At 37.8% G+C, this 288,358-nt stretch overlaps 7 protein-coding genes and 1 long non-coding RNA gene across 12 annotated transcripts; 4 read left to right on the forward strand and 4 right to left on the reverse strand.

The window, feature by feature from the left end:
* Nucleotides 1-1,239: 1,239 nt before the first annotated feature.
* On the reverse strand, nucleotides 1,240-4,560 carry LOC114155490 (fibroblast growth factor 4-like). Its single transcript, XM_028035400.1, has 3 exons — nucleotides 4,007-4,560; nucleotides 2,383-2,486; nucleotides 1,240-1,555 (listed from the first exon to the last, which is right to left on the reverse strand). The coding sequence occupies exons 1-3, from the start codon at nucleotides 4,293-4,295 to the stop codon at nucleotides 1,379-1,381; spliced, it is 570 nt and encodes a 189-aa protein (XP_027891201.1). The 5' UTR covers nucleotides 4,296-4,560; the 3' UTR covers nucleotides 1,240-1,378.
* A 1,260-nt stretch (nucleotides 4,561-5,820) lies between these two features.
* LOC114156339 (uncharacterized) lies at nucleotides 5,821-9,086 on the forward strand. Its single transcript, XR_003597928.1, has 2 exons — nucleotides 5,821-7,679; nucleotides 7,711-9,086. It is a non-coding gene; the product is annotated as an uncharacterized LOC114156339 (long non-coding RNA).
* sema4ab (sema domain, immunoglobulin domain (Ig), transmembrane domain (TM) and short cytoplasmic domain, (semaphorin) 4Ab) lies at nucleotides 8,948-26,018 on the reverse strand. 4 transcript variants are annotated; one of them, XM_028036710.1, is made up of 15 exons: nucleotides 25,777-26,018; nucleotides 24,443-24,656; nucleotides 22,859-23,019; nucleotides 20,998-21,057; nucleotides 20,234-20,332; nucleotides 19,773-19,866; nucleotides 18,998-19,156; nucleotides 17,893-18,020; nucleotides 16,545-16,726; nucleotides 15,535-15,679; nucleotides 14,388-14,577; nucleotides 14,153-14,268; nucleotides 12,831-12,994; nucleotides 11,636-11,730; nucleotides 8,948-10,602 (listed from the first exon to the last, which is right to left on the reverse strand). In XM_028036710.1, the coding sequence occupies exons 2-15, from the start codon at nucleotides 24,552-24,554 to the stop codon at nucleotides 9,809-9,811; spliced, it is 2,499 nt and encodes an 832-aa protein (XP_027892511.1). In that variant the 5' UTR covers nucleotides 24,555-24,656; nucleotides 25,777-26,018; the 3' UTR covers nucleotides 8,948-9,808. The 4 variants fall into 4 exon arrangements, with proteins under 4 accessions (XP_027892511.1, XP_027892510.1, XP_027892512.1 ...); XM_028036709.1 differs by having other exon boundaries at nucleotides 25,749-26,018; XM_028036711.1 differs by having other exon boundaries at nucleotides 19,034-19,156; nucleotides 25,805-26,017.
* Nucleotides 26,019-32,018: 6,000 nt separating this feature from the next.
* Nucleotides 32,019-38,573, forward strand: LOC114155999 (uncharacterized). Its single transcript, XM_028036157.1, has 3 exons — nucleotides 32,019-32,319; nucleotides 33,768-33,813; nucleotides 34,073-38,573. The coding sequence occupies exons 1-3, from the start codon at nucleotides 32,253-32,255 to the stop codon at nucleotides 35,646-35,648; spliced, it is 1,689 nt and encodes a 562-aa protein (XP_027891958.1). The 5' UTR covers nucleotides 32,019-32,252; the 3' UTR covers nucleotides 35,649-38,573.
* Nucleotides 38,574-50,519: 11,946 nt separating this feature from the next.
* tpm3 (tropomyosin 3) lies at nucleotides 50,520-60,714 on the reverse strand. The gene is made up of 10 exons (XM_028036158.1): nucleotides 60,467-60,714; nucleotides 59,542-59,667; nucleotides 57,795-57,928; nucleotides 56,060-56,177; nucleotides 55,592-55,662; nucleotides 54,271-54,346; nucleotides 53,522-53,584; nucleotides 53,290-53,359; nucleotides 51,039-51,117; nucleotides 50,520-50,683 (listed from the first exon to the last, which is right to left on the reverse strand). The coding sequence occupies exons 1-10, from the start codon at nucleotides 60,578-60,580 to the stop codon at nucleotides 50,680-50,682; spliced, it is 855 nt and encodes a 284-aa protein (XP_027891959.1). The 5' UTR covers nucleotides 60,581-60,714; the 3' UTR covers nucleotides 50,520-50,679.
* Nucleotides 60,715-63,750: 3,036 nt separating this feature from the next.
* On the reverse strand, nucleotides 63,751-71,988 carry LOC114156398 (transmembrane protein 106B-like). The gene is made up of 8 exons (XM_028036805.1): nucleotides 71,861-71,988; nucleotides 70,303-70,506; nucleotides 70,043-70,106; nucleotides 68,342-68,501; nucleotides 67,116-67,256; nucleotides 66,987-67,036; nucleotides 66,506-66,559; nucleotides 63,751-66,010 (listed from the first exon to the last, which is right to left on the reverse strand). Exons 2-8 carry the CDS (start codon nucleotides 70,496-70,498, stop codon nucleotides 65,878-65,880), a joined length of 798 nt encoding a protein of 265 aa, XP_027892606.1. The 5' UTR covers nucleotides 70,499-70,506; nucleotides 71,861-71,988; the 3' UTR covers nucleotides 63,751-65,877.
* A 13,245-nt stretch (nucleotides 71,989-85,233) lies between these two features.
* Nucleotides 85,234-164,854, forward strand: thsd7aa (thrombospondin, type I, domain containing 7Aa). Of its 2 annotated transcripts, XR_003597961.1 has the most exons (29): nucleotides 85,234-85,671; nucleotides 110,059-111,247; nucleotides 113,694-113,942; nucleotides 114,423-114,604; nucleotides 121,140-121,295; nucleotides 129,096-129,299; nucleotides 134,192-134,386; nucleotides 138,436-138,676; nucleotides 140,037-140,152; nucleotides 141,127-141,259; nucleotides 142,732-142,835; nucleotides 144,439-144,633; nucleotides 145,765-146,031; nucleotides 146,193-146,371; nucleotides 146,677-146,682; nucleotides 146,912-147,045; nucleotides 147,281-147,434; nucleotides 148,114-148,255; nucleotides 148,330-148,445; nucleotides 148,535-148,652; nucleotides 151,131-151,276; nucleotides 151,957-152,131; nucleotides 153,393-153,566; nucleotides 154,056-154,151; nucleotides 155,086-155,168; nucleotides 157,405-157,618; nucleotides 158,940-159,027; nucleotides 160,375-160,718; nucleotides 161,204-164,854. XR_003597961.1 is itself a non-coding variant. In XM_028037045.1 (28 exons), the coding sequence occupies exons 1-28, from the start codon at nucleotides 85,518-85,520 to the stop codon at nucleotides 161,289-161,291; spliced, it is 5,298 nt and encodes a 1,765-aa protein (XP_027892846.1). In that variant the 5' UTR covers nucleotides 85,234-85,517; the 3' UTR covers nucleotides 161,292-164,854. The 2 variants fall into 2 exon arrangements, 1 of the variants encoding a protein (XP_027892846.1); XM_028037045.1 differs by lacking the exon at nucleotides 160,375-160,718.
* An 11,678-nt stretch (nucleotides 164,855-176,532) lies between these two features.
* Nucleotides 176,533-210,735, forward strand: nxph1 (neurexophilin 1). Its single transcript, XM_028037187.1, has 2 exons — nucleotides 176,533-177,012; nucleotides 208,813-210,735. The coding sequence occupies exons 1-2, from the start codon at nucleotides 176,959-176,961 to the stop codon at nucleotides 209,566-209,568; spliced, it is 810 nt and encodes a 269-aa protein (XP_027892988.1). The 5' UTR covers nucleotides 176,533-176,958; the 3' UTR covers nucleotides 209,569-210,735.
* The last annotated feature ends 77,623 nt before the right edge of the window (nucleotides 210,736-288,358 follow it).

The following is a 288,358-nucleotide window of genomic DNA, read 5'->3' on the forward strand; positions in this document are numbered from 1 at the left end:
CCATTGGAGATTTTTTTTCAATAACCAGACTTAAAACATTCCTTTTTGATAAAGCTTGTAGTTAGACTGGCTCAGGTAATCCTAAACTACTTCTGTGGTTATGCGTCCATAGGTTTAATCTATTAGAGAACAAACTCTAATAGATTAAACCAAACTTTTTCTCACTCTCTTCTTCTACTCTTCTCCAGTTTGCATTATTTGCTATTTCACCTGTTAACTTTTTGTTTTCTCTCAGTTATTTTCCTCTCCATAGAAGCTACACTTGGTCTGACACTCCATTTGGCTGTGATATCTTTCAAATGGAGGATGACAACGGCTGAGATAATGCTGCCATCACCTGATCATTCTCCCTCTCCTGCTGTTAACTTTTCACTTTCATGAACATCAAAAGTAATCATTCATCACTTCATCTGTCTCTTGTGCATTCTGCTCTGCCTTCTCAAACCCCACTTGGTCATAGCAGATGGATTCTTGTACTGAGCCTGGTTCTGCTTCTGCTGGAGGTTTCTTTCTGTTAAAGGGGGAGCTTTTCCTCTCCACTGTCGCTTCATACATGCTTGGTATGAGGGATTGCTGCAAAATCAATGACAGAATGCAAGCAATTGTTGCTATGTGCTCACCCAATGCTGCAAGTCAATAACTCGATGGAATCTTCTGGGTTTTCTTAGAAATCTTTTAAGACTACTAAAGATGTTTTAAACTGATTTGGGCTGAAAAAGAAAAAAAACAACAGATGGAAACTTTGCCCATCAGAAGCACAAATGTGATCCACTGATTGATGTTGTGCAGCAATAGCTCACAAGTTATTGTGGACGGTAAACAGGACTTTTGTTAAAAATTGTGGAACTTTATTGTGAAATCACTTTCATTCCAAGTGGTCACTGTCTTTGAATCCCACTGCACTGGGGATTTGACATCTTTCTTTCACTGCTTTCTCCAGCTACTGACCCAGAAGCACATGCTACTGGTGTGAAAACAGCATAGAATCAGGAAGAAGTGTGTTCTGAAACCAGTGCTGTGACCGGACTCACACAAAACAAATCTTTCCTTGTTTGAGCTCAGACACTTTCTTTTTGTCTTGTATTTAGTGGAGAACTCAGTCGCAGTCTGGTGAGCCAAAGACAGATCAAAACAAGATGGATGACATAGTTCAACTACTTTGCTAATGGTACATGTGATTTATTTTTAACCTTGAGTATTTCAAATAAAAATCTCATTGCTTCTGGGATGTGAATCCAATCCTTGTCAATAAATAACTTTAATCATTCACAGTGAACAATATGTTTATGTCCTGGTACATTTTAGATTATAGAGAATCCCCATCTCTGATCAAACTGTTCTCTTGGAAGATATGTGCCTTAAAGTTAGCTTAGAAACATTATGTTCTGGGGAGAAAGTGTGTCATGGTCATTGTGGGCGTCACACGGTTGCCTCTCTTGGTTTTCCCAATCTTGCTGAGAGCAATGTACATTCCAGGATGGGAAGCTGATTCATAGACATTATAGTTATTGGCCAGGAGATTCTCCTTGAACTTGCAGTCATCTCTGTAGCTTCCCTAAGTAAAAGAGAGAGGGACAGAAAACAACGATCAACTTTCCAACTTGTTATATATTTTATTTTACTAGTTCTAAAATGCTTCTTCCCAAATAAACTTGTGGTACATTTATCTAGAAGTATAGATTGTGATATAAAATATACCGGAGGAAGAAGCAATACACAGATGACAGATGTTCTGTTCAGACATATATTTCTGTTATAACAGTAAGTCTTCAGCTTTTGTTATGAGTTTACTTATGAGCAAATTGTCAACAAAGTTAATCACTTATCAGGGCGCTAACTGGGAACCAAGCACTTCTTCTTTTCTTTTCGACTTTTTCCCTTTAAGTGTGGCCACAGAAACTCATCCATCTAAATGTAACCCTATCTTTCACATCTTCTTCTCTCACACCAACTACCGTCATGTTCTCTTTCACTCCATCCATAAATCTCCTCTTTGATCTTCCTCTAGGTCTCTTTCCTGGCAGGTCCAACCTCAACCTCTCTGCATGTCCAAACCATTTCAGTCTGGCTTCTCTAACTTTATCTCCTACACATCTGACATGAGCTGTTCCTCTGATGTATTCAATTCTGATTTTATCCTTCCTTGTCTCTCCCAATCTGGAAACCAAGCACTAATAAGTAATCATTTTAATCAGAAACCACAAAATGCATACATTAGTGAGGACAGACCATTTGCTATAGTAATATAGTAATGATACTGTAGTTATTCCATACTGCTAATGGTCTGCCAATTCCTGATCTATCAGACATTAAAGTGATGTTTTACACCAAATACTCTAAATCAAAGCCTCTACAGTTATGCAGAGAAAAGTCATATCTTACCGAACCATAAAGTTTTCCCTTGTCACTCATGGCGATGAACAGACCACTACTGACTCCATACAAAGTCACAACTCCTCTTTCCACTGGAGAAATTTCTAAAAGGCCTAGAGGGAAGAACAGCAGTTAAAGATGACAGAGAAACCAAATGTGAACATAAATTATTCTTACTCCCAAGTTAGAATAACTCTCTCTCTCTATTTATCTATTTATCTAATTAATTAGTTATAATATGTACAAAACAGACAGTTGGTAGGGGAGTTAATGACTAGAACTCTGAAGTCCAACATATCCATTATAACTTAGATTTTATATTTCAAATTCAATTAACTGAAATAAGAAATATTTACATTATATACATTTCAATTTTTTGGAGATAATAGATTGCCAAATGTTAGAAATTAAAATTAAAATTAAAAAATTAGGGGAAGAGAAAGGAAATGAAATATTTTTGTAGCTCATTTAATTAAAGAGTTATTGCAGATAGTGAAGGCTGTCTGCAGAAAACATCTCCTGTAGCGGTCTTTATTGGACTGAATTTGAAGAAGTCTCTGACTGAAGATACTCTGTTTTATAAGACAGTCTCATAAGGAGGATGGTCAGAGTTGTCTATAATTTTCTTGATTTTATGAAGAATTCTTTTCTGCACTATCATCTCCAGAGTCTCCACAGTCATTCCCAGAACAGAACCAGCCTTTTTTATCAGGCTGTTGCGCCTTTTAGGTCGCTGGTTCTGATGCTGCTGCCTCACCAGGTGACAGCAGAAGAGATGAAACTCTCAACAACAGACTTATAGAAGAGCTGAAGCATCGCGCTACAAACTGTGAAGGATCTCAGCTTCCTCAGGAAGTCCAGTCTGCTCTGTCTCTTCTTACAGACACTTCACTGTTGGGTCTCCAGTTCAGGTTGTTGTTGAGATGAACACTGAGGTATTTCTATTCTTCAACCACCTCCACGTCCTTTTCAATGATGGAAACAAGATGTGATGTAACCCTGTTCCTCCTGAAATCTAAAATCTTCTCCTTTGTTTTGTTTACATTCAAGATTGTTCCCACATGTTGACACAAAGCGGTCCAAATCTGGAGACATATCTCAAATTTGCTTCCTTAAAATCACAAACTATAATCAATTAATTGTTTTGCAATTAAATAAATCCCATTAATGTAAAAATCAAAAATGTTAAATATCATTTCATTCAGAAGTAGTTCAAGTTTACTTCTACAACCAATATAACCTAATCAATCCTGCACAATGGAACATTTTTTGCTGAGTTACTAAACAAAAATCTTTGTCTTTAATATTACTAATATTCAAACTCCTTAACTCTAATCACAGAGTTTCATTCATCTGATAGCCCCTATGCAAAAATAATGTTCCAAAAAAGAACTTTTAACCAGCAAAGTTTCTATTTGTTGTATTAGGAGAAGACAAAACACAGTTAATGTAACATTTATAGTTTGCATAATGCAATGGTAAACATCTATGTTGAAATTGAATAACTACAATAATACCAATCTGTGCTGATTAAAAATAAAAATGTAGTCAATGTAAAAACTATTTGACAAATTCCTTACATTAATCAAGGTCTTTGTTATTATTTTCATCATGAAATGTCAAACATACTTACTGTATTTGTTTTCATTGTGTACTCCTGTTATTTTTCCATTTGGTAGGACCTGAATATGGAAGCCGATGCCCACGTTACAGTAAAGTCTTCTAAGTCTCTTTATTCCCAGCAGGTACTGTCCATCTCTTTCTGCATCTTCTCTTTTGTTCAAAGTGAAGCTGCTGCTGTGCACCAATGATCTGGCATTGCGAATGCTCTGTTTTGTCCTGCTGAGTGTAAGAGTGGCATATAAGCTGCACAAGAAGATCCCATACAGGAAAAAAGAGATCTTGGACCTTAAAAATGACATACTCTATATACCAGTAGTGAAAGCAACTCAGGTATAGCCTAAGTTTTCACCTATAGGCAAAAATAGAGATAAAAACCAGCATATATTCTAAAAAATGCTTACAATTCTGGACTTCTAAATGGTGAAAATCACTTGTAGAGTGCATACTGAAACATCCCTAAACATCCAACTCTGATTGCATGTGGTTTTTCATTTGTATGGTGTTTTCTGGTTTTGCTTTATCCTCAGACAGTCACATACCGAGTAACCGTCCGGATTTATATGCATGGTGCATTACATCACATACCGCCTGCTGTCTTGTTTATCTGTGAGTCACAGGTGCTGTAGAAGCACAGACTGAAAATACATAGAACATGTAGTGACAGAAAACAAACATAGACACGCAAGCATTTAAAGCAGGAAAGATAATAATGAAAAACACATCAACTGTTGGTGGCATAAACCCAGGTGCTCCATTTGAAACCAATTGCATCACCTGTTTGTAAATATAAATAGCACAGGTGGGACCAAGTCATTGCTTTGCAAGTCACAAGTTAGGCTCAAGTCTCGAGTCAAGTCCCAATCAGACTTTAAAGGTCCAAGTCGAGTCCAAAGATGAAACAGGCAAGTCCCAAATCAAGTCAGAATCCTAAACTTTTAATTTCATGCCTTAAAGCATAAAATGAAACATGTAATTTAATCACTGAAAGATAATTATAATTTCCGCATTTCTAAAATGTTTGCCAGAACAACTATCAAGAGGAACTGAAACAACCTCAGACTACTGATGTGAAACAAATTAAACATAATAATGATTCATAATAAATTAGATTTTTTTTATGCATCATTAAAATGATCACAATGTTAAATATGTTACTATAGGAACCGTGCAGGATGCTTTAAAATGTAGTGGAAGTAAAAATGGAACGCAGGCCTTCCGCTGCTGGCTAAAGGGTTAACCAACATCAACAGCAAAGATTGCTCCGACATTACATAATTATCATCAAATCAATAAACTAACAATTAGTATTATATGTGCAAGTAGAACAAACTTTGTGATTATACTGATTTCATTAGATTTCATTATGTTGTTGACATTTATCAGAACAGATGTAATGGCTTTGTTAAGCTTCTGTCCCAAAGCTCAGAGAACACACTTAATCAAAGAACATATTTGAAATAGATAAATGCTTATAATCTTACCATGTAAGTTCACTATTGCAAAGTTAGTGACTTGCAGTACTAAACATCAGGATTAAAACCAACATTTTATTCTTTTAATATTTATGTCTGAGCTAGAACCAAAAAAAACCCTTAGTTGTTCAAATAACATTACCTTATTGCTTTATTAATTTATTAATAGATTATCAGACAGACCAAAATATAAAGTTAAGTGGAAATTTTAGTATGTTAGGGACCAAAATGAAAATAATTCACAGAAGTAACAAAAATAACAAAATGAGACAAAAGAACATTTTTCCAAATCAGTTTCTTTCAAAATAAAAGATATGAAACTTTAACAAAAACTGCAGGTGTTTGTCTTTGATGAATTTATTGTTTTTTCATTCAGTGGGTGGAGAATCCAGAAATTTTACTAAAGTACTTCATAATAAAATTACTCAAGTAAAAGGAAAAAGTACAGCACAGTTAAAATACTCGTATATATATATATATATATATATATATATATTTCAAAGAGTTACTTAAATAAATGTAATTGAGCAAAGGTAAATAGTTACTACCCAACTCTGCGTATAAATGGCTTGTTGAATTCCTGTCTTGTAATAATTGTACAGTGAAGTCACAAAATTGAACTTACAAATTTACAATTAAGTCTAAACAGCTTTATTTTCCTATAATCTTTGAAAAAACGAAAGCGAAAAACCCAACCAAAGGAATCAAATAACCCATAAGATCAACAGCATTTTGTGGATGTTCAGTAAATATCAGCTGATAATGTCCAGAGTGTGACTAATTCTCAACTGTTCGTCATAACCTCTTTGTTTGGCTCTCTTCCTGAGTCTTACAGTGAATTGTATGAACAGCTTGGTGACGCACCAGGTGTCACATGATGTAAACATGTGACACCTGGTGTCACTGTGAACTGAACTGTGAATTATGTGGATATCAGGTGAAGATTTCTTGGTATGACTCAATGTTGTTTGAAGAGTGTCTTAATTTGTTTAAAGATGTTTTTATTGGAGGTGATTTTAGAATGTGGACTTTCAGGGCCACAAAACCCCCAATGAACTGCAGGCAGTGGTTCTTGTTCAGAAAAATGAGGTAATTGCCCCGACATCAGAATGGACTAATGTGAACATCCAAAAGTGGATAAGCTATTTGTGTACTGCATTTCCACTATCACAGTGGACATTAGCTTTAACCAAATTTTTTAGCAAGGTGTAATTAGAAACTGTCGGTGGATGAACTGTATTTGCTAGATTAGTAATAGGTAGCAGGACAGAACTGAAGTGAAAATGCGAACTAAACATGAGTGAACAGCAGCAACAAAAATCTAATTAATGTAGGTAATGGAGGAAATTTCAAGAAATAAGCAAAGAATAGTAAATGGTTTACATTTATCATTCTTTTGAGCCACTTAAAGAATCAAGCTCTGTTCAAACACTGAAAACACCTAATTGAAATTCAAACATTTTCAAGGATTTCAAGCATTTGTATGAATCCTGTAATACAAAATAACCAAGGTCTATTAAAGTAAATAGTGAGGGGTGTATTTCCTTTTCAGTTTTTGAAAAAGCATAATTAAAAAAAAGATAAATCTTATGAATTTCCAAAACAAGATTGAAACAAAATAGTTTATGAAATATGTTAAATGTACTGCTTTAAAAAAACGATAGTCTTTGCAGAATGAACTCCCAAGTCATGAAGCATTAAGGGAGATAGAAGGAGAGAAAGTTCTGTTATTTCTGGACAACTGAGCCCAGCTGAATGCCAGCTGCACCCAATAACTGAAAAGAAAACAGGTTTTCATATATAGTTAGCAGGTGTCCACATTGTTATGGTTATTTATACAGAAAGATTTCTTTTTTAACTTTTAAAATAAATATGTACTGGTTACACACACAAATACATACCATAAATATCTCTTCCAAACAATACCCAGAATATGGCTACTTAATAAAAAAACATAATAAAATTCTGTAGCCTACCAGGAAAATCATTGATCACCATCTTCATCTTAATCCTGCACACCAAAACCATTTTGCCTTTTTCCTAACTGTTGGAATTGAACAGTCTAACATTCACTTCCTCTGTCTCTGTTGCTCTCAGTGTCACTTTTGTCTTGAGACAAATTCACTCTTGCATCATGCAGCAAGAGCATGAAACTCAATGGTAAAAATGTATAAGTCAGCTACATTGCAGTGTGAAAAAGTGTGTGAAAAAGTAGCAGCCTATTTTCCAGATATTACAGTAGATAGCTGAAAAACTTCACAATGTAAGTGTTTCATATCAGTCTATATTGGTAATTGTTGATATAATTATTGATTAGTTCTTGTTTAAATATCTGAAATACTGCCAAACTGGTGCATTAAATAGTAACTTTAACTCTTTAATGCACAGTTTTCATTCCACAATGTTTTTTTTTATTTCTAAGCAGTTCTGAGTGCAAAACCTGAAACTGCTGCTGTGCAACTTTCTTACCAAGTTGTTGCTAAGTAACCAAAGAGTGAGTAAGTCAGTTGATGCCACCAACCTTGATTCACTGGCTATGCCTACATCCCCCAGAATGCTGTGCAGTTCTGGATAAGAATTCAGTGCATATTCTATATGATGAATATTTTATCAGATGTGTTTGTGAATCAGATGTGAATATTGACACTGATCACGTGTCTATTGCGTCATATATTATTGACTTATTGCTCAAGTATTTTTCCTTCTCTTCTGAAGTTGTAAAGTCGCAGTAGTTGTTCCTCCCTGCCAGACTCCCTGTGTTTATTGTACGCTTGTGAATTACACATATGCCAAATCACCATGACATCCTCTGCAGGCGGAGGGTTCACTGTGGACCTTGAAGGGTCTGTACAAAAACAAACATTACAAAACCATGTGAGCACAAGCCAGCAGTTTGACTCCAGCCTGACCATGCTGGGCCTTTTACTTCCTCCAGTGACTGCACCAAGATGCTGCATTTATTTTCCCTCTGAGATTATTAAAGTATTTTTGAAATGAATTGACAGTTGTTACTAGTCAATGAGCATTCTAGTAGCTATGTGCATTTAAATTGCGAGTTTAGTAAGAACTGTCGCTAAGTATTGTACAAGGTGGTACAACTAGTAAAAGCGAGACTGTTCTGATAATACTGAGAGTGACTAATCCTCAGCTGTGTGCCTCCATGTTGCCTTCTCTTCCTGAGTCTTACAATGAACTGCAGGAACAGTTTGGTGACGCACCACGTGTCACATGAGATCAACAACTCAACTGAACTCTGTAGGCATTAAATGGATATTTCTACATATGACTCAGTGTTGGTTTAAGTTTTTCTTAGTTCATTTTGCAATATAAATGAAGCACAAAGAATAAGTTAATGGAATATTGATAAAGGACAGATTAGAAGAATGTTTCTCCTACACATATTCTATTATATGATTCTTTCTTCTTCTACAGATATAACTGTACAGGATCCACTGGGACGGATGCATCAAAAACAATCCTTTGACAGAGCAGCTGGTTTATTGATGAGCAGGTAAACATGTGGAATGACAGCACAGTGTCATCAGAACAGGAGTTTAGGAATATCAATGAGATAAAAAAAAGTCCAGGATGTGATGAAAAGAAAATCAGATAAAGTGATAAGAAGAACTCCACCAGAACATCTTTAAAAATGCATCCAAGGCACATCAGTGAGGTGCAGAACACCGTCTGATCCCAACAGCTCCATCTACCACAGGGGTGGGCAACTCCAGGCCTGGAGGGCCGGTCTTCTGCAACTTTTAGATGCATCTCTACTTCAACACACCTGAGTCAAATAATGAAGTCATTAGCAGGACTCTGGAGAACTTGACTGCACTTAGGAGGTGATTCAGCTGTTGGATTCAAGTGTGTTGGACCAGGGAGACATCTAAGAGTTACAGGACACCGGCCCTAGAGGACCGGGATTGCCCACCCCTGAACTCCCATCCCTGTTACCTCAGCAGCATTCTAACTGGACAGGTGGGTTTTGGCTACTGACCCACAGTTGAACTGCTAACAGTTCATAAAACGGTTTTACACGGTTCATTAGACTTGAGCTAACAGTCAGATCTCAGATGTGGTTTAAAAACTAAGCTCTGCTTTGTTTGTTAGGATCCAACTACCATTCATTTGTATTGTAAAAGGTCAAGTTCCCTTTAAAAAGCACAAGTGGGGCAGCCACTTGTGCAGCACTCAGGCTGCAAAAAACTCAGGAAGTCTAACTTTGCAGAGCGTTCATTTGGTGTTCTGTGCAGCGCTCACCAAATGAACGCTGCTACTGGAACGTTCTCCCTCCATGGTGCTCTGCTCTGTAGCAGCTCAAAAAGCTCTTTGGCTGCTGCTCAGAAGGGAGTGTTTGGCAAATTCTGGGTAGAGTCTGTTAGGTTCCCATTACAAACCAAGCCACTGGCATGTCCACCAGAGGGCGCCTGACCATTGGCTTTGCTCCCAAACTCATTCTCCCTCAGGGCCTCCTGCTCCTCACTGGTCCTCCGGTCACAGCTCCTGCTTGGAGTTCCCATTCCAGGTGCAGTCCGTCTCCGCCACTGCTGTCTGAGAACATACAGAGTGACTGTGATGAGCAGACTGAGGCAGAGCACCAGCAGAACGGACACCACCACCAGCTCCTTCAGGTAGCTGGGGCAGCGGGCTGACAGCAGCGGGTTCCCATCACGAAATTTTGTTTCCAGATTTTCATATTCTTTCATCCACAAAGTTACATTTCTATCAAGTTGCCTGGTGGTGACTGGAGTGTTCCCGATGGACAGTGAGGGTTTTGTCTCTGCTGGTCTGGATTCGGTTGTTTTAGGCCCCTCCCTGGTGGGCTGGGCTCGCGTGTGACTCCTGGTGTAGCTGGTTGGACTCTGAGCCATGGGACTGCTCTTCTGCTTGACGTGATAAATGGCCATGGTCTGTCGGTAGCCGTTCTCTGTGGACAGACAGAGGTAGTGGCCCAGGGTGGCTGGGGTGGCCACAAAGCTGAGGCTCCCATCCTGCAAGTGGAGGTAGAGGTCTGAGGACAGGCGGCTGTTTGGACGCTCCCACAGCTGGTGGGACAGCTGTGACGCTGCAGGACAGTGCAGCCGCACCACGTCGTTCAGAGACACGAAGACCAGCTCACCTGCAGGACACGAGGCTGACAAACAGGCTGGAGCTCACTCAGGGGTCAGAGCTGAGAAAACCTGCAGACTGACTGGTGATGACCATATGTGGAATGCAATACTGTCATTTATTACTGCTGGCAGGCTAACGCCTAGAATACTCTCTCATTTAAAACGCAGAATGGTTTAAAATCTTTGCCGTTATTGTTTTGTACAAAGATTTCATAAACAACAACAGATTTATGTAAAATAACTGTATAGGTGTTTATGCAATGGAGAACATCTCAAAACTACAACTGCTGATGTTAAAAGTTGACCTTGAGAGGATTACCCATGCTTTTATCTATACATATCTATATTGTTGAAACAATCTTTTAACTTGTTTGAATAAATTAGCTTTGAATCACTTTCAGATTGTGCAAAATGCTGCAACAAGACTTAGTGGGAACCAGCAGAAGATTACACATTACTGCAGTCTTAGCTTCACTGGTTGCCAGTACGTTTTAAAATCCAATTTCATTAGTTCTTACTTTTAGAGTCCTGCATAGTGAAGCTCCCAGTACATTGCTGACCTCCTGTAAACCCATTCTTCTTCTGCTGTGTTGAAGTCAACTGGTCAGAATTTACTGAGAGTCTCTTGCACTTGATTTAAGCTGAGGGGGATTGGGACTGTAAGACTGTGGAACTACTTTGACTGTTTTTGTGTTGCACCGATTTCACTGACTTTTTAAAAATTAGCTGAAGATGTTTTGGTACAAAAACATTTAACTGATTAACTTGGTATTTTATTTTGTGTCATTGTATTTTATCTGAGTATCTTAGTTTTATCTGTGAAGCACTTTGTGATTTTTATCTGTGAAAGTTGCTACATTAATCAAATTTACTTACACATAATAATAATAATAATAATAATAATAATAATAATAATAATAATAACAATAATAATAGATACTTAATTAAAGGATTCTCATTAAGTATTTAAAACTGTTTTGTGTTTTGTAAAATATCTCAGTGAACACATTTCCAGAACAGAAATGCCACATTGTTGTTTCATAGAGTGACACATACCTGTGGGCATCTTACTTGGTCCAAATTTGGTTCTGTGTGTTAATGAAACACTGTTACAGGCTTCTTCAACATTTCCTCCATCTGTGTCCTGGCTTCTAAAGAGAGGACACTACAGTCAGCAAGTGAATGTTAAATAGAATTAAAGCTCTAAACAGCCTCGTATGGCCTTTGCAGCTCAGCGAGGCTCCGGCCTTGTCACGACCACAGGAGCCCCAACTACACCACCCATTTGCTGTCATCAATGCTCACTCGCAGGTCATGCACCGGTCCACTAGGTCCTGCACACCAATGTGTTGCACAGTTCTCCCTGATGACGCACCAAAAGTCTGGTGCAGATTAGTTACTAGAACAGTAACAGTTAGAGTCATTCAGTTGTGCCCACATCCTCCAGCCAGCAGCCAGTGTTGAGCTTCATGTTGTCATTAAACATACTGTAGGTTCAAATCTTTATGAATCATGCAGTAAAAGGAAGAGAACTAGTAGGACAACAGGTGACCTGTTGTTCAAAGGGGGAGGGACTAAGGTGATGTCACCAATTGACCATGTGAATGTGATCAGTGCTGGTTGGTTATGACAGACATAAAGTCTCAGGCAGCTGGGACTCGTGTGGAAGTTATTCTACCTTAATGTTCTATGGTAAATGGTCAGATTTGACTTAGCCACGTCCACATGCTTTGATGTAGCCAAAAGAATTTGATAACTTTTGACCTTCAATGCCTCAAGACTGTGCTGAGTGATTATGAAGCCTGCATCCCAAAAGCTGAAGGAGGAGTTCACTCAGATACAACATGTGTAAAAGACAAAATGGCGGTTTTGATCCAAAATAGCCGACTTCCTGTGGGAAGACCATGGCTCCAATAGACGTTTTTGTAGGTCCTGTCAAGATACAGAATTTCATGACAGGACCTACAAGGTCTGGGGCTGAATTTTTCTTTATTCTAATGTTGCTGTGGAAGAATTAGGTAAAGGTAAAGCCGTTCATATAAAACAAGTCTATCTACCTAGAAATAGAATCTCCATGGTTACCATGTCTTTGGCCTGTTCCTACATCATACAGCATGCTATGGATTTGATATAAAATTGTTGTAGACAAATATCCAAATATTTTGTTAACATTTTTATGTTTTTAACAGTATTATGTATAACAATACATAATACTGACAGCCCATGTTCATGATGGCAGTGAGGGACTCACAGCGCGGTCTGGGTGACAGAGACCTCCACACAGGCCCTGCTGGCTGCATCCCAACCACAGAAAGGATCCCGGGAAAGAACACACTGGGCACAGGTCCAGTAGTAGGAGCAGTTAGCAGTTGGAATCCTCACCACCCCCTCTGATGTTCCAACATATAGCATACCCTGTATTAACACAATGACTAATCAATCAGTGCAACATTTATTCCACACATTAATAACATCAGTCATGTTTCTGCAAACCTACTGTGAACAGTCACTGTTTCAACATGCATAGAGCCACTGATCCTTCATGTAACATGAGCGCAGGTCCTTGAAACAAGCACTGAGCAAACAGTTGCTGGAGAAGGACACTGAGAAACAACCAGCTGCTAGTGTTTTCAGTGGGATGCGGATTTGTCAGTGAACTTAAAAAAATAAGTCATTTGATGCATCACTCATGTGATTCAAGGAATCAGTAACTGCTCCATTCAGAAGTGGTTGTTGTCTGATGGTCAATGCAACAAAAACAGACTCATTACATGGACCTCAAGATGTGACTTTCCTAACAGACCCGATGGGTTTGGTTCCTCGTAAACTTAGCTTAAAAATAAGTTGTAAAACACGCTTGTAAAACAAAATGGCGGACCTGGGTGGGCTGACATCACTCTGAACTAAAATTTAATCGTCACAAACAGAAAATTTGGTTAATCAATAGAATGGATTTATTGCCCAGCCATAGGTAATGTCAATGTTAACTGAAATTTTCATTTTCTAGAGGGTCAGAAATCAGAATGCCACATTCTTCCATTATGATATCCATAAACAGCCTGCAGAATGTCATTTCAGTTTCACATCATTGTAATCACTTGGTCTGTCTATTTGGATTTATGCAATATGAACTGACTGCCTTCTGGCTGTCTCATCACCATGGAGACTGCAGCTGTCAGTCATTCAGGTCCCTTAGGTTGGGACTTCTCTGGCACAGCTACATTTCCAAATGCAGACTCAAACCTGCCTATGGTTGCCTACTCATTGTGAAGACTGTTCATTAAAAACATGGATTTAAAAAATATATATTTTATTATGCGATAAGGACTACTTTTTAAGCACTTTTAAATTAGTGCTTAAAAATAATTTAAAATTATTAGTAATGCATTTAAAAGTGCATTAATAGCATACCCTGTATTAACACAATGAGTCTTGTTAAACAAAGGTCATATTGTTTAACAAGGACCTGCGAGGTGAACATTATAGATGTTCAACAAGATGTAGTTAAAATCTATGACCAAAAATAGATGAGAAAAAAATCTGAAAATAAACTGAATATGCCTCAGTTTGTACCTTTGGGATAGACAGCTTCAGGCTCCTGATTGGCTGAGGAGGCTTAAAAACCTGAACCTCCTCTATGATGTAGGGCCCCTGTTGGAGCAGCACTGCTTTGTGTAAGTGACCAGACTCTGGAAGACAGTAAGGACAACAAATCGTGTTCTGAAACAAACCCTTAGAGAAATGACGGTAAACTTTTAAACATTTTCTTCTAGCAGTGGGAAACAATATGCCGTGTCTCATGGCTCACCTGTCAGCAGAAACAGGACAGTGTAGAGCTTTTTATTGGCAGCCTGGACTCTCTGAACTGTCAGGTGGCTGTAGGTGTGCTCACGAGACACCAAGGTCAGGCGTCTTCCAGCCGGACGCACGCTGTCCTCTGCCAGGAAGTTTTCTTTGACAAAGCGCAGAGCGTTATCTGAGGCATTGTGCAGGCCACACTAACAGACACACAAAAACAAATGACACAGATTTTAATAAGGATCATAATCATTGTATTCAATTGCAACCTGAGAATTAACACTGCCACTTCATTTCTGCTTCTAAGGATCTGAATTTACACTGAGTGGCAGTGGCACAAGTGGCAATTTGGGGGTGGTGGAGCTCTGACATGGAATTCAATATTAGTATTAACTTTGTATGTGTTTGGAATAATCCACAAATCTTTATTAAGTCTATGAGTTACATATCGTAGGAACATGGTCCACACACAGTAGCAGTGTGTCCACTCCAGTCCAGCCTAAACTCAGCTCTGCACACTGTGGTCACGTTAATCTGAGAACATCAATGCTGAAAACTAATTTAACTTGACCAGGTAAAACTCTTAAAGGTTTTAATGAGAGCACAACTCTCTGTCTCCATGGAGATGCTGCAGTCCACACTTCCTTTATTTCTACACAGAGTGGCTGGTGTTCTCAATGTACTTGATTGCAAACACTGAGTAAAACAGTTTAGATGAAATGCTGAGTTTGCAAAACATTGTAATAGCATAAAAACACAGCACTCATGCTGGGTTATTTAAAGTTAACAGAAAGTATAGCTAATACACTGTAAACTTGGAAATGGAAGAAACAAAATACTAAGAGGATGAAACCAGTGAGAAATGTTTAACAGCCCTCCATTACGAAGCTCCACCTGTAGTTAAGGGCCGTTTTCAGGAAAGATTTCTACCCACTTTTATGTGATGTGTCCCAGGTGGGAGAAAAACTACCCTGGTTCCTGAAAAGGTGAATTTCCACTGAAAGAACCTGAAGGTACTGTAGGTTGGAATTAAGACAGCGCTTCAAGACTTACATTTTTTTATTTTATATGCAAATTACCCTTTGAGTTTTCAATTTTCAAAGAATAAAGAAATGCCAACAGTAGTTGATCATGATTCTCAGTGTGACTTGTTTTACCTCTCCTGGGTTTGCCACCTTCTCTTGTACTCGTGCGCTCCACTGTAACGTGTCTCTGTTCAGGACTTTATAGTTCCCGGAGAAAACGGATTTGATCTCAGTCAGAGTGAAGGAACACACCGCTGACCGTCCAGAGTTCACAGTCCTGAATTATGGAAAACAGCTATTAATAAATAAATAAGAATGATGATGTCTGTAGAAATCATCTTTGAGATCCTCCTAAATGAGGACATGGGAACATTTGTACAAAGGCAAAGTCTGAGATCGATAAAGATGTCAAACTTTCCCACATTGGCAACTACTTTTTAAGAATCTCCAGGGAGAATTATTTAAAATATATTTTAGAGTACAATGTGTAAAATTGATCCCAAAATGGCAGGAAGAACTACAGAAATATTTTGAAGAGGCTTGAAAGGAAAGTGAAGTGCTGATGAGATAATGTGATGTCACTGGTTAAAAACAAACAAACATTTTTTGGAATTAAGAAGTAGAAGCTGGGGTGCTGAGGTGGCGCAGGGGTTAAGCACACCTCACATATGGAGGCCTTAGCCCTCGACATGGTAGTCGCAAGTTCGATTCCTGGCCTGGCGACCTTTGCTGCATGTCTTCCCCCTTCTCTAATTACCCAATTTACTGTCAAATAAAGGCCACTAGAGCCAATAAAACCTCTTAAAAGAAGTAGAAGCTGGTTTATTCTAAACTAAGGTCAAATGTCAAACTTTAAAAGTTAGGTTTTCTGCAGTATTACTGAAACTGACATCACTCAGAAAGCCTAACAGAGTGACTGATTTAAAAAGAGTAGGATGATGTTTTTCCATCATCTTCTATTGTTGGCAATAGCTACTCCCATACAAACAAGTGGAGCCATTGTTACTCTTCTTAGAAATGGGTATTGAATTGATGCTCTAATTTGTGGATGTTGACCAGAAATCCACCTGAATCCACCAGAATCCACAGTCCTGGAGTAACCAGGGAAAGAGCCCTGCAAACAGAGAACCTGCATCACTGACCACTGAGAGGTGAAGATGCCGTAAAACAGTGTGTCATCCACTGAAGCGCCCTCTGCTGGTGGAAGCACGTCAATATCCTGGATCACATTGTAAGGGAGCTCGCTGCCATCTTGGCACAACAGCTGAGCTTTGGCAAACGTGGTCCATCGTCTCTGCAGAGTGCGCTGACCTCCGACGTCACTCTGATGGGTCAGAGGAAAAACACTTGGAAAAGTTGATTCAGACTACTGAGCATTTCATAGCCAAATCATTAACACCCCACCACCGTGCTTCATGATTGGATTGTGCTCATATCTACAGTAAGCTATGGCTTTAATTAACATGGACATATGGAATTATCACAAAAATACATTTACTTTTGGGTTTCATTCAGATGAGGAAGAATCAGACTGGGAGCTGAAATGAATGTTTTCCACTTAGGAATTACCTTCCATACTGTAAGCCATACTGTACAGTGATGGTTTACAGATGGTTTGGTAACATTTTACCATTCACTAGATTGATGGGCAGTTCTTCCTGCTGTCTTTCCACCATAATTTTATGTTAACACACATGCCTGTGTGTTCCAGAGGAGCAAACAGCTCTCACTTCATCTTTTACAGATCCTGATCAAGTGGATTTGATCAGCTGCAGCTGACTGCTGTCATGAAAGCATCAAGAGTGAATCTAGTTTCATGATCATTTTAGCTTCGTCTTTAATTTTAGCTCAGTAAGCAATGGCAGTACTTTCTGTACTTCAGGTTAGATTTGATTTATTTCTGATGATTTTCATTATATCCAGGTATGTAAAACTATAAACTCCAAAGACTGTGTGCTTTTTTTCTAAACTTGGTTGTGTGTTTAGAATTGCTTCATATGTATGAAAAACAGCTAAATGCTGTGGCAGAATGCTTTTAAAGCCATAGGCAGGTGTTAAACCGCCTGCTGCTCGCTGGATTAATCACCACGGAAACCTTCTCTTTATCGATTTAAATTCTAGCTGAACACTTAGCTACCACAACTCAATTCACTTCAGTTTATTTATATAGCACCAATTCACAACAAATGTTATGCACTCAATGCACTTTACAACAACAAATCATTACAATTCAGTCACACATCCATTCCAGTTGATCTAGTTATCAAACAGTATGCTCAGTTAACTATTCAAAGTAGTTTCAAAAGTTTCCAAGTCTCTTTGCTCCTAACTTGGGTGATCACTGTTATTAACTGTGTTGCTGCTCAAGGTCAGAGTTCAGTGTTTAACATCTTCACTGTTTTGCAACTTTTGGCTGAGTTTTTTGCTGCCTTTGTCCTGCATTTTTCTTTTATGCTCTTTTACATGATGATCTAGGTCCTTTGAACTTACCAGGCAGATCTGAGAAACACGAGAAACAACGAACTTGTCTACAAAGTTATACTCTCTGCCCACTTCACTGAAGAAAAAGTAGATTTTCTCCTCATGTGGAATGAACTTGGAACTGATGAAGGTTGGATCTACAGGAAACAGGATACAAAAGGTCAATGTATGAAAATGTACAGGGAAAATATTCTTCTTCAAAGTTAAATGTTCTCAATAAGACACAATTTTAAAACATTTCTGGAAAATAAATTAATGTTATACTTTTGTTTCATCTTTTCCAATGAGTAAACCAGCAGCAGCTTAAGAGATGGAGAAAGTTAGAGAATAATTCCAGCAGAAACTCTAATTCTGACAACACAATATATTTACTGCAAAGAGGAAAACAGAAGATTCAAAATTCAACTAATATCATGCTCAGATTCTCTCACTGCAAAGAACCTCATAAACGCATCTAAGACTCATAAAATATTCTCACTGCCTACATAAATCACATGAGATAGAACAACGTTCATGCTCAATAGCACATAATAATGATTTCAATCAGTCATGTTTTGAATCCTAATAGAACGTTTATTATAACCCTCATGAAACTGACAGAGAAAAACAGTTTGGACAGAAAAAGTCATAATCCCAAACATAAACATGTTATCAGATTGTGTTATTTAAGCCCATCAATCAGAGTTTCTCAAATGACTCAATAGGAACACCTGGATGCAGCAGCTTGCTTTCTCTGGTCATTGTAGCACACAGAAGTTCCACTACCAAAGGAAAGAAATGCTAAGTAGTGATAGCAGGTCAAGTAAATGGAAAAAAGATTTCTGCCCCAGAAAAGATCCCAAAGAAACGGTGAAGAATATTAGTCGTCTTCTTCCATGACTTCTAAATATTAGCATGAGCACTGGCCACAGAAATCCTCATATCAGAAGTCTACCCCATAGCCGTCACATACACACAGTCAGAGAGGATCCATATTGGCAAAAGGTAGCAAAACGCTAAACATGCTGTTAGTGTAAGTTGGCTTTAGACTCAGCACATAACAACAAAGCAGAGTCCTGGAAGGTGGAGCCAAAGTGTATTTACTTAGCAGTGAGCCTGAGTACAACTGCATTACTTTGAAATGTGTCAGGATGAGAGTCAGTGCACACACCCTCCAGCCATCCTAATGTGTCATCCAATTTAAGGTCCACCCGGCTGCTCTCACTGAGGTGTCGGGAGATGACTGGTCGGTTCCCTCTGTAGTCTGCCACAGTGCCGGTGTAAAGCTCTCCGTCTGAGTAGCACAGACAACACACAGCAGCCAGCACAAGATTCTTTATTATGTTATGCTTTTCTTACAGGATGGACTATTTTTGCATCAGTCACTGAGAAAAGACTCATTTTCCTGCACCATGGTTCCATTGACTTTAGAATTTCTCTAATTTTGGAAAGCAGTCAACTTTTCTATATCAAAGTGTGTCAGAGAAAAGCTGCTGATTTCTTTTCATTTCAGAGGCAGCTTCTGTATCAATGTCAACAAAACTGAGAAATTGATTTTCTCTGCATCTTTCAGCAAAATATGTTCTTAATTTCCTAGAAAAATAAAAAGAAGATATGATTTAACTGATGTCTTTAACTTAGTGTGTTGTGTTCCAACGACTGAAAAGTAAGATAAAAACAGTAGATGATAGGCTGGATTTCTTTGTTAAATGTGTTTATTTCTTGAGCTCTGAATAAAGAAAAAGGAGAAAGTGAACACTAAGCTTAAACAATAAAACCTCCAACACATACACATCTTTAGAAGGTGAGTAGAATCTGCTCTCTTTAGTAGGGAACATAAAAATGACTGATAGATTTCATGTTAAATGTCTAAGAGTGAAGCAGTTGCAGTAGAGGCAGCATTGTCTTACCCACAATGATAGCAGTGTTGCGCTGGTAGGGGTCATAAGGGCAGCGACCTCTCCCTTCATCAGTGTTGAGGCTCATTGTGAGCGTCTCTGAGTTCTGGTCAGAAAAGTCAAAAGTCAAGGTGTGATGATATTGCATATGGACATCTTTTCTTAATTAAAACTATTGTGAAAAAGTCACTGATCTCCAAAAGCAAAACTCATGCATTAGAATGGACTTATTCTATATAGAGTGAAATAGTTCAAACATATTCATGTAATTTTGATAACTATGGCTGACCTGGAATATGAAAACACAAAATTCAGTATATCAGAAAACTGAATATTATGAAAATGTCAACATTCTAGACTCACTGTGTTACACCCTGATTAGCCAAACATCTGAAAACAGCTGCAAAGGTTTATCCTAACTTAATAAAATGAAGTGATGTCACAGCAGAGATATGCCAGCATAAAAAACTTACGATATATGTGCAGCGTGGACTAAAGGCGAATGTTCCACACGCGTACATGTGAGTGCTGTTTAAGAACTGCAGAACTCGGATGAAATTGGGACAGTCCGCCTTAAAAACCCAAACAGAAAAGTTAGAGTTGAGATGATTCCGTAAAACCAGTTTCCCACTGATAACTAACCCACCAGTCAGAACCTGATGAGAACTCCACAAAGTCTACAGCTCCACACAGAGATATCCGTTACCATAGCGATGGTCAAATGGCGCTAGTCAATTGGGTGTCATGAGCACAAATGCTTTGTGGAACAAATCAAAAAAGTAAAGAGCATATGCAGTGAAAATATAAACCCTGTATGCAGGTTGATGAACCTGGATGATTTTCTGTAGCTGTAGATTTTAAATGACAGTGAAAATAGTCAACTGAAGTCACTACAGTAGACTATGATGGGATGACACTTTCAGAGTGAAATGTCAGAATGAAAACATGAAGAGAATTTTATTTTCTCAAGCAAATCTGTTACATTTATATCTATTAACATGCTTCACACATTTTTATTTTAAATATTTCACTATTATGATTTCTAAAATTATGATGATATTTTATGTCCCTAATGTTTCAGAATGGAGAGAATGATATGAACTATCTCACCACTGTCACTGTAATCATTTAAATGTTTTTAATCATTGATACCTTGGGGTTAAATGATCTGGCTGGAAAATTTAAAGTTATTTAATCCACACCGGAATTTGGTGCATAACTTCAAATCAACACTTGCCATTTTCTTGCCCTTCATGGAACACTCTTCTAGGTCTTTTTCTGAAGGGCTCCAGTCCAGCTACAAAAAACAAGATTCAATATGAGTGTAATATCCATATAGACCACCAGAGGGTACAACAGGCAACATTTATTATGTCACTGCTGGTTTAGGAAAAAGGAAAAAGGCTGCTTCCATGATCCTATAATGTAAGAGTAACAAACATTTCACTAAAGAAAACATCAATTTTCATAAATTCTCAGAAGCAAATCAGAGTGAAAATAGAAAAGCCAAAGAACAGAACCTGAAGCATCTCAGACGATCCTAAACTGTCCAGAACCTTTGGTACCAAACAGCCCAGTGTTTAGTTTCTGCACTGAACTGATGATGATGACTGAGTCAGACTACCAGAGGCTTCAGCTTCTGGTGAATGTATGGCCTCTAATCACCACTGAACTGTTGTTCTTTATATGCTGTGGCATTACATGACATAGTGATGTTAGTGTCCAGTGTTTGGCACTGTCACATTGCAAACAGCTCAGCCTTTGGTTCACTGTGTTGCCATGTACTGCCGTGGGACTTTGCACAGTGGAATTGTGACTTCCAAAGGAAACATAACGTGGGGCTCATCCTATGTTTTACTGGATGGAACGTAATTAATTCATTTAATGAAACCACTAAAAGGTCCATTAAATTTATCTACATCAGTGCCGTCCAAACTTTTTGTCACATGGACCAAAATCGTCAAGTTAAAAGTACTCACTGGACAAGAAAGTGTTTAAAACCACTAAAGATTTACTGTATTTTTTATTTCGATGCTCAACGATAAACAAATCATACAATAATTCTAAAGAAGTTAGCTTGTTTGTCGGAAAGGGAAGTTTAAATTATTGTAGAACTTTGAGTTATTCACATTATTAAAAGAAATAAATCCTGCTTGTAAATTATTTTGGACTCAGATGAAACAAATATTCACCCTGTTTTCAGCAATAAGACCAGGATCTGGGTCACTCTCTTTATTAAGTCAGGTTTAACAAATTAACTCAAAGCAGATTTGGGCTCTCTAAAGTCTAAGTAGAAGTCAGTTGATAATTGCCGTCCTATTTACCATCAAATTAAACAGAAAGCATGGTTGTTAAAAACAAATACTTTGTGTTGTACTTAATGAATTCGTCAAAATGGAATTTGTCAGTCTTAACTAAAGAAAATAAATTTTCTTTAATTAATTAAAGAAAAGAAAAGTCTGCATCTGCATCAACTACCTGTTTTGGAGGGCCACACATAATCAGTGAAGAGGCCGCAAATGGCCCCTAGACCGCACTTTAGACACTCCTGATCTAAATGCTCAGATATAGTTATCTCTCAACTTACTGAAATCCTGGAGAAAAAAAACAAACAAAAAACTAAGCAAAATTGTTTTTATGTTTCATGGCCCAGTCAGTGGTGTTTGGGATAACTATAAACACCTCAGTTCAGGGTTTTTTGTTTTTTCACAGGGGATGTAAATGAAAACCATCTCAGCTTTCAAAACTGACATTTCTCTCATTTCCTGCAGAACTGGGCTCTTTACTTCTCACTTCAGTTAGAGTTTCATACGGACACAGAGTGAAACTTTCCAGCCTCAGTTTCACTTTTCTACATCAAAACTAGTGGCAGTAATAAGTTCCTACAACGGTCAGCAGACAGACAGGGATCATCTTATTTAATTTAATTTATATTTTGCCAGGATAAAAAATAATTGAGATTATAAATCTCTTTTCCAGAGAGTCCTGGCCAAGAGGCAGCCAGAAATACAACACAAAAAACACACAGAAAATGTTAGGCTATAAAAAACAAGTACATCATTACATCGGGTTCAAGAACTTTCAGTTGATTCCCTCACCTTGCTCCTCAGGAGGACAGTGTCTTTATGACCAACATCCAGCGCTAACACAGCATCACGAGCTCCTACATACAGCTTTTCTCCATCCGCACTGAGAAGCAGGGTTGTGGTGTTACTGAGGTCATGGCTGCTGAAGCAGGTGAGACGTCTACCTGGGCTACCTGTTATTTAACACACAGCAATACATCTCAGTTAAGAACAGAATAAAAGAGCTAAAGGAGTAAACATATGGGGCCTCTTACTGGACAGGAGACCAAACAAAACCTTACATGATATTGAAGTTTATCATGTCAGAGAAGTCAGAAAAGCATCAACAGGATGAGAAAGGACTAAAAATGATGGATGCAAAGTTACTGAGCAATAAATCACCAGCTTGGTATGCAGGGAAACTTTTTACAATGGAACCTTAGCTGGTTTTCTGCACAGTATACTGAATGAATCCTCATCGCAATGTAAGTGTCACTAAGCACTGTTTTGGAACAATATTTGGTAGACTGCTACATTTTATGTTCATGCATTTATGCTCTGCATCTCAGTGATATACTTGGCCAGTTAGATGGACAAACTGCCTTCAATGTCCAGACCTGATGGACATTGCTGGTGGCAGTGACACAAAAGCTCAGAGTGGTATACAATGTGTGATTATAAAGAAAGAAAGAAAAAAAAGGAATATTGTAATCATCATCACCACAGTTTCCAGAAGAATAACAGAAATACATGTCTTCCTGATGTTATACAGACTCGCCTCCAGAAAAAAACTACATGTTTTTATATTTTGCACACATTTTGAGTTCTGTATTCTGTCACATTATTTCAATCCTAATACTGTAACTAGTTTACTGCATTCTATCATAATTCCAATGATCTCCATTTTCTGAAAGCGTTGATAGGCTTCAGTTATATACTTCTTCTCAAATAGATTTTATAACTAAAATGATCTTTTAAAAGGGGCAGTGTTATGTATTTTCCAGACATATAGTGGCATTTTATAGCCCAATCAAGTAATTATATTAACTTCAATTGTTATACATATGCTGTATATATAAAATATCAATTAAAATAAAATTGACTTTGTAATTTAACACCTTAAAATTGGGCTCTTGTCTCTTTAAAAATGCAGACTGTTTCTGAAACTCTGCCATCAGGAAGTCGTCACAGCATTGTTCCTCTATTAACACCTTAATGTGTTTACCAGCACTGCACAGAGAAGTAGCTTGTATACTGAGCAGTTCAACCAGGTTTTTGCTAATTGGTCGCCCCAGGCATTTGCACAGCTGATTGGTTGCCATGGGAGATTCAACAATTTCTCAAACATGCATGAAAGAATCAAGGCAACACTTCATTTTGTAGAGGGAATAACTTTATAACATGACGCAAAGCTTAAAAAAGTCATTTTAACATAATACTGCCCCTCTAACTTGTTAGTGGCTAACATTGCTTCTCTTCATCTCAGAGCCTCTGTTAGGTACTTCACTTCACTTAGAGGCACAGTGCTTCATTCCTGATGGTGAAGGGTAAAGCGTTTGCTGTCTTCCAGTATCAGACCATCAATCATGTGGAAGACAAAGACGAGGCTTCACTCACCCACTGGAAAGAAGACTCTGGGAGACAGCCTGGTCAGGCATGGGTTCAGCAAAGCCAGCAGGGTTACAGTGAGACGCAGTAGGCGGTGACTGTCCATTGGCTCTGATGACATGGACAGTCAGAAGGCGAGCACTGGGTTAGATGACCATCACACCCTCAGAGTCTCAGCAGGGAGGAATCGAAGCTATACTGGAATTTCAAACCATCTTCAGATCTGGAACAGAATCAGAGACACATCACATAATTTGCTGCCATGTTCACTAAATAGTCACTGTTTATTATAGTGTTTAAAGTGATGTTCAAAATTTTCTTATCAAGAACAGAACTTATGTATATTTTTTGTTTTTCCTTTTCCTTATACAATCATTTCTTCTTCTTAACATGACTCCTTCTCTATTACTTTTTCTTATGCATTTCTGCCTCATTTTGTAAATGAGGAGGGTGGATAGATAGAGGCCTAGAAAAGGAACCAGAAGCTGCTGTCCTGGGTCATTTTCTGTGTTTCCCATAATGATGAACCAACACTGAAATGGTAAGCTGTTTCTCTGTCTTTCCAAAACCATGTTATCACTTATTTGGCTTTAACAAATTATGATTCTAACTCGGTTTTCATGATCATTCAAGATGATTCCTCCTAAAACAGAGTCCAGGGTAACATCTGAAATGCCATGTTAATCTAACTGAATAAATATGCGTGTAGCTGGAAAACAAACAGCAGCACCAGCTTGCTTTGCAACGTCTGGGCAACTGTGGTGCAACATGACTCTTTCTTTGTTTCTTGTGTGATAATAAAAATGAAGGTTTCTCACAATCTACACAGTATTTATGTTAAAATTTTGCCCTTGTCTTCTTTTCGTGTGACGACTTTACTTTGATCGCCTGGCTCACTACGCTGCTGTTGCACAGAAATTTCCCCAAGTTTCAATAAAGGATGTTTCTATTCTATTTTGAATACAGGTTAGGGTGTCTGGTCAGAGCTGGCCGGAGTGCCCCCTAGCGGATGTTTTAGATAACACTTGTGTGGCACAAACTGTTTTCAGTAAACTTGTCCAGCGTTAGAAGCAGTGAGCACAGAGATCTATAGTTGTGTTTCTATAAAGTGTGTTAAGCTAAAACACCTGAGTTCAGATGATCACTCTGTTGATTCACAGTCTGAAGGCCTGAAGCGCAAAGTGCTGACTTTAAACTTCACACCAACAACAGTCACTTATCTGCTCATGTTATTCCGTGTGGTTTTTGTAACTTTATTATTATTATTATTATTATTATTATTATTATTATTATTATTGCAAAACAACGCTCTCACATTCTGTATATTTCAGTAGCCGACGCACAGACACAGTTAGTTCAGCCTGGTCTTACTGTGGCTCTTCTCCATCGCAGCCTTCCTTTCCTTCTCATGTGACCGCTGTTGTCTGGCTGATCCTCCGCGGTAGACCTGCAGCCATAAGCAAACCGCAGAGCGGTTCTACTGATCAATCTGCCCGAAACTGCCGACGGTGAGCACAAAGCGTCTGCAGTTGCTGATAGCTACGACAGCAGCTGGGAAACCGGAAGTTGTTGAGAACGTGCAGCAGAAGGAGGACGGAATCAAGACCGCAAATCCAAACATTTCATTTGTGATACAGAACGAATTATTCAATTCAGTTCAGTTTACTTACACAGCGCCAATTTACAACAAATGTCATTTCAATGCACTTCATAAAAATAATTTCAATTCATTCCAATTGATTCTACTTATCAATCAGTACAGTGTGCACAATAAATTATTAAAAGTTGATCAAGTGTCATACTACATCGAGTTTATCTATCTATCTATCTATCTATCTATCTATCTATCTATCTATCTATCTATCTATCTATCTATCTATCTATCTATCTATCTATCTATCTATCTATCTATCTATCTATCTATCTATCTATCTATCTATCTCAGGCCATACCTGAAAGACGAGACAGACAGGACGGAATTACTTTCAAGAAAATTTCACGGATAAAATTAATGCTTCAAAAAGTTATTATTGATTTTGTACAGTTTGACAAGGGATTTAAAGCAAAACTTTATATTTTGCCCTTTGGTGGGACATTCTAAGAAACCTCTGCAGTAATACTAGAAAAAACTGTTGCAGACACAAAACAGACTTTTTTTTCTCTTGCCCTCGACCTCTGTCTCCTCCTTCATCTCGGTGTGATGTCTGACATCATGCTATTCTCACTGCAGTCCAGAGTCACAGCTGTGCGCGGAATGGGCCACTAAACCAAGAGGTTGAGCACGGTAATAAATTATTGTCTCACAAACAGTAACAAATAGCTACAGACTTATAATAGACAGTTTTTTGCTTGTTATTTTGCTGGCTATTATCTATTTCTCTTCATGTAAGGTACAAAACGAGCCTTCCTGGGGTTCTTCAGAGAGAGTTTAGTGTTGAAGAATGATATAAATCACATTCATTTTTTTCTTAAAGGCATGTACCAAAAGGAAGAGAAAGCAAAGAAACCAGCTGAAACCTGTTGTAACCAGGAAGTACTTATTTCTGCCACTATGTGCAGTAAGCTAAGATTTTTCATGACCAAAGCATTGCACAGAGGTAAAAGAAAAGACACCTTCATAAAAAAATTATTACTGATGGAAAAATTGTCATGAGCTCTAAATGTTTGTGGTGTTTGGTTTTCATTGTTTGAATATTAATTATTTATGGTCCTTGATTATAGACTTAGTGTTGAACGTCTTGTGTTCTGTTTGTTGAATATTTTGGTTTAGACTTAATATCAAATTTATTTATGTATAATGCACATTTCCAACAGCTTGAACTGCACAAAGGCTTCACAAAGTAAATGCAACCAAGGATAAATGAAATACACAACAGTGGTCAAATCAAGTAAAAACTGGAAAAAAGAGCTGATGTTTTTGGCTCACTGCTGGTTTTTCCTAATGTGCTTTTCCCAATTTTTATCTTATCTTTTTGCGAGTTCTGTAAGTCTTCTGTTGTTTATTATTAAACTCTAGAACAAACTTAGAATCCAGAAAAAATTCTTCCAGAACAGGAACATTTAGTTTTTGTTATTTCTTAGAAACTGTGGAGTACTCATTACTTTTACAAATTTAGAGCACACTTAGAAAGTCCAGAGATTACTTATACTTATCTAGCATCCCAGAAGTGCAGAAGATACTTACTTACTTACATTGATTTAGCAACCCAGAACAGGGATTAGAACTTGGAACCCAGAAAAACTAGCTTAGCAACTACTTTTTATACTCCTATTCTTCCAAACCAGAAAAAGACTTAAAAAAGGACCAGAAAAGGATACTTACTTATATTTATCTAGCAACCCTGAATAGGAGTATCTAGTTTATTTACTTTGGATCAACATTATTAGCTTTTTCTTCTTTTGCTCTTTCTTTTGGTTTGTTATTTTGTTTGTATTTCCGTTTAATTCATGTAAAGCACTTTGTACTGCCTTGTTGCTGAAAATGTGCTTTACAAATAAAATTACCTTTACTTTTACCTAATCACCACAGGGCCGAATACCACACTAATGGCTATGGCTACAACTGATTTCTAACCTCTGAACTCAGTGAACTCCATTGCAGCCACAATCTAGAAGAATAAAAATCAGCAGTAATCAAAGACCAATCAAAATATTCCACAAATTCTGAGTTAGAGCTCTTCAGAAAGACATGGAAATCAAGAAGTATATTTTTGTACACTTTTCTATGCACTCTTAGTGCACATAACTCCACTGCTGAATGAAAAAGAATGTTCAAACTTATTTCAAGTTTTCTGTGTAAGATTTGGATAAGCCTGTGAAATAATGGGAGAATTTGTTCTGGTCAGATGACTCATTAAACACATCATATTTGGAAGGATGGTTCTACACAGTTCCTTAAAATCACAAAAGTTCCAGGTGGGAACCTCATTGTTTGGACTCTCTAAGGAAGGATGAGGAAAGAGTTGAGATCTTTTTATCCATTACCACAGTGGTACCCAGTCCTGATCCGTAGGGTACACTGTTTGACACGTTTTACATATGTTTCCCGTTCAGCATGACTGATTTAAATGGTTGTATCACCTCCTCAGTATGCTGTTAATTCTCTATTCATTTAAACCAGGTGTACAGCAGCAGGAAAACACCTTAAACCTTTGGGACAGTGGGCCCTGAAGATGAAGACCATGGTGAGGGACTTCTGTGACACGTTCACAAATTAATGTAAACTGAAGATTTAGCAACCTGTCAAAGTCTAATTGCTAAACTAACATAATTTCAGTTGGAAAGATGTTCATTTCCTTTCTTACCAAACCAGGCTAAGGTGACAAACCCAGGGCCTTCCTGCTGCAAGGCATCATGCGTCACCATGCAGGCCAATCTGACGAACTTTAAAATAAATACCTTCAATGGTTGTCTGACTCTCATAAGTAACATCTAGAGGCATGACATTGTTACAAGATTGCAATCCCTGATTGCAATCTCGTATTTTGTGCAGTTATCCAATTATATATGGGATTTAAGCATTTATAAGGTAAATACTCTGATTACATATATATCACTTTTATAGTTATAGAAAGCAGTGAAAGCACTTTACAGTAGAGTCACTTTCACCCCGTCACACTCACACATTCATTAACTGACACAATATTGGTAGGCAACTTTTGGTATGCTCAGAGGTGGAAAGAGTACAAAAATAATGCACTCAAGTTAAAGTACAGTTAAATTGATAAGATTTCACTTAAATACAAGTAAAATTACCAGTGTAGATTGACACTCAAATAACAGTAAAAAGTACCTAATTAAAACTGACTTTTAAAATCCCACCTAACAGTTTTAAATAACTGACTCTAAACTAAGAACCTGATCCTCTGTTTTCAGCATCAGCCAATACAAATTATAATCACATGTAATCAGATAAAAAGTACATGCAAATTGTACTTGATTACAGTGATGAAAGTAAGTGGTTATTTCCATCCCTGGGGCCCCTAGGGGCACATCAACATGTGAGAGGAGGAAACTGGCATCAATCAGTAGGTGTGTGGATATGAGACGGTTTCTTCACAGCTACTAAATAGGAGTTAGTTACAGATGGTGATGGGTGATAATGAATGTCTCGGTGTGAATCAACCAAGGAGTGAAAACAAAGTCCCAAAAAACAAAAACATAATATTTCTATGAGACCCATTTCCATTGTTAGCAACAGATATTGTTTTTACTATTAATATTAATTTAAGTAATGTAAGGTTGATATTAAAATAATGTGGGAGAATGCTGTGGGGTGACAACATGGAGAAGGAACAAAGTAAAGCAGGACTCGACATGACAGATTTTTGCAGTGATACCTCAGAGTGAGAAGCTGCTGGGTCTCAAACCTGCTCAGGACCTTTCTCTGCTTCCATGTTCTCTCTGTGCATGTTTGATTTGGAAACCTTCCACAGCCTAAAACTGTGCATGTTAATTAGCACTCTAAATCTCCCTAAGTGTAAGTGTGTACTAACCAATCCCCAACATACTGAAAAACCTGGCAGGATTAAGTGGTTGAACTTGGATGAAATTAAAGTGTGAGAAACTCTTAAAATAATTACAGTCCAACAGATGACTCAGTCAACTGTTTATGGCTCTTGACTACAGCTGCCACTTTCTCTTCCTATAAGGCTCTTTTGTTATTTGAGGAAGCACATCTAGTCAAAGAATGTTCTCACCTTTTACCTGCCAGGATAGCAATGTGTCGGAACCCTTTACCACCAGTGCAAATCAAGTCAATGACAGTGTCAATGTCTAATGACAGTGGTTTGCATGAATTGTAAGTCTCTGTAAGTATATTATTCTCATCTAAAAGAAAGACACTGAGGAAACCCAGTTAACTCTGTTTTAATTTAAATATTTACATTTTTGTTAAAGTTCCATCAAAAGTAGCCTATCATGAGGAGGGTTAGGAGGGCTTTACTTAGAAATAGAAACCTTGGCAAAAGTATTGTAATAAAAATAAGGATCATTTTATTAAGAAAATCTAAAGTTTTCTTTTCTGTATGTCTTTGAGACCAGCATGTCAATAAACATCTAATTTATGCTGGCATACAACTGAAGATCACAAACTGAAAAAACCCCCAACAACAAACCAGAGACCTAGAATGAGCACCTAATACTAGGTACTGTTAGTTCCATTACATGTTACGATGTTTTTAAATTGGTCCCAAACTGAAAGTGTGTGTACCTTGTGTTGAGTAGCTTGTTTCATGCAGTTGTCTGAAAAATTATTAATCTGACTTCCTCCACACAATCTCTCTGCAGTTTCTTTCAATTTTCACCTCTTCCATTTTCTCCACACACAAATGAGCTGTTCTAATGAAGCTGGTGAAACCATTCTGCACAGCTCTGTTGGTGTTCTACTTACAAAAGGTCTTTGTTGGAAGACAGTACCTTCTTGGTTCTTTTCAAAGGTAACTCCACTTCTCCATTCAACTTCATCCCAATGTCAAGGTATCACTTTCACCTGCCATGTTACACCATGGAATTCCAGAATAGGGTCCAAATGTAGGTTCACACAGCAGTATGAGGAAAGAATAGCTGCAGGGAATAAAGCTTTGAGGGGTTTTACAGTGAGTGCGGTGAGGAATGGAGTGTGTAAGATGGCTAATAAGGAGAAAAGAAGCTTGGAGAGGATTAGCAGTGACCTGGAAACAGCCTTGTGGTTACAGGCTGTGTCCCTTCTAGTGTCAAACATGAAAATGCTGACACATGGTTGACATTGAGCAAAAATATGAGTCCCTCCATGGTGTCCGTGAAAGACCACTGACTAGAAAAACAAATCCGTGTCATAAAAATTGTTCAAAGAATCAAGGGTCATAATAACTTTAAAAATTCATCCATCTTTGGCATTTATGTGCTTATTCTAGCAAGATGGCAGGGTGCTGGTACTGGGAACACTGGACTGGAACTGGGAGGCTCAATGTCTCTATCAGTCACTGGACAGGTTGCCAGTTTGTGACAGTTTGTAACCCTATTCAAACCTAGGGCAATTCAAAGTCACCAACAACAACCATAGGTTGCATCAGGGTGAAAGGACAATAACAACACCCCTGTGCATGTGTCCATGCACAATGACTTCAGGCTGGCATTTGAAGCCAGTAAGACACCAGTAGCATCAGTCACTGTGGAACCAAACAATTCACCTAAATATTCCAAATTTATTTTTAAATCTTTGGTGCAACATACTGCTCTGTATGTGCAAATTTCTAGTGACCCATGTTCACTAAAAACATGGGTCACTAGACATTTCTTTCCCTGACCCAAGGTCAGGGAAACAGTGCTCGATCTTTGAGGGTCCAGTTGTTGATAGTGAGACATAAAGTATGTGTGGAGAAGATTTCTTTGAGCTAACTGTGTTCATAAATTGTTAAGCACATAGATTGTCCAACAAAAAAATAATTTAATGAAATGGTGGAATCCAATGCATCACTTTCTCTGCACATAAATTATTATACTCATAACTTCTTAAAACCATCAGATAGAGTTTAATGACATAGTAACAGACAATCAGCCAGTTATATTTCATCATTGTAGATTACAAATGTTCTCAAACCTCATATTCATAATTGCAAGATCAAAAGCAAATAGTAAGTAACAAATTAACTGTGAAATAGAGCCATGGTGTAATACTGAAGCAAAATAGGCAGCTTTTTTACATTAACTGATGAACAGCCACCTGGTCATTTACATTCCTATCTAGCCAAATTTGCACTGAGATGTGACCAGTAGCTTCTCTGTCTTATGAATTCATTTTGACTGTTTGACCGGCTTTGCTGCACATTTTGCTAGCACCATGATGAAACTCTATGGATTTTGTGCTGTTATTGTTCTGCTGTCTTTGGCTAAGGGGTGGAGTGCTGGTAGGATTCTTTTTTACTTTCTGAATAAACAAAGTGTGGATTTGTTTTGACTTTTCATATCTGCTTTTGTTTGGATCATTTGATAAAATCTTTTAGAAAATGTAGACTTTACAAACATAAGAGTGATCAATAACAAAATGACTTCATGAGGAAACTTTAGATCCATTCACATTTAAATATAAATGGATGTCATTTTTGGAACCATGCCATACTTTCACCTTTCAGTGTTAGTTGATTAGTTCAAACGCTCTGGACATGTACTAAGAAGAATGCTGAAAATAATATACTTAGCACTGAACTCAATTAATTTTTTCTTAATTTCTACAGTCTAACCCAGACACTTGCTCTATTATGTTAGCAGTACATGCTTAACCCTGACCCTGAACTCGATTGAAACCATAACCAACACCTGATCCAGAAACAGTGCTTCTTCTTTCAGGACCCAGTCATTGGGTCTTGAAATACTACGCTGCATCTTCCCAAAATAGTATTTGTTGGAAAAATGGGGCTTTCAGTGTATCAAATACAAGGCATATCACACACATGTGCTCAAAAGAATGATTTATGAAGGCATATGAACAGCTTATTCTTCAATGCAGGAAGTTCTAAAACCTCTGGGCAGAATTACAAGCATGTTTTTTCCATGCACTATAACCACAACAGTGTGTTAAAGTTAAATAAGAGGTCAGCTACTCATTGCACTCTATGAGATTTCCATTGTAGAGTTTGTCCTTCACAAAAGAAATAGATGATCTCAGTCCTTAAATGATATTCTTAAAAAGCCTCACAAACTCACAGCAGAAGTTGGTCCGAATCTATCACAAACTGATTCAAAACAGCTTTAATTCTCTTTTAAAAATATAAAAAAACAGAACAGCAGTCTAAAGTGCTTTCACTGAAGCTTTATGTTACCTAACAAACAATTTCTACTATAAGGAATTTAAACAAGTTGACTATAAAAAAAAATCTCTTTGACTTGACATTACACCAATTACCCAAACATGGAAACAGCCAAATGATTTCCACTCACAGATGATTAAGCAGTCTCCTCTTTGGATAGTCCAAACAATCTAGGGTGACCAGCAACTGCTATTTAAGTTTGAAAAAATGAGGACCTCTGGAGCTCCTGAGCAGAACTGCACATTCAAAATGGTGTCTGAAAATGTGGAGTGATTAAGTGTTTTAGCTCTAACCATGATTGATATGCAAATATTAAATATCTGAAAGTAAAACAGAAGATGTGATTATGGTTTTCTTTAACTTGATGTAACAGATCATTTTGAGCAGAAATAAAGGTTTTTCTTCCCTACAAATACCCTTGATGTGATCACCATGTTCTTTCACATTTAACTTCAGCTGGGTTTTGTTTCATTTTCCTTTTCTGACATCTTTTTACCATGAACTGAAAAATAAGATACTCTACTACACATCTAAATGTATAATTTCAGATTGGAAACCTGAGAGAACACACCCAAGCTTCATCCCCCGAGACAGGTAAGCGATGATACAGCGCTGGTCTTTTTTAATTTAAATCTGGCAATATTTGGTAAAACAATGGCACTGTTTAAAAATGTAACAGCAAATTGCTATGTAAATGAGAATAAAGAAGAATATATTTCAAATATAAAACATTTTGCAGAATATATGGATTTTATGAACTAAAATGTTTGCATCAAAGTCCAGTCAACACATAACTACAGATTTTATGAATGGACACACAGTAGCTGTCTAACAAATCTCATGTGACCTTTAGGGAAGATGGCCATATTTCCAGCCACCGGACTATCATTATAATGGAGGAAGACCCTGCTGTGATTGAATCAGCTACTTATCTGTTTGAGAGGAATCCATATTCCTCCACTTTGATGAAGTACCACAAGGGGGCACTGCATATGCTAAGAGGTGGTCATTTGATTAAAATCAGAAGTTATGATATCGTACTTGTTGGCCATGGTAGAGAGGCTTCCACAGGAGAATTATCTGGTTATGGTGCAGAGGAAGTTGCCAGATTGGTATCCAGCCTGAAGACAAACACCCTCATTGATCCCATTGACACCATCAGCCTAATCAGCTGTAACCTTGGAAATAACCATAACTTTGCCCTGAAGCTGCTCCAAGGTCTCCGATCTCTGAATGTGACAGCAAAGCTACACCTACACAAGACACTCATATCAGTCTCCTCTGATGGGAGGATAATGAGCGGACGAGGGGGTGTCTGGAGGTCCCATGACTACAGCAGTAGAGTCATTGCTGAACTCAGCCCAACAAGAGACCTGTTGACAAGGCAAACATTTGGCTGTGCAGGTTCAGTATTTCCAAATTATAAAGGAAATATTCTGTTCTATTTTAAAAGTCTAGAGTGGCCAAGATATCCTCAAATGTTCGTCCCAATGGAGCTGCGCAAAAAGTACCCTTTTATTAACTGTTTGGAAGGGCTCACTTGGAGTTTGTTCTTTGAGGAAAATGAAAAAAGACGCGCTCCAGATTATATCCCCAACGACCACCTGAAAGCTGTTTGGCTTGAAGTGACAGAAGAGAACAGCATTGTCCTTAAACATATCTCCAACATACAGGACCTTCTTGTGGAGATCCGCTACAGTGCTAGAGAGGAAATGGCTTCAGAACAGTATTATGTTCTAAATGACTGCATTTATAAAATACATGGGAAAAACTTGAGCTCAAGTCTGGTAGGAAAGTTCATGAGGACTGACAATGAAGCTGAAATTGAACTATTTCGTCAGACTTTTGGTGACCAGCAGGGGGAATCTTCCCTGCTGGAGCTGCAGCAAGGCCTTAAAGCATCCAAATTTACTGACTTCTGCCGCCAGACTTTTCAGTTCCAGCAGTGTACCTACAACTGTGAAAGGTGGGGACGTTACTTCATGGCAGCAGTTTTCTCAGCATCAGTACGCAATTTCCGAACCTTCTCACTTTTTCTGATGAGTGTTATCGGCTGTGAAGTGGGTCACACTCGAGGGACTGACAGTGCCCTGTGCACAGCGTTTGTCGGCAATGACCACCCCATGATTACTGATCAGCCCTGGCCTGACCATCTGAAGCGAGGATTCTATGGTTGCACTGTTGACAACTATGAAATGGCACCACAGAACAGACGGATCTGGCTGGATCAAGTTGTTGCAAAGGAAAATTCGCTGTACATTAAATCAAAGCAAATGATGGATGCTATGAATCACAATGACCATACTGAGCTGGAGATCTTTGGCAAGATTAAAGTCATGAACAAGTATGTGTTTTCATCTTATCTGGAATACTTTCGTGGTACACCTGAAGGCAAGAAACTCAAGAGAGGATGCACTCCCTCGTTCTGAGAATTAAAATACACAATTTTATTATGTTAGATTCAATGTGAATGATAACCCACCTAGTGCTAAGATGTCTCCCACGCTCTGCATTAAACAAACACTTTTGTCATTAAACTTCTGTTATATCTTCCTAATTTGTAGGAGATTAGTTGTTAGCATAAATATGACATGTTTGTCACAGGCTTTGGAATTCTTTTACTGCGGTCTTTAAAGAATAAACACTGGGAATTAAGTTTTGTTTTGATCATTTATTGGGTGTAGGTACTTTTGTATTATTAAAATGAATTCTCCTGGTTTCATAAAGACATGAGTGCATTAAAAACATAAAAACCAACAGGAACCACATAAAAGGAAAAGCATGACGGGATGTTCACGAGGAACCAGCAAGGAGTGAAAGTAGGAGAGGTGTGTAAATACTAGATGGAACAATAGACCTGAGATGATTACCTAACTGGTCGCAGGTGTGATGAGAGAGAGCAGAAGGCAAACTGAGGAGAGAGAGAGAGAAAGAAAGAAAGGAGTGAGGGACAGCACACAAATGGGAACTAAAAAATGAATCTAACTGTAATAATGAGCAACTAAGCAGAAGGAATAACATAAACTAGAAAAGGACAGAAGTAAAACAGAAAGTCTGATCTAATCATTAGTGATGGGTAAATGAGGCGTCATGAAGTGTTTCCACCCATAGCAAAACTGTATTGATACTGTGTAGATACTGTGTCACTGAATACTGACACCTGCTGGACATTAAAAATCCCTACAGGCAACATAGCTGAGAGACTAATTTGATGACCTAGTCTACACAATAGTATTTAAGTCATTGTATTTTATTGTATGTTATGTATTGTATTATGTTATATCTTCAGTTAAACTCAAAATATACTTGACATTCTTAGATACAGTCAATAAATAATGTGAACATGTACCATAAAGTGAAAATTTAAGTGAACATGTTTGGAATGAGGATGCTTGTGGACTGGGGGTTTTTTTCTCACAAATTTTCATTTAAAAAAATAAGTTTTCCAACATTTTGAAATTTAGTCTGTTACGCTTTTTTGACACAACTTCTCCTGCTGTAGAAAAAATTAAGTAAACAATACATTTATATGAAATAATTTATAAAAAGCAACTGAGTAATTTGTAGAATGGCTGTATACCTGAGTTTATGCTAGGTGTATCTGGGACGTCATTCTGATGCCTGGCCCTATAATGCCTCAGCATTGAGGATGCGGATTTATTTAAATAAGACAGATCAAGATCAAGAATTCTTTTGGGAAATGCATCCCGTTGACAGATTCGCTTTCTTATAAAGACAGTTTGGCGCATCAGTGTCATTTCAAAACAGTTCCTGTATCGGTCACGTGACTTGCTGAAAGCAATACGAGCACCGACACGGGGTTTGTCTCTGGGCTTGACGCATGCGCCGACACATCGGCGTTGCCGGACCCATCACTACTAATCACAATAAGAACGGATCTAAAAAAAAAATCAGAACTAAAAACCCAGAAAACCCAAAACAAGCCAGGATCCTGACACTCGGTGCACTTTGGTTGCACCCAGTAACTGTAGTAGGCCAGACACTCACTTTCTCTGCTGGGGATAAAACTCCTCGTTGTAGTTCAGTAGAAAGCTTTAGAAATAGCTTCATAATGACTTATAGATTGATACATAGAAATTACTTTGTTTTTTTGTCTTGCAGCTGTCTTTAAATTTCTTGAGACTGTGGAATGAGGAGCTGATTTCTCAGGAACCACAAATATGGAAATTTGATAGCTGGGCCCACTACCAGCTACTCTGCTGGAGGAAGCAGAACTGAAGTCACATATTCATGAGACAGAGAAACTCTGGTGGGGAATGGTAGTGCAGGGTCAAAGGTCAGCCCTGTGGCCCAGTAAAGTGTCCAGGGTGGAACAGCAAGCAGAGGCTGAAGAAAGCCGACTAAAGGCAGGAGAAACTAACTACTGGTGAGTTACAGAATGCGAAGAGGAACCTCTGACTAACGTATTAGATACATTATTCTGCTTGTTCACATTGCTTGTCAGATAAGTTTCTCTATTAAAATTTGGTGAAATTCTAGCACATGAAGAAAATTTCAGCTGGTAACAGGCAAACGAAAACATTGAAGTAGTAATATTAAAAATATCTGGTACAATTTTTGCTCTTATTTTGTAACACATTGCTCATGATATGGAATTGAAACTGCTATGGTGGAATGCCCCTGGCACCCATTCAGCAGGATGGGGTGTGGCCACAGAGAGGACATTTGCTAGTTTCATTGTTCTACCACAAGAATTTTAACCCCACCTTGGTTTTTTCAAAACCCAGATTTCAGACTCTAACATCAGTCTGGTTAACTCACTCTGCAACCTACTGAACATATGTCATATATATTGATTGCAGAACCCTGGTATTTGTACAAAAAGTTTTATAACTATTAGAAATGCCTGTTCATTCTAAATCTAATGAAGTATAGAGTGTGAATTTACTGGTCGGGCAGCAGAGAATTCCCAAAAAATAGATTTTATACAGGTGAATGAAAAGTCAATTCACAAGAAGTCGAACTAAAGTGTTTTTATTTTTAAACAAAGAAGGGTTTCAATTTGTGTGGTTAGATATGTTAACATTTATGATAAAACAATGTAACATTACACATATAATTTTCAGATTTTTTATTGTTATGCTATGTTAACTTAAAAAAAATGACATCGTTGTGTCATCTGTCAATGTTAATCTTGATCATGATGGGCCAGCTGGGAGATGCACATGTTTTTTCTTCAGATTGTTCACCTCCAGCAGATGAACAGCATAAAAATCTGGGATTAATAAAATATTGTTTAATTAAGTATACTTTCCAGTTGTATTTTATCTAAAAAAATGTGATTTCATGACAGTGACAGGGAATGATAATTACAACATGATTACATGATTTTATAACTAACCCCTTCCTTGATCAGGGCTGGAAACCATTTGTTGTGGTGGAAATAATATTGGATATTTGTTATATTGCTTAAAATGTAAGTATGAGAGATAGATCCATTTTTGAACTTCAGACTGAAAGCTTGCTGACGAGCTGAAAGCCTGCCCTTCACAGGAGGATGCAGTTGCAAGATGAACCCGCCTGGCTGAGGACATTATGCTGGCTGGAGGCGACTGACTCGATTAAGCTCCAGAAGTGTTTGAAAGAGATGCCCTCGCCATCTCCTACACCCATCTTCCGCAGAATCTCTCCCAGTCCCTGTTCTGTGTTGACCCCCTGTATGAACAGAACAAAATGAAGATTTCATTATTAAGCCATCAATCAGATTTGCAGCATAAAAGCAAACTCCAGTATGCTTTTTCTTCAGCAGTGGAGTCTTATGGAGTGAGTGTGAAGAGCAGGCAGCTGAGTTTGCTGTTTTTTCAATCACACTAATGAAGCTGCTAATACTGGGCCTTTCAAAAGCTCTTCAGAGGAGATCCTTGACTTTTGGGTACATTTTCTGCATATTCTTTCAATTTAAAGCACTTTGGTTTTCCATCATTCTTCTTCCTCATTACATTAGTAGTGACAAACATTTTTACAGATCATTAATTAGGACAAAATCAACCATATTAAGCAGGATAGCCGGCGTATCGGCTCTCTACACCTATTTCACAAGCTTTCTGTGTCCAATAATTATAACTTATGTCATTACACCTTCTCACATATCACTTAATTTCTAGACTAATTTGTGTGGATTTCTTGTATGTTTAGATGACTGGGGTTGTTACTGGAATCTAGTGAGAAACATCACTAATGTTTTTATTATCCTTGCTGTGTGTGTCTTTGACAGCAGGATAACAGTACAATCCAAGAGAAACAGAAAGGATGTTGTGTATCGTTATATAGGCCTGGCCTTCATGTAGATGGTTCTCTGTCATTATCATCATCAAAATGAATGCGTACTATTAAAATGATTCAAGAGGAACACATAAAGTTCCAAATTATGTTTCTAGATTCTCCAGACTTCAGCCGTCTTGGTCCTGTCTTAAAAGTCTTACTAAGCCTGACTGCTGAGGGCCCTGCTGCAGCTTCCAGGATTTAGGATGAGTCCAGAATCTGCTACTGACCGCTTGGAACCAGATTCCACAGAACACAGTCAGAGGTTCAGTATGGTTTAATAAGTCAATGTTGTTTAAGACCCAAAAAGGGGCCTGCTTAATGTCAGGTTTGTGGTCCCAATATTATGTTAAAATGGCAAAACCTGACTAAATAAATCAAGTTAACCATAATGTTCCCGTTCCTACAAATATTAGGTTTCAATGAATGCAAACATTAGCAAAGCTGTCTATTCTTAAATTTGGCCGTTAAAATTGTTTAATAAAAAAATCCTTTTGTTTCTATACAGTTTCATTTAGACATTCATGTAGTGGTACTCGTCACTAAAAGGTTTAATTTGAAAACCACTGGACATAAAACAATTTAACAAAAGGTACAAAACATTTCAGTGTTCATCTAAACACCACCATCAGCTTTAATTTCAATACAGGAAACGTCTCTGGTAAGTAACACATGGAAAAGGAGATGGTGGAATGACTACTGAGAGTTGTATTTTTTATTTTTATTTGAAAGAGAACAATGTTCCAGTAGCTTAAGATAGTACTCCCTCTGCTGTTGGTGCAGCAAAGGATTGTGGGAAGTTTAGCTGAAGCAGATAAACATCAGAAGTGTGTCTGTCTTTTCTTGCACTATATTACATATAGTGCAAAAATGTATATAATATTGGTTATAGGCCTTTGCAGATTGATACTGGATATTAATACCAGCAATATCCAGTGTAATTTTGATGGATTAATGCACATTGTAATTTTTCATTGTGCATCCCTGCTAATTAGAGTTTAGTGGGGATGCATTGAATTATAGTTACAGTATCAATCAGTAGCCAATCGCAAAGGGCTGCCTGGGCTCAGTATTTGGTGGTGTGCTATACTACCAACTGTCATATATTCCTGCGCTACATATAGCTACATATAGCTATATGTAGCTATATGTATAGCAACATACTGATATAGCTATCAGTATGTTGCCTGATGGGCACTAATCGGCCTTAATGGCCACAACAACATACACTTTTAGTGGCTGAGAATATTAAAGCTCATAGAGACTGTGACATGTTTGACACATTTTCCTAATATTGTGCTAACCTAGTTATTATACTTTACAATAATGCAAGTCTAATGAAAGACAATTTATTCTCTCTCATTAGGAGAATAATTTCTGGAGTTTTCTTTTATCTGTATTGAATGTTCAAATCAAAGAAAGAATATGTTTAGAATGAACCAAGTTCCTACTTGTATAAGAAAACTGAAGATTGAAGAGTGTGTCTGTGTCGTCATTGTTTCTGTTAGCTGGTGCCTGTCTAACTCTGCTAAGCCTTTGTATGAGCTAAGTAAGGTGAGGCGGGTGGCCACACCCAGGTGTTACAGTCAACAGCAGATCTGGCGCGTGGAGAGGCACATGCACTCTGATGGCAGTTTTACCTTCACCATGTTTGGCATGTTGGAGGACAAAAGACCTTTGAACTCTTCTGTTTTCAGTGTTGGACTGTTGTCTGCTGAAGCCGAGTGGAACTGGCTGACCAGAGTGTTAATGGCTTTCTCCAACTCAGAATACTAAACAGGAAAAGAGACAAAATGAAAAGATTAATTATGTTTAGCTTTAACAACAACTTATAAGTGAATAGTAACTATTGTTACAAAAGGGTTATTTCAAAAACCCTTAAAATGTTTTTGAAATAGATTGATTTTACTTTCTTTAAAGATTCATCACCGTATTTGCAAGTAATCAACATATTCTCTGGCTTTCATTATTAGAATAATCAGACTAAAACCAGTTGTCAATCACATTTACAAAACAGGCCACTGCAAGGCTCCAATAAAACATTTACACAACCCAAGCTGAGATGGAAAAAAAAGGCTGTTTTCCATGACAACTGTCTCCAAGGACACAAGTAATAAGTACCATAATGCCTGTGATCTTTACCAGCTGCTGTCATTATTTAAAACTTCTGTTGGATACATGAAAAAGAGCAGAAACCACTAGACCAGACACAGGGACAAACAATACCACAGGAGTTGTTTGGAATGTCAGAAACATTCCTGCTAAATGACAGTCAGCTAATCTGATGTTAGCTGCCATTCATGATCATGTTGGTTAGCTAATGTCTAATTATTGTCAATTAGACATTAGCTGCACTGTTTTCATTAACTATGTAATAACCACTAAGGCTGAATCTAATCTTCAATGCAAAACCCAAGTTTTAATGCTACCTATGATTAATTTCAAGAGCTTGATAATCTCATTGATCTGATCTTAAATAATTAATCATGCATTTAAATGCATGTACAATATCATACACACCTGATATTGAACAAATCAATGGTGTGGCTGCATAGAGCCATGAAGCATAATCATTTAACCTTCAGATACATTAAGAGTACATACAAAGAGGTCTTTTTTCCTTTAAGAGAGCTACAGATGAATGAGTGTCCTAGAATGATTCCTCAGTTTGTAATTATTGTTTGAGTTTTGACGCCTGCATTGGTGATGTGCCTAGAACACTTGCTAAAGGAACTTAGAGTCCTCTGGAGTCTTAAACTCTTTCCTATCTTATGGAGCAACTGGGACATAGGAACCAGTGTCTAATTTTTGACTTTACCTATTGCTTAACTCAGTGGTGTCCAAAGTCGGTCCTGGAGGGCCGGCATCCTGCATGTTTTAGTTTTCTCCCTGTTTTAACGCACCTGAATCAAATGAAGGCTCATTAAAAGGCCTAAGAAGAACATTGACATGCTGAGAAGGTTGTTGGTCACTTCTCTCCCACCAGGGAGAGAACTAAAACATGCACCACTGGCTTAACCAATCCAACTTTGCAGGAGTTCCATTTATTTGATTAGCTTTAAAGTTAATTAACTGTTGCCTATTTACGAAAATTACACTAATATTATTCTATTTGGTTGCTGACCAAGGTTATTAGGGAAGAAACAAGTCAAATGGATACAAATTAAAACAACTGACTGATTATCTATTTGAACGCACACCACTTAATCAAGTGAATAGAAATTGAACACTCAGAGTAGACATAATTTTAACAGAATTCAAATTTCTTGGCCAACACAAAAGAACTACCAGCTTTTATTATAACATGAACACTGCTAAGCTTATTTGACCTTTTTAACGCCTAAAGGCTCTGATGGGTCACTGGTATCACATAGTGACCAAAATTAGATGAGGATTTTACCCTGACTGACATATCACATGCTTAAATTACACAGAAGAAAAAATGTCTCAACTGAAGTAAAGAAGAAAGCAAATGTTTACACTGTCATCTGTGGTACAATTATAAAATGAGCTTCAAAGAGCACACAGCGGACCAGTAATTGTTTGATACCTTGCTGATTTTGTATGTTTGCTCACATAAGAAAAAATTAGTAGCAGTTGTTTCATTTTATTTTGAATAGTTGTGTTATCAACTAAAAATTTAGAAATAAAACACATTACATGAAATATCAGAACTGTGCAGCTTGTCATTGAGTAAAATAGATGTTTCACCCCCTTCTGAACTCTGACCCACAGCTGCGTATACAGTCATAGGGCAGAAAGATCCATACTGTATGCTATTACATACACTCCTCTTGACCTTGGTCATCCACAGTGACCCAGAACTATCCACCCAGGCTACAAAGGAGCAACTGCACTCATGAATCCTACATGAACTCTGCAGAGAAAATGGAATTAGTTTCTCTAAAGCACAGGTTCTGTTCGGCTGAAGGAATCATTGGGTATTATTGGTGTTATGAACTTGCATTTTTCACACTGATGTAATATTTGCCTCATGTCAGCAGTTGCTCACACCTGACACAAATACCATTACCCAAAATGAAAACAGTTTCAGAGTGATAGAAAGACAAGTAAGAAGGAGAGGAAAGAAGAAGTCACACATATTGCAACTGATGTTGTTGGAATATTTATCAAAAATAATCACTATTGCAAGATTTTATAATATAATGCATCCCTATTGATAATTTTCCCAAAAAAGTGATAAATCCAGTTTTCTTAACAATCTTTTTTTTTTACTTACTGACATGAAAATTTGTTTGTCTCACTGCATTTTTTCTGTTTGGTCTCTTTACATTGAAATTAAACTAACATAAAAATTAGATACCAACTAAATGAGCTTGTCTTACTAAATTAAACAAAATAATGTTCTTATTTGTTTTTATATTTTTTAACATTTCTATAACTGATTTTCTTGCTCAAGGTAAGAAAAACCAGATGAATAACAGCATTCCAGTCACTCGTTACATTAAATTCTAACAGCAAAACGTCTGGCTTTTTTTAATGCTTTTTGTTGAAACATTTCTTCTGTTGGATACATTAAGTCAAGGATAGTGAATAGTGAATTCTGTTCAAGTTCACATATCTGCCTTTCCACAAACACCCATTGCCTTAACCCAATCCCCTTTTAGTGAAAATGTTCCTTATAATGTCACAGCTTCTGAATCAGTTTGGTCAACCAGATTTAGTTAATGTCTACCACACCCAAATCCAGGTTTCTGTTGTCTGAAACAACGCTCCGCTGTACTTCTGTGATTTAAAGATTCAGATATTAGAAGAGTTTTGAGAAAGTTTATTTTAAGCTTTATTTAATAAAGTTTGTAATCTTACATGGTTTGCTTTCTGTGATTTATTTTAAGATTCAGGGCGTAACCGCCCGTTCAACAGCGATTCTTAAGTTAAAAAAAAAAAAAAAAAAAAAAAGATGCTCCAGCAGGGAGAAGGAAACTGTTCGAAACCGAAAACCTTCGGATTTTCTCCTTGATCGGTTCTGAAATTGTCGTTAATGATTTCAAACGGCTCGCATAACGCCCTGCGATGGAAGGAGCTGCGCTGCGTTGTGCGTCATGCTCGCTCAAGGCCTGCACTACGCACCGCCAGGTTACTACAGAGCTCCCTTACATTCACATCCTGATTCAAAATTGACCGAGTATTGAACATTCCTGAAGCTTCCAAAATGCCTGGACAGCACAGCAACCACATTACAGAGGAAGATTTGCATGGATCGCGTTGTTACGCTCTGCTGGCCTCACAGGAGCGGCTGACGCTGCTCGCCTCTTCCTAGGGAGGGGCCGCTGGCTCCAGGCGCGCGCGCGTACACGCACACACACGCACATCTGGAAAGTTTTTACTCGGAACAAAAGTTCGGAAAGAAACTTAGTCAAGTTGGGCTGACTCTTAAAACTTTGAAAGAGTTCAATAAACCGGAGAGCTTAAAAGCTACTCGACGTCTGTTTTCATCGGGTTGATCCGACAAAGAGCCGAGATGTGTGGAAGTTAACCAGCCCAGCGGCCGACACCGTCCCCCTTTACCGAAGTCCCTGATACAGAACACAAACAGCAGCAGCTTCATGCAGCGCTAACTTGCAGGCAATGGTCGAATAATTAGAGTTTCTTACCCCAGGCATGTCGGCTGTACGGAGTGTCTTTCTTGTAGAGTCTGCTGTGTCAGTGGAGCACCGCGTCTGTCACCAGTTGGCAGCTCTCCTGGATCCTCCCTCTGCAGGTAGGAGGAGCTGGGAGCTGTCGCAACGCCGCCAGGTTACACCTCTGAAACAACAATGCAACCAGATGATGCACCTTCCATTCTATCAATCATAATCTCATGCATCAATGTGCTAAAGGTTAATTTAGAAAATCTGTTTCAGGAATTATCCCAGCCACAGCTCTCTATCAATACATGACTCAGTCAACATCTGGAAGTCTTTAGTGAAGACTTTGCATTTTTTACATGAAAAATGCCTGCAAGTTTGGGCTGGTATTTCCCTTCCATTCTTACTGTTTGACATACATCTTGATCAACTTTACAGAGCCAAATTCATTCCAACTGCTGTCCTAATGTCTAAAAGTTGAGCTTGTAGGTTTTCTCATAAAAAGGGAGATGGAGACAGGCCGAGACAGAAAACAGAGAGAAGGGAACTGGCAAGACCACATTCTTTCTGTCTGCTTTTCTGACTTAGTTCACACAGCTCACTCCGGTCTCTGTACAAACAGGTGGAAAACCTGACTTTTATTGACTTTGGAGGCTTTGACCATCACAGCCCAAGTTCAATGAGGAGTTAAAGTATTTGTTGTTAAACTGAAAAGTAATTTGGCAGCAAGGATGTAAGGGCCTGCCTGCCTCATCTGCAATTACAGTTCATACCAAGAAATATGTGGGTTTTACACTAAGAAATCACCATCATGACCAAATTTATGAGTTCATAAAAATGTGACTAATAATCTTTATTATTACACTACATCAGATTTTTTACCCAAATAACTTCCAGCATTTTCTTATTTTTTGGAGAGACAAAATTAAAGATTAAAGGTATGTTTTTAAGATCCTGTCTGACTGTCATCTAGAGTGACTTTTATGTATTCAGTGTCTTAAAGAACAGGATACTGACAGCAATGACCATTGATGTTTGCAGAGCTGAAGTCTCGTATTTGTCTTGTAAACAGTAACCTGGCCCTATGATGGGTTAAAATGTGTCATTATGGCGGGGTGTGTTTCAGAAGTAAGTGCAAAGGTGGGAAATTTGATTCAGACAATGTTTCACAATGACCTGTTGACTATAGTTTCACTTTGTTTGGGAATCTCTACAGTGTATTACAGTCCACCATGAGTGGAGACAGATAAAACAGACAGAATGTAACCAATTAAACATTCTGACTGTTTTAGTGGCCAGAATAAAACCATTCATCCATCCAGAATTTATTTAATCTGGATGGATATTAATCCATAAATCTGGGCAAATTTATGAATTAAGTTTAACAACTAAAAGGAGCCTAAATCAAATCTCAAAGAGTTTAGTTGTACCTACTCAACTAAATTTGTGAAACTCAAACCAGTTATTCTGATAATTTTTTCTTTTCTGGTTTTCACTCAGAAACCAAAAATAAGAACTGACATATAAAACAGAGCAACTCTAATCTAGTTAAATTCACTTTAATTCATGTTCCAAAAATTCTACACTCTATACACAGCAAATGAGAATTCCAGTTACACAAACGTCTTCTGCTACATTCCAATCACAATGTTTAGGTACGACTTGTCAAAAATTGCTACTGCTAAGCTTCATTGAGCTGTGAGGCATTTAAGCACTAATTGAATTGCCTTTAAATCTCCTTTTCTAGCATAAAGTACATTGAACATAATAGAAAAATTCAGCCCTGACTGTGTGTCCACATGGTGGTTGAATGAAACCAACATTTGTGAATAAATGGGACTCAGGATGTCAGTGAATCCCATCAGGGATACCATGATGGGATGTCACCTGTCCAGTAATGACATTTTCTGTCAGAAGTTAGTGGGATTATAACAAAATGGAATTATTTGGGAAAAAGAGCAACTCAACCATTCAGTGGTAGAGTAAGAAAACCAGGGAGTGGGAGCAGAGGATGCTGCGGTACCCAGTGCCCAGAGATCAGCAGCTACAGAGCTCCAAACTTCATGTGCTCTTCAGATTAAGGCAAGGATAGTGAATTGACAGCTTCAATGATCAAGTGCAATGCAAAGTTTTGTGTTCTCCATAAGGACAAATCATTCTCTGGACGTGTCTGGGTTTGGTAGATACAGTCTCCTGATTGCATTGTATCAAGTCTAGTTTGTTAGAGGGAAGATTATAGTTAGAGGCTGTTACCTCTAACTATTAAATTGGGAGGGCCCCTTAAACTCCTTTTCCACTAATACATAGACAACTCAGTTTGACTCGATTTTTAATGTTTTCCATAAGGTACTTATAATTGGTATCAACAATTTTTTATTATCCACTCAGCCAGCAGAGTTAAGCTGAAAATGCCATGTTAAAAGACTGCTGGTCACTCACTGGCTATAGGGTTATGTTACTGGTTCAGTCACCAGAGCAACTCTTGTTACAGGAATCAACCCCACATTTTTATAAATACTAACAATGACTAAAAATATTTCAAGTTTCAAGAAAATGTCCAGACTGAAATCAAAACCGTAGTTCAGCATGGAGTTTCAGACATTTTGTGCTTGGTGGCTGATGATCAAATACAGAAGGAGCTAGATAGTGGTTCGTAGCAAACAAACCATGTTTTACCTGGACTGAGGATGAAAAGCCCTGGACTGGATGAGACCTCAGTGGTTCAGCCTTTTTCAATCTGAAGTAAAGTTTGAATTTTCTTTGAAGATCAAGGTCTCAGAATCTGGAGGAAGAGTGGAGAAGCACAGAATCTGTGTTGCTTAGAGTCCAGTCTGAAGTTTCCACAGTCAGTGATGGTTTGGGTCGCCATGTCATCAGCTGGTTCTGGTCCAATAGGCTTGCATAAGTCTAGAGTCTGTCTGCTGACAGACTGTATGGAGATGCTGATTTCATATTCCTGCAGGAGTTGGTGTTGGCAGATACTGCCAAAGGCACCAAGAGCTGATTCAGTCACCATGGAGTTCCTGCCCTTGACTGGCCATTAAAATCCTCTGACCTTTAACCCCGTAGATTCTAGAACATCTCTGGGTTGTTGTCATGAGGAAGATGAAAGGCAGCCGACCCAACGAGGCAGTTCGTCACACCTACACAGAGCCACAAGCTGATCTCCTCCATGCCGCGGTGCATTAATGCAGTAAGTCATGCAAAAGGAGCCCAAACCAAATACTGAGTGCACAGATATGAACCTCCACTTCAGAACCCTGATATTCCTGTTTCAAATATCCTTTTGTATGGATCTCATATAATATTCACATTTTCTGAGACATTGAACTTTGGGTTTTCATTAAGTGCAAGCCATAAGCATAAAAATTGCAATAAAATATGAAAGTGCTTCACTCTATGTGTAATGTAATGAATGAACTTTTTTCATCACTATTATTAGATACTCTCAGTTACATTCCTTGCCCTCCAGGTGGCGCTCTCACCACTAGTTCTAGGCTGATTCTGCAGTCATCTCTGTCAGCACCAGCGTCAGTCTATTTATGATCAGTTATCATTCTGTGTTGTTTCATTTCACTCTTTTGGTGTTTATTTAAAGCTTTGTTGGATCTCTGTGCTCACATTGATTTTGCTGAGATTGTATTAACTGTTTATTCATCTCAGTGTGTTGCGTCCGTTTTATACCCCATTTCCATATATTTTTAAGGCCAATTGGAAACACAGATGTTTTGTTTTGTGGCTTCTGCTTTTTGTATTTATGAGAGGCACTATTTGTTTTAGATGCTTTTATTGGCAAATATTGGAATCGCAAAAAGTCATTTTTACATTGTTGATACGTCTTCATTTTAACTTGCTGTTCTTTACTTTACAGGCTGGATTTCAGCCTGTAAGTACAGTCCTGATTGGCGCTGACCAGGTCTTCTAGTTGAGCTTGGACTTGATCATCGCTTGCTGGGTTTTACTTATCCAGATGCTTTTTGAACTGACTGCATTTCTCTGAGAAGCTAAGATTTAAGAAGCTTTTTTACTCATAGATCCCAAAATGCTACTTCATCATCATCTAACTGGAAAACAAACAGATCTTCACAAAATGATGACTGCATTTCTGGAAGAAGTTGGTTTTGGAAATTCTGGTGTCGCTCTTATGCATTGAAGCATGTTTGGGCAGATTTGTAAGTAAGCCCACTTCTTTGGATGAGAACCAATCCTACATGTGGATTATATCTGGACTAGGGGTGGACATTTATTTTGTTATCATTTATTGTCAAAAATTTATTTCTGTCGTGATAGGAATTTTAAATTGTATTATTTTCTCCTCTATTTTTTGAACTGTTAATAAAAAACAGTAAAGTTTGTATGTGCAATTTAATGAAATAACTCAACCTTCTTTACAGATGTAACATTCCTATTTCAAATAGAAATGTTTTTCGAGAGCAGCGTTTATGTTTTTGTTGCTATGAATGCTGTGCCGTGTAGTTACCTAAAGAAGAAGTAATAAGTAGTTTATTATCATAGTAGTAATACAAAATATTGTGATAAAATTCTACCCACCCCTAATCTGGATACCTTATCAGGACAGATCATCTAAAAACGATCATCTGGATTTATGGAAATACCAGCAAATCATCAGCTGCAAATCCTTGTTCTTTCTGCAGAATTTTAGTCTGTTAAGGATTTTCTTGGACAATGTGATTTTTTGCTGCCAACACATTTCTGCCAGTCAGTGGAGGCCGATGTGCTCACATGAGAAGTTGAGTAAGCTCTGCACTGGTGGCAGGACTAGCCTGTAGCTTCAACTCAGTAAACACTGAGTAATAATGTACACTTGTTTCACAGTAAAAACATGGGAATGAATTAATAAGCATCTTAACATTCTCATGAACAATGAGAAAAAAAAACTAGTTAAGTTTAAAATTATTCATACCTCGAAAGGATTTAGGTTTAAACAAATTCAAGTAGTTAAATTAACTTAATTTTACCCTCAAGCTTCTATTGTTTGAAAGCAATTGTGTTTTCGAATGCCCAAGCTGGAGAGCTGTCTTGAATCTGATACACAATCTGTAGAGGGAGCGAATGATTAGGGTGATGGTGAAGAGGCTCAAAGACTTGGTATTCAGATAAATTCTGACAATATTAGTGTTAATATGCAAACAACTAATTAGCATATATAAGAAGGGTTTGATTGCTGTCATGCCTATAAAAAATATTCTATGAATTTTTGAGTGGTATAAATGATATCGGACATATAAGAAAAATTGATGCTGCTTTTACATTGTTTTCATCTCCTCTGAGAGATGCCTATCTTATGTACAATTAGACAGATTTTTGAGGCAAATAAAAAATGTTAACTATGGTTAATAATTAAATTAAATCCAACTACATACAAAGTACAGCTGGAGTAGTTAAAACACAAATACACTGACTCAGAGCCTGTTTTCTTTGTTCATGCCAGAGATACTGGTAAAAACAGACAGTACATCATTTTTATTCAAACAGAGACCAATGGCAGCGGCACCACAGGAGCCACCAGGTGATGAGGATGAGGAGGGAGGAGGAAGAAGATCGGAGCTTGCCCAGGGTTAAGATTCACTTAGCTGAAATACAAAAAGTGTTCAACCATGAAAACTTAACGTAGCTCATCAGAACAGAATAAAGAAAAGCTTTAGTCCAGATTTTGTGATGTTCTTGGTGTAGTCCTGTCCAGCAGTTCTGCTTTTATCTTTATTAAGAAGAAATCATATTTTTGTTGATGTTCTAACTACTTAAATCTAAAACACGTGGTTTCAATAATATTTTTCTAAAAGTAAACAGACTATTGTGAACTTAGGCTATCATCCTCAAGTACATGCAAGCAAGAAAGACGGTTTGCAATTCTGCCTTCTATTTAAATCAAAAGTTGCGATAACATAAGGAAGCTGGGCCTGATAACCTCACATCATCAGCACTTACATGGAGGTCATGTCATTGAGGGCGTGGTCCAGCTCCTCACTGATGGCTTTGTACTTGAGCTTCTGAGCATAAAGCTCATCTGTATGTGCACACATAACAAACAATGTGTGGAAAGATGAAAGCTGAGCAGAGACACAGAAACAATGTAGACAGACGAAGAAATAAAAATCCTCAGGAAACAAGTACAGGATTTGGGTTTTGTTTCAACACTGGGTGCCTGTGGCTCAGTGGGAGAGAAGTTGTCATGCAATCAGAAGTTTGAAGGTTCAATTCTAGTTTTCTTGTGCCCGTCATCCCTCGTTGCAGTGTGGATGCAGCTGCAGTGTGAAGTGCTTTGTGCTGCATAGATCCAGTTCCTTTACCATTCTTGTCTTTATTGTCACTAGATGAGTTTGTTGCTAACATGAAAGGTTAAGCAAAAGTCTTTAGCTGTCACGGCTGCAGTGACGTTTAGTCTGTCTCCTTCCAAAGTTTGCAATTCTACCGTTTCATCTCATGTTTGCTACTTCAGGGTTAAAATGTAAAAGACTTTCCTTACAACCCTGCTCCATCAATCACAAATCATAAACACGTTTTACACATTCTCTACAGAAATGCAAAATGAATGGTTTTATAAGATCTACATATTTTTATAACGTGCAGCAGTACTGTCTTTTCGGTTATTGTAATTCCATGACTGTAAAAGCATCACAGAGTGATTGTGATGAGGAAATTATGAAACATGTTAAATTTAGATAAATCTGATGAAAAATAAATATATTTTTGAAGACCTTCATTGTGTGACGGTGTTTCTTCTATTAGGCTTTAAAATGATTGTAAAGGATTAGAACATTGTGTTTGATTTGAGGCAAACTTACACTTATGTTTATTATTGTGTAATTAGCAATTAGTTCACAAGTGTTCTATGCTCCTATTTTTCAGTCTGCATATAAAAAATGTAATTAAAGTAAAAATAAAAATATAGTAATTAAAGGATTCACATCAATGAGTCGCTGTCTATGGGACACGGGTCAGTCTTCAGGTCAAGGGTTAGGAGAAGATTCAATTACACATTTTGTTGATGTCTATATCTACGATGTAAAACCCTAAACTCTAACTTTTAACTCGAGTCGAGTAAATCTCAATCTCGTTGTAATCTGTTGATGACAATGACAAATAAATCTTATCTTATCTTATCTCATCTAAACCAGACTGCAGAGAATAGAACGCTGGTATGATATTTTGGATTAGTATAATTTAAAAAATAATCATTTTATTTATAATGCCCCTATATATCAAATTCAAATCTCAAATGGCACATTCACACTCTGATGATGGTTTGCTGATGCTGTACCCCCATACAAAGGTCAAGGGCAGACCAGGAATAGAACTGGTAATTCACCAGTTTACCAGAGAGCCACCATCATTTACAACATTCTTTCATGAAATGATGCCTTTGGGGTTAAATGTGATTTTATGCCAGCCATACATTTGTCATACATTAAGTTAGCTGTATGTTAGGCTCTGCTGCTTTAATGTATTGCAGCAGCCAAAGTAGTGGGCTAGGGCAATGAATCATGAGACAGTTTCTCATGATGTCATTGTGTTGAACTTCTGGGTTTACAGTTAATGCAGTTACTGTTATTTGCCATGTAAACACAGAGCACTCTAGTTTGTATTTCTGCTTGACGCAGCATCACCATGACCTCAAGAACTAGACCCTGGATCCAGATGTTTAAAATGAGTCGACTCCAGATTGGGTGACTCAGTCGGCATGAGAGCTCGGCATGAAAAGGTGTGTTATCAATACACCTCCTAGATTGCCCAAAAATGACGCTGGGGAGAGGGAAGTTTGGTTTTCCTGCAGGACTCATTATCCCTACTACTCATTTTTGAAACTTGGAAGACAATAGGTGATACATGTATCATGTAGAGCAACTACAGATGCAATGGGCAGCTATTAATCTCTGTTGAACAGGATGCAGAAGACCATAAGAAATCTCCCTTAGTAATCTGTGATGCTGTTTTCAATTGTATGTCAGAAACTGAAGTGGAAGGAGGTGGAAACTAGAATACATAATCCAATTCACCAATCAGTCCTTCTTAGTTGTGCACAAACTTAATCAGAAATCTTGCTTCAACATTTTGTTTGCAAATTCAGTATCAGAAAGCTGATTGTTGAGAAACACTGCAGACTTCATGGCAGGTTGGCACTTGTTCAAGTCATCTTAAATAATACACATGCTGATAAATTTAAGAGACAATTCTCTACCTTCCAGATCATCAATAGTCTTCTCCAGCTTGGCTACAGATCTTTCAGCAAACTCAGCTCTTGTCTCAGCCTGAGAACAGAATAAAAGAAACGTCTGATCACAAAATATCTGAGGGAAATCCTTTGTGAGAGAAACAAAAACCTGAACATGTAATGGTAACTTGTGAAACATGTTTTGGATTAAAAACAGAGCAAAATTATTTGATGATGAAAACTCAGTCTTCATGCTCACCTCTTTCAGCTTGTCAGTTAGGATCTTGATTTCTTCCTCATACTTGTCCTCTTTTTGAGAATACTGTGAAGGGAGAGCAGCAGTGTCATCTTGAGCTCTACTGTTCCATCCCTCACCCCTCTAGATCCACCACCAGTATTAGACTGGAACTGAGAGGCACTAAAGATTATTTTTCAGACATGAACTCTGATCTTGTCCTAATAGGATACTGGGAGAAATCTACTGCATCAGTGGTTCCCAGAGTCAGGCTGTGGCTCTCTTCAGAAATCACACTATACCACACAAATAAGTGTGGTAAAATAAAAAGCATCTTGACGCTGGAAATATTTCAACAATTACAATTATATTTCATGTTGATGCTGTTTGTGATGCTATTATTCCCTCTGTTTAATTACCTCTTGTTAATATTTGCATGTGTAAGCAATAATTTGGAGGTTCAGTACAACATAATGTTATAATGACTGTGTGAGCATAATTTGCCCATTGGGTTTATAGGTAGAACATATAATCACTTTCAAAAGACAGATGAAGAGATGCATTATGTTGATCAAAGCATATCAAATATCCTAGATTTAGTTAATGTCAGTACATATGAACTAGGGAGCAAGAATCAGAAAAACATCAACCAACTACTTGCTCACTGTGAATTCTCCTGAGAACATTCTAGCCATTTGGACTGTATGTGTGCTACTGATGATCGGAGTTTGAGTTCACATCTAATGGTTCTGCAGCCGGTGGTGCTGTCCCACCTTCTCAGCTTGTGCCTCCAGAGACTTAAGGTTGTTGGTGACATTCTTCAGTTCCTCCTCCAGCTCTGCACATTTTCTGGTTTTGATGAATAAGGACATAATGTTAGTGGAGGCCAAAGTGAACAGTTTGATCAGTCACATTCAGACTAATATTGTAAAAAGTCCTTTAAGATGTTAACATTTAGTCCCTATGGCAACAACCTTAGAAAGGACTCTGAACAATAAATGCTGTTAGATGTAGCTTTAGCTTTGCTGACAAAATGGCTTCCAGACATAAGGAAAAAAGAGAACAAACTACCTAAACAAATCAGTGTCAGATATCTGTTTAATGACAGATAGTGAAGCTAGAGGCTATGTATTTTTCAAGTTAGTCAGGAAATGGTCTCTCAGGGCAATGCTTTAGTCTGAACAGGATCTTATTCTGAGAATGTCAGAGCTTTGCAGAACTTTACTGCAGTTCAAAGAAAATAAATATTCATGAGGTGAAGAGAAGATCTATGAAAAACACATATTACTGTTATAAACATATATAAACCATTTTAATTGACATCACATGACTCAAACATTCTCAACAAACTCATAAGAAAGACAGAGTCAGTTGTGGGGATGCAGCTGGCTTCACTGGAGGAGGTGAAGAGACCACAAAATATCTTAAATCCCATGTAGTAAAGATGAACTGTTGCACCATTATGGAGCCTGCTATAGCTAAAACCAAAGAAACAATAAAAAACCTCCTCCACAAATGTCCACCACCTGTGAGGACGGGTGTAGAGGTTTGGTGCAGACTGTGCCATTTCTCTGTATTAAAAGAAGTTAGCTGATGTTATCAGGTATCTTATTTTAATGCCTCCTGCACACCTCCCTTTGGAGGACATATCCCACTGGAAAGAGACCCCAAGGCTGACTCTGAACTAACTGAGGGGGTCAATAAGTCTCCTCTGGCCTGGGAATGCTTTGAGATATCCTGGAATATGGTGAGAAACATTGCCGGTAGGAGGATGTCTGGGTTTCCTAAACCTTCCACCTCCTTTACCTTAGGAGAAAAACAATTGGAGTTTTGGTTATGTGACTGATTTTCACAAGGCAGCAATGCAACCAAAACCATTAGCTGCTCCCTCTATTAGCTGATACATTTCCACTGCATAAACAAAAGATCAAGACTATATCAGTCACCGCTGGTTGATCTCTGGTCTGAAGTATCCTGAATGTTTCTAAATAAATGAATTACTTGTTAACCAAATGTGTGTGTCACCTGGGCACTGCCTGCATGAACTGCTGCATTAATGGTTATATTTGTTACGTATTATAGTGAGACACTCACGCCTCAGCCAGTTCTGCTCTCTCCTCAGTCCGTTCCAACTCTCCTTCTACAATCACCAGCTTACGAGCCACCTAGAAAAATGCATGTACAGAGTTAGCTTGTTTTACAGGAAACTTTCAAACACAATAAACTCACTCAGTTAAGCACCAAGTCAAACGCACAAAAGGAGTGGCTAACCATAAGATGAGAATTTAATGACTTAAATTTCCAAGCAGCTTTGGCCTTTGTTTAGGCCAAACAGAATGACAGACAGTGTTTACACACTGTTATCAGAGCATCCAGCAGCTAGTCAGTATGGTCAGCTACGTTCACCAGACACAGGTAATGCTTAATTCATACTCCAGGTCTCATTAAAACAACACCAACATGTCTTACTGTCATTTGTTGATTATAATAAAGCACTAATTGAAAGGAAATTCACGGAGTTCAGAAAAACATCCCTCAGTCACACTGCAGTTGTAGAATCACCTCCTCGTATTTGCGATCAGCTTCTTCAGCAATGTGTTTGGCTTCCTTCAGCTGGATCTCCTGGAGTTCCATCTTCTCCTCGTCCTTTAGGGCCCTGTTCTCAATCACCTTCATGCCTCTGTGCAGAGAAACAATCAGTCATTTCTTCTTCATTACAAACAATTGTTAAAGTTAGTTTGTTTTATCTTCCTTAAGAACAGTTGTTGGTTCTTCCCAGTACTAGCTAATGAGCCAGAGTTTTTTTTTTGGTACTCAGTACTCAGTACTTTTTTGGTACTGGCTGGTACTCAGTTATTTTGCACCTTTCCACGTATTTTTTCTGTATGATTTGTGGTGGTTTGAAGATTTCTGCACATATCACTTCAAACTTAGTGAATTTCAACCCAAAAATTAAGCAACTGACAAAGAAAAAGTTTTAAGGCAGAAATTAGAAATTCAATGAGAAACAAAATAACATGACCTCTGGACTCTGATCCTATTGACACAGAGTTGCTGACTTCATAGTCCAACAATTAGGAAATGCTGCTTTAAATAATCTTATGGTTTCACCTAAAGATTCTCTGAATGGATCCATGGTGCGTGTTTGTTTTTGAGTTAGAGATGGAAAGTTACAACTTTTATCATTAGCGGGGAAAAAATAGTGTGACAAGAAATTAATTGATAATGTTTTCAAACTTCAAATAACCACTGTCCAGTTTTGCTCTGTGAATTATTTTTGTTTGCTGTTGGTTTTCAATAAGTATTAAAATATTTGTATATTTATTGCAACTTCTGTGTACAAAATGATGTACAGAAGAAAACTGTTTTATAAAGAGTGAGTGTTATCTCTAGAGTAGAGTTTGTGAGACTCTGGCTGTAAGCACCATTGTCAATTCATAAATGTATTTTACTGTTATTGCAATAATTACCACAAAATATTATGAAAACACAACTCCTTATGTCCCCTCCTTAGTGTGAATGCACAGGCTGACTGAACCAAGCACCAGCTTAAAATGAAAGAGATTCAAGTTCTATAGCCAGGAGTTTGAATTTAGAGAGACGTGGTCTTCACTGGACTACCCACCAGAGCATCAGCAGCAGTTCTGTTACGTTTTTGCAGTTGAAAGATGTGGCCTCCATAAACTGTATGTTGCCTGTTTTTTTTTCTAGCAAACCCTATAGATTTATTTATGATAGGACTGGAATCTGAAGAGTTTGGAATGAAGACGTCGAACGTCTAGATGGGTTTATGAGCCACTTTCTACCATCCAGTTGACATGGGCTAGTGTCTACTTTAGGCACTCTTGGTCAGTAAAGTTATAGGTATTCCCCATCAATCTGTTTTTTATGGAACAAATAGTGTTGGACAGTGAATTTGGCTATTTCAGTTATCTAAATTTTTTTCTTATCCTTTATTTGTCATGTTCTGTGTTTTCTGTGTATTTATTTAGAGTTTTCTGTGTCCCAGAGTCTTCGTGTTGTCCTGTGTTCCCCTTGATTGTTTCCCAGGTGTGTCTCGTTTCTGTAATTACCCCGACTGTTTACTGTACTGTCTGAAAACTAGGATCAACTGGAAAGTTTGTGTGACTGATTTGAAATGATTTTTTTTGGTAATTGACTCGAGATGATATTTGTTGTGAATTGAACTATGGGAACTATGTCTGCCACCGGAATTAAAATACAACTCTTGTATTTATTGCTCATACATAACCAAAGGGGGGGAAAAAAGTTTGTTGCAAGCCCAGTTAGAAGTCACCTCTCGCTCTCATCAGCGGCTTTTTCAGCTTCTTCCAGTTTCTGCAGGGCTGTTGCCAGTCTCTCCTGCGCTCGGTCCAACTCCTCCTCCACAAGCTGGATGCGTCTGTTCAGGGAAGCCACCTCTGCCTCGGCCTGCATCCAGACAAACATGGTGTGGATTCATTCAAACATGAAACATGACCAATATCAGCTGCAAAAGACTGATGCACCAACAGTTTTTCTTTCTGATAGGTTTTTAGTTTCAAAACCTAGATTTAAAATCAGGATCCCTCTGTGACAAGTGGAGATGTAGCTTCTGCTGTAGCTTTTTTGTAGTCATACAAAAATATTTTAAAAAATTAAACCAAAAAATATCCAAAGTAAATGGCAAGATATTTGGAAAAATTATTTGAGACAATTGTTGAAATAAAAATTGCTTGCTTCTATATTTCCTGTGGAAGAACTGTTAGCTTGTTAGCTAAACAGTCTGAACTGTGCGTGCTCTGCAGGTATTTGCCTGGGTGACAGCTGTTTCATCTATATAGAGACACTGACAAATTGTTCAGTAGTGAGTCAGGGTTCATTCAGTCGCAGAAGAACAGAGTCCTGAAGTAAAAAACATTTTTGTATTTCTTTTCTGGTTTTGATTAAACATAGATAACAGAGTGAAGAAACAAGAATGACCCATTGATTTGTCTGTGGCTGAATAGGACTCCATTGAGAGCACACAGTGTCAGACAACTGCTAAGTATACTTAAAGTAATGCAGAAAAATTCTCTGAAATAATAACATTTTTTCTCTTTGAACCAACAGAGCAACACAAAATGAGTATGATAATATTTGCCTTAAAAAAAGAGGGTAGTAGTTGCTGAACAGTGACCTGGGAGCCGTGGATAGAGCCCCAAAAATGGACATGAGCCATTGTCAAGGCTAAGCTGGTGACATCAGAATCAAAATAGGAGCCTGAATCCTCCCAACAGCTGTGAGCGTTCCATTCAGGGCACCATGAGAATGGAATGTGACACAGAGAAAAGAAATCAGATGAGCTCAGTTTGCACTGAACACATTCAAGGTTGCATACAGTGAAGTCCTCAAATTCATGCTGACATCAAAACTAAATGAAAATAAGATTAAACAACTGATGAAGTTCTGAATCCCCAGGACTATCTGCCTCTTCATGACTCAGAAACCAGTAGAACCAGTTTAGTTCTCCACTCTACACCTCACATCCAACATTAAACACAGTTAAAGTTGCTTTATTAGAATTATAAAATACATATTCCTTCTAAAGCAAAAACAATTTTTACTGCCAGTTTTATGACATGAAGTACAGTAATGTGTTACTGTATATGCTGTGTGTCTGTCAGCTTACAGCTGTTCTTTCTCCAGGTAGAATTCTAAACTGGAGGTCATGGTAAATGTAACTGCTGCTACAAGAACACAGTGTAAATAAGCATTATGCTACTCAAGTCACTAAAACTTAATGACTCCAAATCATTCATTTCAGAGTCATTAGTGACTCTGAAATTAATGAAGATATCTTGTGACATAGTGCCATGTGTTTTGGGTTGGTCTACACTATTGTAAATGGTATATTTGATCTCCATTACACTTATTAAACTTAATGAACAAACAAAAATAATTTTTCTTGAGCTAACTGAAACCAGGTCCACATTCAATTCCTTCTGGTCAAAGAAGAGAAAATGCCCTCTGAACATGTCTGAGTCTGTATAGCATGGCTTCGCTTCCAGAGGTGTGTCACTCACATCAGCAGCCTTTTTGTCAGCAACCTCCAGCTTCTCCTGGGCATCCTTCAGGGCTTCTGAATATTTGTCCAGCTCATCTTCTGTCCCCTTCAGCTTCTTTTGCATCTGCAGAAGTTCGTCTTCATGCTGATGGTGTAAAAGATCACAAAGGATCAGAAGCACTGCAACCATGTATAAAATTATACTGACTTAAACTTTTTCAACTAAAAGAACATTTATTGATTTCTGTTTAAAAATTCCTCTGGTCCTTGTTAGGGGACAAACTTGATTCCACACAATGGCCACTTTAAGGAAGTGTACTAAATATAGTACATATGTATAATATATATTTACAATTAATCTGCACTAGATTTTTTTAAAGTAAGCATTTTTTGTTCTTGTTTTCTAGCAGTACATTCTGAACTTGTCACTAAACCCATTCTAACCCGACTGTTTCTACTTAACCACAGATATTAGCCTCTGTTGGAGCCATTTTGTTGTCGGTGAGTCGTGTTTAGGTTTTCTACTATAAAAAAAAAGAAAGATTTTTTTTCCCAGTACAAAGATAAAAGCAGACAGTAGATCAAAATCATAAGTACATTTCTAAAGTCAGATTGGTCATCTTCTGAAACTGCAGGCAGACCAAGTCCAGGTGAAACTTTCAGGTCTGTTAAGAAAATTTAAAAAGATAGATCCAAATAATAATATAAAAATGTTGTGGTTACCGATTGCTCCTGATGGGGCCCATAGCTCGGGCCCCATAAGAAGCGGTGCTTTTTTTTGGTTTAGGAGTTAGGTTTAGGACTAAGGTGTGAACTGGTACTAGTTAAGTTTAGGGTAGGTGTCAGGGTTAGGTTGCAGGAATTAAGGAAAAATGAATGGAAGTCAATACAAAGTCCTTGTGAAGATAGAAAGACTGTGTGTGTGTGTGTGTTCCATGACAGACCTGTTTGCTCCTCTCCTCGGCTCCTTTCTTGTCTGCCTCAGCTTGCTCAGCCCGGTCCAATGCATTCTCCTTGTCCAGCTTCAGCATAAGCATCTTTTTTTTGATGGCTTCCATGTTTGCTGTTGGGGGATGTTTGCAGACTGAAAAAGACTAAAGATAAAGACAGATTTCTGCAGGGTGTGGACCTGGTGGACCTGGTGGTCTGGCAAACTAGAGGACAAACCAAACAGTAAGACAACAGCAGTTCATTTATATGACAGACACTGAGACCCTCCCATTACAAGGCCCCTCCACTTACTGACTGGGCTATAACGAGTGACAACTGTTGGGAGTCTACAGATGTCTCTCTGTGTGACGGGGTCAGTCAGGAGCAGTTTATTAAGTTTGGGTGTAAACCATGCATGGCTAAAATTAGGCTAAAAAACACAAAAAAAATAGGTTAGAATATTCCATCCATCCATCCATCCATTTTCTGTTCACCCTTTGTCCCTAATGGGGTCGGGGGGTTGCTGGTGTCTATCTCCAGCTACGTTCCAGGCAAGAGGCGGGGTACACCCTGGACAGGTTGCCAGTCTGTTGCAGGGCAACACAGAGACATACAGGACAAACAACCATGCACACAGGGAAATTTAGAGAGACCAATTAACCTGACAGTCATGTTTTTGGATTGTGGGAGAAAGCCGGAGAGAACCCACGCATGCAAACTCCATGCAGAAAGACCCCGGCCGGGAATCGAACCCAGGACCTTCTTGCTGCAAGGCAACTGCGCCCCTGTGCAGCCCCGGTAGAATATTATAATATATAAATATTAGGATATTTATGTTCAAATTCATTTATCATTTCCATGACCTCTGAAAAGAACCCACAAATGAAACATTTTCCCACATTACAACCAAAATTCAATTTTATTGTAATCTTATATAATGATAGAACAACACAAAGTAGACTATTACTGTGAGGTCTAAGAAAAATGGTGCAGTTTTCTTTTCTTTTGAATAAACACCTAATAGGAAGTAGTTTTCACTTAGCTGGATGGCCATATCTTGGCAGGTCCATCATCCATATTCAGCCCTCTCAGCATTCAAAGCTTGGATAATATTTTAGAACCTAACTCTGTATTTTGTTGATGCTTTCTCTCTGGTCTGTCTGCTGTGTTCAGGATAAATCCTTATGGATTTATGCAAAGATAAAGTATCTGGAAAATATTCACATTGTTTTACTTATTAAATATTTGTGCATGTCTTCATGTTAGTTTTATACCTCAAATCTCTAAACATAGTGACATCAATGTGAAAAGAGTTTGTTTGACACTGACACATTTTTGAAAAATACTTAAAAATGGTCTGTGATGGACTGGGTTAGTGTCCAGAGTTTACCCCACCTCTCACCTGATGACCTCTGGGATACACACAGGGCCACATGAGGCAGCACTGATAAGCTGACAGACAGTGGATGGGTGGATCATAAAAAATGGTTGCCCACTGATGCTGCCCATGCCACCTGATTGACCCTGAGAGGATGCAGAGATGATCTGTAGAAATTTCCCTCAAACCACTCCACCAAGTTTCTAGAGATATTTTCCAAGAAGATGTCAGGCTGACAGCTGCCAAAAGTGCTTCAGCAAAATCCTGAGTGAAGGTTATATTTTTCATAGGAGTTGGGAAAGGAGTTTGGGTATTCAACTTGGGTGCCTTCTGAAGGCAACACGGTCTCTACAAGATGAATTCAGTTAGTAAAAACAAAACCATCTTGAAATAAAAACCTGTTATTAGCTTGTCTCCAGTAGTTTACTTTGTTTTCCTTCTGAACACCAGAAGGTGGAGGGGTGATAACTGAACAGCAGCAGTAAACATGACATCTGTCGCCTCACTCCCATCACTTCCCTTCTAATTAAGCACACAACTCCTTCAGGAATTACCCAATTTTCTCCCCTATCAACTTATGAAGATGCAACTATAATTCATATTAGAAATGCATGAATCTTAACTTAAATCTGAGGATCATTTGAAAAAGAAAGTTATTTCAGATGACATTTAAAACTAAATGAGACAGGTTGTGAGCTACATCAAACACAATAGAAAGTGAAGCTCTTCTGGTTGCTATGCCTGCCCAGTAACAGTACTCCAACACCTGACCTGTAATGACTATTACTGGATCTCTCTAAGGGATGGATTAGTAACTAGACCACCAGGGTGGATTCGTCAGTCGCTCCCCGTTTGTCCAGCTTGGGTTATTAATAAACAACTTTTGGCTGACATTGTCAGGGGGATTAAAATTATACAGTATGCCTGCTACAATTACCTGTCAAACAAATTTGAATGTAGGGAAACAAGATCTAAGTCATCACATCAACCATAATTGTGTATGAAGTTTTAAGCCATAATAGATCTGGACTATATCCGTACTGAGGCAGAACAGGCGTTTAAAGTTTCACCACTGTGCCGTGAAAGACACAAAGAAAGGAGGAGGTCTGGGTCGCATGAGATAATGCTTGGTTATCCAAATTAACTTCTTTGTTCAAACTTTAGTTCACTGTGACATATGCAAGTTGAATTAAACATCAGTCAAGTTTAAAAGCTTAAAGGACATCTGTTTCTGCATGTTACCTGCTAACAGTGCTACATCATGTGTCCAATTAACTCTTCTGGACTGCAGTTATGAGAAGCATGCAGATGTTTTATCTCGCATATAAACCTGCTTTACATACAGCATGTGCAGCAGGACCAGGGCTGATTATCATTTAATAGAAATCTTTAGAAAGTTTACACAAAAATCCTTTTTCAGTCTTTTGTTGCAAACTGGTCAGCGAAATTCACTTAAGTGTAGTCCTGTGATAAGACTTTTAAAGATACCAGCTGTTTTAGCACTGTAAATACTGAGTGCTAAAAAAGATGAGCAGAAAAATGCTTGAAATGCTTTGCTGTGTTCCCATCTGTCTCCTCTAAAGGAAAGCATACAACCTGTGTTACTTTCCACTAAGTGGCCCCACATGGAGGAAAACTGCAGTTGCTGTCAAAGAATTTTAGCACAACAGAAGTATCATTAGTTTCTCTTACATATCATCTCATAAGTTGTTTGAGAATTCTGAAAAATTGTTTTTCTGCAGAATAAAAACTATGTACCACCATAAGCTTTGAGAACTAAAATATTTGTTGTTTATCAGCATAACATTGAACCATGTAAAAATGTATCATATAATCACAAAAACCCCAATATTTCTGACTAGAATTATTATAATCCTCCCCTTGCTTTTTGCTGAAACAAAGAAACAATAAATGCAAGTGTGCAGGTTTCATAATTTTATTAAATACTTTAAACCCAAATGTAAAAATAAAGTGCAAACAAGATCTGGTCTAGTCAAAACCAACAAGTTAAGAGGTTTTTTAAAAGAAAAGTTGTTTTTGCTTGACTTAAATAATTGCTCTATTATTTACCCAAAACTGTGTTTAATAAAGACGCCCGGCAGAATTTAGAGAACTGTTTTTAAACAAATATCGAACAAGACATTAAACTGCAAATCTGTTTCATTTAAAGCAGCATGTAAGGAGATTAGAATGACAGTTAATCACTGTTTTAGTATTTCAAAAATATAAAATAAATGATAAAATTACATCAAAATCATGCAAAAAGGACAGAATCCATAACATACATCCTTAAAATAGCTTAGAACATAAAACGGAATAGTGATGAGTTATGTTCACATGTCATGAAAACAACAAAAAAACTATTTAAATTCACAGGACATCCCATAATTTAACAGCAGGTCAGACAGGGTCAAATGTGTTAAAACTTTAAACTCTCCAACAGTGAATGATTTCATAAAGTCTCGTTTAGACAAACACTCGCACTTTCAGAGGTGCGCGGTGAGCGTCCTGTGAGAATAATGTATCTTTATGAACAAAGAATTATGTGTGCATTTACATTTCACACATGCTGATGCTTATTAAAAACTCAATAGACATGAAATGGAAAAGCTTGGTCTCTACCAGATAAATTAAACTTCCCTGTTAGTTCCTCTGTATCCAGTTCAATGGATTTAGTTCATCATACAGGGCCGGTCTAAGGTTGTATGAGGCCTTGAGCACAATTTGACTTAAGGATCCCTCTTTCTGCTAAGAACATCAGCACCACGAACAGCATTTCAACATAGATTTATTAAATTCTGGGAGAAGAAGGTAGGTTAATTGGCCGAGCTTAAAAGCAATCAGTTATAATTGTAATTTACTAAGCTGTATTTGTGAACAAACAGAGCTCAAACTCCCAGATTAAACTCAGCATCAGATTGTAGCTATGGTAACAAACAATGACGATTGTTCTTTGAACTTTTACAAAGTAAACTTTCCAGCTCCTTAAAATCTTAAATTTAAATGATTTAAAATCATCAATCAAAACCAAATTTACAAATTTAACAGCATTGTCATCCTGAATAAACAAATGTTGTATTGTATTTTTTTGCTTTGTTGTTTGTAAGCTGCAGGTTTAAGCATTGTGTGCAATGTCTTCCAGTAACTATAAGTTCTTACAGTAGGTGATGGGGCTGTGAATAGAATCTACTGTTTCTGCAGTGCAAAGAAAACAAAGGTAGTCTCCTTTCTGCATGACACATTGACTGATAACAGAGAAAAATACTCCCACACTCAAACACTGACCATCCAAACACTCAGAACCTAATCATAGACATTGGAGCTATGATTAGGTTCTAGCCAAACAGAAATCAGAAATTCAGAAACATGACTACAGTAGTACATCAAAATCATAATTGAAAACCTGAAAGCAAATGTGGACCAATATTGAAAGCTGGACCTGGAGATGAGATCTACAGCAGACTCAAGGATAACTTATTAAAGCCATTTATTAATAGTTCTTTTGAACCATAATAAATTAAACATTGCACTCATCAAAATGTCATGTTTGTTACTGGTTTTCTCAGTTGTTGATTATATAGTGTGTTTTATGACTGTATTTTTATGATGTAAAGCACTTTGAACTGTCTTGTTGCTGAAATGTGCTGTACAGATAAACTTGATTGATTATTTGTAGAGCACATTTTAATATATTTTGGTGCGAAGCAGTTCAGAGATTTATAAACCAAGATCAGTATTTTAAAGTCTATCCTCTGAGCTTCAGGGAGCCAGTGGAACTGGGTGATGTCCTCTATCTTCCTATTTAAAAAGGTTTACTTATAAGAAAACAACTATTATTAGTAAGGTTGATTTTAGTAATTGTTCATAACTGTTCATTTATATAAGCTAGAAACATTTTTTTATATTACAATTAAACTTTCTCTTCACTTACAAATATTTATTTGTCATTAATTTTACTTTTACACTTTTGTGACTGAACACAGCAAGTTTTGAACATTTACAAAATCAAAACATGAACCATGATGGCGCTAGCCTGAGTGAGAGCCATTACTCAGCAGGGTTTCCAATAGGTCTGGTTATCCCTCTGATGGTGGTGGTGTTCCCCCCACAGTCCACGTACTGATACATCTCCTCAGAAATCTGCTCAGAGTGGCCAAAGTATGTTGCTGTGATGGTCACGCTGCACAAGGTGGAGAGGAATGTGGTAAAGCCAAACACACACTACAAACAGTGACCACAGACACACACTGGCCACTTTATGAAGCAAACTTGCTCAAAACTCTGCTGACACACAGGAGCCAATCTGAAGGAAAGCATCAAAATGGATTTAGGCAACTAGAGAGGTCGAATGTGTTACTGTTGCCAGATGTGAGTATTTAAAAAACTGCTGGTAAGGTTTCTACACACAAGTACCCCAGGTATACAGAGAACACCCAAAGTAAATAACTGGTCAAAGAAATGCCTTGTTGGTGTGAGAGGTCAGAGAAACACAGGCAGACTGCGCCTAGATGATGGAAAGGGAACAGCAGCTCAAACAACTTTGATTCTATGCTATGAAGATTTATAATAGTTCTGAAAGGAAAGAGGTTCCAACCCAGGACAAGAAATGCCTAATAAAGTGGCCAGCACATGTCAATTTGGAATTGCATGTGAACAAGTGACACGGTCAACTTACTGAGTCATGACAACAATGTTGTGTACCTTGATGGTTTCCAGGGTGCAGTATTCACTAGAAAACATTAAATATGTTTGAAAATGGATCCCAGGCAAAGCAGTTTAATCAGAAACATTTAGTTGTTTACAGGATAAAACACTTAAATATAAAGGTGGCAGTTTCTTAGGGTTCAATATGGTCCCATTAAACCAAAGATGACTATATGTTGTGGCAAACAACATTTCAAGGCAGGAATTAACTAGTAACTCTTTAAGAAGATACTGAAATGACACATTTCTCAACATCACAGTGAACTGCCAAAGAAGAGCAGCTATTCAAGAAGTTCAGAGATTCTCCTGCAGTCAACTGTGGACAAAGTTTAAGCCACTTCCTAAAAACTAACTAAAGAAACACAAAATCCTAATACTGATACTATTGCTCCACTACATCTCTGGAGGTAAATTTCTGTGACATAGCATGAAAAAAAAAAATCTGCACTTACTACATGTAGCTTAACTCATCTCCAATGACAGTGGGGACCATATAATCAATCTGAAAACACAAACAGAAACAGGTAGTTCAAAAAGGTCTATGTAAGAAGTGAATGTGCAGACAGAGGAGGAAGACGTACCTGTTTCATGTCCAGAGGACGTATAGTGATGACGTTACTGATGCGAGAGTTACCAATCACCGTCCTGGCAAACTGCACCTGCGCTGTGATGTTGGCCACCTCCACTGAATAATAGTTATTGTTGGTGATGTTCAGAGTGTTCTGTGAGGATGACCAGCAGGAGATCAGTGCTATTTTTAGTTTACTGCTCTTACTTAAAGGGCCAGTATTATGTTCCAGGCACATACTGCCATTTTATAGCACAATAGAGTAACTATTGTTATCTTCAGTTCAAAATGCTATATACATACATATATCAAACATGACGAAAGAAATTAGACTTCACTATTTAATGCCTTGAAATTGGGCCTCTGTCTCTTTAAGAAGCTCATTCTGTAAAACTCCATCTTTAGGAAATCACCACAACAGCATTTCTCTATTGAGCTTTTAACATGGTTCTTAAGAGTGTTTCACTGAGAAGTAGGTCCTATAATGAGCTCCTATCTCAAGTTCTCAACCTAATTTCCTGCAGATTCTGGTCATTCAGAAGTTAAAAATCTATTTTGTTTGCTTTACTTAGCAGGAAATCAGCAGCTAAAAGGCTATAGTAAGGTTTTTAATTTAGTCTCTCCTTACCCTTGATTACCCTAGATTTCTCATCTGCACATTTTTATGTCTACAATGACTAAAATAATCTAAAATACAAAGCTAGACAATAAATAAGAAAAGCAACACAAATACAGATCAAAGACATATGAAGAATTTGAAAATAAGAGAGGAAGCTTGTGAAGATAGTCTGTACTTGCCAAATAAATTACTGCCACTCTTTGTATTGTATTAAAACAGTGTTCAAAGTTTGAATAGGGCATTTCTTAGAGCTACAGAGAACTTTACTTGAAGAGAACAAGTTGGGTATTCAGGATAAAATGAACAACTTCAGGTAATTAGAGAATTTTGATCAGAGTATTAAAGGATCAATCTTACGTAGGCCTGTTATTAAGCAATAAATCAATTGAAACAAAGTCAATAATTTCCATTTCCTGCTGTTGTTACAATTAGAAGTTTATTCTGATTTGTAGCTTTTGACAGATCCGCTCCCCTGTTTGTGCTTTCCCAGCTGAAACAGTAGTCAACTGATGTTAGAGCAGCTTTGTATGTCTTAGGCATGATTAATTAAAATAAAGCAAAGAAGCCCAATACTGCTACTATAAAAGAATAGGAAAGGGAGAAGAGCACACCAAACTCACCGTGATGTTGAGATAGACGATGTGCTGATCCAGGTCATAGCTGACATAAACAGACTTGACTCCCACATTAGATACATCAATGGAGCGAGGGAAGAGGAAGAAAACAGCCAGACTGGACAGCAGCAGGCAGAGCACCACTGATGCACTTACATACAACTTCCTGACAAGGATCAGGAAAATTATTAGAAAAAGTTGGACAATTTACATCAGCACCACTAACAACATTTATGGAGCCCAGGAAAGTCTGGGGGGGTTTCTAAACTGCTGCTTAGTTCACTTATGCCTTAGTCATCTCTGAATGTGACTAGAATTACATAGACTGTTTAACATCAAGCACACAGCTGATCAACTAGCACAAAAAAATTATACAATTTATATTATATTTTTTTGAGTTGACTTCTTTTAAGACTATATTTGTGTGTTTAAGTATTGTCAATAATGTCCTACAGTAATATATAATTACCTAGTAATAAAAACAGGGCAGGTTGTTGGTGGACCGCCCTAGAGCTGCTATCACAGAGTTTAGCTAGTTTTCTGGGGGAAGCCCTGCAATCCATACAGCTGCAGTTCTTCCAGGACATCTATACACCTTTGGTTCAAACCTTTTAGACAAATGTTGCTTTCTTCTTCTTGGTGAGGTGAGGGGCTTTAATTGGGGTAAAACAAAACAATGATCCGATTGCAAACCTCCTGTATGTCTCTGCAAGCAAAATGATGTTCGACTATCAGCTGAACTGCATCAAGCAAGGATTGGATTACCTCAGTAACCCTAATCTTTTGTAAAGGTTTTGTAAAAACTGATATCATGAAAGATTTCAACTTAAACGTTAACTTTTCTGCAAGACTCAAGTAAATTTTTACAAGTTCGGGCCCTCAAGCATGAAAGAGTTTGCAGCTTATTGAAAGCTCGCAGTATGAAGAAATTCTGAAACCTGCGGTGCACAAAACATGCAGATGTAAAAATAGATGTCAGAATGCGCAAACCTGGCATTGTACTCATTGTATTGATAAATCCGGACTTATAATAACCATGGAAATGGTTTTAGTTTTCTGAACTACTGCTAATAATGACACATTTTATTTAAAAGACATCTATTAGGGCACAATGGGGCACCTTACAAAAAATGGAAGCAAAAAAAAGTAAGACAAAAAATTTTATAAAAAAATAAAAGTTAGAGAGTAAAATCATCAAAGTGAAAGTGGTTGTTTAAACAGAGTTTTCAGGCAGGGTTTAAAAAGAGACAGCTTGGAGTGAGTGGGGAGATCAACATGCTGTTGAAGCTGATACTGCAGAATGAAAGAATCATGTGTTGTACAGGCCAATGCTCCATGACTTTTATTAGGACCATTTGTGCATCACATAAGTTGCACATTTACAGAACTGAGATGCTTTCTATTCACAAAGGTCGTTCATTTACAGACACTCCCTGTATGACTGCAACTGACAACGCCGATCACGTCAGGAAATCAGCTCAAAGCATCAGTTTGGAATTTAGGCCCCGTCCAAATGGAGACGAGATTAAGTGTTTCTGCAAATGTATTTTGTTTTGTTTTGGCTGTGCGTCTACATGGATCTGGTGTTTTGGAAGACCAGAAACCATTCAATTTGGAAGACGGGTATCAGAATAGAAAAATGTCAACATATGGTTTCAGGTTTGAGTGCCCCAGATGTGTCTTCAAAAAAGGTCTAAGAATACTTACGTCCTTCTTGGCCGCAGTCTTTGGTCACTGTATGGAATCAATGCCACAAGTTGATTCTCCTGTTCTGGAAAACAGGAAGCAAACAGTGATGCTGGACATGTTCTTGCTGTTGGCTTTAAGTTGGCTCCAATCACAACTTGATTTGCTTCATCATCTTGCTTACTTCTATATAAACTGATGTGGTCAAACACTGAAAAAGCTTCATTATCTTTTCAAGAACAGCTTACACATCGGGTGCAATATATGAAGTACATGATCACCTCTGGGGATCCTCCCGGTGCCCTGACATGTTGGACACGTCACGCTGTCTCTTCCTGTGAATTCCACGTAAGGAAACTGGGAGACGTCAGGCACTCTGCCATTCTCTGTCGTTCCATCTTCCACAAGAGAAGACAAGTTGCCCTCTTTGTCAATGAGGGTTGTTTCCTTAGAAATCCAGGAAACTGAAATCCCCATAGTCACAACTGGAGAGAAATAGATCAACAAGGAATCTGTATATTAGACGTATATCTGTAATTAGAAGGTGGCAGAAGGTGAGTCTGTGGAGCGTGACAATTTCTAACTGAGGAACAAATGAATGAATATGGACTGGCGACCTGTCCAGGGTGACCCCGCCTCTGGACCGTTAACCCGCTGGGGCACCCCTCACAATCCCACTAAGGATAATGGTGTTAGAAAATGGATGGATGGATGGATGGAAGGATGGATATTCTATTCAATTACAATGTCTTCCCCTGAGCGTCAGGGTTTTAATTGTTAAGATTAGTATCAGTTGTGAGTATAAAAGTGATAGTTTATCCAAATGGGCAAATACAATACTATAAAAAAGGCACAAAAAACTGAAATATTATTGCCTGTCAAATATTGCATTCAAACAGCTAATGTAATATGGTACTGTATTTTGCAGAACTATGATCTGGAAAATGGGTGAATAAAACAGGTTCAGACATCACTTTAAGCTTACAATTTTTGTGTTTTGTTGCTGCTGTTCTGTTTCCAACCTTAGCTAAAACAGTTAGTTTTAGTTTACCAGCACTAGTTAACTCTAATCTGTGGTAGGCTAATAAAATGGTTGTTTAAACCATCCAAACATCTATCATTTATATTAACTTCAAAATCTAAAGAAAAATAATTTCAAGTCATGTCAACCCAACCAACACTGATATTTCTGAGCTAAAACAGATGTTCAGTTTTAACAGCCTGACTCATGAGTTTGATTTTTTTTAAGATGGCTCAGTCAGTGATTCCTCTGACCGAGCCAGGCTCTGAGCAACAGAGCACTGAACCTAGTCTGCTCTGAATGCTGCCAGACAGAGCAACCTGTCAGAAAGCAAACCACCAGGTCAACTTTCTGCCTCATCTGGACTTCGGACAGAATAACTAGACGTAAGCTTCATATCCACTTAAAGTAACAAACACTTGAAACAACTGAATATTTGTGTTTCAACTATTGAATGGCTTATACAAAACACTCAACTATTTTCCCGACCGACATGCATTGGTTCGAAAAACGTTTTGCTTTAGTCAAAGAAAAAAATAGTGACCAAAGAGTGACTTAAAAAAAACAAACAGCATCATTGGCTTACATTTTAAACATTAAAAAACCCGATGTTAGAGGCGCTTAACTCTGAACTGGCGGCTTCACATAAACTACAACTAACAAAGCAGAGCGTTAGCCAAGCTGCTAGCCAAGCTGTTAGCCTCAGAGCACACAGGTACCCGAGAACATTAATGAAACCTTTACCTAACCAACAAGTTCACCGACAACAACTTACTCACTGCAGTTGCGCCCAGGTGTATTTGAAAGGACAAACGTACCTGAACAGAGCTACTCGTATCAGCATAACCTCTTAATAAAGCAGACATAAGACACCACAACTTCTGGAGTCTTGTGCGAGACTCCAAATGTTTCAGGATAACAGCTTTTGTTTACTTCTTCCTCATGGATCAGGTGGGAGGAACCAAACTATGGCGTATTGCTGCCCCCTTCAGTAAACGCAGAGACGTTGCAATCAGATCTTTACATATTTCTACTTCTGAATATTTATGAAAATATTGTATCTCAGTACCTCAGCACACAGGTTAAACACATCTTACAAATTACGTCCCCACAAAGTGTTTTAATAATTGTATTTGTTAATAATTCTTTAGTTTTTAAAGAATAATCAGTCATAAGGAACAATTAGACATAATAAACTAAAATCATCATTAGAATAATCAAATAACTGACTAAAGTAAAACTGAAACAAGGCTGAGCTAATCAAAGAAAGAGACTGAAGAACACAATATAATAATGAAACTAGAATCAATAAATCAAGCTCCAAAACAACTAAAAAAACCCAGGACCTGACAGAACCAAAGCAATTATGCAATTATGCATTATGCAATTATAAGGTAGACATTCAATAAGATAGAATAAAAACAACACATGTAGATTCTAGTCCATTAAATATGTACATATACTGTATACAGATGTCCATCCATCCATCCATTTTCTGACACGCTTATCCCTTATGGGGTCATGAAGGTGCTGGTGTCTATCTCCAGTAGTAAACTGGTGAGAGGTGGGGTCACCCTGGACATGTCACCAGCCTATCGCAGGGCATATACAGATGTATAAAAATTTATGAATGAATGTGGATCACTTCAAAAGCTTACTGAGTTCAAACAAGAAGAATGAAGTAGAATTAACTGGCAGGGATCTGAAGAAAAAGTTTCTTATGACAGGTCCAGAGACATAAACTATGTATGATTTGAAGAACTCAGTAGCAACCTCTGTTGGATAAAACATAATTTCTGCTTAATCTGATGCTGAGATGAAAGCCTTGAGTAAAAGTCTTGGTCAGAGTGTAAAATGTGTGCATATGTGTGATGTTTTCCATCTGAAACAAGCAAAGGTTTGATTTTGAATGGCCTTTCAGTGTTTTCTTTCCTGATCAGAGATCTCACTGTCTTCTTTTCGATTCTCTTGAACACTCCAGCATTCAGTGCTCTCTGTGTCTCACCCATTGTCACATGACTGTACTGTCACCACTGTGACCCTTTTATCCTCAAACTCACCAACAATTTGCTTTTTTTCTTACTAAGTGAAAAGAGAACCAGTGTTTCAGGGCATTGTTCCCTTACAGGATTAGAAAATTTGCAACCTATTCATTTTTAAGCAGCAAAGAGACATCAAAATATGATAATCAAAGTCACATACACTGATATTGATATAACAAAATATCATTACTATTTTAGCTATGTTTCAAGCGTTGTGCTTGTCAGAGAATACAACACAGGAGGGGAGCACAATGACTCATCGGGTGAATGATTTGTTGTTGGCTTGTTCTTATTTTGTTAGAAGTGTTTTTGGTGAGAAGAAGTGATGACCATGTCCAAATTTATTCTAGCCGGGAAGTTTAGATTCACCAACTCAAGCGAATAGTTGTATTGGAAGCAGAGGTTTATGCACTTGACAAAAAAAAAAGAAGGTAGTGAAGCAGAAAAGATTTTTACCTCTTCTGAGTTTGAAGTGGAGGCATACAATAAAAATTCTGATGTCGTATTCAAGAAGTTTGATGATGACTTTATGCTGAGAAAAAGCAAGCGGACATACTTTCAACTCTGTTTTCAGCTTTCTGCAGTGAGAAAAATGAATCTGTGGTGAAGTAAATTTAACATAACTGAATGTGTGAAATCAACAATAAAAATTAAAGTTAGTACCTTCATACAAATATAAGTATTATTGTGGTCAAGATACAAGATATTGTAGTTTTTTTTTTAAAGAAAGTAAATCATTTAAGTACTAAGAGTCTGTCTTTTTAAGTTCATCCACACAACAAAAAACAATCTTGTTATATTTACTGTGTTTCATTCAGTGTTTCAAACATCAAATACTACCAATAAGACATCAGAGTTCCCAAGCACCAGCAGAGCAGCTGTGATTTGAAGTAGTAGTAGGTAATTTAGAGTTAGCAGAAGTCATTAGTTTGGAAATAAGTACTTTAAACAAAGAATAATCTTTCCTGATAAACATAAATCAATTATCCCAGGGGTCTCAAACTCCAGTCCTCGAGAGCCGTTGTCCTGCGACTTTTAGATGTGCCTCTGCTGCACCACACCTGAACAGAATAATTAGGTCATTAAGGCTCTTGAGAACTGATCTACACAAGGAGGAGCTAATTAAGCCATTTCACTCCAGTGTTTTGTACCTGTGGCACATCTAAAAACTGCAGGACAGCAGCCCTCGAGGACTGGAGTTTGAGACCCCTGCATTATGCAAATAGTTGTCTTAATGTTTTTAAGTAAATAGGCTGGAATATTTTACTAGTGTGGAAAGCGAGGAGAGGCAAATAAAGACTCTGCTTGACTTAGCAAACTACACTGTAAAATGTAATTTAAAAAATTTATGCTAACTCATTTACCTAAATAAATTAAGCAAAGTAAGGTTAAGATTAGTGAGTAAGTAAACTTAATTTATTTTAAGTAAAAAGTACTAAATCAAGTAGTACAACTAACAAAAAAATTCATGTAACTTATGTGTCATAGTTTATGTTAACTTAATTTTTAATTTGTGTGGACTGCTTGATACAAATGCAACCTCACATAGAATTGATGAATACCTACAACTTACTCATTCTTCAAGTTCACGTAAATTGAACAAACCAATTTTCTTCATTTTGTCCTCGTCTTCCTCTTTCTCACTTCTTTTTTTAATCAAGGTTTCATTGGCTCTAGAGGTCTTTATTTGCAAGACAGACTGGAAAGTGGGTAATGAGAGAAAAGGAAGACATGCAGTGAAGGCCACCAGGCTGGGCCTCAAACCTGTGACAGCCACGTCACTATGGCCTCCATACATGGGTTGTGTTTTACCTCTGCGCCACTGCAGCACTGCTCAATCTCACTTCACTGAATTATTAATTATATCAAATATTTGAAATACATAATTTATACAAAAAATATTCTGTTTGATATAATATTCATGTCTTCCACCGCTCTCATTACGCGTTTTCCTGTCTAACCACTCTCAAATAAAGGCCACTACACCCAATAAAACCTTATTAAAAATAAAGAAGTGGGGAAGAGAGAGGAAGGACAAGAACTCAATCAAGAAAACTGGTTTGTTTAATTTAAGTTACATGAACTTATTTTTTTTGATAGTTGTACTACTTCACATAGTTCTACTTGCTTAAAATAAATTCGGTTGCTTAATTTTTTTGAGGCAATGAGTTTGCTTATATTTTTAAGTAAGGTGAACTAATTCGATTTTACAGTGTTCCATGCTCTGTGATTTTTGCATTATTGAGGATAATTGAACATTTATATCATCCTTGTCAAGCAAAAATAATCTCAACCCCATTAGCACATTACCAGACAATCATATTTTTTCAGCCTATCAAGTAGTATTTTATGATCCACTGTGCTCAAATATAGAATAGGATAGAATTCAACTTCATTGTCATTGCAATGAAATGAAGTTTGCATCCATCCAGAAGTGCTTAGCAATCGATTAAAAATATATTACAAATTTAGAGAAAAGTAAAAAAAAAAAATGCTTAAAACTGGAAGTATATGTATATATACAGGCTGAGTGAACAGGAGTAGGATACCTATACCAGGGGTCTCAAACTCAGTTTACCCGGGGGCCGCTGGAGGTAGAGTCTGGGTGAGGCTGGGCCACATTCACACACACTGTCTCCTCAGCCGAACCTTTCTGATTGCCTATTACCATATTTGGCCGTAGTCAGGGGCTGTAACAGCCGTAATTGTGTAGTGTCTCTTTAAGATACTCTAGTATTGCTAATGATGTCAGAAGTATGCTCCAAGGCTTCTCTGTAGAGAGCGTGGGAGAAACGTGCTAGACGGACATGTTAGCTCCCTAACTTTTTAGTAATGTTACGGGTTGTTTGGACGCTGCTCAATTTTCATGTCTGATAATATAGCAGCCGTTCAACCGGGCTTTGTAAGGTTGGTGAAGAGCGTATTTATTAAAGGACAACACTGTGGAATTCCCAGTACCAGTGTGGTTGGGAGTTTTTGACCGTCCTGACGAATCTGCCGCCTCCTCTCCTCCCTTAAACACAACCCAAGCATTACAGCGCCTAACCTTAATTACGTTACACTGATCAGCAACTTCCGGGTCTAAACTGGATGCTGAAGCACGTGAAGCGGGAGCGGCCGCGGAAATTGTGCATGTACCATGCAAATAATGACAACTAGAAAATGCAAATAGGCCCGGCCGATGTCCCGCCCCCGAGAGCAATATACTCCACCGTGATTGGTAAGTTCGTTCAGCTCCGCACACAATACTGAAAAGTGCCAATTATATCAAACTCGCAGGCCGCACTAACATTAAACTTTCATATTAAGGAGGGGGCCACAAACTATCGTCCCGAGGGCCGCAGTTGGCCCGCGGGCCGCGAGTTTGAGACCCCTGACCTACACAGTATATACATTAGTGACTTACAGCACTGATATTGAGTAATACAAATAGAGGTTCTAGACTAATTAGTGCTAAGATGAATTTAAATACATTTTTATGCAAATTTTACAATTTAGGATGACTGACATATTCATGATAGTAGTAATTAGCAATAGTTAGAGAAATGTTACAATAAACCATTTATCAACTTTTAAAAGATACATTTCCAAATCTTGCCATGAAATTGTCCTAACATACTATAGAGGACCATTTCCATAAGTCATAATAATTTTACTTTTATTGTTTTCTTAAGAGATTTTTCCACCCACCATGCAGAGTGCTAACCTTTACAACAGTATACTCTTAGAGCATGTGCTGAAACAATGAGTGATAGTAATAGACTGGAAAAGCCAGGGGTGAAAACAAATGAGCTTTCATCCCTCCCCATTAACATAAACACATCTGTGACTACAATAAAAATGCATTTACAGTGCTGAAACATTGATAGACTGTTGTTTGTTCTTTAAAAATATGATTTTTAAAGGAGTTTTTTTTACATAACACTGTTTAAATATCACACATATTGCTCTGATTTTTCTCAAAACATTGGCATTTCCTCTTTATAGCTCCAGAATATTCCCAGATCAGAGTGCAGAATTCACTTGAAGAATGTCCCATCATGACATTCATGGGCAAACGGAAATGTGAATCTAAAGCAGATTTATATGACATTCTTTAATGTGTTGAAACGGATCTACTATTAAATGTTAGATATTTCATTTACCCTTAAAGTCCCACAAGGAATGTAACTTGTACTTTACAGTAATGGCTAAAACATTCCACATGAATTAATCAATTATTAAAATGATAAAATGTTATTATTATGATAACTTTATTGTACAGCAGTATTCTAACACAAATCTTGTCATACATGGATGGACATTAATACTTCATAATTCAACAACAAGAAGGGCAAAACAGCTTGACATTAAATTGGCATTATCACATCATTGTAAATGTACAGTGAAGAGAATAAATATGTAAAACATCACCAAGTATTAACCTTCCCCACTCCTCAACTGTGATAGACATGATCTAAAACGATATCCAGAAGAGTTGTTGTAATTTTTATATTTTTGGCATAAACTCAAAGTTTGAGGCCTGGCTTTAACATCTCAAAAAGTCAGGATTTTGAGAAGTTTAGATCTCCCATGCTTTGATGAGCCAACTCATCAAATTTCAAGTTGATGATCAATCAGCTTGGAGGAGTTTGATCAAATACAGAGGCTATAAATTGCCAAACTGGGGTCAAAAACATAAGTTCAACCCAAGATGACCAACTTCCTGTTTGTTGTAGAGCATGGGTGCAAATAGTTTTGTGTAGTTTTTGGAAAGTTCTGCAAGTGTACCAAATTTCATACCTCTATGATAAGGTAAGGTAAATAAGTTGAGCTATTTCTGCTGTGAGTTTTGCTAAACCTTTAAAATATATTCATTTGATATACAAGTGGCACATGTGCATTGTTTTATATATTGTATATTTAGGCTTCCAAAAAGTCAGTTCATTTGGGATAATTATAATAAATGCTATATACTGTATATGCAATTAGTCTTCGCAGGGCTTTCGCTGCTGGGCCTAATGAAACATGGAGATACAAATTGATCTAAGCTACACAAAGCCATACAAATATTATAAGGAATAGTCTTAGTTGCTGTATACTTCTGGTGAGTGTAATCTGAACTGAACTTATTACATTTTGTAGATACAATGTTCACTCATCTGTGCTAGCAGTGTGGATACAGCTAACTCAGTGTGAATCGGCTGCCCCCTATAAAGGATAACTTTTTTATCTGCCAGCGTTGTGTTATTGTTAAAAATAGATCCTCTCTTTAGTAGAAGTTCTGTGTGTTTCTGTTAGTTTCCCCACCAAATTAATGTATTTTGTTCTTATGACATGCTGTGCAGTATTTCATTCTTGTTGCTGGGTAAATTAACAGGACTTCTATAATCTTAGTGAAAAATTTTGTTTCACACTTTAAATAGGGAAGATTGTTGATCCGATTTTGACTTGGGCATCTTTCACTGCACATACTCAGTTAGTCTCTGGTGTGATACAAAGTCAGACTTGAACTACTTCCTTTGCATGACCTGGATTCTTACTGTAAAGTCCAGTGGGTACAAAGAACATAAAATCCTTCAGATTGCAATGACCCATATATAACGAGAGCAGTTTGTTTCTAGGTTCTGTATTTCCTGTACTGCTAATTATCTAAATTATAAACAAGGCAAAAAAACTAAATAATTATTTCTATTTGTAGTAAATTCAGGGATGCTTGCAAATATACTGCTTTAATTTAACAGTTTCCTGTAGTGTAATCCCATTTCCACAATACAACTTGTGTGAATGATCTTGACATTAAACGGATTGGATTGTATTTAATCCTGAGCCCATTGCTATGCATATCCTTTCCAGCGTCTTTGTGCTCTGGTAGTGAGTCAGATGATACATAGCTTACCAACAATCCTTATTTTGATTTTGGAATGCAGTGTTTGTAGATACAAGACATTTTTAACACAACAGAATGATAGATAAAACTGGCATGTGTTATGATATTTTTCTGAGAGACCTCACCAGATAGACAGTTGTCAAGCCCAGGGGTAGCAACCATGAAAACCACATATTGCGCGCTTTGCCAAATCTGTAACCCTGTGATGTGAAATGATTTGGCATTGAACACGTGATACAAGTAAAGCAGCATGACAGGCAGTGAGAATGATTACACCAGACCTGGAAGTTCTTGTCTCTGGGAAGGAATGCCGTTGAAAGCCTCCCATTGGTAGAGCCCTGCAGATGCTGGGGGGTCGCAGGGAGTGCAGCAGGGGGTTCATGGAGTGGGGGATGGGGAAATATGGGGTAGCAGAAGCATGAGTAAAAGATGGAAACCAGTCTGTATGTTCCCTCAGAACCTTGTTTTAGCTTTTGTTCTATCGAGTTAAATTAATTCAACTGGTTTTAAGTTCTTTTCTATGGTCTCCACAGGTCCAGTTCCCTCTGTCTTCCACAGAACAGCACAATGGAGTTTCAGGTCAGGTTGTTGCAGGTGTTTTGTGAATTCTTCCATAGCCTGGGGAGATATTATGCAGCGTTTTTCTCTGTTTCATTCTTAAGAAAATTATGAGCAAACTATCTGAGAAAGCAAACATACCTTGACACAGACATACTGTATCATTGTGAAATATTGATGTATTTAAAAGTATTGACCACTAAGCATAAATTACCACTACTCACTTTACACAAATGTCTTTAAAAATGCTGGAATTAAAAAAAAATCTGTTAACTTCTGACATCTAATATCTTTGTAACACTTGATACAATTAAATAATGCCCTGGCAATTTTCAAGTGGAGCTACAGCAGCTGATGGAAAAAACAAAACACCAACAAAAACAATAAAAGAAATGATATGGGAGCAGAAGATTGGGGGAGAAATAGCCTACAGTTTCAGCTGATCAAGCAGAATACAAAGGAGGCACTTTACCTTAGAAATTAAGGATTTTGAAAAATTTTTAACATGGTTGCTTCTATGTCATTTCTGACTTAGTCATCTTTATGCAAATTTTATACTAACACTGTTTTTGTAATGTTCAATCAAAACATCATTATTGAGATTGTATGAAACTGTGATTGTAACATTGTTACTGTTGCTCTTTCCTTTTGTAGGAAGAGAATCATGTAAACAGCAAAAAAATAATAAGTAAATAATCTCATCTAGGAAAACAAAAGGAAGAAGTGTCTGAACTTTGAAAGACCCTTAAAAGCTAAAATCAGTGTTGTTTAATACCAAACTGTAAAAATTCACAGGTTTTTCAGAGGATTTGTGTAAAGAAAGAAAATAACTTTGATGATGACAGTGGTTGAAATGTAGGTCAGATTCTATAAAAGTCTTTTCAACGCTGCAGCTCTGATCTGATAACCTGAACAGTCATATATTGGACCACCCGACTTCCAATGTTGACAGAATGTTTAGACGTATTTCACCGAACTGACAATCAAGGACATGACCCTCGGGTGACCTTAACATACTCTACAAAATCTATTACATAAACAAGTTGTGGATATGCATTTCATAATTTAACATAGTGATTAAATGCATATTTCAATGAATATTTAATCAGTATGTTAAAAGGTAAAATAGAAGTACATCATTAATACCAGGTAACCACTGTATTCTTTAGATGAAATGATGTAAGATTGTACACTTAGCCATCACAGCATTGATAAACAAAGAAGAATTGCTGACAACCATGTTTAGTGCCTTGTGTGTTCTAGAATAACCCTATTTGTAAAGACAAAGAATAGAAGTAATCAACTGTAATCAAAATCGACAGTGTTGCTTTGATTCTTTCATGCATGTTTTAGAAATCCTTGAATCTCCTGTTGAGGCAACTAACCAGATCTGTGACCTCATGGTGACTGATGCATGCTGCAGCAGCTGTAGGACTGAAGGATCTTGTCAAGGTGGAGGAGTAATTATAGACCTTTTTAGTCTGTGGGACTCTGGAAGCAGCGAATTTGTACTAGCAGTCTAGTGGAATGTGTCTTGGGTGGTCTCTGGGACAAAATCTTGGACGTGGAAGTAGTTGAGAGAGGCCATATAGAACAACTTTCATATGGTTTTGAGGAGATGGTGGGGATGGTGTGCTGCTGACCTTGACTTGGGAAATCCTGGAGCGGTGTGGAAGACATAGCCCAGTGAGGAAGTGAAATCTGGGATCTTGAGTTAAACAAAGGTGGCTAAAAAGCTTCTTACTGGCAAGACCCAGAGTATTTGAACTTTTCTTTAAGGCTCTGCATGTTGTGGGTTGTATTGGTAGACATACCTCTGCAACATTGACTGGACATAGTAGGCAGTTCCCCCTATTTAAAAAGGGGACTACAAGGTATGTTCCAATGAAAGGGGGGTCACACTCTTAAAACTCAAGACAGTGGAGTCTCAGACTCAGGAGGAACAGTGCGGTTTTCATGCTGGACCAACGCCACGCCATTAGCAGTATACTTTGTCCAACCAGTTTACATATATTGTCTGGACTGGAAGAAAGTGTTTGACCGTGTCTGTCAAAGGGAACTGTGGAGGTTATTTGGGAGTACGGGGTACCAGGACACTTGATACAGGCTGTTAGGTCTCTGAACAATTGTTTCAGAGCTTGGTCTGCATTGCTAGCATTAAGTCTTGTTTCTGGTTATAGTTGAACTCCACCAATTTTTCCCTTGTCACTGATTCTGTTCACATGGACAGGATTTCTAAGTAAGGCTATGGTTCTGAAGGGATCCGGTGTCACGATTTGTGAATTATTAAAGGTGAGAATACAAGGACCCATGAGGAACACCAGGAGGGCAGCCTGGAGGCACGCTGGAGCTACAAGGACAACCAGGAGTGCCGACACACTGCATGGGTAAGTTTGGCGCTGGTTCGGGCTTGGCCAGGCTAGGTTCTGGCTGTTGGAGGCTAGGCTTGGACGGAACAATGGGGAAAGCAGGAGGCCCACTTACTGTGGCTGGAGGCCCAATTACTGGGGCTGGAGCTGCTGCTGCTGCAGCAGCAGGGGACTCGAAGACCTTAACAGGGTCTCAGAGTCACTGAAGAAGATGGAGATAAGGAGGCTGTGAGTGTGGTGGATTGTTTCTTCTGACTGAATGAATCATAGAGCTACAAAACAATTTCTAACAAGAATGAGTACTTTTTAAACTGATCAAAAAGTTGACAAAATTCCTTCTTTGAAACTAAGTTAAGAAACAAGGGACAGATGGGGGCAAATCAAACGTGACAACACAGGAACCAATTAACACAGAGATAATCAAAATCCTCACATCGGTTTGGTGGCTTCAGCATTGGGTCTCTGCTTTTTGCAGATAATGTTGTTCTATTGGCTTCATAATTTTTTTTCTTTACACATGTCTTAGCATTCCATGCATAGAATATGCATGTGGCATGTGGCAGGTTAGATACTGGTCTACAAAATATCAGTTACATGACTCATTTTGCTAAGTCTTGCCTCAAATGGAGGAATTTGCATATCTCAGGGTCTTTTTCACAAATGATGGAAAAATAGAGTGAAAATTGACAGGCAGATTGGAGCAGCTTCTGCAGTGATGCAGGCACTGTACCGGTCGGTCTGTGGTGGAGACCAGACAGCTGCCCCAAAAGGTGAGGCTGTTGATATGCTGGTCGATCTACGATACATTTCTGCCTTCAGCTATGGTCACAAACTCTGGCTAGTGACCAAAAGAATGAGATAGTGGATACAAGCGGACAAAATTAGTTTCCTCCGCAGGGTGTCTGGGCTACTTTTCTATCTATCTCTATCTGTCTGTTGATCAGTTGTTTTTCAAATAAAAAAAAGTTTAATATTTTTATGTGTATAGGTACAGCCAAAAAAATTACGTTATTGTGAAAAAGTTTTCTGTCACTAATTTCAGAAAGTGAAAATCTTCACATTGATTTATTGTATACAGTGAAATATTTCAGGTCTTTATTTCTTGTAATTAAGCCTGAGCAACGATAGTGCTGCAAAGGCATATTGTTATAAATATGTATTTTAAGAGATGTCCCTGGCAACTTTAAAAATCCCTCCACATTGACCTTACTTTATCGTAGAAGCATGAAGATTGGTACACTGGGTGCCAGAGAGTTCTATAGAACCCATGCTCTACACCAAGAAGGAAGTTAACTGTCATTGAAGTTCCAATTTTGACCGAATTTGTATGTTTATAGGCTCTGCGTTTGATCGAAGTCCTCCTACAGATTTTGATCAATCAGTTTCAACCTTGGCTTGTTTGCTCATAAGGCATCGCTGAATAAGCGTCATCAAAATGGTGACTTTTCAATAAAGCAGTACTGCTTGCAGCTTTAATTTTAAATATGATGACTTAAAGATAATAAAAACACGTTTCAGTGTCTCAGGAAATTTTGATCATACATAACATCAATAAAAAAAATACATTTTAAATACAAATGTCAGGCTACTGAGAGGTATGTTCATTTGGTGCTATAAACTGGATGAAATTTAATTGAATTATATGCATTCAAATACCAGATCCAGATAGCAGAACTGCTGCATTTGTATAATTCCTCTGTAAAGTTTCCCATTTTCTTGAATGGATTTTGCCACACAAGGTTGTGGTTATCTTTGTTTTATACTTTCCTACCACACCTTTTGCTTCCACTTAGCTTTTTATGAATATGCTTGGCTACAGTACTTTGTGAACAACCAGCCTCTCAAGGAATGATAACTTTGGCTTACCCTTCTCATGAAAGGTGTCATTGAACGTCTTCTGGACATCTGTCCAATTAGCAGTCTTACCCATGACCTGAGGCTCAGGAAACATTTGGAGGTGTTTTGAGATAATTCAATTTTTAGGATTTGACACCAAGTGTTTTCAATATTTATCCTTTTCTTAATATTTACATTTTTGAGACAATGAATTTTGGCTTTGCTTTAAGATGATCTATGATGATCTAATTTACATGAAATGAAGGCTTGACATACAGTATGTGCCTCTGTGATGAGTCTATATATGAGTTTCACTGTCTGTGATGAGTAATAAAGCAATCTTTTTCAAGAAAGTTGAAATGATCTTCTATTCTATTCTTTCCTCCTTGTACTTTGATTCATTCATTGATTCATTTGATTCTTACTTTTTGGATTCATCTACAAATTTCATGTTCAAATTGTCCTTATGTTAAAAGCAACCAACCAAGCACACAGCCCTGTGGGACCATCTGTTCAATATGACATAGAGTTGAAAATGTTTTCCAGTGGGAACTGACTGTAATGAGGCAGTAATCTAGAGACAAATAACAATGTTTGGGCAAAATGGAGAAATTTTACTTATCCTGTAGATAAGATTGATCTACAGGACTCTGGCATAGTTATTATTATTGTCCAGATGGGTGAGTACTTTTTGCAGGGTTGATTATATTGGACTGTGATAGTGCCTATCACAGCTGGTGTGATAGGCAAACTGGTACGAACCCAACAGTGCAAAGAGGCTGGATGAGATTTGTGATTTAACAAGTCACTCATAGCACTTCAGAGCTATAGTGGCCAATGCTGCCGGGGACTAGCTCTTCAGGAAGAGCATGGCATGATTTATTTTTCTGCTACTGGTCTGACTCTGAATGTTCTAAAAACTACAGAGAGGTAAGGGAGAAATTAAAGTTGTCAGTTGTCAGTTGCTAATGTTTCCTTCCAATAATTTAGCCCACATCCTGGGATATGGACTTGAAGCTTTTTGCTGTTCGATCCTTTTTAAAGTTTTAAAGTGTCAGCCAAGTTGATAAAAAAACTTGGGAGAAGCAAATTTTTGCCTTTGATGCAAGACATCCTGAACAGTTGTTCAACCTTTTACGAAAAGAAACATTCATCCTTAATGAAGTGTTTTTCACTACATATTGCTACTATATGTGAAAAGCATTTTAAAATGTTACCTGAAAACAGGAACATTTGCCAAAACAGAGTTCAACTGTTTATGAAGCTTTGTGTTTTGGAAATCTTGACAGTAGTAAAAATGTAAAAATATGAGAAAAGATTTTTAAGATTTGTTTAAGATGCAATCTATCTTTCTTTATTTCTATCTTTCATTCACAAACAAATCCCTTCCTACACCTTAGCTTGCTGAACAGCGTCACTGGGTCTGTTGAAAGGGCACGGGAGAGAGGGAGGGATGAGAGGATGGGCATGTGTGTATGTGTCTGTGTGCAGGAGAGAGAGAAAGACAGAGAGGGAGACGCTGCATCAACCCGGCATGCAGCAGCAGTAGCAGGCTGTGCTTTGGGATCCATTGTTCCATGTTTTTCCACAGCCGGAGCGTATTCCTTTCCATTAAAACACCACGGCAGAACAAGCAAAGAGAAGAACAGAAACATTAGGAGATCTCAGCTTTGTCTGGTCAGGATTATTTCTATTTGGGAACATTGTTGTGGACAAAGGAGGAACCACACTTCAGCTCTTTGCTGTTGTCCAGGCTTGCAATTGACTGCATTGGGAAGTACGCTCTGGCAGTGTGGTGGCCATGGGGCTGCCTGGTGGAGCTCGACTTGTGCTGGGGGTTTTAAAACAACCAGCGTGCCTCTTCATCTGGAGGTTATCGCTACTTTTCTTCTCCATGTGGGCACTTGATGCACAAACCACTGTAGAAACTAAACCCTTATACATCTGGCAAACAGGTATGCCCCTTGTTCTTTTATCACCTTCTGGAAATGGGAATTCCCAGTTCTTTGATGAATGTCCCATCTGCTACATTGTTTTAATGATGTGACAACAATGCTAAAATGTTTGTGCATAGCAAAGTGAAATTAAGGAGATTCTCTGTGTTCTTGTACAATTTGCTTCATTACTGGCAGTTAATTGATCCTGCACTTTGTAGCATTACTCTTAGTTTCTTCTGTGGATAAACTCTACCTTCATTTAAAGCTGAAGTTTACTGTTGAATGTGGCAAAAGGTAATGAACTGGAGCCATCTTGTTGTAGTTTAATGTGTTAACATATTTACTGCAGTCTCAGAAGGGAATGTCTCTTGACCCCCAAATGGCTGGGGAAGGTGTCAGTTGTGCTTCTTACTCTTTGGTTCTGCTTTCGTTTGAATGAATCCAGGCAGCTGGGACTCCTCAGCTGCCTTATGCTTCTATTTGATTCATTTATCACAGTCTGTTGTGTTAATGAGAAATGGTTCATGCACAATAGGGGCGTGTGGCTCTTTTCTAAGTAGGTTAAGAGAGTGTAACCTAAAACACAAACAGTCCATTTTATTGTTGAACAGGCAGAAGTTTTATTTTTGTTAAAATCATTTCTATTCAGTTAATTTATAAATCATTTTTGACATAAATTGTAATGTTTATGGTAATGTAAGTTCGGAGCTTCACATTGAAGGCAGTAGAATACGAGAGTGTTTCTGCTTGTGGTGTTTTGGGTGGTGCCGGCTGAGTCTCATTCAGTGTGAGAGAGCAGCACATGGTCAGGAGGACAATACTGATGCATGGTCCAGTGATCAGAGTGAAGGAGGAGGCAGAGGGGAGGAGGCCAGAGGGACAATCATGGGAGCAGGAGTGAGGGTATGGATCTCTATTGATCTATTGGGATTGAAGTGCTCTTTTGGTGCAGCTGGAGATCAATGTTCTCTTTCTGTAGTGTTTAATCTTTTACTTTCTCTTCATCTTCGTATGAGTTTCACTGGGGTTCTGTTATCCAATCTCCTCATCCCAACCCTAAAAAAACAAACAAAGAATGGGCTGATCAATCCAAATGGTCCAGGAAGTGCCTGTCAACCTATGGGATCAATGATGACTTTCTTCCATATTAAATCTACAGCAGTGGCTTGTTTTAAAAAACAGTAAAATGAACATGTGGATTTACTCAGAGTTGCTTCTGCACTCAACATAAATATAATAATTATTCTTAACTTTTAGGATACTTTACATCAGTTACTAATGTATTTTATTTTGCTTCATAAGTTTAATGTTGAAAATATTTATATCTTTGTGACAAGCCCAGTTGTCAGCCTTGCCAGTGGTCCACTGTCCTCTTTTACTTTTGTGCTGTTGGTCTAAGACGATACCACCCATAATTCTACAACACTTGTGAAAAATACTTTTAATTCCAATCAGTTAATCAAAATTCAAAGCCTTTGTTGTCCTCATACATGTGCATAAGGAAAGTAGAACAGCTGCCACTGAACAGTACTTGTAATAACAAGTCAGTAAGATTCTGAAGCAACTGTCGAGAAAAACCAATCAAGTACAACAAAGCATAGTTTTCCTGATTTAACTGATGTTACGGTGATGATTTAAATATTATGGAGATATTGTTTCAGATACTGAATTAGAGTTTTATGTGCTCTTCTGTTGACATTTCACTATCAGTATTCAAGTAGAAAAACAGTCATTTAGATTTGTACTAAATGCGAATCCTACCAAGGTGCTGAAATCATTTGCTCAAACTTTGCAGGTTCCAAAGCCAGCGTTTTGGTATTGATTGTTTAATGTAATTTTGAATAAAAAACAAAATCTTTCACTAAAAGGAAATAATGTGATTAGTATTCAATAAAATAATCAATTGATAACATTTTGTTTTTGGTAACATATGATTATTTCTGTTATGGTCATGACATTTATTGTTGTATTCATTGTTCACACCCTGTAGAAGGAAAAGCCTCTCCTGGTATTATGTGCTCTACCTCCCACCGTGTTAAAGCAGGGGAAGAGATTAGGGATCGAGAAACCAGAGCAGATTGGCCAGACAAAGTTAACCTAGATACAGTATAGACATGTTTATATGTTTCCTCTGGCTTTACTGCGTTGGCTCTTAGCTTACCGATGGCTGCTTGGTTGACTGTCAGAAGAGAGCAGCAGCATTATTCAGAACAGCAGTGAAGCATTTTGGAAAGCGGGTGTGTTTTTGTCATATTTAAGTCTCAGATCACTTTTACTTTGACACAATGTAATAGAAAAAATAAAGTCTTTTATCTGTAGATAAATATCCCACAGGATTAATTTGGTGCTTTTTGTAACATAAAGTCTAGTTTTTAGGCCGATTTTGTCCCGATTTTGCTTTTGGACAATCATAGAAAGCATTCTAAGATTGCTACTTAAGATCATCATAAGCAATAATCCTGCCATTTTTGGTGTGATAAGACTGATCGGGTCTGGTCGTATGGAGTTAAAACAGTCTCAATATTCACAAATGCAGATAACAAGATTCACACTTGTGCTAGCATAGCTCCGTAGCATAGCTCACTCACTTAAGTCACTAGCTTGTGTTGATAGTTGCACAATTAAATTAACCATCCATTTTCTCATACCCTTATCCTATTGGGGTCAGGAAGGGTGCTGGTGTCTATCTCCAACTGTCAATGGGCGAGAATCAGGGTACACCCTGGACAGGTCACCAGTCCATCGCAGTTAAATTAAATCAATTAACATTAAGAATCAGAACAATGGGACAAGTAGCTAAATATATTAAGATAAATAGTTAACTTACCCCTCTGCTGTCACAGACAGAAGTCAGGGTGAGTTATCTTTACTCTTCCTCATGGCTACAGTGCTGTTGGAATGGTTTAACAAAAACAAGAAGCCATTTGCGGATTGAGGCGTCATGGGAGTCTCAAAATTCACACACAAGTGCACCCCAACTCACAGGGCAGAAGAAGCTTGTAAATCAAATATATTTTGATTTACAAAATATATTTGTAAATCATATTTGCATCAAAAATACAAGTGTGAATCTTGTCCTGTGCATGTGTGAATCTTTATGTGCATTTGTGAATATTGAGACTGTTTTAGCTCCACAGAGGACTGTCTAGCTGATGTGTGGAACAGTGTGAATATTTACTCAACATTTTGATCAAGGAATAACAGAAATGACAAGGAGTGACTATGTCACTAGTGTGAGACAGAAAATCTGTGAAACAAATCAACCTCCTCTGCTTCTTCCAGTGGTGGAATTGGCATCTCCAGGAATACACTGCTCCGAGTCAAAAACAGCCGGAGCAAAGAGGAGCATCAACCTCATGTACACGCTGCCCAATGTGCTCATGCTAACTAGCCTTAGAATTCACCACTGGCTTCATTCTGGGGAACTAGCTGTAGCATAGCACAGAGCAAAGGGGGGTGTGTGAGCCATGAATACACTAACATGATTGACATCGCTAAGACCTTCCTCCTTGGCTAAAATGAAGCAGATTACTATTAATCCCAAGTGCTGACAGGAATAGAATTTACATTCTATTGCTTCCCTGTCAACTGGTAGGTTACAGGACCGTTGTATGAGCAGGTCAGTAAATAAATTAAGCCGTCCAGCTCATACAGAGCGCTGTATGGGCATTTGTTTACATGGGGTGGTGATAGCATAGCCATGCTAGCCCTTCCTACCATAAATCACTGTAAAATCAAACTGTAATCTCTCCCCATGTTTCTGCCAAACCTAGCTTGTGTTCTCATAGTCTTACGAAATTTTTTTTTTTTTTCAAAGGACACATGATATGTTACCCACATCTACAGTTCCTGATGACATTGGTTAGTGTGGCAGAAAAGGTCCCCGCTATGACTAAAACAAAAATACATTCTTATAAAAATATAAACACTCAAATACCATTGCTTTCAAAGACAATCTGCCTGTCTGTTCACGAGCTTCAGGGGAAGAGCAAAGAACTGAGCATTCTTCAGTGCCAAAGCTGACTGACTCAACTTGCACTTATATGTACATACTTCTATATAGGCGAAGTAGGGTGAAGTACTTTAGATTTATTTTCATAGTAAGGCAAAGCACCACATCTACACACACTAAGATTATTTTTCATACCTGTACACACATAATAATAATACAGCTAAAACTGTGTAAAAATTATATAATTTATACTAAAAGATCAAGCTTCGTATTATTGTGGGTTGTATTTTTTTGCATGTTTCATGACATTTCATATATTTCAAGTTGTTTCTCTTGAGTGTATAAATGAAGTATACGCTTAGATGGAAATAGATCAAAATTAGCACAGGTTTACAATTAATGTTGAGCTACATCTAAATGACATTCAAAGCAAGGTGGGTTTTTGTAGGAGGAAAATCTGTTTTCCTCTCTGTCTCCAGCTATATGTGTAGATTATTTTAAAGCCTTTGTGTTTTTAAACACCTTGCTGCTCCTTCAGCACCATAGCTGGGGGTTGTACTATTAAAGTTAATGGAGGCAGGTGAAATTGTTTGTTTACTCTAAGCTTCATCAGGTGCCAAATTGCAGCCATTATTCTGTATGGGCCTGAAGAGCCTGAGTTTAAGTGTTGTATTCTGCCTGGTGGGTTGCCCCATGGGGAGAATGTGTGTGTAGGCGTACACACGCAGGGCACAAACACTCAAACACACAGGTGCTTGTACCCACCACGACTCCACCAAACTCAACATGATGCCTTTGTCTCTCTTCTCTGGCTGCCATCCCTAATCTCCATTAACATATTCCCATTTCTCCTCTTGCTTACTTGACAAATAGAGCATTTTCAATACAGCAGTTGTTTTTTTATCTGAGCATGCTTACAAAAGCAGAGTGATACTGCAATTAATCTTGCACCAACATCTTTAGTATTTTATGCCGCTTCTTCTGTGTTACCCTCTATGCTCCTCAATCTAACAGCCAGAGAAACACCCTTTAGCTTAACACAAACACACACAATAGGCTTTGTGCTGAATGTGTGCATGTGTGTGGTGCGCCTCATTACTCCTAGTGAGCAGGCTGACAGTGGGGGAGGAGTGCTGCTGTCAGTATCCCACCTGCAGGCGTTGGACATGGAGAGGCTCAGTAATTATGCACAAGTGGAGCTTGTTCGATCCAAATACAACTCCACTGCACTGCCACCAACATGTCTGTCAGCAGAGCAGGCCAGTCAGCCCAGAAGAGTTTCATAAAGTCATCTTCAAATGTACTTAGATGACTGGAAACTCTGAAGAAGAGTAGACTGTAGAATTCAGCTGTTTTCCCTGTCAATAGTTCACAGATGCACATTAACTCCCCTCATGCCCCAAGACTTTTAGGGTCCGAGACCAAGTCAAGACCAAGACTGGTGCCCCGCACAATAAAATGTGAAATACGATCAAAATTGCTTCTTAAATTGATCTGAAAGACCACAGTCTCATAAGAACACCCAGATATTAAATGCTTTCAGCTGAAATAAATTTAACCGATATCATTATCAATTCAAACTCTTCATTCTGCTTTGTTTCCATCTCTGTGCCACAATCCACGGAGGTCTTGTGCCATCCCTAAAAATATAATGCCCTGGGCAGTTGCCCGTATTGCCCGTGTCAGAATCCACCACTGTCTGCTACGTTAAACATATAGCAATTAAGTCAGTGCATTAATGGTAAACTATAAACTCAACTATGAACACTGACCAAGGAGCAAGAAGCAAGAAGTAACCAAGCAGAAGGCTCCCTCCCTCCCGCTGCATGTAGCCAAGCAGTAAGGTGCTGTAATATCTGTCACCATGACAGGTGACAAAAACAATCAAAGAGTAATGCGCATGCTCTTCCATTCTTGTGCTTTATTTATTCGCTAATTGAATAAATATTAATGTATATAATTAAATAAAATAATAATAGCCACTGCAGTGTACACAGAGCATTACAAGAACAAAAAATGGCTCTCGGTGAGGCTCCAGTCCTATCGTTCTTAGTAAAGAGCCATTCAGAAGAATCGGATCATTTGTGAATGTCATATCACTGTATTGGAGACTTTGGTCACAGCATTGTCCCATATATGCGACATGTCAGTCAACACCTCCGCACAATAATTCAGCACAGTGAGTGGCAACGTTTTTTCATAGCAAATGCAATTTGTCCCTGTACAGCAGTGGTGCCCAAAGTCGGACCTGGAGGGCCGACATTCTGCATGTTTTAGTTCTCTCTTTGGTTTAACGCACCTGGATCAAATAATAGCTCATTAAAAAGTCTAAGAGGAACATTGACATGCTGAAAAGGTTGTTATTACCAGCAGGGAGAGAATTAAAACATGCAGGATGCTGGCCCTCGAGGACCGACTTTGGGCAGTCCTGCTGTATAGCTAGCTTTGCTCAGATCACCGCCACAAAGCTTATCTTTCATTGAGCTTCCTCTAAGTGACTGTAAAAGTTGAACATAGTCCCCACTGTCTGGGAAAGCAAAGCACTGCTGAATTTACATGTCGCTATATCCTACGATTCACAGTATGTAGCAGGATTCTACTACAGACGATTAGACAGACATCTTCTGCCGCTCAGAGAAAACCACTGCACACTGTGTTAGAGTGCAGTGAGAGTGAAAGGGGGAGGCGATGTGTGACAGCAGTAACAGAACCACCTTATTAGTATTATTGCTTGGATTTTAATCGGTATGTGAGTCATTCATATAATTTATTTACCATAACTTAGTTTTTTGATTATTCCTAAGAATTTTGTAACATGCATCTTTGTTTTGAGTTGATGTTATTTTCCTCAGGTGAACATTATTAAGCATCTGCACCTGACAGCACATGGCTGTTGATTTGAAATAGTTATATATACAGGTGATGTTCAAGCTGTGCCTGGAATAAATCTTACACTGTTGAGTCAAGAAGCAGTTCTATAAGCTACACAAGGTGCCATTTTTTTTTTCCACTGGAGCATCTGTCCCCCAAAATGTCTGTTGAATCCTGGGTTCACGAGAGAGTATGGATAGTAAAGAGAGGCTAATTTTTCAGCATCAATGTGAGTCCAAGTGCATATTCAAATCACTAAAGAAAAACTTAAAGATTTGGAATGACCGAGCCACTGTCCACAGGTAGATCTGACACAATATCTACTGATGGGTCACAAGAACAAATTCTTACAATTTGTTAGATTTGGTGAACTTTTGAAAAGAGTGAGCAAAGAAAGTCAAGATTAAGGCTGTTGACAGAGATCAGACTGAATGCAAAACAATGAATGCAGTTGTTTCAAAGGATAAAGATGCATCATGTTCTTACTCTTTGTATGACAGAAAACTGGTATTTTAACAGGTTTGTGCATGTTTGAGATTCACTAACTATTAACAAAAAAGCTCCCCGTTCAAAATGGCTGAATTTTCCTCATCCCTGATTTTCCTAATCTGTTACATCTCACATAATCAAACACAACATGACACTAAAGTTGCTAAGAAATCCGGCTAACCACATTACAGTGATTAGGGTTTCCTGTGCTTGGATTAACCCTCGTTCACTTACAGTGTGCAGCTGTAAGGTCTTGGAAATGTGCCACCGGATTGGCCTAAAAAGCAGAAAGAACCTCTTAACCTGCTTCTTTCTTTCTTCAGTGTCTGATGTTGTGACTTGTTATTTTGACCAAGAAAAAAAGTTCTGTTAGGAAATAGACGCTGGTGGTCTTGTATGGGAAGCATCAGTACACATTGAAAATGATAGGAAACTGTTTTGAAATCTTTCTTTGATTTCATTCAAACTGCATTCTGTAGCATTCAGATACTCATTGCCTTTGATTCAACAGCTGGGCAGAATAATCTCTCTGATGCTACAATGGCCATCACCTGCGTCCTCACCATGTTTACCCAAATGGTTACACTGAGACATTGTGTTGAATTTTACAAGACACAATTGATTAATATTTGATACTAAATTATCAAATTGTTACTAAATTGTTTTGGAAAGGGAGGAACACTTGTGGTGCTGCTATGTATTAGACTAGTGAATACATTTGAAATGTAGCTTTTTCCTACACTCTGATGTGGGATTTCTCCCTCTTAAGAACAGGAAGGGACTGTAAAGCAGCTAATTTGGGATTAGCAATGTGGTTTTTGGAACCAGAGATTAGGGGCAATTGGCTTGAGTCCAAAATTAGCTGGTGTGGGACAGACACTTGAAATGATTTGGTCTAGGTACAACTTTTTCTTATTTCAATCAATAATCAGACAATTAGTAATCACTGTAATACAATTATCAACTAAAACAGATAAGCTCTTTAGGAATTTCCTCTAAAGAGCTTTTGTGTTTAAGAATAAATGTTAAAATTTTCATTGACAGATAAGTCAAAATAACTTTGTTAAATGTCATTTCTCTCTGAAAGGTGAATCTCTCGGTGTATTTGGAAAATACACCAAATACATATTTCTATGTCGTAAAGTTTAGAGGAATTTATGAGAGGGGACATGAGGTGCCAGAAAACAGTCTTATTACAGGAAAGGACAGAGAACATCTCCTGCTTTGACCAGCTGTTGAATTTCTCTGAACAAGTTTGGGTCTGGCAGCAGGATCTGTCGTGTCTCTTTTCTGTCTGAGAGTGGCATCATCCAGGTTCCATCTGCCTGTCCTCTGAGGATGGAAGGTTATTCAATCATTTGCAGTTCATCCTTTGAGGCCCAATTTATTCAGTCTAAAAAATTACCTTGCTGAAAGATTAAAGATCAGGGAAAACAATGAACTGAATTGTGAACAAGTGGATCAAACTTGTGCATTGACTCAACTGAACATTATTGGGGCTTTATGTGTCTCAGCTGGTCATAGATGCATCAATGTGCCCTTCTCTCTAACTCTGCTTGTGATCTCTTTGCTACATAGCCATCCTAAGCAAATAGGATGATGCTCTTAAAAAAATAAATTCTATTTTTTTTATGTAAGCTTTATGTTTACTTTTCCTGTTTCTATTTAATTGATATATTTTTTTCTGAGAATGCAATATGCCAGATAACAATGATTTTCTGGGGCCAGGTATTACTTTAAGCTCTGAGACTAATGAAGTAAAAGACTACATTCTACTGACTGAGTATTTATCATGAGGCTAGACAAGGAGAAAAGTAATCAAATTTACTTCTAACTTCAAAGCAGACATTTTGTTTATGTGCTGTGGAAGATGATTTGATTTGAAACATTAAAATGTGACAAAAAAGTAAAACTGATTTCTTAAAAATGCATTGTATTTGTTAGATAATTATTTTGCACACAATCTAAAAGAGCCCAGGTATTAATTCCTGTGGGTCTACTGTACTAAACTCCTTTGAATGCAGATGAGAGCAAGAGAAGAAGTTAAGCAAGAAATGTATATTAGTCAATGTCTCTTTCAAACAACTATCCACTATTGTTATCATTTGTTAAGTCAGAGTACATCTAAAATAATAGTTCTATTTTGCATTAATCATGAATAAAGATGAAAGCATTTATTAAAATGTTAGTTTATTAATAAACCTGCAAAGCTTCCCAGGTCCTGAAGCTGAGTAAGAAAACAGCCATTTTTCAAACTTATCCATAGAAGACATTGTTTCTGCTAAGCTGAAGATGAATAAAAATCCTAACATCATCAACAGCAGGTTGTTGAGATGCAAACACAGAAAAATCTACAAATCAAGAACAACGTTGCTAGAAATTTCCCGATGAATTTCAGCTAAAAAAAAATACACAAAAACCTGAGTTCATATGTTTGACAGATGTTGCATGAAAAACACTAAAGTTAAAAATCCAACAGAGGAAGGCATTCTCCTATTTGATCCTGCTTCCTGATGACAGAGTTCAGTCCTGGTTACTGTGCTCTCTCCTGTGGCTCAGAATGCACCACAACCTCCAGAGCTCACAATCTGGTTGAGCTAAACTGTCTTTGCTGAGTATTTAGGTATATTTTGAAATGATCACGAGTTTATGCAGAATCATTGAAGACACCACAGAACCTGCAGTCATGAATCTGTCCTGTTGCTAAAAGCTGGTTATAATTATTGTTTTTCATCTTGATTGAAAACACATTTTGCTCCCTGACCTGTGAGAAGTCTGTTTGCCTTTTTGAGTTAGTTTATGACTTTATTACTTTTATTTTCTGATGTTGTAATGTTGTAGTATTTGCTTAGTTCACAGCATTTCTGTGTTTGAGGTGATTTACATGTAAATTTGATTTGATTGCCGTACTTGATTGTAAATTACTGATGTAAAATAATTTACATTTGATATCACCTGCTTTAGCATGTGTTTTTATTGTAGACCTGTTATCCTGCTGTCTTAAATATTAGACCAAATTTGCCTTGTTATAGAGATTCTAGATTACCATTCTATCATCACCTGTAGAACTGAGTAAGAAATCCTCACTGTGCTGCCGTTTTTAGTTGGCAGTGATCTCCTGTCGCCGGTGTCATGATTTGTGGAAGAGGTGATGAGGCAGAACGCAGCGGACCCAGGTTGAAAAGAATGATGGTGGTTTAATGATGAAAATAAACACAAAACAATCCAAAAATCCAGGCAGCATAGCTGAGCGGGAAGGCTAAGGCTCAACACTGGTAGCGATTGGTAACAATGGACAAACATCAAACACAGCTCGACAGACTGGTACGACAAGGACCCGACAAAGACAGCGACACAGGTGGTATTAAATACACAAAGGGTAATCAGAACGAGACACACCTGGGAACAATCAAGGGGAAGACAGGACAACACAGAGACTCAAGAGACATAGAAACCTAAAATAAACACTCAGAAAAACTCAAATCCTTACAGCCGGTGGACACGGTGGTGTTTAAGCTTTCTGTACTAAAGGCAAAATTAGAGCAATGGGTGAAAATGAATCAGACCTGGAACTTTCTCCTGAGTTATAGCAACAGAGGGCCAGCATCAGCTGTGTCTGATGTGTGCTGACACCGTTCGGACCTGTAGTCATGTTCTGGTTCATTCTTTCCCGTCTTTGTGTGTGACTGTCTGCTGGAGGCACTCTGGACGGAGCAGAAAGAACTTTAGTTGTTTCTTGACAAAAGGAGGTGTTGGTGCAGCTGTGTTAATGTAAATGCAGGTTGAAGAGGTGTTGCCTGCTGTTGTTTTTAAAATACTTCAATTACTTTAACTTTGCATAATAATGTTCAGCAGTAACAATTTTACATGAACTTGACTGGGTGGCTGTAAGACATGAAACAGAAGGCTATGAAACTGATGAGTAGTCTAACCATAGGTGCCTTTAACTGATTTATTTACCTTCTACCACATTAATACATGATAAAACTTTGTAATCAGTTGACTGAATAATGTCCAGCTCATCCCTTTATCTGACAGATATGTTACTGAACTCAAGAATCCAAGTAGACAGAACTAGAATACGCCTAGTGCGGTTCAGGGTGAGGGGATAAATTCTTTATCATCCAGATCACACAATACAATTCTCCAAATAGCAAAATGTTTTTCCCACTTCCCTGTAAACTGTTTAGCTTCCTTTACTTGGACATAAATAATGTAGAATTATAGAATTGTAAACATGTAATTCACTCATTTACACACTCAGTGGTTTGCTACATAGCAGGCCCACGGGGAGCTGAGGGCAGCAGATATCATTTCAGATTATAATTAATGAATAATATGCTTTAGTAAATGCTTCTCTAGAGTTGCTTCTTGAATCAACAAACTCAGACGTGAGACATCTTCCACACAACTCTGATAATAATCTTTATGGCAAACTCTTGGTTTGGCTAAAAATAATAGTTTGAAACGCAGATGAATTAATTTGTGTCAATTCACAATTAAAGTCAAAACATGGAAAATAAAATAAACAAACCCATTTTATATGTAGTTACATTCAGTCCAGGTTAAATTGGTAAATTCCGACTGATAACATTCAAAGTAATTCCAAACACAGCCTGACAGATATCAGATATCTGGTATGAATTCAGCCTGGTATGAATTGAATTGGGTTTATATGCTGACTCAATCCAGATTACGATCTTGGGGCCTGGAGCTGATCCTAGAAGTCAATAGGTTACAGACAAGGCATGCACTCAACATTTTACATCTTCGTTGCAGGAGCAATGAAAAGCATTCATCCATGATGGTACTTCATTGTGTAATTCTGTGTCTCAAAAAAATCGTTTTTCTCCCTGAGAAAATCCTGGAGAACCTTGGAGAACCCTACCAGTTAGGAGATTTAAACTAGTAACCTTCTTCCTATAAGGAAACAGTGGCCGTGGCTAAAAACGGTCTACTGTTCATTGCTTGCATTCTCTGTGTTGCAGCCATTTCCAACTATATTGTCGTTTTATTAGAATTCAATTGTGTTAAATTTTATAACAATTTTAGCCTCTAAAAGCTAAAAATGTTCTCTAAAATGGAGAAAATATTCTATTCTATGTGAGATACTAGTTCATGTTCTTCAAAGACTATCCAGCAGGAACTCACTCTGGACCTTAAAGTAAACTGAAGTCAGATGCTTGTGCTTGTCAACAAGATTAAAAAGTAATAGTGGACATGTTCATATGAATGACCAGATTAATTTGACATTATAATTATGATATTCTACAATATTCATTGTATATTATTTCAATGATCATATTGACCAAGGCAAATCCCCTACATGACCTTTGCTCACCGTATGTTCATAGTGAACATGTTTTTTGAGAGTTGACATTGTGTGTTACCCCAATTCTCATCGGTTTCTTTCTCATTTCTTCTTCTGCGATTACTCCATAATGACTGGTAGACTACACTGACAGCGCGTCTGTTTCCTTAGCAACACTTCCTGCCTGTTTTGTTTTTCTCACCTTGAAGAAGATCCTTCGAGGACTGAACAGATTGAAAACAAAAATGTTGAACTCAACATAACTCCATGTATGTTACATAATGTTTTAATTCCCATCCATTGCACACTTCCTGTTATCCTTCAATATCATCACCTTTCTGAAATAGTGGCCTACATCATTTTTGACACAATTGACTTGGACCCAAAAACATTACCACCTCTTTCTTTCCAAAAGATGTTTTAGGCAAAATGAAAAAAGAAACACTTTTGGCCAAAAATAGACATTATTTTATGAAGGTGACAATGTCTACTTTTGAATATCCTTCATGTAAGACGAATCATCATCACATCTGGTTTGTTGTTTTCTGATGAATGTTTGGTATCATCGTCAATTTTTCTGAACAAAATTAAAAATATCTTTGCAATCTGCAGCAAGTCAGATTATTTTTGTTTTATGGTCATAGTTGCTTTTGTCAGAAATATATTCTCTAACATGTAAGAGATTCATAAAGTAATTTTATTCAACTGGGTAATCAATATTGTATAAGCATAATCCAAAACAAACAAACAATATTTAGAAAGCTGTTTCAAGTATCAGCCTCTGTGTGAGTTCCTTTTGCCCCTCAGTTTCTCTCTGCATTATTTGTCTTGTAGGATCAGCAGCAAAATATCAGTTTTATCAAATAGCTGCCTTTCATTAAAGCAGAGCCATCTGCTCTTGTTCCTCCATGATTGTCAGTCAATTGGCAGAATTGTGCATGTAAAGCCCAGTTTAAAGCAGAGGGATGGAGATCAAAGGTAGCCACTGACCCATCCCCCTTCGCTTGTTTCCTTTCAGGTTTTTCTGCAGTCTCAGGGGATTTAACATAAAAGCTGGCAATGCCTCGTCCTCAACTCCACTAAATCAGAGTGGAATATTCAAAAATGGGAATTTTTGCACGATTGCTGAACCCAACAACTCCCCCATCACTAGCTATCTGCTGACGTTTGGGGTTTTCTCTAATGAGACCAAGCCAGACAGTGCAGCCAAGGAAACAGAAGAAATGCTAATGCTGATGTGCTCTGGAAAGCCAAGCAAATTAGAGACCAAAAAACATCAACAAAAAATTATTAAACCATCAGTACATTCCATCTGGTTTTATTACACAGGCAATTCTTTCAGTGCCACAGAGAACCTTCATATTGTGATGTAAAACCACATAATTAGGTCATAAACCTTAAAAGTGAAAAGGCTTCAATGCTTGAAAAAAGACATTTTACAACTTCAAACACATCGACTGTGCATCACTCCCCATGCACTTATCTTATCATGATAATCATGATAATCATGAACTACCAGCAAATAAAGCTGTAAAGAAATACTAGTAAAAATAAAAAATAAGATTAGAACCAACAATGTGATGCAATGACATCATAGTTTAGTATGTTGAGAAAGTTGTAATTCATGATATTTTCTGCAACTTCAACTAAAGAAATGGGAGTAGATCTTAAGTAAAGGATTAGGAGAGAGGCCAGGGATGATTAAACTCATTCTGTTACTGAATGGGGAGTCAAACCTTTTCCCATTCTACAGCATATCTATGACACAAACTGGTGCCTAGCAGCTAAGTATGGGAACTGTTGCATCATTTCTAACTTTTTATATTTTAATTATTATTTTTTTTTTTTTACATATTTCCAGCATTACCATATTAGATTATATGAACTGCCTCTTAGTCCCATTCCCATTGTTTTTCATGTCATTTTGTGTTTGCTTGCATATAGTATGGGTACCGTCACAAAGCAGGACTTGCTTGTCAATTCCAATTTTTTGCTGAAATCCAACTTTTTCTTGCATGGTCGTTGATACTACTAAATGATGTGACTGCAAAGAGTCTTTTGTGTGACCGGTTCATGTTCCCAAAGTGACCCGCATGCACAGATGAATAAGGTAAACATCATGCAGCAGCGCTCTGTTTATGGAAGTTATAATGGACGCTGATTTTAAAGTTAATTCAAACACCACTAAAGTCACAAAATCATAACAAGAAAAAAAGCTGATAAAGAAAGCACAACTAATACCAATGCCGTTTTGTTAAACATTGACTGCAGCTCCTGTAGAGAAGTTTGGATGTTTAGTCAGAGCCAGTTATGAAGTTAATCAAACAATCAATCAAATTTTATTTGTATAGCACATTTCAGCAGCAAGGCATTTCAAAGTGCTTTACATCATTACAAACACAGAAATACAATGCAACATAGAATCAACAATCAAAACATAGCATTAAGTGAGGTTCCATCAATAAATTTGTAATTGATTACATTTCAAATACAATTCTAAACAGGTGGGTTTTTAATTGAGATTTAAAAGAAGTCAGTGTTTCAGCTGTTTTACAGTTTTCTGGAAGTTTGTTCCAAATTTGTGGTGCATAGATGCTGAAAGCTGCTTCTCCTTGTTTGGTTCTGGTTCTGGGGATGCTGAGCAGACCAGAACCGGAAGACCTGAGAGGTCTGGAGGGTTGAAACAATAACAGCAGATCTTTAATGTATTGTGGTGCTAAGCCATTCAGTGATTTGTAAACTAACAACAGTATTTTAAAGTCTATTCTTTGAGCTACAGGAAGCCAGTGTAGGGACTTTAAAACTGGTGGTATGTGCTCTATTTTCCTGGTTTTAGTGAGAACGCGAGCAGCAGCATTCTGGATCAGCTGCACCTGTTTGATTGATTTGTTGGACAGACCTGTGAAGACGCTGTTGCAATAATCAATATGACTGAAGATGAACACATGGATGAGTTTCTCTAGATCTTGCTGAGACATTAGTCCTTTAATCCTGGAAATGTTCTCCAGGTGATAAAAGGCCGACTTTGTAACTGTCTTTATGCGGCTCTGGAGGTTCAGGTCAGAGTCCATCACTACTCCCAGGTTTCGGGCCTGATCGCTGGTTTTCAGTTGTAATAACTGAAGCTGTGCATTGACTCTAGATCGTTCCTCTTTAGGTCCAAAAATAATAACTTCAGTTTTGTTTCTGTTGAGCTGGAGAAAGTTTTGGCACATCCACACATTTATCTGTTCTAAGCATCTGTTCAGTGATTGGATGGACTCTGAGTCACCTGGTGACATCGTAATGTAGAGCTGTGTGTCATCTGCATAGTTATGGTAGCTAATATTATTTCCTGTTATAACCTGAGCTAGTGGGAGCATATAAATATTGAATAAGAGGGGTCCTAGGATTGAACCTTGGGGTACCCCACATGTGACCTTTGACCTCTTTGATGAGAAGTTTCCAATTGAAACAAAGAAATCCCTGTTCTTTATGTAGGATTCAAACCAGTTAAGCACTGGACCGGAGAGTCCGACCCAACTCTCCAGTCGATTCAGTAATATATCATGGTCAACAGTGTCAAAAGCTGCACTGAGGTCCAACAGAACCAGCACCGTGGTGTGTATTCACTTCTATAATAGATATATGAGAGAAATTGACAATAGTATATAGAAAAAGCATAGTAATAGAGTGTAAAATCTTTAAAAATATGCGAGCCACAGCAGAGCATGTTGCCAGGTCACCAGCAGAGCAGGACCCAACATAAAGTCATCCCTCTGGAAAGCAGTGGCCTACCTCTAGCTCTTTTTTTCCCTTTGTACAAATCTACCGTATAATCTGTGTCGGCACTGTGCCATATATAAAATCCATGACCCGTAACTGTCACTAATCCACCAACTGATTCACATGTCTAGTGTGTGCTCACTGACACAGTGGCTCTGATCTGCTGAGCTAATGCTGAGAGTCAAGGCTGTTTGTCTGGGGACAGGAGACTAAGTTAATTCCTCTCACAGAACAAAATCCTCTGAAACAGAATCTATCTAAATAACACAGTGGCTCTTAACTGAAACCCTTAATCATAATGTTGTTTGCTGCCACCAGCATGGATCATCTCCCACAGTGTGCAGCAGGTCAGGAGAACATTAAAAGCTTGATCTATAGAAAAAGATTTCTAAAAGAATTTCAGGGAACCTTTTTAAAAACTATTTTTAGTAGTTTTGTTTTAAGCTGTTTCTATGATGTTGCACTAAACTTCACTGCTGCCTGTTCTGGGTTTCATATCAAAATGATAAATAGGTTGAAATGATGTGGTTCTGTTCATTAGTCTTTGGAGACACCTGTATGAGCAGCCAGTTACTGCCCTCCACCTCTTTACACAGACCAGACTTCAGTGTCTTTGGGGAGTTAAAGGAGAAAATAAAACACAATAAACATACAAAACACAACCAAAAATCAAAAGTCACACTTTCCATTGTGTAACACTACTCTAACTTGAGTACATTTTTTGGTTAATTTACTCACCGTCATTTTATGGCAAACAGTCATGTCAGGAAATGGTTTTGCATTAAAATTCATATTCACAAAACAGAATGGTTCATCATTCAACTGATGGTGGGAATCTCACTCAGAATTTTCCAAATACCAGATTACAACTCATCTGATGATGGGCTGAACTGAGCCCATGCTGTCAGCCTGTGGCGCCTGCAGCTGCATGGCGGTATGCACTGTATATACCTGGAAATTTTCCTTTGATTAAAAAAATTTATAGTTATTAATTAAAAAAAATATATAATTTTCTATTCATTCGTTCTATTCATTTACTATTAACACAACTGTGGGGGGAGAAAAGGTAGTTTGTGTCAAAACATCCTGCTTGAAGCCCACACTTGTGTGTGTCTGTGGGGGTAGACACTTGAAGTCCTTAACCTAAATGTTATTGGTCACTTGGTTACTTTGGTTTATTTGGTGGCTTGGCGTTGTTTTTGTAAGCTAAATGTGACTAGCAAGCTAAAACTGAATAAATGGAGTTTAAACCCTGCCACAATTCAAAGAGCCGTTGAGTGGATTCCGTTTTTTTTTCATGGTTTCAGGAACTGAAGAGCTAACGCTCTTACTGCTCTTACTGCCACGTTCTGCCTGAGCATAGCAGTAAGAGTGTGGGAGGGTTAAACAGTAAAATCTAGTCAAACGTTTTCCAAAAAGAATAGAATCTTGTTTGTATTTGTGTGGGTTAGGTTTGTACTGGTTTTGTGCGCTGCACACACGATGGATTTGGAAGATGTGTTCATGTGGGTCAGGTGAAGACTTAGCTTTGCACCCTCTGACAATATCCTGCAGCCACTCCTGCTGTCAGTAGTTCTGGAGTCTCTACCATCCAAGGATTCCCCTCATAAAACCATTTTTAACCCTCAAGGCACTCAATCATTCACCAAACCTGCAGCTTCATGTTGGGATGTTGCAGCCAGACAGAACATTTACTGCTTTTTGGTGAAAGTCAATGAAATAATGAATGCAAAGAGTTTTTTCCTTTGTGACTTTAGTGGACAGCTCTGCCGTGTTAGCAAATAATGAATGAGAGAATTCTAAGGGTCTGGCTCAGACACAGGTCAGAGGAAATCCAAGTTCAGGGTTCCACAACCTTCTGATAGGAAAGAAACACCTGGAACTGAAAATCTGATGATTGCTCCAATCATCAGATTTCTGTTGCCAGTTTTTCAGTTGATCTGGCTGAAGGGGTTCAGATAAATACCGAATAGTAGTGGGGTGGGTGTGCATGGGGGATGGAGGGATTATGGACATGTGGATTATGTTCCATATCTGCTGCAGATAACCTCTTTTACTTGACTTGCTTGTGTAGTAGTACATCTACAGCATGACCTGCTCTGTTTGGATGACATGCAGTTGTCAGTGAGCCTTTGACTCATTAATATGCTTAACATGAATGTGCAGGAACACAGTAAGCATCAGAGTAACGTTACAGGATAAATGGTCTTGTGGTGAATTAGGAAGACAGACTCTGACAAAATGTTAGGAGGATGAAGGCTCTCATGATGCAGACCAAACTATCATGAGAGCCTTCTTGCATTGGGCACCAAACAGCTCACTGTACCTGATGTTGCAGCCATCAAAGAAGACAAAGCTGCATTTGGACTAATACTGGAACTAGTATTAGTTCCTGGAATGATGGCAAGTGGCTACTATCATGTTCAGAGACCAACATCAATTATTCTAAATTACCTCACATAACTGTCATGTGCTGCATTGTATGTTGACACTGAGCGGAGGGGAGCAATCCATTGCGAGTAACAATAGCGTCATGTTGTAGGGAGCTATGGAGTAAGGCTTTAGATCACCTTGGATCAGGATTTATGGGCGAGGCTCCATGAAAATGATAGTCTGACATCATTTCATTGTCAGTGACTTCTGATTGGTCAGATTTCATGCTTCATATGTTGGTGTGCAACTTTTCTTAATGCATATCTATCATTTAAATATCTGTCTTGTATGTCCTCATCAGCAAATCCATATTTTGAGGAGAATTCTTGTGACAGTAATTGGGAAAACAAACGCAGATATTAAAAAGACATTTTCCAGCTTTTTTGGTCGTCATTTTAGCTTTAATGTGAATTAGATTTTGTCAGGTAAGCAATAGCTCACCTTTACCCTCAATAAAAGAAATCATCCCATCTGCACTTTTTCCTATTCTTTTCCTCATCTCTCCTCACTGTCTCTGACATTTAAACAACCTGACCTCCCCCACGTTTCCTACCACTTCATATCATCACCACTATCACTGCCACCCTTTGTTCCCCATGAGCCTGGACAGAAGCTCTTTTTACTATATCTGCATTTTATCTGAATCCTAGTCAGATTTTAATTTGCTCACATTTTCCCTCAAAAATAATGACTTGAAATAATGATCTACTTCCACAGGATGATCATGTACAAATTTGATCATTGAAACCTTCAAAGTGACCTTCCATTCATGTTAAATAGATTTAAATTTATTCATGTTTTTAGATATTTTATCCTGGCCTGCATTTTTGATTTCTATAGCCTTATCTGAGTTCTGAGATTAGGAACCTTGAGGGCCAGGTTATATTCTTCTCTTTGTCAGACTTTGTCAGAACCACACAGACAGACGCCCTGAGTCAGGAGGCTGGCCCCAGCAGCATGGGGCCAGCCTCATGTCCCTGCACAACACAAAGCTATGAATGTGGCATTGAATTTAAATGGTTCAAGTAAAGTCAAAGTAAAATGTTCCTTTAAGTTAAAATTCGTAACTTTTAAGTTAATTCAACACAGATTGGTAAGTTGTTATCATTAAACCAAACGAATGAAGTGAGATTAATGCAAATAAGTCCATAACATGAACTGCAGCCCAAATAGACTTTTAGAGTGTATTATCTACTCTGCCTGAATATTGTCCTGTTGCCTTTTGACCAGTGTTCTTTCACAACTATATTTTTTTTCTTAACCATCTTAATTATAATACTACTGTTCTATCTGTGCATGGATCTAACTTAACCAGTAAACATGTTGCAGTGGACAGAGATCTATGTTTACAGATTTCCAGTGCTGTGAATGTTGTGAGTTGTTGGAAATGAACAGCTGTTCACAGAGTGTAGGGCTCACGGTGCTGTGTGTCAGAAAAGCTGTTTAATCATGAGGGACAGCGTGGCAGGAGACAATTCAAATGTGTGGTTCTAATTAGTATTTGTAAATGGTCTGATTTCAGATCTTACTGTGAAAATACAAGTACTGGCCTAAGGAGGTAAAAAGGTTTTGGTAAAAAAAAAAAGAAAAGAAAGTTAAAAATTGAAACACACCATAGGTTTACCGATTCTTTTCTAATATAATCTAGAGAGTATGCAGTTGTGTTATTGTTACCTATAATGTTTACTAGCTTGGAAAACATTATTCTTTCTTCAGTTCAGTTAATCTTACACAACTTCTACTTCTCCTCCAAAGACAGAAATAAAACTCTGCCTTTTCCCACACCTTTTATATTCAACTATATAAAGTATTTACGGTTTAAGTTTACATATTTTAGACCATGCATGAACGTCACTGACTAAAGGGTAATCAGAATAATGTGTAATTAATAGATTACATGTAAACTGCTACAAATGCCTTCTAAGAATGCTGATGTGGTTGCTATAAAGATTTGTCTTCTCCCAATTTAAAAATGATAATCTTGAAAATTGGACCCATAAATTAATAAAAATTGGCAAAGAAAACCAGTCGGCAACATATGTTTGAATTTCGCCTCTGGTTTATCCGGAGCTCAGCGGTGCATTTAGCAAACAGCACAGCCTGCTCAGTAACACTTTACAGAAGCAGATCCCTGTGCAGCAACATGACACCCTAAATGAGCCGTGTAATATTCCTTCCTGAAACAGATAGCTTCCCTCTTCTGACAAGTCTTATGAAAGATGCATGTACACTGCTTTGGCTAAAGCCCAACAAGTATGCACTGAAAATGGGCACAAGCAGCAGTATTTTCTATCATCACATTTTCAAGCTTAGTTTGTTAAATCTAATTAAACCTTACATGAGCTCTGGATGTGATAAAACCACTCATTACTGGGCAAAAGAGGAAATGAGGAATAAAAATACAGAAACGCAAAAGGAAAGAGACAAAGAAAGAAACTGGATCTGCAAACTGTGACAGTGGTTGCAATAAACCGACCAAACACTGTCATGGTTTTGCAGCTGTGTTTCGATGTCAGTGCTTGTTATGTTGAAAGAGTTGGCTTTTGGTGCCTACAGGAAAAACAGATCTCTACCTTGTCAATTCCTTAGTAGCAGTCTGTTTGATTTGACTGTCTACAGAGCAACACTTTCACACACTCATACCAAAGCCAGTTGAGATTCAGCTGAAAACACAACAAAAAAAAAAACACCCTACAGAATATTGCTTTAGTTGCAGCATTGCAGCAGCAGATAGGTTAGATAAAGTACACAAGAAGTGTCTGCAGACAAAAAAAATATCAAACAACAATAGTGGAAATAAAAAACTCTAACCATTGGGGTGCCCCATGCCTGTTCTTGCTTGTGTATAATTTAGTCTTCTCTGTTTGCAACAATGCTGATCCTTGAAAAAATAAATTACAGTAGGTATACTGTAAAGTATATGTGAGCCAAATTGTTAATGGTTATGAAAGAAAACCCAAAGATGGGAACAAGTGAGGGAATTGATAGTTTCTGTTTTCATTTGTTTCTTTGTCAGTTTATTGGTCTTGAACTGTGTTCCAGATAGTATGATGGAAAAATGATGGAATATCAATGCAGATCAAGTAAAGCGACTGAAGTACTCTTTAGAGGTAAATCCTGGCTGTTTTAAAAAAATGATAATTATGAGTAGAGGTTCAGGCCTTCATAGATCCCATAAATCTTCCATAGATGGAGTGTTTGTTTCACACACAGCATCACCCATCACATCATGCAGTCCCAACAAGCACTTAGGCTGTCTAATACACTTCTGAGGCGTTCTCACTGCTGACCTCTACTCAGTGCTTACATTAAGTGATGGTTGGAACTGCCTGCAGACTTTTTACTCCACTTTTGATGCTACTTACAGCTGAAACCAGTCATTCTGTCTCATTGTAACAAAACACACAACACTTTCCCTGAATGAATGAGGGTGTCTGTCAGTTCAGATAATTTCTTTTGCTCCCGACCTTTTCAGTCTTTTTATCACTGATGTGTTCAGCACCGAAATATAGCTTGCCAGCTGCCATCTTTCATTTCTTTCACCTTTATATCTAAAAGCTAAAAGTATTTATCTCTGTAAATATCAAGACAGAGGCAGTGTTTCTCTCAGCTTGGTCTAACAGTTTCACCAACTGAAACCAGTACAGATGATCAGGTGGGAGGTCTGACAGCTGCATAGAGGAATACAAAAACTCATATATAAATATACATTGTTCAGATTTTATTTTCGTCATGTATGTCATGTAGAGTAAAGTATTTTTAAAAAGAATGAAGAAATGTTCCTCCTCTGCTTCTCTCTATTTCCCTTTAAATTTCAAGAAATTGATGAGGTTGTATGAGTTCATGCAGCAGTCTAGGTGACAAAAAGATGAGAAAACATTACTGGCAGCATTATGTTAGGTTTCTAAAGTTCATTCAAAAAGAAGTGGAATTGATCTGTAGGTTTTCCAAGTTGCCATCTCTGTCTTCATGAGTACTTCTCATTTTGGGTTTGGTTAACAGGGCATACCAGAACCACCAGATGGTTGACCCAAATTCTTTTGGGGTGATGATGATGACGATGGTAAGACTTCACCCTGTGATTGGTGGGTCGCTGGGTTGATCCCTGATCCCTCTGTTGTTGTGTCCTTGGGCAAGACACTTCACCCACCTTGGGCCGATGGCCTCGCTTCTGTGGCTACTGTCCATTAGCTTGCCATCATCAGTGTGTTATTGTGTGTGTGAATGGGAATGTCAGATTCCATATAAAGCATCTTTGAGTGTCCTGATAGTTTTATATAAGTATGATATCATTTCATAATTATCTTTTCTCTCAGCTTGGTCTAACAGGCCTTTAATCCATTCACTGCTGCGCTGGATGCTCTGACAGAATAATACTGCTTTAGTGGAAATATGGAATGTCTTTTGTCTGTATGGTTCCTTATATTTCTGTAAGTAGGTTAATTTTAACTCTTATGAGTAGCTAGGGAATAACTGTGTCATATTTAGAAATGATGGTGAACACCTGCCTGCTCCTGAAACAATAATATCTTGAGAAGTAATTCTTCAGGACTTTAAAAGTGTCCCACTTTTAACAGAGTTGGATGTGGCTAAAAAGTGCAGCACAGATTGCTTCTTTTAGCATTAACTTTTATCTGTAGTTTTATTTACAACTTTAGTTCACTGCTAATTTTTATCATATGACTTACCTACGGCCTGAGGTGTAATAAGTTAAATGTAAAACTACAATTGATGAGAAGAATGTTTTGGAATCGTAGAAATCAGAGACTTCTGTAATACAGACCGATAGAAGAAATCTTACCTGCCAACAGTCATCACCATTTTCAATAACTCTTTGAAGAATCTGAATTAATGAGCTACAACAACATTTATTTTTCCTTTGGGAGTAATAAAGTATTTTTGAATTGAATTGAATTATTATGTGAATTATTTCCTCATTCTCACTGAAGGAGGGGAAGAAGTGCCACTGAGCATTGCCAGGTCTGAGGCTGCAGCTGTCTTTTTTATTTGGCCAGTTCTTTTCCACCTCTATTGATTTGTATTGATCCAAACTCTCTGCTTGCAGCTGCAGCCTTCTGGTACACGTTCATTGTTTTGCGGCCTTGTTGAGTAAAACCCCAAATCACAGCTTAGAAAAGCTTACATTTGCAAACTGCTGCTTGATATTTCTATTTTAATTGCTTTGTTCATACTACCTTCAAAGGTAATGGCTTAGTTGTTAAAGACTGACTCTATTTAACACAAATTAACATAATTTTAATCACATTTGCAATTTAATTAGTGTTTGAATTTTCTTAGTGAGTAGCGTCTTCCTGCATGGAATCTGGTCAGAACTTTTAATAATCCAAAACTGATTGGAACTCTGGTGAACTAATGTGAACTAAAGTATCCCCAAAGAACAAGTGCTGCATTATGTTGACCGCTTGTGTAACATCTGATCTCTTTGGATAGCAGATGAGGAATTAAATTAAGTTTTCTATTCTATATCTCAAAAACACATATAACTAATCTTCCCTTTGCTTTGCAAAAGCTATGATCGCTCTCTCTAACGTATCGCTGACTGTTCTTGCCTTCATTTGTGCAGGTCCTTGGGGTCGATGTATGGGAAGTGAGTGTGGACCTGGCGGCAGCCAGAGCAGAGCAGTATGGTGCGCCCATTCTGAAGGCTGGACCACCCTCCATACAAACTGTGACCAGTCAGAGAGGCCAGACAACCAGCAGAGCTGCTTCAGAGTGTGTGACTGGCACAAAGATCTGTACGAATGGCAGCTGGGTGCTTGGAACCAGTGTGTCCCAGTGATGATGCGCAGTGCTGGGTTGCAGCGGCCAACAGTGTGCACACGGGGAGAGGAGGGCATTCAGACACGGGAAGTGGGCTGTGTTCAGAAATCTGATGGCGAGCCTGCGGAGGACGTAATTTGTGAATACTTTGAACCTAAACCAAGGCAGGAACAGGCCTGTCTCATAGCGTGTCCTCGGGACTGTGTGGTGTCTGAGTTCAGCCCGTGGACTTCATGTTCTAAAACATGTGGGATTGGCTTACGGAATCGGATACGCTTTGTTCTGGCACCACCACTGTTTGGTGGGTCTGCCTGTCCAAATTTGACTGAATTTCAGACGTGTCAGCCTGGCCTGTGTGAGGGAGAGGAAAACCTTTACAGCCTCAGAGTTGGACCATGGGGCTCCTGTTCTGTACCTTTGCCAAGGATAGCCAGACAAGCTGAAAAACCACCCAAGGAGAGCAACAAGAGATCTAGAGAAAGTGACAAATCTGCTAAAGAGGGCAGCAAACAGCCAAGAGATGGTGAAACACCATCCAGAGGAGGTGACAAACAGGCCAGAGAAGACAGCAAACAGTCCATGAAAGAAAGAAAAAAGATGAGAGATGATGAAAAACAGTACCAAGAAAAGGACATAAAGTCCACAGAAGGTGAGGAGAAAATGTCCAAAAATGGCAACAAACCATCTTTGAGCAACAGAAAATTGGTCAGAGCAAACAGAAAACAGGGCAAGACATTCAGACAGGCAGACCGACCCAAAAGACAGAAAAAGATAAAAAACAAGGCAAAAAAAGAGAAAATGAGAGAAAAAGGCAAAGGAAGATTAAGGGAAAAGGGGAAAACAAAAGACCCAGAGACCAGAGAGCTAATCAAAAAGAAGAGGAACAAGAATCGCCAGAACCGCCCAGGAGGAAAATTCTGGGATCTGCAAGTTGGCTACCAAACCAGAGAAGTGACCTGTGTTCACAAGAGTGGGACCATTGAAGCTCTGAGGTACAAATGATTAGAATGTCATTTTTTCTGTAAGCATGTGCATCTGTATAGGTCCTGTTTCATTTCTCTTGCTAGAGATTCTTGTCTTGTTTGGAATAAACCAAAATTTAAATTTTAAAGTTTTTGTAGCTGCGAGAAACACAAATGAAAATCTCCGGAGGTGGGTTGATGACATCACAGGCAATGTTAGCATTGTTAGCAGTGTTACCAGCTATTAACAAACACAGGTAGAAATAGCACAAGTAAACAATAACCCAGGGCACAGAATACTATGTCCAGCATATAACATGGTCCTGAATTCAAATTCTGGGTTGGGGTCTTTCTTTGTGAACTTTCTCTGTTGTGTTGGTGGATTGTGAGTACTCTCTGGGTTCCCCAGCTTCCTCTTACAGTCCATAATCATTTGTGATAGATCACTGGGTAGGGTGCATGCATGGTGTGTCTCTGATTTGTCCTGTAAAGAGCTGACATCCTGGGTAGGCCAGGGACCTTAACTTGTAGAATCACTGTTAGGAAAAGCTTCAGCTTCCCTTAACTCTGAAAGCTTGAGATGGGCATAAAAAAAATGGATGGATGGAAATCAAAAAAGAAGTATTACATGTTCTGACACCTTCTTCTTAGGGTGTTATAAATAATTTCTCATACAACAAATTATTTTGCGTTTTTTGGGGATGTTTAAAGGCTGGACTTCTTTAAATATTATGATCAAGATTCATTTTCAGCCATTAAAGCTGCAATATGTACGTTTTACAAAAAAATGTTTTTTACACAACTGCCATTTTGCAACAGTATAATATAAAACACATAATCTGTGACCCCCCCCCCCCCAAAAAAAAAACAAAAAAAACATATCAAGCTCCTCCTCCCAGTGTTACTCTAGCCATCTGCAGAAATGAGCCACTTCCAGGCAAAAACCACCAATCAGAGCCAGGGGGAAGTTATGCAAATTCAGACAAATAAAATTTATACCTGATAGTATTAATAGAAGGGTAACTCTTGTATAGTTAACAAAGTCTGTCATTTTTATCAGGTAGTTTATATCTATAAATTAATTCTAGCTCTTGCTGGTAATTGTTACTCCAGTGAGAGTCGGTATTCAGCACTGAATTACAGTTAAGGCACCAACTCTACAGAAATAGTTGTATTAACTACCGGATGTCAAGCCATTTACATTCTGCAAAGTCTGTTATTTTAGAAAGAATGATTTTTCTGTGTACGATTATTTTCATTCTCATGGCAGAATGCAGACTCAGCATTCCTACAGTTAGTCTAAACATTCAAAGATGGTATGATAGAGGGCGCAAAATCTGGTATCTGCGGGTTTAGGGTGTGTCCAAAATTTTGAATGTTTAATAGTAATTTATGACATTCATTCACACTACAGGATCTTAATGAAAGTTGTGCCAAGCTCAACTTTAACATCCCCTTAAACGCATTCATCATTTGAATTTTATGTGGTGTCAGACAGCCATGCTCACTGACACCACATGAATGGCCTTATTCTGTCTGTGGGCTCGCTCCACTCTAAAAGAGGCCAGTGAGCACAATCAACTCCATCCTTAGACAGCCATGGCCCTAACACAGATTTTCTTATGTCTGAAAGAATAGAAACCACAGACCTTTTCTCATTCTCAGCCTCCTACTGTATAGACAGATGGCTGAAAGCTTTAAAGAGGCTTAGTTACACCTATTGACTGTATTATGTTGGAAATAGCACAGGATCAAGGTTACTAGCGTGGGGGTCAGAATACCATCAGACTATTTATTTCATATTTTGACTGAAACTAGAAACATGAACATATTTCCTCTACTGTCTGAAGCTGTTGCACCATAAATACAGATCCTTTTATATTTTGTGAAAGGGATGGTCATAAAATACAAAAAAAGGGTTTGAAAAATGAAAATCACAACTGATTCTGCAAACAATTTAACTAAGCAGAACCGAAGAGGGAACAGAGAAAAGATGCAGACGCAAGAATTTTGTCACGATTTGCGGTGAAGAGGTGTTGAGGAAGATGCGATGGACCCAGATTGCAGATTGAGAAATTATGAATTTAATGAAGAACAAGCACAATAATCCAGGCAGCACAGATGAGCAGAAGGTTAATGGCTCAACACTGGGAGCAACTGGTTCAAACAACAGACTTGATAAGACAAGGACCTGACAAGGAACAACACAGGTGGGTTTAAATACACAGGGAGACAATCAGGGGAAACGAGGAACAGCTGTACTCAATCAAGGGCTCCACGGGACAACACAGACTCAACAGAACACAGGAACCCAAATAAACACACAGAAAATCCAAATCACTACAAATTTAACTGGTTGTTGTCGTTTTTTAAAATAAATGTCATTCAGTTGACCTGAACAACACCTTAACATCATGTGTTGTGTTCTTATAACCAGCAGCACCTAATCAAAATTGACCATTGTCTCGTTCTGCAGCCTTTGTTCTCAGGAGATGCTGCCAGTGACCTTTCAGGCCTGCGTGATTCCCAGAGACTGTGATGTGACTGAGTGGTCTGGATGGTCAGCTTGCTCCAAGCAGTGCTACGACCCCAATGGGGCGAAAGGGGAGCGCAGTCGCAGTAGGAAAGTGAGCCAATTCCCAATCGGTGGAGGAGTGGAGTGCCCAGAACTTGAAGAAAAAGAGCCGTGCAGCCCCCAGGACGGAGCGGTTCCTCCATGCACTGTGTGAGTGAACAACTTTTCATTTTACAACCTGTGTCTTCTGACCAGAAGTAATAACATTATGGAGCATCAGCCAGAGTGCTGACTTGAACCTGAAAATCTGTGGAGGGTTCTAAAGATTAAAATGATGGATCCTGGGCCTTCCAACTCAAAGACTTGGAGATCATCATCAAAGACTAATTAAAATATGAGTTAAAAGATTTCTTTGCTCTACTGACTAAGATAAAAAGGAACTTATGTCAAAATCTGCCAGGAATATAAATAATTTTGGGCTTAAGTTATGTTACTAATAAAAAACATAATGCCTGTTTTTAATATCCCACAGACTCTGTCCATCTCAGCAGCATGTTCTAACATAGAATATATATTTTGTGGCATCAAATAAATGTGTTTTTTTCTTCTTACAGTTTTGTGTTTGGTCACATGAAGCTTAGGCTAATGTGATCTCAATCTGACTCTTCATCTGCCTTCATGTGTCATCAGCTACACCTGGAAAACAACAGAGTGGACAGAGTGTAGGGTGGACATGCTGCTGAGCCAGCAGGATCGTCGGCGTGGAAACCTGACAGGCTTGTGTGGAGGGGGAATCCAGACACGCGAGGTCTACTGTGTGCAGGCCAGTGCTGTTGCTCCACCTAATCTCAGTTCACTGAGGAGTAGAGAAGGTAACTCCCCTAATTTTTTGGAGCCTATGGTCCTCAACATGTTATATTCAGTTAATTCTGCTGTGTGGTATTCTAAACACTTTAGATACTGTGCCTTCTAAACACAAGAAAACCATCTCATTTAAAGTTTTCCAGAAGTCATGAAGGGGACACTGCAGTGTTAACATACACAGCAAACTCTTAGACCTAAAAGTAAAACACTTTGGGTGGTAGAAACCTATCACACAGTCTGCAGCATGAAACATGAAGGTAGCAGCATTAGGATGTCTTTTCTTCCATTGGACAAGCAGGCTGGTGGAGTTAGTGGGTGTAGTTAAAGAACAATCCTGGAAAGAACTTGTGAGCACTGTGACAGTAGTAGTAAGTACAGCCATGCAATGAAATGGTTAAATCAAAGCATGGTCATCTTTTAGAAATGGATCAGTGAAGACCCAGAGTTTATTCTATTATTTAATGTTGATGCTTTCAAGCCAATCTGAATGAGTTTTCACTGAACTGCAGAGAAATAAAACATCAAGATATCTGAACTGCATCCTGGTGTACTGTAGACTGGTTACCAGTGTTTTACAGAACAAATAGAACAAGACTAGACAACTTTATAGTTGAGCAAAAATGTGATGCTGTAGAGGTCCTGCTTCACAAATATTTTGAAATAAATTAGCTAAAAACTAAAACCAGTTTTAAATTACATGTACAAACTGTGTTACAGATGAGCTTAGCAACGATGGCTCATCTCTTTGGACACATGTAGGACAGGGAATTAAAATAGTGTCCACATTATCATTCATTTGCATTTTGAGTTGCGTGCAGTGCAGTGAAGAAAGCACTGAAATTGATATTTTCCAGTAAATCAATGGTGTGCTGAACACACAGAGCTGGAAGTGGCCTGGAAGCTTGCCCATTTTTATCCAGCATTGACACAGTAAGTCTCCGTCCATCTGGCTGGTGAAACTGGCATCTGTTGCTGAGATTATTCAGATCTTATGCTCACAACCAGTGGCTCGTTTTCAGCCTTCCATGCCAAGAATCAACGGTGCTGATTCTGTTAACAGAGGCGGGCAACTTCCTGGGTTTTATTCCTTACTGCTGCCTAAGTCGACATACCATAACAAGATACTATTTTTTTTGTGGTTGTCATGGAGATTGTTTTTAGGTAGAAGCAAGAAGATAATAATGAAGGCATTCAGAGATGTAAAAATTCAATAGATTCTGCTTTAAGCAATAGCCAAAAAGAAACAGAGTCAAAGGAAGATATAAAAGAAAAAGGAGGAGTGAAGAGTGTAGGTGGGATAAAGTGTCTCTGCCAGCTCTACTGCTCACGTTCATCATCCTCCCTTCAGTCTGTCATTTTCCCTGTCACCATGTATGGAATCATGTCAGGTAGTATTTGGTCATATCAAGCAATAAATAGAGCAGCATCTTTATCCTAAATGTTTCCTATCTCATTTTCAAGACACTTTTCAAACATTACAGGCTCTCTTTCATCTGCCAGTTTCAATAGTCTGAAAGTGGTTAAATGTCTTTTAGACTGAAATTGCCCAATTGATGATGAGTGTTAAATGCATAAATACAACAATCTAATAATTTCCTAGAACTGTTTGAAGCAGAAATTTGTAGTTCTTCCCTTTGTTCTTTCCACAGCCAAGGTTTCACAAGTAATAGGATTCTGCAACCTAACCTTACTTTGAATATTTCCACAAAAGTGACAATTTGCTTATCTAAAGGTGTTTTGACACCTAAAGGAAAAATGACAACTGATTCATCCATTCATTATTTGAATGTTGTAAAGGCTTGTCCTCCTTAGTCTGCCGAATAAGAGAACAGAAAGCCTGACTGATCATTGCTGAAACTAAACATGGACCTACCAAACCTGTTTTAAACCATTTTCCTTCTCAAATGTTTAGGTGTCATGAATACACAATTCTCATTATTGACTCCTTGGATATTCAGCACTCTCACAGGGACTTTTATGTTATTTTATAGGATCATTATTGTGGCTCTTTCATACATAAATTTGTCAAATAATTCAAGTCTTCTTTCATTTGTAAGCTGTTTCACAGTTTGAGAAAATGTTAGCACACTTAATCGTTTTTAACTCCAGGAGCACCTGCAGAATGTTATCAGAGTGTACAAAACTATCTCTACACCTGATCCACATGAATGTATCCCCAAAATGCACAAAACCAGAACAAACCTAACCCAAACCAATATGAACGCAATGCAAATGGCAGCGGGACACACAACACCCATAAGGCAACACACTCACTGTGTTGCCTGTATTACCTTTTTCCTGTCTTTTTTTTTTTAAACAAATTACACCAAATAATAAAGACAGGAAAGCAAGGCTTCCCCTGTGATCCACGGAGTAGGAGGACGGAGATTCCCAGGATCAGGTGGTGTGCCTGAGACATCAGACAACAGAGAAGGAGGAGAAGCAACAATGTTTGCTTGATTTCTATTCTTTTCGGCAAACATTTCCACTAGATCTAACTGTTCGGCCCTCCCACAGTCTTACTGTAACGTTCAGGAAGAGCGCGGCAGATGTCACAGTCGTTCAACAAGAAAGTGATGGGGGTTTCCCATCAGCTGATTAGTTCCCAAAACCATAATGAAAAGAAGACAACTTGTAAAAGCGCACGCTGGGTTACTGGAACCCTACCTGCACTGCGCACAGGGTAAAAGGTTCAAGTGGAGTCCACTCAACCCCTCTTCAGACTGTGTGACAGCTAAAACTCCATTTGTTCAGTTTTAGCTAGCTTCACAACTTAGTCACCAAGCCACCAAATGAACCAGAGTAATCTGATCAATAATATTGAGGTTAAGGACTACATGTCTCTGTCCCTACAGACACACACAGATGTGGGCTTCATAAGATAAGATAAATAAGATAAGATAAATCTTTATTGTCATTGTCACAAGGACAACGAAATTCAAAGGGTGTCATCAGTCGGTGCACATGCCCAAAAACAAAAAATAACTGTCTCACAATTCACACACAACGCAAGAATCAACAAACAACTGGCAAAAAAAAAAAAATGTAAGAACAGCCACATTGTCACATACATCATTTATGATGATTAATGGTTGCTTTTGATTGCATTTAGTTTTGTTATTGCTATCGGGTAGAAACTGCCTCTGAGACGGTTGGTTCTTGTTCTGGTTGCTCTGTATCTTCTGCCTGAAGGCAACGGTGTGAACAGAGAATGTCCGGGGTGAGAAGTGTCCTTTGTGATGTATTGTGCTTTTCTTAGACAGCGGTCGCTGTGCAGGTCCTCCAGTGAGGGGAGAGGGCAGCCAATGATTTTTTGGGCTGTATTCACAACCCTTTGGAGAGCTTTCCTTTGAGCTGTAGTGCTGCTGTTATACCATACGCAGATACAGTAAGACAGTATGCTCTCTATGGAGCACTTGTAGAAGGACACCAGCAGCTTCTCCTTGATGTTGTTCCTCCTGAGAACCCTCAGGAAGTACAGTCTTTGCTGGGCCTTTTTTATCAGCTCCAAGGTGTTCATGTTCCATGTGAGGCCCTGCTCAATGTGGACCCCCAGGAAACGGAAATCAGCTACCCTCTCCACACATTTTCCCCCAATGGTTAGTGGTGTAATGTCCGTTTTATTCCTCCTGTAATCTATTATGAGTTCTTTTGTCTTTGAGTTGTTGAGGAGCAGATTGTTCTCCCTGCACCACTGCAACAGCCGCTCCACCTCACCCCTGTAGGCGGACTCGTTGCCTCCTGAGATGAGCCCCACCACTGTGGTGTCATCAGCAAACTTGATGATGGTGTTGCTGTGGTGGGCAGAGGTGCAGTCGTATGTGTACAGACAATAGAGCAGGGGGCTCAGCACACAGCCCTGTGGAGAGCCAGTACTAAGGCTGAGGGCAGTGGATGTATGTTTTCCCTCCCTAACTCTCTGCTGTCGGTTGGTCAGTAAGCTCAGAATCCACATGCAGGTGGAGTGAGGGAGGCCCAGGTCCCCCAATTTGTCCACCAGTCTGTGAGGGAGGATGGTATTAAAAGCAGAGTTGTAGTTTACAAAGAGCATCCGCACATAGCTCCCCTGCTGCTCCAGATGTGACAGAGCAGCATGGAGGGCCGTGAATTACAGCGTCCTCTGTGGATCTGTTGGCTCTGTAGGCGAACTGGTGGTGGTCAAAGCCAGGAGGGAGAAGTGCTGTGATGTGACCCCGGACCAGTTTTTCAAAACACTTTGTCACCACAGGGGTTAGTGCCACTGGCCGGTAGTCGTTGAGGCAGGAGATGTGAGGTGCATGCAGGATGTTTTGACACAAAATATTGAGTATTCTTAATTTCTTGACATGACGTTTCATGAATTAGTGCTATATAGTCTGAATTGAATTTAACTTGTCATTAGGGACACATTTCTGCATTTAAAATTTATTTTTATTGGGCCAATCTAATATTCAAATTTTAAATGGCATATTTTCATTAACTGTAAAGTGAAAAATCACCATAATTACTATAAATAAATGCTTGAAAACATCACTCTGTGGTAAATAATTTACACAATGCATTTTATTTAGTGAACCAAGTTATGGAAACGAATGTTTTAATGATATAATTAATTTCATATGAATGTGTATGGACACACTCTTATCAATGCACATCCTAGTTGATATGATATATTAAATGACATGCTGGAAAACAGCTGTGCCACTGTGATGCCATGAGTCCTCAGCTGGAACAGAGCTGGGCACCAGGATATTTTTGGCAGGTGGCTCATGGAGGCGGCCTCTCGGCTCCCTAATTTGTGTCTGGAAGCACAGCACATGGGAATGCACACCATCTGGCATGAAGATACCAGAGCAAGGGCAGTCTGTGAGGAAGTGTCCATTAATCTGCTGGTGCTAGGTTGGGAAGAAGCTTGTTAGACTTCACAGTTGTACAGAAGAACAAAGGGGCTATTGTTGCTTTAACATTATTAATGAAGAAAATTTTGGGAGGAATGTTTGACTTTCCACAACCCTTCACATTTTGACAAAAAATGTAATTTTACTGGTTCAATTCAACATTTGTGTCTATAATAAAAATGCTCACATTTAGCTTTGAGTTATGGTTTCTGATAAGGAATCTACAATAGTAGATAATCTTTTCAACATGTTACCACATCCTGTACCAGACCGCAAGTCAGTCTGGTACAGGCCTGCAGCCTGCAGCAACCAGCACACTAGTTCCAGTTCTAGTGTGCTGGAACTAGACTGGCCTGCCAGCAGCCCAGACCTGTCCCTCATTGAAAGTGTGTGGAGCGCAAAACACAAGAACAGAGACCCCGGACTGTTGAACAAGTGACGTTCTACATCGAGCAAGAATGGGGAAAAAAACTCAACAATTAGTTTCCTTGGCTCCCAAAAGACTTATTGAGTGTTGTTATAAGGAATGATGATGGAACACAGTGATAAATATGTCCTTGTCTCAACTATTTTAGAATATGTTGCAGTCATCAAAATACAAAAACGTGACTATTTCCATAAAACAATTACATTTTTCAGATTGAGCATTAAACATTATGCCCTTGTAATGGATACAATTGAATATAGGTTGAAAAGGACTTGCAACTTATCAGAATTTTTTTCTTTATGTTTTACACAAAGTCTCAACTTCATTGGAGTTGGGGTTGAAAATTCCAAACTAACCATTAGTTTAAAAGACAAATCTTTATGACCATAGATCTGGCACTATGCAAATAGATATTAATGTAAAAATATTTTCTTGCATGAGACTGTTAGAAAACATAGTCCTTTATTCTCCCTGCATAACGTCTGATTGATTTAATTAGAACTGAGTTTATTTTTTTATAGCACAAGAAATTGAGGTCAGATCACTTGATGTACTAGAATGTTAGACGCTTACATCCATCAATACATTTTCTTACACCCTTGTCCCTAGTGTGGTCAGGAGGGGTGCTGGTGCCTATCTCCAGCGAACATTTCGGACGAGAGGCGGGGTCACCCTGGACAGGTCACCAGTTTGTCGCAGTAGGAGCTTACAGTAATTCAGAAACCAAACACTTCTTGGCTGTGCAGTTACAATATGGCAGTAACCATGGGAGGTTGTAAAGAAATGGGACATTTGTTTTGATGGTAATAAAAGAGCAACCAACCATTTTACTTGATTTAGCTTATTACCTTCTATAGCATTACATGTAGTTTAAAGGACACATGACATGTACACATGCTTAAGTGTCACTATTAAAGGACACACCTTTGGGGATGGCAATTTGCATGTGAATGAAGCTGAATGCTGTTGTTGCACAGCTTGAATAATTCATCAGTCTGGCGACCTTGCAGAGAGTCAGCGACACCTGGCTGTATCTGAAATACACAAAGAAAAAAGACAATTTAACTCTGGTGTGAAAGTACAGTTGATAGACTAATTTATATTTGTCAGAATGCCTCAATAATTAGTCATAATATTTATATTTTTTGCTGTTCTATTTCTTTTCTGATGTGCTTTTGTTTCTGTAATTGAGTTTGCACAACTACTGCTAGTTCATTCATCGTTTGTATTTCTCCATAGGTTTGCGGCCAGTGGACAGTGAACTGTGTTTGGGGCTTCCTCCGAATACCACACAGCTCTGCCATATCAGCTGCCCTGTGGAGTGTGAGGTGTCTTTGTGGAGCGCTTGGGGACCTTGCACTTATGAGAACTGTCAAGACCAAACCACTAAGAAAGGTAAGAAATTACTGGGTAACTTTGATTGGAGGGGTGTAGTGTACCACATCTTCTTAGAATGAAACCTCACTGTGGAAGCCACAATGCATTATGGTTCAGCTGGAGGCCATGTGTTAGTGACCACTAACACATGGTGGGACATTCTCCTTTAGGATTTGTTTTGTAGACAGCAGAATTCATGCTTCCATTTATCACAGCAAGTATTTCCGGTTCTGAAATCAATACAACCCCAGATTATCACACTATCACCACCGTGTTTTACAGTTGGTATTATGTTCTTTTTCTGAGTTGTGGTGTTACTTTTACGCCAGATGAAATGGAACACCAGCCTGGTAAAAACCAGCCCCTTCTCCTACACTGTTTGCTTCTTCCAAAAGGTCTGGACTCTCAGCTGTTGAGAAATGATTGCTTCCTGGAGGCATAGACTCTATTAAGGTTTTAAATTTTACCAAATGGCTGACATTTGGCCTTGACATGTAATTTACCAGTTTGACGCTAAGAAGCTTACCAGAAATTGCCTACTCTGTAAACAACCATCCTCCACTGCAAAGAGAGAAGTGGCATGCCGAACCAGACGGCTGATAATATTAATGCAATATATGGAAGAGTGGCCAACATGGACTGAACATCTTTGTTCACTTTCTCCACTGTCATTGCTAAAAGTACAGAAATACTACAATTGTAAAACAGAGCAGAAAGTCAACATCATCGCTCACTACTTCTCCTTCTGTTCGCTGATTGGCCCGGTTCAAATTCTAATCAAGTGGAATACCGCAGGAAGGAATGGCCAAGCTACAGGGACACACACCTCCCAAAGACGGAATCTGTTCCCTACTGCTCACATTTAAAACAGCAGTCTTAATTATGCTTCCATGGCACAAATATGACTGGCTAATATCTTGATTTGGACTCCCTAGAGTATTACTGTCTATGAGGAAGCGCAGTTTAATCCTCCTCACACCTGTTATACGCTCAGCTGGAGAGAGTGCCATATGCCTTCTAACAGTCCAGTGGTGGTATGCTCCTTTTATTTGCATTGCCACAACTGTGTCTACCAAAAATAACTTATTTTCATCTAACCTTTATGAAAACTGCTGGTGCTTCAAGAAGTGAGTGGGTTGAGTCTAATGAGTCTTGAGATTTCTTCATAATTTTGCAGATAAAATAAGACTTTTGGCTGAGGGGGCCAGGAATGGCACAGAATGACTGTTCAGCAGGAGAAAACAGAGATAGATTTACTTCACAGTGGGAGGGACTGAATGATTTATGAGATACATACTTTAACATGTTAACCTGGGAAACCTATAGAGCACATAGGTTGCTTTTCATTGCTAATGAAAAGCAACCATCAGCCCAAGACTGTTTATCTGACAAATAGGAGTCAATAAAGGAGATTCTAACCATGTTTGAACTCTGCAGCTTACCCAGTTATGTGACGTAGACAAGCTCACCCCAAACACCCACAGACACACATTCCAGGACTGTTGATTGTTAGGCCTATTCTTTGTGTAAAATTTGACTCTCCATTCTAAAAACCTTCCAATAATGACAGACTGCATGATTCTGGAAGCATTGCCTCTCCAGCCATAATTACCCCCTGAAGCTACAGCATCTACCATGACTAATGCATGTTGACTCTGCTTTAATGAAGTGCTTTAAATGAAAGAGATGGTAGAAAATTCTCTTCCATGCATCCTAATGATGGATCCAATTGCTCACTGTGCCACTTCTTACTTTCACTGTCAAGCACTGTTCCTTTTGCAAAGACAACACACACAAGTGTGTGCGCGCACGTACACCCAGACACACGCACACATGCATGCCTACCCCACCATGCAAACACACACTCACAAAGACTTTCATGTCTGTGTAGCCTTGCTCCAAATACCACAGAGACATAAAATAAAAGTGTTTCCTACTGGCTGCACTAGGACTAACTCCTAAACCTTTGAAGAAGAAGCAGTTTCATGTATTATTGTAAGCCAAGTTGCATCTTTGAATGTTAAAACTTTAAAAAATTAAAAAAAACAAAACATTTAAAGCAGGAGGCCAGCTTTACATAACTATGTAAGGTTGGACATGTACTTTGATCAAAGGAAGTGTTCTACATCCTACAAGCTTTATTTAGTTAGGTTTATTTCCAGCTCTATTTTATAAAAGCACGACAAAAGAAGAGGAATAAAACACCTAATTTCTTTTGAGACAATGGCATACAACCATATGAAAAGCAGGAGAATATTTACTCAGAAGATTGATTACAGGAAGGAGAAACAGGTAAGTTGATTAGGGATGAAGCTGTCGCAGGTGGGAGCTGCAACAACTGAGGAAAACTAATAGTAACAGATGACAGAACCAAAACAGCTACCAATAAGGAAACACAAAGATGAGCGTAAACTAAATAAGAGCACATCAATCTGCTCAAAATACAAACCTAACGTACAAAATAAACACATGAATAACAAGCAACAAATACTAGAAAAAAGACATGAAAGTGAAGACTGAGCAGGTCAGTGGGAATGGAATAGGAAATTAAAATTTAACACCATATAACCAAAAATGCTGGACCACACAACCTTCACTGCTTCTGCTTACACATTACATACCTGAGAGTGAGATTATTTCACTACTGTTCTGGCAGGTGGGATGATTATTAAAATCTCTGGAGTTTTGCATTTAAATAAGAAGCTCCAGAAAACATCTGTTAATATAATTATTTTGATAGAATTTTTTATTAATTTAATTATGTCATGGCAGTTTATAAGATAAAATGGCCCAGTTCATATCCAATTATAAATTCAAATCTGTCCATAGTGATCAGGTCAATATCAGTTCAGTCCACTTCCATCCAATCGAAGCAGATTCAATGAAATCACTCCCGTAGAAACACAATACAGATTTGAACAACATGAGCATTAATGAGTAAAGTGTAAAGTTGTATATCTAAGGAAAGTAACAGAACACATGAAAAATGTGCTTTGATGCCATTCCCCATCCTGATCATTGAGTGAAAGTAAAACAAAATTTCCAGCCCAACCAGGATTGGTATTAGGAGCCATCTTAGAGCTGAGAGGATTTCTGAAAACGTCAAAGTTTGAATAGATGCCAGCTAACAGTAACTACTGATAAAACACTCCTTAAATAACAAGTAACAGAGAACATATTTTTTTCAATGATTGTGCACAATTAAGTATAAATTGGTGCATATGTAGCAGCTGTGAATTAGCTAAATGCAGTGAGAAGCAATGATAATGCCAGCAGTCCCATACGATTGTGCCAGAAAAGATGTATGCTCCCACATACTCAGGTGTTCCTCACTCTGCAGAGGTCCATGCGTTCTCAAAGCGAACTCAATGTGAACTCATAGTGGACATCCACTGAACACTTTCACACAAAGATACATTTTTGTGACCGCTTATGCATACTCAGTAAACTGCTTGGCGGGAAACTGCGTTTTCTACCCAACTGTTTTTTCAGTGACACCAAGCTACAAGGTTGAAAATTAGTGTATCAGCCACCCTGCCACTTTGTGCTACACTAACGGGTGTGCAGTGACTGACTTGGTGGAGAAGAAACAGGGTCAGGCACCCAACTAGCTCTGTAAACTTGCTAGTAACCATTAGGATTGGGGGAAATCAAGGAATTTTTCATAAGAAAAATGTGATTGCCACTTGAGTTCTTGCTGGCTTGACTAAGACATCTCAGCAGTGCACTGCCACTGTGGGTGGAGTCCACGTGGTTCACAGAATACGCACATTGCACAGGAGTATGTGGGAACATTTAATATTAAAAACATTTTCTTTGTTTGAAAACAGAAGAATTGGAGTTATGAGTTCACACTAGGAAGCCTACCATGTTTTTTCTGTCAATATGTCTAAGGAAAAGCCTAGCAAAGTGGATTCCGTGAAACACTAAAACAATTAGAGAACAGACTAGCTCATTTTTTAAAATCTATTTGTTGTGATTTCAACAATCATTTGCCCAGGTATCATTTTTTGAGCTCATGCCGTCTCCCAGGAATCATTCTATTCATGCACCTCTAGTTTGGAATTTCTTACAGCTTGTTCTATAGACAGACTCCGGGCAGAATGTTCTTCTTGTTTGGTGTTCCACAACTACTACATACAAATGCTGCTTTAGGAGAAACTTCCACTTGAGTTCTTGTAAAGCCTTAAATTTCCTGTCCAAAAATAACGTTGTTCTTGTTATAACCACATGTAATAAAAGAACACAGCTTCTATGCATGTCAAGTTCTTTGTTCTTGTATGGAGTGTTAAAATGTTTATTTGCATACAGCTAACCTTTAGCTTTAAATGAGCTTTTCTACAACTTTTTGTTGATAAAAATGTTTAATTTTCCTTATTTTCCAGCACACCCAATGATTGTTTGTGGGCTTTAAGTCTGTGCTCTATGTTTGATCATTTTTAGTTTCCTGTTTCCAACAACATGAGATGTTAAAGGGTTTTAGAAGCTAAGAAGAAGCTAATTCTTCAGTTGTATCAAACTCAGTTAACATTTTCATCCTTTTAACTATTTCTTATTTTGTTGCCTGGCAATGTACATTAACTGTGATTGTATTCATGTATGTGTCGACTGAAAATGAAGCCCCTAGGTCTATCAATGGAAGCATGTGTTGTGTTGCTATCTTTCAGCCATGCAAATCATTAAACCCCCTGCAGATAGCTAGAGAATGAGCCCTAAATTGAATTTCCCAGACCCTGAGCCTCATTTTTCTCCAAACAAAGCTCCCTCACTCCCCCCTCCGCACCACCCATCCTCCATCAGATAACACTTCTGTCAGTGAGTGCAGACACAGGATGGTTCATGTCCAGCTGACCTACTGATTAAATAAAGGATTTTCAAAGGAAGACAAAAAAATGAAATAGAACCTGTACCCCACAAGTACTCCAGGGGGTTGCTGCCTTATCTGACAGGAGCAGGAGTGTGAAATACGGGGGGTTGACCTTGGCTAGGGTGGAAGGAGCATCCTGAGGACTTGACTCTGGAATGTCTTGCCTTAAGCAGCACAAATGTGAGAAATCCAACTGAATTAATGAACTGTAATGATAGTTTGCCATTTTTGGATGAAAATGGTTTTAATGAGTGAAACACTGGAGCGCTCATAGAGGAGAAATTCTTACATTTTTACTCTGTTTTAGGTTTATAATGTTTTTTGAAGCTGCATGTGTCAGTCACTGAATTAATGTGAGTCATGTCATTGTCATGGAGCATATTAGTTTTTGTATCATTGCTGTATGTCCTCACTCACTGACAGACAGGAGGGGTTTATAATCTTTGACCTGGTTGGGTCAGCTTACTTGTCTCATTATGGAAGTCAATATGTGTCACCAGGATTTGAATTAAAAATGGCACTGAAATTTTAATGCATGTTTGCACTTACTCTTTCAGTGTTAAAATATATTCAGAATACATTTTAACCTGAAAAAAATCATTGTCATTATTTCTGCATGGTTGGGATTTAATTTGTTAATTTAACTTCAAGCTAAAATATTCACATTGCTATTTCAAATTGAACGCATTTTCAATTGCTGTTTTCCAGTTTAACTTTTCAGTGTTAAAAAATATTTGGCATACAAAAAAATTCAACTTTTCAAAATTCAAACGCAACAATTTCAGCCTCCTCAAATTCAACTGGCTCATTTCACTGTCTGAAATTCTGCGTCTACATTCCAGAAATGTAGCTGCTTCCTCCATTCCCATGAACCATGAACATGTGTTGTACAACTTCCATGTTTTCCATCCCTTGATCAGCACGTACTCTATAAACAAATATGCAAATGATTTAAAGTTTGCACAATTATATAAAACAATGATATGCATGAATTAAAATTCTTTCTAACTGGATTTCTGTTTAACATTCAGCCAAACTATTAACAGTAGGAGACAAAAATTTGTCAGTCAGGGTGCTTATAAACACTACAGATTTGTTGAAAAAAAGTTGAAAAAACTAGGGTGCTGCTACAGAAAAAAAATAGCTAGAATGGATAAACAGGGCAAGGTTTAATAAATAAATGGATACAGAGTAAAAATATGGCATATTTGCTCTAAGGACAGACCAGGGATTTGTTATTGGCAGACTAGATGCAAAATAATCGTGATGTTTGTTATGTTATGTTAAATTTGATATCTGGTGATGTGAATTTACTTAAATGTATGCAGTTTTACACACCAAACACTTCTAGAATTAGTATGTCAATGAAGTGAACAAACTCAGGAATGTAAAAAACTACATTTTTACATTTTACATAAGGTCATTATCAGTTTGACAAAAAGATACTAGATTTGGTGCAAGTGGACCACTGATGTGAAGGGAAGAGGGGTTAAAATAACAAACTAACATGCTAACTGTGCATGTTCAATGATTAATAGTTACTTTAACCTGCGTACTAAATCAAGCCATAAGACAATGTTTGAAACTTTATGCGCGTAAAAATATTACATAAAAATAAAAGTGCTAAACTCACTGCTAATGTTAGCTCCCAGGACCGCCTGGGTGTTAGTTTTCCACTAGTATTAGCTTAGCTACACAAACTTGAAGCGTCACATGACTACGAAACATGTGACTAAGGTTACGCTCGCACTGCATCCTAATTTGACCCAAATCCGATTTTTTGCCCTAAAACGAACTGTATGATCTTTTCAAGACAGTCTGAACAACACAGATTGGACTTATTCGAATGTGACGCAGACTACTGGGGCTACGTTCACACTGCAGGCCTTAATGCTCAATTCCGATTTTTTTTTGGCATGGTCGTGCACATTTCCAAACATATGTGGCTTGTATGTGATCTCCTGTGTGAACTACAAACAACCTAATAATGTCCCATATGTGCAATAGAGGGCGCAGCAACGTCACACATAGAAAACCTGCTCAGTGATTTGCTAACCGCCATAAAGAAGAAGTGCTCTGTGATTGCAGAAGTAAATGGGGATTCTAATGGTGGAGCATATCTTACCATTTTAAAGCACATTAACAACTTAATCATCATTATGGGCCATTATTATTATTATTATTGTTATTATTATTATTGTTGTTGTTCTTCCTACTTGGGTGTATCAGGTTGTAGAATAGGGACATTTATCAATGACTTTCAGGTCAAATGAATGTGACCTGGTCCTCCAGACACAAGTCACATTTGAAAAGATATCAGATGTAGAACCATATGTCCAAGTAGCCTGGGTTGCATTCAAAAAAATCTGATCTATGTTGTTCAGACTGTCATGAAAAGATCAGAAAAGGATTATTTGAGTTGCATAATTGCCATCCATCCATCCATCCATCCATCCATCCATTTTCTAACACCTTGTCCCTAGAGGGTTTGGGAGGGGTGCTGGTGCCTATCTCCAGGAATCGTTTTGGGCGAGAAGCCGGGTCACCCTGGACAGGTCACCAGTCCATCGCAGGAGTTGTAGAATTTCAATTGAGCCATTGGAATCCCAGGAGACTGAAAATATTGTGTTTGAATTTTGAAAGATTGAATTTTTTGTATATTAAATTTTTAAACACTGAAAAGTTAAACCAAAAAACAGTTACTGAAAATGTGATAACTTTAAAATAATAATGTAATTCCTTAGCTTGAAGTGAAAATAACAACTGAAATTTCAACCATATATAAATAATGACAATGAACTAAAAATGTATCCGAAATATATTTTAACACTCAAAAAGTAAGCACAAATATGCATTTATATTTCAGGGGCATTTTTAATTCAAATTCAGTTACACATGTTTACATCCATATTTCATCATGTGCTGTAATGATTCCTGTTTTTCTGTAACAGGTTTTAAACTGAGGAAGCGAAGGATCATCAATGAGCCAACAGATGGGACAGGAAATTGTCCTCATCTAGTGGAGGCCATACCGTGTGAAGACCCCAGCTGCTTCGAGTGGCTCGTGGTTAAACTGGAGGAATGTGTCCCTGACAATGAGATGGAGTGTGGTCCTGGTACGCAAATTCCCCAAGTCCAGTGTATCAACAGTGATAGTAAGTGAACATAATAAACTAGATTAGTGAAGCTAGTATTTAACATGGTGGAACTCTTTAGCAGATAATGTAAATCCAAATATGTTGCTCTCGAATGGCGGTTCATTGTAACAACCCTTTTTATCCTCACTGAAACCTTTCTACATTCTGTTAGTCAGGAATTTTTCAGATCTTTAAGCTCATTAAGACCTTCCAACCCCTGGCCTGATCATTTGACACAGTAGCTTATGGCGAACACTAATTAGTTGTGAGAAGAATTATATGAATGAATGCATTTAAACAAACCCTATCTGGACAGCTGACACCCAGATACTGACATATTAAGCAATGGTCTTCAATTTGTGAAACAAGTAATCAAGTCAAACTGGTTATCACACTCAGATAAATGCAACTGTGTTTGACATTCTTGGAAGACAAAAGATGATGTCTGTTCTCCATTTGGACTTTATTGTTTCCAACTCCTCAGCCAGGAAAGTCGATATCATCTCATCTTGCAATTAATTTTCATATTTGATTATGTGTGATCAAACTGCAGTAAAAGAAAGAAAATTGAACATTGGCAAGGCAAAAAGTGATTAAAAATACTCAAAATATGCTTAGAACTTTGTGAAATTATATTTGTGAAATACAGTATTATTATTTTAACTGAACCTATAGTGCATAAATCAGTTTTGCATAATATCAAATTTATCAGAGGGACACAGTGGAGGAGTTTAATAAGAGACTGTGTGACTCAAATAAAGGCATTTTTATGTGCATCAGTTTCAGAGAGAAAACCCCCCATTAAATTCCCAAAAGTTTGATCGCTCACATGAACATAAAATGGTGCTCAAAGTGAGAGTTCATCTATGAAATTGACAGAAGATGGGACTTCCGGTTTAGCTGGCAAAGAAATGGTAGCATAGAGCAACAAGCTCCTGACCGTGTTATTAAAAATAATTTTCTATGACTCAGATTCACTTGGTGATGCAGGGCTAAAAATAATAATCAAGAACCATGCACAAGAAAAGTAAGAAAAATGCAGCACAAAGAAAAAAACAAGAAAGTTTAGCTTAATGCAATGGCTGGTGAAGGTATGTAATTATTGGACTGAAGGTAAAATTTGGTCTCGATTAGTATTTAACCATATTTCTGACAATATTACTCATAGGCTAGACATGACATTGTGTTGTAAAAACCTTCACTTTAGTGTCTACACAAATGGAAAAAAATGATATTTTGTAATATTTACCATTAACCATTTCAGACAAGCAAAATGGTGTTGCTCATCTGAAGGAATGGTATATATACTCTTGAAGAATTTGAATTAATATAAGTTAAATCTCATTTCCCTTTGGCATCAATAAAGTGTTTGTGAATTGAATTGAATTTGAACATTTTATTCTTTTTGTAGTTTTGTTGTAATATACAGATACATCTCATCATGTGGAAATTCAATATAATTTGTCACTCACTTTAGAAAGTTAAACTCCTATGGAATAGGTTCATTGCAGAGAATGACACTTCAACTTTTTGTTATCATTTTGATGATTATGGCTTACAGAAAATAAAAACTCAAAATTCAGATGCTGCTGTCATTGAATGGAGATCCAATCTAGTTGGACATGAACCTGGTGGCCAACCCCCATTTCTGTGCATCTTACTCCCCACAGACCTCATTAGCAGACCCTCATTCACACACACGCCCACGCACACACACACAGCATCTCCGTTTCTCTTCACCTTACACGTCATTGGCTTCCAGTCCTGCCAGCTTCAGAAGATGACTTGGCGTGTTTAAGAGGCGGCGAGGAGGGAGAGTACATAGAACTAGTAGACAAGTTTGAAGATTGGACTGAACTGAACCAACTGAGGCTGAACATCTGAAAGGCTAGTAAGATAATTATTGACTTCAGCAGGAAGAAGGCATCTTCATGAAAGCTACAGAAAAACTCTTAGATTGTTAGAAAAAATTCTGATTTGTTATCCATCCATTGTCCTCTGCTTATTCAATGCTTTGAGACATTCCTTATTGATTGGAGCCTTTCAGACCTCTGGATGAAGGAAAACTGCTTCACATGTCCTCATCCACATTATCTGTCGTTGTGTTCTATCTTGTGAGACGTACTCAGCTTTCTGTAAGAGGTGCAGAGGCTCCTTTATTACACTCTGAAGGATCAGACATCTTTTAAATTGAATTAGCATGGTCTGATCTGCACAGCTATCTTCAATTTACCCTCCCTTTCCTTCTCCATTATCTCTGAATGTGTGTGAGATCATTTATCATGATTGTGTCATCATTGTGTAAATAAGATCTAAGGCTGTCTTTTATACACTTTCATCACTAAAAATCCAGGAGGCTGTTTCCTTGTTGATGTCTGTGAACCTGCGGTCTTCATTCTAAACAACATAACACTTCATCCTCCACATTTGTTAGTTTAGGAGAACAGTATGTAACATAAGAAGGGTGTAGAAGTTTCCAAAAGAGTAACAGTTTTGCAATGTTTTTTAAATACTTAATATTTTCATACTTACATTAATACTGAAATCTAATATGTAAATAGGTCAGCAATAGCTGAAGTTTTGGTTGGAGAGCAACCACTCTGTGAATCCAGGCCAGCTCTATTGGGAATATGTGCTGTTTTTAATTATCAAGAACAAAAGCCATCCCGGAAGCCATCAATGTCACACAGACACTTCAATGTTTTCTATTAAATAAATTGAAAGTCTTTGATTAACCCTGTCAAAGTTATATGCATCTTTGATTGTCAGCTCTTCCTTTCTCCCACAGACATCATCTTATATAGCTGCTGTTAACTGGCCTGGTATTGATTCCTTGCCTCCTTCTGATGGAAATAGACCGAGTTTTCCCTGGGGTCCTTGCCATGTCATTGGATTCAGTGGTTGCGGATCTTCCAGCCACTCACAATGAGATTTTCAACAATAAGGCATTTCAGAGAAGGGATGAGTTACAATTCAATTTGATGAATGACGCAAAAAGAGTGAAGACAGCTGTTCAATGTAGATCAATACAGAACATATCAGCAGCTCAGCAGCTAGTCTCCTATTAATAGATGTGACCCGTAAAATATTACAGAATAAACTGACACACATACTTTCATGGCCATATCATATTTTATATTTGGATAGTAATAAAGATTATTTCCTAAATCTAATGATATGTTTTTCCAAACCCCATAGTAAAAAAAAAAAAAAATGGAAGCTTAAATGTTAATTTGATGATATTAAAAAAAAGTTTTTTTTTAAATAACGAAAAAGAAATGCATGTTAAATAGAATTAGGTAGCAACTAAAATACATGTTTAATGATTGGGTCATCTGGTGTCCAGCAAGGTTTAAATATTTAAATCTGGCCTCTAACAAGTTTGCAAGAACATCTATCATAGATTTGATCACATTGTGTAAGACAGCTATAAAGAGACAACAATATCTGGAGTCTCGCTTTTAATCAACGACACTTCCAAACAGAGAAATACGAACAGTATGATCTTATCTTCTCTTTATCTCACAACATTTCCGTTCCCCTAGCCTTCAAAATAAAAGCCTACATTATAGTATGACATAGTAAGGTCAGCTGCCAACACACAGTTTCCTGCTACAAAAGGCCTTTGCTTTTTATAGCAGGAAACTTTGAGATACTGAGTGATCAAAGTGTGATAAAAGTATGGTTAGCAGGCACCATCCACCCATCCACCATCCACACACTGCCCCAAACACATAACCAGAGGCAACTGTCATGAAGGCCACTGGAGCTGCTGGAGATGGGTGGGCAAAAAGTGCTGCATTAGCTGGGACCTTCTTGGAATCATCAGTCACTTGTGCCCTTTGGGAGTTCACTGAGTCTGCTGGTCACCTTTTTTGCCTCTAAGTGTGTTGTAAAGGGGTGCATATGTTAAGCTGCCAGAAACATGCATAATGCTCCTCTGTGTACCCGAGTCCACAAGAAAAAGTCATTCAAAAACCTTGTCCGTGTTAAATGCTAGAATGCACCATCCCATTTCTCTGTTGTTGGAATGAACAGAACACAATGCTGCACTTTTCATTTGCTCCAAATCTGAAATGATAGCAGAAAAAGCTGTTATTTTTCTGCCACTCTGTCACCACAGCCTCCAAGTCCCCCTTGAGTGAAACCCAGTAAAAGAGCATACTGTCTGGAAGCCAATAAAACTCTGTGCCGCCTCCCCAGCCAGCACACCTTCTTTGTCCAGATCAGAGGGGTCAGTGCGGTGAGAACAGATGGAGGAAGCTGCTGCAGAAACAGATGTGTAAAAAGGAAAGAAATCTCACCCAAGCCAAGCAACACCACCGTGTTCTCCTTCAGCTCAGAGGGCTTACAGTTCCTGCAGACATCCAAAGACAACAGGCTATCGGCTTACGCAGCAACTGAAACTTTTAAGATTCATCCCCTAACTACTCCAATATGACATGCAACAGTGAACTTTGGGTTAGATAAAAACTACTTTAAAACTGGTTTACCCTGAAGAATCATGTGATTTGTGTCATGGCATGAGAAAACAAAACTCAGATTTGAAAGATGGATGCAATATCTTATCAGAGGTACAATAACCAAAAAAGCACCTTTAACTATGGAAAGAGAAAAGGAAACAACAATTTCCTCTCAATTTTTTGTTTTACAACATAAAAAACCCCCCCAAAATCTTTGAAGCTGTTGCTTGCAACTTTCCACGTTGCAATAACAGTCCATTAGCAATTTTTTTATTTGTTCCAAAATGAAAACACTAAACTGATCGGATACTATCAGCCATCCAGCATACGTCCTGATGCTGACAATCTCCACTAATTTCCCATCATTAGTGGAGAATGATGGGAGAATATCTGAAGTGGCAAATTCTCTTTGTAATATCTAAAACATGTTTGTGTTTTTTCATCCAGGTGAAAAAGTGGAGGAGCAGCTTTGCCGGGATGCCATTCTTCCAATGCCTACCATCTGTGAGGTGCCTTGCTCCAAGGACTGCGCTCTAAGCCCTTGGACTCCCTGGTCATTTTGCTCCCACACCTGCTCTGGAAAAAACACAGAGGGGAAGCAGACCCGAGTGCGTTCCATACTTGCTCATAACGCAGGAGAAGGTGGGAATTCCTCAGACCTCCATAGCAGAATTAAGACAGACCTCCATCACTGTAAAACCCCATAAGTTACAGAAATGGTTTTGAAAAACCAATTGCACAATTGAAGTTTTGGAACACAAACTATTTTATTTTATTTAATCACATGATAAGAGTCTAAAGAACCCAACACAATTATGGAAAGGTAGCTCAAATGCGTAATATTCATTTTATTTAGTATGTTGCAACTTAAACCATTAATTACGTTGGACTAAAATGCTGAATTTATTCATATTTATTTAAACGTGTTACATGTTAATATCAAAATTAAGCTAAATTAACTGGAATGGGTCATATTTAAACAACTTAGATCTCTTTTAGAGTTAGTCAGTAAAAAATGGGAAAACCGATTCCACAAAACTGAAACAGAAATCATGGCTACAAAAGCCATCGTCAAATATAAAAAATTGGTCTTTTAAAGCTGACACCTTAAAGGTAGTTACATATTTGTACTTTTACTTAAATTGCTAAATACTTTTGAAACATTGTTTTAAGTATACATCAATACATTACAAAATGACACAAACCATATTCTTTTAGAAACAAATAGTTTAAATTGTCATGAATTATAAGCTATAACTGTCATAAATAATAATAATTTTTTATTGATTATTATTTTACTTGTCCACAATACTCTGATAGATTGACATATACCTACTACAAATTGAAATATAGATGAACTGCAATGATGTCTGACATTGATCCATGCAAACAATAAGAATGCAAAATTATTTGAATAAATTCCAAAAATCGCCATACTTTACAGGATAGTTCAGATTCACAACATAGATTAGCCAAAAGAACACACAAGAAGTCTTTCCAACCTGAACCTCAAGCACAACATGAACTCCAGCAGGATCCTTCTCTCATCCATATCAGTTGCCAGATCAACTTTGCCTTCATATTACTCCATTTAATCCTGAAGTGCCACACAGAGTGCAAAATTATTGATCAATAATATCTACGTCAGAAAGGCGAGAATAAATACACTCCATCAGCTACTGTTTACATTTTTAGTTGTTTTAAAACTTTATTCATTATGACTTTTTTAAATTCATATGGGCAATTTATTATAATCCCCAAGTATAACATACCTTGCATGTTTTGAAAATGCCTGAAGAATATTCTCTACAGTAAATGCTGGTTGGTAATCCAGTAAAAATTGCAGTAGTGCTGGAGAATTAGCAGAAAACTCTGGATACTTTCTGCCTCATGACCAAAGGTGTGTGTCAGGTCTAAATACCTATTAAACAAACACAGGAAAGACAAGAGAGTTAGATTCTTTGTTTCTCGCGAGGAGAGCAGACAGATGTGCTTTCAGTTACAAATCTCCAACCGCTCTGAAACACATCTGTCTGTTCCTCTCTTTTATTGCTCTTTCAGAGTCCCTTTCACAGAGAGCACTGCAACTCTAGGGGGTGGGGTCAAAGCATTTTAGTTGCAGTGCTACAAGACAATCACTAAACTAAACACATGTTATCTACAATCTAAATCCTTCTTGCTCCAGGCACGGCGTCGAATAGGACACGTTGTATAGCTTCAAAGCAACGGCTTTGTAGCACAGAGCAGAGTTTATTGCAGGCTTGTAAAACTCTGCTGGGAGCAACTAACACCTCTGTCTTGTAGGAAGTCCTGCAGGGCAACAGCTGCTGAGAGTAGCTGTCACCTCTATTTCTCAGGGAAGTCTCAGGATAGAATCAAAGTTATTTAACACACAGAAACATTATCTAAATGTAACTACAAGGCTACATGATACAACAAATATTTGATAATACTAATAATACAATTTACCCAACAGTGTGCATCATGTGCTGATGAATAAGAGTGTCTTAAAAGTGTCTTACACTTTAACTACACCCAAAAATGCTATAGTTGGATAGCAAAGGTTTCAAAAACATTTTTGGTCTTACATAACAATTCATTTTCAATTTAGATTATGACTAAACATTAATTTGAATGCTGCCAGAATTATAACTCAGCCTTTAAACTGTCCAAAATAAAAATACTCAAAATAAATGACAGGCAAATGTGTAATTAAGAGTAAATGAGTTAGAACATCAAATTGTTAATTTTTGGATCTACTAAACTCAAGTTATAAAAGTTACTGTTAAAATTCAGCAGTAGTGAGTACAAACAACAAACGTCCTGCAGTAAGAACAGTGAACAGTGAACACACGAGGAAACTTAAAGAGGTGTAGTGGGATCACTGGAACGTAACCTGATAACATCACAAAGACTGACACCAAAATAATAATGATAATCAGTATCTGCTTACACAGTTGATTGGTTTAAAACCACAGCCTGTTTCATAGTCCATAAAAAAGTCCAACTTTCCTTTGGCCTAATAATGCATCAAAATCATAACAGCCCATAAATAATCAAAACAATCATTAATTGTATTCTTTTTTTTATTTGTTTACTCTAATTTTTGGAATGGTCAACATTTTTTAGATTTCTTTAGGCATTTGGTTAGATCGTATGGAGAGCTGATAGTCAACTTTATGCACATAACTGTATAAATAAACAAAACAATGCATAAATTATTTCTTGTATTTCATTATACAGTGACTGCTAAAGTTGTGGCATGGGTTTCTGTGATGCAGGGTAAGAATTTTCTTTTCCTAGAACGTAACTTATGGCTGTAGAAAAAAGAGATGGTGTGCTTTGGATATACACAGATTTCGTTTCTTTTGTTCAAGGTCCTTCACTACTGTCGCTGGTCCAGCCAGTATTTGGTATATTTATATTTGATGTTTTTAGGCACCAGATGTGATTTTTGTTGATGTTTTAGCTATTGAGTATTTTTCTGCCACAATAGATTCCCTTTTCTGGTAGAAATATGATCCTTTCAGTCCTCTTTACTCACTTCAAATCCAGAACTAACACGTGAAAGCAGCTGATCACCAATGAAACCTCCACATCTACTAATTCTCTGGGTTTCTGGGCTCAGTGATATAACGTCTCTAAAGCAACACTGAGTGTCAACTATGTCTCATTCCAAAGCTCTGTAGAATGGTAGTAAACGGGATAATGGAAGAGCATTGTTGTGGTAATGTGCTGAAGGTAGCAGGTCAGAAAGGGAAGGAGCTTCTTAAAGAAACAAAGGTCAACTTCAAGGCTTTAAATTTCTAAGTCATGTATGATATATACAGAATTTTTATGACAATTGAAAGTAACATAGTTACTTGATTGTGTCATAATGATTTTAATGTCAAAAGAGCACAAGCTGGGAAAATGCGGAGAGAGCAAACTGAAAGAGAGCAAACAGAGAGACAAAGAGAAGGAGATTTATTACCTCAGAGAGAACTGAACTAGATTCAAAGAAATTGCAAACCAAGGCAAAAATGACTAACACTCATCTAAAAAAAAAGAATCAAAATAAACTGAACAGAGCTCAAAAAATAATTACAGAAACCAATTTAACACAAAGAATGAAATTCATTTTAAAAATGAATGAACCATTTTACACTTTTGATATTCAAAGTCAGCAAAGTCTGAACAGTCATCTTATTTCAGTTTCAAATCATTTGAAATGTGACAGAATTTTGCACAGGAGGAGGCTTGAAGAAGAAACATTTAATGTAAACTGTGGACTAAACATCCAGAATGAATTTCTGGATACTTATGTTGAAATATTCTGTAAGAATTTTAGAACAAACTTTCAAAACAATGTCTTAGGTTATGACCGTTATGTAGCCACAATTTTCTTTCTCTGCCTGTGAAATCCAACAAACGTAAGATGACAAATGAATTGATATTAGTAAAAGCAGACCAAGATCACGGTAGGGGTGCATGCTAAATGCATATGTATCTGTAGTTCTTTACACTTATTTCTGCTCAATGTCAAATTAGATTTAAAACAATACAAGTAAGCTTCAAACTCTCCTTCAGTTTTATCTTCTTCATCCTTTCATATTCAGATGTATACATGCTGTCAAAAAGAATGAACCCAGGTATTTTTGTACGTAGTTCTACCAAATCTAAGATTGCTCTTTGTTGTTGTTGTATTTCAGGAGGACTCCAGTGTCCCAATGTCAGTGCACTGCAAGAGACGAGGAACTGCAATGAGCATCCATGCACTGTGTATCATTGGCAAACGGGTTCCTGGGGGCAATGCATCGAGGACTCTTCAGGTCCGAACACTAACACGTCTTTGGGGAGAACGCGCGGCGATGACATCTCATGCTCAGTGGGAATGCAAACCCGGAAAGTCATTTGTGTCCGGGTCAATGTGGGCCAAGTTCCTCCTAAAAAGTAAGATTTCTCATCATTCATAAGAAATACGGCAGGTGACAAAATAAGTCTGCGATGGACTGGTGACCTGTTCAAGGTGACCAGCGTCTTGACCTTTGACCGCTGGAGATAGACATCAGCACCCCTCATACCTCAGAGATAAGTGTATAAGATAATGGATGGATGGACAAAATAAGTAGCTTTCAGTAAAAAGAAACATGTTTGCTCTGTTAGAGATTTATTTTTTGTCAAACTTAAATGCTTCAGATCATCAAACACACTTTAATATCAGACAAAGATAACCTGAGTCTGTGCAAAAGTAATTTTCAAATGTTGATTATAGTTAAAAGAATGACAAAAAAGGGAAAATACATCTAAAGCTTTTTAGATGCAAGTTTTATGTTTTATTTTATTTCAAAGCTTGCATCTAAAATGATGCAAGCTTTGAAAGCTTGCATCTTTCAGAGAGTCTCCGTCCAGACACTGTAAGGCTGTGCCTGCTTCCCTGCAAAAGAGACTACTATTTCCATAGCAGACAAAACTCAAAAAGTCAACTGTTTTAAGAATATCAAGATTTTTCATCGTTTTCCAATGGTGTGAATTCATTGACATTGTGGCTAACTGGTGTTAGTTGAAAGTTCTAATGTCTGGTTTGATTATGTTCAGCTTTTGTTTGCACATGAAACAAATATATTCATAAATACAAGTTTTATAATGTGAGGACTTATTTTATTTAAATGAAAGAACAGCTTTGGTTTGCTGCCATACTTTGCATATTTCTCATTTTGCTGTGTAGTCTAAAGGTTAGTGTGTTTGGTAGCTGTTTGTTGATAGACAGATGAGCTGCTGAGCTTTTCGCCAACTGTTTTAAACATCTGCTTCTCTTTCCCTTCCTGGAGGCAACTGCTGGGAACATGAATTATCTGTTTATTTATTCAACACAACAGTAACATTATTCTGGCAGCCGAGCCACATTATTCAGGCGAACCCTCCCAGCCCCCATGCTGTGTATGGAAACTCATCTGGCTTTTTATGCCTGTGCTGACTCCTAAATCGAACAGGACACACTGCTTACTGAGTTTGCTGCCTTGGGACACACTTACACATTAATAGAAAGATGAAGAGCTGCTTTTACTGAGAGCCCTAACTGCTGCCCACATGAGGGGCACTGCTACCTGCAAACATCAGACAGTAGAACATATTTATGCATGTGACAGTGGTTTTATCAATGTTTTCTATTTGGCTTGCAGAATATTAGTTTAAAAAAATAATAATTTATACTTATTGTGACGCTTGACATAATTCAATAAATCTTGGGTTCGTCCAATTTTTACAGGCTCTTGGTGTATCTGAACTAGTCACAGCAATTCTACTCTTCCAGGTGTCCAGAGAGTCTCCGTCCAGACACTGTAAGGCCGTGCCTGCTTCCCTGCAAAAGAGATTGTACTGTCACCCCATACAGCGACTGGAGCCTCTGCCCCCCGGCGTGTCAAACAGGTAACTAAAGCGCACATTAAAGTTCTTTACAAGATGCAGCATGAGCCACATTGAGGCGTGTCATGACAAGGAGTTTGATCAGGTGTAATGAAGCATACTCTAATAAACAGCTGCTGCAACTTGTGCTGTAGGTGATGTAAATTATTATTTACAATTAGGCATTTGTAAATAATGCCTATTTGTAAATTATTACAAATAGGCATAATAACAAAACAAACACTTGTCCCTTTATCAACACATTCTTTTAATATAATGTTCCTCCTTGTACTGAACCTTGTCTTTTGTCTAAATCTTAACATGTGTTTCACAGTAGCATAATGCTACACATTCCTCACTCCCCATGCACTTAACGCACAATCAGTTTATAAGAGCTGTGCTGCCCTTTAATCCATCAGGCTTCTATAAATAGCTCTGCATCATGAATGCCCAGACCTCTGTTGGTTTATTAACTGTGATGTGATACAGTAAACATGCAGATAACAGAAAGGCCTTCATTTCCTATAACATGGCAAAAGGTAGGTGGCACCTTGTAGTTACTGAATCAACCATGGACATCTTTATCTGTAGGCAAAACGATGCAGTCAGTCCAAAAGTATCTGCAGAACTGTGGAATCATGGTGTCCCAGGGCAGGTATGATGGTTAAAGAACCAAACATGAGAATTGTGTCTGAACTTCTCAGTCAGTTAAAAGTGCAGCACAGTTCAGTTCCTTTACAAAATGAACTGCATATTTTTTATATCCTGATTCACACTGTAAATTCATTTCCACTGTGAAATCAAGTTATTTATATAAAAAGCAAATATGAAGTCAAAGAAACTATTGAAGAATATAGACTGCAGACAATCTGCTTTACTTATGTTTATGCAATTTTTACGCTAATGGTACGCTTTTGCATTTTTCACCCTTATTAAAGATTTAAGCTAAAATGCTACAATGTTGTTTACATAAAGTGTTCTTCTGTGGTACTCTTCAGGTGAAAAGACTAAGAGTAAGCAGTACAGGAAGCGGATGATCATTCAGTTACCAGCTAATGGAGGACAGGACTGTCCTGAGATTCTGAGTCAGGAAAGAGAGTGTGAAGCACCATCTGTCTGTCATGGCTACAGGTATATTCTCCGACTTATCAACATTACTTATGTCACGTTTGTGATTATCTAGTGGTCTCCAACTTAGCCTTTGAGATATGCTGCAGCCCTGCTCTATCACACCTGAGTCAAATGAATGTCTTGTTTCTAGGCCTTAGATCAGGGGTGTCAAACTCCAGTCCTCAAGGGCCGTTGTGCTGCAACTTTTAGATGTGTCTCTGCTGCACCACATATGAATAGAATAATTAGGTCATTAGCAAGGCTCTGGAGAATTGATCTACACAAGGAGGAGGAAATTAAGCCATTTCATTCCAACATTTTGTACCAGTGGATCCAAAACCTGCAGGACTCTAGATCTCAAGGACTACAATTGAAAACACCTTGAACACCGAGAAATGATTTACCTACCTACTTACCGTAATCACCTACCTTAGTATTGTGGTGGTGCCCAGATTAACTCACTCAACAGTAGATATTATCTTCCAGAGTTTTTGCAGAATAACTTTACTCTGCTATACCCCAAAAGGGGTTAACTCTATAATACAATACTGTTTATTTTTCACTGTAAATGTCATTTTAAAATGTAGAAAACATTTTTGATTGTTTAAATCATATCATAGTAAATCTAAAGACAAAGAAGACACTTGATTTTCACATTGCTGGGAGCCAACAAGACAAAGCTACAGTCACATGAAAATATCTTTCTATTTATTCTCTCACCACAGATTTTTAGTGAAATTGTTACCAATTTTAGTCATATACCTTACATACAAGTATTAAATGAAATGCTTGACATTATGGTGAAGTGAGCTCAGACAGTGCAAATTAAATCAGAACCAAAAAGAGTGGCTCTACAGGTTCAGTGTTCCAGTCCAACTTCACCCAAATCTTAAGTATTGTTAACGGGGCCCGCGGATGGATTGTAAAGGTGCAGGATAAAAACCACTCCAGGAGGGAATAATGTTAATCCTTCTTTAATGAAGATAACCGAACAGGAGTACAGATGGGTGGTTTAGGTGTTCTAACGCCAATGCAGACGAACTTTATACGTCCACACCAGAGTCAACGAGCATCCAACAGCAAAACAGTCCCACCACCAAAACATTCCCCTGGAACACACACCCACTGCATGCAGAGTTCCGTTAACAAGATAAATGCACAGTAACGCACCTAAACTCAGATTGACCTGACAAGCATGGAAAATAGTGGTGGCATAAGCAGAAACATACAAGTACTACAGTATTAGATATTATAGAATCATTAAAGGGTAACCCTGCCAGGACTTTTTTTTGTTTGTTTGTTTTTTGCATTTGCTAATCTGTGCTAGAAGTTTGTTTGTTATTTTATTTTAGCTTACTCAGCTTGTGTCAACTTTGTCCAGTTTACATTGCTAAAGAAGGAATCAGTACGCTGATTTTTGATGCCAAGTTAAATGATAATACACGTATCTCTTCTTCTACTATTATCTCTTTTCTACTAATGGCCTTTGGCAGATGGAAAACCCACAAGTGGCGTAGATGTCAGCTCGTTCCATGGTCTGTCCGACAGGACACTCCAGGAGCTCAGGAGACCTGCGGTCCAGGCATTCAATTTCGAGGTAAGTGCGGCCACACACACACACACACACAAAACACTCTAAGACTCAAATCAGCGAAAACCTGGACCAGAGAGTCCAACACAGCTCTATAGTTTCAGTAATATGTCCTGGTCAACAGTGTTGAATGCTACAGCACTGCGGTTCTTCGACAGTGCAGATTTGGTTGTCATTGAACACTTTGACTAGGGCAATATCAGCACTGTGGTAACCATGGAAACCAGACTGAAAGATATCAAATCGGTTGGTTTTCGCTAGAAATATATTCAACTGTTGTAATGTTGCTGATAAAAGGAGGGTTGGGGACTGACCTGTAATCCTGCAGCTGCAACTTGTCCAGATTATTCTTTTTCTGTAGTGGTTTGATAACGGCTGTTTTCTTACGCCTGTGGAGAAATACCTGATGAGAGGAATGAGTTTATTGTTTGAATCAGGCACAATGACAGGCTGTGCGTGATTTTTTCACTGACATTTAATTTGAGTTGGAAATGAGACATATTATGCACAATTGATAGACAAAAAATGAGCTAACACACACCATTAGTGAATTAATGTCTAAGACTTCTACTAATGTTTCATGGAGACATTGACCATTATACAGTGTCAATAATGAGCATCCTGCTCCTCCATCTGCAGAAGCTCTTATCTGTGTGCACCATTACTTGTAACAATATACTTTGATCCAGAATAGTTTCAGTAAAAGCTCTTTGCTTTTCATCCACACTCACTGTAACATACTGTGGGCAAAAATGTTATACCTAAAGGAAAAGTTGTTCTACAGACATTTGGCTCCTCACTTATAAAATAATCAAAAATTGTCTTGAGCTTTAGTCAGGTTTGGCAGGGAATAATTATAATATTTGCTAAAGGCAATTATCAATAAAACTAGTTGTTTAGATCAAAAGTACCAAGTCCAGATATTATTGTTACCATGGAAAAAATAGTCAAAGAGTTCAGTCTCCTGCCTGATAAGGCAGAGGTTTTAAAATAACAGATGATGGTATAGATCCAGTGTTATCTGAAACCAAAGCTTCAATGAACACAGTCAACATCTCTCAAAGATACAAAAGTTTGTTAACAAAACAAATTCAACTTTACAGTTAAAACGTTTTATTCAACCAACTCAGGTACTAACACACAACTAAACCTAAGGGGGGAAATAATAATTAATAATTAAATGTTTGATTTAGTGTTTAATCAATCTTAACAATGAACCATATTAGGCTTAATTGTGATTTTATACACATTTCATTTATTACAAAAACAAACTTAACATAGTCAGATATTTAAATTCTTAACTTCTTTAAATACTTATGTCAGCTCCAAGATATTTGGATGAGATCAGAATACAAACTGATTTCACGTTTTATTAGTTTAAGTTAAATAGATTATTTACAGTACATGGTTCATATTTATCTTACAAATATACTGAAGCATGAAACTATAAAATGTTTGATAATACTAAAATGGTTTTACAGTGCTGATGACCACTAGCACTTGATCTATCTTTGCTTTCTACCTTTCACTACATTCATGTTTATTTTAGTAAAATTCACAAATTACTGATAAAAATAATCCATTCAATCTCCATATTTTGTTCCCACAGCCGTTTCTTGCCGAAAGCTGGACGGTGGGCAGGCAGACGTTGAGGTTTGTCTCAAGCTTGCCAGCCCCATGCCTGTTCTCACTCAGCTGTGCCATCTTCCATGTCAAGATGACTGTCAGCTCAGTAGCTGGTCCAAGTTTTCTACCTGCACAGCTGACTGTGTGGGCGTCAGAACCCGCAAGAGGATACTAGTAGGTCAGTACCAGACACTTGTGTCATACAGCTGAAACCTAAAAGTTATACATTTTAAATGTGACTTATAATCTTTTTTTGTTAATGTCTGACAATTAATGAGATGTTTTCTGATCTAGGTCAGTTGGATTATCAAAGTAATTTTTAATTGCTAAACACCAGATTAATTAGAGAGACAGAGACAGATGCTTCTAAAATATTTCTTCCAATTTAAATGTTTATACATTAGGAAGACCATGCATTTTAAAAGTTTGAGAAAACCTAAATGGTGATGACATGGATGGGACTGAAACACTGACAGAAAGAACTGGACTGAGCTGTGCCAACAGCGGGCTCTGGATGTTGATGGCAGTTGATTTAATTTAGCATAGCTTTGTCATCTTGACACATTTCTTATTCCAGTCTTGACTATGATCATTAAAATTCTACCTACTGATTACTGAAGGTGTATGTTGGGGTGTGTGTGTGTGTGTGTTTGCGTGTCTTATTTTGATGTGCATCAACCAATCAGAGTCAAAACTACACCTACTGATTTATTTCAGAAAGACTCAAGAAGTAAAATCTACCAGGCCATATTCTACTTTTAAGACAGAGTCATTTCTTTCATATGAAGTGTTTTTCCTTTTCTTTTTCCTTTTTTTTTTTTTTACATTTGGTCCTCACTTCTTGTCAGTTGGTGACGGTAATGTTCCAACCACCATTAAACAAAAAGTAGTAGAAGAAGAACCAATCACAGTCTCTAGAAGAAGGCGTCTCTCCCAGCGATGGGGTCACCCTCACCTTCTTACCAGGATGGAAATGGGCAAAACCTGATTTGGTTTCACCGGTTCTGTCAGGAGAAATTGGCCAAAATTCAAACACACTGTTGTAAGAAGCAAAAATGTTTGACCCTATTATACAGTTTAAAGACAACTCACTCTGCAAAGACAATGGAAATACATGTATCATTATTTTCTGTTTATTAAAGATAAATGATTGTGGTTTTGACTTAAAACAGAAAAGATTTAGTCTGATTTAATATCAGATAGTGGGGGAAAAAAAAGTTTTTGAATATTTATTTATTTTTTGTCAAAGTAATCAAGACAACACAGCTTTTCTAAACCTAGCCATTCCTATTTTTCTTATTATTTTCAGGAAAAAGCAAAAAGCGTGATCAGTGCAAAAACAACCAGATGTATCCTCTGAGTGAGACGCAGTACTGTCCATGTAATAAATACAACGCCCAGCCTGTGGGCAACTGGTCAGACTGTATTATCCCTGAGGGCAGTCGCATGGAGAGCCAGCCTGGTGTGAGGGTGCAGGGAGACATGAAGGAGTGTGGCCAAGGATATCGCTACCAAGCCATGGTGTGCTATGACCAGGACAACCGCATAGTGGAAACGTCTCGCTGCAACAGTCATGGTGGGTTTTTTATGGATAAACTTCTACAACAAAAACGAAGTATGCTTCAGATATTAAACAGAAAGCTCATTTGGTGTATATCAAATGATTTCTCTGTAGAATTCTAATATGCTTTCTGCAGAGGACAGACGCTGCCTAACATCTTATGTGACTAATTGCAGGTTATATCGAGGAGGCTTGTATCATCCCCTGTCCATCTGACTGCAAATTAAGTGAATGGTCCAACTGGTCACGCTGTAGCAAGTCATGTGGCAGTGGGGTCAAAGTTCGCTCTAAGTGGCTCAGAGAAAAGCCATACAATGGTGGAAGACCTTGTCCCAAACTGGACCATGTGAACCAGGTGAACTGTGGGGTTTTATTGATACTTGATTTATTTGTAAAGGAACAGTTCATAAGGAGATTTTAGCCAGTGAACAACAGTGAAATATGTAATTAAAAAATGTAAAAGCACAATTACTTTTGAGCTATAAAATAGTCGATCAAATGACAGGAAAAAGTAACAAACACAAAATCATACAATATCCACAAATGAAATCAGTGCATATTGTCATATTTCATTAAAATGTCAAATTTATTTACTTTAGAACAATGATCTCATTTACACTTTTTGTCTTTATTCCTGTGCCAAATGGATTTCATCTCAAGGCTCAAGTGAGTACATTTGAAACTTTTTGATTTGTTTTGACTTTTTGGAAAGAAATTGTCATTATTTCTGAAAAGTTAATTTTACATTTAGCTGATGCCAAATGGATGACATGATCATTTTTGCAGTATATCTTGGTTCACTTGATTCTACTCAGAACTTGTTAAAGTTTCAGCCTGGTAACTGTGGTGTGTGTGTGTGTGTGTGTGTGTGTGTGTGTGTGTGTGTGTGTGTCAGGTGTATGAGGTGGTGCCCTGCGTCAGTGACTGTGGACAGTATGTCTGGGTGACAGAACCTTGGAGTGTATGGAAGGTCAGCAGTGTGGACCTGAAGAGTAACTGTGGTGAAGGTGTGCAGACCCGAAAGATCAGGTGAGATATGATCCAAGTTGTGTCACACACAGAAGATATTGTTTTTAAGAATTTGTTTTTGCTTTATCAGATTGCCTGCGATTATATATTTAGCATTAATGTGTTTGCGGAGTAAAATCATTACAATTTTTTTTGACAGTCATGCAGATTTATTGAAGAAAACAGTAAGCCCTGCCTCTGATGCTTAGATTTTGTAGAAACTCATTGCGTGTCATTTTGATCTTCCTGTGAACAGGTGTATGCTCAACACAATAGATGGCCCATCAGAGCAGGTGGAGGACTACCTCTGTGACCCAGAAGAGATGCCTCTGGGAGCCCGGAACAGTCGCCTGCCCTGCCCTGAGGACTGTGTGCTGTCAGACTGGGGAGCCTGGAGCGCATGTCCTCTGGTAGGAATGGCTTCAGATTTACTCTCACAGTTCTCTCATTCTTTACGTTAAGCATGGCCAGTTAGAGAGAGTAATCATTGATCAAGCTCTGTCTTTTTTTTTTTTTTTTTACATTTTTGTAATTAGAGAGGTATGTTAGAGGGTGTCTGGAGGGTGGAGTCTCACTGGGAAGAATCAGTGATAGATTTTAGTGCCAGTAACTTGTCTAAGTCTTAAACATTTTTTCAAAAAATTGTGTTATTTAAATGCTTCTTGCATAATGCTGTTACTGTTAGTAGTAAGGAGAGGCTGGAGTTATTTTGTGTAATTTCTCTGATTACAAACCAAAATATGCTTATTGCACAAAAGTTTATTTTGAGGTGATATTATCTTCAAGGAGACAGAATTATTGATTTATCCTCTCTATGTAAAGCATAGCACTTACGATCCATTTTTAAAACAGCAGACAGTGAGGAAGTCAGACTGTGCTGCTTCAACCTGCACATTTCTGTCAAACTGGATTCATGTTTGGTCAGCAAGTTGTTTGTTGTACCAAGTGGCCACAAAAATTAAAATAACAACTGGGAATTCCTCGTTCAGTGGGGTTCAGTGAAGGGTTGCCTTCATGGCAGAAGATGGGAAGTTCTGTGCAGATGTGCATCATGTATTTCTCATCCAGGATTCTTTCCTCTGCCTGTAGCCCTGCAGTGAGAACAGTACACGGGTCAGGGTTACTTTCCCACTCCGGAAGCCAGGAAAGGAGAAGAAATGTCCTCCGACTAAAGAAGCTGAACCGTGTAAACTCAACATCAACTGCTTTCACTACTCATACAACATCACAGGTGAGATGGATGAGCAGCCCGGTCAGCTCTGATCAGGATTACACTAATATTTTACTAATCCCATGTGTCCTCAGACTGGAGCACCTGTCAACTCAGTGACAGAGCTGTTTGTGGATATGGCCTCAAAACCCGCATGCTTGACTGTGTGCGAAGTGATGGAAAATCTGTAGACCTCAGTTTTTGTAAAGAGGTGAGACATGTGCCGCCAAACTTTGTCTTCAGACCATTTGTTTTTATCACTTTTAAGAGTTGATGAAACCCAATGATGTTTCATTGCAGCTGGGTCTAGAACGGAAGTGGCAGATGAATGCTTCATGTGTGGTGGAATGTCCTGTCAACTGCCAGCTGTCTGAATGGTCACCATGGTCGGAGTGTACACACACCTGTGGCTTGGCAGGTATGTCTGTCTGAGCCTGACTTTGAAATGTGCATTTTAAAACCCAGCTGACCATGTGGAAGTACTTTCTGTGTGATAGAACAGCTAAGAAACAAGGACTGTATGCTGGTCTACTATGGAGGAATTTTTCTGCCATGATCCAAGAGCACACATTTTCAGTTTGAAAACAGGATTTTATGTCTTTTGGTTTCAAAACTTTTAATACATTTGCTTACATTTTTATTTTGAAAGCAGGACTTCATATCTTTCTTCTCAAAACTTGTAATGCTTGTACTCAAAACTTCTCCTCGCGCTCAGACGAAGTCTCTGCTCAGACTCTGCTTTCTCATTCAGCTTGAATGTCAGAGTATTTTGGGACTTTTACTGTACATATAAACCAATTTTTCAGGGTGGTTTGATTCTACATCTGACACATTTATTACATTTGGACAGTAAGACTCAGGTGTACAAGTTTAAATGCATTGTGAATTTTCTATAATCTAAACATATATATTATATATTCTTATATATTTTCATACATCCATAATAAGATAAGATAAGATAAATCTTTATTGTCATTGTCACAAGAACAACGAAATTCAAAAGGTGCCATCAGTCAGTGCACATGCCCAAAAACAAAAAATAACTGTCTCACAATTCACACACAACGCAAGAATCAACAAACAACTGGCAAAAAAAAAAAAATAATAATAATAATATTTGCTTAAACATCTTTTAAAATGTTGCTTTGAAGCAACACTTTTTGTGTGACCCATAAGTTTCTGCCATATCTCTGGCTTGATATTTATCCACTTTTTCATCTGAAATGGTGGAACTCAATCAAATTGGTTGGTTTATTGGCAGAGACATAACTGTTGACCATAATATATGTATTTTAAATTGGTATATAGACAAATATATAGAGCACAGCCCCTGTCACTGAGGTTGATTGGGAAAAAAATGGTTCCTATTTGTTCTTGCAATTCTAAGGCCTCCCTAAGCCAACCTCTCAGACAGGATTGCACTGTGCCCTCCTTATTTCTGAGCAGATCAAGACTCAATACTTTTTCAGAGAAAATGATCAAACACTTCCATGCATCCATTCATCTATTTTCTAACACCTTGTCCCTAGTAGGGTCAGGAGGTGCTGGTGCCTATCTCCAGTGAACGTTTCGGGCGAGAGGCGGGGTTACCCTGGACAGTTCGCCAGTCTGTCGCAGATGATCAAACACTTGACATTCCCTAATTAATTTCCCAAAAGAAAGTAATTATTGGATTAGAAAATTGTTCACCAAATTCTTGTTTTAAAATTCTTTACATCATTGTTAGATCATCACCCTGCCCAGGAAAAAATTGCTAAAAATGATAATGTGGTTAATGCCAGTGATGATTGAATGGAAACTTCTGGTCAACATTTCTTTAAGGTGCACAGCTAGTTACTTTAATAAAAAAGTGTTGTAGATTCTGTGTGGTTAGGTGTTGACAAAAAGCTGCCTTTCTGAAGACACATTACACTTTTTTGGTGGTTCTAATTCTCCACATAATATGATCCACTGCACACATCAGGTACCTAATAGGCCAGAAAACACTCTGTGGCTAACCTCTCTTAAAGCGTGGAAAGCAGAAATGCTTTATGATGTGAGAAATGATAGTGTTACCGGAGAGGGATAAAAATGTCCTTGAATGTAATTCCATCAGATCAGGTCATTGATTGGTGGTCCATTACAAGAATGAGCATGGGGGCTTAGAGAGCACTCTGCTTTGCAGGGTTCCTTGGCAGCACCAGCAGCTAGAAGCTGTACCAGGAAATAATAAACCAATAGAAGCTTTAATTGGCAACTGTAATCTATCCCAAGGCGAGAGTGTGTTTTTCTCTTGGACTGAGAGCCAGCATGCTGGAGAAAGCGAGTACTCCCCCACGTTCCTGCTGCTATTTATTTTTATCTCTATTCTGGCTGGGAGGATGTTCCTCCCTAGAGGAGCCGTGTCTGTAAAAGAGCCATGAGCAGTTAGACACTTGATTTATTTATAGTTAATGAACAGAAAGCAGCTTTATTGTGTCATCATGTATAAAAATATAAGAAAATAAATGTTTTCTTCTTTTGGGTGAAATCGTTTCCGTGCATTGATAGCCTCAGCTAAAACTGGCACTGGCCAGTGTGTGTGTAGGCGTGCACACACACATGCACACCCATCTGCCTAACGCCAAGTAATCTGCAGCTGGAATAAGGATGGATGGGTGGATGGATGGATGGATGGATGGATGGATGGATGGATGGATGGATGGATGGATGGATGGATCCCTCGCTATCTTTTTTTGATGTCACATGGAACCATACACTTAAATTACAACTTTGTCTGTAGAATCTGCTAGCATTCTAACAAGCATCCTAACTCTTCCCATTGTTTCTTAGATTTACATTTTTTCAGAAAAGTGTCTTTACGATCATAAACAGACACAGATTCACTACTGTACTGATGTGTTTTCCTCTCTTTTAGGTACACTGTGGAGGACCCGAAGTGTAATTCAGGCCGCTCAAGGTGATGGCAGGCCGTGCCCGTCCCAGATGAAACAATGGAAGCCTTGTCTAGTAAAGCCATGCTACAGCTGGCGATACAGCGCCTGGTCAGACTGCAAGTCAGATGTAAGGGACTCCTCATCTTTTTGTCTCTTTGCATCAAGTTAGATAAACATTGTTGCAGGTTGTACTTGAAACACCCAAATGTAGATGATTTTAACTCCAGGAGCTGGAACACAACAAGCTGAAAAAGGAGGTAATTCAAAAAGACAAGCAAAACTGTCCCAACCGTTAGCCATGCAGTTTATTCAGGCTGTATCATATCAAATATACACAAACTCTTAAGTATTTTATTTGGATTCTATGTAAAAGATCAACACAAATTATATTGCAGAATTATGAAGAGCAATGATCATAAAATGTGGTTTTGAACATTTTTGTCAAGTTAAACATTGTCATTGTAGGGACGGTTAAACGAATATAAAGTGTTAATTTTTTGTAACATATTAAGTTTTACATATAGGATAAAAAGTTCACCTTTGACCTCATGTGAGATCTCTTAATTGTCATGTTTTAATGATTAATCATGAACATCAATTTGGCCTCACTTCCAGACACTTTTTGTGTTCGACGGTTCTGATCACCTATGTCTTCCTTTACTCCTTTAGTTAGGACAAAAACCTTCCAATTTTCAAATGTGTTGAAGACTAACAACTAATTGTCTAGATTAAATGAGCTGCTGAAGCTCCAGAATGTGAAGCTGTGGTAACTTTTTTAAGAGGTTCCTCTGTTGTGTGTTTGATCAGGCTGCGAGGTGTGGGGAAGGCATGCGCTTCAGGAACGTGTCCTGCTTTGTGTCCGATGGTTCCGGTCAGCAGGACAGCAGCGTTGTTGATGATGAGCTATGTGGAGATGTGGAACTTTCAGTGAATGGAGACAGACTAATTATTCTGCAGGAGCTTTGTACTGTCCCCTGCCCAGGTACACTAACCACACTGATAACAAGATGACTCTAACAACTCTGTGTGTCGACATTAAAGCAATACTTTGAAGTTCAACTCAATTTAAAAACAGGAACTTGAAGTATATACTGTGTGTTATCTATAGTGTAAATAATAAAGAAACATTAATTCATGTTTTCCCATATCAAAACTTATCCAAAGGTATTTAGTACGCCTATAGTGTCATTTTGAGTGCTTAGAAAGACTGAAAAGGTGCTAAATAAGTTCATTCCCAAAACATTTTAATGGAAGTCATTTGACTTTGATAATAAATATGCACAGTAGAAAATGAGAAACAAAACACAAATATTGGTTTAGTAAAGAAAATGTAGCTCTTCCACACATATTCAAAGTACACACTTTTTCCAAAATCGTTTGACCTTTTCCAAAAGATAGAAAATACTTGGATAAATCTGAAGTGACCAACTCTACACTGAAAACTGATTATTTAAGAAAGAGTTAGATTTTTCTGAAACCTTTTTATTCGTGATAAAAGCAAAAGCAATCAAATGCATTTCTGTTACCAGTATCGTCATGCATGAAAATAAGAAAACACTATAAAAAGGTGTTTAAACATAGACAACAATTTTCGAATTTGATCGCCAATCTCTAGTTTATAGAATGTAACATTATTCTATTTGTAAAAGCAAAATAGAGGCAATTTTTAATTTCTCAAAAATATTGTTCAAATCTTGTCTTGTAAACCCGGTGCTATCATATAAACAGCTGACACATTCATAACTTGAATATGATATTGTTACCCTTTTATTCTGCACTGATGTGATGGAAGGAACATAATTCTGTAGGTATATATAGTCATGATGCTCTTTTTCATGGCAGTTAAAAATCTGCAATTAAAAAACAGAGAATAAGAAACAGGAAACAGACAGTACCACTCTAAGGTTGGTCAATTTAAAAAACAAACATGAAGGTTTCCAACAATGCAACACATTTGATATTACGCAAATGAGTTTGACACTTGGTGAGCAGAATTAGAATCCTAAGTTAACTTACTAGCTAGATTTCTGTTCCTTGAAATGGTAACAAACACAAAGTAAGTAGCAGAAAATTTCTGCTGGAAACAGTTTAGCCATAATTAGCAACAACTGCACTTTCTATGTTTGTCATTCATTTTAAGGACATAAACCACCATTTCTGTGTTCTATGTTGTATATTACAGTTTTACTGTTTTTTTAACCTGGAAATGTAAACATTTTGTTTGTTTGTTTGCCTTGCTATAGGAGAATGCTACCTGACAGATTGGACTGTCTGGAGTCCATGTCAGTTAAGCTGTGTGAGTGGGGATGACCTTGGTTTTGGCTCTATCCAAGTTCGATCCAGAGCTGTAGTTGCTCAGGATCCTGAAAACCTGCTTGAGTGTCCTGAACAAGAACTGGAGGCACGGCCATGTGCAGGTCAGATTAACAGAGCTTTGGCATTCCTCAGACGCAGAGCAGAAAGAAAAACTTGCTTTAAACAGTTGATGATGAAATGCTAGTGTGGCTTACATGCCTGATTTGTTACATACAAGTATTGACTTCAAATGAAATATGTTTCAGAAACTTGACATTTCCATTTAAATACTATTTTTATAATAGACTTTATGTAATACTGTAATTTTCTGAGGCATTTAGTTTTGGATTCTTTTTGTCTGTCAGCCATAATTATTACCATGACAAAAAATTAAGGTTTGACATTTTTCACTCTATGTATGATGAATCTATACTTGTTTCACTTTCTGAAATACGTGATAAAATGTAGTATTCACATATTTTGAGATGCACTACTGTGAGGACAGTTTTGATAGTGAAGTTCATATGTGTGAGAAGGCAGACAAGGAAATATTCAACATATAATAGAAGAAAATGCAGATGTAGCCATTCAACCAGACCATGTGTCATCAGGCGGACAGTGTTTTGAATACAAGTGGAGGACTGGAACATGGAGAGGTTCGTCCCGTCATGTCTGGTGCCAGCGCTCTGATGGGATGAATGTCACAGGTAATACTCTGTATGCTCTGGTCATTTCAGACTGCTGATTGGTCCCAAATAAACACTCAGTGATTATCCAATAAAGCTGTAATGGCCAGCTATCAAGTGAAGAAATAACAGTAGGAGGAAGTTGTAGTACCAGAGAAAACTCACACAGTAGGAGCACCTACTCACTGCTGAGTGCAGCACTCTCGTACCTATTCACTGAAGGGCACTTGAGCATTGTGATGGTTTTCAAGGTCGTCAAGCTTTATTGTGCATTTGTTGGTCTTTCAGATATATTTTTAAACCAAAGCACTGTCTTGACTGACAACTCAAAAAACTATTTCGAAACTTTCTACTTCGAAAAGGCAACAAAAACCTGTCATAGTACAGACAAAACAAAGTTTCTTCATTTCTGGAACTTCCAGTGAAATTAACTAGAACTAGAAAATTTTTTATTATTCTTCATGAAAACCTTTCCAGAGCTTTCATCCGTCAGCATACCAGAAGCAGTTTACATTCAAGGCTCCTTCTGCTGAAACTTCAATATTTAAACTTGATTGATTTAGAGTTTATTGGTTTTTAGTCCAACAGTTTGCTGTTGAAATCAAGACTGAATCAACCTAAGCATTCAATAACCCAATAGAGATTAAGTATGCTGTCTAAAATATTCATGCACTCAGATATAACAAAGGACAGGACTACCATGACGACAACCACAAGGGAACACCAAACTGTATGTCCACTGGGTGCCTGGAAAATGTCACAGAAAAACCATGTAGGAATCAGAGCTCCTAAAGTAAGACAAGCCACAGAAAAATCACATCAAACAGATTATTGACAGAACATCTAAAGCACCAACTGGACTGACTTCCATAAAGGCTATGATCATAACCACACATAAAGACCACTAATGAACCACAAAGCATGTCAGTTTGACCTCTTACATTCTGCTTTGCAGGTGGTTGTCTGGCAGCAGCCAAGCCAATGGCGGATCGATCTTGTGAACCTCCTTGTACTAAACCATGGTCTTTGTGCACAGAGGTGGGTGTTGGAAAGAGCAATGAAAATTGTTTATATGTAATTGTCATAAACCAGTGAAGTGCAGAACCCAAATGCAGAGAGAAAACAGTAAGCAATATACAGTATATATATATATATATATATATACATATATATATATATGTATATGTGTGTGTGTGTGTGTGTGTAGCTGCCTTAAAATAAATTAAAAAGAAAAACAAAAGCCCAGTGATGAATCCAAAATGTTCCATCATGAGTGGGACTAATTGACTGGTTGCAACACAGGAGAATATGACAGCGAATTAGCTGACTGCAGTATATTTATGCAAGAGAGTTGATTGCTGAATACGGAGCAGTTGGTTGGTGAAAAGCAAAGACTGACAAATCGTAAAATAAAGGAAAACACAAAACCAAAGTCCCAAAGATGATAGTTTTTTTATTGGCTAAAAATAAGTATATATTTAATTTATTTACTCCAAATGCTGTCATCTCCAGAGTGTATTACATGCAAGGCACTTAAAAAATAAAACAGCTACAGTACTCTATTGAGAGAATTTGTCACGGACTGTTGGATCCTCCTGGCATCATGACTCCATTCTGTCTTAGAGAGTCAATAGTTAAGCCTGATTACTGACTTTATGCACACTGCTCTGTGATGCTTTAAACCCAGTTTTAGATTTAAAGATGAATGTCATAGTTCAAAAACTCTAAAATAACAAATAGACAGACACATCCATGGATATATTCCTGATTCCAAAAGCGTTACTGTGAGAAGGCATGAGAGGACAGAGCAGGAGAAGGAGCCATCTTACTGCCCTGTCTGTGGACAATAGGACAGAGAGGAACTGCTTCCAGATTTCACCTGTGTTCAGAAGCAGCAGAATGAAACTCTTAGAATCTTCCTGCTGAAAATGAATGTCACAACTTTAGCTGATTTCAAAACAACTTAATATTATTCTAGGGGTTTATGCTCTGCCACAAGTTTGGAGCCCATGAAGTGTTTCCATTTAGTGGAGGCTCAGGTTGCAGACCTGTCACCTGATGGTGTTGTTTTCTGTGGTTAATCCTCGTGGCAGTCCTGCCCTCTGTTATCCCCTCTGTGTTTGGCGCTATACTTATGTGAGCTGACAGTATCACAGAGTGCCATGTGCTGCAATAGCCAGTGGGAGTGGATCACGTCAGGTCCTGACCCATTCCTGTCCCGCTCCTGTCTTGTTCTTACACCCCCCCCTCCTCTCTTCTGGCCCCCTCCTGGTCCCTTCCTGCTCTTAAGCTGTTACTTCACTGTGGCTTGAGCAGTGAAAATTTAAACAGTAATGTTCATTACGTTGCTGTAGAAATTGCATTAATGCTGTTTGTTTAAGAAAATAATGACACTCTGAGAAGAACTGCTTAACTTAAATTCTAAATGAGAGTCAGGATCAGTGAACAGTCTCTGTTTCCTCTCTGTCAGCTCTGCAGCGAAACAAGCTGTTGTTTGCACAACAAGGATTTCTGAGGGTGAGATTTCCTTTGGAGATTATCAGGTGCTTGGAACTCCCTGCAGTGCAATTTGCAAAGTTGGGGAGAAGAGGAAGGCAGATTTGGTTTTAATGCCTTTGCTGACACACAGACAGCAGAGTCACATTAGTCAAAAGAAAACCCCTGAAGCAAAGAAGTAAAGGAAAAGTTTAGTGAAATAATATTCTTTATTTTGCATAATAAGTTTTGTGTCACTTAGGATACTGTATATATCCTAAGTACATGACTAAAATGTATTTAAAATATTTGTTAAAAGAGAAATGTAACATTTAAAATAGTTTGTGAGACTCTTAAAAATAAAAGCATCAAACTTATCCCAGCTGCATTTTACCCGTCTTACATCACATTCTACAGTTTTTTTTTGTTTGTTTTTTTTATCCTCTCCAGGGTGTCTTTTTGTGGACTCTAGTGTCCCTTATATGAAAGTAGGCTGACAGGAAAGGGGGAAGGAGAGGGAGGAAGACCTGCGGCAAATGTCGCCGGGTCTGGGAATCGAACCCACGACAGCTGCGTTGAGGACTCAAGGCCTCCAAACATGGGTCGCGCTATCTGCTATGAATAATGGATCTGACTTTAGACTGTAAATGCTGTCAGACATCAAGCAATGGTTTTAGGATTATTAATATGTTTTAGAGGGTTTTTTGTGTTTACTGCTGATTGTTTCAGCTCCCTTGTGACTGTAAATGCTTGATAAAGCATTGTTTTGTTGTAAAACCTTCACTGCTTGCTGTTTTAGGCAGGTGTGTGTGGCTGTGAAGAGGGCTACACTGAAGTGATGACATCTGACGGTGGGTTGGATCAGTGTACTGTCATCCCAGTGCTGGAGATCCCAACTGCAAGTGACAACAAAGCTGACGTGAAGACCATCCGAGCTTACAACCCCGTCCAGCCTGCAGCCAGCGCCCCGGGCAGAGCAGGGAGAACCTGGTTCCTGCAGCCCTTTGGTCCAGGTAAGACACTCTGGAAGGCTGGTTCTATACCTCAGACAACCTCAGGTACATTTCCATGCAAATATCTAAGCATGTTTCTGTTACCTGGGTTGAAGTGAAGATACTTGTTTGCATCACGAGATCAGCAGGTTAGTGTACAACATGCAGCAAACAGACTTAACAACTTGAAAGAGACAAAATAGAGAATATATCTTTAGGCATTAATTTTAGTTGTGTATGTGATGTGTTGTCATTTGTTTATTTATGTGGGTTTTCCTGATGAAATAGTTTTTATCTCCATTACAATGCTTTGAAATATTTTGTACTGACTTAAAATCACAAGACTTATAGGCAATGGAATATTTTATTCTGAGCTTGATTTGTTTGTTGGTTTGTATTTTTTTTGTGTGTTTATCCACTCTATGCATGTTTTTAAACTTTGATTAGTTCTAGAATGTGTAATATCATGTTGTTTATGAATTCCAAAATTTTACATTTTATTAGGCCTTTCTTTATTGCATAAGATCCACTGAGATTAATCAAACTGGTTTCCAAGGGAGACCCGTTCTATATACTAGCAGTAACATTTGTTTTGAGAGTTGATATTGAAATTACAAGATGCATTTTGATTCTCACTTTTACTAACTTTACTAACTTTTACTAACAGAGTTAGAGCTGTACTGCCTCTTGTAGGCCAGAAAATGAACTGCAATAGTAAATATATAGCACTCAGTTCTGTGAAGAATTATCCTTTCTCCATTTAGGTTCTAAGTGTATAAGGTTGAAGAAGAGTCAGTGAGTTGAATTCATGAATTCCATTTATCAATACCAAAATACAGCTGGACCATTGTTCATGCTATTTTTATGAGCTAGCAGAACAAAATGACGTCTAACAACAGTTCACAGTTCTCCTTGTTGGCCTCTATCTAAGCTACGCCCTAAAGAGGGCATCCCTAGCCGCAAAGCTAATGTTAAAGGTTAGCCGCAAAGCTAATGTTAAAGGTAACATTAGCTTTGCGGCTGTGTGTCGTGTGGGCGTGGGTGTGTGTGTGTGTGTGTGTATATATTTATATACAGTACCAAACATTTACAAATGACTTTTGACATACATGTGGCTTCTTTTGATTTTACGCATAGAAGCTCTATTGATTTTAGATTAAAAGATGGAATACAGCTTCTGTTTTTTTTCTATTTTTGAAACATGATCAGAAATGCTGTTTTGGTTCATTAAACTTTTTTATTATACACACACAGAAGGAAATAATATCATGCAGACCACAGCAATGTAAATGAACACAAATAATGTGTGTGTGTGTGTTTGTGTGTGTGACTCTCTGTGCAGATGGGACCCTGAAGACTTGGGTGTACGGCGTTGCAGCAGGAGTGTTTGTTTTACTCGTCTTTATCATTTCAATGACATACTTAGCCTGGTAACGTACCAAACCCTTAACAATTATTGTCAATTATTGTTTCACATTCATCATTTTTTTCATAGCCTGTGTTGCCATTTATCAGCACTGAGTGATGTGATGGAGCTGACCATAAAGAAAAGTGTTTTAATGAACAAGTTGGAGGACATATGTGGTTTTGATAATGTATGTAGGATTTTTTATAACTTCATTATCTCAATATATATATTTCAAATTGAATTCTCCAGCAATTAATGTGACAACTATTAACACAAATCCCTGCTGTAGCAAAATCTGGCATCTAAAAAGTGCCACTTAGTGTGCCACCTCCAAGCAAACAGAACTATTATTCTAACTGTCATGGTGACCAACAAATCTCACCTCAGGAGGCAGCATGTTCCAATATGAACTGGCCATAAATACGGCTGTTTCTCTGAGGCAATTAGTTCTGAACAGATGTAGTTTAAAAGTAACAACATGAGCGTGTCTCGTACTAAAATCAACAGAACTTTAAAGCCATGTTGTTAGGAAAAGGCTGTAGAGACGGTAAATCTTTTTGTTGATTACTTGCTTCAGGCCATGTTTTTCCTCCACTGATGCACTTTGTGTCAAACTCTGTCAAATTTGCTCTTTTTGATTAATAGGTCAGTGTTAAGTGGCTTAACAAAGAAAAATCATTCCACTGACTATCGTCAGGATTTTAAACAGAAGAAAATATCAGAGACCTTCAGAAATCCTGGCAAGTTATAAATTAAAATCACTCAAATTATATTAGAAAAAAATCTGTCTGATTGGCAACAAATTACAGCTCAACGTTTGGCTATGAAGCACATTAAAACCACTGAAAACCCACCGCATGAAAGTGCTGGTAATTTCATTTCTGTTAATCTATGTGAATAAAAGTTAAACAGCACACAGAGCATTTGTCTTGACAGCCAAAGCTGAGTTCTCAATTTTAAGATTTGTTGTTTTTGCTTTATCCATCCATACATGGATAGATGGATAAAATAGAGCAATAGAACAATGACTACAATAATGTTTTAATTCAATTTTAAAAATTGTGCAACTCTAATTTTAAATGGTAAAATTAGAATTATTAAAATGAAAAATATGTAGGGAATGGTGTTTAACCACTGAATTAGTTTAACATGGTGTTTCACCACAGACTCCAACTATAGGAATCATCTAGTTGAAACCATTACTCTGGCAAACTAAATGGACTCCTCATGAGCAGAAATTAAAGCTCCATCACATCCCTGCTCAGTCTCATTCATTAATTTTATTCATTGGTTTTTTGAGTTTCTCATCATTTGTCCCTTTTGTTCCTCATTTTGCCTTCCTGTGTCGCCGCTCTCACACTGTGCTCAGTTATTGTGGTCGGTGCCTTTGCCGCAAGTCGAGGTCTGATTGTCCCTCAGACAGGACTTACTGGACGGAACCAAGCACCTGCACAGTGCTTTACACCTGCCCTGCCTGCCAGAAACTAGAACAAGATGAGTTCAATCGGCAGAGCCAGCTCCATCAGTGTGGTGCACCACTCCAGCAGCCGCCACCTTCACAGCTGGAGCACTCTCTGCCACCACCTCACTTTGAAACTCTTATCACTTAGTCAGGGACTCACTCACTCCCTGTTGCATCACTGCACAACCAAACAGCAGGTGCCTTAACACAGAACAGCTTTTGCCTCCCAGTGGATCCTGTCCTGTGGTGAGGTGAGCTGGACATCACACACTGCAAATGACCGCAGGGTCGTATTGCAGAGAGCTCTCTCCACATCACCACCACAGAAAGACAGAAGATTTATTCTCTAGAAACAGTTTTGCTGCAAATGGACAAAAACAAAAACAAACCTTTTTGTAACAGGTTTACATGAAAATAAAGTCTTTAGCAGAGAAACCCAGTGAAAGCAGCAGTTTACAAGCCCAGAATATTAATTAAAATGTATTTTTATAATAACATATATGAAAGTATTTTCAGTATTAAAGCACTTGAAAGGGAAAGGAGTGTAGTAAGTAATTCATCTAAAACCTCAACACAGGTTGTAGTTATTACTACTGTGGCACCATCTAGTGGTCATCCCTTTACATGACATTCTCATACAAAGTCATTTTGTTTATGTCAGCCTTAAAGCTGCAATGCTTCTGGGTTGAGGTCAGAGTGTCTAAGAAACAATTGTTGTTGTTTGTCCAATGTGCAGCAAAAAGCCAAAGAAGCCACAGCGACGGCAGATGAACAACAGACTGAAGCCTCTGACTCTGGCCTATGATGGAGACGCCGACATGTAGAAGTCTTCCTCCTTACAGACGTACTGTACAAAATTCTGTCCTTGCTGGGGATGCAGGGTTGCTGGTAATACCCGTTAATGTCAGGGTCACTACTGGGCATTGGTCAGCAAATATGCAGACTAAGTTTCTGACAGAAAAAGAAACCTCTGAGCTCAAGACACTATAACTCTGTGTTTATTAGCAGCTTTGATGTTTCCATTTTAACATTTTAAATGTAATTTTTTTTTTAAAGAGCCTTCATGACTTTACTATCTTCCTCTGGAAGTCTGCCTTTGCTTTTCTGACATCTACTACCACCAATTGCATTCAGACCATATTTAGTGGAGAGGAGGAAACCAGAAGACATTTGCTACAAAAGCACAAATACTCAGTCGTTAGTTGTTCATTTCTTAACAGCTTAGTTGCATGGTCTTTGCTCCACCTTTTCTCTTGGTCCTTCAAAGAACATTTTGTCTTCTCTTAGTCATTGCTTGATGGACGGAACTGAAAAGTAAAAATATCACCAACAAAAGGAAAGCGAGCCCAAAGGATCCTCGAGCTGCCATCATTCTGCCTGCCTCTCCCTTCTTATTTCCAGGCGTGATTTTGCACTATATTAGTGCAGCATGATATGTACTTATGTCTCGCTTTGCCATATGAAAACTGCCTCTCTCAATACAAGATGATGTACAACTCTTGTGCTAGAAATGTACAAAAATACCTTTTTGCTAACAGAACTTAACAATGTTTGATAATTTTTTTGTAATACCTCTTGTATGTTGTACAACAGAATTTTGTAAATAGATTTTTCAGTGATTTCACTTTGGCTATCTAATACACAATTTACTGCTCTATATCCAAAACTCTGTTGGAGCCTTTATTTGAGCTGGTAACTGTGACTTTACATTAGGATTTTTGACCATTTTAGGAAATTTAAGTTATAACAATAAAATGCCCTTACCCAGCTGAAACTACTAGACTAAAAATCTCTCACTAATCTATACATTTCTGATCAAAATCTTAAGAAAGGGCAACACTGTTTGCATTTTGTGCTGGTGGTTTGTAACCAGGTTGTCAGCTGGTTTCTAAATGCAAAAAAAAAAAAAAAAAAAAAACAGGAGCAAGAGAAAAAACAAGCAATAGAACATTTTATTGAATACATAGGAAGTTGCTCCACTCATATCAGACTTTTTAAACATTCGTACATCCCCAAAAGATTTCTGTGGGAGTCCATTCAGGATAATGTGCAGGATGATCCAGGATGATCCAAACGAGGCTCTAAAGACAACAAGCTGCTTTCTCAGGTAGCAGATGGATGAAACCCCGACCCTTCTGGTCATACTGACCGTTTAATGACTCTAGAGCTGTCTTCACCCAGCTATATGAAGAACTGCTCATTCACATTGGAAGCCATCAGGTCAATCTAGTAATTTTTATTCTCATCAGAAAATGTTAAGATATTCAGGCTTTCAATGGGCTGGCAAATCTAAATGGTCAAGTTAGTAGTGTGGGCTTTGAAGACTTTTATTTTGTTCTTTAAGGCCATCTCTCAGAAGTCGTCTTTATGATGCTGAACTGCAGTCAGAATTAGTGAGGACCTTTATTTGAGAAGGATTAGCTTGTGTCTTCACAGACAACAGAACATCCAGCTCATTGCAGGTGAAACCTCTTTAGGTCTACCTTTAGACATTTTCATCCCGTAGCGTTTTAGAGGCTTATAATGAATCTCTTATTACATCCAGCTTCAGCAGTCATGTCACTTTGTGAGACAAACTTGCTTGCGCAGCTCAACAATCCTGCCACATCCAAAGACAGAACATCTTCCTACTTTTGTCTTTCTGACAAAAGCAGGAATACTTTTGTCAGGACGGAACTGAAAAGTAGGAATACTTTTGTGAGGGGAACTTGACAATGTAATGAAAATGACATGAAATACCCAGATTTTAACTGTTTGAGGCAGGTCTGAACAGGATCTTAAACTTTTGATCATCTGACAATTAGGTCTGTTTGAGAGCTTAAATGCAAATTTACCTCTTTTGCCCACAATGGTTGATGATAACATGTTGGGCAAATTCTATTATTTGCTCACAATAAAAAGTCTCTTGCTTCTGTGTTTTAATGTTGCATATTGCTGCTCTTACAGGGCCATCATTCACCTTTGCATGAAATGTGAATACTTCAAAATTCTTTCTTAATGTTTTAACCAGAAATGGATTCCAGTTTCAGTTTTCACAAGTTGTTTTTCTTTTCTTCATTTTGTTTTTAGAAACATAGTTGTTTATCTTTAATTACCTTTTCTGCTATTTAAAGGAGACCCATTATGCAAAATGTACTTTTTGATTCCTGCTACTGGAATCACAATCTGCTACTGACGTGGATAGTAACACTTTATTTGCATAAAAGTGACAGCAATAAAACAGCTCATTCTGAAAGGAGTTCAAAGTAGGCAGAACTAAACAGGTGAAATATCATTGTCTTAAAAGGATTTTGTGCAAAAAATGTAAAGAACATTGTCTGTTTCACCCATAGATCAATGCTTCTCTATTCCACTGCCCTGTGTGTTTTACATGCATCTTTGTTCCAAAACACCTGATTCAAATGATAGCATGACCTCCTCTGCATGTCATCCAGAGCTGCAGAAGCCTGTTTATCACCTACTTATTCCAGTCAGGTATGTGGCAGAAGGGAAACACCTATAGCATGTGGGGCTGGGTCTCTGAGGACCAGGACTAAGAAACACTGCCACACACCCATCCTATGTTGTTTAAAGGGAAGCATATTAGGTTCTCTCAACCATCTTTTTCCCACTTTGTACTTTGAATAAATACCCATTTATACTTCAATCTGCATTTATAATCTGTCTTTCAAAGAAATGAATGCATTTAGCGCAACATTTTGTATGAAAAGACAGACTTTACAGTTTGTAGTAGTAAACTGATAAATGACTGAAGCCCAGTTGCAGGTGTTTAAAAAAATGGAAACACTGGATGTTAATGGAGGGGTGTTGTTCTGGTATTATTCATCTTGTATCAAAGACAGTGTAACCTACAGAAAGCCTTTATGGGAGGGTTTATTGTTAATCTCTGAGATCCTTCAGTAGACAGAGTGGTAATTAATTAAAAATAACATGTTGAACATGTTTTTTTTCTCTTCCAAATGACAGTGCCCTTAATTTTAAACAATAGTTTTAAAATACGACTCTTTGCATTCCAAATGGTCATCCCCAAATACTCCAGTAATCCAAAATATAACAAGTCTCTTCGAGGTGGTAGGAAGGATTTTATTGTTTTGTGGAATGTGTACATGGAATGTTTAATTTATTTTTTTCTAAGCTTATTATTTGTAAATACTGGTTTTATTCTTAATTTTATTTATTACTAATGTAACACAATGTTTCTTTTTGTACTGCACAACATGTTTCACATGAAGGCAATTGAAAGACAAAACAGGAGTGAATGTGGTTGTAAAAGTGAAAAAGCTACCTTGTAAAAAGTTGCTTCTAAACTTCTCTTTCCTACTGTTTCTTTATATGTATTTGATTACCTGCTGATAATAAACAATCAAAAATATGTTCTGTTATCTTTGAGGTGGATTCAGTCAAACATAATTATGAACTGACATTTACTAGATTTCACAAGCACACCAATTGACCCATAACCATAAACCTTTTACCTCTTCATATTCATACACGATACAGCATTTCATCTGCAAGGAAATATGCAAAGTAATGAAGCAGTGCCCAAGTCAGTCCATTTACAATACAGTCCAAATCGATAGTCAAAGTCCAGCCAAGATTACAATAGCACAATTCAGTAACAAGGCATTTCAACGTGCTTTACTCAATGCAGTAATTAATTATAAAATAGAAATGAAAATGACATTTTTTCAAATGCTTTCATCAAGCAGATATACATCAAATATATTGATCAACGCTCCACTGACTAGGAATCAAAAGCAACTCTAAACAGGTGGAGTTTTAGCCTTGATATAATGCAACTCAGTGTTTCAGCAGTTTTACAGTTTTCTAGGAGTTTGTTCCAGATTGTAGCAGCATAGAAAAAGAATGCGGCTTCTCTGTGTTTGGTTCTGGTTCTGAGGAGCAGAGCAGACCAGAACCAGAAGACCTGAGTGGTCTAGGAGGTGATAGTGGAAGGTAAGCGGGAGGACGTTAGAAGTGGGGTGATGTTCTCTGTTGGTTTTAGTGAGAAGTGAGCAGCAGCGTTCTGGATCAGCTGTCTGATTTTCTTAGACAGTCCTGTGAAAATACTGCTGCAGTGATCAATAGACGCATGAATGAGTTTTTATTGGTCTAAAGAAAGACTTTCTAAAGAATAATTTCCAGGTGTTTATTACTCCTAAAAATATTCTTTAGGCGTGACCCGAACCAGTCCAGTACTGTAGCAGAGAGTCCGACCCAACTCTCCAGTAACTTCAGTTTAACAGTCAACAGTTGACACACCTCTTTCCTTGTTTTTAGCTGAATTTCAATGACTGGTTATGTCTTCAAACACCAGCCTGGCTGCACCTGAAATGGATGTTCTGTTTGCAGAAACAGGTTTAGGTAAGACAAACATTGTTTCCCAAAAAACGGAATTTTTGTATAAGACCTCATAACATTGTGGTTGATCTGAACGAAACAGTCTTGTAATTTGCGTGCATGAAAAAACGTGGATAGCCCACCAGAGCTGGTCCTGTAGATCACAATATCAGTGATCTTCATTTCTGCTTTTAAAAGCATTGAAAATAATATTTTGATGTTTTCTTTCTGATTTTTTTTGGACAGTGTTCTGTCCTACTGTACAACATTTGTAGCTGTCTGAGAGCCAGAAGGGAACCTGACAGTCTTGTGTTTAATTTTGTGTTTTACTTATTTGGTCAGACAATGATGCAAGCTGCATTGAGACTGAATTGATGACTTTTTTTACATAATCAGATATTTGATTTAATTTTGTAACATATCATAACAGCAATGAAATAACAATATAATGTAAATTTGTGTTTCTACAGTGTTTTACAAAGTGTCCTTAGCATATTGCATCAAAATTCTGAATCTTTTCAAGGGACTTAATTTTGTAGAATATGGGTGTTTTTAATAACTGAGAAGTGTTGTCCATTTAAAGCAAACTGATTCAATTTCCCCCTTAGTACAGGAGGGGTTAGGTTATAAAATATTGTTTGTATAAATCATACTTTACTGTTCTATTTATCAACTGTAAATGTAGAGCAGAGAAAAGAAAGGCTGAAGGTGTATGGAGTCTACAATAATATAATACACCAATAGATGTCACTAAAACACTGCTCAACTTCCCAGCTTCTTATCTATCCATTGGAAGATATCCACCCAATGGCAGAGCCACTTTATTAACAGTCTAACATTGTTCCATATGTAAACAGTCAAGTGTAAACATTAAAGTAAATATTCATATTTGTTTGATTTTGATTAACGTTTTTGGGGATAGGACTTTAGATATTTTGTACGTTTTTGACTAAGACCACAGTTTGCCTTAAACTTCTACTTCTCATCTAGAAGTGGAATTAGATAAGGAGAGAGTGCTTTGCTGGAGAGGGATGGGTCAGTGGATATTAACCTTTGTCAAAGAATCCTTGCTCAAAACACAAGAAGCTGGAACACAGTGCTTCAACATTCAGACAGTCCAGGCCTCTGCCAGTGTTCCCATACTGTGCTGTTGGCTTCTCCCTGCTGCACTAACTCTGTCCTGATGTGTGTGCAGACAATCACATCTGATTATTTCATTCTTATGTTGGTTAAATTGCTGTCCTCTGCTTGTTTAAATAATGTAATTACCTTTATCATTGGAGTCCATGATTATGATCAGATGTTTGGGAAGTGAAACACAGACCGGCTACATGGTTTTAGTCGTCTCATTTAATCAACGCTTCACGTAATCATGTCTCTGTCTTCCAATTAAGTTTCATCTACCAAGAAAAGGATGTCCTACAGGCTGTGCTAATCAGTTAAAGTCATGTTATGAGACAGGTGACTTTACCACAACCTCAAAGACACAGAAAAAAAGAAATATTCAGCTGATGGTGGAGAAATCCATTTTATTCTGGACCAACAAATGGAAAACCATTTTCTTTCTCTGTAGATAGAACTAGTCTTCACATCTGCCTTTACGTGGACTAACATTTTATTTAATTTTCAATGTAATTTTTTTTAGAAATGCATCTCTTTACTGTAAGTACTATATTTGCTGACATTTAACAATGGCAGTAACTTTTACCTTTATTTGGTTTAGAATTTATTGAACATGACTGTACTTTTTACCACTGGAAAGGAATTAGCTATATGCTCATCTCAATTTAAATCTATTTATATTTTACTGACTAAGACTCAGCCTTTTTGTTTATATGATTTGAATGTTTTGTTAGTGTAACAAAACTGGAATGTTTTACTTAACATGCATGTAGATTTGCATAAACATGTCATTTAAAGATTGACATCTTTAATTGTCAATCTTTAAGATGGACTGTATCCATCTTAGAGCAACTTGAACGGGTCAGTGGTTAATTTGACCTGAGCTCTAAAGGTCAGCCAGGTTAAATTAAAGATATGGCCAGCAAGTAACCACTGCTTTGCAGCCTTTATAAATACTTTAAAGTGCTCAACATCAGAGACCAAGATACTTTTTTAACCATGCTTTGCTTAAACAAACAGGATCCAACAATTTTACTTTTAGAAAAAAGTCAGCAGGCATCACTGGGCTCACTTTATATCTTTAAGTGGCCCTCAGTTAAATTCATTTCAAAAATATTGTATGTATCCCAGAGGGAAGTTGTAACATGGGAGAAATGATCCTCCATGGGTGTTAATTTGAACCAATTTGAATAATTAACTGAGCATACTGTAGTGGTCGATAACTAGTATCAGTTGGAATGTATATTTAATTGAATTCAAATGATTTTTTGTAAAATGCCTCAACATGACATTTAGTGTTAACTGGTCCTATTTACATAAACAGAAATAAATTGGTCTGTATTTGGATTGTTTTGGGTTGTGATTACTTTTGGTTCTCATGTTTTACTCAATTTAAGATTCTGTGTTCTTAGTTTGCTCCATTTATGGGTTCACTTAGACTCAATACTCTTGATTTGATTCAGTTGATCGTTTTGTGTCTTGTTCGGATCCCTTTGTATTCATCTCTTTATTTCTTAGTCAATTTTTCTCAGTTCCTCAGAACGAAACGAAGAATAAGAGGAGCTGATGAATGGATGATGAATGACTCAAAATTCAAAGAAAGTAGTATGACAAGGCACATGAGAGGAAAATAACATAAACTAACTGTGTGAGGAACTTAAAACAGAAAATGTTCCAAATGCTAGGTGAATTTCAAACCTTAAATTAAGCTATTAAAATATTAAAATAAAGATTGGGCTATTGTGTTGTTTAAGCACTTTTTAAAATAAAATTATTTCACTTTAGAAAGTGTTAAAAATTTATAATCTTATCTCATAATTTGACCTTTCATCTGCTGTTAGAAGATCAAATTCCATTATATTAAAACTTAAAAGTGGAATAGATTTCTTATATAAGAGCCAGTTTTGAAAATCTTTCTAAAAATAACAATGAAGTTGAAGATGCAAAAATTTCAATCACAAAATGCATAGGAACTGATATCTATATTGAATTTCTTTTGCAGAAAGTCATTACAGGGAAATCTTCAGACATAGTTTGGAATTTCTTAATTTTTTTGTGAGAGAAAGGTTTTTGTTTCTTATTTTTTGATTTTTAAACAAATGTTTTCTTGTCAGGGGGAGAAAATTGATGTCAGAGTGTTCCTTAGAAATGTATTATTACAGTTTTTGTCTCTACATCCACTCATAATCAGACATGGTTCTTATTTAGTAATAGCTAAATATTTAATCATACCTTTAATTAGCTGAATCATAAGGAATTGCCTTTAGGACTGTATTTTGGTTCTCATGTTTTACTCAATTTAAAACTAAATTAAATGTTAGTTTTAGTGTGTATTTTTCTTTTTTGACAAAATCATCATATTATACAATGGAAAATGTTTACAGACAAATTGAAAATTTTCAAATGTTCACTATGGAAGCTCTGTCTCGTCACAAAAAATGTAAAGTATTGAAATAATTTTTGTTTCATAATAAAACACATTTGAACAACAAAATATCTCCAGCAATGACTTTGGAAAGCAAAAACATTGTGCTTTTAAAATTATTATTTTTTGTTGTATTTGTGTTTTTTAGCAGCACAAATGCCTAAACAGTGACCAGTCGGCCATTCTGGTTGTCAAAGTTGCATTGCAGGCGCATACTGTCCCAATTCTCAAGTTTTTGCATGCTTGTAACCTGCACACTAGAACCCTTATGTTCACTTTGACTGAGTCCACACTTCACAGAGGGACATAGGGTGCAGTGTGAGTACTGGGACCAGACCACGTCCAAGTCCCTATTCAGCTGCACTCTGTTCTGTTGAGGAGACACATCTGGTCCTGGTTTCCCCTGCAGCTTTAAGCAGGTCTGTTTACATCTTTGCTTTCTGGATCTTGTGCTGTGGACTCATGACTCGTGATTCCATTGTGCCCTCCATGTTTCAGTTGTCTGTAAGTTCTGGACTTCTCTCTTAAAAAATAAGAAAAAAACATACTTTGTGGTAGGAAAGCCTTTTTCTTCACTGCATATGGTTTCACAACAAACAAAACATGACAGCCTTACATGTTCCTACAAATAGCTGAGCATGTGAATAATTGTTCAACAGAAAGACATCATGTGGTAGATAACTGTTGTTGAATGCATGCATTTGGTTAACCTTGTCAGTTATTCTGAGTTACCAGTTATCCCGATGGTGCTGCTGACCTGCCTCACCAGTGGTTCTTAAAAAACAGTTTATGTATACCATACTGTTTGACCATGCAGGGGTGTGCTGCAGTTTTCAGTGACCTACAGTGGGGGCAGTGCAGTGCTGGTCTCTGACATGGGCAACATGGACGTGTTGTTGGGAGAGGCATAAAACAGACAAGCAGAGTTAAACCTTTTTTTTTATCACATTTTGTCAAGTGTATGTGTTAAGACCTGTAAAAATGTTAGAGCATAATTAAAGTGTATGTAACAAGTAATCCTATTACACCGTGTTCCAAATTATTATGCAAATTGGATTTAAGTGTCATAAAGATAAAACATTTTGTTGTGCTATTAAATTTATAGATGGTATTGTGTGTCAGGGCTCTTTGAATCACTGTAATTCATTAAAGAGAGCTGGTTGATTAGTTTGTCTTGTGAGCTCAATTAAAGGAAATCTACTTAAGAAGGATGTTCCACATTATTAAGCAGGCCACAGGTTTCAAGCAATATGGGAAAGAAAAAGAATCTCTGCTGATGAAAATCATCAGATAGTGTAGTGCTGTATGACAAGGTATGAAAACATGAGATATTTAACAAAAACTGAAGCGTTATCATACTGTGAATAGATTTGTAGCTGATTCAGAACAAAGATGGGTTTGTACAGATAAAGGCATAATGAGGAAGGTTTCTGTTAGACAAAATCATCGTATTAAGAGAGCAGCTGTTAAAATGCCCTTACAAAGCAGCAAACAGTTATTTGAAGCTGCTGATGCCTCTGGAACCTCAAGGTGGAGGATCCTCCAGAGGCTTGCGGTGCTTGAACCTACTATTGGGCCCCTAACCAGAGCTCACAAGCAGAAACGGTCGCAGTGGGCCCAGCCGAAGATACATGAAGATTAATTTTCAAACAGACTTGTTCACTGATGACTGCTGTGCAACCCTGGATGGTCCAGATGGACGCAGTAGTGGATTGGTGGTGGATGGCCACCACGTCCCAACAGGCTGTGACGTCAGCAAGGAGGTGGTGGAGTCATTTTATGAGCTGAAATCATGAGGGAGAGAGAGAGCTGGTCGGCTGTTGGTTGTTTAAAAGCTGATTGGAATTATCAGTAAAATCCAAAATCATGAAGTCCATAATATGTATCTGGCATCATTTAAGAGAGAGAGTTGTTGCATATTTGTGTGGAACTCATGGAGACATTCACTTTCTAGTGAAACATATTACAACCTGAAAGTTACAAATGTGATCTCAGCTTCCTTCCTCTCTGCAGTCCAATGTGCCATGATCAACATTTTAATGCAGCTGGGTGAATGCTGAGTGGTCAGGTATGACTAGAAAACTGCTTTATTTTATTGGCCATATGTCTCATCTATCCCAGTCTCTCCACTTTCTCCCTCATTTTCCAAAATAGCGTTATAAGATGTAGTGAAAATAGATTAACATGTATATTTTTGGATTCATTTTGCCATTCAATCTCTGTTGGTGTCAGATAACAGAGAGTGATATGCAATATGAGCAAACTGTTTACATCAGGTGGGAAGTTTGGCACCAGATTGAAAGTTTGAGGAGCAAATTCAGCAGCAATAAACCTGGAAGAAACTTTATGGCACTGAGTTTACAATTAAAGAGATCCAGCTTTCACCATAACAGTTCTTACTGCAGAAGGAAGCTGGTGCTTTAACAAACATAATTCATGATTTTTTGTATCTACTGTATGTACTGTACATCTATTCCAAAAATGTTTTAATGACAATATTAAAAGATAAAGACAAAGGGAACCTTTAACTTTTCCTGGGCAAAGCTCCTAAAGTTTTTATGAAGTTTGTTCTTTCGCTCTGCTTCATTTCAGGATGTGCAACTCGCACCCATCAATACACCAAATGGAAACTTGACTTTCCATCCCTGCTCTTTAAAGCTCAAAGTGGCAGTCAGTCTAATTGTAATAAGGAAGCAATTGATGAGCAGCAGCTGCATCCTGTGACCGACACTCTGCTCAGTCATTTGTCTCTGTCAGCTCCCCCTCAGCCCACCCATCCTCCACAGAAGCTTGAAAAGCTCTGGCACATTCAGCTGTGACTGCAGATCACCAGGTCTTTTGTCCCTGCACATGGTGTGAAGTGCACCCCCAGCCCTTCTGGTCAAGACCAGTTTGGCTTTTCTTCCTCTCTGCCAATGCAGAGTGACACTTAAGGTGGCAGCTGGCTGGGCAGCAGCCATGGAAAACCCGCTGCCATCACGTCATGTTCATGCCTGAGGGCTCACAGCAACATCTGCCTTCACAATCGGTAATGGAGCCAAGCCAGCACAACATATTCATACCACCGGATGCCAGCGTCCCTCAGCTGGGCAATCATCCTCTTCCTCCATCTTGTCTTTATCTCTTGCTCCTTTGCAGTCCAATAATAAGCTATTAGGAAGATGCTTCCCTGTAATTTATTTCCTTCTGCACTGAATGGGAACCACAACACGTATTTGGAAAATTAGCAACTTGACCTCCTGATTATACTTCATCAGTGAAAGACGAGTTGGAGCTAAAATAGGGAAGCAGGTGTGTGACTGAGGAACAAGGATGTTCTTTGTGTAAGGCTGCCTAAGTTCTGCTAGCATCCGTTTTTTTTTTAGATAGTTTTCATTCTTTTAGACTCATACCACTTACTGCCTCAATCTAACCCTTTCCTACTATTTCATGCTCCTCACTGACATGATCATCACAATCACTGGAAACACACTGCTCTGGAAGATCTGGCTTCTCCAGATCTCCCGTTTTACACTTACTCTACACTTACTTACTTTATATTTTAATATTCATATTTGTACACCAGCCAAAGCAGGCCTGCAGTTAAAAGTATGTTGGTAAATTAAGTAAAAATAAATTCTGCATTAGCTTATCAGACTGAGGAAAGAGCAGAACATGATGGAAGCTCAATGAGCAAAAATAATTAAAACATGTAGAGCCCTGAACATCATCACTAACTGTAAATCACAATAAGTGGGCAAAGTCATACAGAGTAAACAGGACCTTGTCACAAAGCAAAATGCTGCTGCTGTTCTTTAAAACCACATTTTATCTGATTGTGTCCTGAGGTAGCTGTGGCTTTTATTCATTAAAAAGTGTACATGAAGTCCTGATGGTACTAGTATCTTTTGTTCTCTCCAATCTGCCCTTTCCGGAAAGAAATAGCTATATTTTATCAGCAACTAGGAAATGTCAAGGTAACTCTGAATTGTGGACCCATTACCTCACTGTAAACCAGAACACACTTCATTACACACAGAATAGAAGTCAGATGGTTGCAGTGATTTACAACTGCCTGGTCCAGCACCGTGTGCCATGCAGGGTCTGTGAAGGCTATCTGGGCCATTCAGAGCATGATCCCATTGGCCCTGCTGGCTGAATTATGGAGATGCCATCAAACCACTGCAATGTTGTAGCAGTGAGACTCCTGGGGATTTACTAAAGCAGCTGTTTCTTTGCTGGATTAAGCCTAAGAATTCATCAGTAAAGTGTCGTCCTTCATTTATTAGGAGTTTGCTTGACTTGATTACAACACCTCTGCTTCTTTATCAGCCATTTCCCTCAGAGTTATTAAAGGCCTTTCTGTCAAATATAGAACATCAGCAATCATTAGAAACACAAACAGTAACAATCGCCACATGGATCATTTTAAAATTAAAAATGGTATATTCTACTATCATAATGTTAAAATAATGGTAGTACTTAACTGAATAGCAAAATGAATCAATGTTATTTTAATGCAGGTTATTAAAAAAGACTAAAACAGACAGATAAGAAAACAGCCATGGAGAAAACTTACTGGTTTCTGATCGGTGTGACAGCTGACTGAACAGACACATACTGAGCATTTAGTGTTCACACTGGTTCATCAGAAAAATAAACCACTTCCTTTTCAGGTTTTTATTCATCTGTAACTTTAGATATGATCACATTTGATTCCAAATATTAAAACCTTTGTAACAGAAGCATGTAGAGACTGAATGTAGCATTTATTTTTCAGATTGTTCCCAAATAAAGCTAATAGATCTTACTCAAAAAGTGTGCAAACAAATTATTAGACAGCAAAACAAATTAATTATTGAAATTCTTAACTTCACTTTTCTGTGTTATTAACTTCTTGAATCTACAATCATCATAAAACCTGAAAAAACACTAAAATGTGACTTTCTCATATTCCAAACTGTACAATAAACAAATGCCACTTCACCTTGAATAATCATTTTACTTTTTCCGTTTATGATTAGTGACCGGTCTGGTCATTGGGCTTGCTTAAGTTTTCCTGTTGTATGTGCTTCTCTCCATCGCTGAGTCCACAAAACCTGATGATCTCTTCCTGAAGAGGTAATTTCTTCAAATGTTCTGGTCGGACGTAGCATTGAGGTTCTTTTCCTGAAGGTGGAAGAACGTCTCTTGTGTTCCACTCCAGATGGGCTGGCTTTGACCAGCCAATCATGACAGCCAATCAAACTCCAGGAAATCCCCTCAGACGTGGTTTAGGACAGGGCTGTCAAACTCATTTTCATTTTGGGTCAAGATTGTGAATGTCCTTAAAAGAACATATAGATAAAACTACTTATTAACAAACAGTTGAAACAGTATAGCTCTCTCTGCATTCAATTTATACTTAAGATAAAATAATGCTTAACATATTTTCACATTGATGTAATTTAGTCTCCTACAAAAATAACACCCACACAAAAAAAAATAAAGCAGACAACCGGCCGTTTGTGGTGTAGAGGGCCACAGAGGTAGCTAAGGCAGGCCAGATTTGGCCCTCGGGCCATGAGTTTGAGAATGTCCCTGTGTTAGCAGGGAACTGGATGCTCGGAACCCAACTGAGTCATAAAATTTTCATAAAAAAAAAAAAAAACATAATTAATGATGCAACCCTCGTCCCCATCTGTTTAAAAATGTAACATGTTAAGTCCACACAATGATGTTAAGATGATATCCATACAATAAGCTTCTGTGTCACAGCATCTCTGAAGGATGCAGAGTGGCTGTAGGGGACCGAATACAAAGAGCATCATGACTTCTTCTTCTGAAGTTGGACAACAGTGAAGATGCCCACATATGGATGATACAGAGTGCAAATGCAAATAGTGGAAACATGACCACCAAGCTGGAATAAACAATGGGAGAATGTAGCCTTGTTGAATTAATCCTGTGTCAATTACTTGTGTACTTTGTGGAAGAAGGGATTTTACTCCTGCAAATCCCTGAGTTTATGCCGTTCAAGCATATGTCACTTTAATATATACCATAAAGCCTACAGTTATTTGTACTCCTTGGTTTACATGAACCTTGTCTATGACCAACATTTTTCTCCAGACTGGCAGGAATGTTAATCTGCTGCAGTGGCCAACAGTCCCAACTCAAATCTGAGCTACAGAGTAGAATAATAACAAAGAGGTCTTAAGAACACTAAACATTATTTTACTATAATTATTTTTGAGTAATTGAACAACCTGTTTCCTATTAAAAGCACACTTCTTGGTTGAAAGAAAGCAAATTAAAACTTGCCAGATGTCTAAATAATTTAGGGTCTTTGTGTAAATGACTTTAGAAAATGACATTAAAAATCAGCATGTGAAAATTTCTGAACAAAGAATTTTATTTTATTTTTTACATCACTGCATTTTTTGTACAATAAATAGATAATTATTGGATTTAACTTTCAGATAATCCTGAAGTGATCTAACAAGACCAACTCATGAACCAAAGTCAAAGAACTGGATTCTTAGTGCTGCAAAAGATCTGAAGGTCTAATGATGAGACAGAGGCACTGCAGAGCAGATCCTACCAGCTTTCTGTATGAAATGTATTTTACACAAAGCAATGATGTCAACATAGTGTGTTAATTAAGCATATACCTGAGACCATAAGACAACGATTTTACCCAAAGGGCTTATTAGTTTCTGGGTTTAGCTTTGAACTTCAGATCTGGGTGAGATAAATGTGTGTGTGCGCGCGTGTGTTTTAAACGTTTATACATGCCTGGTAGTATTAAAACTATATCATAATGTATCAATGTAATAAAAACAAGAAAGAAAAAAGAATAATACAAACAATGTTTGTCTTAATTTTCACCATGAACAATGAACCCAAAAACATAAGTGAAGTAGGTACTAAAGTGTGTTAATGGAGGAACTGGCAGGATTTTGTTCAGGTGTGAGATTCTCTTGCTTAGAGGATGAAGCTATCAGGACTAACTAGTAGAGCAGCTCATCCACCCGCTTCAAGTGAACAAAAATCTTTATTTTTACTTCTTCAGTTTCGCCTGATCAAGGACACGGCGAGTGGAAACTTGGTATTTTGCGTCCTTTTCCGATATAAACAAACGTCCAGCCGTTTTATTTTGCCAAGTTTTCTCGCCCTCAGCTCGTCCCTCCCTCCTCCTGCCTTGTGTCGGAGACGCGCGTTATAAAGCGGAAAGCTCAGCCTTTCGCTTCAGATCGGCAAAAGCTCCGACCGCTGCGCGCACCAGCCGCCAGACAACCAGGACCAGAACCTGCTCCCAGCTATGACCCTGCTGCTGCTGCTGCTGCTGCCTTCACCTGGATTAACTCTCAGCTAACTTCCGCACCTCGGTCGTACCCCACTCAACCAGAGCGCCGCTCCGCTGTGACCAGCAGCCTCCTCGGCGGGTTCTCCCGGTACCTGCTGCCCCACTCCACCCTCCCACTCTCAGCTGTTCTCCTGCAGTCATGGGGTACGTTGCGTCCTTTTTGCCTGGTCAGCTGAGGGGCTTGACCGCGCTGTGAGGGGAACACCAGGTGGATTCATGGTCGTGAGAGCTGAAGCCATCACTCGAGGGAATTAGTGGAAGTTTGAGCTCCGGGAGGATGCAGGTGACGTCTTGGTGCGCCGTGTTCCTCCTGACGCCCGCTCTCTGTCTGGTGAGTTGTGCTTCTCTGCATTTCTTGCACAGCTGCTCTAAAGTTGTACCAGGCAGCTGTGATAGAAACCATAAAGCCATTCCGGTCCTTGCATAAATGTTTCTTTAACAGAGTCAAGTTAGCAGGCGAGACCTTTTCACCTCATTGTTGTCGAAATGGCATTCTTGACAAATAAGTTATTAAAGTGCTCTTTAAATCGTTGATATAAAAATAGTAATGAAAAAAATGGAAACAAAATCACAGATTCGTGTCTTGATATTGAGGCAGTGGTTTTTATTCTTGGATCATTTAAACAAGATCTGTTGTCCTCTTATTCGGGAAAGTAACAACTGGTGGCCAAAACTGAGCTTTGTGAGTATAGTTGTCAGGTAACCGTCTCAAGAGGGCGCTCTTGTTTACAGAAACTGTGAAATAACCTCAGCGGCCGCTCTGACTTCATCTAAAAGGTTTTTGATTTCATCTCATCCACTTTAAACGATAAAAGTATCATTTCAGGAAAAAAAAAAATATTAACAAGACTCAGCCTACTGCAGACCACAGGTTGCTTCATGCTGATGTCATTTTCGTCCTTTGTCTTTTAGACATATTTTCAAAAATAGTTACAATTCAATTTTAGAATCAGTCACTTTTGTAATTTTCTTAATCTCAAACACTAAAAGTAAACATGAGTTCAGAGTCGAATTCCAACCAGATAAGAGGGAAATGAAATCTTTAGAACATTTCCAGTTTGTTGCATAAACGTTTAAAACCTTTTCTTGAAAAACTAAATATGCTCCATAAAGACTCTCATTTATTCCCTCTAAATGACTTTAACTTTGTAATTTCCGGATGTATCATTTTAACACGGTCATTGACAATAAAATCTTTTATTTGATTTTGTTTGCTTTTTGTTACAACTGTTACGACTACAAATATTTGATTGTCAACATAAATTGGTTAAAACATTTATTTGTTTGTTTTATTGTAGTATTTTGGGCATTGTTTGAATATTAGAATTTTTTCCTTTACAATTAAGAACAGAAAAAGAATAGAGAGCCATATTTCTGGGTGAAGAGCTCTCCATGGTGCTGAATGAATCCTAAACTTCTCGGTCTGGTGTACAAACTCATATACGAAATTCGCTGATTTTCAGAGCCCAGTCAGTGGATTACCACAGCAATCACTCTAACCAGGTTTATTAGTGTTAATAAAATTGGCTGAATTTTAAAAGCTAATTTTATATCCCACTGATCCAATTTTTTATTTCATTTTATTCTTTTCTCTGTCCGAGTGTTTCCTTGATTATCATTAATCCTTATATCTTTATGGACAGAACATGAAGATCTTTTTTTTTTCTTTTCCTGTTTTCTTCTTTCCAGAATGTCCATGTTAACTGTGCACACTGTCTGAGCGCACTGATGATGACATTTCTGTCTCCTTTTTGCTCTCCGCGCTGGAAAAGCGCACAGAGGCTCAGAGCCAGCCCGTCTGCAGGCAGCAGCCGGGGATTACAGCTGAACTTTGACGGTTTTATTTCGTGTTAAAGACTATTGTCTGCTTAAGCTTCTTGTCTGAGAGCCGCGCCTTGACCCCGATAACAGCACAGCCCAGGTACTGGTGCCTCACCGACACAAGGCCCGCTATTAAATTAAAACACCCCTCTAACAGTGATGTTTTTTTTTTAAACAATTGAACATGATATTTATGGATTTGATGGAGTGTTTACTCTACTGAAGTTAACCCCTTTAAATCGTCATGATTTGCATTAATTATTTAATCCTTTTGAATTTCATACCGTTTTAACAGATTTTGAATAGTAAAACTGCTTTATTTAATTAAAATTACTTTGCATTCATGCATTGTATTCTCTGATCCCTTCAACAAGTTGTCAGGGGAAAAAAAATGTTGTTTGGTTTTAATACCAGGATAACAGATGTTATTAATTTGTACATTTTAAAATGAGACTTCACTGGAGAAATAAGAACAAAAACATGTTCATCTTATTTAAAATAATAATAATAATAATAATAATAATAATAATAATAATAATAATAATTTTTACATGTATAAATTTGCGATCTGTTTTTTTAAGTTAACACATTTAGCAATATATCTTGTATTTTGTGTAACTTTTTGTTGCTTTATTGCTGTCTGGTGTAATATCTCTTTTTATGTGGAGTGATCTGTGGAGTTGTTGTCATTTGTTTGGTTCCTCTGATCACTTAGATTGGGGTGAAGTCACTGATTCTACTATTTAACACAAGGAAAGCTTATTTTTTTCTGACATTTTTCCAGTCAGTGCTGCATCTTTCCCAACCCCTCCTGATTTCTCTCTCCTGTGGAACAAACTCAAGATGTCCCACTGGCAGCAGCCATTGTTGTCGCATTAAAGTGTTTTATAAAACAATGCAAATGGGCTCTGCAGAGTCAAGTGTTCTACGCTGCAGGGAGGAAAAATTGTCCCACAGAGATGAGTGCAGCACAGCTCACACAGTGTGACCGCCCCACGGAAAGCACCAGACCCCCACCCAGCCCACATCACGCTGATCTCCCTCACAACAACCATCAGAGTCGATCATAAACCTTTAAGACGTTAAAAACAACTAATTGTATTGAACAATTTGAAGCTCAAATTAAGATCAGAAAATGTTTGATTTAATTTTATTTAATGTTTTTTTTCTAATTATCTCATGCTACCTGCTGTACACACTTGGACATTTGCAGCATGTTGCCAGTAAGTGAGAGCTGTTGAGAGTTTTTCCTTCAAAAATGAACATTTTCTCATTGCTTGTTGACCCTTGGCTCATTTTTTAAAGTGTTTCTCCGCTACACAAAGGAACACTGAACAAACATGTTCAGAGTTTGTCCTCAGAAATCTACCTACTTCTATCCACCCAGTTTTCCAGCTCTGCTCCGTTCATTAGCCTGCATACGGGGGGTCGTCTACCCCTCCAGTGACAAGAGCTACCCAGTTGCTTCTATCGCTTACTGAGACGACTCCACAGCTCTCAAACAGCAGAATTTATGGTACAATCATGAGAGTTGACATTAACATTATAGAAGGTAGGGAATTTAACCCAGGTCTCGGACGAATCACGTTTATAAACAGTCATGAAATGATGGAATTTTTGATGACTTAAGGGAATTAAAACACAACCATATTCAGAAATTAAGATTAAGCTGAAATGTATTATCTGATTTTTTTTATTCATGTTGCTTTCACTAGAAACATAGTAATGATAAAACTGCCCAGTCAAACTGTGAAGTGTAGCATGCAATCAGAACAAATAACACATCTAAAACTTACTCTGAGTTGTTCTGTTCCAATAAATGCATAGAGTCCAACTGATAAATGAGGGACATTAAACTGTTTTCTTTACATGGAACTTTTCCTGTAAATGTCAGACTAAGGAGAATAAGAAGAGACGAAAAAATACCAACCTGCCAGTGCTGCACTGTCATTACACCATTTGTCCATCAGAGAGCACTGAAAAGTAACTTTTTACACACCTCGATATTCCACTCACTAAATATCTCACACATTTAATACAACAGATGAAAATCTGATTATTTATGTTGTAAATATTTTGTTAGACCTCAAATCTAAACCCATAAGCTGTTATCTAGAGGGTGATGAACCAATCATGTCATGACTCATGCAAAAAACCAAACAAAAACAAAACAAAAAAAACACTACAAATTTGAATATGCTGTGATTTGTTTCTCCTCTTAAATTAGCACAGAAATAAAATGAATCGCCCGCTGATCTGGGTCCTTTTTGCCACAGAAACAGATTCCCATTGCTCACTTTCTTCTGCCACCTTTTGCAGCTTTTCATGGAGAACTCAACTTCTACTAACAATCAGTTCCTTCATGTAATCAAAGGACAGTTGTTTGAGGTCTAAGAAAAATGTAAATATCTAATAACCTTGACTTACTTTTGAATTGGATTAAAGGAGCTGATGATTAAATGTAACGTTACGTAGCTACTGTGTGTCTGGGTCAGCAGAATGACATATAAAGGTGACTGAAAATTTCATCCACCAAGAACTGTGACCTTTTCTCTGAGTGTTGAGCCTCATGATGTAAGCTCAGCCTCCCAAAGCACCCCGGCTCCACAAACACCCGCAGCAGCACCTGACCTTGAGGTTTGCCCAGAAAGTCCCCATGGACAGCACCAGGTTGGTTTTCTTCTTGCCATGCACACAGCGGCTAAAAGCCAGAAACGGCAAACGAGGGAACTTTGCTTTGAATTTATTACATTAATGATACTAGACTTGACATGACTAAATATTCAGAGTCACCACCAAGTGTGACTTACTTTTCTGTGTGCATGTTTGTATTTGAAGAGGCAGGACTCTGTGATTAATGACTACAGCCTCTATTCTTCACTCCATGCACTGGTCTAGATTTTCAATTGCGTTCTCAGTTCAGAGGTCAACAGTGGAGCTGATTGTTGAAGGGCGTTGCTCTGAGTACCCAGCCCTGCTTTGACCCAGGTTTAATCTTGGGGGAAGTCTAAATCCTCTCACTTCTCTCTCCACATAGAGCAATCCTATTATGGTGAAGCGTGTGACACCTTGATAACAGAGCTTTGATGCAGGCCTGGGAGAGAAGTGTCTCTGAAGGAAGAAAGTGACTAGATAACCTGGTGCAGCCTGCTTTAAATTTGCGGGTATTCCGTTGAGTTGTGAGTGTGGGCCTGTCACAGCCGCTGCAGCAGAGCGGGCCGAGCCGGCGCTCCAGCTGCTCCCTTCATTCACATGAGATGACTGTCATCTGGAGGGTTTGCAGCCACCTGGATCCTCCTTGTCAGTAACACATATCATACAAAATTCCACCTATTTTTTTATTATTGCATAGAGCCTAATTATTAATTAAGAAAACAAAAACAAATAATCAATCCATCCATCCATTTTCTGTTCACCCTTTGTCCCTAATGGGGTCGGGAGGGTTGCCGGTGCCTATCTCCAGCTACGTTCCAGGCGGGAGGCGGGGTACACCCTGGACAGGCCGCCAGTCTGTCGCAGGGCCAAATAATCAATTTAACTATATATTTATTCTCTTTGGATCTGCTTTCTCTTTACTCAAAATTAATTTTTTGCTCAAAATGGCAAGAAAACAAATTATTTTTGACTTTATTTTTAGTCGCAATTCAGTAATTACAAATGAAACACACACACATCTGAAATTTTTCTATATTGTATATATGGTTTTCCAAGGCAGAAACATGCATGCAGTGGATTGGACATTGTATTGTCTTGGGTTGGAACATGATGATGGGCTTGACTGACCAGTGAAATAGAGCAGGCTGAGATGCAGCAACAGGGTGGAGAACTGGTGGAAATGGCAGAGCAGGTAGTGTGTTTGTGCGGCAGGGACAGTTTTCCTCGGCTGCCTCAGCAGTGATGGAGCTGCCATCAGAGCTGCAAAAGGGGATTACCAGCCATGTCCTTTATCTCCTACTTAAGATCTTCCCATCCTGTTAGATTACTGCGACTGGCCACTCGGTTTCTGTTACCGTACCTTACCCCAGAGACATAATTCTGCTTCAGGAAAAAAAAAAAAATCAAGAACAGTCCAAATTATTCTGTACAGCCAGAACATTACATTGGATTTATACCAGACAAATATTTGCAGTATGATGTGGGAAAGTTTATTCAGCAGAGCCAAAATATGCAAAAGACTCAGTTCATAATTTTTTTAAGCACTATCATGACCGTTACTTACAAGTTTCATTTTGAAATTGTACAGATTTTGATTGAAATTTAAATAAATGATTATTAATTTCCTCTAATAATGATGTCATGTATTAATATTGAATAAATAACGCAAATAATCCTAAGAAATGAGCAGACTGCACCAGACTGGTCCAGGAGTATTTTCTCTGTCAAGTTAATTTTAGTAGTTTTTACAAGGACATGCATAGAGTATAAAGAAAATAAATGCAGATTTGAGGAAATAATTTAAATGATAAACATTGTCATGCATTGACGTGGAACATTTTTCATAAACTTTTTAATTTTGACTTAAATTTTGTTGACTGGCTTTTCCATGGCAGAATCTGTGGTATTTTAATTTTTTTTACATTACAGTTCGGTCTAGAATTGAGAGATGTTGTATCATTTTAATATAGGTAGCAAATATCACATCTGCTGCATCCAGTCACATTTTATAAAACTGTCCAACTCCACTGGTGTCTCCGGAAAATCATTTGCACCACAAAAAGCTTTTTTATTTTCAGATATAATATTTTAAAATCTTACTGGCCTTACATTATATTATAGTGATATATTGGTTCAGTCGGTAATCATGGCCATGTGGTTGCTTAAGAAAGTGAAAACAGCTGATCAGTTTCGGTGTATTTTAGGAACAGCAGTTATGCCACATGTGAAGTCTAATGAATATTGCTGTAATGTAAGTGCTGGAAGCCTTTACTACACACCCTGCATCATTTCCAGCAGTTTTAAGATGCTATAATGCCATGCTTCTGTATTTTAAACATTACACATTCTTTTATTTATTCTACTCCACAGTCAGCATAGTGTCGCATTGTGTATTTAATCTTTGTGATGATAATGTTCCATTGTTAACACAATGGTAATAGCTCACAACAAATATGTGATATTATTGACCAAAAGCACTTTGTCCACAAGAAGGAGCTTCCAATTTTATTCTGAGTCACAGTTTTATTCATGTGAGCTACAAACAGTCATCAGATCACTGCTGCTCCGTCTCACTGTCACAATCATTTAAAGGTGCAATCCTGTATCCTCACATTAATCACATTCAGCTTTAATTTTGTACAAATACTAAAAGTAATTAGTCTTCCCATATTATTGTATGAAAACACACACAGTCAGTTTCATTAGTGAAAAGTTTTCCCTACTTGCTACACAAAAGATATTTCATGTTTTGTTTGTGAACATTCAGAATTCTTTTTAACTTTACTCCAATCTGCAGCTCTCCTCTTCAACATTTCATTTACTTCCAGTTTTAAGGCGGTAAATAAAGAGGATGTGTGGGAAAGGTGAACTTCATGCTCTGACTTTTTGTCCTGAACACATTCGTCTGTCAGACTGGGCTGTTTGTGCTCTCCCAGTTTTTCTCTGCTTTATCATGCCTCAGTTAATAATTTAGAGAAATGCATGGATATCTAAAGTGACAGGAGATCTTAAGCTCTACCATCAGTCTGCTTTAAGCTGAAGGAGTAGACAATACATTACTTGATCTACATGTGCAGCAGCAAATCTCCTCAGCACTGGAGTCATCAGGGTATGGATGCTGGTATTTTTCATCTCTGTGTTTCTTCATCACATTTGTGAGCTTCATTGCCTTCAGCTTCTCCAGCTGTGTTTATTAGTACAGTCCTTAAATACCTTTTTCCTGGCCAAATAAAAAGTTCAGGCTGTCAAAATGAAACATCAAGTGATTGTGTTACACTCTACCCTCCATTCAAACATGCCTTAATTTAGCTCATATGCAAAGTGTATTTTACAGATTACAGACATAGGGAAAAACAAAAATAAGTAATAGATGTATATAGATGGTAGCTAAAAAAATCTGCTCTCTCAATTCAATTCAGTTAACTTATATTGCACCAATTCACAATTAATGTGGTCTCATGGCACTTTACAAATCACATCATTTCATATAAAAATTGTTAATTCAATCCAGTCTCACAGATTCCTAGTTTTCAAACAATACAATACAATCAAATTCAGTTTATTGTTCAAATTGGCTAAAAATAAATATTTTTATAGAAAAAACAGCAGATTGCTTCGAGTCACTGACTCGCATCAATCACCCCTCCTGGCTGAGCAACACAGGACGGCCGATTGCTTTTAGTCGCTAAATTGGCAGCAGTCCTTCATAATGTCCTTACCGATAGCAGAAAGGAAAACTCTTTTCCATTCTTGTTCTCCTCAACAATCGATTAAAAAAATATGCTATTCTAACATTGTAAAAGGTTTTTTTCATACAATAGACTATTTTTTTTCTGATGAATAAAAATTTCTCTAAATATGTAGAGTGCAGTTTTCCAAATTGTATGGTTTCAAGTTCACAGCTCTGGATTAAAACAGGATGTAGGCATCCCTATGACGACGCCAGCTTCCTGCTCCATAGTACACTGAACATCTGCCAGCTGTGTGTTACTGATCACTAACAGCTACTGATCTATCTATCTATCTATCTATCTATCTATCTATCTATCTATCTATCTATCTATCTATCTATCTATCTATCTATCTATCTATCTATCTATCTATCTATCTATCTATCTATCTATCTATCTAGATATACTGTACATATATAGACCAATATAGACTATCTATATCTAGACTAAGTACATTTCTCTTTTATATTGGTCAGCAATTTAATTTCACTTAATTACCAGTTTAAATTAGTTTAAAATTAACAAACCATGGTTCCTTCAATATTTTATGAAATATTTTATCATATTCAATGAATGGTATGAAGACTGCCACATTCTATAAACAAACAAGGCAATTAGTGCAGTTTTCATTTATTGAAGGATTAAAAATTACAGCAGTCGTGCCAGAGTTCACTTCAACCGAGCCCAGACCCAGGTTTTTAGGATTTTAGGTTTTTAGGTTCACATTACAGTTCTATTACACATTCACACTTCCCCAAGCAAGTTTGTCTACAAGCTCCAGTTAGTTTGTAGACAAACTCTACACACTAGAGACAAACTAGAGTTTGTAGACTAAATGTTTTAAAAACTGATTCTGAATTAGCATAATTAGAAACTACATGTCTTGATCAGAAAAGTAATCATCAGGATTGGGGTAAAAAAAGACTGTCCACTCCTGTTGAGCAGCAGAAAATCAGTGCAGATGGAAAACTCTGAGATGTCAAACTTCTTCATTTAACAACTGTGCATGAAATATTGTTTGATCAGTTATTCTCTACGGGGTCCCAGCTTCTTGTACCACAGACACAGATTTCCAGCGTGGAATATACAATACAGTATTACATTGTTACATTGTTATGATCTAAAAAAATAATTTTTAATAAAATGAACTTGATTTTATTCAAAACCCATGCAAATGGAGTTTTTAATGATTCAAAAATGGAAACATTACAGTTACAAAGATTTGCTTTGTTTCTCTGTCATGTGATGTAATATTTTCCTTATTAAATCCTGACTGAATAAAGTGATGAAGCATTGTTACCCATAGCAACACTGAAAATTGTGGCTGTATTGATTTTTGAAATGATAATTTCATCTTTTCCATAACCTAGGCCAGAGGAAGCAGGGTTTTTGTCTGTGGTGTCTGTCAGTCATATGTCAGCAGGATGGAAGTCGTCCTTCAGAGGTTAAAGATTGGGACTCTTCTCACACCTCCCTTATCTTGTTTCTCATGTACTCTGTTTCTCTGCTGCCCTGCCTTGCTCTCTGCCCTCTCACTTCCCATTCTGCACAATCTTTCTTCAGAATCTCATGAAAAACTTTCCTTATCAAGCTGACCCTCAACTCTAACTTCTCCTCCTTTATCAAACACTGCTCCGTAGTGTTTGCTACATCCCACATTAATCCCTTCATGTCTTCCATATTTTCACACACAGTTTCATGGAAAAGCATTTGCCCTTTTACAGATGTTCTGTCTTTGTTATTCCTAACACTTAAACTGTGCAGATCAAACTAGTCTTATTATCAGAGATAACCAATGTGCAGTTTTACAATCATTATTTTATTGCTGAAGGGGATAAAAAACATTTCAAGCTAACCTGACCTTAAATGGTCTTCTTTGCAAATCAATAATTAAATTAATAATTAATCCAACTGAAATACAGCAGCATGAACTTGAATACATCTTTCATGCTTAAAAACATTTAAATGTTGCTAAATTAAAACGGCTCCAAAAATAAGAGCTCCTACACCCTGATGTACAGTATGAGACTCATGCTGTAGAGTTCTCAGCCTCGAGGTTAGGGTGACATTCAGCCAGAGGTGCTCAAGGCTCTGGATGTTGTGTGGTTGTGTGTTCTTACACAACTGTGCAATATTGCGTGGGGTTACTCCAAACTATGGTGAACGAGGCCTTTTGATACGGGCTGTTAGGTCTCTGAATGACTGACAGCCTGACTCTGAGTGTCAGAGTTTGGCCCACGTTGCTGGCAGTAAGTCAGTCTCTTTTCCAGTGAAGGTTTTCTTTTGTCATTGATTCTCATCAGTGAAAATCTGTCATTTATTTCTTGACAGATTTTCTAGGTGCAGCCACAGTGTTGAAACAGTCTGTTTTGGTGGCCTTAGAATTGGGTCTCTGCATTTTGCAGATGATGCTATTGGCTATTGGCTGTGATCTACAGCTTTTACTAGAGCGGTGAAGGGATGAGGACCAGTTCCTCCAAATCAAAGGCCAAGCCAGAGAAGGGTAGAGGAGGAGATGCTCGTCCAAGAAGAAGAGACTACTCAACAAAAATACGTGCACTTCCTCAGTTTTCTTGCCATTCTGTCTGGGGAAACTATAACGTTGCTACATCTACAGTAACTGCATACTTTTACTGCAGTTATTGTGTGTAAAAACATATTAATGAATGCTAATGAGAGATGAGTAAATCTAATAAATATGATAGGATCAGGTAACTTTGGTTCGAGGTGCTGCTTCCATGCCCTGTTGAGTAGAAACCAGATTTAATTTTTGTATGACTGTAGGATGGATTGCATGTTTTCAGGCTTGGCAGTTATTTCATACTAAAAACATCAGACATTAACAGAGCATGTTATTATCTTTTAAGTTGTGTAACCTCAATTGTTTTGATTGTTCTTATGGGTTTGAACATCTATCTGTGATTCTGTATAACTTTCTTCCTCTGATCCCTCTCAGTCCAGAGCATCTTGCAGATCAGTTACTGCTGATGGGAGTCCCATCCTAACAGGTAGTGAGGTGTCTCTGCAATAATTTGTCCTGTCTCTTTAATGAATTCACTAGGCATTCTGGACATTGGACCCGTAGCTAAGAGTAAAGCCTGAGCAGTCTGTTGGCTCCTAAAAGCCATTAAACCGTCACTGGTGCCACAGAGTGCAGCTTGGTCACAGTGATTTGTAGAAAGTATCTCTGTGTTGGAGAATTGAAGTCTGATTATATCGCAGAGCTTCCTGGAAGGAAATGCTGAAGATATTGAGTTTCTTATAAATTCTGTCAGAAATTTAAGGAACAGAAAACCTCTTTGGCAAATTGGAACTTTTTTGTTTTATAAGTTACAATGTGGATGTAGTTTTGTACACACCAGGATCAAATGTCAGTCAAAAGAAAGAATGATGGTCACAAAAGAACAACCACTGTAAGTAGAAGGCAAAACAAACTGGAATTGGGAAACTAATAGTGTTACCACCTTAAATGCAGAAAAGGCAGACCATGCACAATATACTGCTGTTATAAACTTTATCATACAACTTTGAACGAGAGATTGTTGTGTGACTATGACAGTCATGGAAGAAGGTTGATGAAAGAGTTACTGAGGCCAGACCTTCAAACAGTTATCAGGACAACAGGCTATAACTCGCAGTCTTGCTCTCATGTCAGTAAGTTAAGGTTTTCAGCTTTCAACAAACTCCACATCTTTACAGTTCTGATGATGGAACAGGAAAAGGCCATCACTGACTTGCATCCTATTAACTGGTTTACATGTATACTGCATTTGTAATGGTTGCTATGGAGATTCAGTGACCTAAAGATGCCAAATTATCAAAGTTGCTCTAATTGTTACTTTGGAGATATTTTTACTTTTCTTCTCGTCCTGTGTGGTCCGATGAGCAGCTCTACTCTGCCTTGTCTCACTTACAGTTGCTTTAATTTTTAGGAAATATTTGCTCTCACTGTTCAAAGGGACACATTTAGTCAAAAAGCTGTTTCCTAGTGAGAATTTCTTTATACATAAAAGTCACACAAATCAGCATATACTTGAATGGAATATTTCTCATCTTTGACATTGGACCTTTTTGCAATGTTATATTTATACCTCAGGGAGAAAATAAGTCATGGATTAGTTATTAAAACTTCCTCTATACTAATAATAAGTATTTCATGAGAACAATTAGAGGTGCCAATAATTATTGTATGGTTGATTAGGAAAAATAAAATAGTAATAATAATAATAATAATAATAACCATTATTATTATTATTATTATTATTATTATTATTATTATTATTATTATTATTATTGTTGTTGTTGTTATTATTATGCAGGATGTGGACATATTTTGCTGCATTGAAAGATTGATTTACTTTATTTTATTGCTTTACATATTTTTCCAATAATTGTGAATTAAACAGCTGTATAAGCTGCTGTGTCTACATAATGAATGTCTGCTCCTTTTTATTAAAAGGTCTATAGTCTGCTGTTGGGCATCCTGCACACATTTTTAAAAATATTTTGTCACTTGTCTTTATGGTTAAGAATCTCTGTTCTCTGCTAGGATAACAACTATTAATTGATGATTCATAAAACAATTAGCTTATTTGTTATCCATCTTTTGAACAAACTATTTGCTGCATTTCTGCAAATAAAACAATCAAGTCCATCAAGTTCTGACAAGAAATTCTTCAAAACTGAAAGATCAGTGCTTTATGCCAACTGTTCTAATGGAACAATAAAAAAATGTTTTTATTGCAGAACTTTAAATTGTTAAAAAAAAAAAAACTAAAACAATGGAAAGATTCACTGCTTTAAATTATTAACTTGAAGACAAAAACTGTATCAGAAGGATTATTTTTATTTGGATTCAGGACAAGATAATGTGTTACTTAATTTCAATGAAAACAAACCCTTGTGTTTTGGTGGCTGTAGTTACATTATATAATTTTATTTTAATAAATGGAAAGGGTCCTGGTCTTCCCTCCAGCATACAGGGCTGCTTACCAAGTCTTCTCTCCCTACAGGTGTGTTGGAACTCATCTACAGCTTTACTCCAACTGGGCCAAACTGCCCTCTATACCAGTCCAGGTCTAATTCAGTCTACTTCATTTCATTAGGTTTGTTTATTCCTGCACAGCACCATCTATGTACTCTGTTCTGAGATTTAGCAGTGTGGTTTTATGTAATGTTAAGCTTGTTGACATTATCTAAAATGAACATTTTAATATTTCAGATTACAGAATATATTGCTTATACTTCAAACTCTTATTAGCTTGTAGTTAATGAACTTGTTCTCTTGTCTGCTTTCAATCAAACTCTTCCACAGAAGGAAAAACACAAGCCTTTCTGTGACTTGAACCTGAGAGGCAGTCACCAGGTCAGGTTGATCGGAGCTTTGGTTGCATGTGGTGAGGAGGTTCATTCTCAACTTGTTGCTGTCATTTTGTGAAGGATTAACGCACACAAAAAGGAACATTTTTCAGCAATAATAATAGAAGTAATTGATATTTAATTAATGGATAATATTGTTTTTTTACCAGAAAGAAAGAAAATAACTTACTCTTTTGTCCTACAGCCTCATGCATGAAATGATGGCAGGCTGCATCTCTGCTTAAGGTGCCTAAGGCTGCTGCCGTAGGCACCTGCCTGTGTCTAAGGCAGGTGCTATTTGCTGGAAGGTGCAAGGCTACATATCACTACTGAAGCTCCTGGGTCATCATCTGCTTTGTCTTTCATACTCCAGTGGAATCTTCCTCTATATTGCTCCAACAACTTTGAGTGGTACCATCATAGATACCTTCCTCAAACAGAATGGTGGTGACGCTGTTCTCTGGTAGTTTGACCAGGTCTCTTCTATGAGTGTTTGCACATTATTTGCGCCTTCACTCATGTTTTTGTCCAGGAGATAAGCACAGAATGCAGGTTGCAGTAAACCACTGTATCACATCGACTCTGCTGTTCCAGTGTGTTATCACGTTTGCTTTTAGCTTGTGTTCTGGAAATTTGAGTAGCTTCCGCTTCTCTTTAAAGACAAAGTTTGTCACCATGCTCTGGTGAAAAAAGGAAACAACGTATCTCACTTTCTCTAGAAGACAAGCAACACCAGGATATTACAGGCCTTTATGTGTGATCAAAATTATAATTTGTCTAAAGTATTTAATGTGTATTAGCAGACTTGCCTCTGGATCAGACGGACATGTGGCCGTTGTTTCAGTTACAAGTGCAAGTGTTTTGTCTATCATATGCCACTCCGTCTTTGCCTCCTTTGAAATTGCACCAAGATTCACTCCTGTGTGTGGGGGGGCCTGTGCAGGGGTGTGTGTGTCTGTGTTATTCAAAAGCTGCATATGAAGAATGTGAATCTTGATTTGCAAGTTGTCAGTATGACATGTTAAAGTTCTGTTGTACATGATGGCTGTCCATCGGTAACGATGGACACTAGTGACTCACATTTCATTTCCATTTAAGCCTGACTGCACAGTGTCAGTATAAGTTTCACTGAATTGTTTCTTAATCAGTATTGAATATTTCAGCTCTAACATATGCAGTAGTCCATTGTAAACCAGTGTTTTCAACAACAATGTAAGGTATCATATGACATATGAAAATGCACTGTGACACTCATTCCTCTGAGCTGTTGCTCACAGCTTTTGTGTAAAGAAAGAAGTCAAAGGCATCTCAAACACCAAAGCTGGCAGAGCTAATATGACCTTCAGTGCTGAACTTCTTCAGGTGAATAACTACTCTAGGTTTGTTATCTTGTGTAAATTAACTCACTCTGGTACCTTTTGCATATGGCATGAGTTTTGTCTGACCTCCATTGGAATTCAAAATATTTCCACTCTGTCCATGTGGTCAGCCTGGCCTGCAGAACTCCCCATCCTCCTCGTTTCTGTTAACGTTGTTAACATTCAAAACACCAGCGCTTCTCTCAGAGTCTGTCCATAATCCATGGAGATTCTGGCGGTCCCAACACCGCTCCGGATGGAGCGAGTCCAGAAGTTACTCAGCTTATCAACATGACATCAATGTCCAACCTCCAGGAAAACCGCTTGGCAATTATAACTTGTCTGGCAGTTAAAAGAACTACACCTGTTGAGTCCTTGCATGCCACCATGGAAAAACCTTAAATGGATAATTAATGGTAAAGTAAAGAAATAAAATGAAAAAATACATAATTAAGTAATAAACTAGAATTAAGCTGTTACATTTTCAGCAAATTTCCAGCAAATCTCCTGTCAACGTATGCAACTTTTGTGATTGCCAAGAGAGCTGAAAGTCACTGTGTCCATGTTTGCTGCCATGGTAACTCTTTAGTATGGCAATCATAAGCAGATCATTCTGATCATTACCTGGGAATTGTGTACTATGAATCATTCACGATGTCTAACCCTGGTGTCTTATGAGTGACTGTGGGAATTTCATTTTTTCCTCTGTCCCACTAATATTTAGCTTGTAAAAGAGCAAAGCATGTTAAGCTCACAATAACAGGCGCAGCAGCTGAGCTGAAGGTCTGGTTCCCTCCCAAAAAATGCAGCTGTTCAAATAACTGTGAAATTCTGTGGAAGATTAAGTTAAACTCTGCAGCATCCCAACAGACTGAATGAGCCAGGCTCAAATACAGGAGAGTTATTCTCATATTGTGAAGCACTCAGGAGAGCAGATATGAAGAGGCTTTATATTGAAAAGTTTTGTTGTGACTTTTACACTAAATCCCTGCATGAACATGAAAAATTGTCCAGTGCTGAACCTGGGCTGGTACTATGAGTGTCTCTTTACTTGTTCTGTAAAAGAATTGATTAGGTTTTCCAATACAGTAAAACAACTACTTCATCTTTCAGATATGGGACAATTATGAAATGGCCTCTGATTATGTATCCCAGCATTTTACCTGCCTGGCTGTTTACATGGCTAATATCAAAGAGTAAAAGTAAAAAAAATAATTCAGTCATGTTTGGATTTGGAATTTGGTTTCCTTTCAAATCATTGAGATCATATTAGTCATTATTTAGCATTTTACTGTTGTAGGTTGAGAATATGGTTAGAGATGGAAAAATCCATCCATCCATCCATCCATCCATCCATCCATCCATCCATCCATCATCTATACCTGCTTGTCCTCACAGAGTCATGGGGGGACTGATGCCTATCTACAGTGAAGCTTCACTGGATTCACTCAAGTCAGAGTTGTATAGAGGGACTGGTCTAACTGGGAGGAGTGTGCACAGGCTGAATTTGGTGACGTGGGCGGACTTGCTTGTTCATTACCACCCATAGGCTGAATGCATTGTAATGACAACACCAGTTATAAGCACTGTCCTGCAAATTCTTAACTTGGTCAGCAGAGCGGAGCGGCACTGTGACACTCATTGGTCTGAGCTGTTGCTCACAGCTTTTGTGTAAAGAAAGAAGTTTACTTTGGAACCCGCTGATAACTGCTTGAAATTCTAGTTTTTATTATTAATATTATTATAAAATAGTATGTGGTTTTAGAATACATTGCCGCTGACATGTGATCTCTTGTGGAATGTTTAGTGTTTGAATATTTGATTAAACAAATTGTTATAGAATAAAGAAAGTGAAAAAACTAAAATGCCCCGTTTGACCACCAATGTTTCCTCTGCTTTTCGTCACCCATCAAACCACTCAGTGACCTCTTCTTCTGAATGTTTCACCGCAAGATAAAAGTCAATGAGTTGGAACAGCAGCAAGGCTGAGATATTGATTTGTTGTGACCTTTTTCCAGACATTACAGTGCAGCAGTTTTTTCTGTATGATGTTTCTAATGTTCAGCCCATCGAGTCGCCTGTTGTCCTTCTTTCCTCTAATACATTTTGAAGGCATGTTGAAGTTAGATTGGTGCGGCTCTCACCAATCTAACTTTTCCACATTTCTACAAACCGGAAGCAAATTAATTTTTGTAATGCTAGCAGGTGCATTGTTGCCCCTGATTAACTAAAAAGGTCCTAACACAGACTGGTGGGTTGAAGTGGACTCACGAGGAACAGTAGGGGGTTCCAGCAGAACTAGTCCAGAAAAAAATTCAACCTCTATTTTCCATCTGATCTGAGAAATTATCATCAGAATTAGATACTGATGACATGTTGAGGATGACATTCGATAACTGTACCTGTACTGGAAGCACTGAATGTACTTTGACACAGAGCCTAAGGCACTTCTGTCAACCGGCTTACCTCTCCTCAGACTAAAGTTTCAGACAGGGTACTGAGCACTAATCTCAGGCAAAATGTTCTTCATTTACAGCAGAGATTAAGAAAAATCCACGTTAAGGTTTTGTGGTGGTTTTTTATCCTTTCGATTTAGTGGCCCCAAAAACTGGAATGCAGGGGAGAAAATGTTTGGCATCAAGGGAATGAAAATGAAGAGCATATAGAGATATGCTTTGAAGAGTAAGCATGGTGGCATTAGTTTAATCACTATGGAATTTCAAGATTTAAAGGCCATCTATTTGATTTATTTTTCATACAAAGGGAAAGGAATAAATATGGAAATCCTTTCATTTATTTACTTCTAACTTCACTGTACTCACTTTCTAATATTAGAATGTGAATTATTATTTGACTTAGTGGAGATTATTAAATACTTTTTCAGATTTCTAAGCATTATTGTATCATTATTGTATATATGTTTAACAATCCAAACAGTGCTTTCAATATTTATATTCCTTTATTTAATCAGGTAAACCCCATTGAGAGCTAGATCTCATTTTCAAGATCTCATTTTGAAACAAACTTCGTCGGGGAATCGAACCCCGGTCTCCCGCGTGGCAGGCGGGGATACTCACCACTGTACTAACGAGGAGAATATTAAACTGATAACAAATAAAACAAAACATATGTTTTATATTTAATTAATGAAATTGATTGAAAGATGGCCCTGAGCTATTTTTAATGCAAATTTGATAATAATGGATCTTTTCAGGGATGAAACTCTTAATTACACATAAAGCTCCTCCTCCAAATCGCATAAGTGAATGGCTTTGCCTTCCATCCTGGAGTTGGACAAGATATTCACTCCTCTTTTTTACAATCCCTGTAAATAAATGACTCTTCAACACCACATATGCATTAATAAGGACAGGACAAAACTACCAAATAAAATACACTGACACTGCTTTGAAAGGACCTCAAAAGAAGCCAACCTTGCATGTAGGGGCAAATGTTGCAAAGGAAGTACTGGAAACAGCAACGACCAAAAATCAAGAGGCAGCAAGCTGTGAGGAACATCTGAAGGTTCTTGCAACTTCAACTTGGATTCAGTTTCTCAATGAAGTTTCAGAAAAGAAAAAATGTTAAATGCCATGAAAAAACACACATAATTTTCATCAAATCAAAAATTGATAAAGCATTGGAATGTTAGCATTTCTAGTATTAGGTCATGTTGGGACTCTCAGAGCCTCTGGACTGTTTTATCCGGCTGCTCTGTTTTTCATTTGAAATGTAAAATAACCAACAATGGTTCTGGTGTTTTGTTTCTGTTGATTATTTAAGCTGCATTTGTCTTTCAATTACTGAGCATTGTCTATATCTGAGGACAGACATTTTAAGAAATAGAAATGTGTCTTAGCAAAGTAATTGTTAATATTTTTGTAATCATGCTAAGTAACGTCTTTTCATTTTGGGTAAGTTTTTACTTCTATTTTGTTTGACATTTCCAAACTCATCATTTTGGGGGGAGGGTGTCTGAAATCCCTTTTTATCTCCAATTTTTATTCATCACTCTTGATGTGCATCCACTGACTGTCCCCATGTGTAGTTTATTAAAGAATAAACTACTTTTTAATTTATGATTTGTTTAAGTCTCACCATCAAAAATATTTATGAATTCTTTTATATTTTAACAAGAGACTGGGGTGAAAATGGAAGTCATGACTAGAAGAATCTAAAAAGGCTACTAAAAGAAATGCTCCTCTTGATTTTTAAAAATAAGTTTTATTATATTGTCTAAAATATAATGACCTGATCTTGAAAGACGACAAATAAGAAGAGTTAAAATTGCTTGAGCAAACAAAAAATTTGCAAAGCATGTGCAGTCTGCTTCTGGATTAGTAAATTCAACTTTGGCTGGTACGTCAGTCGTTTGCTTATCCTCATCCTGGTATTTTGCACTTCCTGATGATCAGTATGTGCTTGGCATATTCATGAAGGCAGACACACTAAACTTATCTTGCCTGTTATTCTCTTCATTTTGCTGCCCAATCATAGCTATCAGGTTTGCACCTGTTTTGTACGAGGAAGCATTTTAAAGATCAGGCCCACAGTGTCTTGTAGTGCCAAACTAATACGCTCCGTAATTTGAGAACTGAGTTGGAAAACATGTAATAAGGACTAATTGAGACCTGGAAGTGAGCATCCTTTTTAAAAAGCAAGTCAAATCTAAAATAAGTCAGGGATGGTGAAATCAAAACACACATAGAAAAAATATAAGCTTTAATGTGCTAAATCATTTATTTATTTTTTGTATTGGTGTCTTTGAACCATTTAGACATATTTTCAACAGTCAAAGACAACAGCAAGTTTTTTTCTTAGTATAGGTTTTAATGAACTCAAGTTAATTATCCCATTTAAACCCACCGGTCACAATAGTGGCCAAGAAATAAATTTTACTTTCAAGGACTCCAAAAAGCTTACTGATAAAGTTTTCAGTTAATGTTCAGCAAATATTGAAAGTTTAGAGTGTTTAGATAATACTGATGCAGTATCACATGTTTAGAGTAAATTATCACATGACCAGAGCTGTTTACTGTATATCTTGGTTGCACCTTGGCGAGAGGAAGAGTGCAACAAACCTCCCAAAGAAGAGGTTAGTAATATATGTTTAAATCAACATAAGGCAGAGATTTTTGGGGCACGTCATCTTTAAAGTGTCTAGTTATGATATTCACTTTTGCATTATCAAAAATTGGTTTGGTGTGTGAGCAGGATGTATAAAAATGTTGACGGTCACAATAGTGACCGGTGGGACAATACGTACCATATTCTTCCAATTCCAAACTTCTTCTTTTTTAAGATTAATTTTGAGTGTGTTTCTTGATCTGTTGGACTTAGTGATGGCCAGACAAAGTATACAACAATGTAGTTATAAGAAAGATGGAATCCTTACTGATTTTGGTAGTGGTGGCTTAGACAGGGATAATCCATGCCTGATTTTGAATGCTTAGGATCAGTTCATGGGAAAAGAGATTATTTCCCCCTTCACCAATCATGTGGCACTCTGTTACCACCTGATGAAGGGACAACTGTCTCTTTGATGTACCCTTTAAAACTAAAGAGTATCCAAGTGAGGTTCTGAAACAAGACGAGAAACTTCTGGTCCACTAAAAAGACAACAATATTTTCACAGTAGAAACAAAGATGAGAAAGAACTACACAGAGACTGATGTCTAATAGATCAAATAGATCATGAGAGGTGTAGACCTTCATGACCAAAACCCCTCAAGGTACAGAATCATGATCAGGTCCAATAAGTGGTGGTGGCCCATCTCAAAAGTGCACCTGTAAGTAGGATGACTGTTGCTTAGGAGGTTGGAGTTTATCTTGTAACTTATGGGTTGCCTACTGGAACTCCCACTTTGTCTGTGTCAGTCGTTGTGACCTTGATCAAGAGAACAATTCACCCGCTATGCCTGCTAGTGGTAGTTAAAGGACCCGGTGGTGCCAGTGTATGACTACCTTACTTCTGTCAAACTGTGCCAGGGAAGCTGTAGCTACAATACAGCAGCTAACTGCTATCAGTGCGTGAATGTGTGTGAATGGGTGACTGACTAAATGTGGTGAAAAGCACGTTCAGGTCATTTGGACTTGATAAAGAACTATACAAGTACAGGTCATTTACCTTTAAGATAGTATTTTATAAATGTGTCATAGGAGGGACGACTGGTTTGCTGACCTTCTCATAGGTTGTGGCTTATTATCTTATGCAAAGGTTTGGCACAAAGTCAGTATGTCATGGGAATAGATCTCAAATGGACACTTCTCTTTAAGATGTGACCAAGACACTTACTGGTCATTCAATGCAAGAATTGTTTCCAGAGATGTTGCTTTTGCACCGCACATGCCTGAGAGAACGTCATAGCTTAATTGCACATTGAGTGCTTCAATAAAGTTCATGGAAAGTAAGGAGGGGATGAAATAACCTAAAATTGAAGAACACCAAAGTCACCAAATGGTGAGAAGGAGCCTTCTAACTAGCTTTTGATTCCAGGCCTTGGGGTCCGGTATACTGTAACTTTCAGGTGTGTCCCTGGTCCAGCACACCTGAATCAAATGGATCATCTCCTCAGTATGCAGTCCAGTTCTTCAGAGTCCTGATAATCACCTGATTCAGGTGTATTGAAGCAGAGACGGATGGAAAAGATGCTTGACACTGACCCTCAATCCCTGGAGTTGAAGACACCTGGACTAAATTTATTACTGTATGACAGTGTGACCAACAGATGTTCATGATTTTCAGTAATATAAATTAAGGCCTCTACTATAGATGTTGTCTTTATGATATGTTAACGTGATAACATAACACTACAACAGACTGAAGTTCATTATTATTATGCATAAACACTCAAGCACTCAAATTTACCTTGGTTTAGAATATACAGATAGTCAAATTTATACTTTACAAAGCAAATGTTGCACTAAAACAATTCTGTGACAAATATACTCAAATAAAGAAACAATATTCACCTTTTATGATCTTTTCTATTTGGAAAAAGCACTTTTAGCTCATCTTAGTAAGAACACCATATTATCCCACTGGTCACAATTGTGACCGATCATAAAACACACATTTTCATATATGTTTCCACAATTTTTTAAATTATTTCCCCTTAAAGGGCTATCAATGACATCTGATTTTAATATTTTCATGTCTGGAAAAAATGTGGGTTTAAATGGGTTATGATGTCAGAAAGCTGCTGACACGTTCGCTATTGAAATAATTCTTTTTCTTAGATTATCCCAAATGGATGATCTGGGATCAGTTTAGCATGTGGTGGTGGATAGTGAGGGAAACACACACACACACTCATGCACCCCCACGCGCCTATGCACACACCCACTCACCCCCACATCCAGATGAATTAATAAAGATATTGGGTTCACAATGATAGAAAAACAGAGTTTTAGAATTGGGCCTTGCTGCAGTGACTGTGGCTTGTTTCACAGACATGTTAATGGTGATGCGTTGTTTTCTAATAGATTATCTCAACTGCCTGAGAGATCATTTTCAGCATTACAACAATCAAAACAGTAATTATATGAAATAAAACACTCTTGGCAGATGGCAGCAGAGTTAATTCTGAGTGTATTTTTAGCACCACAGTAATGTTGGAGTGCACATTAAGCTAATTTTCATAATTTTTAAAGACTTCAACACCTTGGGGATCTGCTCCGACTGATTACTGATAACGTGCAACACGCAACAGAAGCTCCAAATGGGCCCAACTCCATTTTTGTCATACAAAGTGTTTTAGAGTAATAATTTACAAAGCATGCTTCAGTGTAAGTAGGAAGACGAAGGTGGCTTGGTTAAAAGCATTTGACTAGATGGTGGGAACAGAGATGGCAGGCTGTGCTTGGGGAGTTATTGCTCCACTTACTTTACAAACTGAAAATCTCATTAAGTGTGACACTGAAGATTAGTTGAGAGGGACCAAAGTGGAAAGAGAATGAACCCACCAAGGGGCTTTGAGGAGGCTTTAGCTTTGTTTGCCATCATTAATTCAGCATTGAAACAGCTCAGAGGGAAGCTCCCAGTCACTGATCAGAAGAGCTGTGGATATGACAGGCGAACAGGTGCCCTGTTTCCTCTCCAAACACTTCTCCCTTTTAGCTCCAATCTTCAAGTCTTAATTGAGGTGGGTTGTGTGTTTGGACCATCTGTGTGCTGACAAAATAAAGCCAGCTTTGATTTATTACACCTCGGGATGAATTATGTTCTGAATTTCATTTATGAAACTTCCAATTCTGATTGTAAACTAAGATAAGTGTGGTAACAATAGTAACACTGACATCTAAGAATACAATATGACATAAATTGATGCTTTTATTTAACAAAGGGAGTTAAAGAAACAACGCTTTGGGTGTACATTTTATAATCACATTTTATCATTATTGAAGGTTCACACATTAAAGCAGAGTGTGAAGCTCATAGAAAATCTGAGATGTAAATGTGAAAAATAAAATTACCATGTGCATGTTATTGTGCATATGAATACACACAAAAGGTTTATTAAGAAACTGAGCATTCTTTATTTTCTAGCTTGGTGGAAAGCTGCAGAGACATTTGACTTTTGTTTTGGATTACGTTTACTTTGCTTGGTTTGTTTTGTTGTTTCACTAAACTTCTCCCTTTGGCTTGTAAAACTATCTTCTGTCTCTTTTGTTTTCCCCACAGATTAGAACACAGGACAAAAATAGATCCCTTCTATTTGTTCATAGCGGGTTGTAGTTCTGCTTTTCTAGATTTGTGTTACAAGCATGGGACATCATATATCATAGTTTAGTAGTAATGGTCTGATACTAGCCAGGTTCTAAAACTAAGTGTGCTGAAACACAAAACAAAATTAATGTCAAATTTTATTTAAAAAAAACAAAAACAAAAAAAACTGTAGTTAAGTGGACTAGCGCACTTTGCTGTAAATCAAATGTTGTGAATGAACTGATGAAAAGATGGAGTTGTCTCTTCTGAAGGAGCCTTAGCAATTCATCTGTAACCACAAAGCCAAGAGGAAAAGACTTCAGCAATGGAATGATATAAGCAATCGTTTTCTAACAAAATAGGAAGATTACTGCAGTTGTCTTACATTTCTGCCACATTCTTTTTAATATTGAGAGTCTGGAATTATTTGCATTGTTGTACACTTAAGTTTAAACTTAAATTATTCCAACAACTGACCAGAAATATGTTCAAAAGCAGCAAAAATAAAAGAGGCCGTACCTTTTTTGATAATTATGTTTCTATATTGTCATTTTTACTTTTATTTTTGGAATTCAAGCTAGATGAGGAATTTGTATGCTGGATTCATTGTTGTCTTCATAATTCTCTTGACTTAATTAAAGTTACACAAAAAGTCAAAATTAAATAAACTCAAAAATTATATGAATCACTTTATAATTGAGTCAGTGCACTTACATGTGGCTCCACAGTTGTAATCAGTCACTCACAAGACCAGTGCTAATCAGATATTCATGAGCATGCAGAGGCGCATGTCTAATTACACTCAACCTTTTGTAAAAGGACATCAATCAGACTTGGCTAGCTTGATTTTCCTGTTAGAAATTTGAACATGAAATAAAATCTTAAACACCGATTTTGGTTAATTTTTCTTTCTATGTAATTTCAAATGTTGTTATGCCATAAACATAGAATAAAAAAAAACACAGCAATTATCTATCAGTCTTACTTAATGCTTTCAGATCATTTTCATGAAGCATAGCAGGTGGGAAATCAACTCAGGATGTAATAATTAAAATGGTAACAACCTACCATTTGTGTCAGCACATCCTCTTCCTCTCCCACCGTCTCACCTGCACAGTTACATTACCCCAGTTATGTCTGACTGCCATGGGGGTCAATGTCCATAATATTAACTCCATAAATATATTCAAATCACTCTGAAAAACCTATCATTTTATTTTTTTAAGTTCTTTCATTTTACTATTTTAAGTTGACTGTGTGCGTATGTATTTTGTCAGTATTGTTGCTACATGCATGCTCAGTCGGAGGTATTGCTGCAAAGTAAACAGCAATGCAAGCGCTACAATGTACTGGTCCAGGAGGAAAGAATGCTGCAAGTCAATGACTCCATGCAATCTGCTGAGTTTGGTTAGAGAGATTTTTAAAAAAATCTTTTTGAATAATTAACTGAGAAACCTGCACCGTTTGAAAACTAGAATCAATTAGAATGTATGGATGATTGTATTGAAATGATTTTTTATAAAGTGCCCTGAGACAACAGTTGTTGTGAAGTGGCACTGTATAAATAAACAGAATAAATAAATTAATTTAATTGAATTTCTCTCTGTGTTGCCTTCCAAAAGAATAGAAACTTTCCCAGGTATCTCCCTGCCTCTGGCCCAACGACTGCTGGAAAAAAGCATTAGCAGCCCCCCACCTGCATGGTGACTACAAACTATGGCTGGATGGAAACTAAAGGGACTTTTGCATTTGGAAAAAAAACTTATGTAGGTTATATAAGTTAGGTTAGGTTATATAAGTAACATAAGTCGCTTATGTTACTTATATAATTAAATGTAAGAAACATAATTAAACTAGAGTAACAAAGAATGACTACAGACAAGAAGTAAACTAGAATCACTAAGAAGGACTGAACTAAAATAAAACAGAAACAAGACTGATTGAAGAAAGAAAGAAACTAAGGAACAAAATAATAAACAAAATCAAAACAACTCAGGATCCAATCAATATCTCAAAATACCTAAAATATCAGATATTTGACACACTTTTATACAGTAACTGAATTTTTTTTTTTTGGGGGGGGGGGGGATTTGGATCAGTTCTTTTCTGTATATTTATTTAAGATGCATTTATAACTTCTGTTTTGGATCTGTGTGTTTTTAATGAAGGGATGATGTAATGGGTAGAAAGTTCAGAGTCTTATTTCTATCCACACTGAACAGGAAATCCTTTCCTAATGATGTGTCTAAGAAACTCCTCACAGAACTCAGCCATTTGGCAGCCTCCAGCAGCAGTGTGTCGCTAAGCACCAATAGTTAACTTATACTGCCTAGTGTGGGTGTTAATAGCTGTTAGCGACTGAACGTAATGGCTTATTCTCTCAGAGGAGCACTTTATAAGATGTGTACACTGGGAATGAAGAAAACCTCTGGATGCTTTGGTAATGTAGAACGTGCTGTTCAGTGTAGCAGAGCAGAAAACCCATCAAAGCTTCTAATATGTGTGAACACAAGTGTTTTACACAAGTAAAATTACTCTTCTAATTTACAACTTGCATTTCATCAGTTTCTTTCTACATGTTTAGATTTATTTCCTGATCCAGTACATGTTCTGTGTGTCTTTGTTTTAGAAAGACCTTTGTAGCACTTTAATTATAAATAAAAATCATGTTCATCAAGATTAATAATGTAATCATTTCTCAGCATCTAAATGTTTGCCAGAAAAATTCACCCTTCAACACTTTTTCTTGACAGCACTGGCATATTTTACCTGAACATTGTCCTTATAGAACAGTTGGACAGAGAAGGTGACACAGAAAAGCAGGCATGTAGAGTTGGAGTCTCAGCGTGTGTCTCTGACGTGTGTCTGGTAGATAATCTGAGAAGGGAACCAGAGATTCGGTGATGGCCTGCAGGGCTTCCAAGATTTGGAGATCATCACCAAAAACAAATATTGAAAATACCAATGGAAACATGAAAGAGCTGCTCTGCAATTATAAAAAGTTTTATTGCTGTAGCTTCTAAAGGAGAGTATTTATTTTCAAATAAATAAATAACTTTTTAAAAATTATAATATAAATAAGCAGGACATCATTTTTTAAATTCTATTTCTATTATATTGTGTTACAGTTTTTGTATAGATACTCACCTCATTCGTAACCAGATATAAACATGGTGGTTGAATGAAAGTCATAAATCTGTGAGCCGTGTAAAAATTTCTAGGCTTTACTGTGATTGGAGGGCAGTTTTATTAGACCAAGTCCCGGATCAATCTACAGCCTGCAGCAGCTCCAAGGGAGAAACTGTTAATGCAATACAAAGGATAACTTCTTCTGGTTGAAATATGGAGAGAATGGAGCCCAGATAAAATATTCATGCCAGTCAGCTTTATAAAGATGTTTTTCCCCTTCATTTTAAGAGAGGTTCAATCAAAGATATAAATTTTGTCTTGGGACTTCACATGGCAGCATATGTCAGAGTTATGCTAGTTGCTTTTACTGTGCAGGAGAGTTCAGCAAAGGATCAAGCCTACTTGAAATCATACTCAAGTACTAAAATATCTGGGATGCCTCAGCCCATATCTGGGAAGGTCACCCTGTAAAGGTCAAATGTTTTTCACCTGGAACTGTCCAGCTGGGTTCCTCACTGAGAATCAGAACAAAATTGTTAGAAGTAGAAAAAGTATTTTTGTTTGATGAATAACCAAAAACAAGTTCATCAGCCTTTTCTTTTGATGGTGATTGTGTCTGCCCACTAGACAGCTTACAGGAGTTTCCTCTTGTCATGACATCAGGTTGTCATCACCACACCAGAAAACTGTTTTAGGAAACTTTGCATCAATCTTTGTTGTTAAGGTTTTCAGGGAGAGATGGTTCCAAGACAATAGAAACAATTTTAATGCTGTAAGGAGAAGAACCTAAAATGCATTGAGTTCTAAACTAGCAGAATAAGATCATCCATTTTAAAGGGAATTCTGACAGGAATCACATTATCTGCATCAGAAGTTTATTAATCACAGCACTGCAGTTTTCAAAGATTTCAGTAACATCATCTGCAGGATAAAAATCATTTTAGCTCCATCTAGTGTTAGATCCCAGGAGCAAGAACAGAAATAGGAAGATAGTAAAATTTTCTATTTTATATGAAGAGTTTTTCATTCCTCCTCAAAATTATTGTTTCGTCTGATCTGAACAAAATTATCTTATAAAGCAAAGCCAAACTAAATTTGAAAAGGGGGAAACTAACGTCCATAGAAATAATTCCTTAGCTTTTTTTTTTTAACTGCTACATAAACGTGTTCTAAATGAGTTATCTTAGAATAATTTACTCACTATGGATGTTACATTTCACCAACCTTATTTTCACTGGTTGTGGAGCCTGTTGCTATGGTAACTAGGCAGCAAACAGGCTTGTTTTCCATACAACTTGGGCGATTAACAATTAGGAAATCCTTACATGCTGATTATGTGAGGTAAAGAAAACAATCTGTCAGCACAAGAATGAGATTGCTGCACCAAACAGGCCCTCACATTCTAGATTATTGTACTAAATACTTAAAATAAATGGACACTTTGTTTACTCTAAAACTGACCCACATAAAAAAATATTGAAATGCAATTGTTTAACCACAATTATGTGTCATAAGCATGTCAAGCATGTATCTCAAAGATTTTACAGGGAGTTCAAAACTATTTTAATTGACTTTGGTAGAGAGAGGATGACTGCTCTGCCAAGGGGGGGAATGCAATACTTTAAACAAATATGTGGATATGAGAGATAGCATTCTGTGTTGATATTTTCTAGACCTCACAGTTTAACAAGAGGGCAGGAATAGGAATTTTAAGAAGTTCCTGGTTTTACAAACTATGTGGGTTTGTAAAACACTTGAGGGAACCACAGGGCACTTAAACATGTGTAGCTCCATCTCAGAGCTGCAGTTTCCAAGTCAACCTTCCACATTACAGAGAAACCCTTCACACACACGCACACCACATGCACACCCCCGCCCTCACACACCCATTCACACACATTGTCCCACTCAGCTCCTTCAAACTAGCAACAATTAACAAAAACTGTGCATCTACTGATGCATAGATCTCTTAGATCAGATATCAGGAATAGTTCTGGATAGTGTTAAGGTTTTTATAGTGGGGGACTTTACCCCACTATCTTCACATCTAATGTGAAAAAATCCCCAATATATTTATTTACATCTTACATATTAACATTGAAAGTCAACATGTGAGATGAATGGAACAAACTAGACTAAAACCCCACAGAGTTAGAGTTGCTTTTGAGCCATTATAACTGAAACACTGACCAACAGTGTGATGTGTCATGATGGCACTTGGCACAATGTAATGTTTATAGCTTTTCTCAATTGTTGACTGTGAGGTGTCATCTGTGACTTTGGATTTTTACGATGTAAAGCAATTTGAATTCCCTTATTTCTGACATTTGCTATACAAATAAACTTTGATTGATTAAGTAATTAATTAATTCATTGATTAAATAAAGCCTTTGAAAGACATTCTTCATAAATACAATGTATTTGAGTAAAAACAAAATAATTGGCATCCTGTCTTTGGTATGTGAGGTGGCACTGGGAATATTTGTATAGTCTGATGTCTGGACTGTGTTGATTCAGAGTAGGACAACACATTTTTAAAATTGTTGATTAAAATGATTTAAAAATAAAGTATATGCACTTTGAATCATTGCATATGGACAAAAGACAAAAGTAATTTCTGTTTCATAATTTCTCATTTGATGAGCAATGATAATTTTTATTGCAAATACTCAAAATGATAATCATTCTTGTTTTCTTTCACAGAAATATAATATTAAATCAAACTGTGACAATAACTGGAGTGATTCCTTGTTAAATCATATGAGAGGGTTATAGAAGGCAGAATATTGATTGTATTCTCCATCGAGCCAAGATGAATGGCATAAAGATGACCATCGTTGGGTTAAAGTGCCTTGTGAAAGATATTCAAGCCCTAACCTACAAAAGTGTGGCTCCAGATTAGGCAGGGATCCAGCTGCTACTAGAAGGATGTGTTTGAAATTCACCAAATAGTTCAGAGGCGTTCTTAGTTTGATGAGGTTCATCACCTAGTCCAGGAGCTGTGTGCTGACCAGGGTCACCTCAGCACTATTTTTGTCTCACTCAAGCCCATTTACATGACCTGCTGACCCCCAGTGTTGCCTGCATCTCCTGCCAGGACACCAACTACGGGTCTCAATGCCACAAACAAAGTCTGTCTAACTGGTCAATGCTGCAAAAGTTTAGATTTTACAACTCATTAAAACTTTACAGCTTTAGGCTGCTGTACACCAAATGTTCGAAATCTGAAAATGTGACACCAGATGCACTAAAAACTTCAAAGAATTGCAGCAGTAGACATGCAGTAAAACTTTGATGACCCTAGAGGCATGTCCACCTGTCCTTCCAACATCCACATTAAATACTTCATTTTTACCCATTTTCCTGTCACAGTTGTTAAAACATATATGTCCCCCTAAAGACTGTGTTGCGTTATTCCTATTTTTAGTTTATTATTTATGTTCAATTGTCGTGACAGGATAAAAAACTGTAATTCAGTTGCACTGCTTGCTTGTATCAGTTTCTTTATTCTTTCCTTTTATGTATTGATTGGTAATACATTCTAGAGACTTTGCTGAAGGACATCACAACTTTACAGATCATATTCCTAGAAGGACCAGTTATAAATCCATTTAAATGAAATTCCTCACTATGCAGGAGTGTTGAGTATATGAAGGCATTTTGTCTGTTTGAAAAGAAAATAGCTGAGGCTGCTTCTGCCTCACACTGTCAGAGCATTGCTGAGCCTGAAAGATGAGCTGTTTCAGTGTTATGTGTTCTGTGGTTTAATGAAATAGGCTTCACCAAAGTTGTAAATGAGAGAGTTAATATAAACCACGAAATTAATTGTATCACGTTATTCTTCATCAAAAATGTGAACTTTTCTCTTCTAGATACAAATAATCCTAATAAAGAGGGTTTTCAACCATTTCTAATCAATGTATCCTTTGAAACAAATCAATAACTGGATTTAAGATTAATGATAATAATAATAATAATAATAATAATAATAATACTTTATGTTAATAGTAAAATGCTTAAGCATCAACATCAGCACTTGTCTTACAGTGTAATGAGAATAGCTCCATTTCAGTTTTCCCATTCAGATTAACATCTGGAACATCCTTTAACATGGAATAACAAAGCGGTAAATCACAGATAACACAAATTTACTGGAAAGATTTCATATTTAAATATTTAGTCATTGCATGAGACATTGATATTTTTTGTTTTTTGAAAATTGTGTAGTCTATATTCAGATGACTAAGTAGTAATAGCAACGTAATAAATTTCCATCTTCTACAAATACCTTAAGAAATGTAAATAAAGCCTCAGAGGTTTGCCACAGCAAAGTTCTGGAGGACAAACTGTCCTTCTCCCTGCTCTGCCACATTCTCCTCCTTCATTCCAATTTAGTATTATATTTGATCTTATTTCAAATTTTAACTTTGTTCTCTCCAACCAACATAGAGAGGTGTGAATGCAATATTGCATTTTACCAGTGAAGCATTTATTACTTTATATCAGGCTTCTATTAAGTTGTTTCTCTCCTAAAGTAGGTATCACTACCATTAACTTCTTAGTTTTCTCTAATATTTATAGAACTCCTACATCAATGCTTGTGTTTCTTTTTTGTGTATATCGGCTCTGTCTTCTCAAACTCCAGTCGATCGAGGCAGATGGTCTCTTGCGCTGAGCCAGGTTCTGCTGGAGGTGTCTTCCTGTCAATGGAGAGTTTTTCTCTTGCTATGTGCAACGTGCTGCAAGTCACAGCGCAATGTGCTGTGACTTGCAGCACATTGCGCTGCAAGCACAAGAACAAAGAACAATGATGTTTTAACCAAAGATCCACGAGACGTAGACATACCTACTGTTAATGTTAAAGTGAGACTCATTGTTTCTGCTGAAGCTTCCATGTTCTGATGTTAGTATAATGTGCTGAGCCTTTTGTGACACTTTGTAGCTCAAAATACAGCAAACACTACATATTGTTTGCTACATTGCTCCTACTTTAAAAATTGGTCTCATAAAAATTTTAAGTTGGAACTGTTTTGATTCTTTTATTTTTGGCTTTTATTTACCAGAATTTGAACATAGCATTTCTTTCCCCAGGAAATAACTGAAACGTCACAAATATAATTCCTAAATGTAATTTTTCTCTCTTTGAATGTATTGGGCATTTCATTTCAGATATAAGAAAAACAGAACATATGAAAAATTTACATTCTATATTACTTGAGAAAAAAAAAAGTCCATTATCATCAATGAAGAAATTTCATATATGACTTCATGTGACCTTGACTTTACCTTTTAGTTAGCCAATGTAGTTTATACATGTGTCTAGGGCACTCATCTAACACTGGCTAACAAATATATTTTACTCTCTTTCCCAGATTACAAGTGTCCAAGCCTCAAGGTCAGACATTGTAAAGACAGGACACCCCAAGTCCATGCCAAAGCATATATGGACAGAAAATGGGAAGGAAATGTCCATCAGCAGGCTCTTGTCACAGACTCTACATGGCAACAAGAACAGTACTGCTTTGGACCTTCACTATAACACCCCAGAGCCCTACTCAGATCAAGACCTATGGGATTGGCTGAGAAACTCCACAGACCTGCAGGACTCGAGGCCTCGAGCTAAACGGCGGCCCATGGTTAAGACAGGAAAGTTCAAGAAGATGTTTGGCTGGGGGGATTTCCATTCCAACATAAAGACAGTGAAACTCAACCTTCTTATTACTGGGAAAATTGTGGATCATGGCAATGGTACCTTCAGTGTGTACTTCCGCCACAACTCAACTGGCCAGGGGAATGTATCGGTCAGCTTGGTCCCTCCAACAAAGATAGTGGAGTTTGATGTGGCAGCACAGCAGTCGGTCATTGATGCAAAAGACTCCAAGTCTTTCAACTGCCGAATAGAATACGAGAAGGTGGAAAAGGGTGCAAAGAATACGCTCTGCAACTTCGATCCATCTAAGACCTGCTACCAGGAGCAAACCCAGAGCCATGTTTCCTGGCTCTGCTCCAAACCTTTCAAGGTTATCTGCATCTTCATTTCCTTCTACAGCACTGACTACAAACTGGTGCAGAAGGTGTGCCCAGACTACAACTACCACAGTGACACTCCCTACTTCCCCTCTGGCTGACATTCTCAAATGCAACACAGGCAATTCAATAGATGATTGGAAGAAAAACTGGGGACTCTTCCCATTTCAGAGAAATCTGTATGTTCACCATAACATCCCACAACATGTCTGCACCATTCTGTATAATTTTGTTTTTCTTCATTGATTATTAAAATTGTTTAGAAGGAGCATATCATTTGAAAATGTCAAACCTAGATATATAGAACTGTAAGATGCTTAAAATGTACCTGGAAAAACTGTGTGAAAACTGATTGTTTGCTGTTAGAATTTCCCCTTTGAATTATGTTATGTATCTCCTCAGCCTGGGTTATAATGGAGAGGCTTATTGGTCCAGTTGGGGCTGTAACTGTCACTGTTAAACTTTATCCTACTTGTTCACTGTGTTTATTTATTAACCCCAAATCTATCATATTTTCATATTGGTTTTTTTTTCACTTTTCACAATGGATTAACTCTCTGGCCAGCAGGATCTGAAATTATTGCCTCTGCAGTGCACTTTTAAGCTCCTCTTTGTTCTTACATAACTGGAAAGCAAATTTAATTAAGTCATTCTGAAACAATAAAGGATACTCTACAGTCGATATTACTGAAACTGCAAAACAGTTAATGACGAATTAAATGTGAGTTTGGTGGTTTTAGAAATGTAAGATGGTCTTTCCTGCCAACAGGGTGAACCAGGACTAAGCAAACTCCTTCACTCAAGTCCAGTTGAATTGTATGCTACTAATGTCAATCCTCAGTTGTCCTCAGTATGCTTTTGAGTGAAGCCAGGATGTTGTGTTTAGTGGATGACTGGCTGACTTACTGAATGTTGTCATTGACTGACTGAATGATCATTCACGAAAGGGATGGATGGTGGGTTGAGCTTCCTCAGTCTGAATTAATATATCAACTGTAATGTACTAAAATCTATATCTTAGAGCCTAATTTGTATGAATGATTTGTACTGTACATAGTTTATCCAAATTCTGCTGCTTCTGTACACGTCCCCACATGAGCTGTGTGTTTACCCCTTCCTGCTCTTGTTCACCCCATTATAATGCTTGTTCTTGGTTCCTCTATCAGATACAATGATGTTGATGCCCTAGATGTGAGTTTCATGAAAACAACAATTCTGTACACAAATTGTAAAACTGACTAAATATAATAAAACTATTCTCAGAATTATTTTCTTTCTTGGGGTGTGGGATGAATAAAAACATGGTAAGCTTTTATGAATTGGATGTTCGTGTAGTAAAAATTTTTAAGTCACTGTTGCTATAATAACAACATTTAAATTTAAAAATCTGCTAATGTTCAGGGGTCTTATATATAAAGGACTGCATTGGATTCACACTAACCGTATATGTGTGCCCAAAAGGCAAAAATATTGTACACCAAAAATAAAATAAAATAATAATCTAATTTAAAAACCATGTGCATGCACACAGGCAAGCAATTTTCCTTTATAGATCATAGCTAAATCTAAAAGTTTGTGCACAAGGTCCTGTCTCAGATACGGCCCTTTATACACAGAATTTTAACCATCCATCCATTATCTAACATGCTTATCCCTAACCCAAACTCTAGTGAGAGGCGGCATCACCCTGGACAGGTCCTCTAGTACATTGCAGCACATTCAACCATAAATGACCAATGAAAACTACCTCATGAATGTTACGGTGTATTTAAATGAGCCAGTTGATCAATGCAGTTTCATGATTAACAGTGGCGAATACACTGAAAAAAGAGACAAAAATAATAAATTTTCACAGGGGCAGAAGGTAATGTTAGTAAGGTGGAAAGTAGTGAAAACAGAATTTTTGGTTGTCACAGTGACATGAAATGAAGTTTGTACAATGCTACTGGCGTTTTATGTGTGAACGATATTATGGCGCACTTCCTCTGCATCAGTGGGGTTTGGAAATGGTGTTTAGAGCCAGAGCCTGGGGTGGGGTGGAGGTGGGAGGGGTTAGCCACTGTTCCTTGCAGGTTATAGCAGGATAATGCATCAGTACATCAGGCACTAATAGTTAAAATTCCACAAACTAATTTTTCATCAACTCACCAAGAAGTTGATGAAAGTGCTATCATCTTTAGCACCTGCCTGCTGTCTCTTCCCTACACCGATTTGCATCAGGATGAAGGAGTCACCAGTTAAGTCACTAAATTTATCAAGTTGAAGTCATATATGACTTGCGCGTAAAACTGCCTTTTAATGTTAGCCTGCTCTCTAACATTCTGACTTCTCAGGCTAAATTTGATGCATTTACTGGTAATGTTAACAATATCATCCCAGATGGCAGGCATTATTGCATTTACTGCTGGCTAATATCCCAGACATATGGATAAGTTTGCATACATATTTGGTTCTTTAATGTGGCTTCAGGCAGAGAGTTAATTATTTTTTTATTAATTCAAACACATACCTGTCTGATAATTTGTGCTGGTAGGAACCGGTTGCCTAGAACTCCAGAGTGGTGAAGACCTGTAATTGAACAGGGTCGTTTGGTTCTGGCGCGTCGGTCTCTCCTATACCGGACCCAGTTTAACACACAGAAATCAATGCTCTAGTGAGTCTAAACCAGCATATAAACCAGTCATCATCATCCTGGGCCTGAAGATCTTGGTGAGCCCTGAAAATGCCTCTATCCCTGTTCATTAAACAAGTTAAAACTAAGCACGCGCATGGCTTAAAATATCTCAGCAAGTGATTTACATTTTAACTTCAAAATAAATCATTTGACTTTAAATGCGGGGAGGGGCTGTGGTGCGGGGTGAGGGGGTAGGGAGACAGGTTGACCTCAAATACAAAAGTTCTAACTTTACTTGCCTCAACTTTGTCTAAGCAGAGCAACCAATCAATGGCATACCCTCCCCTGCTACATCTTCTATGGCTCCCATCAGCCATCAGGAGAATGTTTGAAATATAGCTTTCATAGAATAATAATCATGAATAATAATAATAATTTCAAATGTAAGCTCTTTCATATAATTAGTAACATTTACTCTAATAATCCTTGATGGATTATTTTTCTCATTGCAAAGACAGTAGACAAGTTACCTCTGTCAGTTAAACATGTAATTTAAATACATAAATAAAGCCAAATGAGTTAAGTGACATTACACTTCATACGTTACTAAAAATACCTCTTATAAATTTCTGTAGATTAAGTTGTACTTTCTATTTGTGATGATCAGAGTATTTTAGCATGTAAATAATATCAGAAATCAGACAGGCTACATACAGAAGAATGGATGAATCTTTCCATATTCTGTGCTGTTGGTTGCATTTTGGAGATACATGGTGGTTTGTACACAAATTCACTGTAAGATACAAGAGGACTTTGATACTTTGTTATTAGGAGGTAGTTGTTGTATATCTAGTAATAGAACTAGTTACAAAGAGCTAGTTACAAGTACCTTTTATTTATTTTTGTGAGTCCGTGTACACTTATATTGCACTAAATAAGTACATTATAAAAATTATAAAGCAATTTATCTGGGTGTAGGTGATTTATGTTGAGCACTTTGTGATGAGCACTGAAGTCAACAACAGAACACCACTCAGGTTCAGATCAGTGAGGCTGTCATTGCTCACATGAACATTGAAGTCCCCCAGCTGAACAAGACAGTCCTTAGGAGGTTCATTCTGTAGGTACCCCCTCCAAAGATCTGAACTGCTGCTTGTCTCAAAAGCACAAGTGACAGTCAAAACCTGCCCTCCAACACATAGTCAGAGGGGTGAACCCCAACGCATGAGCACCAAGATGGGGGATATGTCCACTCCTGCTTAGTGCCTTTCACCAGGGGCAACTCCAAAGTGAAAGAGAGTCCGTCCCCTCTGACAGGTACTAGTTCCTGAGCCAGAGATGTTCATTGAAGTGAATCCAACAGTTTCTCGCTGGAACATCTCAACTTCACACACTGGCTCAGGCTTCTTCCCTACCAAAGCGGTGAAATTCCACATCCCAAGTGCCAGCTTCTGTAGCCGAGGTTCAGATCGCCAAGGTCAACGCCTTTGGCCATCACCCATAACCCATTGCACCCAACCTCTTTGCCCCCTCCCACTGCAATTTGTCTGGTCCCTCACCTAAGTCTTGTTTGCTATGGGTAACCCTACTAGTAGCATGAAGCCCCTAACAGCATAGCTAGTAAGATCATTGGGATATTCAAACCCCTCCACCAAGGCAAGATGGCAGCCCATGGAGCGGATGATTGGTACTTTGATCAATATATTTGCCTGATGATTTTGATGACATTTGACAAAATTTTGCGTTTATTGCTGTTTCATGTTTTTATGGTGTAAAACACTTTAAACAGCCTTATTTCTGAAATGTGCTATACAAATAAGCACATTTACAATTGGATGTTAAATGTACCTGTTTATCTTGTAAAATGCTTAAGATGAAAACCATTATGAATTGGTACTTTATAAATAAGCAGAACTGAAAACTGAATTAAGATTAGTTCATTAAAATATGTTCCCTGACATAATCTGAAAGAAATCATTAAAGAAGTGCTTTAACCATAAGTCATGCTTTGCGCATCGTATTTAACATGTTTTTATAAACAATATGCATAATGAGTCTGTGCCACCTTTCACCAGAATGATAGTCATGCATGACTACAATTATTTTAGGAGCATGCTCTGATCAAGCACTGTGTGTGATCAAACAGATTCTAATAATTGCCATAAAGTTGGACAGACAGAACCCCGTCCCTGGGGGTTTGTTAAGATTGAAATGTGATGCTGATTGCGTCTGTTCCAAGACCCAGTGGCACCTGCCATCAAATCATCCAACTCTGCAGTTAGAATCAGTTTTCAGCTCTAAATGTATTAGAGTGTCTTGGGTAGAGAAATCTGCTGCTCACAACATATCAGTAATTAAAACGACTACCAGGTTGGTGTGTTTATTGCAGGCCCTAGGAGTGCATTAATAGACGTCCTCATTAATCCTCAAGACCCACTGACAAAAGTTGGTCCTTAATGAGAACTTTTACCAAGTCAGCAGAGGTTGTTTATATTCAGAAAAGAACCAAATGCTTAACTCAGTGATTCTTACTGATTCTATTCAAGACATTTTGACCTCAGAGCAGTCTCATTAAGAATATTCTTGGGTCCAACATGACCCCCTTGAAAATGGATAGTGTTTACTTGATTAACAGTGATGATGAGGCTACCTTCTTGATAAATGATAGAAAATCAATACTTTCATGTTAAGCTCAGTGGAGAGTTAAAGCACTTCCTATTGACTTGTGTGGATAAGTACAGTTCATATTAAAAGTGCCCCACTCATCCCCACACACAACAGATGCTTTCTATTCATTTTGCAAATCAATCACAATCAACATTTTTTTTTTTGACAATCAAATTTACAAAACACTTTTAATGTCTAGGTACCACAGATTTCTACAAAACTAATGACAGTTGGATAAAAAATATGAAACATAAAACTGGTGTCGGCATAAATATTAACCCCTATTAAGTGATTGACCTAATTCAGATGTCAGTTGACATGATATGATCTATCAATCAGTCCTCTGGTTTTGTCAGCAGTTGACCAATCAGTGGTTGCAATTTGTCCTGAAGTGAACTGCCCCTTACCTGGAGGGTGCTGCTCACATCCTTCGCCTTGAGCTCTGCTTTGCTCCACAAAGTAGACAGTCATGAATGTGCAGGCTAGTTATTATAATATGAGGTAAAACTCAAAAATGTCAATTTTACATGATACTGCTTCCTTAAGATCCTTCTGATTCAGACTTAAAAATAACATTGCATACATTTGGACTGTTGCTGATTAGATATGACAGAGGCTTTAATCTTTTGCAAGTTGAACATTACTTGCCGATGTAATTGCAGACCTTACAAAATTATTTCAAGATAGAATAACAGAATGATTTAATCAAAAAATTCCACAAATTAATTTGTTTAAATTGATTTATACAGATTTGAGCATAGTTGACTCCAATTGAGAAATCAGTGTGGCATTGGTCCCCTTCCCATTATTGATTCTCTCAGCACAGGTTAGCAAGACAATAAACGGTAAGTAATAAATGTGGATCTGATATGCAGCCAGTCACCGTTCTGGTCATGATAAGGGCTTGTCCCATGAGAGGGTGTGTCTGTGAATCAGGGCATCAGAACAATGACTTTGGTATACTGCTCACATTAAGCCATCTTTGACAGTCTGATCCTGACCCAATCCACACTTTTCTCTGAACAGAATTTCGGCTTTAATCAAAAGTGGAATGGAAAAGGGACCTTGTGTGCCTCTGGGATATTTTTCCATTAACCATTTTGACACATGACTGACTGTAGGGGATTATTGGTTTTTGAAGAACTATTAACAGCTGTACATTTGCATTTTAATACAGTCCTCCTCAACTTACTAATGCAATTTTCATTTCAGCTTTTTTTTTGCCACCATATTCTTTTAGAAATTTGAAGCTATGGGCAAGAAGCCTTCTATATTCAAATGACTTTAATTGCAAATAAATATTAGTTGTAAATAATCTTAACCCTAAAACACAATAATTTAGATAATACAGAGCATCAGCACATTGTGCAGCAGCACAGGTCTGGTTTGCTATGAATATCTATAAATAATTTCATACTTACTTATTGCCTTTTAATAACACTAGTAATTTAGATCAAAATGACCAAGTTGGGGCATGGTCATCAGAAAAGTAATAGCCAAAGAGTTCAGTCTCAGTGATTGTCTATAAATGGCTGCCTGACAAGACTTGAGTTTTTAAAAACAGTAGATGGAGGTATAAATCAAGGACTGTCTGTCAGGATCCGGGTGGTTCGATTGTTTTGTAGTTTGATTTGATTCTAGTTTCTGTATTATTCTGCATTAGTTTGTTATTCTGATTAGAACAAACTTCTAGTTGTTTCTGTTTTACTTTCATTCAGTTCTTCTTAGTGTTTCCAGTTATGCCTATTTCTTATTGTTTATACTTACTTTTTTAAGTATACTTAAATTGTTTATCCTATGTTATTGCAAAAACTGCGATGAACAAGGTATGCTCAGCCACCTGGTTCCTCTGCTGTGTTTGCCCATAGAGGACCAGGGAACAGTTACCCACTTGACAATCAACTTGCAATGTGTGGGTGTGGGTGTGTGTGTGTGTGTGGGCACTAGGGGCTGAATGACTTCATATTTTTAAGGACAAGAACATAAACTAAACTTAAAATGAATGGATTATCTTTGATTACAGTTAAATTCCACATACACACCTTCTGCTTCTCTGGTTGGAACAGGGTGACGCTGATCAGTTGGACAGACATACTCTACGCTGGAGTTTTTATTACCCCTTTGGTCAATTACTTTATATTTTTGCAGTTCAAACTACTTGACAAATTCACCTGGTTCCAATCTTCTTGGAAAAATCAGTTTTGTCGTGTGACTGTTACAAGTCGAGGTGACTCATAAAAAGGCATTGCAAAGCAAAGAGTTGACTAGTCTACTATTGGTGCAACCCATAGTGACCACACGGTGGTTTGGATGCAGGGCATCATCCTTACTCTGGAACGGGAATCAGGTTGCGGAGACAGCTTCGTCTGTTTGACTCACATGGGCTCCCATTGTTGATGAGGCTGTGCTTCTTTAGTCAGCTCTGAACTAAATCTAAGCATGGGCTGCTTGTCCTCTCCCTCAGAGGAATGGCAGAAAGTGTCAGTTTGATGATGGCAATCTTAAGCAAACTATGATTCTAAGATTCCTTCCGCAGAATTCTAGGTAAAACCAATATCCAGGCCTATTAAGTAAGTAAATTTTATTTCTATAGGACTTTTCTCAGACAATAGTCACAAAGTGTTTCATAGTAAAAATATACATTTGAAGGAACATTTAATAAATACAATATACAATGAAAATCGACAAGAACTCTTACCGCTGTTGCCACCATAGCTCCAATCGCAGTGTGCAAATGTGTGCATGAATGGGTGAATGACTGATTGTAGTATAAAGCATATTGGAGTCCTGTGGACTCCATAAGGCACTAAACAAGTACAGGTCATTTACCATTTCATTTATCATAGCAGCCGAGGGACATAAAGCAAAAGGCTTAAAAATTACTTAAAAATGAATGTCTTTGGATTAAAAAAAAAAAAAAAGTACCCATGACTCCAAGTAGTGTGGTTGTTCATTCCATAATCTTAGACTGATAACTTAGAAGGATCTGTCTCTTCTGGTCTTAAATGTTCAGATTCTGCACAGTGGATCTCAAAGAAGACTACAGCTGATCAAATTACAGATGCAGGAAGGGACCCGTTTCAATGCTGCACTTGGAATGTCAAAACCAAGATTTTATTATTTATACAATATGCTACAGGAAGCCTATGAAGTGATTTAATGACAGCGGTAATGTGGGCTCTTCTGTTACTAGATGTCAGGATCTGAGCAGCAGAGTTTTTCTATCAGCTGTAGACGGGTCAGTTCCTTTTTGTTTAGAACAAGTGATCAGCCTACTACAGCAGTCTACTTGTGATAAAATAAAACATGAATCAACATTTCAAACTCATTTTGGGAGATAAATGTTATTTAATATGGCAATATTGCACAACTGATAAGTTGTTTGAGTTGTGTTTCTGGAGCTTTTCTGTGTTTAGTTTGTATATTCCATCAGGTTAAAGGAAGACTTTAAAATATCTTTAAGTGTATGTGCGTCATTGGTCATTTTCTGTCATTGGTCATTTCCTGTCTCTGTGCTGAATCTCATGACATCTTAATGGTGCATTTTTTTTGCCTACTGACTGTGGGAAATAGGCACTATGACCCTCACAGAAAATAGATAACGAGTAACATTGTGTAATGTAACATTGTGTAACATTGTATAACATTGACTAAATGTTACACTGTGCAACATTTAGCCAATAATTTGCACAGGAAAAATGTTCTTCTCATCTGTGTTTTTTCTTATAATTCTCATAAAAGTAGAAGCTTTTTTAGCTCATTCTACAAAATGTCTCAGTAAATGATTAATACTCAACTTTGAAAGAGTAAAAACTGAAGTACAGGATGTTTACATATTTCCAAAATATGGTCTGAAGTTATGCCATAGCTTCATTTGTTCACATTGTGAGGTAGAAATATTTCTAATGCCAAAAAACGCAAAGTAGGAATTAATAAGTGAAATTATTAATGCCAGTAAAGGTAAACATACTTTTGTCTAATGGAATTCTTTGCACCTCCAATACAAAAAGCACACTTATCTATATATTCCATGGACATAGCTTCACTATTTTGTTCCTGTCATGACTGTGTGTGCGCGTGTAGGGGTGTGTGTTGAGTGTGAGCCTGTTTCCACCTCAGCAAATCTCCACTTATGGGCGTGGCCGGCACTCTGCGGTTTTCACACCTGACTGCAGTCCTCTCAACGTCTCCGCTGGGACTGAGAGGGACTGATGGACAAACAGAGCCGTTTCCAGAGGAACGAATCCGGGCTGGCGATGGCTTAACCTGGGGGGAAACAGGCTGTTTTAATAGAAATACAGAAACAAATGTTAATGTAACTTTTCAAATAACAATGTAGTTATTAATAAAAAATAAACAATAATGATGCAAACAGACAGAGACATGTAAATGCCGAGTCATTATGCTCAGATTAGCATAAACTTTAACTAATACATTGCAGAAATATAAGAAAATAATGTTTTCATTGTCTGAAGTTTATTTCTTTAAATGCAAAATGATGTGAGGAAAAAATAACTGTTTGCTAAGAAAACAGTGTGTTGCCTTGCAATAGCTACAATACAGACAAAAATATTTTGGAGTGTGAAGGAGAGTGATCTTGAAATCTCCTCATACCTGCCTGGCTTCTCCTGCAACACATTTCCTTTCCTCTCCTTACCTGCATCATCATCATCGTTGTCGTCATGCTGCTGGCTCCTCCCTGACTTTGGTCTTTCTGTTGTGACATTAAAGATTTCTTTTAAATATGTGGAAACCTATAGTGAGTGCAAATTCTGCACAGGAAGGACAGAATATTGGGTTTATTCTCAGCATTTAATAACCAACAAGGGCTGTATAATAGGTAGAGATGGGCAGAGTAGCCCAAAAATGTTCTCAAGTAAGAGTAGCACTACATCAATATATTTTTACTCAAGTCAAAGTAAAAAGTAGCCTTCCATTTTATGAATAAGAATTTGACGAAATGGCTGCTTAAGTACTTAGAAGTTAACTGATCATAAAATTGGATTCAATATGTTAAAATTATGCCTTGTGCAAATTCGGACATTTTAAAAGAGTAAAAGTTTTTAAAAAATAAAATTAAAAAAATGCTAATAATAAATAACCCATTTAGGCAATATCAAACTTTATATAACAAACTGATATATTACTACAAGAAATGTGTGGTGGACATCCAGCCATTAAGGACTAAAACTGAATACATGACTGGCATTATAACTATTGATTTATCATAAATACTGCATTAACTCTGATCAAGCAGCAGAAACAGGAGTTTCAGGAAGGAAACTCTGTGATCCTGGAAAGTTTAGAACAGCTTTTTATTTGACCCCACTTTCTGATAGAAAATTCCGATCTCAAATGTTACATTTCTGTGAGCTGTACACAAGAAATCATCATCATCATTAACAGAAATAAAAGCTTTATCAGTCTGTGTGGAATTAATCAGTATATATTTTTTAATGAGTTGAGTTATTGAAGTACATATATTTTTCATTAATAATCTGTTTATTGATGAGGTCTGCCAGAGCGAGGTGAGGTCTTGCACACTGTTAGCTGTTTATAAGTGTATAAAGAGAAGAGTCTAGTGGCCGGCAGTGAAGGCGCAGAGAGTATAGTGGCCAGCGGCAATGGAAGTCTGGAGGTCGTCCATGCGGCCGGAGGGACCCACCTAGATGCCTGCTGGGCTGCCAGAGGAGCAGAGATAGGAGACCCAGGAGCTGGAGGTTAAATAGTGGAAACAGGAAGTCCAGAGGCTGGGCTAGAGTGTAAGGATGGGAGCTGTAGGTGAGGCAGGAGTGGCTTATTGGACATTAGAGTTAACCCTGCTTGTTGGTCCCACTCCTCCTCTTCCAACAGCTCCACTTTACCCAGGTTAAAGAGGAGAGGGGTCTGGACCGATACCACTTAGAGAGCATGGTGCAGCTACTGCATCAATATATTCCTTGATAGTGTGCCTCAAATGTTCAAACTCCTCTTTAAGCTGCAGGTCTGATGGCTTCTTCTGTCATGGTGTGTTTTTTTAAAGAGGAGCCAAACACAGAGAGGTATTCTGAATAAACTGAAGAACGAATATGTACATGTACAAGTACGTGTTCAGAGATTATCATAATTTAACAAATGATGCTTGTGTAATGTCAATGTCAGCAGGAATGAGTAAGTCCAATCAAACTTTATCAAAGTTTGATCCTGTTTCACCTGCCACTCCTGAACTCCATTAGATCTACATCAGTGAATCTGCAATGATAACCATGATTTCTCAGGAGACTGAAGACAGCTACAGGACTCCTGGAAGAGGTGTTTGTTATCAATATTAAACTTTTAATAGAATTATAGGAAACAATTTAATTATTACCAGTTCTGCCTCAGGCTATTTGAAAACAAAATTATTTAATTTTGAGACCTAATTACATGCCACAGTTTTAACTCTTCATTTGTATGTCCCTTCAAGGCTTTGTCTTTGACTTTGTCTTTTCTTCTACCCGTCTTTTTAGTTACACAATTTTCATAATCTTTTCATAAATACATAGAAACATTGGACAATGAATGATGATTCTTAATTCAGCTGCCACATCCATATCATAAGATGTGACTAAAAAAAATTATGACTAATTTTTTTTAGTCATAAAAATTAAAGCATTGATCCATCCTGCCTTGTAGCAATAGCTGAGGCCGTTGGTGGTATGTTTCAACCGTTTAGTGAGAGTTAGGCATAAACTGAAACATCACAGGCTATTTCAGTATTGCTGCTTACAATGCAGAACTTTATAACTACAGTCTGCCCATCTTTTGATGATTGTTTCATGTAAGATAAAGCACCACGTCCCAAAGTTTAAATTCTCTTGACTTTTTGCCTCCGCTTGGCTCTTGTTCTTGGTGTGATTACTTCCTGCCACAGTCCAAATATGTTACTGTTACATTAGAATGGTCTTCCTTAGTTCCCTTTAGGTATTATTATTATTTATTAGTTTGGATTTTGGCTATTCTGCTCTACATTTAGCCATTTTCTTATTTACAAATTTCTGTATTTGTGACTTGGAATCAGGACTGTGGTGCAGTTGGTAGCACTGTCGCCTTGCAGCAAGAAGGTCTTGGGTTTGAAACCCGGCCCAGGCTCTTTCTGTATGGACTTTTGCATGTCCTCCCTGTGTATGTGCGTTGTCTCCACATGCACTGGAGATAAACACCAGCACCCGTCATCACCCCACTAGGGATAAGCGTGAATGATAATGGGTGGATGGATGATTTGGAATCATCATTAACTTTTGGATTGTTTGCTTGGTCCCATTCCAAAGAAATATCTGCAGATTATGTGAAAATAGAGTAATGCCTCCACAAGATGATAATACAACTTGCAATTGCAAATTCAGCAAAGAAAATGCTAAAATAGTATGGTAGTGTTAGCATTACAAAACAATTTTGTCAATCTTGAGGATTCAGGAGAAATCTGTAGATTTAAAATATACTGCAACAAGCTTTGCATCTGACAAAGTTGCAAGCCAGCTGGACTGTGATCCGTCTCTCATGATACATCAATGCATATCAGTGAGCAAGTAAAAACACTGAAGGCACATAGCTTTAAAGAAAAGAAGATTAAGATAATTTATCATTTAATTGCAGTTTCTAGCCAAGTGTTCTGATTTTGGGCAAACATTTTACTTTACTAAAAATATTACATTTTAATAACAAATCTGAACTGGGACCAAGTCTTTGTTATCATGCCTTCCCTTCCTTTTGTTTCATTTTGATGGAGTTATCAGATATGGGCAACAACAAGGGATAAGAAGAATGGGAAATGTGGATAACAAGAGTAAGAGATTTATTGGTTTTCTAGAGTCATACTTCTGGGTCTCAATAACAGGATTAATGTGGCCTCCAGTGCTGCTTCTCTTGCTGGAAAAGGATCAATGGAAAAAGGCTAAAGCGTATCAAAAGGATTATAGATTACCAATTAGATGTCTTCTTACCAGAGGTATAAATACACTTTTATAAAGTATTTAGGTCTGAAGGTGAGCTGTGTGAAGACAATGCAGTCCAAATACACAAAGAATATTTTCTGTTCTTCAAAATTGAGAGCTTTATTTCAGTGTTCTGAGCTCTTGTTTTTAAATCTTGGCTTTGCTTCCATTTTTATTGTCATTTTTTTGTCTCCCTTTGATCCATTCAGATGTAAGAACTGTTACTCTGATCCATGCCTCTCTGATCATCTCATTTGTGGCGATTATTAACACCACTGTCATTTCAGATGAAACCTTTCCGTGACCTTCCTTCCACTCCAGAAAAACAAGAAGATTGTCTTTCTGTTGTAAAAATTGATATTTATTTGAAAATAAACCCTGTTCCTTTATGTGGACTCTTGTGTAGGATTTTGCATATGGGTCAGAAAATTAAACCAAAACATGTCAATAAAGAGCTGAAAGTGATTGCAAACAGTCTTACATATGTACCTGTGATATTGAGACTGTGAAATAAAGGCAGTCTGGTCTCAGCATGGTAAGATTGTTCTTAAAGACCAGAAGGAGAATAAAGGTGCTAAGTGAAGTGTGGCCAATCGCTATTGATTTTCAGCCTACCTTGCACTGCATTTCGCAACTGGAGTAAATTTAGTGTGGGACATTCTAGAAACAAATGGAGTCCTTCATTGGTTGTGACAGCTGTGCTGTATTTGATAAGAACTAATTTTTCAATCATACGCAAATAAAAACAGCAGCAGAGAAATGAATAACAGCCGTATTATAGGAAGGTTTTGGTCTCACCATATAAATGCAAATATCCACTTGTCATTTTCTCTTCTCCATTGTGATGACTTTGATTTAGTCTGTCTCATACAACATTCCACATATGTTGAATGTTATTTCATTTGTTTACAACTTTGTAATCCCTGATTAAATAATTATCACCTTGTATTTACTTCCCTCTGTTTATTTATTTATTTTTTAGTTTATTACTCATCTTCCATCAGCTCTCCACTAAGGCTTTTCCCCGGTTTCTCTACTGTCCTACGGTCCCACCTGCATCCAATGCATGTTCCTTGTTCTCAGTTTTTAATCAAAGTTTCAGGAAGTCCTGGGTTTGTGTTCTTCACTTTAAATATTCCAAACCTATCTACATGTTCCTCCTGTCCAGTGTCCCCATCTCTATAAATGTGTTAACAACAGTACCAAAACAACCCTAGACAAAACATCACAAACAGCCTGGGATCCATCTACAGCAGTGGTCCCCAACCACCGGAAATAATGAACTACTTCCGGGTATTTTATTTTGAAAATCCCAAACCAGTTTTTTTTTTTTACCGGTTACGTCTTGCACGTCAAAATTGAGCCCATTTGCAACAGAATGAGTAACAAAACAACATCGGAGTACGGTGCGTACAACCCCCCACCCCCAAACAACAGCATCGGACTAAACAATTCTGATCTAATCAAACAAAGAGATTGTTTGTGACACAGAATAATAATGAAGCTAGAATTATTAAATCAAACACCAAAACAACTCAACAACATTAGATCCTAACAGTAATATATATTGATGCCACTATTTATTAATCTTAATGATTTGTTATTTAAGAAAAGAAAAATCTACACTGGAAAACATGACAAAATAACTTCACCTAGCATTTATTCAAATAAACAAAGACCGCCATGTTAAATAAATGTATTGCAATTTTGGTGAAGGAAGTATTATCTCCTGATAAAAACACAATTGACTGTAGCAACAGGCTCCTCAATCACTCCAAAGTTGACTTGTTTATTTCTTTTTGTCTCTGGAAGATTAATCAGGCTATTATTATTTTTAACATTTAAATTTCATCCAGTAATTGCAATCTACTCTGTGATTCTTGTTTCATTAAGAACTAAATTATCCAAAGTCTTGATTTGGCTCATTGTTGATTTTAGAAGACCAAATGGCTACAGACAGCATGAACTAATGACAAGCTTAAGTTAACATAGTTTGCCTGTTTTTTTAAATGTTATTTGTATTTTGTTTTCTGAAGCAAATGAGGCATTGTGATTCAACCTATTTAAGCCCCAAGACAATTTCACTTCATTATTAAAGATTTTATTTGACTTCATGTCATGCCTGGGCGATGAATGTTTACAATAAGCAAGTGTCATGCCATCCAGGCCAAGGTACTAGTGTTGCTATAGCAATTACAGTTGTAAAAGGTTCATTAAGTCCCAAAACGTCTGCCAGACTTAGCTGGTTTATATAAAATTGGACAAATTAGCCAATAGTGGCCTGAAAACAGCTAATTAAAATGATAAAATAACATAACTAAGGGAAGCTTGAGTGGGCACATGTGGTTGAATGGAATTGATATATCTACACACAAATGTGATTTTATCTTACCAGTGACACAAACCTGTATTTAAAAAAGAAATTAAAATGGTGGTAAACATGAAGATTATTAATGTTGAATATGTCTTCATGTTCATCATATCAATGTAATATAACAGTTCATACCTGCAAAACATAGAAATACAGCCTGAAGGATCTCTTTTAGTTCTGTTTAATTTAAAGTCTATGTCAAAATAATGCAGTAGGTTTTCTTTATTTGTGCATAATTTGAAGACATAAAAGCTAAAACTAAACATCGGTGTACACCTATAACATCCCTGAGCCCAGGAGGACGATGAGCAGGCTCACTTTTTAAATCATCTTATTCCCACAAAAAATCCCAAGTCTTTAATTCCTATGAGTTATTCAGTCATTCCCACAAACTGGAAAAGTAATTCCCACAATTTAAACAAGTCATGCATACATTCTGATTTACTGCTGCAGTAATCCTCCTCAGCTATGATTTATTTATACCAGGTATCTTTTAGTTGTGGCAAGCTAAAGGTGTTTCCAAATTATACCTGGCAGCTTTTAAACAAACTCTTCTACCCAAATCCATGTTACACAACTGGATGTAACTTTGCATAACAGGATTTTGTGTCTGGGAATCAGGTGATAGCCTGGAGGGGATTCATAACAATGTTTGTTTACATCTTAATCATCTGAATTCCTGTAAACTCAGAGTCCTACCATGTACATAATCTTCTAGAAAATCATCAAGGGGTTACGTTGTGACAAATAAGGAATTTGAATGAAAGCATTATGTTTTCATACAAAATATGAACTAGACAAAGGAATGGCCTGTGAATTTAAGCAGAAGTGCAAATAAGGTAAAAAAAAAACAACGTTCCATTCTGAGGGTAGAGGTGGAGACAGTGGAGACATACAGATATGTGAGAGCTGACCTGGACACTAGATTAAATTAAAATACAACACTAAGGCTGTTTACAAAAAGTGACAGAGCAGACTATGTTTGCTCTGTCAGCTTGTCAGTCTGTGAGGAAGAGTGCGCTTTTCTTAGCAGCAACGTGTTGGAACAGCAGCCAACAAGAGACTCAAAGGAACAGAGAAAAATATAAGGAAGACTGGAAATGCAGGCATGTGGCTGCATGTGGTATGTAGAGAAATGTTATAGGAAAAAATAGCTGAAATGTATTGGATCAAACCTTAAAAATTTTACTTAATATTTTGTCTTCATATAGAGCCTTTATTGTGTTCTATGACATACAGACTGCTTCATTCAATTCAATTTGAATATATATTTATTCAAAAGACAAAATTAAATTGTATGGGATCAGGCATGTCTTTTTGAAAATTAACCATATAAATTAACCATGTAACAATACATTTGTGTTTTTGAGAATAGTAAACTAGATTTAGGTTTATTTAGTTCATTGCCATCATATACAGTGGACTGGTTGGGTGTGGGTGACTTTAGGGGTGTTGGAGACGTTATGAGGAGGGTTGACCAGATCAGTAAGGTGATCGGGAAAACCGGTGACCATACTGAACCATGGCCCATGATGGGGTCTGAGGCCACATCTTAGGCAAAGTGGCTTCCTGGATGACAGCCCATGCCTCTTGTAGCTGTGCTGAACTAGGAGGACTGAGCAGGGCTCCAGTGGAAAACTCTTTTTTTTTTCAGGATTCCCTGTGGTTATCTCGCCCGATAGAAAAACACCATGACCTTATCCCTTGACCTGCCCTGTGGGACATGTCACCAGGTTTGGGTTAAGATGCTCTGTGTCTTCCTGTGTCTCTTTGGCACAGGAAAGACAGGTTGGTGCTTTGCTGCCAACCTGTTGCCTGTTATCTATCTGCCTGGGACTGCTGCAGCCCTGTGAGGCCAGGGCTACCTGCCTTTTGTTCCTCTTGGCTGAGTGTAGCACAATCTCTAGCTTTCTCACCATTGTACCGTCATCGCATCTCAAGGTGACTAATTCACACACATTTGTGCAAAACACTCATACATCTAATCTACACGGACACACACACACCCACGCCGGCACATACACACAAAAGGAGCAAATGAACATTCACCAAGACCAACCATGGTAATCAGAAGGATTAAACTGAATTATAAACTAAGTGGGGCTTAGACAAAACAAAATTGTCCGATCTAAAAGTATAGACTCCATTGCAGTATGTTTCTTGGGATAGTGAACATGAATGTGCAAAGGAATGTGAGTGGGTTGTGAGCTGTGGTCGATGATGATGTCATTTGCAGCAACACTCTGCAAAGGTGGTTTTGATGAATTGTAATCGGAATACAAGCATCCTATAGGTGGCTATAGCAACAGCAAGCACAGAGTAGGACTGCAGAGCATCATGCAGGATTTGGCACGAGACCATACAGCACTCTGGAATCAAGATGGACAAAGACAGGAAGGCATCTCAGTGTGCATTACTGTCTTTGTGCATTAGTGGGATAATGACTAAAATATAAATAAAGATCTGAAGCCCATGTAATATATCTGTTTTTATTTCAAATTCAAAAAATACTGTATTGATCCCAAGGGGAAATTAAATTATTGCTAAATTATTTAGCCTCATGGGGATTATTATTAGTTAAGATTAAAGCCCAAAATGATGCTACATGTCATTCTCTGTCTGGGTGTTATCATGGCCAACTCAAGTGAACGCAGAGATTTTAGCCTTAAAGAAAAAAGTGTCATATAGTTAATATTGAAGCCTAACCCAATCAATGTGCATCTTTGCCTGACTTGTATCACCCCTGCAGCGGTTGTGAAAAACCGTGAGGAACTGGGCAATGACTCCTACTGGAGATAAATCTGGTCCAGGCTGACTGAGCCAGTTAAAGCCATGCCTGTGGAGAGGAGGCTTTAGGAATACAGATTCAGGACCACAAAAAATGACCCTGCACTGAGGTTTACTAAGAATTAAGTGAACAGCAGTATTTTTGTAATTGTATTTGTACAAATTTCAGAATGACAGCTTCTAGCTCCATTACAGTCATTCATTCATTTTTGTACTTTTCCCCCTCTTATTGTGTACAATAATTCCAGTATTGTAGAAAAAGCAATGTTTAAAAGACTTTCACAAAATAACATTTTGTGTGAGATAGATCTTTATCAAAGCACAAAGAAAGGGTTTGATGTGTACAGCCATTGTACACATGCTGCTACATGTGTACAATGGCTGTGAAAGTCAGTGTGTACAAATCTCTCAGGTCCTTTAGAACAGAGTTATGCATCTCCTCGTCATTAAGCACATGGAGGACAGCAAATTTAGCTGAACTAATTACAATTTAACAAAACTATAATTGAACATTTTACGCTTGTCATGCAATGAGAGACAGATGGGTTTGTAATTATATTACAAGTTGACATCATGGTTCCAAGCTACAGCAAACACCTCTTGTGCCCTTCATGGATGCTGAGGGAAAGTGGCCTACATTCCAAAACAATTTCTTATGGATTTAAAAATCAGTCAGCACTGACACAGAGATAAATCAGGATGAATCACCACTATTAACCATCTTCTTTGTTTCATTTTGTCAGAAGTTGGCTAAATAAGAATTTGTTGTTTTGAGCTTTTTGTCTTAAAGAAATTAAACTATGGAATTTGCAAAATGTGACTATCATAATTAATTATTAGTAAACTGATGAATAAAATGAGCTGTGCAGATTATGCAGTGCCCCGTCTCTCACTGCCTTACCTCTCTTCCTCTCCATGTTCGCCTCTTAAAACTTCCATCTTAAACCTAGCAGTCTTGTCTCTGTATTTGCAGCACAGTTAGAGACATCTGGCCACTTAGGAAGCATTTAAATACCAGGTCTGGATGATACAGGATGATGCAACAGGACGCTTGAAATTCAATCTCTCAATACTGATGTTGATGCTCTGGCATCTGTAATATTACCAAGCCATTTTATAGTGTTTTTGTATAGTATTGATTGTTGTTGATATTTTGTTGTATTGTCTAATTTATTCCCAACAGCATGTGATTTGTCACCATGAGTTATCCAGTTTTAAATAAAAAAGGCAATCTGGATGCAGATATTTTCTAAAAAGCTACTTGCTTGAACATTGTTCTTTAGAAAACATGCATATCCAACTACAGCTACACCTGATGTTAACTTGTCCAAACTGATTTTCAAAAGCTGTGATCCATGAGTACTGTATGTCCCCTCTATCAGCTCAGCTTAAACCTCCAAATTACTTAACTGATACATGGGACCAATGACTGAATAAACTTGTTCTCACTATACTGGGATCTCAGTGGGAAGTTGTTAATTTTACACGCAATGGATGGAGCTCTATCATTCAGACTATAAGTGGATATCACTCTACAAAGGCTTCTGAATATGACTGTTTCACCCAAACTCTTTTTTGGGGAGGGATCGTCTTGAATAACCAAGAAAACAGAGTCAAAATGATCAGTCCAGCTTATTAAAGCCAAATAAGTGATATCAAGGATTAGGGACAACAGAGAAATAGTTTACCGTTTCAGTGCTGGACCTCTACCATGGATCCTTAAGGGACAAACACAGAGTGGCCCCAAAAAATCTGATCCAACTCCTTTTGGCACCTAACAAATCTGCACCCTTTGTTAGGTGTGTATCGTTTATATACCCATGTTCAGCTGATATGTGTTCTGTTGTTTCAAAAGCACAGACGGCAGCTTTTAGTTTAATAAAATGCTGAAGACTAATGGGCATAAGCATGTACAATTATTTGTTACTTGTTCTGCTCCTTGTAGAATGTCAACCAGTAATGTAGACAAACACAGTTGTAGCTAAATTTATATGACGCTATGGTGCAATTTTCTTAAAACGTCGACAAATATTATTTAATAACAACATGTAACCCATCAAAACTTTGAACATTTATTCTTTCTTCATAGTTGATAACAGCTCATTCTTGCAAATATTTTTTTTCTGTGCAACATAGTCATATTTTTCAGTTTTCATCATGTTTGACCTGCATTTCTCTGGTTTTAATAACATCATAGGGATTTCTGGGATTTTACAATTCAATCCACTGTTCTTGCCAAGGGATATTAAATCAAACTTTAATAGCTGTTTGGGCATTAGAAGTTTTATTTTGATGGGATTTTCTTCAACTAACGACAAAAACAAAATCTCCACCTGCTGCAAAGTAAAATTAATATGAGGGATTTTTTTATATGGATGTCATCTGTTTGACTCTGTTACAAGAGTATGAATAGCAAAAGGCAGAGATTATTGCAGGAAAACTCATGTGCAGATATGACTGAAGAACATATCAAAACTTTTTCTGCTTTTAGGTTATTCTGTATATGCTTTTTGTAAACTGTAAAATAATTCCATGAATATGTCTAATACAATAAAATAATTTTATATACAATAACTATCAAAGGTTTGTACACACTTATGCCCTTATTTTGTTTGATAAAGTTTACATGACAAAACACTTTACTGGGTAGACCTGTTGAGTTGAACCAGCCAGGTAACTTAATGCTGATATTGGACATTGTAAAGATGACTTCCTGAAGGTCGAAGTGAGCATCAGAGGGGATTGAAGAGAATTTATTTAGACAGCCTAAGCCGCCGAGGGAGAAGGTGGAGGAGCATGAACTTTTCTCAGATTATCTGTCTCATATTCTACTGCACAACATGGTGGCAGTTTTAATAAATATGGGAAAAAAATATTTAAAATTTAAAAGTTGTATCCTGTAGCTTTAAAAAGCAGCCAAAGACAACTATTGATCAAAACCAAAGAATGGTTTTGATCTCCATGCATCTGGTTCCTATGATGCAGCTTAATACATTACCAATGTGTTTCTCAGGGTCTTGTGTTGCTTTGAGGTTTATTATCCTGTTTTCTTTAGTTTTTATTCTTTGTTTAAATCAGCTTTGTTTTTGCTTTCCTTTTGTTCAGTTCTTAGTTATTGTAGTTTAATCCTGTTCCTTATGTAGAGTTATTTTTTGTTAGTGTTAGATTCATTTTCCTAGTTTTTTCTCCCTCGCCCTCCGGTGCCTCTCTCTCTCTCTTTCTCTCCCCTCACACCTGCAACCTGTTAGCCAATCAGACCAGGTCTATTGTTCCAGCATTCACCTTCACACCTCTCCTGCTTTCACTCCTTGCTGGTTCCTCCTGTTACACCCCATCATGTTCCTCCATGTATCTGGTTCCTTTCTGTTTTGCTTATGCAACTTCTTGTTAATGATCTTTTGTTTCATTAAAAGATCACCATCTATTGATGCCTCTGCCTCTCTGCATCTGGGTCCCTCCTTAAATCATGACAGTGCTTTACTTTGTTCAACTTTACAAATATGATAGTTTGGAAGAAACAAAATTGCCAGTGTGTCACAGTACACAGGCACTTGGTGCTTATAATTACAACATATATTTATGGAACCTAATAATTTTCCACTTAGTAATAAAACATTTTTACACCACTAAATTATGAGATTCTTTCATGCAAACAAAATTTAATTTCTTATTCCAAGGAAATATTAGGCAGACTATCTGACATATTTTATGTAAGGAGTTCATTAATCCGAATTAACTTTAATCATCTTTTTAGCATTAGGGATACAGTTCTCTAAATAGTTATGTTAAACAACCCAGTCTTTGCTTCCACGTCTCATAAGACAACAAACTGGAGCAGGTGGCACCCAGTGTGCTATTCCAGATGAAGTCAGGTTCCCTCTCTCATTTTAAGAGAAGCTGTCTATTCTTGAAATCAGTGTTGGAAGCAGAAAAAAGAGCTGGAGGTGTTAATTTCATGGGTTACTTCTTAAATTTAGTTCTCCGATTTTTTTTCTCTCTGAGTAGACTAGAGGAAGTTCTCAATGTCCCCAGGTAAGGCAGCTCTCTCCACCCTCTGACTCATCACATACTGATTAACTCCACTGCTGTTTGACCCCTGCCATCCCCAGTAACATCTTTGCCCCCCTGGTTTTAAAGGACTAAGCTTGTTACCAAGGAGAAATGCAACACATGACGCTAGCTTGCGGGTAGGACCCTACCAACAACAGCAATGAGAATGTCCTGTAGGTTCAGCCATGTTTGCAGATGGTGAATGAGTTAGATTATCTTTATCCATTGGCCAAGACGCATTCATCGCTAACATCTGCTTAGTACGAGTCTGAACTGCTTCTAGAAATTAGCTAAGAAAAAGTAAAAAATCTAACTGAATAGTTTTGTTAATCAAAATTAATACAGCAAGAAGGGACTTCCCTGAAGATCTCTTAATGTTATGCAGCATTGAACTTCCCAAACTCTTTTTTGTGAAGACTTAATCCAATGCATAAAGAGTGTTTTCTAATTAAACCCAAAGTTCCACAGAAAAGTTGCAGAGAAACTAAGAAGCTGGAAATGAAAAACATGGTTTTCCATGAGTGTCTTCAGCAGGCTATAACTCCTAATTAAATTTTCTCATTGAAACTTCATTTTAGAAAGGTAGAGAACAGTGCTCTCTCTGCAATGTAATTGAGTCAGAAACAAGCAGTCGGTGCACTGAGCCGGCCTGCCTTTTAAAGAATAATGGCGTCATTTGCTTGGTGTCCATTAACAAGGCATGCAGTGTTATTAATTCCTCAACTTGGTTTCTTGCATTCTCCTAATTAATTCCATTTTGTTTTTCTCACTAAGGAAGCTTCTGCAGATTAATGATGTGGAACAAAAATGTTGTCGAGATGCTGATGTGCTACATTTACATGGGGTGAAATTTCTGTCATTAGATATAAATGCCTGATGACTCGAGGTTTTTTTCTCTTTTCACCCCATGCTTTCAGTGCTGGGGTCCTTTGCCTGGAGGCTTCATTCTGTCTGTGTAATTGATTCAACTTGCAAAGTAGAAAAAGAATTAAGGAAACAAAAATTTGTCAGGGCATGTCTTTACCACCTTAAGTATCATATGATGTCCAAGATATGTAGATTTATGGTGCAGAAATTGAAACTGATTTAGTTTTAAAACAAAGAGAAGTGGTGGTAAATGTATTTTCCGGTTCGTTTGTTAAGCTATATTATGCATCAGCTACAGCTACATCTATATCTGCATGTCTTAAAACCATTCTCTCTAAAGCACTCCCTAGGCAGCAGTTAAGGGAGGAGAAAGCCTGTGGTATCCAGACATGTTGCCAGTCATTTTAAGGATGCCTATTGGTCCCCCGGTAATTGAGAAAAACATGGACATTATCTTCAATGAAAACCCCCCGGATTCCCTGGACTGAACTTGAAAATTGGACATGTTATGCTATAGGCAGAATTGTGAGCATTGCACAACAGAAATAATCATCTGACTGGAACACGGTGCAAGGTAATATTCAACTTTTGTGAGGGAACGCACAAGAAAAAAATTCCCCACATCCCCTCTGTGCAAATCAAATGTGGCAGTTAGAAAAACAAAATAAGTGAACAAACTCTCACAGCTAAACTACCAAACAAAATCCATACCTACAGCAACAGGAGTCATTGCAATACTACAGAACCAACAGTCCTTGGTTTGCATGTTCACTGTCACAATTAGAAAAAAAATTTAAACATGTGGTAAATTATTCTGTGTTCAACAGATAGCTAACGTTACAAATTGTTGTTAGCATCAGCTATCTGTGAAAGGCAATCAGTAGTGAACATTTAATACCTGTTTGCTGCAGGTATTAACTACTACTCCATTCAGTCCTAAAAGAATAAGAACAGACTTCCACATATAATCAACTTGGTATCATGTGGGGCCAAATGACGAAGTTAACCAGTTAAATATTATGGCTAATGTTAACATGAGCACAAGGAAAATGTGTTATTTTATTCACAGAGTACAACTATTATGATAACGGAATCAAATTTGGTACATCGACCAGACTGACACTAATTTCCCCACTTCATCATATTAATGTGATCAGCAGTCAAACCATGCAGCCAACAGTCAGAACAGACATTGGGCTCACTGGTGTTTTCTTTATTCATATTGGCAAACAGGTGTGCATTATTTCCACCTTCAGGCTCAAAGGCCAGGTGTTCACTGACAAGCCCATCAAAACGTGTCATTAGTCATTAGCACAGCCAATTCATTTTCAAAAATACCTTATTGATCCCAAATTGAAGTTAAATGTTGTAAGTCCTCTTAATTCAAATTCTTCAAAGAGTTATTGTCATGTTCTGAGTTTTTCTGTGTATTTATTTATTATTTTCTGTGTCCTTGAGTCTCTTCATTGTCCTGTCATCCCCTTGATGTTTCCCAGGTGTGTCTCGTTCTGTGATTACCCGCTGTGTATTTAACTCCCCCTGTGTTCCTTGTCGGGTCCTTGTCAATTCAGTGTCTTGTCTTATTTGTGGGTGCTGTCTCTCTGTGGTTCCTGCCTCCGTATAGCTAGTGCTACCTGTGTTGAGCCCTGGTCTCCGCTCTGCAGTGCTGCCTGGTTTTGGTTTTCCATCATTAAATCATTATTATTCATCTACCTGGTTCCATCTGCGTCTGCCTAACCACCTCAACACCACCGTTTCATGACAGTTATTGTAGATAGTGTTTATTAATGGTCCCATCTTTTGCAAAATAATGAAAAGATTAGTAATAATAACTTGACTTAATATGTAAAAGAAAATGTGAGTTTATGTTGCAGTGTGGGAAACTAAGTTGCTGCCAAGAAGCACAAACCTGCCGTGGCTACGGCTCCCCATTAAACAGTTGGTGCTATGAACACTGATCTTAGAGCAATATTTGGTGCAACAGCATGGATCAAATTTATAAGCTTCAAATGTTTTAAAGCATGTTTTAAAGCGAATGCATATAGCATGCAAGTGTGCATGCTATATTATTATTATTCCTTTATTTAATCAGGGAAACCCCGTTGAGATCTAGATCTCATTTTCAAGAGGGACCTGCACATATGCACATTAAGCAGCAGAATATGTCTAGAACTAAATGATAAATGATAGTCTTTGTAAAAGAAATAGAGAATGTAACCCAAAAAAATTATTTGTTCCCATATTGATCAGGGATCCCCATTTTTTTCCTATGCAGAAAAAAAGCCAGTATTTGACAGCGCCAGGAGCTGGGTAGCATGTTGGATTAGGTGCAGCAAAATAAGGATATTGACAGGTAACCTTATCACTTATATTACCCCAAAAAGTGTGTTCAGAGGCAGTAAGAGTGATCACAAAAAAAACTAAGAGCTACAGTATTTGCCATTATCGTTCATTTTATCAATGCCCTCCAAACTTAAAACTAGTTTCCAATCATACATTAAAAATCACCCAAAATGTCTTTGTGTGGGTTTACTTCCTTATTCTTATTCAACCTGAGTTATCACAAGGCATTAGTGCAGATATGAAGGTCATTGGCAGATAAGAGCAAATCTCATGTCTTGTTATTAATTCCTGCTGGGTATCTTGTCAGGTCCAAAATCTGGATGTAGTGATGAACTCTGACCTGAACCTTCAGAGCTACATAAGGACAGTTAAAGTCCTTATGTAGGACTTCAACTGTCCTACATAAGGACAGTTAATGATAGAAATGGTTTTTTATCATCTGAAAACCATTTCCAGGATTAGAGGAATAATGTCTCAGCAAGATCTAGAGAAACTCATCCATGTATTTATCTTTAGTCGCATTGTTTACTGCAACAGTGTCTTCACAGCTCTGACTAAAAAAATCAATCCTCCAGCTGCAGCTGATACAGAACGCTGCTGCTAGTCTTCTGACTAAAACCCAATTCTAAAACGTTTTCACTGGCTCCCTGTAGCTCAGAGAATAAACTTCAAATTATTGTTGTTAGTTTAAAATGGCTTAGTACCTCAATACATCAAATATCTGCTGTTGTTGTATCAACCTTCCAGACCTCTCAGGTCTTCTGGTTCTGGTTCTGCTCTGCATCAGAACCAGAACCAAACACGGAGAAGCAGCATTCAGCTTCTATGCACCACAAAACTGGAACAAACCTCCAGAAAACAGCTGGTTTTGACAGTTATCACCTGTTTTGCTGTGTGATTCTAGTTGTCCTTTGACTGTTTTGACGCTGAAATTGGTGAGTATTGTTGAGGAAAAATGATTATTTTTGGTGCTTAATACAGTTAATCTTACGGCATGTGTAAAAGGTATATTCAACACTCCTATTTTGAACAGGTTTGTGTTGAGCATTTGGGATTGGGCCAGATGAGCAGGCATTCAGACAGGCAGGGACCTCCCGCTGTGCGGCCAGACCACACGAGGCCATAAAATTAGCATTTCCTACAGGGCACAAGCACTGGAGCTTGGGGGAAGAGACTTTAGATTTCACAGGTATCTGTGAAATTTTATCTCAGGTTTTTTCTGTGCCCGGGATGGCCGTGGGACCACAGGGGGTCAGGACGAAGCGGTTCGCCCTTTTGTTTTACCAGAGACCAGATGGCCCTTTGATCTTTGCCATAAATTAGGGGGAGTTCCTAAGTTTCTCTGAGTGCCTAAGGGAGTTTCCAGTTGGTCAACTAGAGGAACGCCTTGAGTGCATACATTAAACAGAAAAAACACCCCCTTAGTATAAGATTTCGTGTCAGCACTAAAAATTCAGAGAGCTGCCACTATTTTTGCTTTTTTGCATCGGCTCTCTCCAAAGACGCGTCTTTGCTTTTTGTTCATCTTTGTTTTGTTTTTTGTTTGTCTTTGTCTTGTCTGTCTTTGTCTGTATAAGGTGAACAATGCATATCTCTGTTCCTCTGCAGCTTTGTTGATTGATTCATGTGTTGCTTTGTATGGAATTAAACTCTGTGATTCTGTGACGTCAACATGCGCTTTGTTGTTGTTTCACTCTCGCTGCACGCCGCCCGCTAAGGACCCGGGAGGTTAAGGAAGAGAGAGCCAAACGTTTTGTCCAAAGTTAATTTTAAATTATTCTTCCTTTAATAGTATACACAAAACTTCATGAATCAGTTGAACTAATAATATATCTCAAACTTACACCAGTTTCTGGTAAATAAGAAATATTAATTCTTTGCTATGTTTTGTTCAGTCGTCCTCTAGTATTTGTGTACACTTTGCATCTTTAATGCAGTCTCCAAATTCTGGGAGTGGGGGAGGAAGGACTTCAGGGAGAAAACCTGATGCTAAGACTTAAGTTGAAAACAAAGGAAACCAGAGAAAATAGGAAAAAATGGAATGAAACAACAGTCACATGACTACATTCCGACTTTAATTTGATTTTGGGTGTGCAATGAAATTCCATACCTCGAAAAATTAGACAAACTGGATAAGAACTAAAGATTGAAAAAACCTGATTCTAAAAAGATTTTCATGATGCTAACTATGCTGTGCAAAGGAGCATGAAAAGACCCTGCTTAGAGGGCCAGGGCATCGATGGCAATTAATGCAAGTGCTGTCTCAGACAAGGAGGCTAATGAGTTTTAATATACATGCAGGTGAGTGGGAGCTGAGTTGCTGAAGCCCTTAATGAACCCATGACAGCCTAATTAGGCACAATTTACAATTCTAGGATACTAATCAGAGGCACTGAGATCCTGCCACACATCTTTGTATGAATAAGTCTTTTTAACTGCTCCAATCAGTTGCTTTGATTGATAATTGCTCACTGTCTCATTCTGTGCATCTGGATTGTGTCTTGGCCAACTTTGTCTATAAAAGCACAGGAGATTTATTTAGGTCAAAAATCCAGTCTTGTACACAACTTTTCACATTTCTGTAATTTATTTCAAGATTTTACTTGTTGTCATCTTTGTCATTAGGCATTTCTGAAAACTTCAAAAGCAGCAATTTGTATTTAAAAGTGGAATATACTGTTTGAAAAACAAAGACTTAAAACATTAGATAAAAAAGAATGAGAAAATATTCTTTAAATCGATTTCACTTAATTTAACCCTGACACATAGCATTAAACGACTTTTAAATGAGTCAATTTGCTCTCTGCAATTGCAACATTATTGTTATTCTATTTTGTAGCTTCCACACAATATGCACTCTGAGTGAGCAGATTCCTACCTTGTCTTTTGTTTCATTACTGCTTGCTGCGGTGATATCCTTCACTAAATCAAGATAACAGATTATTTGGTAACACTTTATTTGACGGGGTGTGCATAAGACTGACATAACACTAGTCATGAACATGAAGCTGTCTGTATGAATGTTTATTGACTGTTGTCATGAAGTGTCATTTGGTAAATAATGACATTTTTAATGCAAAGTTGCTCTAAAAGTTTCATTAAAAGTCCATTAAAGAGCTAACTTTGCATTATTTTGTAAATAATGACACTTTAATGCAGAATTGGCAATTGTAATGGACATCAGTGTTCATGGCAACAGTCAGACATTCATAAAGACTCCTTAATGTTCATGACAGGTGTTATGTTTATGACAGTGTCATGTCAGTCTTATGCACAATCTGTCAAATAAAGTGTTGCCGATTTTTTCTTGCAACTTGTTAGCAAATAAAAATATTAAAATCTAAATCAGTCAGTTAAGACAGTATTTCCCAACCCTTGTCCTGAAGCCACGCTACCCTGCATGTTTAGGTTGTTGTTGTTGTTGTTTTTTTTGCTTCAGTCCAGGTGATTTCAATTGGCAGGTGTTTGCTGAACTGCAATCAGCTGAATCTTGTCTAGTAATGCAGGAAACATCTGCAACATGCAGGGCAGTGAGCCTGAAGGACCAGGGTTGGGAAACACTGAGGTCACAGACTGTAGAGTCATAGAGCAGTGGTTCCCAAATCTGGTCCTCAAATAATTCTGCCCTGTATGTTTCAGATGCATCTCTGTTCCAGCACACCTGGTGATTGTTTATGTTTTTTTTCAAAGCTAAAAATTGGTGGTTTTTCCTACATAAATAAAGTTTCATAAATAAAGAGCATGTTAACACACACAAAGAGCACAGGTCGAGATAAACCTTCTAGGGATCTCATTGCAATTCTCTTCCTCAGTAACTTTGACTGCTCTGCACATCCTGGCTTGGGGGAAGTTAAAGCTTATTTGAAGTAAGCAGTAAAAACCTCATTCCATCTGTTTAATTACAGTGGAGATTAGCAGATTATTTTTGCATTACTGGCGCCTGTCGCTCCTCATCACACAGGCAACCCAGAGGGAAAGCTCAGATGGAAAATTACCAAGTAAATGCAGAACTGGATCTGACTTCCCAACTCAAGAAATGAACAGCAAGCCTATAAGCATCACATAATGAAGTAGATCTAAATATTTAAAGTCTAGGAAGCATGTCTCCGTTGGAGATGTGGAGATAAGATGTGGAGAGTCTGATTTAAAGAAGCTTGTATTTTCCAGACACATAATGACATTTTATAGCAAACTCAATTGACAATGTTACCTTCCTTTGTCGTAAAAATTCTGTCTATATCAAATATAGAAGAAATCTGACTTTGCAATTTGACACCTCAAATTTGACCTTTGTTTCTTTAGGAAGTTTGTTCTCTCCCTGACTCTCCTCTTTTCCGTTCAACAATGCTTCTCTATGATGCTGTTTACAACCATTCTTAGAAGAGTTGTACTGATAAGTAATTTGTAAGATGAGCCCAGCAGGTACACAGTTCCACCAGGTGTTTACTAATTGCTGCTGTTGCTGGTCTGATAGAGCTGTGTGAGGGAGGCTTCTGCTTTGTTAGGCAAAAGCTCTACAAAAGCTTTGGGTAAATGGTCGGTGCATTGTATGCATTAAGAATGGCTGCTGGAGGAGAGTCAAAGATTCCTCCAACACGCATCATTGAGTCAAAGCAACACTTAGTTATTTTCATGAGATTTTTTTTTTTTTTCGCATTTAGCACTCAGCCGAAGGCTGGTCTTTTATTGTGGCACCTCAGGCACCTCCTCACCACTGCCCACAGACTGAAGGAACAGACTCACCTGACCTGTCTCTTGTGTCCCTCTTTCTGTTTCCACATAATGTGTATCCCATATCCTCATGTGTGATTGGTCAAAAGTCTACCATGCCACCAATCTCAGCTCTTCAGCTGTGAGCAGAAGAGCTGAGCCACTGACACAGAGAGCCGAGCAACAAAAAGGTAAAAAAAAAAAGACAAAAACTGAGGAGCCAGCGTACTCACAGGCACTCTGCCTCTCTGCCTCTCCAGTGGTTTGCTCAGTGCTCTGTGAGGAGCCGGCTCACTTCAAAGAGTTGAATGTCGGCTCTAACAGGCCAAACTTTGACGACCAACACGTCACTAATGCAGCGTCACTAGGCAATGGAGAACCTTGAGGTTGTGGTTCTGATGGACTCAAATAGACCTAAGTATTTCATTTTGTCTTATAGAAACTAATTGCTGGCCCAATTATTGATTATTTCACTATGCATATAAATAAACATTATTTATATTCTGGATAAGGGATGATGTAATAAAAGAAAACTAACTAAGGAATACAGAAATGAACAAAACCCAACTAAACAACCCAAACTCCTAACTTAGTAACTAACAAAAAAACTCAGGGTTTTTTTTGCTTGTGTTGTCTTTCACTAATATTTAAGTTAGTCTGATGTTCTGAAACTCCCAAGTTTGACAAACATGCAGACAAATGGGAAATAAAGAAGCAGAAAACCCTTTTTCACACCACTATATACAAACATTTCCACCAGTCATATTCCACTCTTATCCACTTGTTTAACTAAAACCCATTTCTTTCATTACAATGAAACATATTTCTGCATGTGGAAAGGAAAACTCGATTCAGTTTGACTAATCTGAAACTCATTGAAAATCCTCTACTTACCATTGATACCCCACAAAATCTGCACCACCAAATACCAACCCAAACCCTACCATAAACACACTCTTCACACACCCAAAGACACCCACATAGAGATTCATATTTGTTTGCATCTGCTAGTGTTAGAAGAGAAAGACATCTATCTGTAACTCTAACTTTCAGAAACTGTTGCTGCTTTTCAATTAAAAAATGTACAATGCCTTTTCCATTAAGCACTAAATAATGGATAAAATATCATTAAGTTCTCATTTAAAATGACACATCACATTAGACAATACAGCAGTTTGTCATGAGAAGCTAATTTCATCAGTGTTTGGAAAACAGTGGGAGTTGCTGATTGCAGGTGGTAAAGCTCCAACCCAGTACTGCAAACATTTCATATTTTATGTTATTTCAATATATTGAAAATTAATCAAAAGTTTAAATATATACTGGCAGGGAAGAAAATATCTTTGGGACTACTTATGCTGTCATATGAAAAGCACACATTTGATTTCTTAATAGAAGTTAAAATAGAAAATAAAGGGCAGTTCCTGCTCATCAACTGAATTTTAATTGTGACCTTTAAAAAAGAGGCACTTTTGGAAGTATGTTGCTAAGTACATTATTAGAGTTCAGAGCCTGCTGAAGTGAGTGGATGGCCAATGCATGCCATCCATGCCGAAAAATGATACAAAGATCATTTTTCGTATGATCTTCCATAATTTCTATAATTTCTGCAAACGTTTTACTGTTGCTACTGATCCTTTGCAGGTGATGTCACGTTCTTCAGAAAGCAGTTCATTTTGCCATGACAGGCTTCAAAAAAGTCTGTGTACACATTTACTTCTATGTAGCTTGTTAAAAAACAGACAGTTGGTAATCTAATATCACTTTTATTTTATTCTTGATTACACTATAAAAATGTCAAAAGTGCTATGCAGTCATGTAAGCAGAAACATTATTATTGGTCTAGGTTATGTTTTGTGAATTTATGCAAAGTGGGGGGATTTGATCAAATCAACAAACATGTTAGGAAGAAGGTATTTCTAAGGTTCATTTCTAAGCTGGCTAGTTACTTCTACCTTTTGTAAATACTGCTGCCTGAGCCCAAAACCAGCTGTGCTATTTCCACAGACAAATTAGCTCGACTTGAACAAGTTTCTCTCTACTGGCAAAAACAACTTGGAAAAACAGTTGCTGTCGCTGCACTCAGTGCTCCCATCCCTCATTTCTGACAAATCTGTCATATCACCTCAACTTGATTAGGTGATGTAGTTGTGAAGGGTCAATACTTGATGTCCCATTTGTCCTGTTTCACCCATGTTAGATGTTACTAATGTTAGTTTATAAATCACTGAATAGTTTAGCACCACAATACATCAAAGATCAGCTGTTGTTGAACCAAACTTCCAGACTTCCCAGGTCTTCTGGTTCTGGTTCTGTTTGCATCAGAACCAAACATGGAGAAGCAGCATTCAGCTTCTATGCACCAGTTTGCAACAAACTTCCAGAAAACTGCAAAACAGCTAAAACACTGAGTTCCTTTAAACCTAGATTAAAACTTTTGCTTTTGAAACATAATTAATGAAAAATTAATGATGGCACTTGACTAAATGTAATGTTTCAATTGTTGACTGTGTGTTCTTTGACTTTGTGTTTTGTGTTTTTATGATGTTAAGCCTTTTGAAATGCCCTGTTGCTGAAAAGTGCTATACAAATACAATTTGATTTTGATTTGATGTTGTGGTGTTTACCTTCTTTAGCTGTGCACAACACCACATAATATGATACTTCAGTTGCTATTTACAGTGCTAAAAGTATGAAATACTTTCTGATGTGATCATACTTTATTTAGCCTTCTATAAAAGTAACTTCCAAGACATTGCAGAAAACACTGTGGCAGTAGAGCATCTTCAGATCAGAATCAGAATCTTTTCTTATTATTTTCACTTGATCCAGATCCTGTCTCATTACTCTCTGTAGGCTTAGGTAGTAAAAATCTATCTATTTTATCTTCAAGCCTGTGTAATGCCAAAATTAAAAAATTACATTTGCACATGTCCAACAAAATAATGGCCACACTCCATAAAGATGTTTTAGATCGTACTAGCTCTCTCTGTTGCATTCAACATTAGACACCATTGAAACTAAACAAAGAAACATACAGTTTTACTGAACGTTCACTTATAGCACCATGTCAGATGTAATCTCTAGCATCAGAAATGTATGAAACAAATGAGGCTGCAATGGCTAAATATAATTGTTCATATCTTTTCAGCAATACTTACCAAAATGCTTCTGCTTGGGTTCTCACTGAAGCCAGGCTGGTTCAGTTTTAAAGTCCTTATTTTGGCTTCTTATAGCTCAGAGAATAGCCTTTAAAATAATGTTGATAAATTACTGCATGACTTAGAACCAAAATACATTATAAACCTGTTGTATCAACCTTCCAGACCTCTCAGGTCTTCTGGTTCAAGTCTACTCTACATCCCCAGTACTAAATATGGAGAAGCATCATTCCATTTTTATGCTCCACTACTGTGGAACAAACCTTGAGAAAAATACAAAACTGCTGAAACACTGAGTTCCTTTAAATCAAGTTTACAAGCCCACCTGTTAAGGGTTGCATTTTCATTTTGCTGAAGTTATTTTGTTCATCACTTTTATTGGTCTGATTTGGTTTTGTATGCTCACAGCTCTGAACTTCAGTCGTCAATCTGATATTGAATCACAATATTCTATCAAGATTTTTAGGCAGTAGTTAATTAATTTAGAATCCTGCCGGTGTAAAGAATGCAGGGTAGAGAAACTGTCAAAGACAACAGACTGGAGGACTTAGTGTTTTTCTGTGCGTGGCACAAGACAGCAGGATTGTGGAAGGTATACAAATACAATGCGAATCTCATCTAAATCTGAAAGGTAGCTGATAAAAAATGGTCTAAATTGAGATAACTGCTTGGTGAGCTGTCTCAAAGTTTCTCTCTGCCTTTTTATCATCTCAAGTAATTAAAATTCAATTTCCGCCTTAGCATATTTAATGCTGGTTCAGAACTAAGAACCAATTCTATTTGTTATCTCCATAAGGAGAATCAGGTTTTTGATGATCCAACAAAAAGAACTCGTCATTAACAGAACTGAACGAGTCTGGGATTTAGAGGAAAATATCATTATGATGAGTAGTCAGCTCTATGTTTTATTTTTCGTGTTTTTAAAAGAAATGCTGTACCACGGTACAACATCCCAACTACACATTCCTTACGCCATTTTAATTCTACCAAATTATCAATAAAAAAAAACTGTGATCACACCTCTGTGTGTGTTACACAACCCGACTAAACAAGGCTCCTGACAGCCACAGAACATTGATTTACCCAGTCCACTTTCTACAAGTTCATAGCTTATTCTGAATATCTGAATAAATGGATACATGTTTTCATATGTGAGATTGTATCTGTTGTACATATGTGTTGTGAAGTTGGCTGTTCATCCACTAAGTCAACAGTAGGATGTGAAGACACTTCAGTGTCACCTAATGACTGACATGGGGGTACTTGACGGGGCTTCTTATCACCATTAGATCTCCTAACCCAGTGGTTCTTAACCTTTTTTGAGGTACCGAACCCATCAGTTTGTCCTCTTTGTGCTCTACTGGGTGAATCGGTGGTCTCAGATCAGGTTCAGTTGAGTCATTACCAGGTTCCTCTTCCTCTGATTTAATGTCGGCATGTTGTCATCACCAGCTTCATCTTCTGCCATATATTCTCTCGGCAGTGGATAAAGTGTAGTAGGTACATTTCCCACACCATCTCTGGCTGTTATTGGAGGTAGATGACCGGTAGGTGACTTTTTTGTTTATTTGCCATCTCTCTTGTAAATTGTCGTGATGTATTCTGTGAGAATGTGTGTTGTTAATCTCTGGCAGGTTTTTGCGCTGTCCTTTCGGCAGGTATTCTCAATCAGTAACCTGAGCCATCACCTTCATCCAAATCATTTTCTGAGTCTCTTTGATCTGTTTGTCTTTGTTTGTCTATGTTTCTTCTGGTGTGTCAGCTTTGTCTTGTCTGTATGGTACCACACATACTTTGAACATGAGGTGGATTTATTTCAACAGAAAACATGCTTACTGACAGTAGGAGATTGTGTTTCAATGTTCATGTCTTCACAAATTGGGTTTTCTGCAAGTTGCTCTTTAACTATGTAGATACTCTTTCCCCAGTAGGATCTTAACTTGTCCAGTCCTCCACGTTCTCTTAGGTTCTGGACCAAACCTCTGCGCTCTGGCTGTAGTGCAGCACATTTTATTCTTTGGGCATATGTCACTTTTCTCCTTACTTACTGTTTTTTTTTTTTTTTGACATGATGCCTGGACATTTCTGATGATATAGGTTGCAACGTCCATGGCCATAAAGGGAAAATAAAATCTCCTAATTGCAAGGTGGAATACGGTACTCTTTCTGTGCCCACGTGACACATCTCATTAAGTAGCTGCTGTAGGACCAAATTTTTGTATTTGACAGACAGTACAAGTTGTTAGTATCCATCCCACATACCTTACTTTGCTTTTAAAAAGCTCAAACGTCTCTGGTTTAAGCCTTACCCCATGTATATCATCCAGATAGGGGAGCCAACATTCATCTCTGAGAAGCCCCAGAGTTTACTCCATGCCCTTTGGAATGCTACAGGGGCGCTCGTTAGTCCAAATGAGATACAGACCTATTCATTGAGGCTCCAGGGCATCGTGAAGGTAGTAAACTGTCAGGAACCCTCAGAAACAAAACCTTGATGGTAAGCCTTCCCTTGATGAAACCAGGTGTAATAACCCAAAGTGTCTGTCAGGTCCTGTATCCTCCTGGGTGATGGATGTTGATCAGGGATTTTTTTTTTTTTTTTGTTGAGTAGTTTTTGTTCTAATACAAAGACACAAACTGACATCTTTCCTCCAGACACATACAACTGGAGCAGTGTATGGAGACTTTGATTTTATTATTCAGCCTTTTAACAACAGTTCTTGTATGTAATCTTTCACTTTTTGGAATAATGAGTAGGTACTCTGAACCGGGATGTCGTCCTTCAGGTTAATAGACATTTACAAGGTTGATATTCAACCAATGTCTGTACTGTCACATGTAAAGGTTCCTGACTGTTGGAAGAGCATTTTGTTTACTTTTTCTTGTTGTTCTTTGGTAACTTTGGTAACTAATAGGAGGTTGCCATGGCGATGGGTCAACAATGGGAGTAGAGGTGGTACTGTCTACTATCACTGGGAGTCCTGATGTCTCAGGTAAGTCCATGTTAATCTCTTTGTCAATGCTGTGAATGCTACCCATGGTTATTTTTCTATATAGAGTCAGAGTGTGTTTGGTGAGTGTGTTTCTCACAGGCTGTAACACATAGTGACTCTTAGTGTTCTGCTCTTTAACAGGGTCCGACCAATGTCCAACTCATCAGTAGTTGGATTACTTTCTCAAGGTAACTGTAGCAACACTGCCCACCATACATCCAAACATTTATTAGAGTTACTTTAAGTGTTATTAAAACTATGAAAAATTCAAGTCATATCCAGTCACATTTTTCACATTTCATTTTTCAATTAAATGCAATGTTGCAATTGACAGTGTAAATCTGCTCTTAAATGACAATTTCCTTTATTAAAATTAAACAGTTCTCCACATCAAGCACAACTTGTTTCGCTGCTGAAAGTTCCTGGGGAAATTTGTGACTTATGTTTTCTGGCTCCAACTGTGGTTTGCTGAACTCTGAAAGTCTTATAAATGCTGAAACATTAAAGAGTTTGAAAGATTTCAAAAAGCAACTCGTTATGCACTAGCCTAAAGAAATTCAAGAATAGAGGTGAAACAAAAGAAATTGACATCTATTCATTTGGAAATAGTTACAAAGCCAATTACAAGTCTTGCATGTCTAAGGAAATGTAATTAAGTATAAGGGGATTCAAATGTTTTGCAGGACGTAGTGAAAGTACAAAAGTAAACCAAGCTGTTCCTATATGGTTCATCCTACAGTTAAACTGGTTGATACTGGCTCAAGCTGTGGCCCATCATCATCTGCTCAAACACAGGCATAAATGAAGCCTTTGAGCCTCTTCATAGTAAATGGAGGCTGAATGCTCTATCAGTGGATACATGCTGGAAACAAACTAGCCCAGGATTCTAGATAAACACTGGAGAGCCACTGGCTGCCGTCAGCAGGCACATTCATGTACAGACAATAGTGCTCTGATCAGAACAATGATTATGCAGGCCCTCTCCCACCCTGTTATTTGCAGGCTACTTTCTTCATTCCTATCATTTTAATTAATTCTGTGATATTTCCAAAGTCTGGGCTGTATAGACCCCTAATGAGAAACCTCATCAAAAGACGCACAAGGTAGGTAATTTGAGCTGCTGCTGGCATGATAAGTTGCACTTACGGCCTCCTTCTCTGTTCCCAATTACATGTTTTTTCTTTTTCATGCCCAGCAGTGCCCATCATCAAAATGGTTTTCTTGGTCAGTTAAAGAACACCTGAATTTATGTTTTCTTCCTCCTCTCGCGGTGTTGTATGTTTTTGTTATTCTGACTGATATTTGTTTGTGTACTGATAGCCATCTCACTGACTTTAATCAGCCATCCATCAATGTGACAATGCTTTAAGAATAAAGGTTTTCAGGCGCTAGTTAATTAATCTGCCTGCGCCTGTCTGCCTGCATTGCTCAATCATGGAGTAAATAAACGCAGTCAAGAATGTAATTGTTTGTTTTCTGTGCAGAGTTTGGAAAGAGGCATTTTTTCATCTCAAAGAGCTGTGAAAGTTGCCCTTTTTATTTTCATTTATGAAAGGTATTTCATAAAGCAAATGAGGCAGAGGTACACACAAATGTCACATTTCACATAAATGAGTTTGTGCTCTCTTGCAGAAGTCACTAATTAAAGAGTTAGAGTAGGTTGTGGCATACATTCTATTTCCAATAATGTTGATGCTTTTTATACACATGTATATTTTATCACAGTTTATTCATATGACTAATAGTGAAGTCCCTCTCTCATTTGTTACCTACCAAAAACTTCCCAAAATAGTTTTTAAAGATCACTCTCTCAAACATGTTGGACAATTAAATGCAGTTCTGTTTGAGCTGCAGTGACGGTTTCTGATATGGGCAACATGAACAAACCGTCCATAGCTAAGTAACTTCATGGAAAAAAAGGGCTTTACTGCACTTATTTACATTTACTTGAGTAATCCTAAATTCAAATTAGCATTTGAATCAACTATTTTAACTTTGGCAGTAGAATATCCAGAAAATAAGTGCAAGCCTGTTGTTGAATGTTGCTTTAAAAACATTTGCAATACTTTACTATATTTACTTTTTCAAGTCTACAGGAGCCCAAAACGCCTCACAATAGATTCAGTCATTCACACACAGATTCACATGCTGAACCATAATCAAACAAAAATAACTAAGAATAGACATAACCAAAGTAAAACAAAACCAAGACTAATCCAATGAAAATAAGAATGAAAACAGTTAAAATATTAGCCAAAAACCCCAAACAACCCAAATCTGAATAAAAGTTAATGACAATTTCATAATTTTACTATTAAAATCAGCAGATAATAATTAACTTCTAAGTTACTGACATACACCTTTCAATTATGTAAAATGTTTTTGCTGCTGTTGTTCTTGAGGTAACATTTTATATTATCAATATGGATGGAGGGTGCACTGTTGCCCTGCAGAAAGTAGGTCAAATGTTTGAATCCCAGGCTGAACTCTTCCTGCTCTAGTCCATGTATGTGTGGATGCAAAAGAATGACTGTAAAGTAAATTATCTCTCATGGTCCTTTGTGTCTCTCTGTTGCCATGTGCTGGACTGAGTGTAGCCTGCCTCCTGCTCAATGACCACTGGAGATATGTTCTAACGCCTCCCACCCCTCTCAAGAATCTGTGTGTACAGATAATGGATGGATTGGAGGGATGGAGATCATTGATGTGATTCAACCAGAAAAATGCAATGTTGAGCTGTCTCTCCACTGCAGACTGTGAGATCTGTGACACATGTGCAGCCCCTCCTCTATGTGCTCTCTCTAGTACCACTCAGAGTGAAATCAGCCACTAAATCAAAACCATGCAGATTTAATCAAGTAGACAAAACCAGTAATGACTTTTAAATGAGGCGTATTACAAATTGAGTGTTATGGGCTAATCTAAATAAAATGGGAAGTGAAGACTGTAAAAAGTTCAAAGTAAACCTTCCCACATCAGAAAAATACACTATTTGAAGTATCAGGGCTGTTAGTTATCAGTGTCCAAAGAGGTTCAGAACTTCTTCAGTGAAAATAAATTTTGTTTTGAGGTTCTGTAATCACATACAGTAGATGAAGAACTTATACCCCACGCACACAAATTTACATTTTTCAAAAGATATTTTGATCTATCTTCTTTTATCTCCCATCTACATGTACATGAACAACTATTTTGTGTAAAAGAGACATTTTGTAAAAGGTTTCTAAACTGAAGAACCTTATTGTGCTGTATACTGTATGTGACTATGAGGATCATAATTCAGTTGTCTCTTGGTCAACACAAGCTAATTTTTGTTCAATGTGGAAAAGGAGAGGACAAAAAATGATTGAAGACACATCATATACATCTTTAGTTGAGTCCTGATAATATCTTGAGTTGATCAGGAACTTCTTGTCTCGATAAGACAACAGATCACAACATTTCATTGTTTCTCAACACTCTACAACTGATCTGATCTGGAATCTTTTGGGCAGTGCCGGGGCTGATGGAGTGCTCCGCTTACATTAGGTGAATTGGTAAGACTTTCTGTATGTGTGAGGGTGATTGGCATTATATCCATTTTCATGTATGTATGTACTGGAGCTAAATTACCATGATTTTCTGGCTCTGCAACCAGTATATCTCTCTGAAGAACGGGTAGCAATGAAGAACAGAGAAACAGTTCTTTCAGAGCAGAACTCTCCTATATGTGAGTAGAAATAACCTTCTGAGGGAAAATATAGACTTTTTTTTTTCCTTTTTTAGAGCTAATTACTATCAAAAAAATCTTGGATTCATGTTTGTCTGTGGAGGGCCCTGAAAGGGCAGGTAGAGATGAGGAAAATGCATCATACTGATGGGAATAATAAGCTTTTAGCTTAGGAAAAAATTTGTAGTAATATAGTTTAGGAACTAAAACTTCTGTGAAGTACTAGAGTAGTGGGTAAATACTGTCCATTATTATCATAACCTGTAATATGTAAAAGATTTAGGGTTACCTTGTGTATGCATTGTGTGAATAAACTCAACTGTCATAACTGTCCCTGCATTTACTGTCAACATATATTGCCGATTCGTGTTATCCACAGCTTTTTACCTGGTATTTTCTCTGTTTTATTTTCAATCACAAGGTAAACTAAGATAGTAGTTTCAATTCGTGCTTCCTTTTTCAAAACACATTTGTAATTTGCCTTGCTGCACTGCTTTACAGGCCTTGGCCTCTCCAGATCTCTACTGGCATCCTCAACAAGGCAGGAAATTGAAAAAAGGAGACAGAATCAGCAGCAAAGCTGACGGAGGATGAGCTGCCAACCATAATTACCCCAAGTGCTATTCAAATGGCACCTCTCTGTATAGACAGTTAAGAATACCCATGGTTTCTAATGTGCTCCTGCAGCTCCACCAGCTATGTTTCTGTCCAGTGGTCAAATTCAGACACATTGAGAATGATCACACACAAAGGCTGCTTAAGTAGCTGGCGATTAAAGCTACAACTTCAACACCCATGTGCTATGGCCTTCTTTATGCTCAAAGGCTACTCAGAAAATTTTAGAAAAATGTTACTATAAAAATCTGAGTTCCAGTCATTGGTCTTGTTTGTTCCACAAATTCCTATATGCCTAACATACAGTATGAATTTGTCATATTTTTAAGAACAATAACAAGAAACATGAAAAAAAACAAATAATTTAGCTGTTTTTACTTGAGTGTTTACCTAATTTCATTTTTGATTTATTCATTTAAATCAAAGCAGTTGTTTGTACATAGAGCTGGGATTGAGCTAAAGCTCATCAAACTGAGCTTCAGCTCTGTCCTCTGGGAGAGATTCTAACATGTCCTGGGAGACGTTTCATACAGAGACTTCTGTATGAAAAATAAAATTTAAAAATATGTGTCAGAGAGGGCCTTGTTCCATTGTCTTTCTTACCCACCAGATCAGTTATGTAAATAAAATTTTGTTCTTAATAACTCACCTACTTGCCTACCGATCTGCGTATCGGTGTATAAATGTGTGTGTGTTTGTGAGTGCGACTGGGTGAATGTGACTCTAGTGTAAAGCGCTTTGAGTGGTCAAAATGACTGGAAAAGCGCTATATAAGTTCAGTCCATTTACCATTTACCATTTACTCAAATTAAGGTTAAATAAATAAATAAACAATGTTTATGTGGATTATCAGAACTGTCCCCCCAAAGTTGTCTTTACCTGTCATGGAAGCAACCTTAATGCTTCTGGTGTAGACTAGCAATGAGGATTTTACTGGCTCTCTTCTCCTTGAAGGGCATTATAAATACAATTATTATTATTATCATTTGTATTATTATTCTTACTACTTTACTTAAAAAGGAATCACTACATCTATCAATTCTCAAAAAGGGACAATATCATCAGATTTATACAGTTAGTTTTGGGTTACGTTGTAGAAATTTAAGAAATACAGCATGTACCGTTACAGTTTTACTGAATGAAGTTTCAAGTGCATTAGAAGAATGTTTACTGGGATTTCTTGTAAAAAAAAAACAACAACAACAACTATGTTTTAATAAAGTGGTTAGAAAATGGGTCTTGGTGATTATGTCAGGTTTGTTTGTAAACTACTGGTCCAGGTATTTGGCTTTTCTACAATTGTGTAAAGTTGAAGTCATCCACTTTAAGTTTTTTTTCTTCTTTTCACTCCAGTTCATATTAAAATCACTAAACAGGATTATCTCCCCAACCTTTAACCTGTAACCAGGCATTGTTACAGCAGCATCAGGTAAAGATGGTGTCAACCAGGTTTCAGTCAAAAGTCTGTGTTAGGACTAATCAATAGGTGCTCTGATTATTTTTGTTAAGAACTCATGCATTAGACATTTTAATGACCACATCAAGTAAGCATTTTGTCCTTGGCTCTCTTTTATTTTATAAGTTTTGTCAACAGTTTTTATATTAAACATTTATCATATATTCTTCGCTTCTGCCACTCTTGCAGATATTACTTTAAATCCACATCTTATGACACATTTTCTTTCACTTTGAGAATCCAGTGGTATCTTTGCTTGATTAAATGTTTGTAATGGTTTCATAGTGTGATGATTTTTTCATAACTAATTTCAATATCATATGAAGCTTTATGCTCATCGTCAGCCATTTTTGTTTGACTTCTGGTGCCAAAACAGAATGAGACTGTCCTGATCAGACATAGAGAAAAATAGTTTCTGGTTTCAGCAAACATAATCTTGAATGGTTGTAGTGATTAGTTTTGATTGTTTTGTTTCTGTATGTTTCTTGTATGACAGGGATGCTGCCATTAGAGCTTTGTGTAAGGTCATAGGACACGGTAGGAAAATTAAGGCAGTCTTGTATCATAGTTACAATGAAATGTTGAACCACTGGACGACCCAATTTTAGTTTTTTTTAAAGTTTTTTTCTTGCTTTTATATTAGTAGTATGAAACTGCTGATGAGACTATTTTATTCTCAAGAGAACCAAGAAAAAAATATTTCTACATGTGAGGTGTGAGAAAAACATCAGGTATTGATCTAAAGGTTCTGTATTAAAATGGGTCTCTGAAGATTTAGGTTTGCTGCATTTGTTGCATTGCTTCTTGAAACTCATGTTGGGTGAAGTAGTTTTCTAAGGGCATTGCAGATCAAACATCCAGGCAGCAGTACAAAGCATTGTGAGGGTTTGAAGTCTTCAAGAGCAAGTAGTTGATTTGAAATTATAAAAATATCAAAGTTGAGGTGTGAGCTGACTCATAAGAAGAAGAATCACACAGGAGAACAAGATTGGGTCAAAGCCCAAGTAAGCCCAAGTGAGGTGAACAGAGTTTTAGAAACAGAGAGAGATCCAGCAGAATGTTGAATTTAATGATTACTACTTTATTTTTATTGCCTTGATCCGTTAGCTTTGGCTGTGGTTTGAGATTTTCATTGTTCATGTGTATTGTTTCCACATATTCTTGTGATTGAATATGCACAATTAAATGATTTATCATGTACTGTTTAGTCAGTGTTGCCCTGCTCCCTGTGTTTTGCTTTTGTGTTTATTCAGTCATGTTGTACAGTCAGCCAATCTCCTTTGACTCCAGCTTTCTTCTTTCAATCTGTTGCAAATAATTTATCTCACCAGTTGCATGTTCAACTCCCCCTCTCATTATTTATGCCTCTTCATTCAATCAACTTTCCCCAGTTACCGTTTGTGTTTATAATGCTTGTGTTACCTGATGGTGACCTGTGTATCCAGGTTGCTATGATACGTTTCAGAGATGCTCTGGCCAGGATTCCCCATGCATTCCTCACATTGAAGGTTTTCCAGGCAGGTCCCACTGGGAGTTGACCCCAGGAAGACCCAGAACTTTTTGAAGGGACTACATGTCCTGTCTGAATGTGTTGGGATCCTGAAAGGCTGTCAGTACCTGTCAAAATAGGTCATACTAGATTTGTCTTCTGTTTATTGAGCTCTGAATGACCAGACTAAATCTAATCTTACTTTTCTAATCACCTTTAATCTTACAGTTTTATGCTTTTTCAGAGGGCTTTGCTTTGTAATCAGATTGACTTTGGGTTTCCAGAATGGGCAGAACATTCTGTTTTTAGGATCCTGTGTAGTGGAACTATTTTGATAAGGGGGCAGAGACTTGAAGGGGCTGAAGTGTCTGAAGACTGAGGGCTGAAATTGGCAACCCACCAATTACAGAGTAAACTTCTACCACCATCACCTCACAATACAGATGCTTCTCTTCAGTTTATTAACAAATAAAACTCTACCACACAGTTAAACACTTTAATCAACAAACTCAAGCTTGGTCAAACTGAGAGATACAAGGTGAATGAAACTAATAAACTATCAAAATCGACAAACTTAGTATATATTCCAAATAACCGTTTTATAATTTAAAAGATAAAACATTATTTTGAGGAAGTAATGTTTTAGTAATTTAACTAGAAATCAATTTAATTAGAAATCAGTCAGTTTTGGAGGATTGGTTCTTAATCTATTGATCATTGATGGATCTAATATAGTTGTGTGTAATACCCACAAGGCAGCTTATATGAACATAAAAGGTTTTCTATTGGAAACAAAGGCTTTTATGCCCAAAGCTCGGGAAATATTATTTATGAGCACCAATGAGCTGCATGTTGAAGCACACTCAGGTGTTGAGTGATGCAAATATAAATTTGCAAATGCACCCTCACGGCATGGTGAGGGTGCATTTGAGAAGGTCAAGGACTGCAGTTTGACACCCTTGCTCTGATCAGTTTGAAGACTGGACTCTGGCTCAGAGTTAGCTCTTAGGAGGGACCATGTAAACGGTTGCCAAGGGCACCACCTGCTGGAGGGGTCGCTGCTGTATGAAGAAAAAACGAATAAAAAAAAAAAACACCCAACAAATTAAAAAAAATGAATTTTAGTAATGATGGGCAGTCTTGGCTGGACCCTATGCTCTGTACTGAAAATAAAAATTTGGGAAACAACGGTCACACTCTGTAAGCCACTGTGTTCCTGATAATTTGAAGAACTTCTATTATTGGCAAGGGAATGTGCTGAAAACAGAACCCTCCTGCCAATGCATAACTATTAGCTGATCCCAAGTAGATGAAGATATTTCAATGTATTCACTTTAACATTTTCTCTACAAAAATAATTATAATTGTGTTTGTGAGAGAATACTAACCTTTTGAACATACTACTTAAGTTACAATTTAGCTAAAATGCTTTAGCTGACTGGTTCTGTTCTTGTTATCTGTAGTTAGGAGAAGATTCTGGTAACTTGGCTTTACAGTTTGTTTTCCAGCTAAAACAGCTGTGAAATTATGTTAGAACAATTGACAAGCTGAGTTGTTGTCTCTATAACCACTGTGATTGGGCAAAGAGAAGTGATGTAGTGATGATGTACGGTTTGTGTAAACAGCTGGCAACATGACTTACAAGCATAAGATGAGGAATCATTTCAGGGAGAACGTGTGGTCCTTGATGCGGAGTGTTGGGGGAAAGAGGAAACTGTGACACAGATGGTGAGGTGAGGAACTGCAGCCACACTTCATCATGATTTCTCTCAGACATAATTTCACACCATATCAAGCTTTTATCATAGCTCGGCTTTCTCATAAGCATTCCGAACACAGTGTTATTTATGCATCCTCGACTGAGCCATAACTATACATAAGAACCTTTCAAATAAAAAAAGGCCTTATTAAATTAAAGACCACACAACATTTTATGAAATTTTCTCACCATCAACTTCCTTTCCCCAGGTAATAACCAGGTGATGTGGACCACAGATTAGCACATGAAACATAACAAGGTGTGAGGCAATCAGACTGATTGCTGTGACACTTGTGAGTAGGACTATGCAACTCATGCCCTGGCACTGCCAAAGACCTTACAACTGGGAGAAACTGAACTGCACAACGTGGTCAGAAAAGCCATTCAGATCACATACCAGTCACATTCTCTGTGATGCTTGGCAGGAACGCATTTTCAGGGATCACCAAGATTTCCTGGCCCATAATGAGGAATGGCTAATATACTGATTTAGCATGGCCTCTGTTAGACTGGTGCAGTCTGAGACTCCAATGCCAGCAGACCATCTGACCATCACCATCAGGCAACCGGTTGTTGTGCCCAGACAGAGGCAGACATAGCTGGAATCGAATCGGCAACCCACTAATTACAGGATGAACTCCTACCACCATCACCCACATTATCCCTAACGAATCACAACCATGTGACGTCTTAGCAAATGACCATTACTGGATATGTTGATGATTCTGCTAGAAGTCTATGAACTATGGTTGTAATCTATCCTGCACAGATCTGTAATATGGGGAATGTGTTGATGATAGAGGGAAAATCATGAAAAACTGTTGGGTGACCAGTTTGAGCCTTGCCTGATGGTAATCAGAAGAAGTCTCACTTCTGTCAGCCTCCCCAGAGCAGCTGTGGCTACAACCCAGTAGCTTACCACCATCAACATGTGAATGTGAGCATGATGGGAATGACTGATTTTATTGTAAAGCATTTTTGAGTGTCCTGATAAAGAGCTTGACGTTTTTTCATTTCTATCACTACGTTCTCATCCAGCAGTGAATATTGCAAGTCAATGTCTCCATTCAATCTGCTGGGCTTTTCTGTTTATTTTCACCAACTTGAATAATGAACTGAAATCGACTGCATCATCTATCTGGCATCAACTGAAATGTATGCATGTATATGATTGCATTTTATTAACATTTCTAAAGTGTACTGAGATAACAGGTATTTTGATTTGGTGGAAAATAAACTGATTGGAATTGCTTTTATTGTCAAATTGCTAAGGTAAATGTTTTGAACCAGACAAAACAGTTGGAGAGCCAGTGCATTTCACTGGAGTCTTAAGAAAAAGAAATCAAATCTTTAGAGCTTTATATGGATTTGAAAATGGTGGAGGAATATTCTGTCTGTGTCTCCAGTCTCCCTCGCTCATTCAGGTCAACAGTAAAAGGATCCGACCCACAGATTGACTTATCTACCTGAATCCAATTTTCATGTTCAGTGACTGCAATGAGCAGCTTCGCTCTGGGATGAATTACGTCGTTTTCTATCAGATTTTGATAAACAAATGGAGAACTGCATCAAACACCTGCAAGGATAAAAAAAGGAGCATTTTGCGTGAATAAATCACAGGTTTGATGCAAACATTTCACAGAGGAAAAGTTTATTTAGAAATCCAAGACGTGATGCCATGGCTGTAAAGAATTGTCAAAGTTCTTTTAAACCAAAATATTTTATCTTATCATGTAAAAATGTTTTATATTTCTAACATGATAAAAATCTTTATTCCTTTTTAAGAAATTAAAATTGGTTATTAGGTATTTATTTAAAACTAGCAATGATGCCTTTTATTACAACCTTATTAAAAAAGATGATGTTTGGGAACTATAGTACACTGCTTTTTTAATGTTCAATTAATCATGTTTGTTCATTTGCACTCTCAATAAAAAGTGTCTGTTCATAAAAAGCTTTTGTTTTATGAAAGACTAACACCAATAACACTACAGCCTCTTTCTCTTCATTCACCTTAAAATTCTACTGTAAATCAACTGTTTTCCTGCATTTAGTTCATCTCTGGGAAAAAGAGGAGATGCCTCTTCGATAAAAAACACTGGCCTGGTTTTAGTCAAACCAGCAGGTTTGTCTTTCTCAAGTACTTCGATCTGAAGCCCCAAGAACCTACTTGATGATTCACCTCATGTCTCTCTGCACTCCCAGGTTCATATCTCTTGCCCAGTCCTGGACTTCTTCAATGACAACATCCATTCCCCCTCCCTGCTATCATCTGCCGACCCGCTCTTCAATGCTCAGTCCCCGCCTTCTGAACCTTCATTCCTCGTTCTCAGATTCACTCACCGTACTGACAGGATCTCCTCCTCTGCATGCTGAGTCCGACTACAACAACTAGTAAGATCCCTTCACTTCTGCTTAGTTAAACTTAGGTCAGCCAGGATCTTTTTCTCAAAAACCTGATGGTTTGCTTCAACAAATAAAGCAACACTGACAGACAAGCATGATACAATCATTTTTCTTTTATCATGATTTCAGTTCTGCCTTGATGTTGCTGCTTCTGCTGATTGCTTATTATCCACACCTGCTCCCTATTCAAACAGCTCCTCTTCACCTTCTCAGTGAGAAATCATCTGCTGCCTCTGTCACAGCCTTCAAGCTCTGATTCATGTTCAGAGTTTCTGGTTTTTGACCTTGCTTGTCTCTGACCCCTGCTTTTGTCTCAAACTGGTGTTTGAGAAGACTTTGACGTCTTGTTGTTGAACCATTCCCTGACTCTGACCTGCTTTGTGTCTATTGTGTCTTGGATTTTTTTTGCCTTAGACCCTCCTGTGCCTGACCCTGGACCGTTTTTGGACCACAAAACATTGGATGCTGGCTGTTATCCTCAGTTTTCAGTGAACACTTGAGAACCGCAAGCCCACCCATTCTGCTGCTCACCCAATCCTCCAGACACTGGACCCCTGGTCCTGTTAACCCCCCATCCCTGACCTACCAGTGCAACCAGAACTAGCAGGCCCACTTTGACACCATCTCATTGCATCTAACAAACCTTTTGGTAACCATCTGCTTGTCTTGGTTGCATGTTGGGTTCTGGCTCATTTCTGTTTTTTGGGGTTTTTTTCAGAACCACCCCTTACCTTTGGTCTGTTGTGGAGGACAGTACTGTGTATTAGTCATTTGCAGGAGATGAGTGCCTGTTGCTCCATATGTTTTATTTGGGGTAGAGGGGGGTTTGAAAGGGAGAATAGCACATTAGTCTGTCAAGTCGCTTCATCATTTTGAAATTAAATTAGTTCATGTCTAGCTGTCAAACTGACTCTTTTTTTTCCCTTTGACACAGTGCATCACCACACTTTTAACATGTTGTACAATTCCCTCCCTGGATTGACAAAAGAGCCCCGTCAGTGGCTGACACTGGCAGCTTTTCTCTGTGTGATGAGGACACTTCCAGGACATTAGAAGAGCTCTGTGATTCTAACCTTAGAGAGACAGGTGACGGGCAGACCAACTTGAAGGCTGTAAAAGGCTGCTCTGTCTGAGGTAATTAATGAGTTTCCATCAAACACTGGAGCTTAGCTGTCCCCTCTGTATCCATTACATTACTGCTGCTGTCCAAAATAAACCCTGGCTAGATTTTCATTTGCAGAGCGCCTTGCAAAAGTATTCATACCCTCTGAACTTTTCCACATTTTGTCATGAAACAAACCATAATCTTTAGAACATATTAGGCTTTTCACAAATTAGCACATTATTATGAAGGGAAAGGAAAATGACAGGGTGTTCAGGTTTAACATTTGTATAATTGCACATTGTTTCTTGTTGGTGCATTGGAAACTTCTCAGTTGAAAGTTGCTTATTGAAATATAGTATTTTACCAATATAGTAAAATATAACATTAAATTAACAAATGGAAGATAGACAATCCTTGTTAATTGGATTAAAGGAAATAAAGGAAAGAAGATCCATGTCAAACTTTTAGCCTGCTAAGTATTTACCACGATGTATTTGACGCCACTTAAAACACGTATAAAGATAACCTTGTTTCTACCTAAATACTCAAGGTAAAAACCATTTTCCTTTGTCTTAACATAAAGTTTGTTTCAGTTTTTGGTTATCAAAACTTGTGTTTCTCAGTATTTTTTGTGATTACTTTTTTCTTTCTGGTGATTTTTGAAACTTGTCCTAAAATGTTTGATATAAAAGCACAAAGCAATCAGGTGCATTACCACTTCAAAGCTCACATCACATGGTGTACAGCTGTTTTTCTCAGTGTTGACTAGAGAAGCCATACTTAATCGCTAACTCTTGCATATATTTATGAATGAAGGAAACGCTGCTACTCTTCTTCTTTTTCTTTTTTTATAAAATCAGCTCTCTCTGCTGAGAACAATGATTCCTGGGACATTTAACCAAATATTCAGCAATCCAGGATCATGCTAGTATTTCTTCAAGTCCTGTCCTTCACACAAGCTTGTGAACTTGATGTCATCAAGGGGGTGAGCATGCAGGAAGAGCAGTAACAGAGACAGAACAGTTGCAGGGCTCTAGTGAGGAAAGAGATTTTAATGAAATTACATTACTGAAATATGGTGTGGGTGTGTGTGTATCTGGATCCAACAGGTAGAGATTGTGTCATGATTTCAGCTCTACCTTAACTGTGCTGATTACTCATTACCCTCACCTGCACTGTGCCGCTCCCTATTTAAACAGCTGCTCGCCCCCACTTAGTGTGAGATTGTCTGTTGCCTCAGTCACAGCTTTCAAGCCTTGTTCCGTGTTCTAAAGAGTTGTCTGGTTTTCTGATCCTGCCTGTTTTTTGACCACAGATTTTTGCGTAGTTCTACTGCTGTAGGGAGAGTTCTGACCTCCTGTTGCTGAACCCTGCCTGTCTCTGACCCTGCCTCCAGTCTTCTGATTACTGGATTTTCATTGGCTGAGACCCTCCCGTTTCATTGCCTGACCCTGGATCGTTTCAACAACTCAACCTCTGGTTGGTGGCTTTTGTCCCTGTTGTCTGTTTGTCCCCTGAGCCCCCACAAGGCCTCCCACTGTCCATTCACCCAGTCCTTCCCAGGCTGGATTCCTGACCCCTGTGGATGCCCCATTCCTGACCTACCAGTGTGACCACAACCTGTGGAGCCCCTTCTACACCATCAGTTTTGTAATAAAACGTTTGGTGAACCATACACGTGTTTTGGCTGCGTTTTGGGTTCTTGCTGATTTTGCTTTAACGTTACAGTAAGAACATATTTTGTTCCCTGGGAATGGTTATTGTCAGGCACAAACAAATTTATAGAAATTAATGAAAGTCTAAACAGTCCTGATAATATAACATCTCACTACCTAAATATTCTGAACTAAGTCTACAGCTACAACATGAACTAGTTTTTATTAATTTGTTATATTTTATTTGAATTTAAGTTTACAAATATATAAAATTGTATTGAATAAATCTGAATATTAATAAGAAGTTTAGGTCAGTAACTCAAAACACTAAGTTAATATTTTTCACTACTTGGACTGCTGTTTTTAAGTCTTTATTAATGTAATTCATGATTTTCTGCTTACAGACAATTAATCCAATCTTGCTGTAATCAGATTGTAAAGTTACATCATACCAATAATAAACTTCTGAATACACAAATGTGAGCTTATTGAAAGTATTTTCAAAACCTACTTCCAGGTTCTTTTGAAAAAATAACTTGGAAAAGGGAAAGTTTCTTATTCAGCTACAGTAATGAAGATAGAAAGGTGAACCATGCTATTTACTGGTTATTTTCCCATCAGCTGACCATGATGCATTCAGGTACAACTGGGACACTAAATTGTTGATATATGAAGCAATTTAAATATGTTTTAGTCTCAAATATGGGCGCAGTTCTAACACTGACTGTTTTTATGTTGTTATATAATCTCTGTCTAGGCATTGACTTTGCTTGCTTATCTTGCTTTATTCATTGAATAAAAATCCAACCAAACCTCAAATTAGTTCAATACTTTTAATCCCTTTTATACTAATGAATGTAAACTCCAGGGAATTGAGCTTCAGGTATTCCAATCAAATTCCAAGAGGACTAGAAATGTCATCTGCTCTAATGGACACAGCAATCAGCCAGTAAGGCAGCAGAAAATTCTGGGTACAACAAGATTGTAGATAATCTAGACCTGCATCTTTCTTTTTCAAATAGTGACTTGGCCAACAGGTCTGTCTCCCTCTCATTCTCTATGCCTTATAATCTCATCAGAGACAGAAATTGACACCATCAGCCCAGTATTGTGCATATTTTCTCCAACTGTAAGGATAGTCTGCAGCAACCTAAGCAAAATATCACTGATGGTTTGTTTTTTTTTACCCAATATTTGTTTGGAGTCCATTGAATATATTTAAGCATGAATGCATATTGTTGGATTGGACTGAATAAAAAAGGTGACGGGATGTGCAGTGATGTAAAACTTTGAAATGAGTCCAACACTGAGAAAGACAGATGGAGTTAGCAAACACGAGAGTGTGACAGTCCAGCTCAGTAAAGACAGAGCTTAGCATCCTGCATTATGTCCACACAGTCAGGGCTAACTTGGAGGCTCAAGCTGCATGCTGTTCCTGTGATTAGCTCTCCATCTGGCAGGGTGGGCAGTGTGAGCAGCCAGAGCAGTGCAGCCTGCTGCATAGATCTGAGTTGGGGGATGGATTTGGCAGAGACAGTTTGGGGGCGCTTGGTCTTTAGCCCTGCCCACAATGCCCACAGGGATTAAACATCTGGCTGAAATCCTTTTCTGGAAAGTGAAATATGATGAATAAGATGTCGTGCCTTTCATGCCTTACAGATGTAACAGTATTGTGGCTTTAATGCTTGGACAGTTTTGTTCCTGTGTTTGAAATTAGGTTAAAGTGCAATTATGTATTAAGACAGAAAATGACACTTAATAAAATCAGTGAATAAATTAGCCATTTGTACCCGAGTGATTACTGAAGTATAACAGAGTGAGGTCTTTATAAAGGGCTGTAAAAAGTATTTAACATACTTTCTTTTGTTTTTGCTTTTTTTTGTCGCATTCAAATCAGGTCAGAAAAACCAAATCTGAATATCTAAAAAAAAAAAGAAATATGCAGAACCAAACTTTTGGAGTGGCTTAATCAAAGTTCAGACTTGAGATGCTATGGCATGACTCTCAAATATGGTTGAGTCAAACAATTATGCAAAAATTGGGCCAAAGTTCTCACCAGGAATCTGAAATTGAACTTTGTATTTTCACAGCTTTAAGTTTTGTTAAATTACTTTATCAATCAGTACAGAAAATGGCACCAGACAACATTTTCTGATTCCTTTTCTAGGCCTCTATCTCGGCTACACCCTAAAGAAGGCATTCTCTGACGTGTCATTTCCTTAACCAGGCGTGTATGTGTGTGTGTGAGTGTGTGTATATGCGAGCATGCAACCAGCTAAAAGAGATAGAGGAAAACACTGAATCATTTATTCCTAACAGTAGTACTCATTCCTGGTCTGAAGAAGTGGGTTTCTACATTTCTGTGTGCTTACTTTTCATGACTTACTGTTAGTTGTCTTGGTAGTTTCTCTTTTTCCTTCCCTTTCCTGACCCTATTTTACAAGCTATGTTATGTCCTTTGGTCAAGTAGATCTCCAAGGCTTAACCTTCAGAATGAACCTCAGGGATTGAAGGAGGAACATTTAAGGAAACCATTTGCTGGTGCAATTCCCTCTGTTACAAGCTTTTCTAAATCTGTCCAAAATAAGCAGTTGACCAAAGATGCACTATCTGTGGCTGGCATACTAAGGATATGTCTCATGATTTTTATTCCATAAGACATTCCTTGTGTGTGTATAAAGAAAAAGTAACATTTAGTATAATGAAATGTAGGAAGCAATCAGTGAAAACACTGATGGAATAAAACCTGACACTGAGGAAACACACTGCAGGGGAGAAGTCTTATGTGGTTTAAACTCACATTTACTCTAGTAACTACACAAATAGAGCCAAGGCGGCCATGCAGATGCTACCCATTCGAGGCACTTTGTTTCACTGACCACACACACACACACATGCCCCCCCCCCCCCCCCCCCCCCACAAACTCTCACACACACCAGCAACCAAATATTGCTGGTCTTATTCAAATTTTTCAAGCCAACCTTTCTTTCTTCCTTGTTTCCTTGTTTCTTCGTTTCTTTCTTTTTTTCTGTTTGTCAGGTAATTTCAGAAATAGTGAATACATTTTCAACTTGATTCACTGATTAATGCAATTATCCTGCTCTGTAATTTTGCTTCATCAAGAAGCATTTCAAGGACTTTTCTGGTTTGCTGAGAGCATAATTGGTGCAGGAGCTTGATCTGGGAATGCGACAAGGTTGAAGGCTGCCTAATGAAAAGCAAAAACTGTAAGCCACTGTGTGATCCTGAAGGACCCATCGTGACCTTTATAGACAAAGGTTAATCTGCTTTAGAAAAAAAAGAATTGCTCTCAGGTACACAGTAACCTGTAGGCAGGATGCTTGATAGAAATGTTATATTTGGACGCTTCTTTTTCTGGAATGAAACTGACCAAAACTGTACAAATAGATTAGTTGTTTTTTTTTTTTCTTTAGTACAATATTATTAGCTATAATTTAACATTCAAATATAATAAAACAAAACAAAGTAAATACTTATAAATGTATTCACTTTTTATGCTGCTAGAGTAATATGCTACTTCTTAGTCAAGTTGTTAATTAAGCTTCAAAATTCAGAAAATAATGTAGAAAAAGGACACAAAACAAACAAAATGGGCAAATTAATGAAGACTCAATTTAAATTCAAACTTTACATAATCCAATTAAATGTTTAAGTTCAATAGCCAAAAGTCAAATAAAAAAACTGAACTAAAAAAGAAAAGAACTAGACAGCAACCCCACAGCTCTTGTGATTCTAAGCTTCTTTTCAGCTACCAGTAATTCCAGGAGACTGGCAGCAACATCCAGGAATCTGCAGTAACTTTTTTCAGTGGTTGCTGTGGTGCATCTAACCAACAGAAAAGCTAAGTGCATCCAGTAGAGATCCAGGCTGCCCAGTTGGTAGCTATGTTGCGTTGCAACAAGAAGTTCCTGGGTCTGAATCCCGGCCTGGGGTCTTTCTGCATGGAGTTTGCATGTTCTTTCTGTGTAAGCTGGGTTCTCTCTGAATGCTCCGGTTTCCTCCCATCAACATGACTGTCAGGTTGAATGGTCTCTATAAATTCTTGTGAGTTTGTGCGTGTATGATTGTTTGTCCAGTCTGTCTCTCTGTTGCCCTGCGGATCATTGGGAAACATTTTCAGGCAGCGCAGGCTTCAACCTTTCTAAATTTTCTCTTCTCAGCCACGCAACATCTACACTCTCACTAGTGCGGTGCGCATAAAAATGTTACTACATTGTTTTGGCCGTTTTGTAATTTTAAAAAAAATTATACGCCCACAGTTGGGAAAACATGTTGGGTTATTTGGATTCTCTAAATTGAACTTGGGTGTGTGTGCATGTGTGCCTGTTTTTTTTGTCCTGTCTGTTTCTGATCCCTTGTCCAGTGATCGTCTGTCCAGTGTCCAGTGGCTACAGCCCTGAAAAGATAAACAAGTATAGAAAATTGATGGATGTTTTAGCTTTTTTGTATCATTTATACTATTTTTAAAAGTACAATTTGGCAGAACATGGGACATCAATTGTGTACTTTGATGGCAGTTACCAACCAGAATAACAGCGTGTGGAGTACCCCAGGGGCTTGTCCTGGTCCCTTATTATACTGTATTTTCCTAATGATTTATCGTATGTATTATATAAAGTTGGCATAGTAACATTTGTATGCAGATGATTAAAAAATATACACATCACATCAGCTTTAACTTATAGGGAATTACAAACTATTACCTAAGAAAAGCTGCAGTTCTATTGCATCTAGTGGGGATCTTAACAAATAAATAAACTGAACAATTTTCAGAGTTGTTCATCCATAATTTGAAACACAAATTATGGATTAGCCCCACTCGTGAATTACTTCACTGCCAAAGTCAGACGCAATTTTTCACAGTGCAAATGTAGCATTGCTGTTTTTTTTGTAACTTATACCTCAAATAAATCTGTACATGCATGGACTTATCACAATAGTAAGGCTTTACAAGCTGTATATACATTTGTAATGCTCAAAAAGCTGGCTTTTTGAAACTGTCTAGATGAAAATAGGGCTAAAACAGTCTCCACTGGAACAGAGAAGACACAATTCCAGCACAGTAGCTGTCAGTCAAAGCTCCAGGGAAGTAGAACCAAAGGAAGGTCTCATGTGGCCTGCAATTTTCTTGAGGCCATTAAAACCAGCCCTTTTTAATTCCTTTTTCGTCACTCAAGCTATTCGCGTTGTAAAGTGGTCTTTCAGTGCTCAGCTTCCTTTCCAGGGCTTGAAAGACAGGAATGTGAAAGCATTTTGTAGAACAATGCTGAACACATCTGCTAATGTCCCTGGCTAAAGGGACTAGAGGACAAGCTCATTCATCCGGGGCTCTGTGAACATTTCAGTGCAGTGTAATGTTTCTGTTCCATCACAAAACACTCAGTGTTATTCCAGAGTGTATCAAGTATTTTGTAAAATACTTAAATAAAGTAGTGCTTTTCTGATACAGTATGCAAATGACTTTGTTAAATGGAACTCATTGAGTCAGATAATCCCACTGCTAAACAGAATGCCAGACCAGATGTAGCTTTTATGAAGAAAAAAAACACCAAGAGGACACAAAGTTGAAAGCTTTAAGAATGCAATTAGTAAAATTTGAAAGTAGCAGGAGAATGTGGCGGAGTAAGAAAAAGCTGTTAGTATGTCCTGCAGGAGACTCAGGCTACAGCATCAGAACCCTAAAGATAGCTCAGGATAACTGAAAATACTGAGTTGACTTAAATTAGTTTAACTCACTTTTAGTAAGTTACTTGGAATTTGCGGTTGAAAAGTCTTTCCAATTCACTCCACTTGAGTTAGATAAATTTAGAAAAAGTAAGTTTTTGATAATTGTGCTTTTTTCTGTGTTGGAAACTACTTTGAGTCAATAGTACTTGCTTCCAAGTATAGAACCTTTACTTGATGTTTTTTTTTCTGGAAATGATTTCATCTGACTCATGATAACGAGACAATCCCAGCGTTTCCCTGAACAGGAGCGCATTCACAAAGCAGAACATCAGAAGACTCCATCATTTTATCTTAAGGTAGGCTGCAGTCAATTAACTTAATGTTTTGTTTGGTTTTGTTTTGTGGGGGCCATTATTGCAATTAATTGCACTTTTTTCTGCAAAAGACCCAAGCTGGAATTTTGTATTGCGTTTCTGTTATTCCTTTAAATCTGATGCACAAGTGACACCTGCAAACAACAGTGATGGTCGAGAGTGAGAGTGAATTAATCTTTATTGTATATTTTACCAAATGGAATATGTTTTGTATAACTTATGTTTTCAAATATTTGTATTTCAAATATTCACAGAATTAGCATTTTTTTGAAGTATTGAGCAGTGCTGTGGTGGCGCAGAGGTAAAACACAACCCATGTATGGAGGCCTTAATTGTTGACGTGACTGTCACAGGTTCGAGTCCCAGCCTGGTGGCCTTCATTGCATGTCTTCCCTCTTTCTCATTACCCACTTTAAAGTCTGTCTCTCAATTAAAGGCTTCCAGAACCAATGAAACTTTTTTAAAAGAAGTGATAAAGAGGAAGGGCGAGGACTAAATAAAGAAAATTGGTTCAAGTTGCATGAACTTAATCATTTTTGATTAGTTGTACTTCTTGATTTAAGTACTGCTAACTTAAAAAATTAGGTTTTCTTACTCGCTAATCTTAAACTTACTGTTTTTTTAAGTAAGGTAAACTATTTCAATTTTAGAGCATGGAGCCACTCTAACTAGGACATTTTAAGCCTCGTTTTAAAAGCAGACAGATTAACACTGGGAACTGGTTCCACAGGAGAGGAGTCTCCTCTGAAGGAAACTGGTTCCACAGTCAGAGCTGTGCATTGAGGTGAGACTTAATATTTCTAGCAGGAACCTCTCAACCTCACCCTTCTCCACCAGAGCGGTGTCAGAGGTGTCATCCCGAGAGCCAGCTCTGTAGCGAAGGATCAGACTGCCCAGGTCCCCGTCCTCGGCCACCACCCTCACACATTGCACTTGACACCTTTGCCCCCTTCCAGAGGTAGTGAGCCCATGGGAAGGGCTCTTTGGGCTGAGCAGATACTCGCCAATGTGCCCTACCTTCAGGCCTGGTTCCAGAATGGGGCCACATTGACCCCTGTCCAGGAGAGGGAACACTGTTTCCATTGATTATATTCTTCATAAGGGGTGTTTGGGTTTCACTCTGTCTGGTTCCTCACCTAGGACCTGTCTGTCTTGGGTGACCCTATCAGGGGCATGAAACCCCTGACAGCATAGCCTAGAGGGGGCTATAAATAGAATTTTAATATTTGTTTGTTGAAAATGCAATTAAATTTGATCTAAAGGTTTGAGCAGAGATAAATTAAAATACTTGAACTGATTAGCATTTAAATTTAAGATTTAATTGGCAAGCTTATTTTGTAAAAGTGCAAAGAATAATTATAGGTTGTTGTGTTATCTTCAGGGGTGGAAGGTAGCTAGTTATATTGACTCTTATTACTGTAATTAAGTGCAATTTGCCTGTACATTGTACTTTTTAAGTAGTTTACAAAACCCGACATTTTACTTTTGGGTAAGGTATTTTACTCAGCTACAATGCAAGGTTAATTTATTTCAACCTGGCTAAAATTGAATTTAGAACTTGTTTTTGATATTGACAAACCTGGCAACTGGTCTGTCAAAAGCTATTTTGATGATCCAAATGTGTTTTTGAAGTGTTTGACATCTTTTGTTGGCCTAAAATAATCTTCCTTAAACTACAAAGTGCAACTAAAAATCTATACGCATGTCCAGACCTTTCATTATATGCTTTATGAAAAAACAAAAGACCTCTACAGTCTGCTCAGATGAGCACACAGGTAATGTAAACTGAATAAATAACTTGTTAAACTACTGAAATATGTCTTACCCTTTATTCCTTTCCCTTCCTCTCCACATAAGTGTGCCTTACTCAATTTCCAGCTTCAGTGAGAATGAAGAAAGATAAGAGGAGAAAATTGGAAGTTTGGTTTAAAATGCAGACAGCTCCGGCGTTCTGCTTGATGGCCTGTAACATCTCGCACCACACTTTGCATCACAGAATGGGAGCTTGTAATGGAAATCCCCCCACAGAGGAGGTTAATCATTGAGCCGCCCTGCACCAAAACAACAAAACCTGCCACTGCAAAATTATAGGAAATAAAATTCAACACTTTATCTGTAGCCCTTTGTCACACCTACAAATTCATGTTGCTAACTTGCCTTTAGGATTCAATTTTAGGTTAATGGCACTCTTCTGTATTACAAAAATAACCTGAGGGGATATTTATCCCATTTAGCCAATGACACTTACACTACGCCGAATGGCCAGGAAGAAAATAGGAAAAATCCAGTCTCTTATCATATGAAGGGAAAATACAACTTACATTTATCACAAAGTGGACAATAAATAAATAAAATATGTTCATGTGAAAAAACAATATTTATATTTGATACAAAAATATGTCTGCACGGACATGTATGAGCAGTGTAAGACCCAGATCAAGGCTTTTCACCTTGATTACATAGAGACCAACAATCTCTAAAACTAGTGACTAAGACTTTGTGTTCCTCATCAAATACAACAAAATGAAAATATATGGAATTACATTCATCATGCAAAAAAATTCTTCCGTCCAACAAACTGTTATGCATCTGCCTTTCATTTCAGTCAGTCGTTTCAGTATTTAATATAAGTGGCAACTCTTGGGCCATTTATATTAAACACCTGACTCAGATCCTCCATGCTGACAACACAGCATGCATATGGAGCGAGGTGAAGTCAGTTTATTATTATTGTGCTCATTCACAAAAAATATTTTCTCAAGATACTTTACAGTGAATTCAGTTATTTTCAAATCAATCCAATACAATTTGATTATGTAGACAGGTTAAAATTATGTGACAAATTCTAATTCCATCCTGCCTTTGTATTTTGCATTCTGGTGAGTCTTCTTTGAATTGTTCTTCTTTTCGGGTTTGTATTTGGGTTCCCTGTCTTCCCCTTGTGTGTGCACTTGTCAGTCATTTTTCCTCACTAGTTTACTTCAGTTACCTCAACGACCCTGTTGGTTTAGGCAGTTTCTCATACCTACACTCTATATGTTCTTCTGCATTTCCACAGTCACTGTCACATCATCCTGTTCTGCTGTATTCTCATCTGCTCCAGGCTCCCGTTTCGCTAGCAAGGACCATGCCACAAAGATATGTGTTTAAAGATTTATTAATGAATGGATGAGGGATGAAGGGGAGAGAGATGAAGGAAAGGAGGGATGAAGAGATGGAGGAATGAAGGGATGGATGGATAAAGGGACTGAGGGATGAAAGGATGAGGGGATTAAGGGAGGAGAGGAGGAATGATCTTGATTTGGTCATCTGGGGAGAATGATGGAGGGCTTGGGATGTGAAGACTCTGTGTGGGGGTGTGGTCTTCAGGAAACTGTTCCTCTTATTTTTCCCCAAACCAACATAGGATCCCCAAAAGAGTCTGATTTAAAGAGAATGGGCTTGTAACAAATCACTGAGGTTGTTGCGGACGCATGAACAGTACACCTGTGATAACCAGCGAACTAAAACTTGAATGGTCTGATTGGAGATAGCCTGACTGGATGCTTAAGAGGAGGCTCCTATGCGAAAGAATGGGTGGAATAAGGTTTGAAAAACTCAGGACGAGTGTAAGTGTTGGTGTTGTTTGGTTGAGTGACTCCGGAAAGCAGCAGTGGCCCGGAAGAACGAGCTTGATGTCTGATGCCTCCTAGCGGTCTACTGTTACAGGACTGGAATGTTGTTGGAGGTGAAGGATGAACCTCGAACGGATGTTGAAATGACACTAATGAGGTGCGACACGGAGCTCGAGTATCGAAGATGAAGGAGCACACAGGCCTTTGTGACTTGGAGCTTGTCTAATTACTGGGAAAGGAGAATGTTCGGCAGCAGATGGAGTATTGAAGATCATCGTCTGAATCAGAAAGTTAGAGCGGAATAGCCACAACGCATTCAGTGGTGAGTTGTATTTGTAGGCTTGTAATCATAGCAAAAGTCATGGGTCTGATGTTTGACTAAATGCAACAGACTGAGATGAGTGGGTGAGCAGAGTATAAATAGGCTGCCTGGAAAATTAGAGGTGTGGTTTGGGCGTGGCCCAGCTCCCAAACTTAAGTTAATACATTGACTCCATTTTAACCCGCCTGCTTCCTTTATACTTTTGGATATTAAAACTTGTACAACATGGCAGACAAGAAATTGTGCAGAGTGATTTTTTTTACAATCAGTGTGTGCTGTCCTCGTCCTGAGTTTTCGATTTTTCAGCAGCTAGACAGCCAGACAACGAATAACCAAATTTCTTTCTTGTTTATTAGTTTATTGAAGAGTGGCCTCTGACCACTGCCATCACTTTGGCCATCGTAAACTGTAACATACAAGGCTTAGTATTAGCAAACAAACATTGAAAATTAGCCATTCTTACTTCTTACTAAAAAAGCATTTTCATAAATTACTTCAGCCTACAATTATTTACACCACAGTTACATAAAGCAAAAAGACAATTATTGTTTTCACAATTAACCAATACTTACGAACAAATCTTGTCTGAAACACAATGTATGAAGATAATAATCAGATTAATTCCATAAACTGTTCGGTGTTGCGTTCCACCATCTTGGATCTATTTTCTCTTTTAACGTCACAAAAACAACATAACAAAATATCCACCAGGGGGCGTTCTAGTGCGGTTTTCAACCTTGCTGGTCCAGCTTAACTTTCAAAAGGCAGCACACGGTGCAATTTTGTGAAAAATATAACCATTAAACCATTAAACATAACATATCATTATAAGACTGTTGACTGCGGTAAACATTCCTGAATACACCACAGCTACACTGAGCCAGAAAGAGTTAATTTATAGGTTTTGCTTATTAACTTCTTATTTCATACCTTAAACAAACATAGGTTTGTATAAGTTATGAATATAAAAAACAGCATCAGGATTTCATGCTCGGTTTGGAATATGAATATACTCATAAGTTTCTGAAACGTGTTTGGAAAATTTGCCTGAGAAACACCAAACACAGTCTATCATTCGGCACAAGGGAAAACCCAAGCATAGGAAATAATAACACAGCATGTTGAAATTAGAAACCTAAAGATCAAATCCTACAGACTTGCAGTTACTGCAGACATAAATATTAAATATTATTTTAACTTTGAAAAAGTGTTTGTGTAAATATCAGGTTGTCAGATCTCATTATGTGATCTTGGTGAACTGGTAGTTCAAATAATACAGCATAGCATCTGTCAAATACAGTACATACCCACTGTATTGTTTGACTGATGCTAAATAATATTAAACATACATAACTCTGCAGAACAAAAAGCTCTGAGAACGCAATACAGACTGAAGCATGCACTGTCATGTGTGAGTACCATTCAGTCCCTTGACTTTAATACTGTTTGTGGCTTTGTGTAATCCAATGCAGAGGATCCCTGCTGGGCCTCTCAAATCCACTGTTCTTGCTCCGACCATAGGGCAGTAAACAATGACAAGATTACATTTTATAAAGTAATATTCAACATTTGGGCTTAGACATAATCCCATGATTAATCAACTCTTTCTAAAAGCTTATATTGATCTTTGATAATCATTTTGTGTGTGAGTGAAGGATTGTGGGTATGTGTTTAATGTCTGTGACACAGACGTTACAAAACATTGAGTAAAAAATTTCTGTTTAATAGGTCGGGTTGGGTGAATCAGTATTTTCTGCGAGTACGCAAAGCTGTTTATTATTTTGGGGATGTACATTCACCACAGATAAAGCTTAGCAAGGAAAAGGCCGAAAAACAGAAAAGTCTTGGATTTATTTTCGTTAAGCTCAATTATATTTCTAAATGCTTCAGTGAGGTTTTCAAGAGGGAGCTATCTGTAATGACTAATATTTCATATTTATGAAGCATCTGCATAATAAAGATAAGGTATTCAATTAACTGAGCCATAAAAATTCAATCTTATTAAATATTAATCATTTCACATATTGCTTTGATTCCTAACTACTTAATTACAAACACATTGCTCTCCTCGACTTCTGTGAGTTGGTCATTTTGTCATATTTTAGCAAACTATAAAGTGTTAGGCAAAGCACATCATACAGCAATAAAAGCATGCATGAGCACATTTAAGGCCACTATGAACCACTCATTGGTTTATCCAGTTTTTTTATTACCCGTTTTAGATATAAAAACCCCTCGGCATCTACTTGTGTCATTTTGTCACGCTTTACCCCTCCCAGTCACAGCTGCCCATTGATCAACAAAAATCCTGTCTCACAAGCCTCCCCTATCAAAATCTATTGTTTTGCTGTAAAGCCAGTCTGCTTGAAACTCCCTTGATGCTACAAAAACAATATTTCCTTTCAATCTTCACAGTTAGCATCTCTGAAGGTCAGTTTTTCCTTACTTTTGAAGTACCACTATTATTGATTTGCAGTGTTCACTGAACAAAAAAACGTTAAACATTGCTAGTAGTAAAATCTAAATGTTCCCTAAATATCTTAATATTGCAAAAGAATACAGATCAAGAGAGTAATCATAGTGATTCAACTCAGACTGAATGATATTAGACAGAGATATGGCTCCAATAGTATTGTTGAAAATTGTAACAAAAGTACTGGTTGTGATGATTCCAACCTTTCCTAACCCCAATATAAATTCAAGATGCAAATTGAGAATGAAATACAATATTTCTAGAAATATTTAGCTCAACTTAATTTTGTTCAGTTTATTTACAGCACAACATTTCAAGATGCTTTACTAAAATCGAATAAACCTTTTATTTAAATCTTTAGGTTTTGAAAGTATTGTATTATACATTAAATGGAGGCGTCTTAAATGGCAGCAGTCCCAAGAACCCCGTCTTCCTTGTTTTATTTGTCTGTTTATTGTCTTCTTTGGATGTACTGTACTGAAATGAAATTTTGTTCTGCTTTAGTACAATAACAATAAAAGTGTTGTGATTCTGATCCATGATGTGTCCAGTAGGTCTCACCAGGAGGAACAACCAGAACAGGCTGAGAAAAGAGGTGGGGAGAGAGAGAGCTTTAATACATGAAGGGACAAAGTTGTACCAAACCTTAACCCTAACTGTTTGACTGAGAGTGAAACGGTTTCAGATAAAATAATACCGCACTAAAAAATAGCACAAATTTTGCACAAAAACATAAAGCTAGAACTCTAAATAACAGTTTATCTGCAAAAAGGTTGATTTGCAGGTGAGTTTCACTTTAAATGTAAGATTTGTTTTATACTTCTGGCCAGAAAAATCTCTTGGCAATACATATGGATTATATTTTATTCTTTATCCTTTCTATTCATTAAAAACAGATTTTTCTGCAAACAAATTCTACAATTAATGACTCAAAAGCTTACTCTAACAACTTTTAAACTGTCCAAAATCATCTGATTTGTTTTCTCCATTAAAAATGTGTTTTGTGTCACAAGCATATCTATCACCTGATAATGAATATTAATGAAAACTCCAAAAGCTACAGTAAAATATCTGACAAAAATATTGCCATTAACATGATGGACCATAAAAATGTATTTAAATTTGCTAATATTCAATAAAATAGTCAGATACTACTTGTAAAAAAAATATTGATTGATATATAATTTATTCACAGTTAAATCTTTTTCTCTCGCCTGTCCACTTTGCCTTATTGATAAATTCCCCTGAAAATACAAAAGGAAAGCCTTTATGATTGCAGTGTTTCTCTATGCTTAAGTGTCAATCACATACAGGCTGTGAACTGAGGGAATGTTGTCCCAGCTGTGATAGTGGTTGATGCAACAAAACACAAAAACAGGTCAGGCAGGTGGAGGCAGGAATCAGCTTTTTAGCCCACAAGCCATGGAGGTTGCAGTCTAGGCAACCCGCTGCCCTGCAGCATGAAATCCAGGGATGTAGAGGGGATTTGACTTCTTGGACTAAAGCCAAGCAGGGAATTGCTTGACTGGCCATCACTGGCAGCTACACCCAAACTTGGTGATGCTTCCCCTCTTATCTTCCCCTCACCATCAAGCTGCTGCACCTCCTACTTTGTGGTGCATAAGCAATATTTCCACCAGTGTCATCTACAAACCCTCCCCAGAGATTTATCTGGCTGTTGAAGTAGAAAATGAATATTTTACAGTTCACTTGCCTGATCAATTACCTACAAGCTGTTGCTGTATTTTGAGGCTGGTCGGAAGAAATACTTGTAGGCAGTGACAGAATAGTCTATGGGGAGTCCTCTCCTCTTCCATGACAGCAACAAAATCAAACTAAAGAGAAGTTATGAATGAGATTGTCTCTAGTGGGCTGCTCGATTTTGTATGCACACAACTTTGGCATTGTTACAAAACAAATTACAGCTTTTAGTCGATAATTACTGCTGGCTAATTTCAAGACGTTACAGACACAGGGTTGATTGGAGTTGCCAAGTGCTCCTTGATTCAAAGCCAATTTGAATATTTCAGAAATGAATATTTAATGTTATCATTGTTCACTGATTAACATCCATCTGCATGTAGCGTCTTCAAGCAATTTTCCACTGATAATACAGTTGTGCCAACTGTGCACAGTTTCTCTTGTGATACACAGTTTTCTAATGTTAGCTTGTTGGTTAACAAAGTGTTTTGATCTTCAGAAACCAATGTGTCGTCTACCTGCTGGCAGTTTTTACCCTGACCTGTTTCCAAGCTGTTTCCAGGTTTTTTAAGCTGTCATTTCAAGCACATTGTATTATAGCAGCATAAATGTTGTGCTGCCACTTTAACAAGACCAATTTCTGCTTCTGTCCTTTTACTCATTGCAACTTTAACATCCTCTATCTGGGTTTAAAAATCTCAAAGAAGACCCACCCCAGTCTACCACAGCATCAATAAACCTCACTGAGTGATTTTCACCTTAACAGAGCTCAGATATGTTTGTTACCTATAACACTTGTCGCTACAGCAAAACTAAATTACGCAGAGCTTGATTAAGGAATTAAAAGTCATAAGGTTCACAAAATTTCAATTTAACTGGTTATTTGTGAAATCACATTTCTATTTTTTATTTTTTTATTATTATTTTTAACCAGTCGTTTTAACAATCTGCCAGAAACAACTTGACCTTACACTTCAGACTCTAAGTTAGTGGAGCTGGTGTGCTCACTGATACACACAGTTGTACAGACTGCTTTGACCTCATTACAGAATGAAGAACTGTGTGATTTTTACCTCATTTGTGAATGTTGCTGATTTTCCTTTGAAGTCAAAATAGGGAAGTGTCTGATTATGTCTCTGTCAAACACATCCATTGTCCTGCAATCAATGCTCTGATTGCAGCATACACAGAAGATGTACTTGGTGGTTTTAATAATGAGGAACTATTCATCAGCTGCAGAAGTTTGCAAACCCAGCAATCCTTTCATGCCCAGTCTGTCACTGATCAGGACTGCAGAAATCTGAATGGCAAGAGCTGGCTGTGTCTTTGTAATCTTAGGTAAATGTCTAAAAGTGGTTTACCAGTATACATTTTTAACATTGTCAGGCTCATAATCAGGGCTGCAAGTCCAAACATCCAACTAAATGTTTACTATCTTTGAATTAAAAATAGCTGCACCATGTCGTCTCAGATGCGCTTCACTGCATGTGAGCAGAAGACAATGAAAGTAAGGGAAGGACATTAAAACCACCAAAGCTACAACTCTTATTTAGCTGAGACTTGTAGCTAAATGTAACTGAACTTCAGACTAAACAACTGCACAATGAAGACCTTCTAAAGAGATGTTGTTGTGCAGAGGGAATCTACAGGCTCACTAAAGTCCTAGCAGCTCTTAGTGAGTTGTTAATATTTGGCTGAGTGGTCTGGCTTTTCAAAATTATTTATTTAACTACCAACACTGCATCAGGATGTCTGCAAAGCAGCAAAAATAAGAACACAATGGTCTACACCTTTATTTATACCACAAATATGGCTAACCGTAATAATATGAGCCTTATCCAGGTCTATTACACTTTGAACTTCAAGTAACATAATTAGAACCACTTCCAGTTTGCTCATTAAAAGAATTCATAATTTCATTATGTTGATGATTTAACATTATCCCCAGCAGCCAACAGGTGAGAGGCGGAGTACACCCTGGACAGGTCACCTGCTGCAGTGGTTTTGATGGTGCTCAGTTGAGCCCATCTCTCTCAACAAGTTCTTTCTGAACCTGCACTTACCTCCGTTCACCTCCAGCCCTCAGCCAGACCACATGAACCCTCTGGGTCATGCTCTGTACCATCCCTTCTTTCTCCCACGAATCAAACACCTTCTATGAAGCCAGTAAGACAACTCAGCAGTTTTACCAAATGTCATTGCCTCCACCAACCTCATTCAGTTTTCTAAACACTGTGCTATTCCCCTGAAAACACCTGAGCACCCAAATCCACCTTCCTCTTGTAAATAAAATTCTTAAACTAATCTCAATCTCTGAATTCTCTCTGTACGTAGGTCAGAAAACTAAACATGCCAACTTAACCTCATTCTTGTAATACAGATATTTATATGCATACATGGATGACAGGCAGACACCCAATCTTTGAGTGAAAAAGTTTTCTGAAAACTAGGGCATAAACCCAGATTCATAAACTCTTCACTGGGGTTGGGATGATTATTTCTGGCCTGGATCGTGTACATGAAGCTTGACTTTATTTTGCTTCTGTTTATCAGGAGGGAGATAAGATAATCCGGATTGTGAAAATTGCTGGATTACACAGAAAATCATCACAATGGGAGCGATTTAAACTTTGCAAAGCGCTCTTCTGTCTGGCGCAACATTGGTGCAAGTACAGATTATCACAACAGATATAAAAAAGGGCTTTAAGCTTTTATGAATTTTAAACATTTTCTCTCTTTATGTGCTATAACAAAAGGTTTAGTAATCCTCACCCTTCATTCACATCCAAGCATGCATGATTGAAAAGATTACGGTGCAAGTTTTCTGATTAAAAATTGCTGTCATGTCCCTTTTTTTAGAGCTTGTGCAGGATGTGGATGGTCCAGAATCTAAAACCTCATCATTCAAACTAAGTATGTTCAATTCTCAAAAATGTGGATTTTCTTTTCACTAGTTGTAATAATACAGTATATACAGACAGTATAATGTAGTTGAATATTCCTGCAGTTTGAAAAAAAATCTAAACATGACATGTAAACTTTACGCAAAGAGCTCATTCATTAATTTTCACACTCACTGTAAAAGAGACCTGTTGTATAGAAAAAGAAATGAGTGTGAACAAGTATAAGAATTATCTTGAACTTTTGGAGTTATTAGAAGCCTAAAGGAAATCTTTTATGACTAAATTTTTAGTTCTTAGAACAGACTTTGACACTGAAGATGTTTTGGTCTTTAGCGTCATCAAGGGCCGATGTCCTGAATGTGTTCAGTCTGTCCTAACAATTGATGCTAATGGCTGAAATGCATAATACAGTGTGATGTCTTTGTTTCTCTGGTGGGACACTTTATACACTATCAGTATTCTGGAAGATCTTGTTGTTGAAGCAAAATCTTCTGCATGAACTGACCTCAAATTTACAAAATAGATTTGTAAATTTGTAGAGTACAAGTACAAGTCAGCTGATCCAGAATGCTGCTGCTCACGTTCTCACTAAAACCAGAAAGATAGAGCACATAACACCAGTTTTAAAGGCCCTCCACTGGCTTCCTGTAGCTCAAAGAATAGACTTTAAAATACTGTTGTTAGTTTATAAATCACTGAACGGCTTAGCACCACAATACATTAAAGATCTGCTTTTATTGTATCAACCTTCCAGACCTCTCAGGTCTTCCGGTTCTGGTCTGCTCTGCATCCACAGAACCAGAACCAAACGAGGAGAAGCAGCTTTCAGCATCTATGCACCACAAATTTGGAACAAACTTCCAGAAAACTGTAAAACAGCTGAAACACTGACTTCTTTTAAATCTCAACTGAAAACCCACCTGTTTAGAATTGTATTTGAAACGTAATCAGTTACAAATTTATTGATGGAACTTGACTTAATGATTCATTCTATATTGCATTGTGATTCTGTGTTTGTAATGATGTAAAGCACTTTGAAATGCCTTGCTGCTGAAATGTGCTAAACAAATAAAATTTGATTGACTGATTGATTTGATTATATTTTGGAACAACAATGCAGGACTACAGACTTGTGCCTCAAACATCCTTTAAGCTTTCATGACTGAAAAGGCTGGATCGACTTGAAATTGAAGCCTTGTATTAAAATGGAACATCATTAAGGTCTATGTTTACCATAAGAATATATGAGAGTATAATTAATATGAGAGCAAAATTTTACTTTTATTAAAACTGTTAAAACTATTTGTTAAAACTATCACTATGTTGTCACAATATGAAATGTGACCGACTGCCATGAATCCTTAGGCTAGCTAGCATGGCTACAGATGACAGCAGATAAACGGTTTTACTGGACCGGTCAGTTGATTCTCTGTTATTAGGACATTGATCAAAGCATACAAGAGCATGATTGACAGCACTAAGACCTTCCTCATGGCTCTGATTGGCTGTTTATGATCAGGAGAGGTGAGCTTCTTGAGAATGAAATAGTAGTACAGGGAGGAGGTGGAGGAGCTTGATTTTTTTCACAAACAGATCTGTCTCATACCATATTGTCATGACATGGTGACATGGTTAACAAATGCATAAAAAAAAGAAGTTATGTACTTAACTTCCCATGTAAACAGTCATCTACAGTATAGTAGTTTCTATATTCATTGGCATAGGTCTTTATCTGTGTTTCCTGAAAACAAAGTTATTCTTTCAGGGAAGTGAATAAATATCTGTTTGTCTTTTTGTCCCTCATCATTAGTAAAGTGGTTTTGTAAACCACTGAAACATACTGGCCAGACAGGGAACCTTTGAGTGGGGATGGTTTCTGGGGACCAGTGCAGGAGGCATTCTATGGACATTTTGTGCTTTTGTGTGCGTGTGTGGTGGGTGGGGCAGATAAACAGAGCAGCCTGGAGCATGAAAGAAATAAAATAAAACTTTGTAATAGCAGAGTATATCCCCCTGTCCTCAAGTGCAGCTTACCATATTTGCATCTCAACTCTGTGTGCTTTGAAGATTCAAACATTTCTCTACGTCTGGATTAGAATGAATTTCTGTTCCTTCACTCTCAGACTCCCTGATATCTACCCTCCATGTCCATCTGTTCTGTGTGAACCTGTGCTGCACTATAGAGAAAAAAAATATGAGTCTGAGGTTAAAGGTTTTGCTAAATCATCATTTCAGCTGATAATCATTCAGTTTGAGTGAAATTGGAGAGCTGTTTGTGTATTTCCTGCATTTATGCCAACTGTAATGACAGCACCATCTTAGCCACTGAGTAATTAGAATGATTAAAAACTGAAAGGCTCATCTTGCACTCTTACAATGACAAATTTCCAAACTCTTAGAAAAAGCACATTTTAAGTACCTTTCTGAATAGTCCAAGGAAATATCAAAGCAGTAAAATGAGAAATGTCTTCACCATGCAGAAAATGTGCACATTTCATGTGCGCAAGTTAATTATGCCACTTCACAGGAGCTTGTGAAAGGATAAGGAAAGCTGCATAAATTTAGCTGTAATCCAGGCAGGCAGAACTCATTTGCAGGGATGGTCTTATCTGGGCACTGCAGCTTTCTCACAAAATTAACCTTGGATATTTGGGCCCAGTTCAGCCAGCGTTTGATTCTCTCTCTATCTCCCCTTCTCTCTCTCTTTTTTCTCTCTTCCTCTCAGTCGCACACATTCTCTGCAAACAAACGCTCCCTCTAGAAACCAATACACCTCCTCTCCTTTACTATTTGTCTATCTGAGCTTCTTACATTGTCTGAGACCAGAGTTTATCACTGAAGTTGATGAAGCAGATAGATAGATAGATAGATAGATAGATAGATAGATAGATAGATAGATAGATAGATAGATAGATAGATAGATAGATACCATAAACTGTATATATTTACAGTATGGTTAAGTCTCTTTATTACGGCACACTATTGCTTAATTGCAAAAGTTTCATTTATAAAACCAAGTTTAGACAAAATAGTGTTTGTGAATGAATGAGTTTCACAATATTAATTACCAGAGTAACAAAGGAGGTTAAAACAGTAGACAGTATTTAGGGCAAGAATTGCAAACTGAGTTCAATAAAAAAAGAATTGTGAGGACATTTTTTGTTTGTTTTAAATTAGGCAGATTAAAAGTAAGAATTAAAAGTGGTGTTTTAAAGATTTGGTATTTAGTAGTCAGTAGCTATTCTTGTAGTATCCTTGCTGTTCAAGGTTCAGGGCACAAACCATATCTGGTCAACAGACTCCTGGCTGTAGAGCGGGGCCGATGTTAGTCCAGTTTTCTACACACACAACTTTGTCCACCAAAAGCCAGTCACAGGCCCCTGAGAATTTGGCTCTTTATTTTGATTCAGCCACCACTTTTTCCCAAGATAGAACCAGAGAGGGCAAATGGAAAGAAATTACACTAAGGAACTTCTTTCTTAGTGTAATTTTGATGAAGTGCTTTACTAAGTGCATTATTGTAGCTCTAAATAATTCAATTTGCAATTAAAAACTTTTACCTGGAGATATGTGTTGGGCAGCATTATAGTAAAAATGTCTTGATGGATTGATAGGTTTGTCACAATAATCAATAAATCAATAAATCTCATGATAAATTAAAACATCCTCAATTATTTCCATTGGCATGATTTATTGTTTTCTCTTTTCTCTCTTTCTACCAAAAACTGGATGATAAAACTCTTCAGTTTGGTGTTTTGGTCTCAACTAGACCTTTTTTTGAAGGACAGTTTTGTTTACAAAGACTTCAAAAATCATTTTATTTGTTTATTCTGGATATTTAAAATGTCTTCCAGTGTTAAATGATCAATAGAAATTAAAGTTTACTGATCTTTTAGAAAGTGTTCTTGCATTATTATTTTGCCATTACCATTATGTTTCTTAAAAATGGTCTATAAACAACAATATCTTATCGCAATAACGTCTGGAACAATTTATCGTCTAGTTAAATTTGTCATCATGACAGGCCTGTCATGTATAGTGTTGCTATTAATAGATTCAGTTAAAATACCTGGTAACTTTAAGTATGCTACATTTCTTTTTATTTGTAAAAAGTGTATTTTCACTGTCATCTGCTGCCTTTGCTGTTGTATAGTGTGTTATCACAAAACACGTTTTGTTTTATTTTAATCAATGAAGCAATCAATCAATTTTATCTATAAAGCACCTTCATGTTCAAGGCAGCTCACCGGAAACGCATAATAACGGGTATTTCTGAACTCAGTCTGAACCGTCCAGGCTCACAGTCTGCAGGTGCAAATACTAGAGTTGTGAAGCAAAAAAAAGAAAAAAGAAAAAAAAGCTCTCTGGGTTTTAAAAGGAAAGAGAGTATTCCACTAGTTTCAGTTTACTTCACAACTTTGGTATTTGCAGCGTCCTTATTGAGAGAACTTTTGTAAATTATATAAGTCATATTAATTAGAACAAAAAACTCACTGTGCTTGATTCAGATATTAGAGTCTAAGGAGAAACCCTAAAAATATAATTTAGCCTTTCTTCAATAAAAACATCTATAAAACTGAGGTTTGCATTGCAAAAGTCAAACACAGAGAACAAGCAGTAGTCATGTTGCAATACAAAAGTAATTTTTGATTCCAGTTTCCTCCAGGCTCATCTCAATGTTTCTCTCAGCAAGGCATTTAGCAACAAGTTGCCTTCTGAGCTGAGTACTGGAAAATGAATATGTGCATATTTGTTTATGCATCAGGTGAATGTGGCTGTAGTATAAAGCAGTTTGAGTGGCCAGTATGACAAGATAAATCCAGTCCATTTACCATTTAATCTACTTGTTGGATATGAGGTCAATGGGATCTTCTCTTTGGACAGTTCTTAATGCTGACTCAGGTGAAAAAAACAACACCTAGAAGAGAGACACGGTTCACACCATCAAATTTATCAAGGCGGATCAAGTTAGTTGTCAGGTTTTTCTTGTCACAACCTCCTGGGAAACGGTCACAGGTGTGACACTACTGATGAAGTACAATGATGAAACATATTAGGTATGTCTCAAGAGACATAAGATAACTGAGTCTTTAATAAACAAATCTTTAAGACTTTCACATATAGATAGAATGACTTTCATTGATATATAACCCCTTTTTGCTTTGGGGAACAGTTTGGATATGGTGGGATCCTGTTTTTGGTATAACATTTGAACATCAAAACATCAACAATAATATCAAGGATTCAAGATGGTAACTGCATCCTGTCTGGTTATCAGCACTTTCTGTAGATAGCTATTGTCATGACATCAACATATGTGTCCCATTTTGGTGATTTGAAACAAAAATAATTTTATATTGTCATAAGATTGCCTAAGTTTAAAAAAATCTTATTCTTTAATCTTCAAAACAGTCCTTTCACTCGGTGTTTTGGTTTATGATGTCGATTGTATTTAGTGCCAAGTGATACCAATCATACTCTATAATAGGTCATTAATAAGTCATAAGCTCTTATGATGCGATAAATTCTGTCAGCATCTGGCCAGTGAACTTATATTAGTTGCTTTTATCAGTGTAATTGAGTTCTGGAAAAAGAGCGACACTTTCGAGTCATTTACAGTTATTGAATTGTCATTTGTCTTGTTGTAGAGCTGTTTCTCCCCACATGCTGACAAGGTAATCTTCAAGTAGGTGCTTTAGAGGCAAATGGTGTGGCTGCAAAAGCCTTTTCTCTCAACTCCAGAGGTACCCATAATCTTCACTGCCTGCTCCTTTCACATCACTTCAGCAGTGCATCGTCTGGAGACTGATGGTCTTGACAACGTCACCTGTCGCCATTTGTAACCCTAATGTCCCTGTCAGGTGATGCCAGCAGAAAACATAAATCACCCCTTCTGCTGGTCTACTAATGGGACACCTCCTAATGTATGTATATCCCCTCAGATTCATTCTGTATGCTGGAAACATATGCTAATCACACCTCCAGCATAAATCTTCAAAGTCAGTCACCAGTCTAAAAGAAAGATATTTTGGTTTTAGAAATATTTTTCAGACAGATTTTAATGTGCCTAAGCTGCACTTGCATTTACAGACAGTTGAATAAAAATGTGATTTTTTTTTTCTTTTCATCCTCTAACATATCCAGAAATAACTTTGAAATGAGCCACGATGACCTCAGCAAAAAATAAGAGTAACAAATGTTCTGCCTTTAAATGTCATAAATAAGTGCTCTGACCTTTAGAAAGCCGCTGTATAGATATGTCTCCGTTTTTTTATGATGCATTTTAAGCCAACTGTCAACAGACCTGATGAGCGGAGATTTTAAAAGGAGTGGCAAAAGGAGTTGGAGTAGCAGTCCATGTGACATGATACTGTGAAAAGTTGTCTCTGACGGTAAGATATTGAACTATTAGCAGTAGGTTTTGTCCACATTATTTACCAAGAGATCTCACCGGCGTTATTTTGGCAACCTCTTACATTCCACTGTCAGCTGTTGCCAACACTGCATGTGATGTCCTCAAGCTACAGACTCAACACAAACCCTCTGTCACCTGGACAAAGCAGGCAGCACTGCCGGGGTCATGTTCTATGATTTCTCCAGGATATTAAAACAATTCAGCCTGATCTTCTTTGTTGGAAATTCCACAAGACACAAGTGGAGGCCTCAACAGTCACCTGGATCAATGACTACCTGACCAACTGACTACAGTTTATAAATCTGAATTATTATACAATAAGGTGGTCAGCACCACAGAAGCACAACAGGAGGCTGTACTCTCACCACTTCTTTTCACACTGTACACCTCAGATTTCCAGAAAAAAAAAAAGAGCGTTCTGTCATCTGCAGAAAATACTCTGCTGGCTCTGCAGTGGAGGAGAATAACAACCTCTGTGTTTGACTTGACAACAACCTGGACTGGAAACACAACAAGAAGCTGCCTACAAGAAGGGACAGAAAAACTACTTCAAGGAAGTTTCACTCCTTCAGTGATTCTGCATGTATTCTAAGGCTATTGTTGAGAGTGTAATCCCTTCTGCCATGATCTGTTGGGGTAGCAGCATCAGAGCCAGTGATTTCAAAAAGCTCAACAAGCTGATCAAAAAGGTTGACTGCTCTGAAATCTCTTGGGATGATTGTGCAAGGATCGATTGTCACAAAAAATGATTTTTTTTTAAAAGGCTGAGCATGTTATTCATGAAACTGTCATGCAAAGTGTTTTTAGTCAGAGGCTTCTTCAGATCCATGTTAACCCTCTATTTACTCTGCTTACGTCTCTGCTCTGTCATGGACTGGACTCTGCAGTACTTGCACAACCACTGTAGTTAAGGAGAATTTACACTGCCTCTGGAGGGCACCAATTCAAGTACGAACTCCTGCCACCGCCTTTGTCTTCAGAAGAAGGACCAGGGGATGCTGGGCTTGGACTCGGCTGGTGACATCAGAGCCTGTTGCTGCATTTCCCAAAGAGTGATATACACCAATATTGCAATAACATGTTTAAACCTCTGCGATTGATGATGCAACCATCCAGCTTAACAGTTAACAGTTCAATGTCCATACTGCAGTTTCTCTTAGATAGAGCAACTCTGGGCACTATCAAATACTAAACACAGCCAGACCTGTTTTCTTACCAATCAGAGGTAATTTTGCCCCAGAGTAGATTAAAACCGTCCATGTCAGGAAAAATTACAAAAAGTGGGGTCAGACATCTTGACAGTGCCTTTCTGTTAAGATTTCAGAAAGGCACTGTTTTTGTCCAGAGGACAGAGTGCCTGTGCTGTGGCACCCCCTAGTGTCCATCTGTGCAAATCCCTGCTTGTTTTCTTTGCTTTGGTGTTGCTTCAAGTCTGACAGAGGAAATTAATAATATGTTAGGTTTACAGTTTATCTCCAAACGTTAGTAAAACTTCAGTAGGAATGATGTGACATAATTTTACTAGTTTGTTCCCGCACATGTTTTTTGAACATTTGTGTGTAAGTAATCCATTCAGAACAGTTGGTGCTGCAATCAGACAGGGCAGTTCCTCACCTTTAAGTGCTTTGACATTTCTACTTGCCTGTTTCCTTAAAAAGAGGTCTCCAACCAAATGCACTGCCTTTAATCCTTTTCGACATTTCTATGGTAAAGTGCGGCACATAAGCACTGTGGTTCCTCCTTTAAGTACATAATAGATGTTAGTCATCCAACGAGCAGAACTCAAACTGGCTGAATTTGAAAATTTCTTGCTGGGAAAATGGATAAACTGAAAAGAAGATTGCTTGGGGCATTGTGTGCACAGCAGAAAACATTTGAAAATCTTTGCTGGGCTTTTCTTCATGATTTATATAAAAGCTTGTTCTCAAAAAGATCCACTCATTAGTGTTATTTTGAACCTAACAATGAAAGGCAGAAGATGGTTTCTTGCATTTTTTTTTCTTTTCTCTAATTGGATTGAAATTAAGTGGAAGAAATCGTGAGACAATTAACTGCTTTTTTATCAGGGTTGCACAGTCTGAAGGTTCAGTGGTGGCCTGCCTTTGCTGGCAGCCACAATCTTTCCCTCTACTTTCCACTGCCTTTGTTTATCTCATTTTTCAATTAACCTCCACGATTTAGTTCTCTTCATAAAGCCAGCTGCATGTTTGCTCCAAAGAACAAATAAAAACGGTCCCTTTCTCTCCTCCCCTCACACATGCATGTGCTATCTTTTCTTTTTCTGTTTCTCCGTCTTTCCCTCCAACTCCCCTCTCTCTTGGCTGCAGCGTTCTTTCAGCCCAGGATGCTGAGCTTCACAGCGCCTTGCAGGGTTTTAGCAGGCATGAGGCTGTATGTGTCAGATTAAAGAGGGGAAATCTGCAGCGTGCAGGGAGAGCTTTGTAGATATGGCAATTTGGTGATAACTTCCTCTTCTCTGTGCCCTCCCCACACCTCCTCCGTCTCTTTCGCCCTCCCCCTTTCCCTCCCAGTTCCTGCCTTCTATTTGGAAGAGACTCCTGAAAGGACACAGGGATGGCAGAAAGAGCCTTGCTGCTGCTGGAACCCTGAACAATCTTTTGTCTGCATCTGGCCTGTTAGTCACCACAATAGGAATTCATGTCTCTCCTGTTTTCATTGACTTTAACTCAGCCGGTCTGATTGAATTTAATTGAAATTTTCTCTGAACCAATCTTTATCAAAACTGATAATAAAATTGATCATTTTTGACTCAATCTCTTAGAATTTGTCAGTGCATGCAATAATTATAATTACTATTAAAATCACTTTGGAAAAAAAAAAAGAAAAATTGAAGCAATGAGAGAGGAGATGGCAAAGTCCAGTCCCACACTGGTTTAGAGAAAAAACCTGGATCCCAAGACACGAATGGTCTGCTCCGTGATTAATCATTACTAATGAGAAGGGAGGCCCAGGAAACACACAGCAAATCAAAATGAATTAACTGCCTGCAGAATACAGAAAAGTAGAATAATTGCATTACTTTTTTCCAGAGTCACATGGGGCGCCATTCCCCTCTCCCAATCAAAGACCTGTTAGAAAATCAAATAGAATGCCATCTTGGGGCTGGGTCGCTTCTGACAAGGCTGATTGAATGAATGTATTACCGTGTGCCCAAAGAAACGCTCAATGTTTGCCAAAGCACCCCCTCCTCTTTCCCACCGCCCCTTTCCTCCATTGTGAAGGGAATGTTTATCAGCGCTGCAGTTCCATGGTTATGGATGATCTGGGTGCAATGCAGTGAAGGTTGTCCCACCCCAAGGAGCCTGAGTGCTGCTTATTTCAGCAGAAAGCTTCAGCAAGGAGCCGCGTTTGGCAAGCATGAACACAGGACATGGTGCATGCAATGTCAACAGAGGGCTCCTTATAAATCAATCTGACCAACGCAGATAAATCTGGAATTTTATGATCTTGAACAGCACACTGGACTTGTGACTGCTCAAGAAATTGGGAGATTCTGGAGGTTTTTGCTTTATGCAGCATGTGTGTTTTTGGTTTGGGGTGATTTTTATCTCATTGATAATCACACTGTTTTACTTGCTGTAGCAAATACTCACACAAGTCTTGACACCTCAAAACATTTTCTGTTATTACATTTGTAGTTGAAGCAGAAAATATATTTATATTCTGTTGAACACTAGAATAATGCCTCATATTCTTATTACATTCTTTATATATAGACTATAGAATTGAGCTGTAATTGTACTAAGAAAAGCAAAACATTAATTTAAGTATTTGATGTATGAGGTACAGTGTGGGAGACGGGAACTACAAAAGGATTAATAAAATTCCTATCTATCTATCTATCTATCTATCTATCTATCTATCTATCTATCTATCTATCTATCTATCTATCTATCTATCTATCTATCTATCTATCTCTGCTGAACTTACAGTTTGCTGTTTCAGGTAGTAAATTGAAACAGTAGCTGCTGTTTCAGTAGCTACATCTGACAGATCATTTGCTAACTTCAGTTTTTAACAACATAACTCACCTGCTGTCATTTAGTACGATGCACATTTTAGGATGTCCTCAGCAGAGTTTAGATTGAATCTTTAAAAATACCCAACCAGACCCCAGAGACATTATGTCCAAACCTGATCCAACAGGACTAATTAACTCTATGTACAGGTCTGAGCCTGAAGTAAACCCGATATAGGAGGGAAAAGCTCCATATGTGTGACACTGTACAAAGTCAACGCATGTCTCTTTGTCATCAAGTTATAAATGCTTCCAGAACTCTGACATCTAACAGTTTCCAGCCAAACACAACATAAAACTAAACCAATTAAAAAATACAGCTCAAATGTTTTAAAATGTGTGAAAAGAGCAGAACTACTACTCACAATATAGAACATATACTGTATTGTTCTATATTGTACTGGACTAAAGCAAACAGAAAAGGTTCCACTAAAATAACAGGCAACCAAATAACCTACACATGAAGGGAATGTTTCTGGGCCTGCTGAAGAAAGATGAGAGACATGGATGGCGTGCTACAGAGATCCAGGGCTCATCTTTTCTAGTCTGAGTCAAATATTATCCAGGATGGTCAGACTCAGCAGATCGTCCTTCAGGATGTTCCCTCTAACTGTCCATTGCATTGTCCATCAACATGGTTTGCAGGGCTTGT

This window comes from Xiphophorus couchianus, chromosome 13 (genome assembly GCF_001444195.1).
Source record: "Xiphophorus couchianus chromosome 13, X_couchianus-1.0, whole genome shotgun sequence".
Taxonomy (NCBI): domain Eukaryota; kingdom Metazoa; phylum Chordata; class Actinopteri; order Cyprinodontiformes; family Poeciliidae; genus Xiphophorus; species Xiphophorus couchianus.

What these genes read in the sequence shown, in the direction of transcription:
- thsd7aa (XM_028037045.1), top strand. Translation starts at nt 85,518, where the DNA reads ATGGGGCTGCCTGGTGGAGCTCGACTTGTGCTGGGGGTTTTAAAACAA. An exon ending in GTCTCGCTGCAACAGTCATG is followed by an intron (nt 146,032 to 146,192) that starts GTGGGTTTTTTA and finishes GACTAATTGCAG; the next exon opens with GTTATATCGAGGAGGCTTGT. An exon ending in CATGGTCTTTGTGCACAGAG is followed by an intron (nt 155,169 to 157,404) that starts GTGGGTGTTGGA and finishes TTGCTGTTTTAG; the next exon opens with GCAGGTGTGTGTGGCTGTGA.
- LOC114156398 (XM_028036805.1), bottom strand. Translation starts at nt 70,498, where the DNA reads ATGGGGATTTCAGTTTCCTGGATTTCTAAGGAAACAACCCTCATTGAC. An exon ending in CACCGGGAGGATCCCCAGAG is followed by an intron (nt 70,107 to 70,302) that starts GTGATCATGTAC and finishes CCTGTTTTCCAG; the next exon opens with AACAGGAGAATCAACTTGTG. An exon ending in GATGAGTTAAGCTACATGTA is followed by an intron (nt 66,560 to 66,986) that starts GTAAGTGCAGAT and finishes AATGTTTTCTAG; the next exon opens with TGAATACTGCACCCTGGAAA.
- LOC114155490 (XM_028035400.1), bottom strand. Translation starts at nt 4,295, where the DNA reads ATGTCATTTTTAAGGTCCAAGATCTCTTTTTTCCTGTATGGGATCTTC. An exon ending in ACACAATGAAAACAAATACA is followed by an intron (nt 2,487 to 4,006) that starts GTAAGTATGTTT and finishes TCTTCCCTCTAG; the next exon opens with GCCTTTTAGAAATTTCTCCA. An exon ending in AGGGAAAACTTTATGGTTCG is followed by an intron (nt 1,556 to 2,382) that starts GTAAGATATGAC and finishes TCTTTTACTTAG; the next exon opens with GGAAGCTACAGAGATGACTG.
- nxph1 (XM_028037187.1), top strand. Translation starts at nt 176,959, where the DNA reads ATGCAGGTGACGTCTTGGTGCGCCGTGTTCCTCCTGACGCCCGCTCTC. An exon ending in TGACGCCCGCTCTCTGTCTG is followed by an intron (nt 177,013 to 208,812) that starts GTGAGTTGTGCT and finishes TCTCTTTCCCAG; the next exon opens with ATTACAAGTGTCCAAGCCTC.
- LOC114155999 (XM_028036157.1), top strand. Translation starts at nt 32,253, where the DNA reads ATGATGAAACTCTATGGATTTTGTGCTGTTATTGTTCTGCTGTCTTTG. An exon ending in GGCTAAGGGGTGGAGTGCTG is followed by an intron (nt 32,320 to 33,767) that starts GTAGGATTCTTT and finishes GTATAATTTCAG; the next exon opens with ATTGGAAACCTGAGAGAACA. An exon ending in AGCTTCATCCCCCGAGACAG is followed by an intron (nt 33,814 to 34,072) that starts GTAAGCGATGAT and finishes TGTGACCTTTAG; the next exon opens with GGAAGATGGCCATATTTCCA.
- sema4ab (XM_028036710.1), bottom strand. Translation starts at nt 24,554, where the DNA reads ATGTCATCAGAGCCAATGGACAGTCACCGCCTACTGCGTCTCACTGTA. An exon ending in CAGAGTCTTCTTTCCAGTGG is followed by an intron (nt 23,020 to 24,442) that starts GTGAGTGAAGCC and finishes GTTAAATAACAG; the next exon opens with GTAGCCCAGGTAGACGTCTC. An exon ending in CAACACTGCTATCATTGTGG is followed by an intron (nt 19,157 to 19,772) that starts GTAAGACAATGC and finishes TGTGCTACTCAG; the next exon opens with ACGGAGAGCTTTACACCGGC.
- tpm3 (XM_028036158.1), bottom strand. Translation starts at nt 60,580, where the DNA reads ATGGAAGCCATCAAAAAAAAGATGCTTATGCTGAAGCTGGACAAGGAG. An exon ending in CTGACAAAAAGGCTGCTGAT is followed by an intron (nt 57,929 to 59,541) that starts GTGAGTGACACA and finishes GTCTGGATGCAG; the next exon opens with GCCGAGGCAGAGGTGGCTTC. An exon ending in TAACTGACAAGCTGAAAGAG is followed by an intron (nt 53,360 to 53,521) that starts GTGAGCATGAAG and finishes TTCTGTTCTCAG; the next exon opens with GCTGAGACAAGAGCTGAGTT.